The 203,286-nt window shown below is 37.5% G+C and overlaps 11 protein-coding genes across 23 annotated transcripts; 8 read left to right on the top strand and 3 right to left on the bottom strand.

Annotated features, from left to right (window-relative positions):
• Nucleotides 1–13,206: 13,206 nt before the first annotated feature.
• alas1 (aminolevulinate, delta-, synthase 1) lies at nucleotides 13,207–21,667 on the bottom strand. Of its 4 annotated transcripts, none has more exons than XM_015348346.2 (11): nucleotides 21,510–21,667; nucleotides 18,440–18,654; nucleotides 17,882–18,067; nucleotides 17,518–17,658; nucleotides 17,033–17,255; nucleotides 16,745–16,929; nucleotides 16,461–16,640; nucleotides 16,073–16,237; nucleotides 14,234–14,502; nucleotides 13,725–13,887; nucleotides 13,207–13,520 (listed from the first exon to the last, which is right to left on the bottom strand). In XM_015348346.2, exons 2-11 carry the CDS (start codon nucleotides 18,636–18,638, stop codon nucleotides 13,360–13,362), a joined length of 1,872 nt encoding a protein of 623 aa, XP_015203832.2. In that variant the 5' UTR covers nucleotides 18,639–18,654; nucleotides 21,510–21,667; the 3' UTR covers nucleotides 13,207–13,359. The 4 variants fall into 4 exon arrangements, with proteins under 4 accessions (XP_015203832.2, XP_015203831.2, XP_015203829.2 ...); XM_015348345.2 differs by having other exon boundaries at nucleotides 21,501–21,667; XM_015348343.2 differs by lacking the exon at nucleotides 21,510–21,667 and adding an exon at nucleotides 19,650–19,753 and having other exon boundaries at nucleotides 17,033–17,252.
• Nucleotides 21,668–25,893: 4,226 nt separating this feature from the next.
• On the top strand, nucleotides 25,894–43,720 carry shisa10.1 (shisa family member 10, tandem duplicate 1). Of its 2 annotated transcripts, XM_015348273.2 has the most exons (6): nucleotides 25,894–26,012; nucleotides 28,013–28,181; nucleotides 28,456–28,530; nucleotides 39,306–39,427; nucleotides 41,865–42,092; nucleotides 42,434–43,720. In XM_015348273.2, exons 1-6 carry the CDS (start codon nucleotides 25,946–25,948, stop codon nucleotides 42,607–42,609), a joined length of 837 nt encoding a protein of 278 aa, XP_015203759.1. In that variant the 5' UTR covers nucleotides 25,894–25,945; the 3' UTR covers nucleotides 42,610–43,720. The 2 variants fall into 2 exon arrangements, with proteins under 2 accessions (XP_015203759.1, XP_015203760.1); XM_015348274.2 differs by lacking the exon at nucleotides 28,456–28,530 and having other exon boundaries at nucleotides 25,896–26,012.
• Nucleotides 43,549–54,337, bottom strand: atrip (ATR interacting protein). Its single transcript, XM_015348272.2, has 14 exons — nucleotides 54,211–54,337; nucleotides 53,186–53,610; nucleotides 52,844–52,923; nucleotides 51,877–52,047; nucleotides 50,696–50,814; nucleotides 49,338–49,501; nucleotides 48,991–49,083; nucleotides 48,765–48,879; nucleotides 47,956–48,642; nucleotides 47,512–47,654; nucleotides 46,684–46,775; nucleotides 46,377–46,463; nucleotides 45,579–45,837; nucleotides 43,549–45,093 (listed from the first exon to the last, which is right to left on the bottom strand). Exons 2-14 carry the CDS (start codon nucleotides 53,592–53,594, stop codon nucleotides 45,020–45,022), a joined length of 2,493 nt encoding a protein of 830 aa, XP_015203758.2. The 5' UTR covers nucleotides 53,595–53,610; nucleotides 54,211–54,337; the 3' UTR covers nucleotides 43,549–45,019.
• Nucleotides 54,338–55,479: 1,142 nt separating this feature from the next.
• LOC102689053 (protein BTG1) lies at nucleotides 55,480–57,091 on the top strand. Its single transcript, XM_006631012.3, has 2 exons — nucleotides 55,480–56,041; nucleotides 56,457–57,091. The coding sequence occupies exons 1-2, from the start codon at nucleotides 55,924–55,926 to the stop codon at nucleotides 56,804–56,806; spliced, it is 468 nt and encodes a 155-aa protein (XP_006631075.1). The 5' UTR covers nucleotides 55,480–55,923; the 3' UTR covers nucleotides 56,807–57,091.
• Nucleotides 57,092–60,425: 3,334 nt separating this feature from the next.
• ippk (inositol 1,3,4,5,6-pentakisphosphate 2-kinase) lies at nucleotides 60,426–78,386 on the top strand. 4 transcript variants are annotated; one of them, XM_015348170.2, is made up of 14 exons: nucleotides 60,426–60,638; nucleotides 61,402–61,458; nucleotides 66,282–66,341; nucleotides 68,261–68,356; nucleotides 68,571–68,637; nucleotides 69,372–69,493; nucleotides 70,287–70,376; nucleotides 71,515–71,573; nucleotides 72,389–72,461; nucleotides 73,100–73,379; nucleotides 73,627–73,762; nucleotides 74,118–74,220; nucleotides 74,640–74,719; nucleotides 75,040–78,386. In XM_015348170.2, exons 1-14 carry the CDS (start codon nucleotides 60,558–60,560, stop codon nucleotides 75,263–75,265), a joined length of 1,530 nt encoding a protein of 509 aa, XP_015203656.2. In that variant the 5' UTR covers nucleotides 60,426–60,557; the 3' UTR covers nucleotides 75,266–78,386. The 4 variants fall into 4 exon arrangements, with proteins under 4 accessions (XP_015203656.2, XP_015203657.2, XP_006631161.1 ...); XM_015348171.2 differs by lacking the exon at nucleotides 68,261–68,356; XM_006631098.3 differs by lacking the exon at nucleotides 61,402–61,458.
• A 66-nt stretch (nucleotides 78,387–78,452) lies between these two features.
• Nucleotides 78,453–184,572, bottom strand: cenpp (centromere protein P). Of its 3 annotated transcripts, none has more exons than XM_015348176.2 (9): nucleotides 184,472–184,572; nucleotides 183,547–183,702; nucleotides 182,982–183,145; nucleotides 182,573–182,661; nucleotides 181,400–181,485; nucleotides 176,821–176,917; nucleotides 79,470–79,549; nucleotides 78,889–78,980; nucleotides 78,453–78,581 (listed from the first exon to the last, which is right to left on the bottom strand). In XM_015348176.2, exons 2-9 carry the CDS (start codon nucleotides 183,681–183,683, stop codon nucleotides 78,460–78,462), a joined length of 867 nt encoding a protein of 288 aa, XP_015203662.2. In that variant the 5' UTR covers nucleotides 183,684–183,702; nucleotides 184,472–184,572; the 3' UTR covers nucleotides 78,453–78,459. The 3 variants fall into 3 exon arrangements, with proteins under 3 accessions (XP_015203662.2, XP_015203663.2, XP_015203664.2); XM_015348177.2 differs by lacking the exon at nucleotides 184,472–184,572 and adding an exon at nucleotides 184,322–184,447; XM_015348178.2 differs by lacking the exon at nucleotides 184,472–184,572 and adding an exon at nucleotides 184,147–184,221.
• Nucleotides 98,158–118,348, top strand: ecm2 (extracellular matrix protein 2, female organ and adipocyte specific). Of its 2 annotated transcripts, none has more exons than XM_015348169.2 (11): nucleotides 98,158–98,372; nucleotides 99,012–99,254; nucleotides 102,967–103,267; nucleotides 105,873–106,061; nucleotides 109,120–109,818; nucleotides 112,165–112,280; nucleotides 114,044–114,179; nucleotides 114,491–114,648; nucleotides 115,070–115,209; nucleotides 115,701–116,027; nucleotides 116,446–118,348. In XM_015348169.2, the coding sequence occupies exons 3-11, from the start codon at nucleotides 103,000–103,002 to the stop codon at nucleotides 116,612–116,614; spliced, it is 2,202 nt and encodes a 733-aa protein (XP_015203655.1). In that variant the 5' UTR covers nucleotides 98,158–98,372; nucleotides 99,012–99,254; nucleotides 102,967–102,999; the 3' UTR covers nucleotides 116,615–118,348. The 2 variants fall into 2 exon arrangements, with proteins under 2 accessions (XP_015203655.1, XP_015203654.1); XM_015348168.2 differs by having other exon boundaries at nucleotides 98,159–98,372; nucleotides 109,084–109,818.
• On the top strand, nucleotides 122,541–133,366 carry aspn (asporin (LRR class 1)). 3 transcript variants are annotated; one of them, XM_015348174.1, is made up of 9 exons: nucleotides 122,567–122,619; nucleotides 123,771–123,821; nucleotides 125,085–125,347; nucleotides 126,681–126,793; nucleotides 129,337–129,550; nucleotides 129,859–129,969; nucleotides 131,612–131,705; nucleotides 132,018–132,156; nucleotides 132,728–133,366. In XM_015348174.1, the coding sequence occupies exons 3-9, from the start codon at nucleotides 125,107–125,109 to the stop codon at nucleotides 132,929–132,931; spliced, it is 1,116 nt and encodes a 371-aa protein (XP_015203660.1). In that variant the 5' UTR covers nucleotides 122,567–122,619; nucleotides 123,771–123,821; nucleotides 125,085–125,106; the 3' UTR covers nucleotides 132,932–133,366. The 3 variants fall into 3 exon arrangements, with proteins under 3 accessions (XP_006631163.1, XP_015203660.1, XP_015203661.1); XM_015348175.2 differs by lacking the exon at nucleotides 122,567–122,619 and adding an exon at nucleotides 122,898–123,095; XM_006631100.2 differs by lacking the exon at nucleotides 123,771–123,821 and having other exon boundaries at nucleotides 122,541–122,619.
• Nucleotides 148,640–154,263, top strand: omd (osteomodulin). Its single transcript, XM_006631101.3, has 3 exons — nucleotides 148,640–148,832; nucleotides 152,072–153,048; nucleotides 153,365–154,263. Exons 2-3 carry the CDS (start codon nucleotides 152,094–152,096, stop codon nucleotides 153,637–153,639), a joined length of 1,230 nt encoding a protein of 409 aa, XP_006631164.1. The 5' UTR covers nucleotides 148,640–148,832; nucleotides 152,072–152,093; the 3' UTR covers nucleotides 153,640–154,263.
• On the top strand, nucleotides 163,035–172,282 carry ogna (osteoglycin, paralog a). Its single transcript, XM_006631102.3, has 6 exons — nucleotides 163,035–163,291; nucleotides 167,491–167,590; nucleotides 168,611–168,775; nucleotides 169,699–169,901; nucleotides 170,970–171,065; nucleotides 171,182–172,282. The coding sequence occupies exons 1-6, from the start codon at nucleotides 163,139–163,141 to the stop codon at nucleotides 171,350–171,352; spliced, it is 888 nt and encodes a 295-aa protein (XP_006631165.2). The 5' UTR covers nucleotides 163,035–163,138; the 3' UTR covers nucleotides 171,353–172,282.
• Nucleotides 184,573–184,949: 377 nt separating the features above from the next.
• On the top strand, nucleotides 184,950–199,036 carry nol8 (nucleolar protein 8). The gene is made up of 17 exons (XM_015348013.2): nucleotides 184,950–185,083; nucleotides 185,465–185,655; nucleotides 186,402–186,464; nucleotides 186,827–186,905; nucleotides 187,132–187,282; nucleotides 191,266–191,334; nucleotides 191,770–193,740; nucleotides 194,304–194,492; nucleotides 194,752–194,874; nucleotides 195,153–195,243; nucleotides 195,468–195,603; nucleotides 196,086–196,169; nucleotides 196,357–196,655; nucleotides 197,339–197,471; nucleotides 197,581–197,645; nucleotides 197,797–197,879; nucleotides 198,746–199,036. Exons 2-17 carry the CDS (start codon nucleotides 185,517–185,519, stop codon nucleotides 198,833–198,835), a joined length of 3,765 nt encoding a protein of 1,254 aa, XP_015203499.2. The 5' UTR covers nucleotides 184,950–185,083; nucleotides 185,465–185,516; the 3' UTR covers nucleotides 198,836–199,036.
• Nucleotides 199,037–203,286: the final 4,250 nt, after the last annotated feature.

The following is a 203,286-nucleotide window of genomic DNA, read 5'->3' on the forward strand; positions in this document are numbered from 1 at the left end:
TTCGTAGTTTTGTAACTCATGTCATGTCATTTTACTAAGAATTGCCCCAGCACGCAGAGGCAAATCAAATGCAGATAGCATCCAGATGTCATACCGTGAGGGCACTTGGGTCAAACAGTGGAGCTCTCTGTGGCTGAGAAGCAAAGAGCCACCTGTTATCACGTGGATGACATTCTTTCTTATCAGCTACAAAGCTGCGCAAGTATTTAATCAATATTTGCTAAAGGGCAGACTGACAAGTCATTAAAAATAAATAATAGATCCATTTATCATGCTGAGGATTACTTTTTTGTGCATAAGAGTGTTATTTCCAACTCACAGTGCACAATGTTTTCCATTTTTGGAAAAAAAAACCTCCTTGATATATTAGAACAAGGCAGGTGTGTCCTTCCTCTAGTCCAGCTTTGAGCTTTGAAACTTCATATAGAACTGGTTAACAGCAAAGCAAATGATTTCTTGCAGTCACCATATAATCTTGCATTTTGAATATCCTGCTATAGTAAATTTCTGCAGAGATGTTGCAACAGCATATGCAAGAAATGTAAGCCAATGTGTAGAACAGCGCTACAGCTGAATCTGCTCATCTCTGTCTTCTATGACCTTCAAAAGCCTCCTTGATGCCATATTTTGAAAAATATTTTCATTTATGAGCCAGTTTTTTTTTCAAAACTAGCCAGAACGTGGACGAAAAGAAAAATGTGTCTCACATTAGAAATTGTGTTAATTTTACATCCCTGCAAAACATTGATAACTTATTCCCTTAGGTTTTCTTTGTACACAATCCCTTGCCACTGGACGGAGACATGTCTGGGAGGAAAAACAGATTAATAATTGAATTAGAGGTGTTAGGCATGACAAGAGAGTATTGAAATCTTACAACGATAAATAAAAGCATATACCCAAGCACTTTATGAGAACTTGTTGATACAACAACATATAGATATAAAATTAGGTAACCCAATCAAAAAAAAAAAGAAATTTGGTACTGTATGCGTCTACAGCGACAAAATTATTATAAAGTACTTCTGCTTATCATGCAGACTGCCTAGTCTCTGACTTCGAATTTTATTTGCTAAATGTTCTAATGTAGTATTCTACGATTCTAATTACCCTCTAAAAAAGAGTGAAAAAAAATACAACAGAAGTGTGTGCTGGGACAGGTATTACCTTGGGTTAAGATTTGCAATTAAAATGTTTTCCAGCATCACGACACAGTGGACCTGAACCCTTAGGTTATTTCTAGCTTAGAGCAATTGCGTACTAACATGCACATGTTTGTTCTTTCTGACACCCAGTTCTTGGGAAAAGAAAAAACTGACATCAGCTACACGTACATGGTTATATTTCAAAATGACAGACTGATGACTAAATGTGGCATGTCATTTTCCATGCTGATCTTGGGAATGCTTTGTCAGGCAAGGACGGCTGATTTGAGAAGATTTGTAGGCATTGAAAGCAAAGACATCAATGGGCAGATGGGTCATGATGATCTTAAAACTTCTTCCGGCCTTGGTGACTAAAGGTGTTGTTTTAAACTGTTTTTTTTCTTTCAAGGTTCTCAGAGTATGGAAGGCTACAGCCCAGTGGAAAAATATACTTAAATAACTACTTTCATTCATTATGAAGGTTTCATAATTTCATATAAAAATTATATATTTAAATAATGCATGTATAAAATCTATAAGAAAAGACTTGTGTCATTAAATTAGATGTAGGTTTGTCAGCTTAATTATGACACATATACAGTATATCCTCAGCAAATATGGTTTGTAACCTGAATTTTCTAATGACTTCATTATGCAACATGAGTCTGTTTTAAATCATTTTGGAAATGCAGAAGTAAACAATGTTTGGTGACTGTATCTAAACAGGCGCTGTTTACCAATAGGCCGTTGCCCAACCTTCGGTTCAACTGAAAACCTTGAACACCACAAAAAAGCCTTGGAATAAAACTCAGAGTGGATTGCTCTGAGGCAAGAACTCTGGAGCACATTCTATGATGAAGAGAAAAGGCCATGAAAGACTGGATATTTGTGATAAATTATCTCAGTTCTTGTGCAACACTATGTTTTCTGCGGTAGGTTAAGGGTATATCATGTAACACTGAAACAAACAGTAACTACCTGATCATTGATCTTTATAACTTTTTAAATAAAGACAAAGGTAGCATTTTAGCGTATATTTACAATGTATTGCCAGTGAATGCTTGCCTTTTTATGGTGTTAGTGTGTTTTAAAGCATCCTTTAATTACAGCTCTTGGCTGTATTGCGTGATTCCTTCACATGGAGTGAAATCCTAAACAAAGACTTCTTTTTCCTAGACATAAACAAAAAACTATCACTTCCTTCTTCCCTGAAAACATTCAGACCTGAGAATTGTGTTTCGGTAGTTTTTCTTGATCATCATGCACATTGTTTCTGTGGGTGCATTTTGCTTCAAAAAAGGCAGATCTATTTATTGTGGTTAAAATTTTACACTGAAAGGCGTCTTTCCTTAAAAATCTTATTAAAATCATATTTGTTCTTTTAAAACAAGAGAATCAAAAAAGGGTAAGTCCTTAGATGAGTACAAAATGCTACTACGAAAATGGAAAAGTACAATTGTTTAATAACCAGATTTTTCAAAATCCTTCTAAAACACACTATCCTTCTCAACCATGAAAATCACGTATTTATATGCCTCTTCTGAAGCATGACTCCTTATTTAATAGGATGAGAAATCTTGTGACAATCCCTTGAAAATATTGCCAACAGCAGATGTAGCCATGTGTATTTTTGATTAAGTTTGACATTAGTTTCTTTATTAAACCTTTTTGCTATTATATATTATTATCTGTACCACACCTAACAAATAACCTGGCAAGAATATCATTCCAGACCGATGAGACTAATAATGCATAGTCATGCTTCTAACAACAGTATTACTCCACCCTTCCATGGAAGAGCTGTGATCATCTTAACAGACACAATAATAACGAACGTGCTCTGAGGTTACATGTATTTACTTGCTTTTTGGTACATTTTTTGCAAAAACAAAAGTTCAGCTGTGAGCCATTAGAAATGCCTGTTTACGTACTGCATAATACAGTAAGAAGTTCAGTCATGTGAATTTAATCATTTTAAAATGTAGGATGTCTTTCTAAATATAAATTAGAGTTCTACAGAATCTTTGCTGCCCATGCTACTTTTCTTTGAAAAAGGAGAAAGTTCATTTACAAACAGGAACAACTGCTACCTGGAAACACTGGATGTGTTTACCTCTTGAAAGGAAACTGCTAGAAAGTGTTGGCACCGGTCCTGTGATTTAACTAAGAGTGAGACAAATGATAGCAGTGTCTTTGGCATTTTATTCTGATGAAATCACTAGAGTTCAAGGAAAGTGACCTATGTGCAGTGTGCACATGCAGCCCCTGCACCATTAAAAATGGAAACAACACCATACTATAACAATATAAGATGTGATAATATGCAGCGGAAATAAAAAAAAAAATGTGTCTACTGTTGTAAAAGGTTTCTCTCAAAAAAGGGATTTTTGATCTGCCCTATGAGGTGGAAATCAGATCATCTGTTACTGAGAGAAGAATGTGACTGTAGAACTTGAGTAGAACTGAGTTTTTGACAAATATTCATATATATTCATATTATACTATATATAATATAGTTTTGTGAGAAGAGTCTTGAAAGAGAGAAATGATCGTGCAAACTGGTAAACAGCACCCATATTGTAAATATCCCATATCTGCAATCCAGCCCTCAGGTTTCCCACACTTTTTAAATATTGTCATTCCAGATTGTCGAATGACATTTCTGTGTTTCGTAAACAACACTTTAATCACGTTCTGCAATTTTAAGAATTTACGCGCAAAACACAAAAATATACTGTTTCATATCCTATATGTTCTGAAAAGATTTCAATTTATCAAGAATGCTGCAATTTAAAAGATTTTAAACAGTTCCTTTAACTGGGAGATTAACATCCACAGGCACATTGTCTTGGCTGTTTCTGAATGTCAGGAATTCCCATTGTTTTAAACTAGTGGAATTTGCACAGGCTGTTCCCAATAAGTGCAGGCAGGGATAATGTGCTGTATTTACCTTTATTTTAAATGTAGTAACAAGTTGAGGTCTTTTCATTAGACTAAACTCAACTGTTTCAACTTTCTGGGGGGGTTTCGATGAAGATCGTCAAACAAATTTAAAATTTAAATTTAAATCTAATCTAAATTATTTTAAACTCACTCTTATCAGTGAAAATCACATATTTAGTCCAAGAATAAAAGATTTCCTAGAACACATCTATGGGTGACCTCAGTGTAATGATATTACAATCGAATACCCTTGTTTTCTACTCAGGATGCACAGTGAAAGTGCTGCTATCTCACATCTCCTCTGTATGATTCTCGCCTGGAACAATTTTGTGTGGAATTCTCCTGTTTTCCTGAAGTTCAAATGGGTTTCTGCTGGTGCTCCTGTTTTCTTTCACATGACTTTGACTCAAGCAGGTTCAGTTAATTGATGTCTACTGATAGACTGTACTGCATACTACTGTGTGTGCCCTGTGATAAACTGGGACTCTTTTCATGGTGAAGTGCCACCTTACACCCAGGGCACCCAGGAAAGACTGCAGCCTTTGTAGCAGTGACACCAGAAATAAGCAGCTTTATGGGAGTGGATGGGTGGTTATGTAACTCAGCAGCTCAGTAGATTAAAATGTGATAATTCAACATTCCAGTGTTCAAGACCATGATTCTTTCTGTTTCTGTTATTAAAGCAGGTTGTGTGTTTTTCCATTTACAGAGCCTTTAAAAAAAAAGGTGACTTACTGTATTAGTTACATAATGCCAGAAATTCCTTTGCTCGTTTTGGAAATACTTTTTTTCTTCCTCATTTTAATACCAGAGGTCTTTTCTTACAGTTCCTTCCTGGAAAGGACTAATTGTCTCCAACTCCACCCTTTTACAGAGAAATTTTAACAGCTGATTTCACCTCCCAGTGGGAAGTAATCACGCTATTTGAACCAAAATAAAGATGAGCACAATGTAGTTCTGCTATTTTCTGTACAGTAGGCATGTGATAATGCTTCCACCAGCAGAAATTAATGAAAATTCAATGTATTTACAGACACACCGAGATATACAGGGTTATGTTCGCAAAATTTATTGTAAGGCAAAACAATCATGGTACTTTAGAACTTACGAATGTTACCACTACACTAGAGTACTGCAAAAATGCAACATTACACCTCTCACATCACTAGATTCAGCCTTGATTAAAAACACCGCAGAAATTATTTGCGTTCGCCAAAGGGAATGCACAGCAAACCTGAGGAAGGCTGCCTCTTTCCTGTGCATGCTAAGTACAATTTCAAGAATTTTTATTGTACTTACTTAAAACTTTATAAATAATTATATACATTTGGGAGGGTCTGTATTTGCCAGCGGGCATTCGATAGGCCGAGTAGCTCTTTCCAAGAACTGACTTGGCCTCTATTAAACCAGCAAGGCGGAGATTCCTGGAATACACTGTGGCATCCACATGGGTTGACTGGTTGAGTGGTGAATTCCTTTCAGGCGGTGATGGCTGGAACAACCTCTATTAGACTGTATAGCAGCATGAGACACTTCCTTGTTGCTTAATTACATTTATTCAAGTGACTCATCCACTGTCAGGCATTTATGTTCACCTTTGAGGAAAAATGCCAGTAGTTCATAACGCACCAGCTGCTAAAATAAAACAAGTCACTCAGAGACGACCTGGGTGGCTCAATCTGTTGAGGTGCTTGTTCACGTTCTGATCCAGCCATCACAGGTTTGAGTCTGGTGATGTCAGTAGGCAGCTGGGATCAGAATTCCCCCAAGTGGCAACACACAATTGGCTGCGCACAACTGGGGACAGTGTGGGAATTGTCAGGCAGGGCTCTCTCAGCCATCAGCAATAAGGAAAACCTGTGGTTCAATGTACTGTCTGGGAGACGCGGCTCTCCTCCAGGCAGCAGTGAGTGACATCTCCCTCGTTCTCCCCAGCGTCAGTCACTGGGTTCACAGCCACTGGCCAAGATGTGAGGAGCTTGTATTTGTGAATTCGGGTGTGTTTAACACAAAAATAATTTAAAAAAGGATAGATGTGAGTGTTCCAGAGCTTTATTTTTTGCGGGTGGTGTTAAGATGACCTGACATGCTGTATAGACTGTATGTTTCTCTCTTCTTTAAATCTTAATCATTGCTACTGAGTATTACTGTGTGGTTCTGAGCATATCTGGTTTTGACAACAATCTCTAAACAAACTACTTTGAAAAGGAAAAAGTACAACCAGTATCTCTCTGTCTAATAGAAAGAATGTTTTAACCGACAGTACGAAATTTACCAACAGAATTCCTCAAATCCTGAATTGTTGAATTGTGCAGAGGAACTTTAGAATTCTGCATCAGAACCCATGTTTTTTTTTTATAAAAAGAAGAGACAAGAAGGAATGCCTGATACTGAATACTTAATACAGAATACTTGATCCACAGTGAGGTTTTTATGGAAAACTTACAAGAGACCTCTCTATGAAGTAGGCCAATATATGCTACAGTACTGTATAAACTGGGATATCAGTCACCAAGATTATAGGCCCTTAATCAGATCCACCAAACCTTTACATTTAAACAAACTGTTTACAGTATAACCAATAAAAAACAGAACCAAAAATACATTACAGAAACTAAAAGATGATTAGTTGACCACTTTGTGGAACATATACCAAGCATTCAAATTAGAATCACAGCATTTACAGTTACTTGACTCTACAATAGCAACTCTTTTGATGACATCAACATCTGCGGAATGAGTCACTATTGTGGAACAAATTCTTCCCTGCACACAAAAAAAAAACAAGAATTGATCTTTTTTACTGGGGGCTTTGGAACATCAAAGAATGAACAGTCTATTCCAACAACATGGTGGCAACACCCACAGACGTTTTGAATAACAAGTTTACTGCAATGCGGTTATATTTCTTTCTTAACAACTGCAGGGCTTTTGTTCCAAGAGTCCTGAAGCTGATGATTTTGTTAGCATAAGAAATTGTCCACTTATTCATACACTGTAGCTCAACTTATTGTATAAAATATCTGAATTAATGAGCTATGTACAGTACATTTCACAGCATTAGAAAGCTGGGCCATAAGTAATAGTCTTTTCATTGTCTATTCATGTCTCCAGACACATTAAAGGTCAGGAGCTGCCTGGCAGTTCTGCATAACTACAGGTCTTAATGTAAAGAATGCAACCTGGCTTCTCCGGGCACCTGTTCATTTGTGTCAGATGAAAACTAGACTGTCACTCTGCCAGTCTGACAACTTATCACTCTGCGGTGTATGAGACCACTGAAGACACTATGTTGCTTATTCACAGCAAATTGATTGAACCCACCGTTTTCATCAAAACAACCAGACTTGTTTTTCTGTTTACTTATATTTTGCTATGCTAAAAGAAATGTAGAAATCTACATTGCTGAATGAAAAATATTTGGGTTTTTTTTCTGTGATGTCTGTTTACAGCTGTGATGCAAGATGAAATCACAAAACGGAATGATCCATCACATACCCAGCAAAAAAACCCCAGTCGGTTCACTATGACAAATGGAAGAAATAAACAATCACAAAAATGACAATTTCTATTTTGAAGAAGTAAGTCTCTGCGTGGTGTTAGTACAGCATTTGTTTTTAGACATCTAGGGCCATATTATACAGTATATGGCATATACTTTGTACCACCATCCATGGTCTCCTCTGTGTATTGTAATCGTGTTTTATCTTGTGTATTCTTTTTATTTATTGTTGTTTTCATTCTGTAAAGGGCTTTGAGAATTTTATATAAAATAAAGTTTATTATTATATTGAATAAACATCCATGCTAGGTAAAAAAGGGGAAGATATTTTGACACAACTGAGAACAAAGCATTTAGGTACTGAATGAAAATCTTTTAAGTCTTGAACCCATGAGTCTCCTTAGTTAGAACTTAGTTAGAGGTACTGTATTTACTGAGAACAAAATGAATTCTGGTGTTGTATTCGTTTGGCTGTGTACTCTTGGCATCTGAGCTAGGGTTCATAAAAGCTTTGACAAAACAGCAAGAAATCCCCTTTCAGGCACCAGACTCAAGCAGAGGAAACTGTTTCATCATATGAAAACAAAGATGATATTCATCAATAAGGAAACTAAGTAATAAAAAATCCACTTCTTTTTTCTTGATTCAAGCATGCCGACAAAAGCTCTTATATTCCTGTAGTAGTTGAATAGGCATTTGCTGGTTATGTTCAATGTTTAAAATGGACAACAAAATGAATTTGTGAAGTAACTCATATGCTTTATGCAATGTAATTATAAAATTAAACTTATCAATAACTATTTTTATAGTTTTATTATGTATGGGTGACATACCTTGACTTTTGTCAGCTTTTTCTTAAAATGCTTTTGAGAAAGGTTGCAGGCTTTTTGTATACATGGCTAAAGTTTCTGGGACATTAGAAATGACACAATAGAGCTCTTTTTTCATAGAAATAAATAGAAACTGGGCATGGTTCACTGAACAAAGTATATTCCTTACATGTAATTAAGACTATTTTTGGAAAATATGTACTTAAACGCTTTGATAAAAGGTGTTACAAACTTCTCTCCATGGGTATATCTTCCACAGAAACCCCCACATTTTAGATATCTTCAATTATTTAACCAATATCTAAAGGACATATAAAACCATCAGAAGATAGAGGACTGCACAAAACAATATTACAAAGAAAATCGAATCCAGCCTTTTTAAAATCCCTTCATGAAATGTAGACATCCCAAAACCAGATTCAACTCAATTATATTGGGGGAAAAATGGGATTTGTTTAATTCACAGGGAGTAACACGAGGGGCTGGTACTGTACAAACTTCGTTTGTCGACACAAAAATGAAAGGAAAAGCTGCAATGAAAAGAATTTTAATGAGATTTTGATCACCGCTTCAAATGTAAAAGTCCAGACCAAATAATGAAAGGCAAATCCTGAAATAAAGAAGGATTATGCCAGTGACAAGGCAGGCTTTGAGGGAATAAAAGAGTTCTTTTATTTTATTTTCAGAGATTTCAACCTTCAGGTGTTCCAGGCCTTTTCCAGCTTTCATCTGCCTTGTTTTTTTTGTTCCACCTTGAAGATTAAATCATTTTCTTTCTTAACCAGCAGTCATAGGTGACAGTAACAGCTTGTGTACTTTATTCCAGTACATTCCCGCTTGTTTATCGCAACTGTGTGGGTTTAACCATAATTCCTGGTCGAAGCAGTGCAGCAACATACTTGTACAAACCATGATGTAAATAGATGAGTAAAACAAATTTTTGTAGCTGGTTATCATTCAGACTCCTCAGACACATGGAGCTGTGGATTTGTTTTCTCCTTCTCTAGTACTGTACTTTCCTCTTTGGGGATATTTCTCCATGTAATTCATATATCTCTGAGCGGGCTTTTTCCCACAGTGAAAATAAAGACCTTTGGTGTACTTTACTGACACTATTCAGGGGATTGAAGCTAGGGCAACCTCTCTAATCTCAGTGGGTCACTATGGATACCAAGTAAGGTGAGGCATGTGTATTTAACCCAAAGGCCATAAGCAAAGCTTTGCTTGGCACTAATTTGAGATTGCCACCTCTGGCACTAAGCACTGCAGCTGATCTTAATTGAGGAATGAAAGCAGATCTTGAGCAGTCTGTCACGTACATTTGTGTCTGCTACCTAGCAGCGGAGCTGACAGGATCTACAACCTGTTTTGTTGCTTTTTAATGAACAACTACCTCCCATGAGAGATCACACATGTTCCAAACTTTTCAGTTTCAGCAGCTTTCTTTTTCGTTTAGAAATTCGTGAGAAGTGGCATTGGGGCGTTTCGAGCTGATGATCCTTTGGATCTTAATGCTGGGATTGAATTATTCAGACAATGGCCCTGTGGGTAAAGTTAAATTCTACAGGTTGTTTTCTTTCACGGGCCAACACATAATGTACCTGTAACCTTAGTCTTCCAGTTAGGTATGAGAACACAACATCCTATTAATTAACAACAACATAGAAATATTGATGAACAAATTAATAATTAGTTAAATGAGTAAGTGTTTCCCATGCTATCTCTTCACAGTGAGCTTTATTTGTGTCATAAATTAAAACTGTTTTTTCTTATTTAAACATTCATGTTTTTGGCAGGAAACCTGGGATTTTGTAGAAAAAAAGCTGTTGAAAGGATTTAGTTATGAGGTTTAATGTTGCTTTTTTATTTTAAGTATGTTTTTTTTTCTTTCAAATCTGATGGCTGGTCAGAGTAAACACATTTGACTTTTGTTGTTCTAGATCTGTATGTCACTAGAAATACACTTCCCTTGCAGAAATTCTGGTTAGAAAGCTAATTTTATAAGGGCTACAGATGAGGTTGTAAATAAAATACAGCACTAAACTGTATTGCATATTAAATTGTTCATATACAGTAACTGTTTCTCATGAAAAATGCTTGAAAAATGAATTACTATAAAATATATTACATTTATATTTACTTTATATGTAAACAAGTAGTACCAGCCTAATAATGTTGCCTAGGTTTATCCTTGACATCCCTTGTCATCTTCTCTCCACAAACATATTTTGTTCTGTACACAAAATAAAGACGGAAATAAAAGATAGCTCTTGAACCTTTTAAAGTAAGAAGACTTCTTATGTTTGAACTCACAGCAATGTTTTTCTCAACAATTATGGCAAAGAGAAAGGAGTGAAATTAACAGTATATGGTGAAAATGTGTAAAAATAAATTACCTGGTGAAGACAAATGTTGGAGACTGTATGTTAAATGGGCCTGCTATAAAGCAGTTTATTGTGTGAGGTTGCCATTTGAGAGCTCTAGTTTTCATTTTGAAACTTTGAAAACTTTTGAAAGTTTTGATTTTGAAAGAGCTGCAGACCTCACTTCACTTGGGAAAGTGACTCTGCCTCACGCTTATCAAGAATTAGTTTTGTCGATTTTTGGTTCACCGATTCCATGATCGCCTGCCAGGGACAAACCCACTGGACACAATTCATGTATAAGTGCAACGTACTGGATCCTTTTATCTTGAATTAAGTTGTTTCATGTGACGCTTGTTTCAGTTCTACGCCGTTTTCCAAGAAATTGAGTTAAACCAATGCCTGTTGGAAACTGTTGTAAAAAAAAAATGGGTCACTTGATTAGGGAAATGTGGCTAGTCCTCCTAATACATCAATTTCTTGTCTGTGTTTTGGGAAATTGGAGTAATAGCTAGCGTAGTTCAGCTGCACCTAGGATAAACTGCTACAGAGGTTTGGCCTCAGCATGGATCAGAAGCAATTTGTGTTTTCCATAGACAGTGTATCAGTAAAGATATTTTAATCCATGTGAAAGTAGGGCAGCCTTATGTGTTTGTGTTAGACACAAAGGAAAAGAAATTACCTAGTTTGGTATCTGGGTCACCAGGTGTACTCTTGTTACAGACGGATCCCTTTTTTTCGTCATCTTTTCCTTCTTCCTTTCTTTTCAGTGATCTGGCACTACGCACTCTGCACGGTTGCCTTTATCTGATCAGGCCAATCTGCCCTCTTTTTCAGGACATCTGTGGAGGCAAAGATCAAAGGCTTTTCCTTTGACTTAATAAGCCTATATGCGGTTTATCCAGGATTACAACGTATATGGGTTAGCCGTGTTCAAATTTATTAGCAGAGTATTTTGGGGGGAAAAATGTGGCAGTGTGTTTCTGAATGAAGGTAAGAAATTGCTGTCGCTCCTTGTAAATACAGGCAAGCTCCAATTCTTACTTGCTAACAAAGAGCCTGCAAATTTAAGTATTAGTAAGCCTTTTTATGTATAGGTTTTTCATCTTCACTGCCTATTTCACAAAGAAACCACATTCCAGGATGAGCTCTATTCGTCTCATGTGTGTCCATACAGCAGAAATCCCCAGACCTTGTTCATATGGAAGATAATTTTTTGTTGTATACATTCATCTCAAACAAAATTTGTACATTTTAACTTCTACAATACTACGTAGCCCTGGTAGAAATCACTTTGAAAACCATTTAAGAAGGCGGAATTAAGCTGTGGTTTTAACACCATCTGCACCAATATGCACAGTTTACATTTCAATAAAAATTTGTGGAAATGCTGTACTTAAATGTGCATGTACTTGTGGGTAGTAGATTGTGTAGGACAGATTTAATTACAGTGGAACACGCCTGTTTTTGTTTCCTGTTCTCTGAATGTTTGTATTAGGACTTCCTTATTGTTGTAGCCGATTGAGTAAAAGCATTCCGTGAAACACATATTTTGAAACAAAACTTCTTTCACATTAACTTCCTTGTATTCTGTGGTTTATGCAAACTCTTATCTATAGTACAGTAAATGTTTAAATCAGATTATTTCAGTACTATTCTACTAACACGCAATCAAGATATGGAGAAAACTCAAACCAGGATATTCTTAAATACAGCAATCTGAAGAAAGCAGCAAAGTTGTCTTCTCACGTTTTAATTTTAACACAGATTTGAAAAATCAAGACTTCAATCTGTAACCCTGACCTGACAGTATGTAGTATATACTGTACACACACTTATTTTTATAGCCTGGAAAACCTCACGCTGATATTCTTTATTATGAATTATGTTTTGACTCCCTTCTTAAAATTAGTTTTTGCAAATATAACAACATGTAGCATGCTCACACAGTGGAAAGAAATCCATTGTAATATTTGCTGTTACAAACATTAAGATATTAACTATAGTTTTCCTAGCACAAACACTTCTGTGTCAGATTGTCTGAGTAAAATCTGTGTGCTATTTTAGTTAGCAAGTTTTCCTGGGAAAATGGATCCTCTCATCCCCTTTAAATAAGACCCTTTGACTCATTCAGCCTTTTCATTATTAATTTAAAAAGTCTACATGCAAGCTTCAGGAGTGTTAACCAGAAGCATTTCGTTTTATCCAGGTGTTTTGTGGGATTTGCTCATACCAATTTTAAAAGTTATACATTTGTCAGATCTACAGTACAATGTATACTCTACTAAGAATCTTGGAAGTTGTCACTGCTATAACCTCGAGTATGTCACACGTTTTGAGATCTAACATAATGTAGCATTGTAGAACATCACCTTTTATTTTCACTATGACCTTGCTCCATTAAAAACACAAAAGACAGCTGCTATATTTTACCAACTTTTATTCATATGTACCAGTAGTTCTTGGTACAAGAGAAGGACTGCAGAGTGTTAAAACCTTACAGTGTCTTAATGCTTTAAAAATACATGAAGCTGTGATACATGGAGAAAAAAAAAGATCCTGGACATGAATTGATGTTAAGCACTAGCAGATATCAAATTGCTTAGGCCACTGAAGTAGGATTTTTCTCTCTCACTCATCAACTCAAAATGTATTGGTCTCCTGCAGAAGTTGCACTCAGCGGAAGAGTGAGGTTTTACCTCCAAGCCAACCTCCTTCCAAGTTTTCACCAGTTTCTCTGATAGGAAAGAAAAACAGAACAAATCAGTTTTTGGCTTCTACACATGTATATACTAGTCATGAAAACCATTTTACATGCATTTAATAAATCTGGAATGCCTTATGATCACTTCCAAGAGTGGACACTTAAATGAACTTACTGTGGTAAGTTATCTTCAAATAAATATTTAATAGATTTCTTTTCCCATTTGAAACATCTTACCAAGAAAGTAATTCATCATCTGTGGGGTGTGGTGAGGTGTAGGGGCAATTCGAAGGAGTTCTTGCCCACGGGCAACAGTAGGGTAATTAATGGCCTGCACGTAGATGTTGTATCTGCTCATCATTATATCACAAACTTCGGTGTTCTTTGCCGCATCTGCCACCTAAAAAACATAAGAAAGAAAACAGGAAGAGAAATAAATTATTTTTTATTTATTAGAAATATTTACTCTGTTTCATATACAACAGGCATACAATGGTTTTTCCAATGTGTCAAATGTTCTATAAATTATGCATTTTCTGATTTATTACCTTTAGGTTCCAACTCAACATCAGTTTTCACGGGGAAAATAATTATGATCAGTAACTGAAACAAGAAGTAGTGCATCCCGTTTCCCGTCAGCCAGTGTACAATTAGTAACATGAAAGAGGTCTTATACAGAAACCCAGCAGGAAGTCATCATGTACCACAAGGCTGTATAAGGAAGAAAAGCACTTTCCAGGACTCACCCTGATCGGAATGATGTGACTTGGGCAATGAACCACAGGCAGACCAGCATCCATCAGCATCTGCCGGAGGAGCTTGACGTTTCTCTGGTGCCTCCGTCTCAAAGCCCTTCCTTCCTCGCTCTTCAGCACCTGAATGGATTCCTTGGCGCCAGCCAGCAGCATAGGGGGCAGGGATGTGGTGAAGATGAAGCCGGCGGCGTAGGAGCGCACAGTGTCCACCAGGGTTGCAGTGCTGGCTATGTAACCGCCCACACAGCCAAATGCTTTGCCTAAAAAATAAATAAAATCCTAAATAAGTCCCTGCTTTAGAATTGACTTAGTTATGCCACATAAATCCCATAGCAGTTGACTCACAAAAGAACACATCTACAAGGGGAAAAAAAAAAAATCATCCAGATAACCTAAAATGTCTCCTTTCCATTGAAAGTCAAAAGAATCCAGAAACAACGTTGGAATAGGGTTTGCAAAGTATTCCAAATGTGATAAACAAGACATCAGTTTAGAAAACCCCTATCCTGTCCAAAGCCTGAAAGATATTCCTAGCCCTAGAGTGGAATATTTTAAAAAACAATACTAATAACATCCTAATATATTGTTTATAGATGGTTAGAAATGGAGACCTGGACTAAATAATCCTTCCTTTGAAGAGACTTCCAGATGCAACTGAAAGTCTATTATTACTTTTCCCACCATATGATGTCAGCAGCAAAATATCAAGTGTCTTTTCCATGTGTTCAATCAAGGCACTAAATCTGAAACTGGTGACTCATCCATTGACTATCACTCTTCTTAGAAATGCTTTCTTAGCTGTACAGGAAACACATGCTAGAGCTACACTACCAGAAAGATGAATGGCATAACTGTTAACGTAATTCTATTCTATGATGAGGAAGACCGAAACCAAAAATAATGCAAAAAAAAAGAAGAAGAAATAGTATACTCAGATAAATATCTGACTTTCCTTTTGAATTACGGTTAAAAAGATAGAGAAAGATCCACAGCACAAAGACAGCTTTGGTTTTTTTGCAATTCACAGTAAAATATGATTACAGCTAGAACTTAATGAGAGATTTAGTCTAATTAGAGACTGTTTGGAACTAAACACCAAATAACTACACTAACCTTTCTAACCGAGTGTTAGCAGGATACACAGAAAAATTTTAGAATGAAGAATTTTCAGGTGATTATTTTGCATTACACAACAATTTGACGTTAGAACAGTTATGTCTATTTCTAATCAATAAAAATAAAATGTACAACTGAAGTCTTTGGGGAAAATTGGGTGTATGGGTTTCATAGTTCTTTAATAGAAATATCGGTCTAAGAATTTCTCATCAATCTGTAATTACTAACATCCTAAACAAAACACAAACTGGTAAAAAGATTATTTTACTTGCAAATGCAGAGTAATCAAATCGATATGGTCAGATAATCTTAACTCTTACATTAAGTCTGCCTATGTACATAATGTTGTTAATCCAATGCATTAGCATGCATGTAGCTCTGTCTCCTAACGAGAGGATAGGTCTCCTGGGGCTGAAATAAAAACAGATTAGGACTGGGTTTCCTAGCAACAGGTTCAAAGCCTTTGTTGTCTTATAGTGTTACCGGCAAATTAGGAACCTAATATGGGCCCGGACCCATCTGTTTTTGAAAACAGATTTCTCATTCAATTACACTATTCCTCTTTCTTCATTTAGTAATTTTCCCCCCCCTAGAGGAAATTACAAAAAGTATATACTCAAAAACTCTGAACTAGCAATGTATACCTTACTCTGGTAAATAAAAGAGCCTTTGCAGTTTTGGTGTTTCGGAAGTGCTGGTGTACTAAGTGCTTACCAAGTGTTCCAGAGATGATGTCCATCTTATGCATGATCCCATCTCGGTCTCCTATTCCTCCACCCCGAGCTCCGTACAGCCCAACTGCATGTACCTCGTCAACAAATGTGATGGCCCCAAATTCATGGGCAACATCGCACATTTCCTCCAGTGGACACACAGCACCTGTAACATAAGATGAATGAAACTTTCATTTCCTTTTCTTCCACAACTATAATACATTTCTTAACCTTAAGTGCTGTTAAAATGATAACATCTTTCAACTGGACTTGCAATCCCCATTTCATTTTGCACAGAAACAAACTTCACCAGCTAAATCCTGCTCTGCACTTACGTTCTGAGCAACTGAACACAAGTGAATACTTGAAAGAAAACGGTTTCTGCTCACCATCCATTGAGTGGACCGTTTCAAAAGCCACAATCTTTGGAGTGGAGGGATCGGACTTCTTCAGCAGTTCTCGAAGATGATTAACGTCATTATGACGAAAGATAAATTTGGGAACTCCACTGTTTCTGATTCCCTGGATCATTGAGGCATGATTCCCAGCATCTGAGTAAATCTCACAGCCTGAAGACAAAAAAAAAAGTTTTAAGAACATCATATGTTTTATCAGAAATTATTTCTATTCGTTAAGCCCCAGATCATCATTGCACTGACATTACATTGCATACCTGGCAGCATTTTGGCCAATGTAAAAAGCGTTGAATCATTAGCCACAAAGCAAGAGGAGAAAAGCAGCGCTGCATCTTTGCCATGCAAATCTGCTAACTCATGCTCCAAATCTACATGAAATTTGCTCGTTCCAGAGATGTTACGGGTTCCTCCCGCTCCAGCGCCATGCTGCCGTAAAGTATCCCTGTGGATAAAAATATCCTTATTAGTGCTTTGCACTTTCATGTTTATCAGCAAATCGTAAGGACATGCATTCATCTTTCCCGACAAGATCTAGGAGCACTCACATGATGGAGCGAACAACACGGGGGTGCCGGCTCATGCCCAAGTAATCATTGCTGCACCACACAGAGACCTCTTTCTTCGAGGCCTGCGAACCAGAGTAATCATCCGCCATCGGAAAAGTCTCTGCTCTCCTATTCACCGTTTTGAACACCCGGTAAGTGTGATCGTTCTTCTTGGCCTCGATTTTCTTTTCAAAGAACTTGTCATAATGGAAAGTAGAAACTGCTGCGGAGGGGGGGGGGGGGGGGGGGGACAGAAGAAAATGTTGTTAGGAAATGACTATCATGCACCTTTTGCAACATCTAACTTTTTAAAGGCAACATTTCCAAAGTTCTCTATATTTAACATCTGCAATAGCTGTTGAGTAACAATTAATGGCAACATTTCAGAGGTGATCATAAAAGTCAAGAAGACGGATCAGACATGTTGCGTGACAAATAAGTATTACATTATGATCGACGATTCGCTATCGGATAGTTTTGCTTACATTTGGGCATGTTATCCTGCAGAAGGTGGGAGACCCTGGTGGGACGTTGCTTCAGTAAATTCTTCAGGAGACTGCTCTGGTCCTCCCCATCCGCCTTGGTGATGTTGACCACAGTTGGGTTTACAGGGGATTCAGCCAACTCTGCGCAGAAAAAAAATACTTGTACGATTAAAATTAAAAACCCCAATTGTCAGCACCAGGTACGTAGAACCAAAGCCAAAATACCTCCAAACAAAGGTGAGGCAAGTTATACTGCATTAGGCACTCAATCAAGCAGATCTTTATTTAATTTCTGACTGCATTAAATACGCTGAGCATAAGTTAAGAGAACAATAGAAATCAGTGATGCGACTTGAACCCTCACCTTTCCGGACAGCATGCATCTCCTGCACATCCTCCTGCAGCTCCACGCTGGCCTGCCGGAACACACTGCTGTTTCCCTGCCCCATCTCGGCAGCAAGAAAAGGGCACTTGGAAGCAGCTGCCTGGCACGCTGGGGGCACGGGGTGGCCTGGAGGCAGACTGGGTTGCTTGGGAGGCTGCCCGGAGGCTAAATTTAAACACATGCAAATCTCACGTAAACAGCTCCGCAAAAAGCTTACATTCTAGATTTTACCCTTACACGGTCCCCCGCACGGACATTCACATTTCCACTAAACAAACGCTGATAATCTAGATATTCTAGATAATCTAGAATGATCACTCACTCGTCAATTTCACTACATGTCATTTTCTATTTTTTTATCCCCCTTCACAACTGAAGTGTAACCAACTGGAATGCGTCACAGAATGATTTGTTTCAGCTTCATCTTGCAAAAGAAACTGCCCTATGACCTTCAAATGCAATATAAATAACTAAAATGTGTTAATGTACACAGTAGTTTCACACACAAACACACTGCCACCAACATCAACTGCTCACCTGAATCTGTTGGAGAGGTTTCCTTGGTCTCCTGGCACTTCGCAGCAGACGTGGAAAGGGCACGAGCAAAGGGCCTAGATGCCAGATCCATCATCACAGGACATTTCTGGGCATAGAAAACCAGGGACTTGCCAGCTTTCTGGAGGAACGTCTGCGGGACCCGCGACAGGAAGGGACAGCGGCGAATGATGGTGTCCATCTTGGATGCTCTCAACCTGAAATACCAAAAAAATAATTAACCATGGCAGTTTCAGTCTAATTCGAGACCAGCAAAACGGAAAACTGCTACAGAACACGCAAGTAACCAGAGGTCAAACATCCCTTGCCACCGTGACCAGAACAGAGTCACGCACTCTTCTATTAAACTTATCGAAACTAATTCCCAAACCACACTGTAACATACTAGCCTTCAAGAACCATAAACAACATCACTTCAGCTGCTGATCACAAGAACAGGATTTACAAAGCTTAACTGCTCCTTTTATAATTCCAGAAAGACAGTACAGTTGTGTGTCAAATGCTAATGTAGATACTTCACATTTTATAAGAAACCTAAAATCGCATACATAATTTACATTTTCATTGTAAGTACAATTACCAGTCTTTAAAACACAGGATGCCTGACTCAAGCATTTAAGTCTGAAATTAATCATTTGTAAGACACATCAGTCAACCCATGTATCAAAATGTTCTTGATCTTCTGTAAGACCGCTGGACACCAGACATCTTTACTGTGCTCCACATACATCCATACATCCAAAAAGTAAGAAAAAATCTTTTGACAGAGATCTACTCATTTTAAACAAAATATGCTGTAACAACAAAACGGCAAACTTTTAACAGGATAAAATTATTTTATCCTGGTGTCAGATAAAATAAATATTCCAGAAACAGGATTTTGTCTTCCAAAAGATAGGCTTTCTGCATCCCTGTTCTACCTGAAGGTTTCCCATTCGTTTTTTAGAGAGCCCAACACAAACAGAGTACGGAACATGGCAATATCCAGGCTTCTGTCACAAATACAGAAAAACTGCAAAAAATGGATGCAGTCCACCCTTGTATCAGCTGCTACTGACATTCCCATAACAACCACTGGACCTGACAGCTTGGAGGGACACCAGGATAGAGTATCTTAGAAATCCCAAATGCTAAAATACAAAAAACAGACGCTTCAAGAAAAATCATACTATGTAATTTAAATTTTACATACCTGGGAAGGAACATTTTAATACTGCTGATGGCTTTTTGCTTTTTTCCTAAAATTTGTAAATGGTGCCGCATCAGTCTGTTACTCAAGCTTTTAAACCCCCAAAGCAAAACTATGACAAAGCTCCACCTACTTAACTCTACGTAAGAAGCTTCTTGAGAAATCAACTGTTTCGACATACCTTAGATCAGAAAGTTTCTGGGAGGGACTATGAAATCACAAAAGTACACCAAAAAGTATCAGATACAAAAACAATGACATAGTTGGACTACAACCACAATCCAGGACTACATTAACAATATTTACATGATGTGACAAACCGTTTAAAAGAGAAAACAAAACAGGAAAGAAATTCTTAATTTAAAGGTAGAAAAAATCTCAAGGAACGATTTTCCTATAAAAACTGCCTAAAACTCAATGCTAAAGGGGAAATTTAAGAAAACACCAACAATAACCATAGCTAGTTCACAGGCATTATTAAATATAAAACATATAAACTGATAAAGATTTTTAAGTCATAGATGTATACAACCATAGCAAATTTCACATCATCTAACAGGAAAAGGTATATGAAAAAAAAGTCTTAACCTTTCTATAATGAGAAAAGGATGTTTAAGATAAGGAAGTGAAATTTTGGTTTATACCAAGCAAGGAAGTGCTCTGCTCCTTGTTGTGTACACCTTACATCCATAGTGAAACCACAAACAAAAACAGTGTAATTTGCCACAGATTTGCACAAAAGTAATAGGCACTGTAATTACAGTATGGTGTATGGGTCTCTTGTGTGAGGGATATGGGCAAATTAAGGGCTCGATTATAATACCCAGGTATACCACACACTTATATCTGCACCTACATGAGCTGAAAACCGTTGTGGCCACTGAGAGGGCACAAACTTCAAGATGCGCTCTCAGTCCTGCATATTCTAGTTCAATAAAGCGCAGTCTCTTTTTTAAAAACATAAAGTAGGCTTGTGTATGGAAGGATCACTGTCATCTGACACCTCTGATCACAGGGAAAAAAAGGGTCACGCACAACCATGTCCCTGGAGGTACGTCAAATTAATTCCTGGGGTACCTGAAAAACTGGACTGGGCAGGGCATGTCAGGCCAATGACCATTACAGCAGTGGATTAGACACTGCTACTAAGTCACTCCTACATAGGTGTGAAGCTGAGAGAACAGCTGGTTAAAGAAATTCCTTTAATAACCTACATCTACAAATTCTAATGCGTTACGGGTCAAGTTCACATAAGTAAAAAAGTGGTAAATATATCCAAGTGGTATCTTTTAGATCTTTCAGATTATTCCCAAACTCCCTGTGTGCATCAGCCATGTGCAGTGACCAAGGGGGTCCCAGGTTCAAATCCGAGGTAGGAGTGTACTGTTGTACGACTTGCTATACAAAGGACTAAATATAAACGTTAAAAAACAAGACAGACTGAACACCGAATATTGATAAATCTGGTGCTAAAAAAACTATTTATGATGCCAGAGACCCCCTGTGATTTAACAAAACAGCACGCCGAATGGATACAACTGATGGATTTAATGATAAAATATTTACCCCCAAAAAAACCTATTTACAAACTAAGTACTCTTTAAAGAATAATTTAACCACATGTAAATAGTCGTGTACCACATACGGACTATAAGCAAAATTCTTTTATTTTCTTAAACACTTATGCATAAAAAGTCATAAACTACACATTTATGACAAGCTACCAAGGCGTTATATATATATATGAATCATTTACGAAGCAGGAAACAGAAGTTCATAATGGCCTTCAAGTCGGAAAAGAATACAGTACAGTACAGTAACTCCACATTAAATCTAACAAATCAAAACGCCTACCTTTCTTACCTCTGAGATCTTCAGGCTAAACTGTATGTCTTTTCCCGTGTGTCTATGACAATGAAAAACTTATTTTTTTAAGGGAAGGAGGCTTGTTATTTTGAATAGGCTGTACCGCCGGAAAAGATGATATCTGTTGCCCTGCACTGAGGACGAACGTAAGGGCATCGCCACGCAACCGGCTTTAAGGGAACTGCGCGATCGTCACTCTCGCGAGAGCGGCGAGCTCAGCTGCCGGCCCCCGCCTTGACCCAGATTTCTGCGTCACTACGCAACAGCCTTCCTGAGCCTTAGGGCGACGGTGGTCGTTTTCAGTTCGGTTAGGAAAGATTTGTGCCATTAATATTGACAGCCAGTGTCTTAAACTCTCGCCTGTTCCGTCACAGCACGGTTGAAAGTAAAATATAAATTTGTATAGAAAATTGTTGCTAGGGGTGGTGGGGACAGGAAGCTTGTCGAAAGAACACTGGCGTTTAATACCGACGGAAACTTCATTTGAAACATTTATTTTAGGCAAAGATCGCCCTCTGGGGATTGCAATGAGAATTTCCTACCAAATACGCTGTACGGTTTATTAAATTATATCTGCCATTTAGAATACGCTCATAAGAAAGTCTTAAAATACTTAAAATCGTTTGATTGATTTATTCAACAGTTCTGTATTACTGGGTTTACAGCCTGATCATTAAGCTTCAAACTCATGTTCAGTGTTGGGAAGGTTTTTTTTTCCGGCTTTGTAACATCATGCTTAACATCCATATACATAGTTGTCCCAGTCTGTTGCAGAAAACCAAGTCTTATTTTGTTTTTTTTTTACCAGCTTTAGAAGAATTCGGCGCTTGCTGGTGTATCCAAAAAAAGTTACAAGTTTACAAGTTACAGCATGTTAAGAACTCAGCTGCTCAGATTTTAACTAAAACTGTATTGCCCATTTTAGTTTCTGTCCAGTGATCCACTGTGAATTTCAGAATAAAACCAGAAATACTGCTGCTTGCTCTTTAATCCCTCTACACCTAGAGAGAGTAAGACACTCTTTATTATCCACAAAGGGCAATTAGTTTTAAATCAGGTGACAACAAAAAGAAAACACACACATACGATAGACATAAATATGAGCAAGAGAATCATGAGCAAGGTTATGGTGGCAGGTCAAAATGAGAAACTTGAACCTGTTTGTTTTTTAAATTGGGAAATCTGTATCTGCATTCTAAGGGGAGTAGTTATAATCCATTAAACAAATATTGTGAAGGGTCTTCTAGGATGGGATATGGTTTTCTCAAGTCTTGTAAGTAACAGACATGGGATAGGGCCGAAAGATCGGCATCAATGACTTTCTGACATAGGTCTGAAAGTACTCCCCAGTTTGTCCTTACTCCTCAGCAGATCATGGCAAATGTTAAAGCAGAATAAAATAAAAGACTGGTAATGCATGATTAACAATAAATTATTAGCGTTCTCAAGGAAAAATAAACACTGTTACCCTTTTTTGAAAATGTAATTGTTGCTTGTCTCAAAATTTAACCTGCAGTCCAGAACGCTTCCTAAATACTTATATTTATCCCCCAGATCCACTGATTTGCCCCTGATGCAGGTTTGAGTGGGGTCTGAGGGTTCTTCCTGAAATCAATAGCCATGTCTTTGTTTTCTACTGCAAATAGCTTTGTTCACACCAAGTGGCAAACTCATGCACAACTGGCCCATGGCCCCACTCATCTAGTTGCAACAAACTAACGGTAACAGAGTTATCTGCAAATGTAATTGTGTGTCTTGAGTGGTGGTAACTCATCCAATCACTTATATAGCGCTTTTTTGGTAATGGGGACTCCCCTCCACCACCACCAATGTGCAGCATCCACCTGGATGCTGTGACGGCACCCATAGTGCGCCAGAACGCTCACCACACATCAGCTCTCAGTGGGGAGGAGAGCAGAGTGATGAAGCCAGTTCATAGATGGGGAGTATTAGAAGGCTTGGTAGGGGCTAATGAGAAATTTGGCCAGGACACCAGGGTTACACTCCTACTCCTTTTGAGGAACGCCCTGGGACTTTTAATGACCACAGAGAGTCAGGATCTTGGTTTAAGGTCTCATCAGAAGGACAGTGCCTTTTTACAGTATAGTGTCCCCATCGCTATATTGGAACGTTAGGACCCACATAAACCGCAGAGTGAGCGCCCCCTACTGTCTTCCAGCAGCAACCTTAGTTTTTCCCAGGAGGTCTCCCATCCAGGTACTGACCAGGCTCACCTGATCAGGCTCACCTGACCTGCTTGGAGCTCATACCTGATCAGGGTCACACCTGCACATCCTTGGTGTGAGCCTGTGGAAAAATGTAGCTTTTCAGAAAAGCCATTACTGATTCTCACTCACTAAGTTCTTTCTGTAAAGAAATCAACAACTAAGATGGCAAGATTAAGATTAAGATAATAATGCTGAAAGTAAAAAAAAATGCTACAAATAGCAACCTAACAAGACCTCCAATTCATCCTGTTGTTACTTAAATTATGTGAACTTAACAAAAAAGGGGAGCTGTGGGACTTTTAGAGACAGAATTGGAAATATGTATTTCAGAATGATGGGTAAAGTCAACCTGAACGCCATGATTTTTTCCAAATGAAAACAGGAAATAGTTTAGAAAAGAATATGACATTTATAATGATACCGTTCATGCAATAGGGGGCAGTGTGAAACAGCTACTTAAAATAGACACAGCTACTTCGTTTTAGGAGCGCTCATTCTTAGGTTTTATAAAATTCCTACCTAGGAGGTAAGAGTTGGTTGTGTGTTGCATCTATAAGGCACAGATAAAAATGTAAATATTAAGATTTTCTTCCCTGTAAAATGAAAAGTAAACTAGTCACAGAGGTCTATCTCAATCTTGGGGTTCTTGTTATTTATTCTGAATCAGGACAATTATGCTGCATTCTACAGTACTTGTGTCCAACCATGGTGTAGTTTTAGAATTTTGGATGAATATATTTTGATGTGTTTTTATATTTTATTTAACACCGAATAGACTAACAATAAAACTGATGAAAGTTACAAAATCTGTTTGAAAAGTGCAATGATTTCGGAGGTTGTGGTTATAACCAGCAGCTATATCACCCTGAAACAGCTATATCACAACTGGCCACCTACTGAAGCTCAGCAGGTGTGAGCCTGGTCAGTACCTGGACCTCCTGGGAAAGCTAAGGTTGCTGCTGGAAGAGGTATTAGTGGGGCCAGTAGGGGGCGCTCACCCTGAAGTCTGTGTAGGTCCTAATGCCCCAGTATAGTGGTGGGGACTATAGTGTAAAAAGTCACTGGATGAGATGTAAAACTGAGTCCTTGACTCTTTGTGGTCATTAGAAATACCAGGGTGTTTCTCGAGAGGAAGTAGGGGTGTTACCCTGGAGTCCTGGCCTCTACCACTCATGGAAGAGGCTTCATCGCCCTGCTCTCCACTGAGAGCTGGTGCACTATGGCTGCTGTTGTATCCAGGTGGGGCTGCACACTGGTGGTGGTGGAGGGGAGTCTCCATTATCTGAAAAGCACTATTTAAGTCTAGATATGGTAGATAAGATCACTTTATTGGCCATATACATATACTTTATTGGCGGTATTAGGAATTTGTCTTTTTCATATACCCCAACTTGCTCCCAACTTGAGACACACAGACAGGGAGAGAAGCTTGGGGTCACAGTGCAGGGTCAGCCATTTATATGATGCCCTTGGAGCAGTTGGGGTTAAGGGTCTTGCTCAGGGGCCCAACGGAGCAGGATTCTTCTGCCAGCAGCGGGTTACGAACTGGTAACCTTCCAGTCACAGGTTCTTAGCCCCAGACCCACTGCACCGCCCCTGTGAGGTTAATATTAACTTTGAAATGGTTAACAAATAGAAATAGTAAAATAGCTCAAAAATAAAAATAGTATAAATACATTAATTAAACTATTTATATGGTTTGAGGTAACAACGAACAATGTTGCAATAAGGACTTAGTCAGATGGAGAATTGCTCTTCGACTGGGTACCTCCAGTTAAGCAGATGTCAATAGTTAACCAAATCATCACTTCTTTCTACACCAAAGACCCGTGTCAGTTTAACTGGGATCATGTTAGCTGGTGATTTGCTAGACTATGTAATTTAGCGCTTCGGACGAAATAGAAAAGGGAATGTTCTTCAACCGTCTATGATCTAGTTCCTTGAATTGAATAAATTACGCGGTGATTGATCAATGGCTTCAAAGCGTTCCTAAACCTTAAAAAAAAGGTGTTTTAGGCCGATCCGTATGACGACCATGATCTGCACAATCATGGCTAGTAATCTCAAGAGTATACAGTATACCAACACACAGGAAGAAGCGGGCCAGTTGAGGAAAAGCGTGGGATTCCCCTTTAATAAAAAGGGAGGGCGTAGAAAATTTCCTGTTACCATCGGACAGCAGTGTTTTAAGTAGGAGTCTCGACAATGAGAAGAGACATGGCGGGGACTTCTTTAATTATTTTTATCACACTTGCTGTTTTTGTTCCTGTTGGTAAGTTTGAACAATCGCTGTGTGCTTTATCTCTCTCTTTTTTTTAAAAAAAAAAAGGACAATGCTGAAGAATCCACAGTTCTCCACCCCTTTCTGTCGATTCTGGCAGATAAGGAATCGTCTATGCGGTTTTGAATAGGAAAAAAAAAGTGTTGGAACCTTCACAGGCTTTCTACTGAGACACCGTGGTATTGACTGAGAACAAACGCGTTTTAATTAACATATAAAGAGATCCTTTTTTCCTTTCATTTGTCCCTCAAGTCTTCCAAGGAAGTGAAAGTGAATCATGTGTTTCTAAAAGCCATCATCACGGCGCTCTTTAATGTCCACATAATATTTTTTGTGTGATTTGAATATTAAACTCTAGAACTTAACTGAGTTGTTTTTGAAGCCTTGCATTTCCTTGGATTCTCGTTTGGCTGCTATTTTACTTGTACATGTATATTATTTAAATGTGTACGTGTGAGTGAATGGCAGCGTACTGAACGTATGGTTCGTGTGCAATACGGAGTGAGAGCACATTAAATGCGTACGGTATGTGGTCAGTAAATATTTAAGTTACATTTGTAACTTCTTTTCATTAATACTATATTTAAACAATCTGTACCTCCCGTACGTAAATTTAGTACATGTATAGTAACCCAATTACTTTTTGATGTGCTTTTTTTACAACGCGCCCTTCCAACCTATTCAGGGGGGCAGAGCTCTTCTTGCCTTGGTAACAAACGTAAGCAAGTTATACAGGCTGATATACTGCAATTCACAAACAGAAAACCACTATCATACCCATTACTGGGAATTTTTTAAGGGAAAAAAAAGTCAGCAACTATAACTGTTTACACCTTGAACATGCGAATATGCTTATTTTCTATTTTCGAAATCACTCTGAATAAAATAACGACGAGTGCACACAAGATTTCACAGAAAATAATACAATCTCGAGCAGTATTTGACAGCTGTATTGCAGAATCCCATGATACTTCCCAGTCATTTTTAACGGTAAAGGTGAGACGCTGAAACAATGGGCGTTTCAAACACCTAACAGTACTGTTAAATTGCTCTTAAAGTATTGTAAGCAAAGCCATAACACGAAAGCCTGGAGGGGTATAGGTAATTATATAACATAATAATATTTGAAGCTGAGGCTGTTTGAAACGTGTCAGATGTCCCTAATGGAACCTGAGAGTCATATACGGTATATTGTTGTTAGCATAATCTCACTCCTTACTCGCACCCTTGAGTAAACTATTGCATTCAGATTGCTTCCGTAAAATGCTCAGCTGTAAAAATGGGTACTCCTTGTTCTGCAGGAAAATCAAATAACACTAAATAATTTGACTAAAGAGATTCTTCAGCATTAAATGTGTTGCATTCTCTGAACTTATTTGCTTTCTTCTAACTGCCTAAAGAAGTTGCAGGGTATTCTTGCACAAAAATGTAATTTTAATAAATCAGATTTGAAGTGGAATATTCACAGTCTTCTCCCAGAATGACACTTCTTACTGAGATGATTGCTTGTTGGTCTTCGAAGTGTTTCCCAGACAAGTCATTTTTAACAGCATTCATATTTTGGCATGCTAGGAGTCTGCTTCCACAAGAATATAAAACATGTCAAAATCTGCAGCTGTGGTCCCTCAGCACACAAAAAGACATGGCTGGAAAGTTAAAAACATTGTTCAGCGCTTGACAAGGTCATCCTGAATATACTTGTGACTTAGAAGTGACCATTTTATAGTCTGGGGTTTAAGAAAAGATTAGATGCACAAGGTCTTATTTTTTCTAAAAGACAACAAACTTCCTTAACCAAACCTTCAGGAAATAAACTCTAATTCCAAATGTTTTATCAATGGGCTCACAAAACTCCCAGGTGAATACCCCCCTTCTGTGCTGCATATTACAGTAAGTGTAATGCCTAAGATTTATGTTTGTTTACTAGCATCCCAACCAGTCTGCCCTTTTGTGATATGTGTTGGTCCTAATGCTTATGTATTTGTTTTCAGCCTTATCTGATGACTGTGAAAGTTACATTGACTCTTTGGGAAAGTTTCATGGAGAACAAAAATGCTCCCTCTTTCAATTCTGTTGTGGAAGTTGTGAAAATAGATATTGTTGTGGGAGGTTTTCTGACAAACTGGATGAAGATGAGCAGAAAACATGCTTTATTAGGAGGTAAGCATTTTATGTACTCTTAATATTTTTCCGCCTTTTTGCATACTACTAGAACTATTTTTGATGTGATAATAAATTGATATGAGTAGGGAAGAAACATTGAAGAAACATTACAAAAACCCACTTGTGTGAAAGCTCAGTGCTCAGTGGGGTTGTTAAACGTTTTCGAGAAAGGGGCTGGATGAGATTCTGTGATCGATTAGCTAATAACTACCACATGGGCTAAATGGACTGAAGAGTCTCCTCTCGTTTGCCACTTTTGTTTTGTCTTTAGGAGGTGGGATGAAATGGGAAAATCTGGAGAAATTGCATATAGTGCCTGGGAAAGCATGACAACTTCACACACAAGGTGACCCAGTTTAGAATCAAACCTAGGAGCGTGAGTTTTACCCATCCAGATAATTCCATATATGTGATTTATGTTGCATAGGCAGATGACGCAGAGCTAAGATTTGCTGGATGAAATGGCTGATGACTTTCTCACAGAATAAATTTAAGTTTTTACAGTACAGCCAGACACTGTAACTCGGCATGGACAGGATTCATGGTGAGCAGGCAAGATACATGCCTTGTGATCTAACATATCTATGAAGAACAGAAAGGCCTTTAATTACGTCTTGCATGTTTGGTTAGTAGTATCTTAGAAATTCATTCAGCCACTCCACGAAAGACTTTAAATAACATGGCATAGCAGTTAGTTCCCAATACCCGCAACTGTGCAATGTACCTTTTGTTTGATGTTCAGTCTAAATAGTCTTAAGTTTTTTCAGCTTTGAGTCTGATGCGTTTTTGTGTGGTGACTTGGTCAGTTCTCGTCTTGATTTTGAAAATCTGTCGTTTGTTTTATCTTGACTTTCGACATTCCTTCTAGTCTGGGAATTATTCCAGGTCTCTTCTCAGAACTCCCGTTCTGTCTTCTTTTTGTAACATGGTGGCCAATTCTACATAATCTTACTCATGCATTGAATACTTTCAGTATAGCTTCTTTTAGCACTGCGATTTTGGTGTACGTCTTTGTATTGTTATGGAGGTTTCAGTTATTAACTAATGTTGTCTAGATGAGAACCATAAGAAATTGTACTAAAAATCGTAGAACGATTGCTTTCTTAGGAATGTTTCTTGCCAGGAAAGATTTTGTTTTTGTTCTTGTCGTGCTAGCGTAATTTCCTGTGTGAAATGTGTATTGCAGAATGGTTGAATTGAATGTCAGCTGAAACACTGGAATATCAGATCTGCTGTAATAACGAAGCATGAATATTTCAGTGACCGAACATGAAAATTGTATTAGCTGTAACAAAACAAGCCAGTATTGCATATTTAAATTGACAAAGAGGCTTTCAAAAAGCACACAGCACTTATGTGGTGAAATGATCCAAAGTGCAGTATTAGAAGATTTTGTTTCCTTTCTTGTGCCTGACTTGAGAACGCACCCTCTTGTAAAGGTATTTCTGCATTACATTTTCCTTCCAAATAATTTTAACTTAAAAATCACATGTGAGGAATATCTATAATTTGGCTTCAGACAGGAAAAACAATGCAGTATCCATTCGAAGTGTCATTGTGTTAGATTCCCCTTTAATACTGGTTTATTCAAAGCCTGACTAACATTGTCTTTCTGAATTCACTGAGCTAAATCAGGTGACTGGTCCATTGCATACAATGAATTGTATCTATAGACCATTTTTTCGTTTTGTTCTTGATGATCTTCATCTGCTTGAAGTGAGTTTCCAGCCGAAGGTATCTATATACCTTCTTTTGTGGGGTTTTATAGGTTTGTTGGTTAAAGAGAATGTCTTGGATTTGAATGTGTTTGATACACCTTACAGAATGGAACGTTTTTTTTTCCCCCAAGAAGCAGATTAAACTTCTGTGACTCAAAGTGAGAAATGACTGCTAGGCTACAGTGTTTTTACTTTCTGGCTTGCAAAAGAAACCACAGGAAATATTGTATCTCTTCGAATCTGTAACATATGCTGTAACACGTTTTGTGACCAAGACATTTAAATAAGACAAAAACAGTGAAATCACTCCCACCAATTTCAGTTCAGATTATTGGGCATGTTTTACTGTAATTTAGCTAAAATCACAATGGTAATTCTGTGATGTTAAATGAAGCAGTGGAAGATTAGTGGCCCACACTGTGCATCCACCAAATGACAGGCAGAAGCCAAAGTCGTTTTGAAATAAAGACTTCCTCATTACAATACATCACGGTAGTCCGTTTGTTGGCCCACAGTGAATTGAAGTGAGAAAAAAGCCTGATTCGTGTTTACACAAGACCATGCAGCGAAAAGGTTCAGCCTCCAATCTGATTTTGTCACGCGCTTCCAACAGTTTTGAATGATGAATATACTGTTTATTGTTTCTACACTATATCAAAAAAAGTTTAGATTCAAGTCCGGCTGAAGAGTTGGATGATGATATTGCAGATTATACGCTCCCAACAGTGAATGTGAATGTGAATATTGCGGCTTTGTGATTTATTTTTGGAGATGGCCTGGTAATGAGGGTGTTGCTTCCACAGTCCTGGGGAGGTTTCTGATCTCGAGCACCTGTCTCTGTGTAGAGTCTGTGTGGGTTTTCTATGGGGACTCCGATTCATTCCCTCCTTCCGAAGGCACGTGGGCCAGGTTTGAGTCGCTGTTCTGAATTGTTCCTTTCTCTGATTGGAAACCCATCCAGGGAAAGAGCAGCTACGTGCTCGAGCCCTGGCGTGGTGCCCTATACTTTCCAGGATAGGCTCCAACTTGCCTGCGACCTTCACCAGGATAAGCTTTCTGATAATAGATGGATAACTTTTACTGATCACCTAGTTTGTGCTCAAAGAATTAATATTTGAAAACTGCAGCATCTTAATAAAACCCTTGCCGTGTGTGTGTGTGTGTGTTAGCAGCTTCATTGAAAAGAAAGTAGTTGCTTAGAGGGGAACTGCAACGCTATTTTTATATTTCGGGGTTAGAAAGAATCAGCATCGATGTGGTTTGAAAAGTACTTAATGAAAATAAAATCTAGCCAGCAGCCATATCACCCTGCAACTCGCAACTGGTAATCCACTGAAGCTCACCAGGTGTCAGCCTGGTCAGTACCTGGATGGGAGACCTCCTGGGAAAAACTAAGGTTGCTGCTGGAAGAGGTGTTAGTGGGGCCAGCAGGGGGCGCTCACCCCGCAGTCCATGTGGGTCCTAATGCCCCAGTATAGTGACGGGGACACTATACTGTAAACGGGCGGCGTCCTTCAGATGAGACGTAAAACCGAGGTCTTGACTCTCTGTGGTCATTAAAAATCCCAGGGCGTAGAGTAGGGCTGTAACTCTGGCATCCTGGCCAAATTTAACTGTAACCATTAACTGTAAAGCGCTTTGAGTGGAGTGTCAGAGTTATATAGCTCTTTGAGTGCTATATAAGTGTAAGAAATTATAATAATAATAATAATTATTATTATTATTATTATTATTATTATTATTATTACACAGTAACTTGAAAAGGCTGAAATTGACATCGCAAAATAGATGACATTTCCAGGTAGGCGCGGCACTGTACTCTGTGATTCAAAACAAGGCAAAAAACTTCCAACGTGAAGTGGCCCTATTACGTTGTAAACAATAAGAATTATGAATCCATCTCTTTTAATCCAATAGAAATATTGCTCTCGATTTCAAGACGGTTTTGCTGACAAATACTCTACTACTTTTTAACTCTGCGTGCAAATCACGTTGGAAGATTTCTGTGGTGAAATGTCTGCTTTCACAACCTGTACTTATTTGCTCATCCGTCACATGACATATGTCATTACAGTACTAGTGGGCAGGAAGGGCCGCATCACATGGTAATTCACACAGACTCTCGACAACATGGCGACTGTGCAGGACATTCTCACAGTTCACGATTTTGTGCTTCATTTGAAATTTGAAAACTGTTTTCTGTAATGTCAATGAATTTATTTTGTTTACAAGATTTAATAGCCAGTCTGAGAAATTGGGACTGCAGTTCCTCTTTGAGCCACACAAACACATCCATCTTTCTGCAAATGTTGATGATGATGATAATAACAACAATGGTTTAAACACTTTTTTTGGTGGGGAAATGCACCAGTCTCATTAATTAACCTCTCTAGTGCGTCTTGGTCTTCTAGCACCATTCAAAGGCTCTGTTCACTTCATTTCATGTTCATGCAGAGCTGACTTGGAGGCTGAATGAAGGACTGAAATAACTTCCAGCAAATATACAAATGAATTTACGTGTCTCAAGAGATAAAGTATAGCCTAAAATTGAAATGTGATTACAAACTGGGTACAAACGTGCTTACTCAACTAAATAGCTATTATTTACTAACATTTAAAGGTAAATGTAAAACAGTGTAAAATCTTAAACTCTCAGCTACTGTAAACACTTAAAAACAAATTGCACATTATAAAGTTAAAAGTGATGTTAAAGTTGAAAATGCATGCGTAGAAATCAGTATTTAATGAATCTGACTATATATATGTTAAGTTTTAAATGGATAATCATAAATGATGGCAGCACCAGTTTTTACATTTTTGCATCAGCAAGCCTCTAAACCAGACTGACATTTATTTTCCATTTTTGTATAAAACAAGAACACTGGTTAATATTTTCTTTTTCTGTTTTTGTATGATAGTCATGTGAAGGAATGAGTTTGGTGTTGAAATTTAAAATGCAGTACTTGTATCAAAAAGCTGTTTTAATGGCTCTGCTTGTTTACGTTAGGTTCTGAACAGGAAATCAGCAAGGGGTGGAAACGTCACTGTTTCTATGATAAACTAGTCTGAAGTCTGAACACACTTTTATTATTAGCACTGTGTCTGTGGAGATATAAGAACAGTGCTGCTTCTCTATACTTATTAAGCTAACTAAAGAGAAGTAATGAATATTTTCTTAGTTTGTTTCGACATTGTATGCTGAATGTTTCAGGTTTATCTCTTAAGTTTCATTTCCTGATTATTACAGACCTTAAAGCTCCTTGAGGCTGTAGACACACCCAAAGCTGCATTCCTCTTTCTCTGTCAGTGTTTATTACTGGATGTGGTAACACTCAGTACTGTAACCTGTACTGAGAGAGAGAGAGAGCAAGCTTGATTTTGCTACATTTTTGTCAAATTATATGATTTGCCTTGGCTCATAAGGTTAGTAGAGTTCTGGTTTTTGCTCTTCCGGATGTCGGGCTGAATTGCTCGACCACTTTCATCCATCCATTTTCTAACTACGTTATCCGATACAGTGGGGGAGAAGGCTATCTTGGATGAGTCAACAGTTCAATGTAGGGCACGGTCAGACGCAGACACACACACTCACACCAGGGCCAATGTTTCCACAAGCCAGTTAATCTACCAGTATGTCTTCGGTCTGTGGGAGGAAACGGGAGCACCTGGTGGAAATATGTGAGCACATACAAAACCCCAGGAACTGAACTCGGGGTCTCAGTGCTGTGAGCCAGCAATGTTAACCACTGGCCACCAATCCGCTCCCACCATTTTCAACAGAACCTAATTTTACAGAGCTACAAAAAATTGCTAATTTCATTTTTTTTCTCAGAGTTAAAAAAACATACTGACAAACACCCATGTGAAGACTCTTCACAGTCAATTCACTGCAGGTCAATTACAGATGTTGGTTTGTGAATGATTAGCTGTAAGAGTTTTTTTTTTTAACATGGTTAAGCATAGTTGTAAATTTGCTAAAGTGATTATTAAGATTGAGTCTGTAATGTGTGGTATTTTACCTAATACCTTTCATCTCGGAGAAGCATTACCTCCAAGTCACTAAGGTATGAAGATGATACAGTTGTCAATATTGCAACATATTTTGTGTACCTTCAATGCGGTACATGTCAGCAGTGAGGCTTACTGTACATTCTTGAGCTAGTTATTTGGATGGTATTATTGACAACATACAAAACAGGTCAAGTGGCTTTCGTGAAGAGTGAGGTAATTCAGGAACTTTTTTTCAGGAATTAGGCCTCAAAATCTTCCCTATATTTGTATAATGCCTTGCTGGTGTGTTTTCTTACTGTGGAAAGAAAACTTAAGTTGGAAAGGCTTGGCGTTTGTCCGAAGAAAAGGTTTACAATTCAGTTACATTCTCGAGCCTGTTGTCATAGCCCTGTGTGATCAATTCAACTGTGTGGGTCACTGCCTTTGTACGATAGAATCGATATTGTTTTTCACCTGCCATGCCTGTTGGGTTTCACAACTCTGGGTAGCGTGAGTTTAGGAGGGGATTTTCAGTCATTTTCTCCTTAGTTAATTTACACTCGCTGTAATTTGACGTTTTGAAACCGTAATAGAAACGGCGCACGAATGTCATTGGAAACAGTCTCTATAACTTCAATGTTTTTACTCAGTAGGATTTTCTATTTTTATTAAATATTTTGTCAATATGCAAATGAAAAATGATCAAACAAAGGTGCTCCATCCAGATCTGGTCCCTGACTCTCATGTCTGTACAAGAAATGGGGTGATGTAAATGGCTGGTACTCGTTACCAAACCCTCCTCCTGCCTCCCTCCCTCCACATGCTGCTACCTGAAGAGACTGCTCTGCCTAAACAAAGCTTTAGCTGACAGACTGTTTCCTCTCTGCGGGTGCAGTGAAGCAGGAAGTAAGCCGTCTGTGGCAGCAGCTTTCTGCATAACGAATGCCTCAGGCCTCAAACGTGCGACTCTATTTTATACTGACAAAACACAGTCGTTTCTAACATTAGAGAACGGTGTTCGGGTAAGTGAACCATATCTTTCTCCTCTAACTGCTGTCAGTTCCATCCATAGTGCGTTTGCTGCTTAGTATTTCTTTACTGTGGCAGAAAATTATTCTGAAATAGAAATGTAAGATTGCTGTCTATTTATTAAGGTGGCGAAGAATTGTACACGACATTTCAACCACTGATCTGAGATGGACTGTGCGCACAATGTTGTCTCGTTAGCGCCTGCATTGGAAATGGGGTTAAGCCTGGCGTTCTGTCCAGGCTGTACTCTGCCTTTGGCCTGTTGCTTGACGGGACTCTTGATTTGAAAGACGCAGAAAATGAATGGAAGGAAAAGGGGTTGAAGTGTTTTTCCCTTCTTCCTCTTAAAAAAAAAAAGCTTTGACTTATTTCTTCATATTGAAGTGATGCATTCTATCGAGTCTCAGTGTAACAGTGTAAAATACCAGATGAACCTGTTTAAATTACCAGCAAATCCATTTTGTGCTCTTAATGCCACTTAAAACTGGGGTTTTGTATGCTAAATGGAGTTTATCAAAAATGTTTAGATCTTAATCTCGCTTATTTCCGCTCTTTTAGGTATGTAGACACTTCCCTTCATACACGCGTCTAGGTGTACACGTGTATCTCCCACCACCCCATCCATACCATTGCAGCAGCTCCCTGGCTCATTCCTGACAAACGTAAAGGGGGTTCAGTCAACTTCATCCTAACTGTCGGGCTGCCAATTTCTCTCTCCTGCTTGATCAAGAAAGCACATGATGATCATTTTATTTGAAGAACAGTGGAAGTGGAGCACCATATTATACTGCTTGTGCTGAAAAACTGAAAGCATCTGAAAAGATGTTCTTTCTAGATGGCAAACTGCACTGGACAGAAGATGTATTTGCATGATGACATCCGTTTAGTTTTCTGCCATTGAGCACATTCTATTGGTCTGTGGTCATTTACCTCACCAAGAAATGACACACGAACAAGCCTGTCTCGAACAAGGTCTCATCATACGCACATTTTTCTGTCTTTTTAAAAAATAAATATATAAAAATGTATTTACAAGGTTGAGATTACTGACAACTGTTCTGTTATGGTGGGCTAGTAGCAGCTGATGAAGACCCAGTAATTTTGGAAGGTGCTGTGGAATAGTGGTTAGGGTGCTGGGCTGTGAAGGAGTTAATGGGTTCAAATCAAGGTGATCTGCAGGTGCTGTACCTTTGTGCAAGATAGTTAAATACTTAGTGTTTCGCTTAATAGCCTGCTATATAAATATAAATGGATAATATCTACATTGATGTTGTAATTGATTTTGTTTTCAGTTCATTTATCTGGTTAAATGAAAGATTAGATAAATATAAAGCATTGCAAGATGTGACTGATATAAAGCAAAAATCCATGTACTGTACAGTCGGTGGATTCTGTTTTTTGTGGAAAAGGTACTCAACATAAAATCTCTGCCTTTTGCTGTTACGCAGATCAGGGTGCAAAGAGAAACGGAAGTTAACTTGTGGCTCTGTTTTCTAAAGCAGATTTACCTCATTAAATTTAATGAAGTGATCAGTTGAGTGTTCCAAGTGAGGTTAATGCAGGCTTTAGGTCTCTTGTAAAGGTTGCACTAAAAATACAGTGGATGACCTGACTGGCATTATTATCCAAATTATTATGGAATTGTACACCCAGATAATTAACATGAATAATATTTCTCCATTTTCATCAATCTTCCTAATCTGGCCTAACACAAGGTTGCCCTACATCTTGGACAGCATGTCAGTATGGAAAGCTCATTCAAGAATATAATAAATATAAAATAAAAGGTTCTGATTCTTGTTTGAAAGATGGAACTTTTTGACAATCCCTATAAACATATCCACAGACGGTAGCATATGGAATTCTTACCACAAGCATGTTACAGGAAGTCAGTCTGACGTTTCAAAAAACAGGATTTTTGTTATCTAAAGTTGAATGAAAACGGTTCCAAAACCTGCATTTAACTGTACTGTGGGCAGAGGAAGGCAAAGAGCTCTGTGGGAAGAAAAAACCCAGAATGTTCTTGTCACAGTATAGGCTTATCATTAAGTGCTGTAAATAAAACCCAAGTCCGTCTGTGATTTTGTCATCTAAAGTTATGTAATACCCATAGTACTCGTGGACAACATCTCAAAGTCCTTACCAGTATGACTATAAAAAACGTTAAAAGGTCATTTTAAAAATGAATATAAATTATATGAAAACCCTAATAAAATCACACGGCAGAAGCCACAATATAAATGTTTGTTAATTTGCTTCCAAAGTACTGACAGCACTGCATATTGAAATGCTGTCCCCTTTGAAGGTCTAACGCCTACACTGATTGGTTTTGTGGTGTGAAAGGTTATGGAGGCTATGGTGAAAGTACCTCACAGCCCAGTGATTTAAATGTTTGGATTAGATTATGCTATCCACTCTGATAGGAGCCAATATTGAGGAGCCAAGACCAGAGTGAAGTGTTCAGAACATTTAGTTTGAGATAAAACAGAGGTTATTAATCTCTGAACACATTACAGTTTAAGAGCAGATTTTGAAATTGCAGCTGGCAAAACATTTCAATAGTAACGTCTGGTTTATCCAGTTCTTACCGTCTCTCTAGAGCAGTAAAAAGTGAAACTGCTAAATTAAGGAGTTGTGGGCATTTACATTTTGTGAACTTAATAAAGTACATTGAGGTGAAGTACATATGGTTTCACATTGATAGTTATACGATCTGGAAAAGGGGATCAAGCACAAATCCTTGATACATACTGCATGGTGAAATACATGTTAAGTAATTTTTTTTTAACCCAATTGTCTGAATGTTAAAATGTAAATTGTTTGAAGATGCAGAACTTTCAGTTGAGTAAACACGATGAGGTTTGAACTATTTCTGTAAAAAAACAATTTTAATAACCTTACTTATCTTGTCATCAGAGCAGAAGTACAGTAGAGTCGTGATTATCCAACCTAAACGGGGCCGATAGTATCTCGGATAATCCAGAAACTGAGTATACAAATCATAGATTAATGGAAGCGCAGTATAAGTATGAAATCTGGTTTATTCATCTACTGTTATACTAAAATAACAGAGTACAGAACTATTGTTAGTTATTATTTTAAAAAATGAGCGATTGGAATGAATGCTTCTACTCTTCCTTGCGGCAAGGTCTCGCCAACGTCTTGGTAACATGAAATCATTAGCAGTTGTCTCCTCTTGTTTTTCAACGTGCACTGTACAGTATATACTAGTGCACTCTGGTGATTGGCTGTGTCGGATAAAACATCATGTCGGATAAGCAAAGTTCGGATAATCGGGACTCTACTGTGGGCTTTTTTCTATTGTTTTTTTTTTAAACCCAAGTGTTGTAACGTTTGTGCAGGATTGGCTAGGGAAAACTGGTCTGTTCTCTACCATGCTCTGTAATGAGGAAGTATATTTTCTGCTTTTCCTTGAAAGTAACCCCTGGATGTTTAGAATGTTAATGTTGAGTCTGAGTGGTGCTCGAAAATGTAACGGATATTTTATATTCACTGTGTGATACAGGAATATACGGTCAAATATAGGAAGTCTTTTTTTAATTTATGATCTAAATGAGCAGGACGGGGCTGAAGGCCGAAGCCTCTATAGACCTAACCTTTTTCTGTACCATGTTCCAGTTCTTTTTTGACCTGTTTTTAAGCCTGAATTCAACCCAGGCAAATTGCAGGACACATGCCTTAAAATATTGTTGTATGCTTTTCTTTTATACAGTGCGTAACATCAGACTTTGTCACATCAGTCCTATTTTTTTGCATATTCATTTCACTTATCTTCAGTGCCAAAACAATATTTGTAAGGATGAAATTCCCTGAACTGGGACTGTATTTATTTCATCTTAATTTTCAGCTCTCTTATAGTAACAGTACCAGTGTTTAAATGTCAGAAATATGGACAGGGATCCAATGAATGTAAATCAGCACATGGAGAATTAAGGATATGGTTATAGATGTAAACCAGGGATACAAATGGAATTTAATTCTAGCATTCTTTCACACTTAGTATATATTGGGTTAAGTTTTCATATACAATCTGGGATGTCTTTAGTCTTTCAGACTAAAAGAAAACCTTTTCCTGTGTCTTGAACTTCAGCCTTCTTGAAACAAACATTACCTTTCTCCAAAAATAAAACTTTGATTTGTTCAAATGGTATTCTGAATGGGTTTATGCATTGTATCTGGTAAAGCTAAACTTAAAAGCAATTCAGAACTTCATAGGAAAATATTGCTTGAGTGATTTTTGTAATAAATGTGGAATGTGGAAATGTCCTCTTTCAGAGATATCCAAGGGAAATTTAAGTGTTTTGAGTATTTCTGAGATGCTGATCCTTTTTTTAATTTTTGTCCTTATTTTTATGTTGGACAGTGGAATGGGAATGTCAATTGCTATTGGAGTGACCATATTTATCATCTTCATCATTATCATAATTTCCTGCTGCACATGTTCCTGCTGCTGCCTGTACAAGATGTGCAGAAAACCTCCAAGACGTAAGTTGAGCTGTGCTTATATTGCTTTTATTTGGAAATAAAAATACCATCGTTTATAATGTGGCACCACTACACACACTCACTTTCCAGTTTTGGAAGATGATAGTGCAGTTTGGCTGTGGACTGCATGCTGAGTGTGAGTCTTGCAGTATCTTCAATGAGAGGTCATTCTGGCTGGATGAAAGATCCAGCTCTCCCTCACAATAGCAGATACTAGAAAATCATCTTAGAGATCACAGTTGTCCTGCAGGCTAAAAAAACTTCCACAGGCCTGTTGGCTCTTGGCCAGTCGTACCCCATGACTTGGGAGATCTGGCACAAGTCAGCTAATGACACTAAAGCTGTTGACATTTGGATTGTAGTGCCCAGCATGTGCTCTGAATGAGCATATTTACTGTTTTGAGTCCCTCAGTCTCCCGTTTGGTTTTTATTATATTCTATTGCAAGTTTGCTGTACAGCCGGCTAATAAAATACACATAATTGCATTTCATGTGGCTGAACTGTGTAAATCAGCAACACACGTTTTGTGTCATTGCTACACCAGGGGAAGTGAGTGTGTGTGCTGATGTAATATCAGCTATGTCATAACATATTATTTCTTGCCACTTTAACGTCAACTGTTTAACATAGTCGGCAGTACAGTTTACTTCCAAGCAAGCACCCTCATATTCCCCGAACATGAAACAATATGAAGAAGACAAGAAACTGTAAAACGTAATATTTTACACATACAATTGCCACATACATTTAGTGCAATCAGAAATATTTTTTTAATCCAGGTGAAAGTGAAAAATGAACGATGTACAATCTCTGCTTACCAGAGGCAGATAACAATGGATTGTGTTTAGAGAAAACCATATTGAGAGAATGTTTTGTTCCATTTTCTTACTGAACATGTTCCGTGAAAGTTCTTTCCATTTTCCAGGTTTGTAAGAGTTAAATGGGTGGCAGGATTTTAGAGTGAACCTGCTGAGAAATGTACACAGTGCCCCTAGTGCTGTGTAACTTGTTGGGGGCAGCACGCATATGGAAATTCTTTTACATGCAAAGCAGATCAAGGGTTTCCACCCTGTCTGACTCACATTTTCCAAGGCTGAGCCCACGTCCACAGACACATCAGGAAAAGACAAAATGTGTTCATACTGTATCAGTCTGAAGCTACTGGATACCCCATTCAACTTTGATGTTGTACCACACAGAATTTCAAATTTTCTTGTGTGAACATGATGAAACAAGAGTGGAAATCCCCTTTTCTGTTTTTTCAGGAATTGGACTTCTATGTGCCAAGCCTTAAACTTGTTCGCAATCATGGCAATTAAAATTTCTCCTGGAGGAATATAGAAAATGGAAGGAATTCAGAAAATTCCATACAGGAATTTCTTATAAGGATTGCAACTAGAATGCCAGTGTATACTGTAATGATTTCTTTTTGAAGAGGCCCAATCTCTAATGTACTGAAGAGATTGCTTGTTGAAAATGCTGCTTGAAATTTCAGTTCTGTTTTATCTCTAGTATATTTCACAACAGAAACTTTCTGTATCACCCTGCAACTCACAACTGGCCACCCACTGTAGCTAACCAGGTATGAGCTTGGTCAGTACCTGGATGGAAGACCTCCTGGGAAAGCTAAGGCTGCTGCTGGAAGAGGTGTTAGTGGGCCAATAGGTTGCGCTCACCCTGCCGTCTAATGTCCCAGTAAAATGATGGGTACACTATACTGTAAAAAGTATGAGATGTAAAACTGAGATCCTGACTCCATGAGGTCATTAAAAATCCCAGGGCACCTCTCGAAAAGAGTAGGGGTGTTACCCTGGTGTCCTTTCCCCCGGCCTTTATCAATCATGGCCTCCTAATAATTCCCATCTATGAATTGGCGTCATTACTCTATTTTCCTCCCCACTGCTAGCTGATGTGTGGGCAGTGTACTGGAGCACTATGGCTGCCGTCGCGTCATCCAGGAGGGGCTGCACATTGGTGGAGGGTAGTCTCCATTACCTGTAAAGCGCTTTGAATGGAGTGTCCAGAAAAGCCCTATAGAAGTGTATAAATATTATTTATTAAATTACTAAATCTCTGATTGCTGAATTAGAGATTTGGTCAGATGAAGCACAGAATTATTGAAACATTTCTTGATTTAAATCAAAACGTAAGAAATGCAAAACGGCAGTAGTTCTTAAAATGAAGAAAAACAAATGACAGCTTACAATGCCCTTCATACAGCTGGAGCAGCCTGCCTGTCATCCATAATGCAATGCTAGAGGATCAACTTATGAACAAAAAAAACCACTCGGCAACACCCAGAGCTAATTTGGCCATATTTCAAGTGACTTTTTCCACGATCTAACATTCACTCCCATTACAGCAACCGGACAACCTGTCAGAACGATACCAGCAGCAGGGGCTCCTTTGATAAGATATTGGGTTCTGTTTTCACAGCAATAGTGACGACCACTGCCACCACCACAGTCATGCAGATCCCCTACCCACAGCAGCCAGCGGCCCCCCAGACCTACCCTGGTCCACAGTACCCAGGCTACCAGCCTGTGCCTGTCCAGCCCGGCTATGGGAACCAGCCTTTGCCAACAGCTCCCTACCCAGGGCAGCAGTATGCGCCAACGTACCCGGCCTCCGGACCCCCCCCGCCTTACCAAGAGGCCGTGCCAGGTGAGCGCATCACGAGGACCTGAAGGACCAGCACTACTGCTGGCTACAGCACAGTAAATCGTTATTCACAGAGAGCAGGAGCAACTACGCTTGGCTCGTCTCTTGTGTTGTCGTCTTGCGGATGAATTTCTGATGTGTGCATACGTTATGCGTGACGTGAACATATGTCTGCACAAACATGTCTACGACTTGGCAATTTAATTTAAAGTCCCTGCATAACACTACTCTCTTTTTAAGCCACAGGCCATAGCGATGTGAAATCCAATCCTTAAAATCACTGGGGCATGTTAAGACCTTTTCTTTCCGTTTCAAATTGTCAGTATTGATTTTTTTTTGTGCAGGACCGGCACCTTACCCTCCACAACCTGCTTATAGCCCTGCACACCCTCCAGCGTCTTATGACTGTGGCCAGCCTGCCTACCCTCCCCAGCAGGGGTACCCTGCCCAGCCAGACTACAACTCCAGCCAGCCAGCTTACAATCCTGCCTACATGGATCAACAAAAAAACGCATACTGAATGGGACACAGCTGGAAAGATCACAAAACATATTGGACCTTTTCCACATTGACCTATCTGTCCTCGAATACACTGGGTCAACCGTCCGGTTACACATGGTTACAAAATGTGGTAATGTTTTTTTTAATCTGAAGCGTCAACTTTTTAAACGTGTTTCTCACTGCATCTCAGTTCTCCACTCTTGCAGGGTTCAGTTATTTCTAAAGGGAATACTCAATGTCCCACCATACGCACGGGGAAAATGTGTAATAGGTTTAATTTCTACTTTTTTGTAAATATAATTCTGAGTCTGTTTCGATGATTAAAGTTCAAGTGAATGGGTATTTGCTCTTATGTCAAAATCGATAAATCTTGAGGTTGATGTGTACCTAACTCTGAATCTTCAAAATTATACTATTTTATTTTTATATTTTAGGTTTACTTCAGTCTTGCAAGGTATGGCTGTCACAGCTGTCTTAAAGTAGTAAAACTGAAATGCCTTAGCAGTTACTTGAAGACTTGCTGGCGTTTTACTGTTCTGCAGAATGTGTTTTTTGTGCTACCATAGTGCTCCATGATGGTCAAGAAGAGAAGTGCAGTGCTTTTGAATTTAATGGCCTTTTACAGGCACCTTTCTTTGTATAGTCTCCTCAGGTTCTCAGCAATAAACCGAAGAATGTTAACCTTTACTTTACAAAGGAGTTACTTATATTTAAAGTTTTAAGTAAATGCAGGAAAAGCCATTTCCACAGTGTCCATTGAGAAAGATAAAAAGAAACCGGGGATACTAGACCTCATTTCATCCTCTGTATGGGTTGTAAAAATATGCACATTCCACTTGGAGTTGTGCCCTTCTTTTGCCTTTTCACAACAATTATTCAAATATTCCATTTGTTTTATACCTAAAATGCCTTTATTGTACATGAATACGTTTTTTTCCAGTTTCTTGTATTTTTTCTAAAAAAAAAATGCAGTTAGATGAGTTTGCTTCCTTTCTGAAGAGTTAACAATACACCTCACCCTGTTTTAGTAGTATCTTGTGAGAAGTATTTAAGGTGTTAGACAAAATACAAAGTACTAGATATGCATATGTTTTTGTGTGGAATAAACATCATTGTGATGATACCACTAACATTCCTATGTGCACATCTGTTTTCTGCATTACACAAATAGTATTTACTTGGATTTCCACCTGTCAGGTAATGAATGATGTAAAACAGTGGGATTTTTATGGTGTCTTGTCATACTGCTTCGGAGAAGAAAAGTTTCCTATTGCAGTGCAATTTTATCCATTTCAGAATTGCAGGCTCCAAGCAATTATATTAACCATATTCATGAAAAGGGAACCTCTTAAATTGTAATTTAACTCAGCATCTGGCTGTGCAGAATTAATCAGAATAACAATTAAACTGTCAATAATCATAGTAATTTCATTGGATATTAAGACTTAAGAGATCCAAACCTGTATATAAGCTTTTCATTGTAACCTTTGTGATCCTGCATGGCTGTAAACAAATCTAGTATTTTCCAGAGCCAGTTTGACTTTGAATAACTTCGGCAAGATGCCATGGGCCCACGTTCTCAAGATAACATATCATATGGGTAACATATCTACTAGTTCAGAGTGTTTGCACTTTACAATTGATAGATTAAACCACAGAGCTAAGACTTGTGTAAGTTCTAAAATGGAGTTTGTCCTGGTTCAAAATTAAGGTATAAGGATGTGTTATAAAGCACTGCTATTCTGCTCATTGTCACCTGAAATGAAATTGAGATTGTGTAACATTTAATTTAATAGTTTTAAAATATAATGGACTAGAACCTCTAAATCATGCATTTTTCCTCGTATTTAATATTCATGCAAGTGTTTAACAGAACTCCCATGTCCATTTTCCAGGCAAAATTGCTAATTTTATTTAAGAATTCATAACATAATTCTCTATTTAAAAGGAGTATGAGTATACACAATAGATACAGTTTTTTAGACAGTGGGAACATAATCAGGAAATGAAGGTGGCTTTAAATTTCACAGAAATTAATAGAAGAAATGCAATAGTTCTTAATCGGCAACAAATAATAAGCTTGACAGGAATCAAGAGGAAATGGTTCTTGTGTAAATGTTCAGAAAAAAAGTGTTGTCCTTTCTTTCATGAGAGATAAAATGCCATAGTAAATGTATTAGAGGGCTGATTTTCCAATAGGGAAAATTAGACCTTTAATTTGTTACTTGAGGCAGTTTTTTTTAAATCAAACTGTTAAATAAAATTAAAAAAACACGATATGTGGTCTCTGTCACTGAAAAGGAGTCAGTATTATGCCTTTAAAAAGTGAATTACAGTGTAAAAGGCTAATGAAGAAAAACACGTATGCCCAAGACTGTGCATTTTATGTAACTTACACTCCTGCAAGCAAACCGCAAACTTGAAAACACCTATGAGTAGTAATGGTCGATATCCATGTCTTCCACATCTGCCTCCGGACGACAGATTTCTTCTAAAGCCAATTCTATACGCCAAAAAAACAGGTATTAGAGAAAAACAAGTACAAGTACAATGAACATGTTTACTTGCTGGGGCACAGACATTTCTCAGGCTTGCCTAACTTTCTTCATTACTTAAACATGGGTGTTTGGCCATAATGTGGCTGCGAAAAACAGATTTAAATGCAGCAAAGATCAAAGATGAAAACACACGACACATGCTTTTATTTTGTAAATTCGCAATAGATCATAATATCGCTGCTTCACATAAGAGAAATGTAGAAAAATGCTTAAAAGAATACAATCCCGGAAATTACAAGCATCAGTATTGTTGCATATGAGAAGACCAGAACTAAAAACATCAGTCACTGTACATTTTTCTATGCGTCACAGAACCGAGTTTAAATAGGAAAGGGACTTCCATTCTCTTCTTATTGCACAGATTTATAAACACTGATCACTGAAAGGCTGAAAATCCAAAGCAGACAGCGCGGGACATTTCTGCACTCACCTTCGCTCCCCCACAGGCACGGGATCTTGCGGAAGGCATCCCGGACGGCTGGGATCACCTGGCCGTACATGTGCAGCACGTCCAGGCAGTGCTCGGCGAAGCCGGGGTCGTGCTGGGACAGCCAGTGCAGCAGCTGCAGGGCCTCCCTCAGCAGCGGGAGGGTCCCGGGCTGGGGCCTCACACCCTGCTCCTCCCCGCACTCCTGCGCCCTCACCTGCAGCCACTGCCTGTGCAGGATCACCACTAGGGTGCGCACTATCTGCACAAACGCAGAAAAAGGTAATGTAATGTAATGTTTCTTTATTAGCCCTATACAATTTCTTGCATTAGGAATTCCTTTTTTCGCATACCCCAGCTTTTTCTCCATGGAGACACAGACACACAGACAGGGAGAGAAGCTTGGGGTCAGAGCGCAGGGTCGGCCATTGTACAGCGCCCCTGGAGCAGTTGGGGTTAAGGGCCTTGCTGAGGGGCCCAACGGAGTAGGATTCCTCTGCCGGCCGCGGGATTTGAACCAGCAACCTTCCAGCCACAGGCGCAGATCCTTAGCCGCAGAGCCACCACTCCGCCCCAGGTTGCATGTCGGCAATCTGAATTGATGCACCGTAAGCCCGTAAATAAAAGCTTGAAAAGCCTTTCCCTTGAGCTCAATTCAATTCTTCTGGGAGATGCTCTGCTCCAAATAACCTTCTACAGAGAAAGGTCAACCTTAAAAATCTCAAATTTCAGCACAGACCAAGTCATTCTCTAATTGCACTTCCAAATGAAATTCAATCCGCGGACGCTGCTCTTTCTTACCTCTTTATTGCACTGACACGACGATTTAAAAAGAGTAGCACTTGAGGAAGAACTCTGGGTGCACAGCTTTGTTAAGAGCCGAACAACCTGCGAAGAGAACCAAGCAATTTTCTGGAATTAGTTCTTACAATACTATGAAGACCATGCATTACTTTTTCTGAAGCTGAAAAAATATGAACACATATCAGAAAAATCAATTCCTACACTACACAAGTAATATACTGGAATCCTCCATGGTCAAAATAGAAACAATATTATTCACAATCTTGTTTCTTCTACAATGCAGACAACGGGCAGGTTACATCACCTCTAAATCCAGCTGAGTTCCACAATTGTCAGTCACCAGTCTATCAGGTCTGGGAGTTATATATGTGTATAATCTGAAGAAAGGACATTCATCTATAAAGAAAAACATTACTTCAACTTTCATTTTTTGTATAGTCTTAATTTTATTTACATGCATTCATAATTGTCCATCAACAAGGAAAGAATGCATTTTCAGGATCACTCATAATGCTGTAATAATTAATAATTGAATTACAAATATTATATGCAAGTATTATATAGCTACAAAATACAATGACATGATGTTTATTAACTGCATTGTTTTCATTTAAATTATTTTTGTTTGGCACCTTTTTGACCTATTGTGAGAATGCCAAGACACAGATCTTTGATAGTATACGTACATAACTTGCCTCCGACAAGGACAAAGAACAAAAATCACTCAAATCACTCATTTCACCTGTTTTCATTCTTTTACAACAGTTTCTGCCCAGCTCAAGGTTTAAACAAAAATAAATTTGGTCAAACCCTCATGCAATCTCAGTGTATGTTAAAAATGTCTGCCGTGTACTTTTTTTTTAAAAAGGCTGCCGCCAACATCATGCAGTTAAAGACAGAGGATGCTGAGCTGAGAAATGTGAAGAATGAATATTTCTGAAGGCGACTGAACAGGAGAAATATCCTGCAAATGAGATAATGCTAGCAATCACAAGGAAAATGGGACAAAAAAACAATAAAGCCATTGAACACCGTTATAAAAATAATGTGAAAAGGCATGACACTGGACCAGTAGCTTCTGATGTAAGGTCTAAATTACTATGGAAAATCTTCTTAAAACAAGGCATCTCACCTAAGTGTGAACAGAGCAGAGCAGCCATATCCTGATTGCTAGCAGTACGAGCCAGTAGACTGACAGTCAGGCAAACGATTCGATATGAGGTTTCTCGCGATAGGCAACCCATCAAATACTGGCTGCTGAGGAAACACTTGAACCTGTGTTAGAAAAAGATTAACTATAGATTTCCATTTCTGCTGTAAAATTGAAGCAAATGCTTAGAGAACAAACAGAAAGAACATTAAGGTATTGAAAAACACCATCAATAAAAATCGTCCTTTCATTTGTATTGAGCTACTGACGAGGTTAAACGAACAAAGCCAGGACTATCATTTTCATTCAGATTTCACTAGTTCTACAAATAATCAGTATCAGCACAAGTATCACACATCATTATCCCATACACACACCAATCTTCCACCAAGTTTCGCAAAATCACAAAAGTTCTCCAGTTCCCACCTTGTCAGTAGTGATTCAGGAGCCCTTTCAGCCAGCATATTCAAGGTTGTCAAACTGCTGATTAACACGGCCTCTCTCTGACAGGCAGCCTTTGTGAAAACAGGGTCAGCCAGAAGGAGCAGCCTGCTGAACAAAGGGTGAGGTTCTTCCACTGCGTCTATGACACGAGGCGCTGCTTCGTCAACTTTTGAAGTTCCCGGATTGTTTTCGTCATGAACAAACGCAGCCGGTTTCGATTTATCGGCTCCCAAATCACTTTCTTTCGTCCACATCTTATTCTGCTGTGAAAGCAAAGTCTGAACCACTTCCCTGCTCTGGGACACTAAATGGTACAGAGCTTTCAGGGCAGCAAGAGCGAAGTCTTCAAGGTTCACTAGGGACTCTTCTGTACCAGAGCTCATACTGCCTTTGGGAGAGGATCCACTTCGAGGGCTCTTCCCAGACTTTTCCACATTCTTCAGTGCCTGGCAAAACATGCCAATGTGATAGTCCAATAGCGGTAAAAGGTGCCCTGCACCAGAGTTTCTTCTGTCTGTGTCTAGCTGCCAGACACCATCAGAGTTGTGGTCAAGAGCTAGCATATGAAGTCCAGAAATGGCAAGGCTCTGCGCTTTACTAAAGCTGTTGTGAGGTCGCCGGATGGCTTTAGTCTCTGCTGAAGGATCACAGGACTCGGGAGATGATGCTCTGGAAAAATGAGGGGAAATGGCTGAAATGAACTTGGCTCCATGTCAATATGTACAAACAGCTAAAAGGTGTAGAGGTTGAAAGAGAGATCAACGCTCAATGCTTCGGACAAAGACACTTACGAACTGAAGAATTTGTGCTGAAATAGCGAGTCGGGGCTGATGCACAGCAGATGACAGAGTCCTAGAGTGCTGGGGCAAAGAGGGCACTGTAGCAGGAGGTTCAGCAGGATGGATCCTTCACAGCAAAAAATAATAATATTTTAAACCTCAAAATGACACTGTAGAGGTCTTCAATCCACATGGTCCTAAATTCACTTTATCAAGAGTCAAGAGTCAAGTCATTTACCTTGAAATTGAACGGGCTCAGATAGACAGGAAGTGTGTTGATGTATATCATCCTTGATGCTTCTTTTCATGTCAGTGCAAAGTGCTTTTTCATCTGTATGGGAGATACAGCAAAGAGAACTGAGACTTTGGAATAACAGTCAGATTTAGGTAAGTCATTGTTTCGACAAAAAGAAGTCTTGATGCAACTACAAAGACGAATCCTCTTTTCTTTAGAGTAAACCATTCAAATCAAAGTCATTCAGCTTCCTGGAATATATAGTGGATAAAAGATAGAAGAAATAAAAGGGCTTCAATTACTTTCTTGTTTTACCAAGTATGTGTTAAAAAAAGTAAATAGAATAATACCTTCCTTGAAAGAGGAACCTTGGCTGACCTTCTGGACTTTAACATGCGAGTGCTTCACAGGCAGTTCAGCAGAGAAGACCTCCTTTGAGAGAAAAGAATTCCGGCCGCTTACAGGAGAGGCAGTTCTTTCCTGCTGCAGAATTCCAGGAGAACATCGTCGGGGGCTGTAAACATCCCACTAGTTAATATCCCATTATAATAACCAGACCTGTAAAATGCTGCTCGTACCTTGTAAGCAAACGAGTAACCTACAAAGTCACTTCCCAGAAAAACGTAACGGGACTTCTCACTGTCTTCATGATTGAAGGTTTAGAGCACTGTTACACCACTGTCTGCTTCGTCATTAGCCCATTTGTCCACCGTAGTGACTTTGAACATGGCTGCCTTGCGCAAATGTGATCAAAACAGAGGTGTACAGCATGATCCATCATCAAAGGGGCACAGCAGTGGCAGGATCCACTGTCAAGTCACAGAGGTTTATGAACCCCATGCCATGAGACAGATACTGGAGTGAGTGTAATGAAACGTCTTCAATAACCATAATACAAGCAACCGGAGTGTGCAAATACTTTCCTGCACTGAATCATTCCTATCTCAGAAGTATGAAATTTGCTAACATAGAATAAAATCTCACCACTAAAGGCATTTCACCCATTTCCATGGGTGCCTGACACAACATGGTCCATAGGGGCCGATGGGTCCCACAAAATGTGCACCCTCAGCGCACTGAAGCAACTCACAGATATTCAGAGATTTACAAAGACAACGTTTTCCTGGCTGCATCTGGCATGATACCAGACAGAAGTTCAGGCTGCACATTCTTGTTGTACCTAGACATTTTCACAGCATTGCAAGTTGGAGGTGCTAGATTACACACCTCACTGACCTGCCTGGCACCCAGTGATTTCCCACCTATCTAGATCAGAACCTGTCCAGTTGACAACAGGAAAGAGTAACACTAAAGACAGAGCCAGACACTGAAGTCTTGACTCTAGGAACCTCAATTCAAATGGACACAAATGGGTGGCATATAGGATGCATGCAAGAACAGGTCTGAAGTCCATCTGGGAGAGTTTTGTGCACCATGGCCCTAGTGTTGGTCTAGCTTTTAATTACAGTATGTACTAATAAATGAGCCCTGGTACATTATTTACTGAAATAACTACGTGTATATTTAATGAATTTGTTGGAGGAAAAAAAAACAGAAAAAGCTTTTTTTCTGATAGAACTCAAACAAAGCTATATGATTTATCTTCTTTTCAAATCTCATTTCTGGGTCTTCTATACATGATAATTAAGACCGAAAAACTACCTATATTTGTTACAGATCAAAGAATAAATTCTGAAACAAAACATACCTAAGTTTAGAAACAGATGGAAAAGTGAGTTTATTCCCCCGGTCACAGCTCTGCAGTTTGATTTTCATTTCATTCATCTCTGCTTCTTTAAAGTGTAGTTCTGACTGCAAGGACTGCACCTGTTCGACGAGAAAGAAAAACTGTCAAGATCCCACCAGGAAAGTGTGTAACTGATGTGCTTTCAGATGTGACTGTACCCCTAAACCAATAGACCAGAAGAAGCCTCTCATTTACAAAGACAACCTGGAGAGTACCCATTAATAGAGTGTGGTGTTTTCCCTCTAGCAATTTATAAAAGCACCCTGCTCACCGTTTCAAAAGTACCATCTCATCAGGCGTATGAGCCATACATACAGCTTCCCAGTTACAAGTCCAGAGCTTTAGGCACTACTCCACTCCTCTGCCCGGACACATCCCAAAGATTCTCAGTGTTTCGAAGGGAGGAGAGTAAACCCCAGCTTAGGTAAAGGGCCTTCTCTTGCAGTGCTAATGTAGTTACTGCTAGCCTACACATGCCCAGCAAGTTGCAAGCATTGCTGCTGTCCAGAGAGGGCCCTGGCAAACGAACACCCAACTTACCCCTATCAACTGAGCGGATTTTCCCAAGCAGCTGTGAACGACGGACAGTGGTGCTGCCTGCAGAGGCCCGCCCACGGTCAATTAGCGAAAGGAGGAAGATTCCAATTAGTAATCTAATTAATCTCAATTAATGAGACTGAGAGGAATTCATCTCAACACGTAGTCTGCCTGAGCACTTTTACACTTTGAGCCACATGGCAACCCTACCCTTTGAGCATTTTAGCTTTAAAAGAGCCAACAGTGTCCAAGAATAACCAGCTGAGACTTAGAAAACAGACAATATGTGGAAAGTGAACTGGCAACGTGCAACTCAACACTACATAAAAATGGCAGAGAACCTGCCTTTCAGACCCCACTTTGCTCCAGTCTCACAGTGATTCTAACCAACATGATTGCAGAAGAAGAAGAAGAATTCCTTACACTTGTACAGTGTTTTTCTGGACACTCCACTCAAAGCACTTTACAGGTAATGAGTAATCCCACTATCACCACCAATGTGCAGCCCCCACCCGGATGACGTGATGGCACCCATAGTGCGCCAGTATGCTCCCCACATACCAGTTCTCAGTGGGGAGAACAGATGCAAAATGTATAGAGCTGACCTTCTTTGCCAGCTCCTTCTCCTTTTCACTCTGGATGTTGGCTCTTTCTTTCTCCAAGAGGAGCTGGGCTTTTCTCTGCTTGTCCCGCTCTTGCTCTGTGTGCTGCAGAGAGTCCCGCAGCACTCGGATCTCCCCGTTCTTCATCAGCAGCTGAGACTCCGCTTCCTTCAGCTGACAGGGAGGGGAGGGAGAAAGAAAAGAGATATCGCTCGTTAGACCCTTTTCCGAGTTAACCACACGACTTTGGTAAGTCAAGCTGAGATTTCTTTATTCCAATAAAGAAAGGAGGACAGACAGACTTAACAGGTTAACCTTGTGTCTCACTCACTTTCGTAAGGACAGCAACAGGCTTTTATTCTTGAAGATGAGCAAAATTTTCAGACACAAACATACATTTCTGATTGGACAGTATCAATTTCTTACCATATCAGGTGTAAACAAGGTCAGAAAGTCAAGCCGTTAGGTCAGCCTCAAGCTGACCAATTAACCAAGCAATTAACCAAGATCCCTAATTAACTAAGACCCCTGCAGCTTTTCACGTTGCTAAAAAGCATAAGATACGTGAGTTACAGCTCCAATCAAAGACTTTGAAGAAAACCCAGCAAGCTGGGAATGCACAAAAAAACCAAATAGTTCTTGCGGGCTTTATTGTTAACTCATGACCGGCATACGTTCATTCAACTCAGACATTTTTAATGAGTAGGAAATGTCTGCTCAATATGGACTTCAACAGCCAAACTGACCAAAATTCTCCATGACACTAGACAGAATCCCTATCCCAACTCAAGGAGTGGGTAACGATGTCTAATAGAATACTTGAAGTAACTATGGTGTTTCATAGTACTGAAATTTGAGATTTTTTAAAAAATTGAGCATAAAGTGACAATACTGTCACAGTTGTACATAAGAAGAACCTTTAAGCCATATTCCAATTTTTCAAAAAACATTTAATTTAGTGCAAGCTCACCTTTTTCTTAAGCTCTTCATGTTGAGCTTCAAATGACTCGTAGAATGCTTCTCTGCCTCTCCTGAATTGTTCTCCATTTCCTGTCAGGAAATCCCAAACCCACAGTCTTTTTAATCATGAAATGAGCGAGCAGCAGGAGTGGTTCCTTTGCAAAGTCACTGGTTAACACTTACTAAATGAAACAGGGGAGTTAATGTAACAATTGTATACATTGCACAACAAATACTTTTGTTCTACTAGAAAAGCTGCTGATAGTTTCCACTCCCCTGCATTACAATTAATTTTATACAAGATAACATGTATGCACTCTAATGTGTTATGAACAACATTTTAAAAGCATACCGCAGGTTTCCTTGGTTGTGGATCTGTCAGAGGTGCCCAACTTGCTCAGCCCACCATCGCTGCCCACATGATAACTGTTGCCAATAGCAAAGGTAGTTCTGACCTCTGCTGTTGGCCTGCTTTTCGTGGTTTGTTCAGGTTTGTTCGCTTCCACAGGCTCAGTAAATGCCTGGGATGCAATAGTATCAATCTCATCCAGATCATCTTGTGTAAAGTCATCGTCCTCTCCGAAGCAATCGGCCACGTTCTGACCTGCTCCCTTATGGCGCTTCAGAGGAGGGCACTCCATGCCATGGTCTCCGGGTGAACGTCGTCCAGTGACGGCAGAAAGCCCCGCTACCGAAGCACCCAATTTGTCTTGAGCAACACTGATATTTCTCCTGTTCGCATAAATATTGTAGTCAGACATCCTGACAATCAGTACTCTGGAAGATCAGAAAAGAATAAACAAAATATTAAAACTAAATAACAGACCTCACAATAAGTAAAGATCTTCTTCTCCGATCAGCACCAGAGCTTTTAACCCTGGTGTTTACTGTATGCCCACTGTATACAGTATGTGTACCCGGACCGTAATTTATGAATGGCGGAAAGAAGAAAAAACATATTTTCTGGTCGGGTAAGGACCGAATACCTTCGAATATCAATAAAACCGAAAGCGCTTAAGGCAAAAGCATGTTTAGAAAAAAGTTTTTAAAATTCAAAAATATTAATTTCCGTGACAAACTGGGGAGGTTACACCGAAAACCGAAAGCAAATGAGATGTTTTAAATCCTCTTTAGAAAAGAAGGATGAACACATCGGGTTTATCTTAACGTTTAACAAAATGCTTATCATTCGTAAATGGACAATTATATAAAGAAGTAAAGCTATATATTAAATATTTAATATATATTATATTAGAAAGTGGGAATGACTGAACTACTGCTCACACATTTTTAACTCAAACAAAACTTCGCTAACTTTTTGGGAGAAACAGAAAATAAAGTATCTGAAATAAAACTGAATACGTCCTGAAAACAAACCTGATATTAAATCACACAATTCCATTGCGTAGTGCCACTTCAATTATACAATTCTCATATTCAGACTGCAAAAGCAGACCCGAACTAACACATCCTCATCTCATTCTACATACTTTACAATATTGATTTCTGCACTCTAGACGTCTCAAGTACCACAGCCAATCATATCGCAGGTTCTAACAATAACTGTGAAGTAAGACGCGATTCTATTGGAGAAAAAGGCAGTTGCTGTCTACGGAAAGCGAATAGGACACATTTTGTTTCCGCCGTTAGAGCGGAAGTTATCTTCAACAAAACAGAACAGGGCATAGTAGGATAGCTACGAAGCGTATTATTGTGTTTTTATTGAACTCTTTGCAATCACACATTTTGCCCTTACAGTATGGGAGACCAGGTGTTAAATGTTCCCCTAATGTTTTCCTTCCAGTTTTAACTGACCTCGATATTTGTTCTTGAATAATTAAACGCGTTTCCTTTATGTTAAATATCAAAGAACAGTAGTCTTCTGTAGCTTTGGTATTCCAGTGTTTGTGCACTTTAGCAAAATTATTTTACCTCGGTCACTCGCATGCCAAGCTAGGAAGGATACATGCTTTATTTTCTATTTCGTTCTCCATGAAACTCCACGTGGTTTCTCCCTTTTTTTTAGAGACTCGGTTCGTAGAAAACCTTTTGTTAAAATCACCATGAATAATTACCAGGAGCTACATCAATACGCCTAGTTTGGGCAGCTTTAATAATATAGTACTCAATTTTTTTTAAAGTAGTGCTGTTGTACATACTACAAAACAATGAAAGAAATAACAAGTGAATTCCAAAAAACGGGGGCAAGTTATTAGTTTAACTGTAACATCCCTCTGCTAAAAAAAAATATATTTAAAATGTTCTCCGATTACTCTGGTATTCATTCGAAGGAGTTAGAAAGGCTGGGTATAAGGGTCAAGAAGAGGTTTATTCTATGCTGAAAGCAAAAACTAGGGGAAAAAATCCGCCGTGGAAAACGCTTTTTTTCAAGGTTACGTGTTTAGACCTAACCACTGCTTATTTGCGATAGTTGTTTGTTGCTTTCATTTGAATAACGTCTGCTCCCTGATCTTCCGTTTTATTCATTTGCTAAAACGGTTACAGGTCTCCCCGTCCTGCCAGGTCCAGCTACTTAGGGCTTGTTTGTGTACGTGCAGGAGCCGAGCTGGGCTTTGTGACGTCACCCCCCCAACCTCACAATGCAATTGGCTGCAGCGGAGCTGTGACGCGCAACAATGTTTACCAGCTGAGTAAGTGGGCAGTTTTGCTGGTAGAGGAGAGATTAACTTGGTTAGCGGGGGTGGAAGAGACTGTGTTAAATTAGAACAAAAAAAAATCGATAAGTAGGCAGTTGTTTCAGATTAAAATACATTATATTTCATCTATATACTTACACTTGACGAACGGACACGTTTAAACGGTTTTTGATCGGAGTTTTTCCCCCTTTTTTGTACAAAGGGAAAGTATTGCTTAGCGTCAGACAGGCCCAGCCTTATTGTTCAGTTTGCTTTCCGTCTTCCCAAAATAATCGCTTAAAATTCCGACTTTTTTTCGGTGGATTGATCGCTATTCGGTCACTAAAGCCGTCTCTCGCCTTGCAACAAAGCGATTTGTGTCTGTTGGGAGGTGCAAACACGGGTTGTTTTTCTGGTTTTCGACGGCTCATGAGAAAATTACCCACTCGATAAAATGAAAACTGAGATCTCCACAGCTGCGAAGTTTATCACCCGGTTGCTGAGGACAACTGGTTTCCTGTCCGAAGACCAACTCCAACGTTTTAGTCAGTCTCTGGAAGAAGCCTTGGGAGGTGAGCAAAGGTTTATAAACTCTTTTAACTTTTTTAAAAAAATATTTGAATCGTTCGGTTTTAACGCCGCCTTTTGAGGATATTTTCTCCATCGGTGTCTCCCAAGACCTGATTTATGGCTTGTCGGGACATGAAAGTCCCTTCACTAGAAAGGGTCTATGAACTCTGAATCTGGGCTACAAACGATCAGTGGCGAGGACATTAGACTAGACTTCGTTTCTCAAATACAACCATTCTCTGATATGAGCATTTCTTACTTTTGTCACAGAAAAAAAAAACGCGACCCAGAAAGTGTTAAAGGAATTCGACGCCGGTATATTTCTCTTTTTTTTAATGTACGTTGGGTGGTTTGTTTTTAAATGCTATTTTGAAAGTTCAACCGTTTCTTTCTTTCTTTCTTCTCTTGCTCCCGCAGAACATTACAAACAACACTGGTTCCCACAGGCTCCCTGCAGGGGCTCGGGCTACCGGTGCATCCGGATCAACCACAAGATGGATCCTTTGATAGGAAAAGCCGCCAGCACCATCGGACTCAACCGGGAGCAGCTCTTCACGCTGTTGCCCAGTGAACTGACACTGTGGGTCGACCCGTTCGAGGTTTCCTATCGTATAGGAGAGGATGGGTCCATCTGTGTCCTGTACGAGTCCACGCCACCCGCCATTGTGAATCCCAGTGTGGTGGACAGAAACAGCTGTAAGGAAGAACTCAGGTTCGGAAGGTCTAGCCCTTCCAAGTCGTACAATATGATGACCGTTTCAAGCTAAGCTTTACATACGAAGCTGTTTTTGTACAGTCCTGTATGTATTTTGCCGTCATTTGATAATGTAATTGTTGTTCCTCTTCTTTCTTTAGACATTAAAGTTAAGTATAACTGCCAAAACTATTTGTGTATTGTGGCCAAGGGCTATTGTACAAAATGAGCTGCATTGTAACGTTCCTGGATTGTATGATGTAAATTACATGTACAGTCATGTGGCGGTGTTTTACAGATTTATATTTTAAAACAAATCCTTGGGTATTTGTAATAAAACTCCCATATTTGAGCAGTGCTCTGGATTGGCAGCTTTTTCATTTTTTTGTGCTTTGTTACCAGTGGATGATTTAGGGCTTTAGTAGGGAAAAGGCTTCAAGGTTTTGTACAATGACACAAGGGAGCACACTAATCATGTCTTAAGCACATGTTTTTTTTTAAACATTGATTCCATCTTTTCAAGCGATTATTTTTGCACCATTCACTGTAATGGGCAGGTTTTGTATAAAAGATTAGCTAAATTAATCGGAATGCAGTTTCCTTCACAATCTTCTAATTAACCTGGCTTTTTGGCTTCCGAACAACACAGAACACAAAACTTAGAAGATCAGAAGTGGCAGTGGCTACTTGTGTAATTTCTCTTTCTACATTAGTTTCCTGCGAATAACATACCTTACACTAATAAAGATGAAAATTCATGTGGAATTAATAGAAATTGTACACACAAAATGTTTAGGGCAATTTCTTCTCATGTAAATTCTTGTCCATGCAGTACTACTGTTTTCGGTTCCACCTGGTTAAGGAAGTATTTGTGATTATGATGCAGACTGCTTCTTGGAATTACATTTCCTAAGTCTTAAATGAAATATAAAAGGTTTTGATTAAACCTGAAATGGTCTGTTCAGTTTGGAAGTACAGTAAGATGGTATTACTTTATTTGGACTCATGGGATGAGATGGTACATTTTTTACTTTGAATTCCACTGTTTTCAAGCAAGTTTCAAGCAACTTGAGATCTATATAGCCTGAAAATCTTATCAGATAGTGTGCTGCTTATATTAGTATATGACACAAGATGCCAGCTGGGAGAAACTCAAGATAATGGGATTAAGTGGTGTACGTTTTATCCTTTTCCTGAGATTTTAAAAAGAAATCAGCGGGTTTGGAGGCCTCTTAAGAAAAAAGAAGCCCCCAAAATGAATGTTTACTTTCATCCAAGATCCTTACTTTGATTTATACAAGAGCCCCTTTATATAGGCTCCTTGTTAAGAAAATTAACCAGTTCAACCTAGTTAATCCAAGAAAAAAGCATTGATTAAATTATGAACGATCATGATACTTGAAAGTGACATTTTATAATCCATCAAAGCAAAAATGTTTTAAATCAACAGGAAAAGGAACTGTTGGAGTAATAATAAACTTTATTTTATATAGTGCCTTTAAACGTGGCTTCTCAAAGCGCTTTACAGGATGACAACAACAATAAATAAGAAGAATACACAAGATAAAACACAATAACATATAGAGGAGACCGTGGATGGTGGTACTAAGAAAAGCAGAGGGGTGAAGAATGGAACCAGTTAAGTAAAGGCTTTTCTGAAGAAGAGGGTTTTGAGTCTGGTTTTGCTCAGATATATTATAACTGTTTTTATTTTTATAATTTTCTCAGAGTAAGAGTAAGACAACACAAATATCACACAATACTGGGGATTACTCCACAGCCCCACTGAGTAGTTTTAAGGGGTATAGGTCACGTCTTGTTTTATATATTTCACAAAAGAGTGTTTTTCCAGATTCACACAAACATTTGTAATTTGTACATTACATGAAATACAACTGCATTCTTTTCTATCTTCAGAAAAGGCCTGCCTGAATTACTTTTCTAACTAGAACTCAGTTGATATCTGTCTTATACAAAATGTACATAAGAAAAACTATCGTGTACACAAATGGTCTGCCACCAATGTAACCACACAATTTGGTAGTCAAAATTATGTTGTTGTTTCTTACAAAAGGAAGGAATGCATTCAATATCATAATAGGATGTCAGGTCTTAAAAACTTGCTGAACAGACTTAAAAGACTTCAACAACTGCAGATTCATTTGAATTGTGAATGAATAGCGCAAGAATAAGACGTATTTATCTGACCTGGAATATCACAGTCGTTGTTCTCATTGCATCATTTCAGAAGCTTTTTTGTATCCTATGTTTGTGAAATACAGTAGGCTATACTACCTAGAAGCAGGTACTTTGTTAGCTTATTTGTTAAATCAAGAAGACATCCAATGCGTTTAAGATCACATGGTAAGCTCAGTGTGCTCTAAATAAAAAAGAGACGTGAGAAAAATTGATTTAAATCGCTAGAGCATGAACAAAAACATCTAACGTCGTTGTAACAGTACAGTGGGGAAAAAAAGGCAAAAATGGCCGGACACATTTACAACGAGAACAAAACAAAAGACAGACACCTGTTAGACGAAGAAGGTAGCAAGAGTTCACGTTAAAGTACAGCAATAAAATACAAAGTAGTTCTCCTCAAACTCAGACGAAACAAAAGAAAAAAAGGAAGCTCTTCGGTCGAGGTACTTCAAGATATCTTAAAAGGTCTCTAAATGAGGATTCGGCTAGGCATATTAAAACATCCTTTCATTCTCTGATATCACTGATTTCACTCCTGGACAAGGACTGCGTCTTCCGATGAGCCTGTCCCGGAAGGGACGGGTGAAAGGCGGGACTGCACTCTGGGCTGGCCAGCCCGTCGATCTGTCCAACAGGCAGGAGCAATTCAGAGGTTTTAATTACCCTTTAGCCAGCATGGCGTTTGGAACATGGAGAAAGTAGAACCCCAGGAGAAAAAAAAAACGTGGACAGGAGGAGAACATGCAGGCTTCACACATACAGCGGAGCCATGTCAAACGTTATGTTTTTAAATGGTTAATGTCCATTCTGAGAATGTGGATAAACGGAATATAATATAACAAAAGTCGAACCTGAATATTGCGCAGATCAGTCTTTCTTAAAACTCCCCGTTTGCTGTGTTGTTACAAAAATGTTTTTTTTTGGTTTATTTATGCATAATAGAATAACAAAAAATCCAATAAAAAACAAGAGTGCATATAACATTTCAAGACAAAAAGATCGTCTGGGGTACATATTACAACATCAATTCAAGTTTAAAAAAGATTAAACAAATTCAATAAAAACAATGTCCGCACCGCTGTCATATTTTTGCACTTCGAAATAGTCTGCAAATACTCCCTTACATCCATTTTAAAATGCTCTAACAAAGGGTTCTTCCCAGACCACTTCATTTTATGTATATAATAACGTGCCATTATAAATGTTACAAAAATATGTCACTCGCTGCCTAACTCTGGCACCTCCCCCTGGTCAGGTGAATATAAGAATGTATGACGTCAATCCATTCATTTGGCCTGACACATTAAGGCAGGATTTCCTGGATCAAGAGTCGGTTCACCGTTAGATTGACTGGAGGGACGACCAATAACAACCAAGCAGCGTAGAGTTCCTAGGCTGTTATCTTTGATCAGCCAATCAGATGCATGTTTACAAGTCCGTCGACGAATCGGAAGAGAGAGGGTGGGATATCCTTGACTAAAGCGGTAGTGCTCGTAGCGGTTAATCGGTGTGTGTCACAGTGAAAGAAATCGTTTCTCTTCCATCTGTGTGGATGGTGTGTTGAACTGGATTTGCGAAGCAATCTAAGTAGACCAATTCTGGTAACACGTTCAGGGAAGGTTGTTATGGAAGTTGATAAAATGGACGAGAATGAATGGAAATACCACGGTGAGGGAAACAAGAGCTTGGTAATTTCTCATGTTCAGGTGAGTGGTGTATTGCACGCCATTCTTTAAGGGAAACTTTTTGTGTTGGGAGAATTCAGAAATAAATCAAAGCTCATTTTTCACCAACAGCTTTAAAAACTAGACGTTTTAACATCGTGGTCTGTTATATTGCGTGTACTCTGAAAAACACTTTAATGTTTTTTAAAAAAAATGAAATCGCGTTTCTGGAGCATGTCACTAATTCTGAAGGAAATAAAGAGAAGTTCAAGCCACGAAGTTCGTGACTATTTTCGAAACGTCCTTGCTAGATATGAAACATGCAGCTTACAGTCAAGCAGAGCCAGGGTCAGATCTTGCATTGCCTTTCTTATTTTTTCAGTTGCTGTTTATTTCTGTTCCCATCTGGATAGACAGTAGACCAGGCAGCGCCTCGCAGCCTGACTCCGGGGGAGGAGCAGTACGAACCTTCCCGTTAAAATGGGCGAAAATGATCTTTTCAACAGATCCCGGGCCTTTCTGAACAAAAGGACGGCTTTTGAAAGTCATCACTTAAAAAAAAAAACAGACCTTTTCCTTTTCTGCAATCGGTTTGTAGTTTATAGTCGGGTGTGCAGTAGATGCGATCTTAAAAAGAAAAAGTTTATCGGATGTATTCCGTTTAGTCGGCCTAAGCAGAGGACTGATACTCAATACTTGCATACTCGCTATATACAGCTTTTAGTTCCCCCTAAACGTGTCTGATGCGTTCAAGACCTGTTTTTCTAAGCCAGACTTTTTTTTTTCCCTGAATGGAATTTCCAAGGATGTTGCCGTTGCTTCCTTCAGACTCAGTAGTACTAAAGGGATCCTGACTCCGCAGGTACTTGGGATTTTTTCCCCCTTCTTCTTTATTTGCTTAGCAGGTACTTTTACCCATGGTGACACAAGCACTGCAGTGCGTGGATAAACAAAATATCCTAATGTCGTAAAGAAACTACAGCGAATTGCAAATCGAAGTGATCAGAAAGATGACCTTGCAGGTCGGACAGGTTTGTTGCAGTGGAAAAAGTGCCAGGTGAGAGGAGAGAGAAGACCGATCATTTCGACATTGCAGAGTGAAGTGCACTGCCTGTACAGGACAGATGTGTAGTGTGAAGACACAGTGTGTAGGCTAATTTTTTCCTTTGTGTTCAAGAAGCAGGCTACCTGTTGTGTAGCAGCGAAATAGTCTGAGAAATCTAGGACGGCTCACGGTTTTTGAGGTTTGCATTTTTTAGTAATCAAGTTATGTAAAAATTTAAATATTGTCCTTCCAAATACTCTGTTTTCTAACAAATTGTTTTATTCTTTATAAGGAATCAAAGGGAATTGGTTGTTCCCTGCAGAGGTTTATAAAGAGGAAGCCATTTGTGTGAACTTCGGAGCTGAGCTTTGAGGACAAAACTTGCTCCCTGCTCTGCTCTCTAAATGAAGTTATTTCAAACAAAATATTTTTGACTAAGGTGTGGCTGTGACCTTTACTTGCCAGCATTCCTTGACTCAGTGAAATATTGTTCAACTCATGCTACAACCCAAACCTCCTTCAATGATATCAGAAAGTCACCTTCCCTGAGTGCTTTCAAATCCAGACTCCAAATCTTGTTCTTCACAAGCGCTTTCATGTAATTTGCATCTTACACTGCACTCAAAACCTTTTTTCTTTTTTATTGCACTAACCTGTCTAACTTATCTGATTGCACTCTAACTTATCGCACCTTATCTCCTTTCATGTTTATTTCTTACTGTAAAGCCCTTTGAGAAGCTACTTTTAAAGGCGCTGTATAGAATATAGTAGTAATAAGAAGAAGAGCCAACGAGAAATGGAAAATGTCAACAGATTTGGTAGCTAAAAGAAAGCCTTGTTTTGTATTCCTCTTTATTTTAATCTTTCTTGTGCTTTCATGCAGAACATTCTGCACCTGCAAAATCATCTGTTTCTGGGTTTTACTGTCTGTTGTGATCACACCAAGCTCAGCAGGCTTCACAATTAGCCACGGGCATAAGATAGTCGTAAAAAAGAGAGGATACAGGAATATTTCATTTGTCTTGTGACAAGATGAGTGGACCATCATTTCGTCACATGGCCGAGGGGAATGTGAGACGTTGATCAGATGGTAAAGTTGTTTGCACAGGTTTGGCCTGTGTGATGCACGTTCTGGTCTGGGCCATGTCAAGTAGCCAGCTGTGAGCAGAATTGTACCTGAAGTAAGATCATGCCGTGCCCTTCTGGATCCTGATAAGATAGTGACTTCTTTTGCGATTTCGAAGACAAGCTCGCCCATACCCCTTACCCTGTTGGGTCTTTCCCTTCTTCGTTGCAGTTTCTTTCAAACTGAGAGCTTGAGTGCAAGTTCTCCAGCCACTTGAACAGCGGTGTGCAGTGTGCCACATGGTGAGGGCTGAGTTGCTCTGATGGGCAGGCTGGGCAGTGGAGACTGCGTGCTTTTTCTCCTCCTCCCCAAGTGGGCACAGCTGCCCGACTGCTACAGACAGCTCTAAAGTAGATTTGTATATATTGTGAAAAGAGGGCACGAGTGTTTGCAGGGAATAGAAGTCTTATGAAAAAAAATCCACTGTTTATATAGTAATGAGATGCGCATATGAATGCAGTGCCTTTTAACATACAGCAGCTCACAAAAAAAGAATGCAAATTATTCGGATATATTGATAATTTTATTTGGTTGCTACCAATTTATTGTTCTGTCATGCTTGTTCTGGTGTGTAACACCAGACATCATGTTCGTCACCTTGAATACAGGTATCTGTTGGACGCAGTAAGTCAGTAGCTGAATAATATACACAGTTACCATCTCTGCCCAGGGATCAGCTGACCCCTTTTTTCAGTTCTGAGAAAAGAGCTTGTGATGCTGATAAAATACTGTGGGAGGTACATGTTCCCGTCTAACTGCTCAAAAATCACTGTGGTTCCTAGCTGTTGATGTCCACATTTGAGATAGAACTGTGTTTTTGGAAGCCCACACCCACCAAAAAATGTGGTTCTGGTGAGACATGCTTATTGCTTAACTTTTTTTCTGAATCTAAAATTTCCAAATTTGGTAGAAAGTCATTATATTCCTCCTGTGAGAATGGTTTCCTTTTCTTTTTTCTTTCTTTTATGTAGCCTAGAAAGTAAAACATTCACGTTTTCCAGAATAAAAGGACTTATAGTTTTAAAAGTATGTAAAATCAAGTTTTGTTAATAGGTTCAATTTAGTTACATAAGCCAATAAGAAAATGGAAGAAGTGGACAAAGGGTTTATTAGAAGCATCTTCCCAACAATGTAGCCTAAATTTACGAATAGTATAAAAATGCAAGTAATAGTTACAGTAAGAAGCAGAACTTTAGTTTTTAAATTTTGGGGAAAATGTTTGGTCATCCATGTTTGTAAACTTCCTGATCATTGCCCTGTTCAACCTGAAGATTGTTGCACGTGTAAACTCGTGCAATATCATAATAGGATCTGCAGTTTTCAGCCTATAGGACACGATGTATATCTAATCAAAGAGTAGCACAACTTCAGGTCTCTGACATTGCTATGTCTGTGTGCTGCAGAATTGGAGTTTCTGTCATCTTTAAAATTTTAAAGTGACAGCTAATGTTGTCTTTAATCTGTAGCTTAAGCAATTACAAAATATAATGCAAACATAAAAAGGCGTTCTACAACTCTACAAACTTGGGAATCTTTATTTATTATATATATATATTAGTCGTTAGTCTGAATTGGTTATACCTTGGCCAGAGCAGACGTGAGCTTTGTGCCTCCTGCTGATCTTCAGCTCTGGTCTTTTAAAGTCTTTCGGATTGAACAAAAAGGGGAAATGCAAAAGGAAACATCTGGTTTCAAAAACGTAAATAAGGTTGCACAGAAGGGAGGCCTTTTGGCCCATGCAGCCGGATTGGTAACTCGCAGCTACCTGATCCGGCGAGCTCTTCCATCTGTTTTGTGGAACAAACCAGGGTATCATCTTGAAAAGCTTGGGCTTGTGTTCTGTACTTTGGGCAAAGTCCCTCTCGTTCTAGGGTGAGAAATACAATGACCCTTCTGCAGGTTTACCTACAGAAACCTTCTGACTTTTACTTTCTGGATTTAGTCAAGTTTGCCTGTGTTCCTGATGCTCTGGCGGGGCCAATCTGAGGACCTCACTAAGCCCTCCAGTTGATAGCAGAGGTGGCTGGTGTCTACAAAGGGCAGGCTGACGATTGGGTGTGCAGGTAGATTCTCCCAGGGTTATGAACAGCTCTAAAAACAGTAACGCAGAAGTAGTTTATACAGAGACTTTATAAAAGCCCATATAGGTGCACGAATCTGGAAAAAAGGCACCAACATGTTTATAAAACTACAAATGTCTTACTCTTAGCATCTTCGCCATGTTTGTGTTGAATATATATTATTCAGAAAGAAGGATTCTTCAAAAAGCAATATTTTAACTTTAAGATATGAAAAGAAACACTTCTTGTTTTGAAACAAATTTCTCAAAGTGTGAGATGAAGTAAATTAATGTAAGGAGTGGCTGTTTTTTTGCTGTTTTGCAAATTTAAAAGAAATTGCAAAACCCCTCATCCACTTGTGATTTAAAAACAAAGATTATTCTTGTGATCAGTTTGATTGCTTTTGAGTCTGACAGTTATCTCTTTGTGGCTGAAAATTAAAAAAAATAAAAATAAAAACAGAGAAATGTGATGATCCGATAGACGTTTGCAGTTACCCCTTGACAGCAAGCATAATGACGGTTAATGACATGTTATGCTGGTTCTGATTCATGGTAGTCTGTAGCTGGTTCTTTTCATGACTGATCCAGATGTTTCATTAGTTTCTGTGATGGTGCATTGTGCCTACTGTGGTGCTGTGCCTTACCGTGTGATGGGGGCAGTTTGCATGCTGTTCTGGAAATGCCCAGAATGTGACCTGTGTGATCCCACCTCATCCCTGTTGTATACCAATACTATAAAACCGAATTAACCAAAGGAGGCAGAAAGTCCAAACTCTTTGTACAACAGACTGCTTTCCCATCTAGGCAAGAGAATATGTGTGCATTGAACACCATACATACAGTACATCAATGTGTGCATCAAGGTGTATAAATAAATGGCCAGTTTTTGTCTTCGAGTGAAACAAAGCTCTAGTAATATTTCCATTGTTTAGGTTAACTTTCAAAAGTTTTTTTTTACTAGAATTAAGGACTGTTGTATAAACCAAGGAATAGTAATGTCTATCCCAGAGACAGCCATTTCCTTCTCGGAAAACATCAGAGCAGACCTTGCTGAACTGCACTCATTTGTTTACGGTAAAAGCAATAGCCCTTATTGTATAACTGTCAAGTGTTCTTAAAGGATTCTTAAGTTTTGTTAATCGGATTACTTTTGAACTTTAATCTTTTAATAAAGAAACTTATTGTTTATTGCATTTTGTATGGAATGCACCTGGTATGGAAGAGCTTTAATATACCATTTTTTTCACATTTTATTTGTTTTAAGTGGAAAACGTCATCGATCGGAACGTTTCGAAAATCTCTAAAGCGTAGTTTAGGGTTAATGTATAACCTTGTGTGGTATATGACTATCAAATCCATGACATCCCCTCCCAAAAACCTGATTCCCTTATAAAAGGTAATGTGCAATTTCCGTAGATTTTAAATAATGTACATCTTGATCTTCTTTTTCAGCACTCTCAGGTTCTACGTTTTTTAAAGTATCCTGCCGAAGAAATTGAAAACCCGCGCCAGGTATGAATCATTAGGATGAGAAAATGCAAATGTGTGGGAGTTATCTTTTGGTGTCCTCTTAATGAGATATTAAATCAAGGTCCTGACCACTTGGTTGTTAAAGAAGCAATAATGACATTGTTGGTAAGGGTAGGTGTCCCGGCTAAATTCAGGTTTGGGTTTGTGCAGTCTGGCCTTCTTAATTTCCCCCTTTTTTTCCGTTAGTGAAGTTAATTTTCTCTGCTGGTGTACATTGGGTGCCATGCGTTGCACAGATGAATACAGCATTGCAGTGGCAGGGGATATGGGTCACTTTTTATAAGTGAAACCCTTTGCAAATCTCACGAACTTCGATAAATAAACAGTTGGCAGTTACAAATGATGTGGGTATGACATGAATAATTCAAAACTTTTTTAAAAGATGAAGTTTCAGGTGCATATGTATGTGACATTTTAACAAACCTTTCACCTTCATTTGCAGCTAGCAAGTCAAAGAACAGGCGTGTTATTATTGATACAGCTGCGGCCCACATTTCCATGTTCAAATATTGTTTATGCAGGAAAATAAGAGAGAATGACCAGTAGATTTCTCTTATGTTTTTTTTTTGTTTGATGTGAAACTTGTTAATAATAAAACAAAAGCAACCTGTTGCTCTGCTGCCAGACTGCTAGGCCCACCTGTGTTGAATCACGCGGTTTTTACATGGAAGGATTTCTCATATCTGACAGTAAATGTCGGCTCTGACAGATTCTTGCCTTAACACCACTTAAGCATAATGATAGCACTTGGCTTTGGCACAGGAAGTCCAGAAAAACAGGTTAAATGCCATTGCATTTTCATTGCTGTGTTTACAATGTATACATGAATAAGCGTACTTCATTTGTTTATAGCCCCGGAGAATTTCTATAATTTATTTACAGTCAACTAAAAAAACAATTTCAGAAGCGTTTACATTTTTTTCCCCTAAAACCTTCAAGCCTGCTGCAAGCTTAAAATTTGTGATTGCTGCAAACTTAGGTCCATCTCATGTCTTGAGGGCTGAAAAATGGGGTGATAGGGTGTTCAGTTTTTTGTTATGTAAAAACCCTCAATTTCAAGCAAGAGAAGATGTCCATGGGCAAATTTTCTTTTGGCAAACTGATGCATCTGACACCTGTGAACAGAGAGGCATAAGGGTGACAAAATTAGAACCTTAACAATAGTATCTTTAAGTATAATATTTAAAATATTTAAATATATTGAATCTCGAGTCTTGCATTTCTGAAGTGCGTCAGTATATTACCCTCTGAAGATTTCAACAAAAATATTTAGGTTACAGTCAGGCAAACTGGAATAACATGTTTTTTTAAAAAGTGAGATGTTCAAACTGAGGCTTGGAAATGTCCCTGTTATTTTCTTGGAAGCAAATTTCTGTGTTATAATTTTTGCTTTTTTTGCTCTCTTGACATTTTCCTTTGAGCTATTCTGAACAGTCGTGAATGCTCATTGTCATTGGCACGCTGGCACAAAATAATAGGCTCAGATTTCTTTGTGGTCTTTCAGAAAATGGTAAGCTAATTTTGATTTAGTTAGAAGCTCTAGTAATTAGTGGATCTACAAGAGAGCTATAAAATACGCTGAAGTCAGGAAAAGTGAACAGACTTTCATTTTACTGACTTCAGAACAATTTTAGCAGACTTTGTGGTAAAACATTTTAGTAAGGATCAGGGGGAGAGAAAGCACAGGCGGCGAGCTATTTTTGGGGTCCTCGATCTTTTGTCTAATGTTAATCATTACATCTGTGTTAACAGGAAAACAACTTAACACATGAGTGGTTATCCATTCTGAATTCAGCCTAGGTAAAATGGCGTCTGAGACAACCAAAAATGTTGTAGCCTCCTGGCTTCTTACCCAAGTTAAAGAACACACTCCTATTAGAAGTGCATTTGTTCTTTTTCAGACATCAGAAGAAGCTTTTCAGCAAATACAGAACATTGTGGACTTTAGTAAAAATGTTATGAAGCCCTTCCTTGGAGAAAAATATGTTCACCATGGAGTAAGATGTCTTTTTTTTCTTTTATTAAATTGCTGTTCTCATGTATTTTAAGTGTGGAACAGGGCTAGATTGATTTCCATTCTAGCTGTTTTTTCTCCAGTATTTTCATAATCTCGCTAACAATTCTTAAGCGGATTTCCTAGACAGCTGGGGAGGGGCAGATCCAGTCCTAAAGCTGAAAAAAGCATTAAAAGTTACAATGTTTGTTTTGCAGGAAGCTGTTAAACTACCTTTGGACTTTGTTAGGCAGCTTTCTTCAAAGGTTCAACAGAAAAGACCAGGTACGTTCTGAACATTTGTTGGGAAACATTGTTGCTTTCATATTTAATAAAGTTCTTAACTGAAGTTCTGGAGGCATAACGACAGCTAAGTCAGTTTTTTTTTTCCAGCTGGTCTAAGTTTAATTATTCCCCACATCATTTTTCTCTAAAAGTTATGTATCATAAGCAAACCCCTTTTTTCTTGTTTTGCCTGATGTATCCCCCCTCCACCCATCTTCACCTTTACTGTTACCCCTTAGTTAACTCCTCACTCTGCAAGTGGGTCCTGTCTCCGTTGCCCTATAGCCAGGGGGCTGGTCCTCAGCCAAGCAGGTGAATCTAAATCTCACTACACATAAATACGCACATGGGTCTGATTCTTGTGGGTCATTATCGTTCCTTTAGTATGTTGAAACCTCTTTCATTGCACATTCAGTTCATGGTTTTTGATTCATTGTGTGGGTGTAGCAGTCTTGGTGGCACATTCTAAGACAGCTGCCTGCCCAGGAGTCAGAAGACTTTCAATTTGTTACTTTCAACTGCTGAATGAATGTTAATTGGTAGTTAATTTGTTTCAATTAAGATTGTCAAGAATAGAAATATCTCCATGAACACCTAGCATCAACTAACATGGTACGTTCATTTCATGTAAATAAAAGTAGAGTAAAATAAGAATAGAAAATGGCACTATAATGTACTATATTACTATGTATGTGCCAACGCACAGATGATGCATAATTTCCAATTTCTTACAGAATCCCGCTGTGACAAGATGATGGACACATTTAGTGGATATGCTTTGTGCCTACCAAATCTAACTAAACTGCCTGATTGCCACTTCAGTGAAAACAGGTCCCCACTTTGTATAGAAATAAAGGTAAGATTGTCACATTTATTTTGTGTTCATTCAAGGATGTAGATAATCTGTTACTTGTTCATGTTAATGAGCAATTTAGAAACTGAGCTGTTTGGGGGCATTTTCTATGCATTTTCCAACACTACCAAGAACTAAAATGCAGGTTAAATGTGCTCTGGGATTAGAGATCAGCCTGACCTAAAAACTCGGCCTGAGGGACTGGTGAGGCAAACCAATCGGCAGTCCTGATGGCAAACTGAAAAGGCTGCTTTGTTTTTTAATGAGCAGTTTAGCAGTGGTAATTAGCACGGATAAGCTGATAAGTTTAAAAGAATGTTACATGATTAAAAATACACACTAAAACTGATAATTCCAAGCTTTGCCTAACGATAATAAAGTGTCAAAAGATACCAAAACCACCTGCAGATTTAGAAAGCCGCATGATCACAGCAGGGCTCACTGTGGGTGAAAGGGTTTGTTCTACTTTCAAAAGTCAGACATTTAAACTGAAATTTGGAGCAAACGCATTTCAACTAAAAAGCTAAAAGGAATTTAAACACTGTAAGAAAATCTTTTATGTAGACTACCTCTATAATATGGACTACCTAAACCAAAAAAAATGACATGTTTTAAATGGTTTACATTTGAAACTGAAGGATGATGGAATTCTCCGTTGAAGGATCCTTAAAATAAAAAGCATATTTAGCAACCTCTGCTAAATCGGTAATTGGTAATGGGTTACTGGGTAACTGAAGCTTCAAGCAAGCAATGATATGGAATGTGCTGTCGATAACTGCATTGTTTTCATTTGCAGCCCAAATGTGGATTTCTGCCATTTTCAAGACATGTCACTAAGGAGATTAAACACAAGGTGTGTCGGTTCTGTATGCATCAGCACTTGAAGGTAATTAAACTAAATAAATTGAAAGTCTGTTTCTGGTATATATATATAATGCGCACGATGAAGCCAAGTAAAACTGCAGGCGTGTTCTCAGTTATAAAGCTATGGAGACCCTACAGGGAAATGACAGTCTTGGGACATCTAAAAATATAATCTTTGTTTTTTCTTCCTCTTCTGTTTGTGTTCTGAATCACTTGGGAGCTTTTTCAGCTACTGGAGCTCAGGTTTCAATTATTAGAAGTCTGTAACGATGTGACTTTGTTAAATTGCTTCGCCAAACATGCAGACACCTCGCGTCCAAACTCCCATCACAGCTAGATTCTTCTAACTGTGAGACTGAAATTAATTTTTTTCTCTTGTGACATTCAGTTTTTATTGGTAAGCTTACAAACAAAACACCGGAAAACGATACCGTACAAGGAATTAAAGAAAAGAGAAGTAGCCACTTAATATTTTTCAGGTGACCAATCTGCTAAGACATTTAGGGCAGCAATCTTTGTCTAAACTTGGACATAAGCTGGAACAGATTTGAAATCTGTCTCATCTTAAAACATAAACTTTACACTTCGGTAACAAAAAAGTACATCTTAGCCTACATTTTAAATGTAATTAATCTGTGTGTTACATCACGTACAACAGCAGGTCATACCTCTGCTTTTTGCAACAAAACACTACTGTGCATGTTTTTAGCAAGCCTTTTCTAGTGTCAGAATTGAACAAAAAAAAAACTTTCACTCACTGTCGTACAATTCTGAATTTTAGTGGCTTTTGCAGTTTCTCTGTTTGCTGTGGTATTAGTGATAAGTTAAAAATCTTGATGTTTCATATTTTTAATTCTTATTAAATAATGGATATCGACCTGAGACGTCATTGTCAAAACCCACCAAAATAAATGACATTGAATTCCGAATGGGGGAAGACAGGAGAAAGGTGCACAGTGATGATGCACAAACCAAATGAATGAGGTCATGGCAATACTAGAGAACCTGGCTGCAGACTGAAAGTGTTTGTGCAGTGTCATGTGTTTGTGGGTGCTGATCACTGTTTGCTTGACGCCTTAGGGCATGGATCTGTCTCATGCTTTCAACACTTAATATAAACTTGACTGCTGTGTTACTTAAGTTGGTTTTCTTTTGCACAGCTAGCCAATGGAAAATGGAAGCGGCTCAGCAAATACTGTCCTCTTGACCTGTTCTCAGGGTGAGTATCGATGGACTCCTAACATCTTCACCCTTTGGCATGGGAGCAAAAGCCTTCTGGAGTGTTTAAAAAGAGTATCTGGATGGGGATTTGATGTGACAGCTATGCATTTCCAAGTTCAAAGCCCTAACTATTGTACCACACATCACGGTGTCACAACTTCACCTGGAAACCCTGGCAAATGAGGTTTTAGAGAAAATATGTCAGTATGTAGAATGTGTAAAGTGCAGGTTCTTATTTGTGTGAATGTTTTTGTACATTTTTCTAATTGTACAGAGTTCCAACTTTATAATTTGGCTTTAGGAATAGCTGTTTTAAATTGAGCTCAAAATTTAGTCTTTTTCTTTCCTTGTTCATTAAAAAAATAGTTGGGTATGGGTTGTTGTACTGACAAATTGTGACTTGATGCTGTCTGGTGCATCAGTGAGAGAGGAGACTAGTGGGCCTGTCTAGATGTTTTTTTTTTCTTTAATTGCTATTGATCCGATCTCATGTTATTACTTGAAAGAAGCCAGGCATCTTCAACTGCACATTGTCTTCCACTCTCCCATTATCCTTTGTGTGGAGGTGTTCCCTGTAGTCGTAGGTTTACCTGGACTTTCCCAATGGCTTCCACATGTTGATCTGTGTCTGGCCAGTTAACGTGTCAGAATGTATACACTGTATACATTATATGCACACTAACATAAAATATCGCTTGATACTTACGGAGGTGTAACACTTAGTGTCACACAGTTTATAGTACGGTTATACGCGGAAACATGTTTTGAATCATTTCAACCACAGAACCCTATTTATCAGTGATGCTTTTTTAGGAACAAACAGCGAATGTACTTTGCAATAAAACATTTGCTGGAAGAGGCACAGAACAACCTAAAGATCTTCAAGGTATGTAAGCTTTATAATATGTCTAATCAATCACTGTCACTTGCTTTAAAAATTGACAAGATTCAGGAAAGCTCCAATGTTTCCTATCGTCCCCTAATCTTATGAAGATAGGCATTTGTATTTGACACACAAGTTTGTTTTGTACATTATTTCATATGTAAGTCACCTTGCAACATTATCTAACCTTGCTTCTGTGAACTGGTTAGCGATTTTGTACAATTATGGTGAAAACTGAAACAGACCACATTGCTCTTCACCTTGACCTCAGAACCACAATACAGTTTTGTTCTCAATTTTCGCAAAACAGGGGGTGATTATTTGGGTGACCGGAATAAGAGATTTTTAAATTAATCTGGATCTTACAAAACCAAGTTTTATGTCGATGGCTTATTTTAAAATGGCATTACAAACCTTTGGCTTTCAAAGTAACTTTGACCACAGGATTTTTATTAATTTATTATAAGATTTTTTTATTGTAGTTTCTGACCAAGGTGCTCTGCAGCACTATTGCTTTTAGAAACATTTCTTAAGCGATAGTCTCGTAGGGTGGGACGAATAATTCTGAAGTGCAGATCGTTGAATTCCCTTATTTCTTTTTTGCTCCTTTTGCACGATTTTGCATGTCGTGCGTGGTGCAGAATGGAGAGCTCATATATAGCTGTAAGGATGACAAGGATCATCTCCAGGATTTGAATGAACTCGCCCAGCACTTGAAACCCTACTTCTATCCTGCCAATGGTCTCATCAATGGCCATCAGTCCACGAAGGCGATTGTCAGTGAGCTCATACAGGTCATCACAGCGGTGCTGCTGAGTAGCTCAGACTCCTGCCGGACAGGAGACAACAGGAAGGTGCATACTTCAGAGGGAAGGGGTTGCTGTGAGGCCAGCCTCCTGCACAGAGACATGCACAGAAAAGGTAATTAAAGCTTCATAATCAGATCACTGGACTCGAAAGGATCAGTGCTTAGTCCTAAGTCTATATGTATCAACCGCACCCTGGATTTATTTTAACTCTAGTTCTACATGGTGATGAGACAGTTATGGATCTGCCATTAATACTTCAGCTTTTTTAAAATATATTTGCCATCTAATGACTTGAAAGCTGAATTTCAGGATTGCGTGGAGTTTGTTTTTTTCTAAAAATGTTACCGTTTGCATCGTAGGCAATACTTGCTTACCTAAGGACTGCGTTCTTTCAAAAATACTGCAAGCTCAAATGTTGGACAACCTGGACATTGAAGGACTTTACCCCTTGTACAAACGGGTGGAACAGTACTTGGAGGAATTTCCTAAGGAAAGGTATTCTTCAGGAAAAAATGACAGTTGTCATAATAAAAATCTAAAAATCTGGTTAGAAGTTGAAAATCTTTTGTTTTCATGTAACGGCGATGAGCCATATTAGCCACAAGGTGGAGTTAAAGCACAATTGAATCATTGAATTCCATGTATTTCAAGGAACTTGAAAACAATTTTCAAAGGTGAATATTTCAATTCTAGTTGTTATAGAGCATTTAATATCTTGAATTTAGAGTAAAAATGTGAAATTGTGTAACTAAAAATGTATATTGATATGGATTTTGTATGAACCAATTAAATTATATTTAAAGTATTTTGGTATTTAAAAAAGTTTTAAAAACGGCTTCTTTCTCTTCAGGAGCAGATTACAAATTGATGGGCCCTATGATGAAAGTTTCCTTGAAAAGGTCAGGAATTGTCCTTCTGAAGATGACGGCACAGTTGAATATGCAGTTGGAAAGGTAAGACTCAGCACTTCTCTTTGTTTCATTCCCCGAGTGTGTCTCCACTTTTTGACTATGCCTGGCATGTTCAGGAAAGGAATTCTGCATACTTTTTTCTGATCTTATACTTACAGCTACCATAGTATTGGTTAAAAGAAAAACTGTAGTTCTCCGGAATCAGCTTTACAGTTTCTGGACACCAACATCCTGTGCATCAGGAACCATTTGTAGAATAATTGCACTTACAAGTGCTCCCTCTTCAGGTCTTCATATTGTACCTTTCACTTTAAAAAGCTTTGACAATCAGTACCACCTGCTGTACATGGCAGTTTGGGTGTAGTGTATGTAAGCCCTGACAGACACTTTACAAAGTAGTTCATTTAGAACCGACTTAATTAGCAGAATAGTAGAATCCACCCATTTCCTTTCTTCTGCAGGTCCATCAGTACAGAGTAGCAATGACTGCCAAAGATTGCTCTATCATGATAGCACTTGCACCCTGTGGAGAAGATGAACTGTAAGTTAAGAGGTTAACATATTTCTGTTGTATTCTGTATTTATACCTCAATGTTAGAAAAGTTAATAGTTTACAATCTTAAACGTGAAGGGGTGAATTTTGACAGAACAGTTTTCTTAAATTTTTTAAAAAGATTTAATCTAAAATTCATTAATATACAAATAATACAGTCTCCCTAAAATTCAAATCATAAGAATAAGAATGTTGGCAAAATTATTTATCCTTTCAGTGCTGTGGTAGGTTTCTTAACTAATCTAAGTTTGTAACTGGCATTATAACTATTTCTTATTTTTCGTTTATATTTCTAACTTCCCCTTCAGACTGGAACCAAGCCTGGAGATTCAGCCGTCAAAGACCAGGTTTGCTTATGCGGTATCCATCCTGGATTTGGACCCTAAACCTTACGAGAACATCCCACAACAATATAAGCTCGACACAAAAATAGTCAACTACTATCTAAAGAGTACACAGGCCAGAGAAGACCCGTCAGCACAGAATCTCCTTCTGGACAGCGAGGCCTGCACGCTCCTGTTTCACCCAGTGTGAATGCCATCAAGTGTTTCTGCACTTCCTATCCAAGCACTATATGAAGTGAGCAAGGGTTGCAAAGGTGTACCTTTTTTTTGGAAGCTGTATGCCATAGTAGAATGCTGTTGGCATTGGGTTGTAAATGGCGAGGCTGCGCTGAGTTGCCTGTAGTTAATGTGAGTCCTACAGGGTACCCGAGAGCCCTGGACCGAGAGTATGGGTGTGTAATTGTGCCATCTGGTTACTGAACTGTGCTGAATATTTTATAGCGTGCATTTGTATCAAGGCTTGTACAGACTGAAGGTTTTTGGCGCTTAGTGTCACCACTAAAGAAGTTAAAGCAAAATCGAAAGTCCATAACGGTAACAAAAATGAGAAAAGCACAGTAGGCAGTATAACAAAAAATCTTAGTAGGGAAATAAGAATGTAGTTATGGGAGGTTCTAAATTACTGTCTCTCCACTACCATTTTTAACAGCAATAATAGAATGTGCTGAGAATTCCAATATACTTGGACATCATTCAGTGTTTTTACAGTTGTACAATGACTAATGTAAGCCACTGTTAAGAGTATTCAAATGACTGGAAGGAGAAAGATGGGCATTTCAAATGTATGATGAAGTGCAAAATTTACATTGACAGTTCAGTCCCTTGCCGGAAAAGTCGTCTTTTGGTGCCTAATAATTCTATTCTTCAGAACATATCAGAGCATTCTTGAGTTCACCTCCCAGTTTATCTGTAAATTGAGACAAATGTATTTTACAAATTCATATATAAAATATTGCAGTGTTTAAATGATTTTAAAACTGCTGAAGTGTAACGGACAATCCTGCAGTCTGTTATAGCAGTATAGGATTGGTTGGAAAGAAAATCAACATCAGTATTAGTACAGTCAGTACACACCGTCCCATTTCCAATTTGAGTTATTTTTCCAGATTGACTAGCTGGAAATCGATATTCATATATATCCATTGATCCAAAATTACAAAGACTGTTTGATTTCCTTTGCTTTAACAATCATATTTTAAAAAGTTAATTTCTTCGATTGATCAAAGAAACCAAGGGAGATGGTTAACTGACTTCTAACAAGGTTTCCTCTGCTGAAGTTGTACCTAAACTCCTGTAGAGCCTATGACTTAATAAAGAATAAACTACATTTATTCTAAGTGGTGAAAAAATAACCAGTAGGCTCAGAAAGATATTTGGGACCTTTTTAAGTCTGCAAATAATCAACCTCATGGCCTTGATACGATTGCCATTTAGCTGTGCTTATTTTAGCACTTTTTTTTTCTAGTGGCAAAAACATTTAAAAAATCCTCAAGTTGTGCTGCTAATTTTAGTATCTGCCTCCACTTCATTGTGCCACTATGGATAGTGTCTTGTCAGTTGAAAGAAACCTAGTTATTTATTTGTGATATAATTAAAAGCAGTTAAAACAGAATGGTCATTCAGCTAATTTTATACTCACAGGTTTGTAGCCCTATTGTTTGAGAGCTACATCACTGTAAAAAGTGATTTAAATGGTTTAGTAGAAGTAGTTATCTCAATACCAGTGTTAAGTGAAGTGTGTCTACAATTACACCAACGATGACTGTTTACAACACATGCTTGGACATCAGATTTGGAATTTGAGGACAGCTCCTGAGCTGTTTAAATTTGCGGGGACATCATTATTTTGCTAAGTTCACCCAGTTTCTCCTTTGCAAGGTGTCAAAGCGGTATTGTACTTTGCAGAGTTCGGACTAGATGCATGTGAATCAAAAGGATGAGCGGTGTCTCATATGAATGAGTCCTCATGAGGGGTTGAGGTTGAATCCTGTACAGTCCAAAGAGTAGGTGAGAATTGTATCTTCAGAGTGTTTTACAACAATATTGTTGTAGTAAAACCACATTTACAGTTGACAAATCCAACTCTACTGTGAGGGAGGTGTATAAAAAGAAATGATTGGTGATTCCATATTTAAAAAAAAACATTTTACTTAAGCAGCAATATGTTACATTAAAAACACAATTCAATACATTTGCCTATAAAATCCTATAGCTGGGAATTTTACTGTACAAAAAAAGTGTATAGGTTCTCTTTTTAAACCCGTCCTTAATATTTAAAGGGTAACATCATTCTTCATTTTGTTTCTGCTAGACCAAGACCTGCATTTAAAACAAAGTCAAACTCTATTATAACAAGTAAAAATGGATAATTGCTTTTGTGAGAATTATTTTTGAAATGTTACCTAATATTTAAACCAAAGTTCTTTTAGTGGGTGGTCCAGTATGTTAATATAAATGGCTACAACAATTAATTTCTTACCAAAGGACAAGTTATGCAGATTTAGTTTAAATCTTTTAAGACCATTAGTCTCGTGGTACTGAATCCAGTTGACTTACACAGTTACACAGTTGCAGACAACAGTGTTGACGCCCTTCATTTGAAACTGTTATCCCAATTATTTAGAAATGTAAAAGTAAAGGGTTATTAAAATTGTACATGTTAATTTTAATGCAACTTTTGCAAAGTTTGACTACAGATTTATCCACTTGAGTGTTGATAAAAATTACAGGTGAAGTAACTCGTTTTCAGACAGGGGGTGCCAATACACAAGTCTGCAACTCCACTGATCTCTGTTCAGACTAAAGGCATTAAACAGAACATTGTTTGGAATACTATTGGGTGCCAATACTATTGTGTATAAGCATGTAGAACTAAACCCATCGAGAAAACATTAGTAGACGTAATTATATCTGTGTCAGCTGGTATCCAACAATTTTAAATGTCTGGAAGCTAATGGTAACAGAGTTCTACTGTATTTTTCTAGGGAGCTGTGAAAAAAGAAAACTGATTGTTTTCTGTTAACTTGAATTATCGCTTTTGAAGTAGGAATATAACACTCATTCTTTTCCGAAAGAACACAAATAGAACCACTCTGGTACCTTTAATACAAAAGAAACAGCGAAGTGTAAAAGATAATTCAGAGTTGTGGTCTTTACGTTAATGATTTTTGGCATTTTATATTTAAATACTATTTATTTTTCAGGGCATATATACCATGGAGGCATATGTACATCAGGCATTACATTTGACAAATATTTCTTGATGGGGATTGTACAGAGGTGTTTATATTGAATAAAATAATAAAAAGAGAGCATGTGCTGTTATTTAACTAGAAATATATTTTGACCTTATGACCCATTTTTTTTTAAAGCTGCCGTGAAAGCCTAGTCTGTGCACATTGATTTTATTAAACCTTCAATTGCAGCTTCAACTCCAAGTAAGCACAGCAGGCTTTGAAAACTGTGGGGTGCATTTTCTGCTACCTTCTCCTTGTCCAGTTTCAGAGCTGAGAAGAAGGAAAAATTAGTTTTCATTAATAAATACCAGATCAATTCAGGAGTGTTGTTCACTATATTTATTAAATTGCAAATTAAATTACACTCATTGCTGTTTTAACCTGTCAGAAATGAAATTTTTCTAACTATATTTAAGATAAGCATTCACCACTTTTTAATTAAAAAGTTATTGGTAAAGTTAAGAATTGCACATCATTTGTAATACTAAGTACATAATGTGAAGTTAGAAACCCATAAACTGATTTATGGATAAAGATGTAATGCCACTTCAATCATGTAAAAGAAAATTTACCTTACCTTGTTCTGGCATTTTGGTCAAAAGATTTATCTTGGGAGTAACAACTCCTTCTTCGTTCACTTCAACAGTCCAAACAATATTTAACCTGCATCTGTTAAATAAGAGTCCTCAACAGGTTAGTTGAGGAAATAAACCTTTCCACTGATATTCAGGGCTGTCAAAATGTATTTTAAGCTATCTATACATAGAAAGTACTTGGACCAATTTAGGAATTTCATTTCTGAAACTAAAAGTAATCGATAAGAACATGATTCAATTCACCAAGGTTAATCCATATTAACTGTAGGATAGATCCTTGTATGGCATGCCTATGGTAATTTAGCTCAAGGTTTTAATGCCGTACATTAAACTTACTTAGACTTGAGAAATGTTATAAACAGATGAAGTTCAGTACATGTTTTGTGCTAGTATAGCCAGGATCTGTTATTCAAAAATTATCTTGATAAACTAGAAAAATGGCCATCGCCATCACACATTTAGAATAACACTGTAACAGGGGAAAAAAGCTGACTGAAAATAACAGAAAAACTGGCATCGCACCTGCCTTTGGCAGAGTTTAAGAGAGAATGGCCATTCTTACCCTGGTAGTTTTGGATTCTCAATCGCCATTAGCTTGGATCTGCAGCCTTCAGGAAGACTGACCATACTGGGGTATTTATCCTGTCATTTAAAAACAAGAAAATGAATTTACAAGTTTGTTTTGAACTGTTTTCTGTTTCAGGAAGGAGTCAAAGGTTGTCTTTGTTTGAAAGCATCCTCCCAGTGTACGTGCAGTGTAAGACCATTTCCATGGTAAAGGAGTCTAGGCTGGTCTTGACCGTGTGACTGTGCTCTGGCAGGGGTGTCGAGGGCCAGAATGCGAGAGAGTGATTTAAACTGCTGAAATGGTGCACAAGAAAGGTTACTCTATCAGATTTTATTAAAGGAACAAGACTTAAGATGCATTTTTTACATCTATAAATGGCAATTTACCTGTTAACCACATCACTGTATTAGTAAAATTATAAATCATACAATTACTAATTAGCAGGGATTATGGAGATTTTTGTGTCACTTCTGCAGAAGGATAACATAACTTCTAGTTCACATAATGGCAAAATAAAATAATGCCAACATTAAAAGAGGAAGTCCTAGAACAACTAACAGGCTTCTCTGTAAATTCTGTAGTTAAATGTCATTCGCATGAGTACGCTTGCCTTGAATACCTCTGCATAAACGTTCTCCTAGTTTTATAAGAGAATAACCAAGTCCCCTGTAGAAAATGATTCCTGTATCAGCTGAAAGCTACACAAACACAGCCTTCATGTTTATAATTGTGTCTGTTCTACTGATTATAAGGTTAACACAAGTCAAGCACCAGAGTTTGACCACATTTTTGTTAGATTAAATTCTGCTTTCGCACTTGGAAAAGGAAATGTTTATATATTTAAATGTTTTTACATTGAATTCCAGTTTAAGAGCGACTATTCCTTACCCTTCCAAGTTTAGAAAACATAAATGAATGGGAACAGTTTCTGCAGAATAGCGAACCATTATTTTAGAACTGCTCATAGGAAGAGCTCAAGAACAGTTTACAAAAACATGTTGTGCACATCATAAGACTTACCATTTAACAATGATAATACAGACTAATTACTTGGTCCTAGGACAAGGGGTTAAGGTGCAAATTAGACATAAGCGGTTAGCTTTGGGATAAAAAAGTGATTCATCAGAGGAAGCCTGAAATCTTAACAAATCTTCACAAAATAGTTGAATCAGAAATTCTGTAAAGATTTAGTGAATGCAGCTTGCCAGGAGGAATATATCCATCCATTTTCTGATTGCTTCTTTCAATGCAGGACTGTGGGAGAGACAAAGACTATCCTAACAGGCAGTGGGCGCAAGGCAGAGTACACCCTGCATGGGACGCCAGTCCACCGCAGGACAGACACAAGCACAGACAGGTACACACTCACACCAGGGCCAGTATTCCTAGAAACCAGTTAACCTTCTGGTGTGTCTTTGGAGCGTGGGAGGAAACCCATATGAACACAGGGAGAACATACAAACTCCACACAGATAGCAGGTCTGGAACTGAACCCAGGGCCCCAGTGCTGCAAGGCAGCCATGCTGGCCACTGTGCCACCCCACCAGGAGGGGTCCGGGGAAGGTTTCTATATCAGGGTGAGGCTTGCATGGAGACACACACCAACACTATGTGCAGTACTTAAAACCACACACAAAAGTATAGTAAGGTGTGATTCAAATGCTCAGTGATGTCATTTTATGTACATGTATAAATGTTACACTCCTTAATGAATTGGAGAAAAGGATCTCAGTGTCCTACAAATCCTTATAATCCTCTCTCCAAACTGCCTAGTCAGCAAGCAAGCTTGAAAAGGATGTAAAACCACAGTGTGTCAAAATCAAAATCAGAAGGATAAAAAAAGATGTTACACATAAAAGCCAAAAATGATGTTTAACAGCATCCAACAAGTTTGTCACTTTTTAAAAAGCATTCGCTCATCAGGGCTTCCTTCATCTCCTTTTATCCATTTGTTGGTTTATCAGAGATTTATAATTTTCTTTCTTTTCTGCTGATTATTTCTTTGCAATGTGTTAGGGTCTGTGGGCAAATCAAGAATACTGGCGCCATGATGGTCACCCCAGGAACATGTAGTGTGGGGAGACACAGACTGCCAAATGTCTCCCAGAAGTTTAAAACTTCCATTCTGACTTCCTGGCCAAGAACTGTAAATAAAACTTGTGGGAAGATTGTTGGTGGATTAGCTGGAATGCTCCAGAAAGCACTGAAACCAGTAACTAGGCAATATAAAATTAATTAAAATAATCCATCAGCCATGAGCTCCCATGTAAATTCTATCAGTGCTGGAGAGAACAATTCATTCATCATTGCAAATGAATAACACTTAAGAGCTTTTGTTGTACACTAAATCTACTAACCGTGCTCGTTAACATAAACCATAAAATTAACAGGAGCAATGAGAGACGGAAAAGACATGACGCTGGATTATTTTTCGATTTGACAAATGCTGAGAACCAGAACTGCCTACAGAAATTGCAAAGAAATCATCCATCTCGCCTTCAGCTTGCTGTCTGGTAATTTGTATCACTGGGATTTTTCAGCTACACTGACGTAAGGATTGATTATATCAATTCCAGTACCAGCTGCAAGGGCTGTTGCCTATCAGCAATCTTAACCTGACTACTAAGACTTTCAGACATCTTCTGTGTAAAATTTCAGCCTTACTGGGAGAAAGCTTTTTGTATTTTGACAATCAGTCTATAAGCACAAAAAGGGGTTATTGGTATGAATGGAAAAATACATGAACATATAATATCTGTATTTAACAGGGTTTGACAGAAGTGGATTTTTTTTCAGAAATGGACTGGGGAGTGGAAATACCAAATACCACTTTTACCAAGTTCCTTCCCACCCCTCGTTTAACACCTTGATCAATTACATCTAACAATGGACAACATCGTTTACATTTTTTGTTCACTAAACTAAAAAAAAAGGCTGCTACCAATTCTGCTTACTTTACAGAAACACATCCAATGTGGTTTGCTCTGTAAAATGGAAGTTGGTTGCCCAGAACATTTTTTCCCCTCAAAGGTTTTTGATCTCCATTTTATTTGTGGTTTCTGGAGTCTACCAAGTTCATTTTCTTTTAAAGTCTCATAAATAACCCAGTCAAATAGAACTGATACCTAGCACTGCTCACCTAACAGTGGGTGCCTGTGACTGGAACGTTAACAGTGTCTGGAAATGCAGTTAATAGGCACTGAGGCCTGCGTAGTGCTTCTTTCAACCCAAAGCCTGACAACAAAGTGATGCTTTTAATCAGCTGCAATTACAGAGCACACCTGATACCACTGATCACAACTTCAGTTTTCTTTTTTCTCATTAGTTTTTTTTGCACAGCAACCCAGCCTGGAATCACAACCAGGGTCTGTCTGTCTTGACTCGCAGTGACGACCGCTGTATTCACATGGGGGAAAATAAGGACATCGCAAGACTGCAGAAACTGGCAGAGGGCTGCTGTACCACCAGGAATTCAAAAGCACTTCAGACAGTTGCAATCCCGTTCTCCAGCAAATCCCGAGCCATTCCTTGGGGAATCGGAGTTATAGTCTGCTAGTGATGTAACTCATTGTCTGGATCGCAGGAGTGATCACCTTTCCCGAGTGAATCATTCAATAAGAATCCCCATGTCTGAAGGCTTTTTCTGTTACAGTTTTTATCCTGAGGAGAGAGGATACTTGGGAGAACTGTAAAAGACAGCACTCTAGGTCTTTACAGGAGGTTTGTGTTAGTGTTCCCAAGTGGAGGTAATCCCTCAAGAACCCCTGACAGATTGATGGACCTTTTATTTCATGAAACCACTGACCTTTAAGGCCTTTCTCTGTTCATGCTCACCTTGTTTCCTTTATGATACAGAAGAGAAACACAAGCTTTCTTAGTTCCAGATGGGATAAGGAAGCTTCCTGCTGAAAAATCTATGACTAGGTTTTACTTTCCTCAGAATCAAACGAAAATCCTCACTCACACAGGCTTGAAAACTTCTCCAGAATAAAGAACATCAGCCCTTTGATTTAACCATTCAGAAAAATACAGCCCTTCAGGTCTAGGTCGTGGCAGAGTTCATTAGAACACCTGCTACCAGACCAAAATTATAGTCAGAGATTCCTAGTATTGAAGAAGGATCAAAAACAGCGCCAGGGTGTGTGACGCTATGCTAGCAGCTGAATCTCTCAGCCACTGTGTATTCTGGAATTGTTACAGGAGAGTACATGGGCAACAAAGGTAAGGTGTTCAGCTATCATAGCAGGAGATGGTGGCAAGTTAAGGAATCCAAATACCACAGCAGGATTCAAAGTGATTTCACTTTAGTGCAGTGTTTCGAAGCCCATGTCTGTACGCCTGTCATGTAACAGTGCTGCAGCCCCAAGCTTGCAGCTGCGGAGGAGAGCAGACACCTGCGTCTCATTGTTCTTACTGGTTTGCCAGCCAAGGACAATAAGCCACAGGTGTGCCAGCCCTCCTCTACAGCTGCAGCCCCTGGCAGCCACAGTCGGCCTTCGCTTCTAATTGCACAGCCCTGCCTGAACCTACCAAACACAGGATATTCAGGTGCAGCTTGAAAGCATTTCTTTACACAATATCTGAAGGAAGTCTTCAAGACCAGATGTACAGGAATGACCGAATTGATGCTGAACGGAAAACCACTAACATTTGGTTTTACAAATCGCACAGTTCATCTCTAAACCTGGCCACAGCCTTTCTTTTCAAGCATTATTATTCCAGAAAACTACAATCTATTCATGGAAGATGAAGCATGTTCTAAGAAAGTATTCAGCAATACTCGCATGTGGCTTTATCCTTAGCAAATAATCAAGGTGACCAATGCATCAGGAAAATGTGCTGTGTGGTTGTTTACAAAATAGTTTTTTTTTTTACTTCTCATTTAAAGAAGTAGAGCACCAGGAGTCATGCACAGGGAGTCAGTACCAAAGCTGGAAACTTCTTTGTCCTTTCCTACTGACCTTTACACATTAATGCAGGTTTTTTAATTAAAGTTCCCTGTACATCATATGCAAAGCTGAAGGCTGTATTGTCTTCGTATAATGGATGTTCAGATTAAGTCACTAAAGGCATTTTTTATTTCCATCACATCATGGGACACACATACAGATGACTCTGCTCTTAATTTACCCTACCATTCAGACTATTGCCACGAGCTGTTGTACCATTTTAAGTTAAAGCGGAGTTGTTTAAAATGAGTTTTTCAATGCTTACACCAGTGCAAGTTAACAATACTATTTTTCTAGTTTTTGCCTAAGCAGCATAGAAGAAAACCAGATCTCACATTATCCAGTAGAAATAAATTTAGCACATTTTTCCATAGTCAATGTATTTCTTGGCAGAAGCAGGCTGTGGCTCGCAAGCCTATTTCCTAAATGAGATTCCACTGCCAGAATGTACCTGACCCCAGCGCTCACTTCATAATGGAAGCGTAAAGTCTGCTTCAGAATTAGTCTGTAAATCCACAGATTATACACTAAAAATAAAACTACACAGAACCAAATGTCTTTTCAACACCTCTCAAAGACAGAAATAACTTAAACCTTGCACGATGTGATATTTTGTTATTTTGCATTGTTAAAGCTTGTATGTGCTAATTTCCCTTTGAAGGATAAGCAAACGCAGAACCCCATAATGTAATGCTGAAGTTACATCCACCTAATACTTTAAAAACTTGTGCCTAATGACTGTAGTTTTCAATGAACAATCATCTTCCTTTCCCTGAATACGTGTGTGCCTTAATTTCTGCTTTGTCCCAGCCTTTGGAATGGTGATTCTGTGTGGAAATGAAACATCACCTAGTCTCAGCTGTCCAAGTCAAATCTTAGATGGCAGCTTTCTGTCTCCCTAAAATCCTTTAAAATACTGAACAAAACTGTTCTTTCAGTAAACGTGGTAAATCTGATAGAGGTAAATGTGCCACCAGTAAAAGAAAACAACCTGTGAAGCACTAATACTTATATTTACTCTGATGTACTAAAAAGCTAACAGCTTTTCCTGATATTTTGCAAAAAAAAAGTTTCTAAGGGAGAAGAAATTACAGCTATGAACTTTTATTGTCAAACTTTTCCGTTTTGAAAAAGCATTACAATGCTTCATTAATTTCAATGAGGAAACAAAAAAAAACATTCTCAGGCGAAAATGTCTTTAAAACCCTGACATCTGGAGTGATTTGCTTTTTTGGTAAAAGCATATTAAAATAAACAAGAAGTATCACGTTGAGTTCTGGATCGGAATCTGATTTTCAAGCTACAAAGTGAGCCCAGCAAAAAAAGTAAACATCCAAAATGGAAAACTACTCTCATGAAGATGGTATTCCATTCAGTGCACTGTGATAAAGCATGAGCACGAAAAGAGGGGAAACCACTAGGTTTTGGATCAAAACAATGGAATAATATACACTTAAGCCATAAATCATGTATAAATATACCTATCGTGTAAATATAGGAGGGTAAGTGGGTATGTAATGTGATTTATCTACCAGACATGCCACACAATTGTGGGATGAATGTTTTACTTTTCAGCTCTGTCTCCCTGCGCGTTCACACAGTTGTGTCACGGACTGACAAGGCTTTGGATGCCCTGGTAATAAGACGATGCTGGTTGGTTGCTGAGACATTCTTGCACTGCCACTTGAGCCTTAATTCCGTCACCAAGCCAGCGAAATGAGAATCTGAGAGAGCTCCTCGATCCACTGCAGCAAGGCCCTCGCTGGGTATGGGAGCACTTGGCTGTCTGTTGCCTCCAAGATATAAAAAGATTGCAAACGAGAGGTCACAGGGCTCACAATCAGTGTGCAATAAGAAACACCACTGATTCACACTGATGGATTTTTTTTTGCACACTGCTTGTGCTGAGTTTTATCTAAGATGGGTTGTATTTAACCTTGTTGCCATTATTGTGTGTTTAAGTTGTTGTTTCCTTAATGCCTTTGTATTGGAGTGTACAGTACATGCAAATAAGCATTATATTGCTCTTGTGCGTATGACAAATAAACCGAACTCTGAACTCTGCTTGCTAGTAGTTAATTGATCCAACAGTCTCGTCCAGCTGTTTCTTCAAAGAGGCTTGGACGTCAGCCTTGAAAAATAGCTGATTCCAGAGTTTCCTTCTTCCTTGTGGTAGCAGCCATGTGGATGCGAAGGAAGCTCTCAGATGCAGGAATTTGACTGGTGACAGTGAGGCTTGGCAATCAGCTCACTTTGTTTTACAAAAAGCGACACTAATAACCTTGAGGTGCTTGTGGATGCGCAAGGGGACAATCCTGCAGATTTAAAATCTTCCCCACCACTGAATTCCATTTAATGGATGATTCTCCAATTCATTTGACTGTGGCAACTGTGCATGCATATGTAAATGTATTATACATGAACGTACTGAAGGACCTAATTCTGCATGTGTGTTATTGTTACCTCCCGATGCGAAGATAAGGCAGAACTGCAGTAATAGGACATGTTACCACTGCACGTAAAATATCACTTTACTACTGACTAAAGGGTATCCATTAGAGATTTATAGGACAGTACTTCCTCTTCTGTTACTACTGCCAAAACATATATCACCACCACTAGAAAAGGTTCTGTAATATAAACTAAATAATTTCCCTAAAATATTACAAACTCAACAGATGCTCGACTCCTCAATGTAAGAGTGACCTGTGGAAAATAATTTACTTAGGTAATCAAGACAAAAAGGCTTGTTTTTAATTGTTCAGCTTTAAAAAAAAAAACAACCTTTGGCCAAGTACAATTTATGTTAAAAAGTCAAAATGACTTCGCTCTGACTTTTTTTCTGGGGGAGGGAGAAATGTTTTGTCCCAAGACTTAAACTGGAACCATGTGATGTTCAAGAAATCACAGCTTCAAACAAACAAAAATGACTGGTGAAATAAATCACATCACAGCTGCTGCTGTGAATGGTACGCACGTATCATGTTCTAATAATATAATACTGAAACTAACACTATAATCAAGAAAGGCTTGTAATTTGTAACATACCTTATTTTGGAAATGTACTATTTATATTACAATGGGAGTACACATTATATTTGCCTACCAGTGCATTCATTATTCATAGAATACTTCATCCAAGATGGCTTTAGATTTATAAGCAAAATGAATAATAATGCACTGGGCCTACTAATTTAAAGCTGCTATATACAATCAAATATGTTTCCTGTTCCTTTATTTTATAAACATGTGTCTTCATTCAAAATGCTTGGCAAGAGAATAGATTTTTCCCATACATACAAAACTAATAATAGGGGAATTTACAATTTCTTTGTCTTTCATGCAATTTTGAAAGCAATAAAAGAAGGTACAGTTTTCATTCAATGCTTTGACAGTGACCTGTTACTCGTTACTCGTAACTTAACAAAGGAAGTGAACCGAGCTCTAAATCTCAGATGCCATTAAGAATTGACTTGGTGGCAGTTTTTTGCTTGTGCTCAGTGACTTTTCGTTAAACAAGTCAGAAGTAACATTGCCTCAGTTTTGATATTCTCATTAATGAAGGATTAAAGCTGATTGGGTACTTTGACATAATGGATACTCCTGTCATGCTACTGCAGAGTTACAGGCTCATAAATATGTGAACTGTTGAAATAATACTCTGAGGTGTCATAATATCTTGATGTCTGGAAACATTTTTTTATGAGCACATATTTAGGCCTGGGCAAAAGATGAGGAGAAAACCGTACATACACAAGAATCCATCAAATCCAAACAGACATAATAAATAAAATCAGATCTTTCACATATTTGTACAACATACAAGACAATGATATCATAGATTTTAACTGCAATGTAATCCTATCCGTTACCTTGACTAAACCATGCAGATTATTAGAGTGGATCAGGTAATTCATTTAAAAAAAAACACTACACTGAAACTAAAGAATAGGATACAGAAATGGTGTTTTGCTCTTCATCGAATGATGAAAAAAGACTTCAATTTTACATTGATCTTAGATGTTTCTGATTTAGTTTGAAAGAAAGCCTGAAATGTATTAAATTTACATGTTGTATTGTGATAACTTCATTCAGTGCAAGGGCCTCTTTCAAACAAACATTATACTAGGACTTAAAAGTACAGGATTAAAAAATGCACGTCATCCCTAAGATACAAAACTTAAAACTATCTTGTTTTGGTTTATTTTTCTAGCAATTTATGCTTTCAAAGCCATGTATTTATGATTTGAAGGCTAAATTTAATCCCATTATACCACATTTTTGTTGTGGTCAAACTATTTTCCTCTTGATCTGCGCAGCAGTCTTTGCTGTAACATGGTTTTCATCTTCACTGGCTCACTTCTAAATTCTATCTGACACTTAATAACGCTCATAACTGACATAAGCTAATTGTGAAATTGGTGAAAAAAACAACAATGCTGCAATAAACTATTAATTTAAAAAAGGCATAACCAATTTAGTTTGTTTACTGTATGCTCATTAATCTTTAGGAAACATCTGTGTAGTGTTAACTATGCTTTATATTCTGAGACTTCTGATACAAATTCCTTATTATTTCTGTGCACAATACATAATTTGTTGCAAAACATCTCACAGATTTCAATAAATGTTTAAAACGTTTACCACATCTTGTAGTTGGTAACCTGTGAGACAACAGTCTCACTGATTAAAAGATATCTTGCACATCTAAGGTCCACCAGAAAGCAACAGGCCAAGTTACAGCACTATTTTTTCGAGCACAGAGTAGTTTTTCTCAGTTAACAGACACCATATAGCTGTTAAAGTACACAGAAAATAAAGCATGAAATGTCACCGAATAGTGACATTTGTGTTAAATTAATATATAAATATACAGTGAAGCCTTACTAAGGTATATCCAAAGTAATTTAGGACAAAAATAAGGTTTGGCATTTTTTAGATTAAACTATAATCTGTGTGTCTGCAGTAAATGCCAGATACTGTACCTGACCATTATTTACCACTATACTTCAAATGTCTAGGCCATGAACAATAGGTCTCTGCATGACACAGCTTTCCTTTAAAGTGGTTATCAAGGTAGCAGACTATGTAGTTTGAGTTAAAGAACTATTTATCATTTTGTTCTAACTGCTGCTTTTTGTCTTCTGTGAGAGTTTACAATGTTGGGGCATTGTCAAAGGCCTCAGCTGCCCATTTTTTTTTCTTTCAGTGTGAAATATTCTTTTTTCAAACCACAAATTGGTTTAACACAGATTATCTTATTGATGGACATCCAACATTTTATTAGTGCCTTTTGAATGTGGCCAGAAAAATCATAGCCCATCATAGCCAAAGGCAGTGGTAATCTATCAAGCAAAATGAGAGCAAAATGAGATCAAATGGTATAATTTTACTTGCTGGTGAATAGGTATTCCTTACCCTTTATGGATTTAAACTGGTTTGACAAAAAAAAACTTTGACATATATTTTAACAGGTTACAGGTATGCAAGACTCCCTACAGTTTTGAATAATAGTTTTCTTTATCAATCAACATTCATTTTCAAGGTGTGACTCATCTCAATGTTCCATAACCAACCAAGAAGGATATGGAAAGAAAACAGAATGAACTGCTCATGTTATTTTAGCCAGGGTGAGTGCTTGAAACCTGTAAGATATATATAAATGCTGTGATCTGATGTTTTGCTTGCAGGAAAATTTCCCGAATCAAGGATCTTCCTGACTTTTTATTTACAATTAATAGTTCAGTAGATACTATATTCATGTACAGATAATTCCCCCCCAAGGATGAATAAAGTACTTTGAATTGAATTAAATTGAACTTAATATTCAATAAAGTTTGAATAACTTCTCATTTTTTCTATATATCCATACATACCATGTTTGTGTTGGAACTATTGATATATTAGAACTTACTTGCTGACACCAAATACTGTAAACAAAAGAGGTCAAATATATGGCAGGAAACATACCAAGGAAAGATCTGAACATATAACCTCCGTGATCATGCATGGTACATGCATACTGTATATAGCATAATCAGCATGGTATTCTATATACAGTACAATTTCAATTTCAATTTTCTAAAAACAGGGCAACAGCAATCTTATGTTAATGAAATCTAGACAGTTGCCTCTCTTTTGAGTATAAGCAATAATTTCTTTGGAAGCACGCACATCGCATGCCACAAAGCATCAGTGAACCTATCAGTGAAAGAAAAATACACTAAATATTTTGTCTTTTCAAATCTGTTACACTCAGTAAAACAACAGAACACCAATCAGTCTTCACATTTGAAATCACCGTTAGGAATTCAAAATAAGAGTGTGCTGGGAAATAAATACATTCTGATTGGCAAGAATTCTAAATTTTCTCTTTCTGTATAAGCCTCACATTTTACAAATATATATAAAAGAAAAAAAAACAGATCAAAAGAGTCTTAATTTTAAGAAGTCATATTTTTACAAGAGAAACTCCATAGTTTTTATATGCCTGGGCTAGCTATCCCTTTGACTGTGACTTCATTCTAAATCCACAGACCCTGAAGCAGTGAAGCAGCTGAAGACCAGACAGACCACTTGACAATATCTTCATTTGACAAGAGGGACTTTTTATGCGTGCAGTTCTTATAATGAATAACGAAAAGGTTGCCAAGACCTCTCCTGCCTACAGTTTCATGGCATTGTTCAAGGCTCACCTTAAAGCTGCACATTTCAACACGGAGAACAGCTGCTGAAGTCAACAAAGATCACCTCCACTTTTAACATTGTCACACATTAAGTTATCATTATTTTTATAGATCATTATTTTTTTATCCATTGCAGCAACAGATGCAAGGATATCCCATAAAAAAAGCTATCTTAAAGAACTCAGGCCAGCTGTCCAGCTTCCAAAGCAGACTTAATTTAAAAAAGGTTTAACAACACACCAGCTCATCATACACCTGATTAAAGGCTACATTCATCACAGAAATCAATTCTATAGTAATTTACTGGCTAGCTTGTCTATTTAAGCAAGAGCAATTAAGCCTTTAACTATTGGCCATTGTCATAGACAATACACAAAGATATCTAGATCGACAAACTGCTTACTGTACCTCTTTGCTCTACCAATACAATGAACTAGTTTTTCAAAAATTTTAATTACTAATATTGTGCATGCCAGCATTTCTTATATTTAGGTCTAAAGCAACAAGCAGCTGTGAATTCCAGGTTAATGAGTCATGTGAGTCAAAGTCAAATCCCTTTACTAGATAAGTGATCAAAGTCTGTATTGTGCCTAAAGCAAGTCATTGCACACTGTATAGGAAGCGAACAATGATTTTGTTACACCTATTCATTATAATCACCAGTCTGGAATTCCATAATGCTGATTTTAATTACTTGCTTTGATTACATTGAGCTGTTTTGCTTAAAACTACTGAGGGTATTATTTCTAAAATCTCCTCTTAGGCAACAGTGTCAAGACACCTTTTCTCAAAAGATGAACCGTTTTATTGTCTTTGTAAACATTCTCAGTCATAGCTTAAACCAGCATGTGCTTGTTTCTTTCGTGTTTTGTTTTGATGACAATGTCTTTTGAATAACCTGTTTCTGGGGAACCATTCCAGATTATCTGGGGCTGGGTTCCAGAGTCTTCATTCAAAGAATGGCCAGGAATCAGGTGCAGAAATAACTTTTAATAAGGTGACATGATGGCATCTAAGAGCCAATTGTGATCTTAAAGAGGATACTGAAATTGATCAATGCAAAGGTCAACACTGCACCACTCTTTAAGTCCAGACATGCTGCTGTCTAAATAAAATATTTGAAGATGAGACAGGTCATTAAAAGAAAAATATTTATTTTGCGCTAATGGCATTCTTCGTGACTTGTAATTAATCTCCTGCATGACTGGACGACAGAATTCTCGTTTTAATATTCAGCAGCAGTCAACAATATATTTGCTCAAAATCAGTAAATTATTCATCAGATGCACCTAATCCAATGTTGCAATATACTGGCATTTTAAAACGACATATTCACAATAATCCACACCGTGCAGCAGAGATAATCCAAACAAATCCCACTGAAATTGTTTCTTTTTCTCATTTTCACTACTGTGTAACAAAAAAACATTTTCTTCTCATTCCCGCGTGTTATCAGAGTAGATACTCAACATTTAAAAACTCAAACTGCTGCTTTCGTACTGTATATAAACACTCCAATATAAAGAAAAGAGGTGACTTCTCTTTACATTACTCTCAGAAACAGGTTGAATAATGTTTTCAGAAAATCACATACTTAGCCCTCATTGTTTAAAGCATTTCCATGAGGCACACTACGTTATGTCCAAATTTGACAATTTTACAATCATGGGGGCGAAACATGAACAGTGAGGAGTTAAAGATCATGACTGGAACACGAAAGAGGAACAAGTTCAGACATACAGCCTGTGCACAAAGTCTGTCTAGAGTATTGAAATCTGGCACTCACATTGCCTTACTTTACCAAAGACCTCGTTTCTTAAAGAGACTGAAATTTAATGTAAAGGGATGTAAAGCTTCCTATTGCAATATATCAAAGTTGTTTTCATATAACAATATGTATGAAACGATTTTGAAGAATCAACTGATTATTATTAGTATTTTGCTGAATCCAGCAAATGTTTTTACACATTAAAAATATATCTAATGAGATTTGAACTTACGACCTTAGTGTCAAATATTATTATTAGTAATATCAGAAGTTTGAGTTTCATGTTATGTTATGGTAGTTCCAGATTTACCGTTTGCATTATATCAGATGCTGAAATCAGCAAATTTTTATGGAAATACTATCTCCTACAAAGACACAACTGTTGGATGTATTCCAAAATAATGTCATTAACAGCATTTTATAAGTAATCCTGCTGCGTTTTGCTTCCTTCAGGCAACATGCCTTTTCAATTAATTAAGTTTCATCAGTCCAACTGAGGCCACATTTACGGAGCTTAAATGCCATAAAAGGAGAAATTTATATCCTATATTTTTTATAACTTCATTCCTTCACTGGTTGAAAACCTTATTAAAGGTACTTTGCTTAACTCTTTTATTTTGCTTGTGCATTCACTGCTATTCACTGCTAAATAACACTGTTATTTGACATGTAAAATACAACAGAGTGGCAAACACCAGTCAAAACATTTTCTGAAAAGACTTGTTTTCAGGAAGTATACAGGGGAAGATAATTATTGTTGCACAATGTCTGAACATATATATATTGTACTTGGCGCTACAGTACGTGTCCAGGCATATGCATTGTCAAAATATTTCCTTTTGTTTGCTTTGACAGTTTTTTCAGAAACTTCATTTGCAGAATCATCCTAAGCAGACAAAAGAAAAAATACATGGTCTAGCAGAACAACTCTGTATAAGAGCTATGAAAAGAAATGACAGGATAATGTACCATATATAATGTAGGTCTTTAACCATAACACTGACATTTATTCCTCTATACACATTTCTGAATTGAAGACTACGTCTCTCTTCCTGATAATTGTTTATGAAAGCCCTCATGTTATTTCCTGTGCATGAATAAGACGTGCAGCAGAAAGAGAAATTGTTCCCTGCTGCCTTTGTATTTCAAAAGACTGCTGCTTGTTAAGGCACATCTTATATTTTTATACATAAAGCCTGATTCTATTAATTGACAATAATTGCCTTTGCAGACACCACACTATCTCAGCCCATTTTCAGCACAATGAAGAACACTCAAACCTTTAATCAAAAGATGAAAGCAGAATAACAGTTCCTGCTTGCAAATCTTTCGAAATTCTGTCATAGGTTTTTCCCTGTCACAGAGTAATCAGATGTAAACCACATGTGTTTAGGTCTTCTGGTGATCAATTTGCAATGAAGAAAATATTTTGGACCCTTCCTGATCCGTCTGAATACCTCTGGAATACAGCTGTGAGAAAATGAAACATCTGTCAGGATAGTTTAGACGTCATAAGGTCAAAAATATGTCTACATGATTACCTTGTTCAGTTATCCTAGCAAATTTCTCCTTCAGAATATAAGACCCATGGAAATTGTACAAGTTTGGGTGAATGCTATGAGTTGCACTATGCTTGTTCTTTTATTAGTTACCTATTCATCTCATCGTGGCTTTTAATGAGTAATCCTAACAACTCAAGTTTTACAGTGTTAAGCAGAAGATGATGATGATTATAATAGAGAACTACACTCTTTGGCTACAAGGCCTCATACAGAAACAGATGCCCATCAATGCATTTAACTGCTTTCAAAGACAAGCACAATAAGCGTATGATCAGTACTTTACTGCTCCTTTCTATGACAGTACTGTAAGATGTGATATTAACAGCTGTACAGTGAACACTAGAATCCACACTTGTGGTCTTAGATGTGTCTGGAAGATATAAAAAGTGTCTAGGAATGCCTACCGATGACAATGATTAAGTAGCCTGAGAATGAATTTACAAAAGTCCTGCCCTCAATATGTCAACAGTCTGTTAATGACTGTTTTTCGATTGTGGAGAAAAGCAGGTGCATTACAGGCAAAGAAAATGGAAAGCTAAAAATTATACACATTACTTAAATCTCACAATGCTACATTTCTTTCAATAACCAATATAGCTCTCAGTTTTAACCTAATACACGTGAAAGCTATCTGGTAAAAACTAGGCATTATCTAAACTAAAAACACAGACTTCATGAATAAATGTATTCCTTGAACTAATTTTTCCAAAAGGTTAGGCACACTTAGATTCAGTACTTAGCTTGGAAAAAAACAAAAGAGTTGTTTAGTTCATAAACACAAACTGGGTGGTATTTTAATGAAGCCTGGATGTCAGTCAAAAAAACTGTTTGCGTACTATACATAAAAAAGCAGAGAAATGCTGACAAGGCAGGGAGGACGTCAATTCTGAACAATTCTGTAACTCAATAAATTTGAACTGTTTACTTCTGTTGATACTCCCAGTTACTAGCAACAGTTTTGTCATAAAACGTGCTTAAAATATCCATCAAAGCCAAAACTATAAGGAAGAAAGCATGGAAAGAAATGTTAACAGATTTTTAAAGAGTACAATACTGATTATTAGAAAAAGTTTATTTTTCTTCCTTTTTATTTCCTCTGGACAGTCATAAGCTTAATCGATTTGAATACAATAGAAGAATTTGGGGACACAATTCCAACTTAAAAGGAAGTGTATTCAGACCCATGAACAGAAGGATCTATTTTTTATACTTTTATTTCACTAGGAAAGTGAACGGGGATTGAATGCTCGATTACAATGATGACCAGGTGATACATTCATGAATCAGGGCATTCACTGGTGTAGTCTGTATCTTGTTCAAGAGTTTAACAGCAGCCTCTCACCTAGATAGAGCCCTAACTACTACTTTTAAAGTGTGGTGAGTATCTGGATACTCACGTTGTTGAAGCTGATTACCAAGGACACTTTAAAAGTAGTGGGTAGAGGCGTACTAGTGACTCCAGACCAAGGGGATCATGGGCTCAAATCCCAGGTGAGAGGATGCTACGGTACTGAATTTGTATTCAAACACAAGTGACAAACAGTTTATTCAGAAAATAATTAGTGTTATAGCTAAATTGTATTTGAAAAAAGTCTTAATAAAGTGAGATGCATTACATTCGGATAAACTGTGGTGCACTTTAAACATTCTATTTAAATGTAGTTAAAGTACACCATCTAATATGGTATTGTAATTCCAGAAAACTCATATCTAATAACCACGTTTACAGTGTGCAGGAACAGGAGCCCATGTAACACAGTGAGGACTGTGATAGCCCAGTACCTATGTACTGACGTAAACAGATTAAAATTCTGTTCTCATGATTGAACAACCTTGACAAACAGAAAGAGTACTTAATGGGATACATACAGTAAACTGTTTCCATATTTCCAACATTCCCAAACAGTAAATTTTCCCGAGAATGAACGAGTGTGGCAAGTTGCTGGAAAAAAAATAAATAATAATAATAACCCAGAAAAAAAAACACTTCAAATTTGAAGTAAAAACTCTGAAGGCTTAAATTAATAGCATGAACACGTTTCAGTTCATTGAAACGCAAAGACTGCATGAGATGATCTAATACTTCAAAAAGAAAAAAATGAAAAGCTGTCTAATAATAATTACAGAAATAATTTTCCACACTAGTATAACTAATCTAAAACTGCAATTTTGCCAGCATGTGGAAATTTAAAAAATATGGTACTGAGTACATAAATGTGGCACTGAGATAGACTTCTCCACTCTACCATAAGCGGTTAGTTCCATCTTAAAAAGTAAAAAATAGACAAAACTCAATGTTCTGAATGTGGAGATTTCTTCAAGTGAGGGAAGAAGACTGCAAAGCTTCTTTTCTACTTATCAGCGTGGACATCACCTCTCAGCTCACATGCAGACTTAGCTCCCTCCTCTGACCTGTTCTTCCTCATGCCTAACACCTGGACGAACAGTAGTCTAAAGAAAATCACAAATGCTGCAAAGGGTGTTCGACCCATACTGCTCATTTGATAGCTTAGTAGTTAAGTGAATTTAAAATGTTATCCATCCATCTGTTAAAACACCCCCAAGTTCTTTTATAAGAACTCCTGTTGGGAGAGCAGGGACGTTTATCATCTGGAAATGTTAGTCTTACTCATACAATAGTCTTCTACAGGGCTGAATGATTTGAGAAAGGGAAATCTCTTGTTTGTCTGGCCGATCACACACACACACACACACACACACACACACACCCAAGCCAGTAAAACAAGCCAGTTTTAAACCATCTTCAAAATTTGAAAAGAATTACTCTGTGGATATTTTCCCCACACAACAGAACAACAGAAGGGTATTGAAGAAAGCTCATTATATTTAGACATGGTTTTGTCCCAAAGATTTGTAAAGTTTCTTCAGTTGTAAAAAACAAAAACAAACCACAAATGGTTTATGCAATTTTTCTGTGATATATCATTAGATGAAATGACTCTCTCAACTGAAAAACAACCTTAATCTAAAACATGAAAAGCTGAAGGAAACCACGAATATCTATTAATGATTAAGCATTCGTTTAAAACACGGAATTGGTTGGGCATTTGAGAAAAAGGCAATTCAAAATTTTTATTTCAATAAACACTCCACATTTGACCTGGCTTGCTTTGATTCATTTTTTTTCTTGAAGGCTGTGAACTTTGATGATGTGAAATGGTACAAGTTGAAAAGTGAATCACACCAATGGCCCTTCAGTGATCTCTCATGTTTATAATTAGTGTTTGTGTTTATGAAAACAACATGCAGGAATACTCAAGGACATTTGTTAATTAGTCAGATGGCTGGAAGACATCAGGCTACTTGATTTCTTTGCACCACAAAACTAGGCAGTATCTAAATGTTCACTGAAAACAATACTGTACCCTCCCACTAAAATTAGAGAGTAGGCAGGGCTTTGATAATGCTCGGGTAGCCTACAGGCATAATTGAGCTCTCTGTTTTTAAGCAATGTGTTCCAGATATGATCTCCGGTCCTATAGAACTAGTACGTCCCAAGGACAAAAATACTTTGCTGTTAAACTCCCTGGTCCTTTCTCAAAATCTGGAGTTTCAAATTCATGCCCTTCAGCCTGTTAAGAAGACTAAAGGTGGCACTTCTTAAGCTGGTTGCTGCACCCAGCACATGTGCTGCCTTGTAATTATGGCACAGAAAATCACAAACTGCACATTCTTATATATCCCACAACATTATCCCACAGTTGACCTCCTAAGATTGTGCTGGGTTTTGCGCAGAAACTTCAAAGTTTCGTACGGGAAAGCCTGTGCTCACAGACTGCAGTCCCATCTGCTTTACACATTTATCACCAGTGAAGCAGAGCAGACGTGCGCTTTTTTCAAGCGGCTGGCAATCCCAGGAAGCTCGGGGAGAAAAGAAACATTTGGCCTTACACACTGACTGCGAACCTCTGGTAACGTACTCTGTCCTTTTTTTCTCGTAACAAAAATCCTTAATTTTCATTTGCTAACTTTGATCTGGCTGCAAAAGAAGCTGTACGTCGGTGTCACATTTCAGGGTATTATTATCCTTTTCGTGAAATTTTGCTTCATGTGCTGTTTTTTCCATCTGCGTTTACTAAAGTGTGGTCACATTAAGTTCTTTGTATATGAAAAAAAGATAACCAAACAGAATGAGGCACTTCATAGAATATAAAGGCTGTGTAACAGCTCTTTTTTTTTTGCAGAAACTGAATCGGTTTTTGGATTTGGTAAACAAGCCAGCAGTGCACTGTTACTGGTGAAGTCTGATTCTCTGTTCGTAAGGCTTTTGTTTTGACAGATTTAGTCCCATGAGGAGGAACGATGGGGGGTGGGGGGGTGGGGGGACAGATTCAGCACACCTGGATTTCATCTCTCCACCCCCCAAAAACACTCGTGGAGAAAGGAAAATCCAACAAAGTCTAATGTTTCTCAGGTCACATAGGAACTGTTTTCGCTCCTTTGTCAGCATGATATTTTTTCCATTACATTTTTCCACTTGAACCTTGTCATCCTAAGGACCAGCTGAATGGAAATTCATGCCTTTCTTTTTTTTCCCCCTTTCCTTTTAGAGTGTGTGCTTTTCTCAGTTTTCTTGGTTGCGGTCCCTGAGCCGATTTATCGTCAACCACAAAGTTCATACCCCCCCAGGCCCAGGAGTATTCCGTAGACATCAGTGAGGAGTCATCTAACTTGTCTGAACGTCCCTTCTCGCTGCTCTCAAAGATAAACATGTCAGAGTGATACTGTACTACTGTACTTGTGGAAGCATTTCAAGGCACCAAGCTGCTTCAACAATTAGATTGCATTTCAAGGTAATTTGGGATTATTTGCTGTTTAAGCTATATTGCTAACATTCTGCACGTCTTTTTATGGTGGGGGTGTGTTTGTGTGTGTGTGAGAGAGAGATCAAGTTCCACGAACATTTAATGTGTGACTGTAGGAACTGCATTAGATAAACTACAAGTTTTGGCACATAGCAGAAAATGCTTGCTTTGGCTGAGACCACAGAGAAACAATTCATGGCTCTGAAAGATGAAAAAGGCGTTTCCATGTATAGATTTTCTTCTGTTAAAGCTTATAATTAGCAATATTGTAATTAGCCCATTTAGAGCTTTCTGAGTCATTTTGATCTTGATTCTCCAATGCACAAAGGGGTTTCAAAGAGGACAGAAAGTTGGGGGTAAAATCATTTCTATGGTCAAGATAATTACAGTGCACATGACAGGTGTCAGGTTTGACACATTTTTTCGAGTACAACCATCGAAGAAACTGTAAGTAACTAAAGAAGGCCAAAAGGGAATGACATAATAATCGGAGAAAGGGCAAACCAAAGAGAAATAGAAATGGTCAGAACTGTCAAGATGCAAGTGTTTTTAAATTAGTCACCGTTCTGTTCTTCACAGCGCCTTTGCTACACAAATAGTAACAAAGTAGCTGAAAGGGCTGAAAAAATATTCTAGGAATGGAGTAAATTAATCACCATAATTACATCTCAGGGACAAACACAGCACAAAAAAGAACTGAAAATTACAGGCAAGGCTAATTTCGGCCATTATACTTTGCTACTTAATGTATCATAAAGGGAGAAGATCAGTATGAAACATTTTCCCCTGTCACCCATAAAACCTTTCATCACATGTACCACAAACTGAATAAGTAAACTAGGTAAGTAATGTGCTATGTAGTAGAAAAATCATTTAGGGGTACCTTCACATCAAAACATGGCTAGCTTTATTAACTACTGCAGTAAAAGAAAAAATACAAATATTTTTAATATTACATGAGTTACCAAGTTATGAGACATTTTGCTTTATATCAGGGAGAAGAAAAACATGCACCATGTTTCTGTTCATCATAAGCAGGGTGATGTATTTAGTGGAGTACTGCAGGAATGTGTACTAGGACCACTTGTGTTCTTAATTTATATCAATGACCTAGACTCAACAAAGAGTCAGTAAACTAGTCAAGTTTGCCGGTGATACCATACTAGGAGGATTAGCAAACACTGTAGAAGCAACAAATACATTTTAAAAGCATTTTGGTAAAACTCATGACTGTGTAAATACAGTACCTGACAGACAATGTATGATGAAAACAAGTGTAAGGTATTGCATGCAGGTACTCGGGAATAATTAGGCTTCTTGTGGCTACCTATGAAAAAGACTTTGATTTTTATGTTGACACATCATTAACATATTCTAGACAACACATAGAAGCAATTAATAAGGCAAAATGCTAGGATATTTAGTTAAAATTGTATAATTAAAATAATGCGTCAATAAGACCGCATTTAGAATACTGTGTACAATTTTGGTCAAACATTATAGAAAAGATATTATTGTTCTGGAATCCGTTCAGAGAAGTGTAATCAGATACATTCTGGGCCTTAAGGGACCTTTTGACACTGACAGACCAAAGGAACTGAACCTATTCAGACTTGATAGGGAAAGACAATGAGGGGACCTGATATAAGCATTTAAAGACCTCAAAGGCTTTCACAGAGTCCACCCAGCAGATCCCTTCAGAATGAACAATGTGACACAAGCCAGCACACTGGTGGAAGCATGTTTAAGAATCAGAAAAAGGAGGCACTTCTTTACGCGCAGTGTTGTGGGAGTTTGGAACAAGCTGCCCAGCCATGCTGTTTGCAGACAATGCCCTAGAAAACAAGGCCTCTTTCAAGAGACCTCTGGATGAGATCCTCCGATCCATTAACTAGTAACTACAGAACAGTCTAGGTGGCCTCCTCTCAATTGTACTGTAGCTTTTCTTATGTTCTTAAACTGACACAGCCTGCTCCATAATGGATGGGATATTATGTCGTTGTACGTACGGTGGGGAACCAATCTGTGCGCTCGGCACACTCCCAAGCCTTGAATCCTCGCCTTCCCGTTGTAAAACTCTCAGACAAAAGATTAGTGAGGTACCGAGGGGAGCTGGAACGCCTTTAATGCTCGAGGGGGTTATACAGTATCACTGTAAAAAGGCCTGATACATATGTTGTCATTTCTCTTACAATAGCTTAATATTATAATTAACTCTGCAGGAATTCTGTAAACAGTATGAATATGGGCAGACAGGGATATCCATTCAAACTCTCTTGCACACACAATATAATAGAACCCCAAACTAAGCATTACTGGTTGTTTAGGTTGCTCACAGTCTCATCTACCCTGTATTTATGACAAACCTTTGTAAAATGAATGCATGAGCCGTAATAGTGTGAAAGCAGTTTTCATGCCGTTTGGTAGAAATTCCAGGGTTGAAAGGTAATGTTACTGGGGACTATGATCAGGGTCATTCATTGTTCAGGCAAGTATTCTGAAGTATGACTGGAAATGTGAAGTGGACACTAAGACAGAGAAACAGCTTCAAATTACTTTTTAAAGAAGATTGCCAATTACATTTGTATTTGGTCAGTTTTCATGCATTCACTCTTCACTGCAAAAAGACAAAAACACTTCAGCTATGAAGAGGATGAGGTGTAAAGCTAGCTGGATGTATTAAAAATGTCGGCAACTGCTGAAACTCTTGGATTTCCATAAAAGTACGTACATGTGGGTACACCAGAGCAAGTGGAACTGGGGTGTTCAAGTGCTTCAGATAGCACACACCAGACAGAGTGAACTAAACTGTATCTGGTGTGACTAATCACACACAAATAAACAGAATGAAAGAAGGGTAAGCTAGTTAGTGAGGGTGCTGACTTTGACTTTATACGTGCAAAAAGGTGGAATGAGAATTCATAAGACTGTTCCATCTCCTGCAGAAATGTGTAGCGATTGGATGGAGAGCTAATTAATATTCGTTCCTGATTGCAACTGTTGCTTTTAACCCTTACCCTAATCTAAATGGTGATGATTCTAAGATGTATATACCGTGTATGACTTTATATTTATCTGTGTTATCTTTATCATTGCAGCCCTCAATGTTTTACAGTCATTTTTTTATTAAAAAAACATTTGAAAAGTGAAACAATCAGTTTTAGGACTATTTTTAGACACGAGTGCCTTCCAGTTACCATGTAAGTCACATGAAAAGGGATGTACTCTGATGGTGAACCAGAATACACTTAAATGATCAGTGTAGCTTTATTTAGTTCTTACTGGCACCATGAACAAGCCCCTTTCAAGTTGCAGAATCATCACACAGTATAAAAAACCAAGTTAGTACTTATACTCTTTTCCTCAATGAAGAAAAAATACAGCAGAGACAAAATGATACAATAAGAGAATACTGTGAGCCAAAACAACTAAATTACTTTAAAGAATGTGGTGTCTTTAAAATAAATTTTGTTATACAGACAAAGGAAGCATTTTAAGATAATGCAGTGAGCTGTCAAACTCTATTACAAGCCTGTAGGGGATTAAGATCAATGTAGAGACATGGTGGCAACACTTTACCTTGCTATTTAATTTCTGAGACTTGTTATTAAGGAACGTTTGGTAGTAACTGCGCATTAAGACAGGAGTATATCTAGGATTTTGCACAGAAGAAAACCCTTTTTCTCCTCGGTCTTTCTAGAGTTTGCAGGCTCTACGTAACATCACCCCCGATATGCAGCCTAAGACAATCCTTACACTGATGCTGCTCTTCATCCTGAGCCTCAGTCTTGCTCAAGAAGAAGGCAGCCCTCTGAGGAAAGGAAAAAAGAGGAGAGGAGGCCAACGACAAGGCAGGAACAAGCAACTAAGGCAGAGGAGCTCTGATGTGCCTATCCGGCTGGGAAATGTTCCTGTGACCAATGCAGATGACAGCTCACCAATATTCATTCAGTCTTACAAGAGCGTTGATGAATTTGAGTCAAACTACAACATCTTACCAGGTTAGTAAATGCATTTAACATGTGCAAAACCTTTGTATTTATTAGATATACATGTAGTTAATTTACTTCATTTCTGTTTTATTCTTGTTCAAATTTACTGAAAGAAAATGTACCAAAAATTATAAAAATATGACATTATAGAAATCTGAGATTTTTGCCAAGAAACCTTTTCAATTATTTTTCCCTAGGACAACAATGAACTAGTCTTCATTAGAGAAATGTAACATTCTTTCACTACATCATGAGGCCACACACTAAGATCTAAGCTTTCTCATGAAACTCTCATTACTGAAAAAATGTATTACAAAACGTAACCTTATACATTTCTCACCTTTTATGCCTTAGCACATCCTACACCGTAATATACAAGTGAAAAATTTTAATGTGATTACATTTCTCAAATCACATTCTCCGACTATAATTTCAACAAAGTTTTTCAGCAGACAGGCATGCGATGGTGACAGTAATAAAGTAAAAGGAAAAACACAAAGCTCAAAACTGTGGGGAAACATTTTAATGTGGAAGATGTGTCAAAGAAAATTCACAGTGGATTCATTCTTGCAGATAAGAGAAATATATAAATCAGTTTATAGGGAAGAGGTAGTTAGTCTATTAACGTTTACCATGTTGGATTTGTGGTAAGCAGCACGGGCTAGCACACCTACCACAGTCACCATGTTTGCAAACAGCCACAATTCAGCCACTAAAGCTTCTTCTCCGCTGACAAAGTAACATTACATAAGAACTGGCACCACATCTTAAGTGGAATTTAGGAAGTTAGTCAACTTTCCTGATACAGAAACATTTTTTTTTATAATGAGCAGTACAAGACGAACTGCTGCAAAGCTACTTTGGTTGTGTAACAAGATATGTTTCAGAATACTTTCATATAAATTCTTTTGGCTTCCTAAAACATAATTTAATCTACTTGTTGTAGAGTTATGGAAAATGCTGGTCTTATAAAAGGAAGGTTAAAGACAAACCAGAAAAGGCAAAAGAGTTTTTCACGCAAAAGCGCAGAGAACTGCTGCAGAATTCAGCTGACTCTGTGCTTGTTCATAGCCAGCACATAGTATAGTTAGTTAAAGGTTGCTTTATGAGTGCCATAATCATTAAGCCATCTTTTGTGGGATTTGTTTCTGCTGTTTACCACTATTATTACAACCATGTGTGCAGGCAGACGGGGAACTAAATACAAACTTTTTCTTCAGTTAATCAACACCTCCCTTGCTTTTCAGCAATAGTCTTGGCCATTAGGATAAAAAATAAAATGTCTCAACAAGAAAACGTTATGTACAAATCAAATGTTTTACTGACAGATCACAGTTAAAAACATTACTGTGTAAATGTTATTAGTTTTATATGAAAAAACAGTACAAAAAAACTACTGAAAGAAATATCTTGATTCCTTCTACTTGGTTACTACTATACATAGTAAATACATTAGTAAATCGCAGGGACAAGTTAAATCCAAACAGTGCTTTTGACATACAGTACAGTACTAGTGGGCAGATCTTTAAAAATAAGAATTGAAAGAGGGGTGCCTGGTATTGGCCTTGGTTTCACTCCAAGATAAAATCTCACTAATAGTTCAGAAGTTGTATTCTGTTTAAGTAACAGATACTCTACACTCTGAATAATCATGGAACCCATGTGCTATTAAAGCGCACACCTCCAACATTAAGATCAACAAGAATGTAGAAATTACTCAAAGAGTTTGTATCTAAAGCTCACTGTAAATACACATACTGCAGCTAATGTTTTAAGTAACAATGTAAGTGCTATCTTCTCAAATTGGTAATAGTTGTTAATTGAAGATTCACTACAAATGAGTAACTTTTAAGGAAAACTATTTGCTGAATAATTCCAGAGAATATTCTTTATCCTTACAATTAAGCATATTTGTGTGTATTTAAGATCTAAACCTGTGATTTCAAGAATATTACATAATGCTATACTAAAGCAATGTAAACCAAATTATTCGAAAGTAAGAATCTTTAGATAAATGCTTTAAAGTTGGAACAGCATGGCAGTACAGTGGTGAGCATTGCTGCTTCATAGTGTTGGGCCCTGGGTTCAAGTCCAGACTTGGGGTGCTATCTGCGTGATGTATATTCACCCCGAGTTCACATGGGTTTCCTCCCACAGTCCCAAAACATACTGGTAGGTTACACTGGCTTCCGGGAAAACTGGCCCTAGTGTGTTCGTGTCTGTATGTGTCCCTCGATGGACTGGGTGTCTGTCTAGGGCGTACCCTGCCTTGCGCCTGCTACTTGCTGTTGCTCCAGCTCCACCATGACACTGAATTGGAAGAAGCAGTTAGAAAATGAATGGATGGATGCTTGAAACGTTCATGAATAACAATTCATGATTATTACAAACTAGAGAAACTCTGGGCTTCTTAGTTTGTGCTACGTAACCTAATTATCATATGACACAGTTTTATATTTCCATTTCCATCCTATTTTACTTAAAGGTGCATGTTCCTTTCCAGTCCCTTGCCTGATATAATTCTGTCAAGACCGTGTATCTTATTGTTGGCCGTCCTTCAGCCTGTACTCATTCCTGCTTTGACAAGTAACACGTTCTGTCTGGTTCTCCACAGGAAAGAAAGGACAATGCACGTACCATGGTATCACCATGTTTGAAAATGCGGTCTGGTCTCCCAAGCCCTGCATCACCTGCATGTGTTCAAAGGGGAACATTGCCTGTGATGAAGTGAAGTGCACGCCCCTCTCCTGCCCCATCACTGTGAAGCCCACAGGAGAATGCTGCCCCGTCTGCACTGACATCGGTATCTGCCCCTACCGCCTTCACCCCCCAACTGCTGAGCAGTTCAGACAGACTTCCATCCACCGCAGATAGGAAAAAACAGAAACTGGAAAAATTCGGAAAGCCTTTTCCCACTATCTCTAGCAATAAGTCAGTCGCACACTGTTTAGCAAAAGTGTTTGACAGAAATAGGAGTGGATGAAGTTTCTGGTTTCCTCATCATCTGTGATATCTTGTAGTCTGGACCTCATAGTTTAATTATTTTTAATGGCTGTGGTAAAAAATACTTAAGTGTACAAAACTTTAGCGTTCAAATGTTTAAGAGAAGACTACATCACCACCAGAGAATGTTATAAAGTCTATGTTACAGATGCCTGACACTGTTACAGTTTAACACGCAATACCTTGCTAACCTTGCTGAGTTTAATCGTTAGAGATCACAATTTAAATTCAATTCAAATTTTCCTGCTACAAAAGGAATTTTTAATTTTGAGAAGTAGTTGACTTGACCAATCTTTGGTTAATCCATATACTGTAAAGCCTTATTAGCCTGTAAGAGAATGCATTCTTATACTGTACTGTCAGGACCTGAATCAAAGATTTTCAGCTCTTGATCTAGACAAGATTCTCTCCTGGGTGAAAGCATTTCTGAAGTAAAAGCACTTACACTGCCTGATAAACAATGTTACATCTCATTACAGCATAAAACAAGAATTGTTTTCACCCAGATCTTAATATAAAAAATGTGTACATGAAATTAAAAACACCCTTAGGAAGGCATGATATATTAAGCTTTTGGGAACATCAAACGTAAATATGTTTTTCATGTTCCTGGAGCATGCTTTATGCTTAAGACTAAAAATATCTGCTTCAATGAAAATATCTACTTCCACATTTCTCCTGTTCTTTCACATGTACATCTACCTATGGAGAAAACACCATGAAGATAACCATGCTAATGGATCAAGAATAATGGGACACTGTAGTATCCCACTGTTTTCCTCTAGGTTACGTTTACCACAGGCTTGTAAAATGACCTGGCTGCGACATTTTCAAAGCACAAACTATAAAAGATTCTCTGGACTTGTCATTACATTCCTCTCCTATATCCAAAAGTAGATCTCATGCAAGCCTGTGATTTATTTAAAAATAAAAATCAGATTTCTTCATACGATACAAGGACATTCCCCATAAATCAAACACAAGACCCACTCCACAGGTTACATCATCTGCAACATGTGGAAAACTGCAAAGGTACACCTCTTAGTACCACATCCTGCTCCATACAGCTTCTGCTTATTGTTCTGGCTGGCTTAAAGACCCTATTCTAGTGTTAGCTTCAGATTAAAAAAAAGGAGCAGTTTTTTAGACCTAGAAGTGGTTGCGACTTCAGCTGATTTTGGCTGCAGCTGTCGGGTTTGAACTCCAGTTCCTTGCTGGAGTTTCCTAAAACTACATGTAATTACCATCTTGTAATGGTAAGCTGTTAATCTACATTGTAGTCCTCCAGAACATTTGAAGTTAGTGTTTCAAGCTTTTCAATTCTGACTGCGCTTCACAGAAAATACCTGCATCGCATGCTTCCTGCACTGATTCATTTACTGAGTCCCTAATTCGCTAACCCTTCATCCACCCATCCATCATCAGAAAGAGGTTCACTCCTGCTAGTGGTTATGACAACCATGATTCTACCCTAGAAGCATACGGCACGCCCATTTCAACTAACCAGTCTATCTTTGGAAAGTGGGTGTACAGTACGGTGGGATATTTAATAACATTGCCCTACTAACACTATCTGACATCTCAGATTACCAAAGACTCTCATTCAACCCAAGATTTTAGTCTCACTTGTTTCAGCTTCAGCTAGTTGGCTCATATAGTCTGTATAAGCTGCGGAACTGGTATTAAGCAAACAGCTTCTGCAGGATTTTAAAGATAATAAGACTATTATACAGAACGTTTTAAGTATTGTCTTAACATTTTTGGGGAAAAAAGCATTTTAAATGAGCACATTTTTCCATTTACCAATTTAATTTTTTGAAAAACTGATTATCTGTCTAATAGACATCCTTATTTCCCCTTTTTTTAGAAGGAAGTCCCAATAACAGAAAGTTAAAGATAGTTAAAAATATTTTATCTTGTAAAGTCTAGGAAAGGCAAGGCACACAAAGAGGTGCTTTGGTCCAAAGCACCAAAAACCCTTAGACAATTATTGCTTAATTCCCCATTTTAGATTCATTGTGTGTGAATCTGTAGACAACAGCTGTGCTCAAGCTTCCATTAGTGCTACACAGCTAAAAGAGCACTAATAGATTATTTTTTAAGAACCAAAGGATATCTATATAAGAAGCAGTGGAATTGATAGCCCATCATCAATGATATTGCTGACTGTAGCCCTTTCTCCAAAAGCACAGCATCATGTTTCCTAAAGCTGTAATTTAAGATCAGTACTGCTCTATCAGTACTGTACAAATAATATAATATAGATAGAAAAGAAAATTGAAAAGGTATACAATATATAATTTAGTAATACTATCTGCTGATGTTTAGGGAAGATTTGAATACAATCCCACCCTTGAGAGCATCATCAAACTAACTAATTTATCTGCACATTAACCTCTTGTTGTTTTCCTGTGGTAAAGGTGTGTATTTAACTCAGTTGCAACCAAAGCACTGTTTCCTTTAAGGCACTGTTACGGAAGAACTAAGCTGGGTTACAATTTGCTGAACTCAAAAGTAAAACGGTGTAAGCTGACGTCTTCAGAATTTGCAGAAATTTCCAAACACAAATCGTTTGGGATTTTTTTTTCATTATCCATGTATCATCTTGGATAACAAACAGTGGGAATCAACTGTTTCCCAATCTAAAGCCCTCGTTTGCTTAAAGGGAACACTGCTACTGTCTGGTTTTTGTCTCTCACTGTGTGGGCCACCTCTCTCATTGTCTTTGTCTCTCCCTTGGTCCCCATGTGTTCCATCTCATCCTCTCACACCTCATTCTCCATCACGGTCACCCTAACATTCTGTGTTGAACGCTGCCACAGTCCCTGACACCCCTGAACTTTCTGGCGATTCCTCAGAACCCAATGACCCCAGCGAACTGGGGCTGGGGCCACCTCACGCCCACGCCGACCTCGAGGAGCGGCGCAGGGAGGAGGAAGAGGAGCAGCTGAAGGAGGAGGAAGAGGCCCGACAGGAGGAGGAGGAGCGTCTGCGCAAGAAGGACGAGGAGCGGAAGAAGAGGAGGAAGCAGAAGAAGCTGGAGGAGGAGAGGCAGCGGCAGCTCTTCGAGGAGCGGCGCCGCGAGGAAGAGGAGCTGCGGGAGAAGGTGGAAGAGGAGGAGGGGGAGAGGCGCAGAGAGAGGCAGGAGGAAGAGCAGCAGCGGCGGCGGCAGGAGGAAGAGGACAGGCGGAATCGAGAGCAGGCGGAGGAGAGGGAAAGGCATCGGAGGCTTCAGGAGGAGAGGAGGCAGGAGGAGGAGAGGAGGAGGAGGATCGAGGAAGATTGGAGGGAGCTGGAAGAAGACAGGGAGGACTCCCGAGAGGAAGAGGAGTATGACGAAGACGATTTAAGAGGGGACGTCTTCAGAATGCCGCCCCGCGTTCCTAAGCCGGAGGGCGTCCCACCCCTTCGACCTCCAGCCCCAGAGAACATCCCTCCTTACAGTACTCTGCCAGTGGGCTGCATGATCTCTGATGTGACACTGAGCTGCAACAACGCCAAGCTCACTGGCATACCACCCCTGTCTGTCAGGGGCCTCAAGAGCCTGAATCTCGAAGGTAAGGCAACATAGAAACCCTTTCTCTTAGAAATGCATGAAAACACTGGATAATTCACTACATTCCCTTGAAATGTACTTGTAATCACTTGAACAATGCACAATTTCTTACCTAAAATTCAAAACGCTGCACACAGGGTTTACAGCATTATTTCTGAAAAGTCAAGCTTATTAATATACTGATCTTTCAGAAATCTGCACATTATAAGCATTCAATAATCCCCCAAACATGTACAACACAGAGGATTCATTTTTTTTATTTTAAGATAAAAGAAAAAGTAGTCATAAAGATGTATCCAAAGTACAGAAATCCAAATGGAAAATGACATCTTGAAAAAATTAAAAGAAACAATGACAGTGATAATAAGAAGTAGGAAAATTCATATAAATACATGAAATACTAGGAAGCATACTGTATATCATAAATATATTTCCACCCGTTATTTATTCCTTAGCACTGACATCGATGTACTTCTCTTCAAACGTGCCCCTAACCTGAAAGATCTAAAAATCAGTTTATGAAAGAAACATGGAGTTACTGTATGTCGTCATTGAAAGGTCTAGCATGTCTTTTGACTGTAATCCTATATAAAAAGTCCCATCACGTCTACCACCGAGAGCGAATCCAACGGAAAGTACATGAGTTTAAAACTACCATGTAATGCTTCTTTATACAACGAAGGTGTTTGGACTGGAAACATTTTTCTGTGCACATAATTTCCATGGAAAAGTATGCATAACTACAGTAGTCATAATAAGTGTGTTACCAATGTATTTTAATTTAGAAAATCAGGCAGTTAAATGCATCCTGACCGCAGGACAGAATTCATAAAACATATTTTATTCCTAAGTACAGTTCCACATTCACATTACAGAATGGTTGTTGGTCTAGTGTTAAGCATTTTTCCCAACCCCACCCCCACCTGTGAAAATTCTAGGTCCCATGTCCTAAATTGCATTTTACATATTGTCACTCTTCAATTTAGAGTCTTAAATCACAAGGACAAAAGCAAGTAAACAGAACAACCACTAAACAGATTTTAAGTTTTCTTTTGTCTCAATTTTGTTTTGCGCAAAATGAAAAGATTGTAATTACACAACAATAATACCGGGATCGCAGTTCGACACAATGAGTGAACAGTGGGTCTCACAAGAAGATCAGCAAGAAACAAATGTAAGAAAGAAACAAAAATCAGTTTTTAAAGCAAAAAGGTCTCTGCACAAGCTGAGGCACTTCTTGATACTCCACAATGTAACTTCGCAGTTCACCTCTCGGTAAGAATAATATCTACAAGTGAACGCAATCATGTGAGATTTTGAGGGCTCAATCTCTACCCTGCCTTTCAACATTGATTTATTTGGCTGCAGTACAACCTGCCCACAAAAGATGTCCAACTTTAAAGCTAACAGTGATCAGTTAACATCACAGAGCAGTCTGGGGCTCACTGGTGTGGTCACAACAGTTAGATCACAGAGTATACAGAGTATTCCCAGTATACACTCTAGGTAAGTAAGTGTCAGTGAGTCAGGACACACTGGTTAACCAGTGGGTGAGAAGACAGGACAGAACAGTGACAGTGACAAAACAGCTTTGTTGTCAGCTAAATACAGACTCATAATAAAACTGAGCAGTCATGACTTTATACATTGTTAGGGCATTACATCCTCTTTAAATCAATACCAAACCATTTTTTTTTTAATTGCAGTATGTCTTATGTAACAGAGTGTAGAGGACATCCAGCCATTTCTATAAAGTTTAAATATTTTTACTTGTAAATTACAGCTTCCGTAATCTATGCTTTTTGAACGTCTTATAATTTTAAAGCTTGGTTTCAGAGGATCTTAATAAGAAAATACCCATGTCCATGCCAGAGCACTGACAAATGGCTTGCAGCACAAACCACATTACTGGTACCTCGATGACTGCAACCTCCACCCCTATGACTGCTGTGGGACTCCATGGGAGGGGAACATGTATTAGAAATAACCACTGCCTGCAAGAGTCAAAGGGCTGGAGTCCAGAGTCAGAGAAGCACATGGGCTTGTGCTGTCATTTACTAGAATAGCAGTGGGCCAAGACCTCTTAATTTTTTACAGATTTACTTAATTGGTCAAAAATGTTTGTTCTGCAGATTTCAAATCTGCATATCACTGAACATGTGAAGGGTCCACATCAGCACAATACAAATGTGGAGTAACAAGAAAACATTGCCAGTTTGAGTTTTTGTCATACAATAATTCTAAAAACATTGTAATCTTAATTTTCATAATCTACTGTATTCTACCGTATGGCATTACTTTACCTTCTGAATAACTAGCTTGAATGGGTCTTATCTTTTGTCTGCAGGGAATGCTATCACTACGATTCCAGCAGAGGCATTTAATGGAATTCCCAACTTGGAATGGATTGATCTTAGCAAAAACAAAATCACAACTGCTGGCATTCATCCCCAAGCTTTTAAAGTAAGGAATGCAGGGTACTGTCTGCTTCTGTACATGTTGACTTATTAGGTACAAAAAAAAGTCTTAAAAGTAATAGCCATTAATAGCACTGAGTTAATAGAAAACATGCACACTTCCACGAAAAAAAAAAATAACTAGATCAAGAAAGCCTGCATTCTTAGTCTGAAGTTCTGAAGTGCCAGAAAGGATTTTTTCAACTACTCTAAATAAATGTTACACACTACTGTTTCCAAATGAAGTGATTTAGTCTCAATTTAACTGTTAAGGTGCCTCAATCAGTTTCAGCAGTATTTGTTATCTAATATTCCTTTTCAGCCTCCGCATGTTGACACAGCAACCAACTGGAACTTGTTTTTCAATAGCTGCATAAAATATTATTATACATGCATACTAATATATTTTTTCCCGTAAACCCTTTTGTTGTAAGAATATATATTATCTTAACTGCATGAACAGGAGATGCACATTTGAGGTTTGTTGTTGTATCCTAAAATAAGGGAGGGATCTAAACCTACCTTTAAATTGTATTCTTATCTCTTTGCAAACGTTTTTGAGAGGCAAGAGCAGTCTACTTAAATAAAAGAAATATTGGCTTTTTTTCTACAGAAGGGTTGGCAATGGAGAAAAAACTAAGAATGGGCCAAGCCAACTCTCAGCAGTCCTGCTCTTCTATGTTTGAAATTTTACTCCAAAATTGCTTTTATGTTCCTCATAAATAGAGAGTAATCTTTTTTCGAACTTGTCTGAAGACCACACTGATGCGTTTGTCACATTCCGTATTTTACTTCTTGGCTCCTACCATTTTATGACACAACCCATTCATTGGAAAATGAATTTCGTTAACTTAATTTAATTGGACCGAGTTGACAAGTATCTGAAAGAATAGAATAGCACAAAATAACAAAGCTCAAATTTAGAAGTTACTTATTACTTGGTCAAATTTCCAGAAACTGCATGTGTGTGCTCTCTTAAAATAAGGAAAACTTCAAATGGAAGTTAAAAAGACTATATTAAACAGAAGGCATTCACATGACTGTGACATGATTTTGCCAGATATTTTCAGACATAATTCTTTCTTTGAAAACTCTGGAGTCGAGGCGTGGTGAGTCCTTTTGTTTTCATCAGCATTCAGAATCTGTCTGGAATGAAGTTATGCAACAAAACTTGTGCATTTTTACAAAACGTCTTTCTGTTTTAAACATCTAAGCCCAAAACCTGTGGAAATGTAAAAAAAAAACAACAAAATAAATTTAATGAGAATCATTCAACTAAACATCAATACTATTTAAAAAATGTTCAGCTTTTATTTTCAGTTCATTTCTTGATAGACCACATTTTAAAATGAAACAGAGAATTCTCTTGTGTTGTGAAGACACATTTTATGAATTATCCTATAGGCTCAGCTTAAAAAAAAGATAAGTTTTGTGTTTTTGAGAGCATATTATGAACTCTCTTTTATGTCCTCTAAATGTTTCCATATCTACAACAAGGATGAACAAATCCAGCTTTTGAAGGCAGGGCCTCTGCAGGGTTCACAGGTATTTTCAATTGGTAAATGACTGAGACTGAAAAAGATGGGTGATTAATAACAGAATTTAAAATGAAAACCATGAGAAATGGAGCTTGTCAAACATGAAATCAAAGCACTAAGGTTACCAGTTACTATGACGCAAAAAATCTGTTTCATATAGGACTGTGGACCTGCTTTATTTAACAGTATTTTTTAATAAAATGTTTTTTTCTATATTGTTTTTTTGAAAAAGAACCTAAAAAATTTAAAGCGCCTCAACATGGATGGAAACCTTCTTGATCAAATCCCCTCTGATCTTCCGTCCACTTTGGAAGAGTTCAAAATCAACGAGAACAACCTTCAAAGCATGGATGAAGACAGTCTTCAAGGTAATTTCCAGAGAAACACGGTCATTGCATAACTGAATTATTTAGTAGAGCTTTTACATTGTAAAGATAAAGCAATAAAATTCCATAAAAAAAGAATTTCAGCTGCTAATTAGGAATTACATCAATCAATATAAAAAATCTTCAAACGTGGACAGCAGATGAAAAATGTATTTATAATTAAAGGATTTAGACTTTTAAATAAAGTACATACTGTATATGAGACTTTGTCATTACTTGTAAATCAAGGGCCCCCCTTCATTAAATGCTTCTTTACTTTCCTGCTAATAGAATAAACATTCATTTTCTGACAGATCTAAGCAACTTGATCACCTTGGAGCTGGAAGGAAATATGCTTAGTGAAGGAAACGTCAGTCCCTTGGCTTTCAAACCTCTAAAACGACTCTCTTACTTGAGGCTTGGTAGGAACCATTTCCGTACGGTTCCTCAGGGCCTCCCTGCATCTCTAGAGGTGAGATTTGCCAAAGATAACACGTCTTTTGACTGACGAGCCGAAGACGAAAGATTCCGCTGAACGGCTATCAATAAACCAGAGTTGTCACTGAATAGAAACTAAACTGAAAAAAATATCTAAGATAAAGCAAAAGGGGGTTAAAATAACACTCCAGAGTCCATTCAAAAAGAGGTATTATATCTGGACCCTACACAAAGACATTTATTTAAAATGCTGAAGAAAATAAGAATGAAGTTGTTGCTGTTTTTTATTGGCAATGAAACTTACCTGTGGGAAGCAACTCAAACCCTAGTGTGCCTTGGTAATAATTATGGTTGACCACACTGCTTCCAACACACAGTGCTTTAAAATACACCATATGACAGAGTGCTGGATTTTTGTTTGGGAACAAATGCTCTAACATGTGAATGTTTTTTAGGAACTTTACATTGAAAACAATCTAATTGAAGAAATATCGGAAACAGCTTTCAATCACACCAAAAGCCTTAATATTGTTGTGTTAAGACACAACAAAATAGACGAGTCAAGGATAGCACGTCTTGCCTGGATTAACCATGAGTAAGTACCTCTGGCTTCAAAACATTTTTTCTTATTCTTCATAACACTCCAACAAAACTGCCCTTTCTTGTTCCATGATATAAACCACAGTTTTCAACTTGAATGGAGTTTTGAGGTAAATGTGATTTGGCCCCTGTAGTGACAGAGATTTTGCAGAGCTCTCTTTTATTTTTTGGTGTGTTAATTCATACAATGTGCTTCTTCCATCCAGTACTTTAAAATGTCTACATTCTTTTGTAAGATTGTTTTTTGCCAAGCTTAAACTTCAAAAAACCTTAGTATGAGCTTTATCCACTGGGAAATATACTGTCTTCTTTAAGTTTAAAGACTTTCATATTTGATGGATTTTTAAGTTTTGACTTTTTTTTTCCCATTTATAATACACAAAAATCAAGATCTTTAACAGTATTACTATACAGTTTGACTTACAGTATATCAAAAGTATATTAACTGCTGAGACTCTAATGTCCCATTTTCTCTTTTCTAAAAAGGAACCTGGAATCCATAGACCTGTCCCATAACAAGCTTTACCATGTTCCATCGTTCCTCCCAAAATCTCTGATACACCTGGTTCTGGTGGGCAATCAGATTGAGAGAATTCCTGGATATGTGTTTGCTCACATGAAGCCTGGTCTTGAGTACTTATATCTCTCTTTCAACAAGCTTGATAACGAAGGGATTGACCCAGTGTCCTTTTTCGGGGCCTACCACTCACTGGTAGAACTGTTTTTGGATCACAATCAGATGACAGCGGTGCCACCCGGAATAAATGAGATGAGATCGCTGCTTTCTCTAAGGCTGAATGACAACAAAATAAGGTAAAAGCGACAGTTTTGCAACCTTGCATGAGGTCCAAAAGAAAACGGGAAACAAGTCAGATATTTTTAGAATACCTTTCTCTCAATATGCAGAAAAAATTGCTTTGCCTTACAAAAACATTTTTTTGGCCCAAGCAAGAGCTTCAAAGTCTATATTTGTGTTCAGGCATTTATAAAAGAATCCTGATGTGACTGTGGATGGGATTCTCAAGCAGCAAATACATGCCAGGCCAGGGTACAGAAAAACAATATTAAAAGAATAACAAATACGTTATAAAATGTTATCAAAAGAATACGTTTACATTAAGTAAATTTTTATAGATTACAAAGAAAAGGGAAGAGATTTTTTAATTACGAGGTCTGTAGTCTTGTCTCTAATGATGGAACTGTGAAATTTGATCTTTCTTAAATTCTACAGGCATTTTGAACCTGAAGCCATCTGTGACCCTCTGAACATCGAAGACTTGAATATAGTGACTCTGCGCATGGACAACAATCTTATTGACACCAGAAACATTTCACCTACTGCTTTTTCTTGCATCAGGTCTTATTCCAGTGTTGTTCTGAAACCGCAGAAGATTAAGTAACACGTTCTTATAGTGTTATGATAGTACAGTCTAAAGAAGGCAAAAGAAGTTCAACTGATTTACCAGACAACTACAACTTGCATCAAAAACTAAGAAACACAGATGGTAATCGGTTCATTCCTGTCTTGCTTTCTGGATATCAAGTAGTGCTCTGGGTCCACTGGTGATTTTTTTTTGAAGCAATTGTGAATTACACAATATTATCAAGAAGAAATTAAGTAGGCTTTTTTTTTACTGAAAGTGGCAGTAGTACAGGTCATAACAGCTGCTGATAGTTGACTCTCAATACAACCTTTCATTGTCATTGTCCTGAAAGCAGAGATAGCTTAATGTCCAAAAGTCATAATAATACAACCCCAAAGAAGAAGTGGTTTTGATTAATTTATTAAAAAAAAGATACTGTGGCTCGAAGAAGTAATGGATTAGGTTACCACCTATATATTAAAGCTCCAAATGCTTAATGATGCAGAAATTCCACAATAAGAAAAACATTTTAGGAATCAAATGTCTGATGTAACTTTAACTCTGAAATCTGAAGGACATTTCTGAAAATCAAATGAAAGAGGATAACAGAAGTGTTTAGTCAAAATCAACAAATCCCAGATAAACATAAAGAAATGTGTGTTGAAAAAATAAATTTAAAAACACACCTATAGATATGTTTTACTGTATTAAACATAGTTACATGGTGTTTACTTCAAAAGGAACTATGTGCCAATATTAGAGAGAAGTGTATGAAAAAAAATCAGCAGAACAGTTCACTGCGAAGAAGATGTCAATGTTCATTATAATACAAAGTGTTACTATAAATGGAAACAATAATGACAGAATATGAAATGCATTCACATGGTGTTCATGAAAGCAAAACCAGCTATGAAATATGAAATATACATGAAATTGCTGCGGCCATTCTACGAATTTAGACATTCTAAAAAATGTCTAATTGTGTTTTATGTATATTACTTCTGTCAAGGTATAACTATACCACAATGATGAGTGCTAACAATGTCAAGTTTTCTATGGTCACTTTCCTTGACTCAATTTATGTGAAAAGTGTTATTAAAAGTTTCATTGACAGTTCTGTTTCCAACATTGTGGAGCCATCATAGTAATGTATTTTGCACCTTTCCTATAATTTATATCTGTACTGTACATACAGTACATATATATTAGTAGTAACAATAATTAAATAAGGAAGGAAGCACCCAAACAACAAGAGGACATGATTAGACTTTGCCAACATGTATAGTAATATGCCCCACAGTCTGTTGCCATTAAGGTCTATTCACTCATTTGGCTCAAAATTATTCATGCAAATTATTTTCTCAGATGGAAAATTTAAGATTGCATGCTCTGTTCTAACCCCTAAAAATGTCTAGGCTGTAAGACAACATTTCGGAGATTGTAGACATAATAGAGCTGTTGGTCCAACATATATTTAGATCAAACATATGACATCCTGGGTGAAACAGGATATGTTGGAGTTGAATGTTATCCCAGTCAGCTGGAAAGTTGTGAAGGAGTTTCTTTATGCAGTGAGATTAGAAGCTTCTGAATAACCATTCCACTCACCTGATCCAAACCCAACAGTGGCTAAAAGCCAAACACACAGAAAAAAACAAACAAGGATCGAAAAACCTTATTGAGAAAGTGTCGGATAGTGTTTTCTGCCCTCCTCAGTACAGGACGTACAATGAGATAATGTGAAATAAAGACCTGTAATAAAACTCTAAACATGCCAGTGAACCATTTAATACATCTGAAATCCTCCTTTCATAACCTGTTTTTTTTATCAGAATTGAAAAAAATGATGATTATACAATTAGATTTTAAAATAAAACTGGGTGCAATCCACTTTCACGTTTCTTGAAACTGTAGCTCACTCTCACCAGCAAACATTATTTTATTAAACTTCACAGAAATACACTATTACTTTTATCATTGCTTTTTATTAAAGCCATGTTGGTTTTTGGTGTTACAGGCTATTTTATTATGTTCTTATCGCTAATATGTAAACTTATGTGTATTTGTTTTTATCACCTGTCCTATGCTTGTCCTAGGGTTCTAAAATTATAGGGGGTGAGGGTCAATTTTTAATATAAAATGTCTAATTAATTTGCACATTTTAAAAACTATATTAAAAATCATTTATGACTTTAATCAAAGTTTGTCTCATTTAAGCCATGTATTTTGACAGGATGCCATTCAAATAGACTCCACACTAGAATGAAAAATCTTCCAACACTAAGGTAATGGGTTTTTAGGGCATTTCTGTGTACAGAGTAGTTCTGGAACAGTAGATGTGTAGAGATCAAATCTATGACAATTATAGTATTTATTATTTTACTTTAAAACAATTAATTTTATTTTAATTTCCAAGCAAATGGGGCTTGACCATACCTTGACCAGAGAGAAAAATGTAACAGTAGCTCTCCTGTCAACAGAAGGCTTGAAGCTCCATTGGTCCACATACTGTACAGCGCATTGTAATGTACTTACAGCATTCAATGTACCATGCTATGACATTTTTAATGATTTCCTCAAATTCCACAAGACTATATTTCACCCTCACCAAAAAACTGCAGATTGCTACCAAGGAATGCCTTTGAGGTAACACTGAAAGACCACAAGCACCAACTTCTTATTGTAAAGATGAAGCCTTTTACCATAGCATAAAGCAGATGGTTTCCAAGTTTAAGGTTGGCTCACAAAACATAAATTTAAGGTCAGTCATATGACTACAAATAACGAAGGAGGAATGAAAATTAAACCAAAATTATGGTTGAGTCATCACAGATTTTTCCTACATCATAAAATGTAATGTTAACATTTACTGTTTTCTACATAAAACCTTTCTCAAATTACTGTAGATTGATAATCTTGATGGCTATGACTATAGGATATCTGTATTTTGTTTACTGCAGACTTGACCTGCTGCTGAACGGTTGACTGTTGATCTTAAGATTTTTCCTAAAATTCCAATATTTGGTTTTCTATGGTCTAGAAAACCACTTTCAGCTGAAATAACCATGATACTCATTTAAAGAAGTATTGTGAGCTAAGAAAAAAAAGATCAAATGAAATTCACACTGTCATCCTCAAAAGTGAAATAAATTATTTGGGTGGAAACATAATATATCCCCCCTACTAAAGAAGATAAACACGGCAGCTAGTTTCAGTATTAGACTTTTAAAAAATATTTTCCAGACATAGCAAGATATTATAAAGTTAATACGGGACTCTGAAATGAATGTCCAGCGCACATTTATTGGTTCAAGGTATGTTTCTTTTAAGTCAGCTCCAAAAATAATCTTAAGAAAGTGTTTGAAACACGCTGGCAAAAATCACATGTAGTATGCAGAAAATTTAATGTCCTGAGAATTAATCAAAGTTCTAAACATTTGACTTTAGACAGACTAAATAAGAAACAAAGTCAGAGGCACGCATGAAAGAAAATAGTTTGTTTATACAAGACAAGCTAACTTATGGAAAGCGGGGACATGCATTTATAGAGAATAGGAGGCACTTCTTAACACAAAGGGTTGGAGTCTGGCACAACCTGATGTGTAGTCAAAGCTGACAAAATCTTTCCTCTCAAAAGAAGCTAAATGAATTTTTTGTATCAATTAACTACTCCAAACCTAACAAGCTGAATTAGTCTAATAGCCTTTTATTTTCAAACCATATGTTCTTACATTCTTTAGCAGTACCTGTGAAAACATCATTAATAGTGCCATGCAGTATTGTGCATTTTAACATTAAGTACCAAAGGAATAAAAAATCACAGTTTTGTTTCATATTACAGCCTATATAGTAGCTCTTTTACAAAAAGGCATTTGGACAACAAAGGAAATTAGAATCCTGTTCTTGTGATTTATTAAGTTTGGAAAAGGAAATGCAGATTAAAGAAACAATGGATGTAAATTTCAGTTTTGTGATCTTCAGTCGTATAACAACATGGAAAATTAATACAGAACTGAGGTGATATTTAGCTAATCTGAGAAGCAACAGCAGACAAACAAAAACAATGCAGCTAAGAACTACCCCCATGAAAATTACTCCAAAATGTTGAGACAGTTTTACCAGTATAATACCTGTGAGCTGCAGTAGATCTAACAAGCAAATAGAAGGAAGTTGTACTGCTGCAGGCAGAGCATCCTAAACAAAACGTCTGCCACAATAAAAAAAATCAAACCACATGGAAGAAGACTATTTTTCAAAATGAAGGAGGAAAAACAGAACTTCCCATGAATTCCATATCAATCTGCCATGGAATCATTTAAAGGTCATTACACAACAGTTTGCAATGTAAAATATCGATGTACATCAAATGTATAACTAGGATGCCTCCGTTATTTCCTGCAGCAAGAGCAACCTCCAACCTAGATTACTAAATAACTCCCATTCTCTCCATTCCTATTTTATACTTACTATACAGTAACAATATTGCTTACATTTTGGGATATCACTGAACGTTTCATTTCCAATACCAAGAAATGGTATTCTCTATCGTGACTGCAGGACATGAAGCAGCCCATATTTCGGAGCATTGCTTATTACACCTGCAAAGCAGAGGATAAAAAGGTATACACGTATTTCAACTTTGTTTTTTAATTTGCTTTGTTTAGATATTGTATCTACTCACTGTAGAGTCCAGCTTTTTACACAGAACACTCCATGTATTTAAAGGAAAATACTATGCCAGATGAATAAAATAACTTAAGAAAATGGTCTTCATTTCTGGAACGTACTGCATACCCAAACCTAATAATTTCTGGAACACTGACCTAGGCCATAATTACAGCGCAAAACTTTTTATTAAAACAATATTTCTTGCCTTAGCTAGTATCTCGCAGAATCAAATGTAAATGAATAGTCATAAAAATAACACCACATGATGGGAATTTGAGCTTGTTTGGTACACAGTCAAAGCATCCTCAGGACTACTGGTGCTAAATAATGACATACACATTTTTCCATTTTAGCAAGGAGTGCTTTAGTTGAAATGCCTATAGAACAAAAATGACAACAGAGTTACAGGTATGCTTATTGAGCATTATTACAATTGTGTTTACCTTTAGCAATGGCTTTTTAACACCTTGAAAATCCAGATGGCATAGCAATTATACCCATGGCACAAGCTCTTTCACTTAGCAAACTGTCGGATACTAAAAGCCCCCATCAGACTTACCAAGCTGGGCACCAACATTAGTTTTCCATGTGATGCTGAAACTATGGAAAACTTTCAGTGTAACTTTAGCTTAAGACAAGATCAAATGTTCTTGTCAGAATCAATCTCATACCACCTGAAACAGCTCTTGGCTAACATAACATACAGCATGAAGTCTTTCAAGCATACCAATTTAGTAAGCATTCCAATTTCACAGAAAAGAAACACATTAACATTTATTCAGAATGAAGTGCAGCTACTGTACATTTTGCAAATGGGAAGAAATAATGTTTGAATTCAAGCACACTTACTCTCACTTTATTAAAAACACTGAATAATGAACAGGATTTTGTGACAAAAGAAACTTTCTATTTCATAACTGTGTACACTAAGTGTATTGAAAGTAATTTAAATGTCTCTTAATGAAAAACAATATCAGCCATTGTTTTGTAGTGGATCAATCATTTTTTAATTACTTTGCTTTACCACATTTGCCCATTTACTTTAATTCAAATGCCAATATTTATCATACGATATACAGTAACATGTAAACAATGCTGCAGCACATACATTTGAAGCAGCTACTCCAAGATATCTATGGGTTTAGTTTAACATGTGTCCTTCGAGGCTCTAAAATTAATAGAACCTATTTTTAATAGAATCTGTAAATATCTTTCAATGTCATCTCTGTAATAGTATCTGAGGAGCCGGGGGAGGAAATCCTATACAAGATAAAATAAACCTTTAAGACATCTAGTGACACACCACACAGCTATTTCCACCACTGATCAAAATGCAAATGATTATCAAGTCACTGGAGCTAATGTCGAACAAGGTAGGTTATAGATTTTCTCAGAGAAAGGCACATGAATGAAACGAAGAAAAGGATTTCATCGAGGACAGTTTTGATGGATTCAACATAATGAAAGAAAGATTTGAAAATAATCATTTCTCAACAGATTAAGTTTAAATGGGTTTTATTGTCTGGAAATAAAAATGCTTGCTGTGATTCATCACGCAGGATAGAAAAAACTAGTGCTGGGACTGAGAAGGGTGTTTCACAGCTGTAGATGTATAGTTCAAGTCTGAACAGCAGGAGTGACTAAAGTTCAGATGAACTGCGTTTTCCTAGCCTGACACTAACATACTCAAAGAACTGTTAAATAGATTAACAGTTTAGTGAGCATCGCTTACAGCAGTGACAAACATCAGTCAGCATGAAAAATGTACTGTTCTGTAATAGCAGCCGTGAAATGCAGTGATTAGTGTCTAAAAATGTACTCGGCATGCAATAAAGCTATTTGAAAACAGGTAAGTCTAATGAGAGGAAATTGCACATGGGGAGATGCTATTGGATGTGCTGGATAAAATTAAATCACCATGCATGTGATTTTTTTTTATGGTTTTATGCAGCTGATCATTGTTAAATGCAAAAATATGTATTTTCTTGCTGTACAGCTCCAGTAGTCAAGTCAGCCTAATTTTCTAAAATGTTTGAAGTTGTGCTGGAAAGGATTTAAAAGATCTTAATCTGTTGGTCTTTTTTAAAAAAACAACAACTTAGTGGCATTATGTAACTCCATTTCTAAACCTCTCTTTACAATTGTGCTCACATCCAGGTAGAACCTTTAGAAATGGCAGAAAGGCACTGATTTATCACACTGTGTGAGCCTTTAGATCATGTAAAACCTCAGGAGGCGTTATCCAAGATATAAGCTAACAACTCTGGCCTTGGTTCAAGAAATGATGAAAAACATATGACCGGTAACAAAGCGTCTTCAATATTTGTGTTGAATACTAAGATGTGATGATCTGTGAGAGCTCTTTATTTAAGCATAACTCCCAGTGCCAGGAGGAGCTTTTTCTTTCATACTGGGATTTTGTTTTCATGTGTTACCTTTTTTGAAAAAAAAAACACAACATCAACTTTAATCCTGATTGGACCTATTATGAAGTAAATCTGGGTTTTCATATTTCTCCCTCAAGATTTTTTTGGAATTACTGGGCAAAAACAAGGATTGATCAGAATTTTCTAAGGTATGTTATTTTGTCTATTTCTGTAAGAGAGGAATAATTTAACAGGTGATGTGCATTTAGCAATGTAATACAAAGTTTTTAACCCCAAACTGGCTAGTTTTAACAATCAATATCATCATTAAATGCACAGGTAACAGCTTGAATGTCTTGCATTTCTAAAGCTGGTTTAAAGAAGAAATATATTTGCTTTGATAGTGAAGTATCATCAGCATCAGTTGAAGCAACAGTTCAATGCATTTAAATTATGTGTTTTTACAACATTTAACTGCAGTTGTTTAAGTAGAAATAACTTCTAAAGTAGAACTGCTGAACATCTCTTGTCGACACATAAAAACCAATGTGCTCATTAAGGGAAACTGCAATTTGTCCACAGCAACTGTACAAACCAGGTAATTTCACAAGCGATGATTTGTTTTCTAGGTACAATTATTCCCACTTACAAAACAGAATTTATTATTGTAAGGCTTTTTTTTCTGAACTGTGGTTTCTTACTACTTTGGGACCCTATTTGTTTATAGAAATCGTTCATGTTCTTCAGTCAAAATGTCTTTAGGCTTCGCAGAGCAAAACCTGAAAACACTGATCTTGGATGAATAGGGGGTTTATTTTGCAATATTTAACAATGGGTGCTTGCATAATTAAATTACATGTTGCATTTGCACATAATACATAGACTATATACTATGATGCTGCTGACAAACCTGTAATGATCCATATAATTTCTTTTTGTAATCACAACCAATAATGTGTTCATATAACCTATGAATGCACCTCATGTTCAGATAAGTATGTTAAAACCAATCCTTTGTCTTGGATAATACAATGAATACATTTGTTAAATCTTATATACAATATATAAATAAAGAATATGTATAAACATACAGTTATTACACATGCACACATGTATGTGCTGTATATATATGAAGTAAAAGAGCATGTACAATTAATCCATTAATTAAATTTAATGGAGGAAATACCATATTTTTAAATTAATGTTGCTGCATATTTCCATAAAAGATTAATGTACTGTGATTAATATTACATCCAAAAAATCTTACCTGCTGATGGCTAATAAAACCAGAAAATAATATGTTATAGCCTAGCTTTAATGCTACAGGAATCTGAGAACATGGACAAAATGAAACCACAGGAAAGGGTCTCATGAACGATGAAATGATTCCAACAGGTCATGTTTCAGTTACACGGGACATTTTTGTGTTTCACTATCAGTAAAAGTGTTATGTGGTCTTCTTTTTTTTCCAGTGTAAGGGATCTGCTTCTCACCATGAGGGGCTTGCTACTGCTCTCCCTCCTGGCACTGTGCTTTGCCTCACCCTATAGACCCCTAAATCTGAAGAAATTCTTGAAGGCACCCGAGCTCATGCTGGATTATGAAGAGGATGGTAACAACAGCCTGCCAATTTTTAACAGAAGGAACAGAGCAGTGACCCCCTCAGGATTTCCCTACTCAATCTGCCCCTTCGGATGCCAGTGCACACTCAGGGTGGTCCAGTGCTCTGATCTAGGTAAACGCACACTCTCCGCCTCGTTAATATCTATAACAGGTTCCAATGCAATGTAAGCCTATGGTTTTAACTACTGGGAAATGGAACAACTATATAGCGTGATCACTCGTGTCTTACTAAAGGAGAAATCGATTGTTTACACCATAGTGCGTACGCAGATCTGATATGCTTCTATGAAAATGAACATTAGTTTAAAAAAATATGTATCTGTTCACTGCTTCTTCCTGTCTTTAATACCTTAAAGAGTAGTTTAGGCAACCTGCGTAAGACTATATTTATATACATCTTCCACATTGAAGAACGCAAAAGACATCTGTTTAATATTAGAATGCACAAAAACAGGACTGATTTCAATTGCTTCAATGTGAGTTGGATGAGTACTTTGATGCAAGTTAGCATGAAAAATTGCTATTTTATTCTATGCACCCGCTTTGGGATCACCAATTGGGCCTGTACGTCTCGGCTCAAAATACTGACCCCTGTGCCTATAGAAAAGGAAAAGGAAATTTAGACAGGCTCTTCAGACCTACCTGCCCATCAACTCATTTATCTTTTGACATGGCGAGACGTACAGGAGGGTCAGTACTGGTTGGAAGAGAGGTGCGTTCTTCACTGATGCCATCATCAGGCAGCTGTTTGCCCCCAAAAGTAGGACAATTAATCCTGACCCTATCCCCAGTCAGACAGCAAGCCGACTCTGAGCTGCTGTTTGAGGAATCTCGGTCACAGTCAGCTAGTGACATGTCCTGTCCTGAGGGAGTGAGAGACCTTACCGTTAAGCCAAGCTGGATGAGTTAATTGTGTTTGAAACTTTGCAGTGAAATGGAAATTTAGATTATAGAGTAATCAACTACTTGAGAAAAATGCATGGGATACATAATTACAATCATCTAGCTAATGTGTTGGAGTCCTTGGACTTGAGATCAAAAACATGCAAGCCTGGAAAACAAATACAGCTGTTAGCAAACAAATCTAAGTAATTGTTTCAGTCTGCTATGTTTTAAATAAATTGAACACCACTGTTCTAGTCCATTATATATTTGTAGAAAGGAATTTAAATTAGTAAGAAATGCTGTTTCCGATGCTCAGCCTCCATAAACCTATACTTCTGCGACCAACAAAAGCGCTGGATGAATTAAATGTTATAATGGAAATATTACATATTCTGCATATCTTTCTCCTGACTCTAGACAACCATTTTAAATTCATCTAAACTGCAACAGACTAAAGGGGGATCAAATCTACACATGATTTTTAATTTACCATACAGTTTGTCGGAGCTTTTAAAGGTCTGCAGTGAAAAAATACCAACATTCTTTTTTTTAACCAACAGGTTTGAAATCAGTACCGAATGACATCTCCACAGATACACTGATGATTGATCTTCAGAACAACAAAATAACTGAAATCAAGGAGAATGACTTCAAGGGAATGAATAAGTTATACGTAAGATTAATTATTCTACATTTCAAGTAGACTTGGTACATTTTCCACTTGACACTAAACTGTGCAAACAAAGGATGATATTTTGATGGCATCATCTCACTGTAATGACACTAAGATTCCAATTTAAGACAAGGTCTAGGCTACATGAACCAACTTGCTTTCTGAAAGTCTGGATGACACTCCTTTCTCTTGGGTTACGTACAATGTACTTGACTCATTTGCAGGTTTTGACACATATTGCTATCTCACCTTACAATGTTTTTTTTTTTAAAAAGGAAACATGGTGACAAGTTTTATATCCTGGAAACAAAGGTGTTTTTTTTTTGGCACATAGTTTAAGAATGTGCACAAAAGCGTCATAGCCTGAATCTAATAACAGTGTTAATCCTCTTCCTATCAAATTTTGTGTTGTGTTATCGAGGAGCGTGGCTACTAGCTTTCTGTGAGTATCTAAAGCACATATTGTAGTGCACCCAAATGTGCTGATGGAAATGGATATTACTCTTCGGAAAATGTGCTAAAACCCTCTAGTTCTAATACATAAAGGTTTAAATCTCTTGTCTCAGAGTCCAAGACTGACCAGAAATGTGTGTGCAATTTTTCAGCTGTTATTTGTTCAGAAAGAAAATATATCTAAATCTATTTTCATATTGCAATTAAATGTTTTTATTTGGCAGCTACATCTTAAGCAGGCTCCAAATGAGCAAGACACACACTCTCACTCTCTACGCAGTCCTAGATTCCCCCTCAATAAACAATTTTATCCAGAAAACAATAGTTGTCATAACAAGACAATTCTTAAAAACCACTTAAATGGGTTTTGCAAAGGGCTGTACTGGTTACATTGTGGTTAAATGAATTACAAACAAATAGCAAGCATCAGAAACAAAGCCTGTATGCATGGAGCACAGATGCTTGTTTTCCATCTATTTGGCTTAAACACTGCAAAATTAAGTACTTACAACAAACAGTGATTTGTTCTTGAGGCAAGGGAATGGGAAAAAAAATTGTCATAAGGTTTTCCATTGGCCAGATGTTAGAGGGGTCAAATGCTGCCCTTAACAACGCCAGTTTCCGTTTCATCATCAGCCTGCTTCAGCTGGTAACACAGTAGTTTTTTGTCACCAGCTTGCATTGGAAGGGAAACTTTTGATAATGTTTTCAGACGGTACAGTAGATTATAAAAGACGCTGTTTTTCCATGTCTAAGCACCTCCAGCACCAATGGCTACTTTCATTAATTTGACCACTAGTTTTGCAGCTGTTGAGTCATGTGGTATAAGAATTTCTGAAATAAATATTCTGAAATGAATAAAGCATACTTTTAATTATGCAGGCAATGAGCAGATGCTTTTACAAATGGTAAGCAACTATCGGGTTGCAGAACCAGCCAAACTTAAATAACTATCAATGGGAGAAAGCAGTGGTTCTGTTGCTTAACACAATAAATCTGAACATAATAACCTGGTAATGTGAACTCACTTGGTTCAATTTCTGACTTATAATCTGTGATGGAGTTTCTGAAGTATGTCTGCAAAAGTAATTTTGCGTTAAAGTGTAGATGCTAAAAAATAATGATATTCAACAACAAAGAGCACTGCCATCAAAACACAGATTTGCTATATGGGTCTTAAAATAACAGCTGTCATATATAATAAACGACAGACTTCTGAAAACCATATGTGCTACTGTGTAGCGGACGCCAGCTATGATAGAGTGAATACCTCAGCTTTAAAAAAAAAGGAAAGGGTTTTTTCTGATTAAATGATTGAACCTGTAATTACATTTCCACAGCTTAAACCTGGCCTTTTTTTGTAACAATGCAGGTCTTTTACTACTTTAATGACAATTACACTGTATTTTGATTGTAAGGAAAGGCAGCAGAGCCACGCTATATTGTAAATCAAAGCTTAATTCCCTTGACTTCACTTTAAGTTCTGTGCATTAAAGAAAAGGGGAACTTAAAGCTGTTATCAACCATATACGTTGTAGTTCCTCAAAATGTGCATTAAAGCTTGGCCCATGAACAGATGCAACTTAAATTTAGTTTTGAGCATGAGCCATAACTAAACATACACAGGAGTGGGTGGAGGGCTGAGATCTCACAGTATTTATATCACAGCTTATAAAACAAGGAGCCTCTTTCATTCACAGTCCTATCATTGAACTGTAATTGCCTTTAAGAACATCCAGTAGATGCCCTTATGTTATAAGCATTACTTCTTATCACATAAATCAAAATGAGTCTTCAGTATTTAGATGGAGAATTCCTTAATGCATCTACTATGCATTACAGGTGGGTAGTAATACTATGCATTACTATGCAACATAAAATGGAAGGCACGTCTATATTTAACTTAGAATCAAGGACATTTAGGATGGAAAATGCCCCTTTCAAACCAAACTATATTTTATTTTTGTATCTTTTTGTTGTTTTACATCATGCATTCCCCAGTTTTATGTTATTAGTTACCACTTGTCCCAATATCAATTACTGAAACTCTTAGTCTTGTTTACATGCAGACTTTTTATTTTTCATTCTAGGCACTATTTCTGCTCAACAACAAAATAACAAAGATACATCCAAAGGCTTTCCGCAGCATGACAAACCTACAGCTGCTGTACCTCTCCCATAACCTGCTGCCGCAAGTTCCTGCCAACTTGCCCAAAAATATACTGGAACTGAGAATCCACGATAACAAGATCAGGAAAGTCCAAAGAGATGCATTCAAAGGGATGAGGTCCTTGCATGTTTTAGGTATGTCTTTCAAAAACAGATATAAGCTTGAACATACATTAAAAACCATCACAAATGTTTATATAGTGTAAACCTTCATAACCCAGTGAACTGTGTGTCTTATGCATTCAACAAGAAGTACAGAACATCAGGATTCTGTACTATTACCATTAAGTCTGGAAATAACAATATCTTGCAAAGTATTTCAGTATTTGCAACAAATCTAACTGCACAATTAAATGCCACCTTAACCATTCTTGTGGTGCATAATTCACTATGTTAAAAAAAAGCTTTTTAATTTTCTTTGTTCTCTCTCATCTAACTTTTAGAAATGAGTGCAAACCCACTTGAAAACAGCGGCATTGAAATAGGAGCGTTTGAAGGCATGTCTGTGCTTTTTTTAAGAATTGCGGAAGCAAGGCTCACCGCAGTTCCGAAAGGTGAGGTCAACAAACAGTAAACTCCAGTCCAAAAACAAACCGATCCACATCCTGTTAATATTGTGTTGTTTCGGGCTCACAGGGGGATTGTGGAGTTCATACTCATTCTGACTCAGTTTTGCAGTACAACACCACTGTTAGGAACTATACTGTTCGCCTACTCATTTGACTCAGCAATCCTGTGGCCAAATTCATTCCTCTTTCTCATAATGATTAGGCTTTTCAGTAGCAAAGCTCAGATAAAAATTCCAGATACTACACACAAATCATCAGGTTCTAATCATTACTAAACTCCCTTATGCTGGAGATGCACAAGTGCTTTGTACTTGTCACTTTTACCTACCAACAAAGAATCCATTTTTAAGCAATTTTAAGATATGGACTAAGCAACTGCTGAGTCATTATCAACATTATTAAAATGTTAAGGTCAACAATGACTCAACAATGAGTCAGGGAGCTGGAGGCAAGCTGTTGAAGCTAACAGCCTGGCATCCTCAAAGACGTGGCTGAGCAGTTTGCTGTCAGTCAGTTAGCCAGCAGAAATCAAGTGAGCATGATCGGCCTCATGCATGGACCAGAGAGCACCCAGAGACCAGAATAAGGTACAGTGCTTATCACAGCTGGTTTCTGAGCTTCATTGTCACATTCGCTGGTGATTTCTATTACATTTCTTTCAGTTCTTTCAGTTTGCAATATAGCTGGCCCTTTTAATTTATTCATCCATAATAAATGCCTAATTTTGAAAAGAAAAATATTTCTCTAAAAAGACTGCCTTTTAACAGCTGCCTTATTTAATAAAACACAGCAATTAAGAAGTGCGGCATCACTGGATGAACACACTGCCATCTGAACTAGTATATGTAGAGTAGGTACTGTATATATTCTAAAAACATCAGACTGTTAGCTAATCAGACAAAGTCAGTTTTGACCTCAATCAGAGATGCCAAGCTACTGTGGCAGAAAATACTGTTTGTGCACACTACCTCCGATCTTACATGAAGATCTACAAGTCAACTTTAACTTGTGGAGTTCATGTGTGGCTTCACCCGTCAAGACACTCGCTGTCACTCGGGATCCTGTGACACAGAACTAAATGAGGGACAGTCAGCGTGGATTGGCTGGAGAGCTGATGACTCCTCAAATTGCCCTGAATTTGTTGCTTGCTAGGCCGTGAGAGCCACATCACTCCTGCAGTCAGTGCACATCACATCATCATTGTACAGGCATTAACAGGGTAGGAATAAGAAAGCCTAGGCTTTCTCAGCTCCCAGCAAAACTGTGACTCTTGCTATTTTCAGTGACGTAGGTGATAGAAGTGCCACTCCACTCTTAGTAGCACGCCTGCTCTTCCTCACTCTCCCCATGCAGTACCAGGGTTGCTGGTGCGAGACGAGACATAAACTACATAAGATTATGTTTAAAAAAAAACTTTTGGTTGCCAAAATGCAAACTCTCATGTATATGGTAAAAAAAGCAGTCAGGTATTAGGGCGTAATCCTGACGTCACACAGCAGGACCTTTGTGATTTTAAGATATCCGTTCACATATCACGATTTGCAAAGGAATTACTGAAAATGAAATGTGTCGCTGTTTCGGTCGGATTTATTTAAATCTTTTCTAAATGTTTTTTTTTTTTTCCAAGATCTCCCTTCTTCGCTCTCTGAGCTTCACTTGGATTACAATAAGATTGGGAAAGTGGAAGTGGAAGATTTTATTCGGTACAAAAATCTGCAAAGGTACAATAATATACAGTATTTACCTAATATACTCTACATGCCTACACTGGGATGTTTAAGCTATTACAAACTTAATTCTGCCAAACAGCCCTTTTACAGTCCTTACCCTAGAGGACACCTTTATTTTCATTTCAACTGAGCTCTTGGAAAAAAGTTTAAAAACCCTGCTAGGAAAACTGGTAGTCCCTCCAGGACCAGGTTATTGCTGATAAAGCTAAATGTATTCTTTAAAGGAAATAAATGGTTTTAAATTATTTATATGACATGTGTGTTGTATGATAAAGATTGAAACTGAACTGCTCTGCATTACAGGCTGGGACTTGGATATAACCAAATTAAAACCATAGAAAACGGAAGTTTAGCCAGTCTTCCCAATATCAGAGAACTTCACCTGGATAACAACAAACTCAAGAAGGTTCCGCCAGGTTTGGCATCACTGAAGTATTTACAGGTAAGTATAAGCAAAAAAGAACTTGTAAAAACATGGAAAGTTGTCTTCATCTGAAAATTTTATAGTATTTTAAACTATAGATAGGGGAGTTAGTAAGTTAAGTCATTAGGACAACAAGGATTCCTTCTGTCTTATCTCTCTTGCTTATTTTTATAAACAAGCCATTTTTCCATTATACTGGAGCTCAGCTTCGAATGTTGTTCAAATATCCAAATCTGCTCAAGATGTACAATGTCAAGTAGCCTTTTAATGATCTGATCAGTCTGGGTCCCAAAAGTCTTATTACCTAAATGAAGACAAAGTTGCCCAAAGTAGTCGCCACAAAGCCCAAAGAATAATCTCCTTATACGATGGCTGTGATTAAGATATTATTAGTATTTGCTGAAAGTGGCATTTTTAAGCAAATTAATTAGAACAGCGCTGCTTTAGCTCAGTTTGAAAGTAACTGAACTTTAAAGGTTCCTGAAAACAGATTGCTGTTCACAATAACATGTAAATAATGAATTTCCCAAGTCGGGGGTAATAAAGGTCTTCTAATCTAAATACTACTTTTCTTTTTTTCCCCGCACAGGTGGTATATCTACATGCCAACAATATAACCAGCGTGAGCGTCAATGACTTCTGTCCCTCAGGAAGTAATGTGAAGAAGACTCCATACTCTGGGATCAGCCTCTTTGCCAATCCCGTGAAATACTGGGAGGTGCAGCCGGCCACTTTCCGCTGCATGTCCAGTCGAATGGGAGTGCACCTCGGAAATTTCAGGAGAAGGAAGTGAAGTCCTGCTTCCATGAATGCCTAACCTTTAAAACCGGAAAATGGAATTGAAGCTGAAGAGGTGTCATTACTTGAAGTTCAACTCAACTAAGCAAGCTGGAGTCTGCAGTGCAGACAGACGTACATCACCCAAAAAGAAATTGTGTTTCTGTTCGAAGAGAAATGCGGGTGCCTTTTGTTTTGATACCCCAGTTTTTCATTGCTTGCAGCACACAATTTGCAATAAGTAAGAGGAACAGATGAGAAAGGTAAAAGACCTTTCAAGAATAATCACTTCTATAGTCTAAGAAATCAGAATTGTAGATTCTCTAAAAATCCTTTTTTGTTGTAAACGAAAGCACTTTTCAACATAAAAAGAGATCAGACGTTGGACAAGAGTTAAAATTTGAATGTCCTATTTACTAAACTCTTTTTAATACAATGCCACTTTGTAGCATTCTTATTGTGGGCATTTTTTTTCTTCTTTTCAAAAAACTTTTGTTGAACAGGTAGAGACGGGGAAATCAGTTATTGCTATTGGAAAGAAAAGGAATCAAAGTAAAAGACCACATCAACCCTCGCCTAAGATTTGACGTTGTCTGATGCTCAGCTACCAGCACTCTATTTACAACTTCTGCTGTCATTTACTATAGAACATTTAGGATAGAATAATAATTGATTATAGGATTTTTAGTTTTACAGATACTCTAAATGGAAAAATGCATATATACACACATCCAGTTAAACGTTTCACCTTTTTTGGGGGAAAAAAGACATCCAGTCTTTCTTTAATCTTAACTATAAATCCAAAAACCACTCTGCAGCACCCTCTGGTGCTTAAATGAAAACGATTCTGTCTGTGCACTAAAATGGAAACAACACCACACCAATTTGCCTAACAAAGAAAATCCTCCAGTAACTGCTCTTTGACTAAATTAGTACTATTGCAAAAGTCCTGTTTCTGTCTTTAAAAATAGACATCGCGAACATGCACAAAGCAGTAATTTCATAAACATTCATAAAACTGAGATGAAGTAGCAACCTAAAAACAAGGTTTGTGTACTTTTTTAAAATGGCATTTCTCTCCATTTATCATTTCAGACAACCTAATCCCATAACTAGCATAATTTAAAGCTGAGCTTTAAAAACAAAGTTGGCAGACGTCTTTGTGACATACCACTATTGTAAGGTTTATTGTTAGCACCCTCGTTTTTGGTTTAGAGAAGAAATTTAATTTTGCATGCTTCCGTTATATAACATGTAACTAAGAACATTCTGTTCCCCTTTAATTTTGTTAATTTAGATTTATGGTGCTTAATTATGAACAACGTATAATTGATCAAGTTCTTTTAATGAAATGTTGTCAAGTACACTTTCATTTTTAGCATACTCCAATGTATAGAATACTGTATATTTATTATTCAGTTTGAATAAACAGTACAGTCTCCCAAAAAAATGACTGAAATGTTTTCTAGATTATTTATGTTCATTTGACTTAGACCTCTTTATGATTATTATTCTCAAAGTGTTTACATACAGTCAAATATTAAATACTGATTAAATACTGCACAATATGAATATATATAATAACACAGTTTCTAGGTTTGTTATACAGCATACTGATCTACCAGCAGGTGGAGCTTTTGTTTTACAAGCAGGCGAAGAGCAATTTTCATGTGGTGTGAGGACAGCTGTGCCACTGGAGGGATCAATCTGCACATACATGTGTAATAGTATTTGCAATGTTGTTTACTTTATTTAGAAAAGATACTTTTACTTTTACTAAATAATTGCAGACAGCATGATTGAATAATAAAGGCAGCATGTATACTACAGAACATAGGAGGTGGCGGGGTTGGGCTGTCACCAGAAGGTGATTTTCAACAAGAGAACAGAGGTACTTATATTCCACACATTTGTCTAGACTTTCACATGAGCTGCGGTTATGCAGAAACCAAAAGCCTTTGGAATAACAAAGATATAAAGGAGGTCTGAAGATGCAGCCTTGCACCAGAAACAGTTGTGCCATATAAAAAACATCAAAGTCAATGCCCATTTTTTTAAGTATAGTTCTAGATTTTTTTAACACAGTGTGAAAGCATAGAGTTAAATATTCACCATTTATGACAAAAACAGTTTCAAATGAAACAGCTGTCTGTGTCTAAAAGAAGTTTTCTCACAGTAACTACTCTGCAATTTAGAGTGCAAGATAGCTCACTTTTTACTCCACTTTCTTCCCAGCTTCTAACCAGGTGTTTGACTTTTACAAGGTGTTCAGGTATTCTGCAGACTCTTCAAACCATTCCTCCTTTCAAGATAACAATCTCAAATCTTATTAACAGCCAGGTGCCCTGGATATTCACCATTCATTTCATGAGACAACATGTAAGCAAATTCCCCTTGCATTTAAGTGTAATTTCAAGTATTGCTTCTTCAAGTTGCTAGAGCATTTCCATGAAAACTCCTTTTCGTGGAGTGTTTTTAATGCAGGCATAAGGCATTTTAAGGACAAAAAATAACTATGGCAAAATAAAAGCATCTGTACCATACTTGATTTGAAACTCTTTATCATATGTAAGCAAATTCCTTGCTTTTCATTTTAATCAGAACCGTTAGCCTGAGCCAGTTATTAAAATCAACACTATGGGTAAAAAACAAAACAAAAAAAGATTTCCCTGGTTTTGGCAGGTTAGTGCTTTGTCTCTATTGAAAAAAGGGTCACAATCCATCTGTTTTACTCTCTTAATCACAAATTGGACGGACTTGCTATTTGAGAAAGAGGCTGCAGAAAGGAAACATATGGAACGAATCTGCAGGTTGGCCTGAACTCATTCTGCCACGTTTCACATACCGACGTCTCTTCGAAACTCAGAAACAGGTTTAAAAACATTTACCTTCACACCACCAAGACAGCATAATTCAGTCAAAGAAGCACCTGGCTTTACAAAGGATCCCAATAAAGGCAAAGGACGCTTAAAAGGGATTTTTTTGCCATTTCTGATTACATGGCTAATGGATATTACTTTCTAGAAACCGCAAATATACAGTACACCGTGAAAGATTTGGAGGGGCAATGCACATAAGATTAACTGTAATGCTGATGGATCTGAGCTGATTATTACTCAGATTTTAGACAATGCCAAAAGTGGCTCTCTACAATGTTTAGAATGTTTCAGCCCTGAATACAACTCTTAATTTCGTATTATCCTTTTAAGGAGAATTTAAAAATGTTGGAATCATGTCATTAATTTGTTGTCCATTACCCTTTTTTTCTGTCACATGGGAACTTGAAAAGAAGCAGGCCTACCACAAACCACCCCAAATATATCCATAAGCAAACTCACACCCTATTTGTATTACTACTACCATGAAAGACATCAAATCTAACTAATTAAATTTACTATTCTAATGCAGGTACCGTTTTATCCTTAATACCCAGCCTGTCCTTTGAGCTTTTAAGCTTAATCAAATCTTCCTCAGTATAAAATTAACTTAAAGAGACTGAAAGAAAGCCTAAACTGCCATGGACCATGAAACTACTCATTGACATGTGTCAGCATTCACATTGATCTCCTTGGGGTTTATCAAAAGACTATTTGGGGTCCCTCATCATTTCCTGATTGTGATACTGGTTTCACACAGTCAAGATCAAGACAGTTCTAAATGCAAAAAAAAAACATTTTAATGTAATTTTAATAAAACATGGATAAGTATTCAACAACTCTTTAATATATTTCTAGTCATTCCTCACAGCTCCGTGAAGTTGCCCCCCTTACAGACAGCACAAACGATTAAACCCACCTCATTCGATAGTGCTACGTTTGTGCCGTTAAAAGTAGAGTTTGTGCTACTTTTTTCAGGAGATATTGCGCCTTGTTTTTTCGGGGTCGTGACGTCACTCAGCCCCCCTACAATGTCGCAGGGAAACCAAATCGGTCTCATTCGTTAGTGCTACGTTTGTGCCAGTTTGTGCCCTTGAAAGTAACTTCCCAGCTTTTTTCTTTCCCGACCAGACAGACTCGGAAAACAAATTGCCCCCCACTATTTTCATCACAATCAGGAGCTCAAGTACCGAGTTTGTTGGTACCTGTAAACATCCTTGTAGATAGTCACATGATTACCCGAAATAACAAGGCGCTACTGTATATCTCGGAAACGAAAGCAGCACAAACGCAGCACTAACGATTGCGGTGAGTTTCGTCGTTAGTGCTGCTATACAGGCAGGTGGGCAACTTCATGAAGCAGGACAAGCAAACATGTCTGGGTCATTACATTGCAGACTGCAGAAGACTCGACTTCGCCTGAGGATCCAACACACAGGCACCCACACCTGTGTCTTCAGAGGGCAGGTGTGCCCTCACGCTGTGACGTACAAAAAAGCAGTCACGACCACCAGATCTTTCGATCAGTTGACCCCAGACTTTGCAGCCTTTACACGAATAAACAGTCTTACGTTTGGGGAGGAGTTACTATGTTACTTCATTGGGTTAGGTGTTTTATTTTATTTTTAACCATGTTCTCGAAAATGTATTGCTTGTGTACTCCTTTCATTGGTGAAGAGACACCAGTTTCCAAATTACCGCTGGTACAACACGAGAGCCCATCTTCACATTTTTAGGTATTCGTTTCCAGTTCGATATAATTCAACAATATAAAACAGAATTGAAAGCAAGGGCATAATATATTGATCATACACTTTACATTTCTATTTATTTTTGAAGTACAAAGCAGAAGGTGTTTCCCCTACCTTAAATATACGATTAAAATTGTTCAAATACCATGTAACATAACATAAAGCAGCGGAGACAGTTATATTGCAAATAAAAAATGTATTTTTTTTCCGAAGAGTACGGGACATTATTGTGAATCAATAATGGCGTTAAGAAAACAAGGCGATATAGTTATTTTGCAAATAAGTAAAGCATTTGAAAAATATTCTTATTGACAGTAAACAAGCCGATCCACCTGCAGCTGCTGGCTTGAACAGCTCTCAGACCAGCGATTGGCTAAACCCCCGAACAGCTCGGGCCGCGATTGGGTGAAGAATGAGAATCGACACTCTGATTGGGTAAAGCGCCACAGCGGAAGTTCTGTGTACCGTGTGTGCTGTATGAGCACGCTGGATATACAGTAACACATCCATTGGTTTCTAATTACTGATCAATCTAAGAGAAGTCGCACGGAGGTAAAAACTGAATAGCAAACAAAGAATGTCATGGCATCCACAGCGTGTTCACGACTCCGATAGCATGTGCGCGGATCACGAACACATCGTGATACCCATTGCGACTGGCGCATCACTGTCATGGTGCCACTGTCGCCATTAAGTCCATATATTTCGATATTAAATACCCCGACAAAACGCCCCCGCCCCCCATGTCGCGACATGGAGCCCGCAGATCGCAATATGGCGTACCCCTGACAAAACGCCCACCCCCATGTCGCGACATGAAGCCCGTATATCGCGATATGACATACCTCGGCAAAAGCGCCCTGCCCCATGTCGCGACATGAAAGCCCCTATATCGCGATATGACAAAATTGCCACACCCATGTCGCGACATGAAGCCCGTATATCGCGATATGACATAACTCGGCAAAAGCGCCCTGCCCCATGTCGCGACATGAAAGCCCCTATATCGCGATATGACAAAAACCTGCCACGCCCATGTCGCGACATGAAGCCCATATATCGCGATATGACATTCCCCCGACAAAATACCCCGCCCCCCTGTCGCGATATGGAGTCCATATGTTGTGATAGGACATACCCTGACTGGATATGCTGACCCCATGTCGCAACACAAAGTCCATATATCGCGACACGCCCTATCTGGGTGTATAATGTCCTGATGTGATATCTTTGTTGCGACAGTGGTGCCAGGGTGGCATGGAAGCAGGGCGCCAGTCGTGATATACACTGCCGCGATATACATGGGGTCCCTACCATGACATGCTGCGGAGGTCTTGTCATGATGGTATCCCACAGTTAAACGTTTGGCAACAGAGTGTCATGGTAAGGAAAAAGAAGGAAAATGTTAAGATGGTTAACTTGTTGGCATGCGTTATGTCTTAGTATTATTCACATCTAAGGAGGCTCATATGTTTATGGATATTGATTGTCTTCAAAATGTTAAGGGTACGAGCTAAACTGTAACAGAGCGCTTGAACTCGGCAGATGGTGTCACTGGAGGTCAAAGTCACCGTGCATGGTCACATGATCACCGGAAAAACAAGGTGCTATATCTCGGAAACGAAAGCAGCACAAACGTTACTTTCAACCGCACAAACCGGCAAAAATATAGCACTAATGCATGAGGTGGGTTTCATCATTTGTGTTGTCTGTAGGGGAACAACTTAACGGAGCTTTTACCTTGCCTTTACATTTTCAGCGGACTTGATCATAACATACCAGAAGAACGTGCAGGCACGTATGGGTTTCAGAGGTTGGAGTAAATGCATTGCCCCAATATCGAGTGAAGCGCCATGAGAATAAAAACTGCGAAGGTATTAAAATATTAAGTTCTGAAGATCTTGTTTGATCCTTCATGATGCTTTTAAACTTGTATGAAACCCACGAAATTAGTATTCTATTTTCGATGCCAAAAGACACCCAATTTGGACATTCGTGACTTACCACAAGACTTAACACTGAATTGTTATCGTCGCATTACAGTGCTAACCAAATCATCGTACCTTTAACTGCAGGAATGGTCTGCTAATAAAAGCGTCCAATACATGCTTTGGATGTATTTTAGCTCTGTAAACGTCGTTCACCTAAAAATACTGCAGAGGCGATCTGAATAGTTATCTGTAAAATGCACTCGCATCTATCCGTCAATATTATCTTAATGTTATTCATGCAGTCCAAAACGTGTAATTTGTTTACAGGAGAAATTTTAGAACCTCTTCGTGCTTAACTCTTACAGGTCGAGCATGTATCGAGCTGCTACAAGCAAAGACGTGCACTGGGACGCTCGATACATGCTCTGGGAAGCTGGAAAGCAGCTGGGGAGTTACTTTCAACGGCACAAACCGGCACAAACACAGCACTAACGAATGAGGTGGGTTTCATCGTTTGTGCTGTCTGTAGTAGGGGGCAACTTCACGGAGCGCATTGATTGGAGAAAGATTTGGATGATGCCCAATAAATATTGTATAACCAATAAAATTAAGGAGGTTTCATACAAAATAATTCATCGAATTTACCCAGTTAAAACTCTTGTTACCCAACGATTTAAAATTAATATAGATGACAAATGTGTTTTTTGTGACAATAGCCCTGAAACTATTCAGCATTTGTTTTGGTTATGTCCCAGGGTAAAAATGTTCTGGACTAAGTTGCAGAATTATATAAAAGAAGAGACGAATATTGATATTTGTTTTGTTGAAAAAGATATTATGTTAAGTTTCAGCCCCAGTGAAAACAATATAAAAATGTCTTTTGTAATAAATTGAATTATTATATTGGCACGTTATCACATACATAAAATGGAGTGGTCTGGGAGGTACCCTGTGTTTGAGCATTTTAAAATGGAAGTAAAGGGGTATTTGCAGACTATTTCGAAATGCAAAAATATGAAGGCGGTGCGGACATTATTTGTATTTAATTTGTTTAATCTTTTTTCATAACTTGAATTGATGTAGTAGTATGTACCCCTGACGATATTTTTGTTTGGAATTGTTATATGTACTCTTGTTTGTATTGTAATGTTTGTTTTTTGTTATGCATAAATAAAATTTAAAAAAAAAAACGTCACGGAGCTATTCTTCACCTGTGCAATATCCGTCCTAAACTGGAGATGTATTACTAATGACAGGAATTATCTTCTATTAGCTTTAAAGTTTCATACTATTACATATACAAATGCATGTACAAAGAATACAAAATGCACAAGAAAATGATTACACTGAAAAATCTTAGAACAGGAGTCATCCTGGGAGAGGAGTAGGCACCATTGTTACAGTTACAGAGGTATACAGTAGCTGCAGGTCAATGTCATTTTTAAGGAATTTGTTAGAAGTTACAAGTTAGAAAGTTAGAAATTAACAAAAAGACATGTGTAAGAACTTAAGCTTTCATTTTTCCCATTCCAAAGACTTCAAACAAAATACTAATTGAGAATTCATGGACATTAAAGATGTTGATACCTGGGTGGAAATCTGTTAACAAACGAATACATTTTTACTACCAGGTTCCTTGACAAATTCACTTGTAGCAGGCATTCTCACGTCTGGCTCATCGTAGCTTTGCTTTAGATTTAATCATAATCACCAAGGGGCTTAATGGACTACTATCAGTGACAGAGCAATCTGATATTTTTGCAGAAATGCCTATTTCAAACCACTAAACCACAACACCAAAGCAATATTATTGTGTAAAACCCAACATGAAAGAAAAAGATCCAAATTGATGGTCACTGACAACTTAAACCCTAGAATCCCTAAAATTAGATCTTGCTGTACTTTCCTTTTTTTGGACGTGTTCAGTGAGCAGTGCTGGATGTCAACACAACTGGATGTGATAAACATTGAATCATGTTTTGTAATTTATTTTTTTTTAAATCCCGTCTTTTCATCGTTTTTGCAGCAAACTGTATACAATAAACTTACGTAAAATAAACAAAAAAAAGTAAAGTAAATACCTTATAATTAATAACCAAATATAAAATTAACAAGTATAGAGCTAAGCAACACCGAAATTACACACAAACCAAAGAAAGAATACTGTATTATTTATCATTTTAATTTCACAAGTCTCTTCAATGACATCTATGGAAATTATCATTTATTTCCAATTATTAATTTAATATTTTTAACAGGGATGCAGCAAACCTTTACATCAAATAACAGAATTAACCTTATTACTATATAATTATCACTAGAAAACTTTTAGCTTTTTGCACCTATGTACACATTTTTTTGCTATTTTTGGGTTCTCCCATATACTGTATATGAGACATCCAGGCATCCAAGTTCACAATACATTCAGCAGTCTCAATTCTGTTCAAACACATTTCATCTTGATAAATGCGAGTTAAGTACTCTTGAATTTAAAAGATGTAAATATCAGGTGCATTTCATCACTGAAATATAATTTATTTTAAGGTACAAAATTACTTTACAGGGTTGACACATCCAACTGTTTTGATTAATGACTTGGTTTGTGAATTAGGTATTACATATGTTTTTTTTAACAACTCTAAGACTGAGACTACTTTAAAGAAGGTTCAGGCTTTCAGGGGAAAACTATGTTAAGACAGAAAAATTAAGTAAAAAGTACTTACATTCTTACGGGGTCATTTCTGAAAGATTCGGACAGGTTGAAGAACAAAAGTCAGGCTTTGCCAAGTTTTTCTGATTGACTTAAAGATGCAAAAAAATACTTTTAAAACCAGTGCTTGGGAAACGAAGGGTGAACCTCATGTACAATACAGTAGCTAAAAAACTGGTGAAAGAGCTCAAGGAGCCAAAAGGTTGAGTCATAAAAAGTTAAGTATAGATACACAGTATGCAGATTTCCAAATGGCAATTTTACAGCACCTCAGAATGATTTAAAACGTCTAGAGAAACTTTATGAAAACACAATGTTGAGCATGGTTGAACTAATGTAGAATAAGTTAAGAAAGATACTGTTTTGAGATCTTCCATAGTGCCATTTGCAGGCCTTATGAACCACTACTTACACTGCACAAAGCTGCAGGTGATTTTAAGTCAATACACATTAGGATACTCAGTCTTCGCTTCTTCTAGAGTTTTTTATGGTAACTGGTACAGTAAGAGCCAATGAGAGTGGAGCTGTTGCCTGAAGATAACAGCTTCAAAGCCTGACTGTTTGAACTGAAAGTGATGGAAGAGGACTGTGTCCATCTTCCCGCAGCTGGTAAAGTTCTGCTGCTTTTGTTACAGAATCATCCTGAAACCAGTTTCATCACACTTTTGTGTGATTTTACATCAGTTTTGGAGGATGTAGGCCTACTTCAGTATTACTCAGCTGACAATGCGTTATAGTGCAAGGTGCACCCTACAGTACAATGAGGAAATAATTTATAATTGCCAAATTATAATATAATATAATTAATTAGAAATCTTTGAGGTTTGTAGTCCACTGATGTAAAATACATTACTAATCTGCATGTCCTAAACTGTAATAACATGGTAGCTTCTTTTATAGCAAAAAATGAAGCTTTTAAGAAAACAGAAATGGTGATTGCACACATGAAGGTAGAATTTATCTTGAATTTATTTGCCTTGAAAAAGCACAAAACAATAGATTTTTAAATGGAAAAGAAAAAAAATAAGCAGTATATCAGAGCAGAAACAGCCATACAAATGCAACAATGGCACATAGTCCAACATTCTGTTTCTAACGACAACTCTCAATTAAGCACATAAAGAGTCACAGTCCCTCCAAAAAATGAAATACTCAGATCCACTTGGGCCCTCCACCCATCCTTCCCCTGAGAAATCTAAAGCAAAAAAAACAACTAACCAAAGAAGCTTTAATGATTTTCATAAGGCTCCATTTACCCTTGTTTTCACTGCAAGAAAGGCATGACCATCTAGCTTGTCTCATGTAGCCAAACGAAACACAATACTAAACTTACTCAAGATGTTCCATGTGCACCTTTTCTAAGTTTGGAACAATAAAATTACATTGTCTTGTACAGCTTTTTAGCATTAGACTCAATTCACAATACTTTAAGAACTGTTTCTTTCATACAAACATTAATAACTTTCATATTTGAAAAAGTGAGCTGTTTTGGCAAAAAAAAACTAATCTATGCTGTTTAAAGAATGAGACACATTAAAAAGTGCACATGTATGCATACATACTGCAGTACCATTCAAAAGCTGGGAACAACTATACAAAATGTTTACAGACTGACCGCTTTAATCCTTTTTTCCCCACTGTAATCACTAGAATCATGAATATATTTGCACCTCTGAAGAGATTAGAGTGCCCTCTTTTGTCATAAACTATAGGCACTGGTGTCCAAGAGTGATAGTTGTCTAACATGGTAAACTTTTACTACCAAATCTGTAAAACTAGAGAAGTTTGTGTGCTTCCCAACACATCAATATAAAAACATTAATCTTTTACTCTTTCTTACAAGAGTAAATGTTTCACAGCATGAACTTAAATTTGTTTTCTAGTCTTTCTTTGTGTTGTTTCTAAGCTTTTAAAGTACTTTGAATAAGACAGTAACTGTTAAGAGAAATCAACATTTAATATGCAAGTACTTCATGCTCAATTGTAAGGGAAGGAATGGACCCACTGTTAGACAATTTAGCTCATGTCATATATTATTAAAAAGTAATGCTGTGTAAGATGCAAAGAAAGTACTATATCTAAAGATTATAGAAAAGAACAACATACAGTAGCTCTGTCAAATAGGCACTTTATAGCACATTGTATTTTACATATTTCGCATAGATAAGTAACATATTCCAAAACATTGTACTCAATATGGCAGACGTCTTCAACCATTTAGACTGGCAACATCTGTATGCTACAGATGAATCAAGCAAGTGATCTATGCAATGAAGAGAACACAGGTCCTTGGAGACAAAATAATACTTGGATTTTAGTCCATAACAATTTCTAGGTTACTTAATGTAACAAGTCACCTGTTTAATTGACCCCAATGGACCTGTTCTGGATCTTTAGAAACAGGGGTTTTAATGAAGCTGCTGAACTGGGTCTCTCCAGAACCATGATTGGAGATCTCTGGAATAATGATTTTGCGTTTCAGAGAAACCCTACATGTTACAGGTCCAGCTCAACATGAACTGAATGACAAACAACTGCAAAGTTGCCTGCAAGTGGCTTAGCGTCTAAATGAGTGCTTGATTTCATAAAGAGTTTCTGGGGATCTGGGGAAAAATTAATAACTTAAGAAAAAATAACAAATTTTGTTACACAGGGAGACAGAGTGATTCTCATGCTTGGTATGCAAAGTATAAAACATACATTTTCTTTTCCTTTAAGAAGGGTTTTGGAAAACAGAAATCAATACTAGATTCTAAGAAACTGCATCCTAGAATTTGGGCCTCCCTTTTCCACAGTGAATCTGACATCATGCGACTATTCCTCCAGACAGACATGAATTAATTACAGAAACCTCATTTCCTTCATTCTGACAAAATTAAAAAGCTATTCAGAGTCTAGATCATTAAAGGCACACCAGAAAAAAAAAACTTTGGAATAAAATGATAGTGTTATGTGAGATCATACAAAAAAATGATATCATTTTATTTTTCCAAGAGCTGAAGGGCACCATGATTAAATATTCCTACTGCAGCGCATTAAAAAAGGTGTATAACTTAGCACTTATAACCACATCACATATGGAAGCAAAAAGTTACTGTATGGCATAAAAGACAGAAAATGGAGTCTTTTACTTATGAGCAGTTTTGTTTCATTCAAGTAGCTTTCTTAAGTATCATTACAGTAGAAGTGTCCATTCTTCCTTTATCAGAAAGTCACTGATGCTGTTGCGGGATGAGTAGACTTGCCTCAGTGAAAGCACAGGGCACAAAGTGGGACTGTGAGCACAGTATTACTCTCTCCCTGCACAAGACACTAGCCCACAGGAAAAAAGAACATTTAGACTGGCCAATCAATGTCTTCGGGAGATGGGAAGAAAGTGTAGCCAGGTGAATACCTGTATGAACGCAAGGGGAACATACAAACTCCATAAAGACAGGCACATGAGGCCAGAATCAACCTAGGACCCTGGGCACTTTGAGGCAACAGCACTAACCATCATGCTTCCATGCTCACCCCACAGAATCACTATACAAACTATTAAATAACTGCTAGGACAAACTACTAGTCTCTCCTTTCCCAGTAGTTTTTATAAGTCCAGTTCCCATTCCTGGAACACAGGTTATATTTTTGAACTAGAGAGGTATAAACATTGTTCAGGAAAATATACAATAAATAACAAAGAACATTTATACAATTGACATGCCTTAGCTTTGACTTGACAGCTCATGCTTAAGAGTTTAGATTATGAAAAACAACTGATCCTCAATCCATTATAGAGGAAAGGTTTTCAGCTTTCAGTTGTAAATTCATATTTGATTTTGTAACTGGGAAAACTAGACCAACATTTTGAAAAGCGTAGTACACCAAATAAACAGTGGGTTATCCAGCGTAACTGGGCCTCAGATGTCTAGAGACATCAAAAATGGAATGCAGGGTGTAGCTATTCCAAGGATTTAATGACACTGACAAAACAGTGTGATAATATGGAAGCTTTTGTCAGGGCAGGGCAAAGAACAGCACGACATCTGAGTCATAAAAATCAGTCTAGTAACCCTGGAGAACAGCCCAAGTATTAATAAACAAGCAATAAAACAAAAGTCTAAAAAAGGGGAGGAAGAAGTTAATTGCATTCAATATGTAATTTAGTTCACAGTAACAGATTGCAACTGCTTTTTTTAAAAGAAAGTTACATAAATGATGATGGTTATTATTAGATTTATTATTATTAAACAGATGGCACCTGAGATAAAAATCATCCAGTCTGCTGGTCACATGAGGACATGATTAGAAATGGCAGTAATCGGGCTATTCACCAAAAGTCCTGGGTTTTGAAGGTTTTGAAGGGGAAAAAATGGCAGAACTTCTGTTAAAGTTCTAACAGAGCAACTATTCTGCTGGAGAACAAAAAAAAAACACTTTGTTAACAGTCCACACAAGTCCTGGAAATCCAAAGTCAACAAACCAAAAACTACTTGAAGCTCAAGAAAAGGCAGCAGTGTTTCTTGACAGCAGCATCACCACCTTGTAGGCTGATCTCACCAGATCTCAGAAGCCAAACAAGGCTGGCCTTGGTCAGTACTGGCATGGGAGACATGTAATGGAAGCTACACTGCTGTTGTTGGAGGTGGACACTCCACTCAAAGCGCTTTACAGGTAATGGGGACTCCCCTCCACCATCACCAATGTGCAGCCACACATGGATGATGTGATGGCAGCCATAGTGCACCAGAACACTGCCCACACACCAACTCTCAGTGGGGAGGAGAACAGAATGATGAAGCCAATTCATAGATGGGGATCATTAGGAGGCCATGATTGGTAAGGGCCAATGGGAAATTTGGCCAGGACGCCAGGGTTACACGTCTACTCTTTTCAAGAAATGACCACAGGGAGTCAGGATCTTGGTTTTACGTTTCATCCGAAGGACGGCGCCTTTTTCTAGTATAGTGTCCCCATCACTATACTGGGGCATTAAGACCCACACAGACCGCAGGGTGAGCGCCACCTACTGGCCCACTAACACCTCTTCCAGCAGCAACCTTAGCTTTCCCAGGAGGTCTCCTATTCAGGTACTGACCAGGCTGACACAATGCTGAGCTTCAGTGGGCTGCCAGGTGTGAGTTGCAGGGTGACATGGCTGCTAAAGGTTTTGTTGTTGGGCTTCCCTCTGGACCAGAATTTTCAATCGCAATGCGCTGGTATGGAAGGAGGGGCAGGATTATGGGATACTTAGTCATTATGGGGACCGAGGGCAGCGTAGATAACAATAGGTTTGGGTATCTACTCTACCTAAAGGTTCCTGTTGATTTAACTGGTGGAGTAGTTTACTCACCTGATCTACAGTGTTCTGAGGCTGCAGGCACCTAAATGCTTCCTTTTATCACCTTGGTGGGGGCTACACTTCAGAGGTGGCAGAAGTGGGAACACATCTGTGTGTAAAGTGCTTTGCAATCCTTTGGGATGAAAAGTGCTTTTATGGTGGAATTCTTATTCGTTAATAATCAGCTAACAGTGAAGTTGTCACCTGGAACCATCTAGCATATTCACAGCCGCTGGTGCAATGGAAAAGCAGCAAGATGTAGTTCTGGGACATTGGCTGGGTACTAACGTGGTCCTTTTCAGCAAAGGAAATGTTTCTTAAACACCTGCACTGCACAACTGCAAAATATAACACCACTGTCTGTCAGTAACTGGGGTGCATTTCACACTGTTGGACAGACATGACAACTCTTGTGGGCTATTCTTGACAAATTGTTGACTGGTCTGGTAAACACAATTCCTAAGGACTCCCCTAACAAAGACTCAAATTGTATAGATGAGGATTTTTAATCTCACCCATATGGGAAAATGTAGCATCAGAATGTACTTAGTCCAGTCACCGATTTTATATGTTGTTCCAGAATTAAAAAAAATGTTTCTTAAGGCTTAGTCTCTAATGTCGACTCAGAAATATCACACTGTACTGCTTCATTGTAAGCACTATGATTGCAACTGTTCCTGCGTTTATTGAAAGTCTGCGTCTTATTACAAAAAAATTCAGCCACAAGATCCCAAGTACTTCTCATTAGATCTTTTTTTGACACCTCACAAGTGCTCACTGAAATTTGGAGGGAGACCAATTAGGCACTCTAAGCTGCTCTTTGCTGACGATGTCACGTAAACATTTCTAATGAGACCCACCAGACTGCATGCTTGCAACAATAAACTTACAAAAAACACCCACAGGAACTTAAGGTTTGACAAAACAGTCACTGAAAGACACCAAGGCCATAACAATACCAAATCACAAAGCACATATTGTATCGTTTAAATGTCTATTGATCCCTTATGTTTAGTCTTGAAGGAAACTTGTACTTCACCTCAACCCAAGAAAAGAAAAAAGATGAAACCACAAGACTTGACTGAGGTCACTGAGCACATGGACCTGTTTGCTTCCAAAATAATTTGCTCTATGGAGAGACGGTTTTTAATCTAGTCCAAAAGCATTTAAGCAGCAGTGCGAAGCACTTGAAGTACAGCAGATTCCAGACGGAGAGCAGTGGCTTCAATCATTTAACCTTAAGGGATCAGACACAGTTCTGGGAATCTGGCTTCAATTTAAAGGAATCGGGTGCTCTTCACCCAGAGAACCAAGAAAAATATCTATCAGGTATGATATTAAAATTTGCTTTGAATGAAAACTACAGAATCACTGATGTAACTGCTAAAAAAATTTCAGAATCAGATGTGTGGATAAATATTGATTTAACTGTTTTAATGTTCATTTTAAATTTTAAAAAGAGGTAGATGGATGTGAATTGCATCTATAAGTGATTTGAAAATGAAAATACTACTGAAAAAATGCAACTTCTTACATCATAGTCATTAACAAGTTTGCAAGCAATTAATTGAAAACAAATAGTAATGGCACACCTGTTTATTCAATGATTAAACATTTTGGCAATGTTAATTTCAACTATAGTACTTTCATTGATGCTGTTAAGACTTAGAATTGAACAACTGAAACTTCTTACATTAACAGAGTGTCAGAAGTGATCTGGAACTGCATAATTAGTGAAAATATCAAATGTTTTATTGTAGAATTAATCTTTTGTTCAAATTAATGTTTCATCACCTGTCTGTTTGGACAATTGAAAACAACATTTGTTGGCCACTACAATTTGCAATATAAGATGCAATTGCAGGGGTAGTAGGAAATAAAGATTTTATAGGACAGTAAAGTCATCCATGGGTGTATAACTGAAATACAAACAATAAAGTTAGAATTACTATTATTCTATTTTATGGTGAATTTTCTCTTGCTAATGTAAATGCCATAAATCATGTACTATGCTTGAAAACAGATTCATGTCCTGGGAGTATCTACTTATGCATAATTACATACAAACAATCCAAAAAATACAATAGTCCTGTTGGCAAAATCTTCTGATTAATTCTTTCTTTTTTATATTTACTGTTGTGTGCTTTAGGCTGTAAAATAGTTTAGTACAAAAACAAGATGAAACAAACTAATCAAAATCAAAGGTCAATATAAATAATTTTAATTCTGACATCATCACTTCTCTGACAAGGACAAATAATGGTCCATCCATTGCAGTGCACAGGCGAGCAGCACTAAGAAGCTTTATTGCCAAGAATCTGCATGTAGTTTTCTTCAATAACGAGAAGCAAAAGTGTTCCATGAAGGAACTGCAAATTCAGCAAACTTACAGTTCAACAAACAAGTCAGTTACTGATTTGTCTAACTCCAGTTTATGGTTCAACAGTATGCCTCTACATATCCAAAAGTGACTTCATTTTGTCTGATTTTAATTTATCAAATTCAGATGAGACAGTTCTACCACATATGTTCTGCCTATTATTAAACAGCATATTATATATATATATTATATTTATTTATCTAATTCATTCCTGACTACTAAGGTATAAGGGAAAGATGACCTATTGATGAGGTGAATTGCTCCATCTAAAAAGGAAAATGCATCATGCAATAAAATAATTAGTTTTTTTTAAACTATAACACTATATAGAAAACCCCAGAAATCTATCTGTGGGCAAGAAGTAAACTACCCCTTCTGTGACATTTAAAATCCAAAAAGTCACCCTATGATCTGAACCATACTTTGACCAGAAACAGTGTTTTAGTGTCTGAGCAGAAGTTTTCCAGACATTCAAGAAGAAAACGCATTATGCCAACAGAAACCTGCTTTTTGTAAAATGTAGTAAAATGGTGTGCAACCTAAGACAAAACTGTGAAAACAGGCATCGTTCTGAAATGCTTTCTTTATGAAAGACTGTTTAAATATAAAAAGAGCCTTTTTTCCACAAGACCCTTGTAAACCTGGGCAGCAGCGAGATTAAAATGACAAAAGCCACTTTGCAATGAACTCATTCCCAGAGACATTCAACAATTCAAGAGATATTCTGGCAATAAAAATGTCTCTGAGTTACAGCTGGAAATCAAAAACATGTACTGTATACAGAGCCATGGTGCCACGGACCACCTGGCTGGTGGCAGACATCAATCATCTTGACAATAAGCTTCCAGGCATTTGAGATCAATATATCAAACACATGTTCTTTCTTAAAAAAAATAGAAGAGACCACCTACAAGAAAACTGTATATTTTAAATTACACTGTCACGATAACGATAATCAGATTTTTTTTTTCAAGCAAGATGGAGAGGAGTCTCAGAACTCCCACAAGGTCTAAAAAATGTTCAATAGCAGCTCTAGCCCCTGGCAGTGGTGTAGCAAGGATCAGGTTACAAAGAGGCACTGGGAAATTAATAATGGGCCAAGTTTCAAGCCAACATCATTAATGGTAGTTATAGTATGAACCCTGTCACAAAACAACTTGCTTGTCTAATATCATTTTTACAAAAGCGGCTTAGCATTTAAGTCACTAAAGTATGTATAATTTGGGGCTGGACTTTCAGAATGGTCCAATTTACAACAGAGGAGTTGGGTTCCAATTCTGAAAACTACCCCTGTGACTGCACCCCTGGTTGCTGGGCTGCATGCAGAAACACAATGATCTGTATCAATTAACCTTTTCAATGGGTCATCTTTTTTTAACAACAAACTCTTTCAATGGGTAGTGCTACAGAAGTTTCAAAATGTGCTTTTCCCTCCTCAGAAACTATACAAATGTGAGACGTCAGCCTCACACACACACATTTATCACTAAACACATTACATGTATATTACATAATGTATACTGTATATCTCACTCTTCACCTGATGAAGGAGTAATCTGCTGTGGCCACAATCTGTGTGGAGAACTGTCTATGCTCAGATTAAAGTAAAATTCACACTTCACTATTCTAGGGTTTGTCTAAACCTACAGGACCTACCGGAGCTCTGTGTTTCCAGCTGTCCTCTTGGTCTTAATTCAGACAAAATTTTGCTAAAAATACCAACACCTAGGGTACTTAATGTTTTTTGCTGAAATTAAGTGCCTATTTAAAAAAAAAATTTTTGTTGACACAGAAGTTCTGTTCCATACGTAGTATTCCAGGTTTCTGATGTTTATCAACTTCTCCCTAATAAAATGCAATTAACAGTCATTGTTCCTCACTAGATTGAAATGTAGCAAGTCTTATTTTTTGCCCCGAAGATACAGTATAGGATGAGTTAACATTATTATCCATGATTCTTTTAAATATTATAGTTTTAAACACTGCTTATTTCCACTTTGTAGGAAAAAATAGTTCACAAGATACAGTAGTAAACAAGCAAAAATGCTTTTAAAAGGACAACAGCACAATATTTATTATAAAGTCAGTGCAGGTATGAATAATTACATACATTAAGCAGCCTAAACTGGATTTCCAGAACAGCCATGCTAACAGTTATTATAAATATAATTTCTTTTTTTTTTAACAGGTGAGACAGGCATAACTGAGCCATGGGCAATCAAAATCAATTGCTAGTAATCATCCTTCTCTTTGGTATGGAAGTTATGTGTCAGGATTATATTGACAACTACAGCCCTATATATGACTATGACGTTGAACCAACAAAGCAACCAACTGACGTACCTGTACAAATTCCTTCCCCAACTACTACTGACTATGCTGATCCATACATGTATTACCCATATGAGTGTGCCAGGGAATGTTTTTGCCCACCTTCCTATCCGTTTGCAATGTACTGTGACAATCGGAATCTGAAAAGCATTCCCAATATTCCTCGTCACATCCGTCACCTATATATTCAGTTCAATGAAATCGAAGCTGTGAACGCAAAATCCTTCACTAATGCGACATCTCTTAGAGAAATTAACTTGAGCCACAACAAGATAAAGTCCTCTATGGTGGACCGTGGTGTTTTTTTCCAAATAAAACAACTGCTTCAACTTCACTTAGAGTACAATAATCTGGAAGACATTCCAGCCCCTTTACCAAACAGTCTTCACAGACTCTTTCTTGGGTTCAACAAGATCTCTAAGTTGTCACCAGATGCCCTTCAAGACCTGACGAACCTAACAATACTTGATCTCTGCAACAACAAGCTGATAGATGCTGCAGTTAAAGGAAAAATCCTGAGTCGTATGAAAAGGCTCATGCAAATTAACTTGTGCAACAACAAGCTGAAATCCATGCCATCTGACCTGCCAAGTTCTTTACTGCAACTGTCGTTGGAGAACAACTCCATCTCTTCTATCCCTGAAGGGTACTTCAAGAAAACTCCAAATCTCATATCCCTTAGGATATCATACAACAAACTCAAGAATGTTCCCTACAAAGTATTCAACATGTCAAATCTGATGGAGCTAAACCTTGGTCACAACCAACTGTCTAAAGCCTTCTTTATCCCAAGAGTCCTGGAGCACCTATACCTCAATCATAATGAGTTTGTTGGTAGGTTCTGTTTTGCAGACATACTGTATTGATTTTGCTTTTGTTCTGGGCATTTAGTTAAATCTTAATATTAAATGGTGCATTTATTCTGCATGGTGCATTCATGGGTTCTCCAACAAATATACAGTACATATGCTTAGTTATTCTATTAAATATGTTTTTGAAGGTCAACTTTCTAAACTTAAAAAAACATTCAGTAATGTATTTCATCTAGCAAATTCTGTAAAATATAAATCACAATATAGTCGTCCTGCTCAAATACTGTTTTTTTTAACTAAATATGTTTTAATGAAAAACTTTTCTTTCTGTTTTACAGATCTGAATGTTTCCGTTTTGTGTCCTACAATTGATCTATTAAGACCCAATCTGCTTACCTACATTCGCATTGATCAGAACAGGCTGAAAGGCCCAATAAACTACTACATCTACCAGTGCTTCCCACGCATTCAGAATATCTTCTATGGTGAACAACAGGTCATTGAAAACTACCTCCCACCTCCAGTATTCCAACCAGGGCGCCCCCGCTTAAGAGGAAATATACCTGCTGAGCCCGAATCAGTACTAGTTGAAGAGTATCCAAAAGAAGACTGAAAGAACTGCTATATTTATTCATAATGCTAAGAAGTAAAATTGGTACTCAAAAATACAGTGGCTTTTATCTTTGTACTCACATCACTTAAGAATTCACCCCTATCCAGTTCTTTACAGTTTCAGAAGAAGGCTTGTGACTGTCCTTGAATTCTCCTTTGATCAAACACATTGTTTGATCAGACATTATTAACATAAATGTATGACAAGTAATGTAAAGAAGGAGAACTGAACAATTTCTAGGTTATCTACAAAAACTATCTTGCATACTAGGCTTGAATGTGTTGGCTGAATAGTTAATGCATGAGATATATATTTAGTTCTGATTAGTTTTATTTATGAATAATGTAGGCATGAATAATTGACTGGTACACAAGTCAAAAATTGTCCTCTTCTCTGCATGTAAGGCTTCTATCAGTTGAAAAATGAAAATGAGTTAACCAGCTGTTCCCTTTTTTATTTAACCTGGAAAAATAGAGATGATTTTCCAAGTACAAAGATTCAGGATTAATTCTACTCTCAACTGTTTGTTTTTATACATACTGTAGATGAATACTTGACTTTTTCATGCTTTGTGGGCCTTAACAAGCCAGTGTACATAATAAAACAATTAAAAAATCTTGGCAGCATTCCATGGAACAGTGGTTTAATGGCAATCAACACTAGATGTATTTTGAAATCTGAAATGTATAAAAACAGTAAACAAAAGTTACTGGAATATTTAATATGTTGATATATTGCGATTTTGATACAAAAGTACTATCCTACTATCAACATTTAAATATAAGTTTCTACAGTTGCATAAGTGAGTAAGAAATCTCATCTTGGTTTATTTTTCATGGTTGTTCTCAAGAAGACCATGGTCTGACTTTGAACTTTGAATGCTTTGGAGCATGTTCCAATGCAATCTTCTCCATTAAAGACTTAAAAGATTTTAATTTTTTTAGTCTGTCAGAGTAGGATACACATTTGAGAGACAGAATAAATATGGTCACTCTTCACAGGACTGAATACAAAGCAGCAATAACTTTTTACAACATGGTAAACTACTGTACATGTACAGTACTCTAAGAGAAAAGAGGACATTTTATAATTTTTAATTTTAATTTTAATTTTTAATTTTCTATCACCCCAAATTATGTATTCACTTCGTATATTACCTTGAATGCCTACCTCCTTATTTTGGAAGATTATCATTAGCCTTAAATTTAAATACACCACATCATATACTCTGTCCATTTTCTTCTGTACACCTATGTCACTATACCAAATTCATAAGTTTAACTTGATACTGTTCTTCATTGATAATTTAATAACTCGGGTGCCTTTAGCAGAATATTACCCTCTCTACTAATTTGTTATCTACTGTATCATATCATGTTCTAGTTCTTTTAAATACTATTTTCTTCAGTCTGACTTCGGGAAAGTAGAACCTTTGCAGAATTTAATAATACATGCTTAACACTTTACATGGGAAATACACGTTAGACCTATATATAATAACCCGATTATCCTTTAGTCATTATGCCACAGATTTAGTTGTTTCCAACTGTCAAATACAATCAGTTTTGCTTTTTTTAACTTGGAGCACAAATTGAAACCAACAAGATTCCAAAAAAACTGGAAGAAAAAAGTTCAAACTTTAAATTGCATTTGCATTTTAATTTTATTATAGCCTTAATCCTTTTTTTTGCCTCCTTCAAGCTTATGGCTTTGTATATTAGCACAGATGCTCAGTTTTTTTCTCGACCTCAGGCTTGGAGAAAAGATGCCTGGTGCTGTAATGAGGAAGGCTCACAGTGATGCAGTGGAGCTCAGTGCTTTTTTGTAAAATCAGGAGTCAGCTGTATAGACTTCCAGATCTCCAGCTGCAGAAGTTCCCCTCAAGGCACAGAACCGGGTGATGTGTGTGGGGAGGAGGGGGAGAAGCTGCTTTAACCCTTTTTGAGACGCCTATCCTAAATTACTGCAACTCAATACGTGCAACAGTATGTGACTTCATGTTCTAGGCACTGTCCAATACTGTTTAATAGTGGCAACTTCAAGCATCCAGCTTTAACAGTCTCATTTGTGAAGATGCATCTTCTTTTAAACATCCCAATTTAATAATTCATACTGTACCTATTTTTCTCTTTCACCATAAAATACATTGTGCCCATATCTTCCATTCAGACTCGTATAGTACAACCCTTCACATTCCTGTTTATTTATGATTCAACCTAAATCACTCCATTTTAACTGATTTAGGTAATGCTACACTTTTCCTGCACCTAAAATTCTATTTTTTATCTTGCTGTGTGTATCAGTAATATATTTCCTAAACTTTGCTTTAAGTTGTATCCTACATGCAGAAACACAAATCATGGCTTTAACCAAGTAACACCTTACTAAAACGTTTATGAACTGTATATGATTGAAAATAATAAAAAGCTCCACAGGATGCATGCAAGGGGAATCAATCATTTAAAAACAAAATGCTCAAAGCATATGTGAATTGACATCTGTTGTAATTAAAAACAGTGCAAACAGTGCAGTTAAATTAAATAGTCTATTTTACTTCTTTGGGTCAAAAGAGAAAATAATCCTCTAACTCAGAAGATAACTACTATCTAATCAGAAGGATATAAGAAATATTAAATTATTTATATTTTATTTTGAATATGAAAACATTTACACAAAGTGCATGTACTTTTGTGATATCATTAGCTCCTGAACATTTGGTAAATTAGCAAAGGTGTTGAAGGGATTTGAATGTGTTGAGGTCACAGGTAGTTTTGTTCACTGGAATTTCCACATACTTCCCACAAATACTTCCATGTGGTTCCCATTTTGAATTAAAGATGCTAATCTTTGCTGTCTTTTCTAAACTGACCCAGAGGAATGTTAAAGTGAGGGATGGTGGGGAGATGACCACAGAGGTGTGAGGGTCAGTCCGTTCAGTTCAACACCAACGGAAAGTCCCGTGGTAAGTACTTAATTATCAGGGTTCAGGACTTCTGAAACCTTCTATATGCTGAGCAGTTCAAGTGAAATCCTTCTGTTTAATCTATCACACACTACAGATCATTCCTTGAGAGACTGAATTCCATGGCTTCAAGCCAAAGCATGGCTGAGGAGTACAGTATGGAAAATAGTTCAAACCTTTTAACAAAAATAAACAATGGCAAGGTTTGTTAGATAGATTCCAGTCTTTGATTACAGATAAAATACCATTTCCACAAATCAATTGCATTTTAACAAGCAGTTTGGTTTATTCATGAAACAACATTTGTTCCCCAACTTCAGCATGCCAAAATATCAATATCTCCCATATTGATAACTACTACAGTACTAGAGAGACGCTATGATTTTAAAATGAAATAAAATTTGCTGTTAAAGGCAATAATTTAATTAACTCTAGTACAATCATCTACTTTACTCTTGGGACAGTATTATGCATATTTGGCCAAAGATATTGCTGGACAAGATTCATATCCACAGATTAGCAATTTCAAGTTTTAGTGAAACACTATATGCAATTTTCACACAGGTAATGAATAAAAAAATATTTCCATAAATGTCATTAACCTATTGTTGCATTATACCTCCTTTTTGGCAATGAAGAAAAATACTAGTTGTTCAGACATCAGCTATGTCACAATACTTACTCCTCATCTTTTTAACAATTTATGCATCCAAGGTGGATGGAATGTGTCCAAACTTCCATTGCTCCAGTGGCAGATCTCAACTCTGCCTTGGAGAGAGGTTTCACAGGTGAGAATGTAGATTCTCTCCTCTTCCAAATACCAAAGTCTAGAACGACGTAGGTTAATAAAATCGTGGGTGGTTCTGTAATGTTATCCAAAGAGTAACCCTGTTCTAACTCTTCTAACTCGGCGTCCATGAAATGTACTGAAATGCTTGAAACATAATAACAATACTGTTTCACAGCTGTGGTTATTTCCATTACATAATGGAAAAATGACAGTGGAAGTGAGTTTTTTTTTGCATCCCTCCATTTAATTCAAAATGTTATTACATGTAAATATTGTTTAAGAAAGTGTCAAATCATAAAAGGATTGAATTTTGTCAAGTAAAGCAATATTTTTCTTATTAGTCTCATCAGCATTGATCTTCCCAGATTACATCTTAATCTTAATTGAACTTTAAAAATATATATATATAGTGTCTTGACTTATATAGTGGTATCTGCAGGTTGTTGAAAGCGTAGGCTTTCAAACGTTAATGTTTTGGGATCACGAGTCATTCTGATGTCTGACAGTTGAGCCGTGTATTTCTTATTTTATTATTTTATGTAGCTAATTGTGCTGGTTTTGAAAAAGTAATTAACAACACAAACATTTTCATAACACTATACGGTGAACATTCCCACTCTCTGTACAGTGAACTGTACAGTGAATATTCATCTCTCATATTTAATATGAAGAGGGCTTGGTTTAAATATATTATAATACATACCATCTTATGCAGAATGAATTTCCAAGAGGAACCATAGAAGACGTGAATGCTTCTATTTAAAACTTGGCACTTTATCTCAGGAATAATGTCTTCAACTCATTGCTTTCTTTGGCTCTGACTTTAAAAAACATTTTGCTAAAAAGCCTTATCTGCAATTCTTTAAAAAGCTCCTTTTGAACTTGCGTGTCCTCCCATGTTCTTCTGCTTACTGTTTCCTCTTTCATCATTCTGTTATAAATTGCTTGTTGTATGGCTCAAAATAATTTCACAATTGTACTTAGCATGAGCCAGGCGTCCATTTTTCCATACACTTCCATTTTTGTATACAGCTGTGCAAGAGCACAGCAATTCAGCATTAGTGCTTTCTAAGAACCCCGGAGGTAACAGATGGTATTATCGTACCTGTCACTTCAATTATTAGCACACCGTTCATTAACATAGCTCTCTGTCACAAAGATGTATGTACAATAATCCAAGACACTGTACAAAACAAGGACACAATGTTATATCGAAAATACACAGATGAGTCTGCAGAATGGGAAGACACAGTTCTCCACACACACACGTGATTCAAAAAAATGTCTCAAGTCCACAATATAATAATGCAGGTGCAAAACAGTAACAGTATCTTTTACACCAACTGGAACACAAAGTCTCAGTTTTCTTGATGTACAAAAGCACATTAAAGAAATAAAAACCCATGTTATACATCAACACAATAACAGAACATCATACCCTTCACATGTAACTTTAGCTTTTTTTGTCCATACCCAGATACACCTTTTGGCATGGATTAGCAAATATTAATGTTATCTCTGTATGGATTAATTTGGCTACAAATATATTTAGATATTTTCTGTTCGACCTTACTCCAGGATTTGTGTTTTAAAAGTGTTTCATTAAGATTTAGTGAAATGCCCAAATCAAGTTATTTTTATTTTATTCCCTCAACCACCTCTCTCAAGAAAGAAATACTAGCTGGTCTGGAGTTAGCTGCAATGTCTTGACTAACTGACATGATATAATGCCTTAAAGGTCACAGGCGCTGCAAAGACACACATATTGGGTTATGTTAAGACTATGCACAGCGGTGAGAAACAAGTTAGTCTGTTATAAGATTTAATAGGTACTTTCTATACTACCTGTTAAGTAATCCATCAACCCAGAAGCATTTGAACTGTGTTCTTCTAAGAGTATAACATCAAATGAATATACAATGTTTAAGCATGTTGGTACACAGCCAGTCAAGCAAAGATATTCCCTTTTGAATGTCATCTACAGATAGAAATCTCCAAAGTGAAATAAAGAAATATGCATATATCTCTGGGGCTAATGCCTAGTGTGGTTGTTGTGATGCATATCTAAAACCGGAGGTTATATATTAAATATACTTTATAGATTTAGAAAATATTCATACAGTTAAAAATCACCCTGACACAAAAATGCACTATAGCAAATTAGCACAGAAAAAACATTCTCCGGGATCTGGCTCAGTGCCTAGGACAGTAAACATTTACAAGCTCATATAATTGCTGGCACACCTTTAATATTACTTATACACTGTTACATTCCACTTGTTTCCATTCCTCAAATGTTAATTTTTGGGCCCCTTTCCTCTTTTCTGGGGTGCAAAGAAGGGGCCATGTATCAGTCACATGTTTTTTAATGCTGGGTAGCGAGATGTATTGTATCACCAAAATACGTGCAAAGGCTGTTTTGGTTTTTACATATATTAATGACTTAACATACAAAAAACAATGGCTGTTATGTTAACACAACAATAATCCAAGACATACTGTACGCATTGCACAAGAAGATCTAAAAAGTTTTAAAAAAGAAACAATGCTTAATATTTGTAACAGGTCAAATTCAAACCAATAATACAATGATTTCATGTTTCTCAGCTAGCACATTAATTTGCTCTACCTTTAGCATTAGGATTTTCTGTAAATACTGCAGGACACACACGGACACGCACACACTCACAGCAGAACTATTTTTCCCAGAAGCCACTAAACCTATGTTACAAAGGAACAAGTAATAGGTTTATTCCATGCTGAAAAAAAAGAAGTATGGAATAAACCTATTACTTGTTCCTTTGCAGTCTGCGCATGCTGACACAGTTACCCATCTGAACCTATGTTAGATAACTTTGGATTGTGGGAGGAAACCCACAGGAGCACGGGAAGAACATACAAACTCAACCAAGACAGCACACAATTTCTTCACTAGCGGTGATTTGAAAACGATTTGAAGATTCTGAAAAAGAAAATGTTTTTGACAACAGCAGATTTAAGTGTTAAATCTGTGACATTGTTTACAGCAATGGAGAGATCCTGCCATTCTCTAAACATTCATTTCCTGCTGAGATCTGAAACGGAAAAACAGCACATGTTCCCAAGATGATTCAGAGAAAAAGAAAAAATGCTAGCTTCTTAAAATCACATTTCTCTTTAGCGTCCTAAATCTCCTATTGAAACCCTAAAATATGATCATTCTGAGCTGGAAGAACTGAACATTCCACAGGGAAAGAGAAGTTATTAATTAATTGCCATAAGAATGCCCTGTTGAATGGCAGTTTGGAAACACATGTTTGATGCTTATATTTTTGTTAGATTTTGTCGGGATTATAATGGATAAAATATGAATATGCATATAAAAGTTAAACAGTAATAAAGTTCTTACTGTGGATAAAATGTGAAGAAAAATATCAGAATGAAAAAAAACTAAGGATTAAAGTAGCTGAAACAATTTTGTGGGAATAGAATGATTCGACAATACATGCTTTAAACTTTGTCAATATTCTCAGCTTTGTTAGTACCTCCAACTAATTGATTCTGCTGCCTGTAGTGAGTTGAATGTGTCCAATGGAATGTAAATTAAAACACCAAATAGCATTCTAATGATGCTGAACATGACATTGATAATATGCACAGTGAACAACCTGGGGAGTAAAGTGTTGATGATTCATATCTGTTCTGCAGCCCATTTATGTCACATCTCTTCTATAAACACAAACACCTGCTTCCAATGAAAAATCGGCCAAGAGGCTCAAACAATTTCCATAGGCAATACCAAGGCCAAGAAGAAAACCACAAAAGGATAAGAAGAAAACTCGAGGAAGAATCACCAAAAGAAGGGATCCCTGACTGAAATTCTGGTTACTGAAGCAAGCTTCACGACCTATTTGGAGTTTCAGAAAGAGACATGGGCTGGAAAAGGGAAATGAATGCACCCCAGAAATACTGAAAAGAGGCTAGGTCAGATGTGCTGTTCCTTCTAGCTTTGTTGACTTCATGTTATTCGCTCGGTTAGATTAGAAAAGTGAAATAAAGGGTGATAAAAATTCTCAGCTGAATAACGTTCTGTCCACATGAGCAGGATGAAGTTGAAAATGACTTTTCCAAATCGGGTGTGGACAGGGAAAAAGCCATCATCGTTCATTGCGGAAAACAAAGTCGTTATACTCTCTGCCAGTCTTTCTCTCGGCTTGTACGAGCCTCCTATTAACAAGCATGTTACAATCATCGATCACATGGTCTGTTCCGGAATACTGAAAGCCAAAGAAACGCACTTAAGCATGTGAAAGGCACAATGCTGAAAGAGCAATTAGCCGACGCCCCCTGCCAACATGAGCAGGTCGCACACGAGGCTAGAAAACTACTTGATTCTGTTGAAAGGTTTTTCTATCACGACAAGAAGCAAAGCCTGCCAAGGTCCTATAAAAGACCTTATAGAGACGTACAGTTAAAGGAAATTATTACACTAGTAATACTGTTTTTTTCCTGAGGCTGATGAGCCTGCCAATGGCTGACATTACATGAACGAGAAACTGGGACCACCTCAAGAACAACATGCTTTTATTCATCCTGTTGGCACTGGGTTACACCATGGATGATGTTTTGGATGACAGGATTGTAGGAAGACCACCTTTCCTGCAGAAAAAAACCACCTCACAACTCTGTTTCATTTAAACACTTTTATTGCTATTATACAATTTGATTTTTTTAAATAATCAACACCACCTCTCTGTATTTGTAAACAGTTCAATTTATTTTATTAGTTTTTAATCCCAAATAAATTGCAGACATAATGCATGACTCACAATGCAGTGACTACATAATTCTTTAGTGACATTATTTTTATGTGGTTTGTATTCAATGGAAAGAGATTAAGTTATGTAGAGATCTGCACTCAGAGTTTATATTAAAGGATTAGAAGTCTGGAAAGTCTTACTATGTTCTCTCACATTAAAAATGAGAGGTGTATAATCCACAGACTGTCTGAACTATTGTTCATAAATTTAGTCCTGATCACCTAATAAACATTTTTTTAAAGTAGCAGTTTAAATAAAATTAAAAAACAATTAACACATAAAATTTTGTAACACAGTAAAAGCCATGTTTCAATAATATACAAGTTATACTGGTATAGTTGTGGGATGCTGTAGGCAACCATTAATTAATAAAATGTGTTGCAGATACTTTCATTTCAGTTGTAGAATTAGAAACATACACCCTCAGACTTATTTTAAAGGATTTGCTTAAAGATATTAACACACTTTAATTAAAAGTCCTGCTTCAGTAGAGACACTGAGTCACAGAGTTGAATAAATTAAACAAGATGCAAAACAATTCTGATTCAAAAGCATAGTCAACAACAAGTAAGACAGTCCACCATGCTAAATAATTTTCCTTATTATCCTAATTAAATTAAAGCACTGTAAAACTACAGGTGATGCTATCTTCTTTTTAACTTGTTGTTTAAATTATGTTGATGCTGCAGATGTTCTATCACTGCAAAATAAGAAAAAAACACTTCGAAACTTTTTAAGGAGAAAGTAAATAACTTTTTCCTTCTTGTGGAATGTACAGGGTTAAAGTCTGTTCCATAAACTCATGCTTAAGAATCCCCTGGCAGCTATTCATGAAGGCTTTAAATACAGATTTGACAGATCACATTTTACTCCCAGGCACTAAGAAAATACCCACAGCACTACTTCATTTTCAACAACATTTAGCAAGTGCTAGTGCCCTCAGACAAGATGAGCAAGCTAAAACCACTAATATTTTCTTTAATACTTGTACTTTGGGTAATCTTAGCAGCAGTTACAGCATTTACCTTGGATTCAGAACACCATAACAATGAGAAGGATATATTTCGCACTCCTGACGATTTGACAGCTTTGGAAGCAAAGGTACAGTTATTTAATTTGTTTTTTTTAATTGTCTTCTGACAATGAATATTTTCTGTTGTGGGCAATGCAAACAAGCTGACGGCTTATGCTTTTCTGCTTAAGGGATCAGCTCTGTTTCACCACTATCGGTTAAAATCGGTTAAAATCTTCCGTGATTGTGGATGCCTTAAATAAATTCAGAATCTCCTAGATTAATCATTTTAATGTTCGTGTTATTTGATTTGCAAAATAACTGTAAAGCTAAGCTATGAATGCCACTATTCAACAATTTTACTCACTGTATTAAGATGTACAGTATTATTAAATTATTTTTTTTCTTTATACCAGCTTTGCTACTTTATTTCCACTATTGGACAGTCAAGTGCACAGCATCAGCTGCTGTCAATAAAGCCACATAGACACACAACTTGCCAGGAATGATGCTGCAGGGCATGAGATCAGTTGCAATCTTAAAACAATTGTTGCAGTCACTGTGAATTCGGTACATAAGATAGTCTTCATAAAAAGTGGGAAGTCCAAAGTATGTTCAATATCTGGTGAAATATTCTACTTAAGTATATTAAATGTATTATTTTATTTCTCCAGTGCCACAAGGAATTAAATATAAATCATTTGAAACTAAGCATATGTAAGTCAAATATTTTGCCTGGGTACTTACCAATTTTTTTTTTCAATGAAAAAAATATGGGTGGTTGCTAAGACGTGTGCTAAAACCAACTGTGTTTTCAATATAAAACATGTGCTGCTTGTTTCACTGGGAAACATTTCACAATGGAAAGATCTTGAAGGCCAGCTCCAGGTTCTAGTTGAATGACACAGCAAAAGGAAATGTTTGCCTGAGTGTGATTTGATTCGCCCAGTTTACCATGAATGGAAAGTGCTTTTCACCATTTCAACTCACAACTGAGGAAAGACGACATGAATTCAAGTGTTTTCTGGTGTCACTTCCTAGACTAATCATCTTCGTACCATTCTAAGTCATCAATGGACAATGTCGAGCTTTTGATCCCTTGTCGACCTACAGTCGACCAATCAAGGACATTTCCACCTGCATAGCCGGACGTTCATCATCATAATCTGTCTCCCCGATATCCCTGATGCAAATTCTGCAGTCTTTATTTTTAGACCTACAGTATAGATGCAGTATGGTTTGTTGGTAGCTGGTGGAAAACCTTGCCCTTACAGAATGGCACCAAAGACACTGATGAAAATAAATCTTACTGGTGATACAGATACAGACTTAAACAGACTCCCACCATCTAAAGAACCTTATTGTATGTTAAGGGTATGTTTCCTTATTGTCGAAACGGGCAAAAAATGAGAGGGGTGAATACTTTCCAAAAAAGACAAAATCGAATTTGTCTAATGCAAGGCAACAGAATACTTTACACATTGTTTGGATAAAATCCACAGTTTTTGTCTGCAGGGAATCTATTTGAGGGAATACTTTAAAGGCTGGATTTTGACAACTCAAGTTAAAGATGGACCAAATATGTTTAAATGGAGTTATATCCAGTCTTTGTCCAGGAATTCTAATGGCCATTTAAGAGTTGCTTTTACTGTAGGTTGTGATCTAAGAAGCTAAATATTCACAGCTGACAATCTTTAAACATGCGATTTCCACCCAGTACGTATAGAATATACTGTGGAATAACAACAGAATACCATTGCCAGCTTGCAAAAGTTGGAAGCATATAGCAATTTCAGATAGCAGCAGTGCTGGTGCAATGTGTTGGAAGCAAGGAACTTGGAACATTAAGGACTTTCTTCACAGCTCTGTGTACAAGTCTTCTCTTTATATGCAGATTTAGATTTTGTTTAGACTTAGATTGCACTACCCTCAGTTGCCAGAGATTGGTACAAATTTTAAACAGACCAAAACACAGTACAGTAAAAACTACCGTATAATCCATTAGTACGCTACCACTGCCAGAACCAATGACGGACCAAGCAAACCAATTTAGCCTATATTATTAACCAGTCACATGCTCAAATAGCTCAATATCATTTGATCATAATGAGGAGAAGTTACACTGTCAGCAAAAGCTAAAAAGAAAAACATGAAATGTTGACCACACAAGTATTCAGAACCGTGAAATCAGTAATCCATGGAAGGACCTTTGGCAGCAATTATAGCCGCAAATCGTTCTGCATTAGTCTTTACCAAATTGCACACGGGCTTGGTGCAATTGTTGCCTATTCTTCTTAGCAGGTTTGCTCAAGCTCCTTCAATATTCTTTGGAATCACTTATGGACAGCAGCTATCAAGTTGTTCCATAGATTCTCAATAGCATTCAAGTCAGGACTTAGACTTTCTTTTTCTTAAGTCTCACCAGTATACCTTTGACTGTGTCCTTCGGAGTATTCCTATGCTAAGAGGTTTTCCTCTTAGATCAGCCTGTACTTTGCTGCATAAGTTTTCCCCTCAGTCTTGACAAGCGTCTCAATCCCTACTGGTGAGAAGTAGCCTGATAGCATAATGCTGGCATGATCATGCTTGACAGTAGGGATGGTGTTGACTGGGTGATGATATGTGTCGTTTGCACTGGAAGTTAATATTTTGCATTTAGACCTAGATGTCTCCAGTTTTGTCTCATCTGACCACAAACACATTTTGCCCTTTTTTGCAGTGTCAGTGAAATAGTTTATTGCTACCTTCATGCAGGAATTGAGGTGTTGTTTTCCAGTAATGGCTTCCTTCCTGCCATTCTATCATAGAGGCCAGCTTCAACTCTTGGACCTATTCTCCAATCTTAGCCATTAAACCGTGCGATGTTGCATTAAACCAAGTTGCTGTTGGCCTCACAGTGACATCTTAGTTTTCAAAGCTGAATCTTTGCTTGAAATTCAATTCCCGAGTGGAAGACCCTTACAGAGACACATACATTATTTTTGTTTTATGCTCAGAATGTGTGGAGAAGGTTGTGCATATAACAAACATTCATTGCTACTACTAAAGTGTCAGGACCACAAGGTTTAAAGAAACACGATGTGAAAACTGTGCAAGGGTCTGACTACTTTTCCAAGGCACCAAAAGACTGTTTTCAGGTCAGTGAAAAGATAGTCTATGTCACTGCTCTGTCATATGTTGCGAGCAAGATGGCCCTCTTCTTTGATTATCATATCTGTGTGTTAAAAGAAGACTAATGAGGCCAATTTATGATAGACATACTTTACTGCTGTTGTGGCCCTGCTGCTGTGTTCTCATGTAAAATGGGTGGGCTTGGGAGTTTGTTCTGGTCCCAGCATACAGTTTCTGCTCTTCCCAACTTCCATCTTTTGCTCTCTCCTTATACATCCTGAATTTAGAGTGATTTCTCTTTCTCTTAAGCACAAGACAAAAAAGACTGGTGCCCCATACCCATCAATGAAAAGGATAGTGAGGGCATCATAACTCTATTATAGTCTGACCCATCACAGGACATGAAGACACAGAAAACTTATCTGGAACTGGAACATATATTACACAAAGGTTTCATCTGCCTGATTTCTTATTGGTATTATTTGAAAAGAAAAACAACTGCTTAAAGACAAAATTGGACAAAGTTATCCCAAAATTCACCCCTGGCTGCATTCTAGCAGTTGTGTTTGGGACACTACAAGTACAGTCAGGTAGGGACACGACCGAGCCAGAAATCCAAGGCATACCTGTATAGATCTAGGAGCGCAAGCTGTACTTAAAGAGACCATCTTTACTAGTTGAACCACTCAAATGCCCAATTTATTTACATTAACAAGGTAGTAAAGCAACTTGTTCTAAACTGTGCTACTTTCAGAGCAACCTGGACAAAACCAGAAGCAATTAAGTTTGTTAATGTCCCTGAGATTTTGAAAAGTATACATGGTGAGATAAAGTCTTTCACACAAAATTGTGTTGGAAAGGTCCTTTTTTACCGAAAACAATCTGCAATTGTCAACACTTCAATCTTTTAAGAGATCTTTCCCAGAACCTTTTTACATCTAAGAGGTGATCTGTTGATGTTTCTTTGGGTAGAATAAACAGATTTGTGGATATGTGAATTGAGTGAGAATTTTTTCATATTTGTTTAATTTTGTTCTCTCCACCTTTTTATGGACTGAAATTGTAAAAACAAAATCATTCTTGAACAAATGGTTGTTTCCAAAAACTGTAAACACTGGCTATCACTAATACTTTTATGATTTTTCTAATTTGTTTCTATCGAATATTTAATCTACAGAAACAGGAGACTATTATAGATTACGAGGATCTTCCTCCTGCAGATACAGAACCTGCTGAAAATGAAGTTCCTGTACTTCCAACTCCCAAAGAAGCAGCTGGTAAACAAAACAAATACATTCAAAGCATCTAATTCAGACTAATAACCAACTGAAATTACACATAGTACACACTTTCAATTAACTGGATTTGAAACACATATATCTCAAGTGACTCAAGTGACTTCAGCTTGACTTTTAGTTACTGTGATTTGTATACTCATAATAATTTCTTTGAAACTGCATAGTGCCTTTTATCCCAAACAATTCCAATGTGCTCCACATGAGGGAGAGGATCCACTATATCCACTGCTGAAGTGCAGTACCTAATGCACATGTTATGTGCCAGTCAATTACTTATCTCATCAATTGAATTAACCACCCAAGTCTTATAACCAGTACCATAGGATCATCAATGACCAATTAGTCAGGACTGGGTGCACTGGTTAAGAAATGATCTACAGAGAAGAGCACCATCTACTGGTCCACTGGCCCACTTATTGCAGCCACCTTCAATTCCATAGATGTCTTCCACTCCATTATCAACCCCTAACAACCTTACTTAGTTTCTCAGATCTAATGAGATCAGGCTACAAGGGGATAATACTGCTGTCACAGGTACACCTCATAAGTACCTATGACATTATCATGAAGATGTTGAACCCATCTTTCAGATTACATGCAATTCACCACAATTAAGTGTTAGCAACATCTAGAGTCAGTGAAAACAAAATTTGCACAATGTGTGTTCAATGCCATGATTACACTGCAATATGCTTTTTTTTGGTTGGTTTAAACTCACTATTGTTTGTTTACTCTTTTAACCAGTTAAATTAAAAACTTAAATAGCTATGTGTACTGCTGTGAAGTTTGTGTACCAAACCATTAGAGATGAAAATTCAGCAAACCATTACAGACAGCGTTTTAACCTAGACTAGGGATTTTTGAGAGTAAACAGGTTAGACTCTTGTTTTCTGTTAATTTAATCTTAAGAGCAATTCTGAGATGATTTTCATCATAATACGGACATGTTATAAAGTATAAATTTCAACCACTTACCTCCAAACCTCCAAATCATTTCAGAGCTGCCCACTTGTCTTCTGTGTGTCTGCCTGAGTGGCTCAGTTTACTGCGAGGAGGTGGTTCCAGTAATCACTGCTGTTCCAGCTTTGCCAAAGGAGACAGCCTATCTTTATGCCCGTTACAACAAGATTGCAAAGATAGCTCAAAAAGATTTCAGTGAAATCCGTAAGTATTTACCAGCTCTCTTTCAGTTCCACTTCTATAACCTTATAAAGAACACAACCCATTTGCACATTCTAAATAGATTTAACAGCTGAATTAAAACTTAAATGACACCAAAATGGGGAATTTTAATCAAGTTACAGAAGTGTCAAAAAATTAAGGTTAACATACTATATATACTGTATAGCAAACTTTTAGAAGTACACTTGGTTCCTGACTCCCTCATGTAAGGATAAGTATGTTATCTACAGTTTGGATTAGGGATTGAAAATGTTTTAAAGGTATACATGATGTAAAAATTTAATTTGCTCTTTCTTTTGCTGCAGGGTAGGGCTACCAGACTTGTAATGTTAGTAAATTATTTAATTGTTTTGAATTCCATTGTTCAATCTTTACCAACACCAAAACTAGACAGTGACTGTTTGTGTAGTTTTGAGTCAAGAGACTTATATTCAAACAAATATAATATATACATATTTGGCATTTCCCACTACCATTGTGCTTGACTCAATGGTTCGGTAAGGGGTTGAAATTAATTAAGTTATGTAATTAAGTTGCTGATGTTTTTTCTACTCTTTGACTGGGTCAGTTTAACAATGCATCAGCTTTTTCACAGAACAATATATAATAATTCACAACACACTAGCCCTAAGGTGACAAGCCTACATTTAAAGTTCTCTGCATATATATTTATGTCTTTCACAGTTAACTTATCTGCCCTGTGCTATTCACTTTCTTCTCTCTAATCAAAGCTGAATAAGATTTTTACTTTGGTTTGCTCTTTGAAACAGACCATCAAAGCATCAATTACTGTAAATCCAAATAAACAGTACTAGTGTGAAGGTATACAATCAGGCTGTGAAGTGTCCATTTAAACATGATTATAGCAGCAGCCAAAGTATAACACAATGTGTTCTTGATTGCAGCCACTCTCAGAAGAATTGACCTGACTGGGAATGCTATATCCGAGATTGAAGAAGGAGCTTTCTCAAAGCTCCCACAGCTGGAAGAACTTTCCCTTGCTGAAAACAGACTGGTCAAGCTCCCTACCCTACCAACAAAACTGACATTATTTAATGCAAATCACAACAGGCTCAGAACCAGGGGTGTAAAAGCTAATGCCTTCAGGGTATGTACCTGTATTCCATGCCAATGATAGGGCAAAGTTACACTGCGGCCACTCTTGACAGTGCAGAGATCAGAGGTGGGGAGTCTAGCAGTTTTCCACATTGTGAACAAGCAGGGATCAAACACAGACCTGGGTGTCCCTGACACCATACTCAAACCATCAATGTCACCCGGTCTTCACGGGTCATGCATATACAAAGTACTGTATATGTAAATATATTCCACATTGGCAACGTGTTTTCATCAAAATGAAGCAGATCAATTTTTGAAAGGTTAATGCGAAACTCCGAGATGAATACTGGAACCAATGAACTTCACTGCCAACCAGAACGTCAAAACACAAGCCTCCCTTGCAAAAACATTGTTTTTTATACTATTCAGCACTGAATTGACCTCACCTTGTATACTCTGCAGGTCAGAGTACTGCAATGCCACATGTAGCATTTTCTCCAACCACCTACCTACACCCACACAAAATGTAACTATTGGTCTAAACCTAAAAGAAAGAAGTAACACCCATTTTTCCATCCATCCATTTTCTAACAACATTATTTAATACACGGTCATGGAGGGGCTGGAGCCTATCCTGGCAAGCAAAAGACACAAGGCAGGATACACTCTGGACAGGATGCCAGTCCATCACAAAGCTGACACACACACTCACACCACGGCTAGTTTTCTCAAAAGCCAATTCATTTACCAGTAAGCCTCTGGACCTTGGGAGGAAACAGGAGCACATGGAGGAAACCCACACAAACATGAGGAGAACACACAAACTCCACAAACCCCAGCAATTGAACCCACGGCCCCAGCTTTGCTGTGATATAGTAAAGCTAACCACTGAAGCACCACAATTTCCCACCTATTTTTCCCTCACAATAACATTACCAATTACAAATCAGTCTCTTTACTGGATTGTCTAAGAACATACCACTCACTAGCAGAATTTACGTTCTGTGAAGCCGGATTCATATGGCAGAGACGAAAGCATCCTATCTAATGGAACAACGCACAATGCTTATCTACCACGTGGACTGATAGAAAAAAAATATTTTTGCTTTCTTTCCAGAAACTGGTCAATCTCTCATATTTGTACCTGGCCAATAACGAGCTGGAGGCCGTTCCACCTCATCTTCCTGAAAGTCTGCGTGTTCTGCACTTGCAGGTTAGTTGATCTCCAGCGATCCAGTTGCAGGACTCCTAATGCACCTTCTGTCAGCCCACTATTTTATTTTTCTGCCACTGCCACCCCCCAAACCTGGCTTTTCTTTTCCCCTGTAGAACAACAACATCACTGCAATCACAGACGAGACCTTCTGCAAAGGCAACAACACCCGCTACATCCGCACAAACATGGACGAAATTCGGCTGGAGGGCAACCCCATTATCCTTGGCAAATACCCCAACAGCTTCACCTGCCTGAAGTCGCTCCCCATGGGGAGCTACTTCTGACACGGCTCCGCAGAGACGGAAAAGCCAAAGAGTTTCAACACCTAGATTTCAAAAAGTGAATTTTGCTGTAGAGGGCAACATGAGAAAGGGGTCTCACTCCTGTTGTAAATAACTCCACAAGCAAATCACGTGCCTGCTTATTCAGTGTTGTTGCACACAAACTAGCCTAAGATCTGTCCGGCATTTTTAGTCTTTGATAGAATTACTATTATGTATTTCTGGCTTGTGCCAGCTTTCCTTTAATGTTAAAATAAAACTCTTCACTTTTTCCCAAAAATGTTCTCAAAATTCCTAAAACCTTGAGCAGCAAACTAACATCAAATCAATAGAAAGCCACTGCATTCATTTTTAATTACAGGTTCTTGGGATAAAATGTAAATATATAATCATTTATTGCTTTCTTTCTACATTAGTTCATCACTATGTGATCTCCTAGAAACTTTATAGTTGAGTTGTCTTACGTGTCTGGTATATCAGCTCTTTTTATATTTGAACAAATAGATATTAATACCAGTTCCAAAAACCTTCATGCTGTTATTTAATGTATAGTTATAGGGCACTAACAGTTAATAGCTCAGCTAGTAGAATATGCTAATATTGTGTAATCAATATTGTACAATAATGTAACTATCACTGAAAATTAATTATTAATTATGTGCAACACCAAAAGAAGCACACCATGTAAAGTTTGTAAGACACATGCCCAGATTAAATCAAAACTTTGATCTACCTGCCAGTCGTAAATTGCACAACCAATACTTGATTGTAAATATCCATAAGATACACGAGAGCCTTTAAGGAAGTTGAATGCCACCACAATGCCACAGAATTTGGAATCTGTGTTTGGCAGGTAGATCAAAGTTTATATTTAGTCCGAAGTGTACTTTTTCAATAAGTATTTTAATAAAAGAAACTCAATGTTTACATTAAGACTATTCGCAATGGATATCATATTGACTGAGTGTGTGATTACTTGCCTTACTTGTGAAAGCACTGTACATTTGTGACCAATGATCATCACAGACAACACTTCCATTATGCATTACAAAACATCAGAGAATCAAGTCCGCCCAGTCTTTTAATTAAGAATATTTTTCAAATATTTAACTGGAGCACAAAAATTAACACGGATGAACAAATATTCCTTGACCAATTCCAAGTTGGCACCTAGTCAGCACATAATCCAAGTAAATAACAGAATTGTGGTCACATTACATTTATTGTCTGACTGTCCTTATATCATTACTATCCTTTGACAGAATGTTCCTATCTTCAGATTAAGCCAATTTTTATTCTTATTATTAAACTCCATCAAATGGAGCACACAAATTACCATGCCTAGAATGTTGGAAATAATCAGCATTGAGTTTAATCTTTTTTCCTGTGAATGACTGCACAACTACTCTTTCAACTCATTTATAAAAAAACATACGTATTTTTAAATCCATTAAACTGTACTGATCAAAATGTGAAATAAACACAATATACAGTCATTCAAACTTTCTGCAATCATTCCTTTATGAACAAAACATCACAACAAATAACATCTATAATCACTGAACCCTGTCCTTAAGAATGTCCAGATGTAAGCTTGGTTAGTGCAACCTGTTCAATGTAACTGCTCTACATTTTATATTTTGAAAAGTATACAGTTCAATTATCACAACGTCACTGTACGTTAGAATAAAAGACACGATGAACTGTGTATAATTGTGATTTCTAAGTCATAAAACAGGACATTATTGCGCTGGAATCAGTTTAAAGAGGGGAAACAGGGTTCACTGTTGTCTTAAAGGATGACAGACAAAATCAATTTAAAAATACTAAACATTTTTAGTTCTCCACGGTGGAAATAACAGGGGGCCTCCTGACACAACTTATTAAAATCCTGCGAGGTACTGATAATGTGAACTTGTACTGCAAGACCCATCATGATCCTAGGACCTGAAGACACAAATGGAAACTAGGAAGCTTTAGCGGTGCATGTTGGGCTGAAATCAAGAGGCACTTTCTCACAGAAAGGACTGTGCAGCACACTGTCCTCCCTGGGATTCTTTAATATGCATCTGGATAATCTCCTTGGACTGATAAATGAAAGCAACCCACTGAGCAAGATGGAGTGAATGGTCTCTTCTCATTAATAACCTTTATGTGTTTTGACTAAATAGTTCACATTTGTTCTCTTGCAAAGTACAATCCTGTGTTAACGTTGCTGTCTGCACTTAAAAAACAACAACAACAAAAAAAAAACAAAAGCACTGAACACAAAAAAACCTTCCCACAGTCTCCTTGCAAAATTAAGTTTTAAGCATTGTATTCTGGACTTTATTTTTAAACCTTATGTCTAGGTCAAGTTTTCTGGCAAAGCACTTGGAAGAATTTATTTAACCTAAATACAAACCATAAAACAAATCAATGTTCACATGTATGTAGGCAAGACTCCAGAATTACTGAGAAATACACCAACATTTCCACTAATGATAATAAACATTATGCTATAAATCTGCTTGGACAGAAAAGTATCTCAAAGTGTGCTACAATAAAAATTAAGTATTAGAATCAGACCAAATGAATCAATATAGAAAGCAGATCCAAGTAGGTTCTAAGACGAAACACGAAACTAGACAGACTGATTTCATAGTTTCATAGTTCACAGTTTTGTTGAGGAGATGAGCAAGAGGAGAGGACGAGAGAGGACTGTTAGGGGTGTAATTAGTCAAGGGACAATATATATAAGGAGAGCACATTCTTCTCAGGGTCTTAAAATTCAAGACTAATATCATGAAATGCATACAGAATTCAGCATTAATCTGGTACAGGAATTCAAAACAGGTGCTACAAGTTTGCCAGAACAAGAAATTCTCAGATCTTAGCTGCTGAGTTTGTCAGGTGATCTTTGACAACCTGGCAGGAAGTGCACTGCTGTAGTCAATCCTGGACAACACAAACTTATCAACTAGTTTCTCAGGAAGAGGAACAGAGTACAACTGACCAATGTTCTTAAGATGAAAGAACAGCACGTCATTGACACGCACCCCAAAAGCTAGATTAGGGTCAAATCGAAGTCAACAACCCAATATTTCGCGTTTTAGCACACATATGATTTCAGTAACATGGATAGCCAGGCTTTAGATAGTTTAATTTTATACACTAGGAGGTCACCCTCTATCTTTTAATGACAATTTCTTCTGAATTCACTGATGAATAGCCTTATCTTGGCGAGTTTGAATATTCTAAAAAGCATACAATACATATTGTAGTCTTAGGTTTAATATTTAATTACACAATAATGCTCAATATACAGTAGGTACAAAAAAATAAATGATTAATGCTATACTAATGATTACAAAAACAAGCATGCTAAAATTATCTATTTAACAGGATATTGAGTAAAAAAGGGCAATAGCAACCACCTAGATATTACATGTCCCTTTTCATTATTAGTCTTTGTGTAGTGCCAGAAGTCAAGCCTTTTTCATGATGCTTAAGCCTGACGTATGTCGACAAATTAAAAACTTGAGACACTTTCTAATGGCACGTAGTTTCTCTGATTAACAGATATATGCCCTTTTCTGAACGCACTGTGTACTTATTTACCACAAATAGTTTTTGAAGAAAAATGAATAGAATCTACTTTACTTTTACATAAAAGACCACATAAGACATCTTGAAATATAGTATTAGGCTGTAAATATACGAGACATTCAATATCAAACAGTGCAGAGTTAAAATACCACCTTCACACTGAATATTGGCTTGCAAAATAAAAAAACTAATATTTACACTGAACTCAGATATTACAAGATTGTGCTGGAACGGAAAGAATTCTATGACTTTTATAAGATCTGGCATTCAAACTTTGAAATGAATTGTGTTTCCCTGTTCCTTTAGTGTTTGGCTAGGTCAACGGCCTTCACTTTACTTTCCAAGTGCCACAAATCAAACTGAAAACAAAGTCTAAAAACAAGTTGTATTATTCACAAAAATGATAAATATTTGCATCTGAAGAAATGCAACCAATTTATAAATGATTAGCGGAGATATGGACAGCCATGTCTCCATGAGTGTTTGTCTAGACTCACATACCAGATGGATAATGGACTTTAACAGGTTTTGGTCAGAACACTATATAGCTTACAAAAACAACTTCTATGAACTTACTGCTAATGTGATCCCTAACTTTCCTCAAAAGGCCAGTCAAGAGGACTGAAATATGTGACTCCATTAAACCATCTGCGTATTTTTTATATATATCTTTTGCCAATAGCAGCCAAACCAACATTATGAAACACAGGGCAAATGTGTATGTCCTGTTTTAAAGTAAATGTTATGTGAAATAGCCAGTTCCCAGATGGTGAATTCAGATTTTTTTATACTTCTAGTCTGATCAAAGCAGTGTGGCAGTATTACATGGTGAGTAATCATATAACCAGTTTATAGAATATTAACTGATGGATTTCTCTGGTGTTTACTTCTAACTCTGCTATGCAACAGATTTTGGAAACTATGAACCAGATCACATAAGTTTCACCCATGACCCATTACGAGTTACAGTAGTATCATGGTTAGCTGCTTACTGTCTGACAAGGGCTTCATATATCTACAACAGAGCCAGTATCAAACAAAAACAACTGACGAGTGGGTTTCAGTTTTAAATCTAAAGGCCTGCATCAACTGTTGACTGCCCTGGTACCGGCTATCTCAGTGAGAAAACTGAATTCACTGCATCATGGTTATCTTCATAGAAATTCATCTTAAAACATTTTAAAGTTTCTAACATTCTCCTAGTGAATGGTTGTTAGAGATTATGTGACAAAATATGAACTATACAGAAAAAAACGTGTTGTAAAACAGATTTTGGATGCATGGAGAAAACTTAATTTAGATCAATAAAAAATACTCAATTTAAGTTTTGCTTGTGATTAATTACACAAAAAACAAGTGTAAAAAATATCATAAACTTCAGAGATAAACTTCTAGTAACACATACAGTAGAAAAAATGAATTCCAGCTGATGAGCATATCCATTTCATACTAGTAAGAATGCAATGTATCCCACACTATTGCCCTATAAACCAAAACATTCGCTTCAGAAAAAAAGATCAGCTTTGTTCCCTGAGATGAAGTGTCAGAATCAATAACAGTTTGCAGAAATCCACAAAATATTCAAATGGCAAGAAGAGCTTTTGAGACTTTCCAAGACCAATCAACTGATATATCCAGTATCTAATCTCTCCTTCCTTACATTTATGTCAAAGCAACATCTGTCAAATAAATAATTTGCATGTTTGCATGTAAAAAGCATAACTAACAACAGATCTATAAATCTTTAAATCTATTCCTTCTGTAAAACAAAAAAACATTTGCTTCTGCTTGAAAACATATGTATATGAAGTGATTTTTGCTATTTTAAATGTTATATTCCCACATAACTTGTGTTGAAAATGCATTTGGAAATTAAACCTTACCTTGAAGTATAAAAATGTTTTTTTTCTGTGCTCGCACCATTCTGAGAACTGTCTTAGGGTCCTGAAGAAAAGTAAAAGGCTGTTGTCATCCTCCACTCTAAAAAAAAAGGACAAAATCTGATCAATACATTTATTTTCTAAATATAATTCACTGGCAAAGTCCTCTTTTACAACATGAGGGAAGCACTAACTGATCAGTAGAAACGATCAGGTCTGAGATTATTGGGAGTTTCATTACAACTTTAAGACCATAGGCTGTGCTCTATGACCCACACATCACAAGTTCGAGCCTGGGTCATGTCACCAGCCCATGGTGAACAAGGCTCTGCACAGCTGGAAGAGTGTACCCAGGGTGGAAGGGGCGTTAGTCTACCGCGGTCTTCTTGGCCCAACTTGCACTGGCACTAACTCTCCAGTTGGGCACTGTGGAGCCTGCACTGTGCCAAAGGACGAATGACTCCAAAAGGTAGGCATGTCAGGGCAGCCTGTCTTCAGGTCCTCATTCTGTCCGCACGGATGCCAAGCCTTGATGCGGACTGCAATTCCGATTTGAAAAAAAAAAACCTCAAATACAGAGACGACAATTCTTTTTGAAGAACTTGAGTCCATACGCAGGTACCACAGAAGTCTCTTTTTTTCATTTACATATGAATTTAAAGGGGCTACTGCAAGGCGGCGAGGCTATTTTTAATTTCAGGATTAGAAAGAATCAGCACACTGTATATGACTGCATTTCAAACCACAATAACAATAAAATGTACACAGTAACTTGTAAAACCTCAAATTTACATCATAAAACAGACTAAATTTCCAGAACCATATTCTGTGATTCAGAGAGAGACAAGAAAACGTCCGGCCCTGTGACTTTGTAAAAAAGCCGACTTGTGAATACATCTCTTTCATTCCAATAGAAATATTGCTCTCGACTTCAAGACAGTTTTGCCGATAAATGGGACTGACTTATTAACTCTGGATGCTGATCATGTTGGAAACATTCTGCACTGAAATATCTCCTGAACAGACCATACGTATTCACTCATACGTCGCATTAGATTAGTTATTATAGTGACAAGTGAAGAAGACGAGCAGAATCACGTCACAGTTCGTGAACACTCTTGCTCTCGCCCGTGGTGAGACCAGGGATTTGCGACATGAAGTCCCACAGCAGTTTCACCAAATTAACAGATTTAAGCTTAATTCAGAATGCGTCATTTTTTTCTATACCTTCAATGAATTTGCTTAGCTACCAAAATTTAATAACAGGTCTGAGAAATTGGGACTGCAGTTCCCCTTTAAATTATTATATGTTGCAAATTATGGAACATGCCGTAATACACCTGCAAAACAAAAGGTCATAAACAAAATCAATTCCTAACATGTTATATATGAAAATCGAACAACCCGAATAACTCTAAACAATTGTGTTATGTGAAACTAAATGAAGTGTGATAATAGAATTGACATTCGAGATCTTTCCATATCATTTTACTGATGGCACAGAATGGAGATGAATTTTTCATAGTCAGGAAATGGTTGTGTCTGCACATTGAATCATAGATAGCAAAATGAAAATCCACCACACAATACTGTATATAGTGATCTGCACATTTTTTAGTTCAAATATTAATGTTATCAACATGTGAAAAAAGGCAACAATTCTTACATTCTTTATGCAATTGTAGAACTGAACTATGACTCTGTATCCCCACCAAGTGCGTTCTCTATTTGATTAATCTTAAGGTCCAAAATAAAGTCGGACAATAAAACACATCAGAAAGTCCCTTCAACAAGGCCTTGACTATGCCATCAACAGTATGTCAGTCCTTCACTGTCAAACTAACAGCACCATGAATCCAAGCAAAAGAGTTCCTTTTCCATGAAAATATTATCAAGACTGGTCAGGATCCCATAACGAAAGGTGGGGGGAATTTGAGGCTCACAATACAGATCCATCAGTAATTTACCTGCAGTTACTCCTTTCAACCTGGTCTATGTTTGCTGCTGCTGAGTTGTCACCTAACAGAGATAACAGGTGAGAACAAGGAATGTCGCTGTTCACAATAAACCGCAAAGAATCTGAAACCTGCTTCGTCAGGATATAAAAGAACTGCATCAGAGCCTGTGAACCACCATGAACTGAAGGTCCAAGATCCTGAATTCTTCATCTGCTAAACATTTAGGAAGCTCAAGGTAGCGCCATAATCCCAGAGGCGGTTGTCCCAAATCAGAACGTTTAAAATGAGAAGGAAAAAAACATCACAACCCTCAAAAAGTTTAAACCCGACTGACAGCTCAAGTCTGGCTCTTGCCACTAGCCAGTTACTGACAGGGTAGGCAGGGGCTTTTATCGGCTAGGAGTCCTTTCACCTTTTGGTGAAACAGCAGCTCCTGCAGTGACATCATGGAGAGAAGTGTCAGTCCTCCAATCAGAACTAACTCTCCTACAGGCTTCCAAATGACCTCCTCTCATTTATAATCTTATGTTGTGTTAAACAACTGGGTGAGTATATAATCAAAAGAATAACTGCTTCCAAACCCAAGAAAAAAACCCCCACAATACTACAGAACTGCAGCCCACTTCAACTGCTGCTAGAGAACAGTGAGAATGAATTGTAAGAGGGAAATATAACTTCAGGAATTTAACATATTTATAAAACACTATTTTTGAAATAATACTGGGGCATTTACTATAATTATGGGAAGAGATCAGGTGATAGATGTCTCAAGGCCACTTAAACAAGTGGACATCATCATTAGAACTGCGTTTAAAATCATTAAGCCTATTTTGAATTTTAAAACTATTTTCCTTGACCAGGCATAAAAATACACCGTGACTACCCAAGATTGTGTAAGAATCATTATCTCCAGTATTTTTCCCTTTCATATGTGCCAGGATAAAGACTCAGACCAGACAATATAATCCAGATGTGTTTCAGGGGCTGCAAGTGAGTTACATAAAAATGAAGCTCAAGGATTCTTTTTCCAAAACAATCTGGTTATGAAACTAAGGCAATAAAAAGGTTAATTTCTGAAAGACTTGCTCATAGGCCTCATCATCTTTATTTCTGAGGCATCAAATGTTCAAAGGTTCCAAACAGACTTAATAGTTCCAAAAACAATTGAAGCACATCTATTTTTAAATGATGTATTATTAACAGGAATAAGTACTTTGACTTGCAAGTGAGAAATCAGTATTACTAACAGCCTGTTTGACACATAGCCCCATCAAAAAACAACATAACTATTAGGTCTGTTTCATCATCTAAAATAGTCCAAGTTGCTAAAAACTAAAACTGTGTCCACTTGCTATATGCAGTTTAACTCAATCACCCATTAACTTTAAAAACCTCAATACAGTAATAAATACAATTGCGTATTGAAATTATAGGAAATTAAACTAATGAGATATGTAAAAAGGAAAATAAATTCTCAAATGTGAATTTATGAAACCTTACACTGCTGAAAGAGCCAGCACTACTAGATGTGTCTTAATGGATTATTTTTTTCAGTCAGTCCCAGTGGCACGAAAACAATGGGTTTCATTATACAGTCTTCAGTGGGAGTCTGCAGGATAGGAAGTTGTTTTTCTCTTCTTTCCAGCAATGAAGAACTCGAGAATGTAGTTCCCTGAGCCCCAGACAGGCCATATGGATGATCTTATGCTTGGACTGCCAGTTGTTGACATTTTAAATAATTTCTATAGTAAAAAGAACATTTAAACATTGACCAGCTTCACCAATAACCATAACTCTGAAATGTGACTCTGTTGCTCCTTATTAGCATTTGATTTAAGACTTGCCTTTGTATGCAATAAAAGCAACACGAAAACTACAACTTTTTTCCACAATTCCACCATTTTCCAGTGTGAAAAAGAACAGCATTAAGGAATGCAAATCTAAACTTTTAAACTCACTTTACCAGAAGTACAGTATTTTTGAAAAGATGAGACGTGAACATTTTCTACAATAATAAAGTAGTCAATTTTCTTTCACTTCTATATGATTATAATGAGTAAATACTGCAGTGACAGAATTTTGAAAATAGAGACTGTTTAATTCTTTAAAAAAACTTTCAGTTTCAAATCTACGAATGAAAAAATAAATATAATAATACCATTTTCAACCTTATTTTTTTCCGTTTTATCTCAATTCTTTCAGTTACAAAAAAAATGTAAAAAAACACTAAGGGCTCACAAAAATAGTTACTTTCTCTTTACAAATGCCGTAATCTTTAAATGCCAAATCTTTATTAAAAAAGACCAAATCTAACCCAAATCTCAAACCAGACATTTCAAGGTCTTACACGCAATGCTTCCAAATTCCAGAAAGTATGGCTCATAAGCTTATTCTTGCTCGTTTCTAGAAATGAGTTAAAAGAATACGCATATATGCAATACGGCCAAGAAAAACATAACAATTTGCAGCCACAATGCACAATTTCAGATTTCCAGGCCTCCTAAAACTGGAGAATCAGTATTCTGTTTTGTATTTAGGAAACCAAGATCCCATTTCTACTCTAACATTAGTCTTTCTAATGATCTTTTTAGTAAGCAAGGTTTAGTTTGATTTTTGTAACTCACCTGGAAATAAATGCACTCATATCATTAAACTCACTGCCATCCACGACAATGCTGAGACCAGTAACGATTCTACTGCTAGTGGCATCCTGTTAAATGTAAAATGAACAGCGTGTAAAGAAAACATCTATTTTTGAATGATCTATTATAATGACAATATTGACCTGAGACTCACATGTGAGTTTATTTTATTGCACAAAACAACGTATTGAATATGATAGCACATTGTGTATTTTAACAAAAGACTAATGGGTAACAGTTTCATTAGAGAATTATCGAAACTATAGAAGATGGCAGTCAGAAAAAACATCTGATGTTTAGACATACTAAAAACATGAATTAAACAATCTCTTTTTCTTAAGAAAACATAAGTGCTGAAACCTTGCACTGGAAGTTATTTTGTGTCATGGAAAAGGGAGAAAAAATGTTTGACATTAGATTTATATATTGCTCCCTTCTGCATGAAATATTAGATGTTTTTATTACAAACATACGTACAGGTTTGAAGAGCCAATAGGCATTGTCTAGTAGTCTATATCAAAATTGGTTGGATATTTGCTGCCATCTGGAGTTTAGTCATCAAAAGTGCATTTGCAAGACATTAAAATTAAAGAAAGTAATGTCTCATTACTGTGAGTTTCATTTGATATCAGAGAAGTAAATGCTCAGCTTTCTACAAATGTCAGGCATTTTGTTTCCTGTAAAAACATTGGAAAAAAAATTAAATTCTAACATTTTGTTTCAGAACATATCAGAAACATTCTGCATCACGTTTATCATTTTGCAAAAAAAAAAGCAGGCACAGAAATGATTTTTCTTGCGAGTTCTAAACTGGAATGCGTTTCATCTAGTACACAAGGCCTGTTTAATTAGTTAGACAATGCCACATGAGAACAGGACACTAATCGCTCTTAATTGTTCAACACTACTGAAGAGAGCTGTGGTTAACTGCTCAACTGCTCCAGGGGCGCCGCACAATGGCTGACCCTGCGCTCTGACCCCAAGCTTCTCTCCCTGTCTGTGTGTCTCATGGAGAGCAAGCTGGGGTATGTGAAAAGACAATTCCTAATGCAAGAAATTGTAAAGGGTTAATAAAATGATGTTATTATTATTATTATTATTATTATTATTAACATTAAGAGGTATTATAAAGAGGATCAAGGAGGATTTTCTTACCTGAACATCTGTCAGCACAAATTCAACTTGAAAAGCCAAGACACTGCAATGACCTGAAATTCTGTACTGCTGTATAACTTTCTTCTCACCTATGGAGTAACAAAAACAAAAGCATAGGAACTCCATCATAATATACTGTTAGTAAACACAGTGTGAATGTACAGTATATGCAACATACGTGTCAGATATAAATCTGATTTAAATAAATACCACTTATATTACTGATAGTGATAAACTTATTTTCCTCAACTGTTTTTCAAAGCAGATATTCAGATTTCTTAGCCCTGGACTGGTCTAAAAATACTAATCATACAATCTAATAATACAGTATCTATATTTCTCAAAGTCCAATTATGTTAATTATGTTTTTGGAGTTTTTGTTTCTCTAATTATATAGCGATCTGCTCACTTTTTTCCAGTATCTTCATTGCACACTCAGTCAGCACAAGACGGTTTATTCTGGACTGGCGCATAAGGTCCTCTTCCAGACCCTCAAGCTCATCCTTCAGATTTGCAATTGCCTCAGGTTTCTTTTCCCCTTGTCTCTCGTCTCTGTTATCTTTCATGGACCCTCTGGAATCAGCACAGTAAATATGTTATTCAGGACTACTGTATGTTGTAATTTACAAATGTGACCAACCATTGAGATCCAAATAACTTCATAAATAAACGCCAAAACTCCAATAGAAGAACACATGCAAGAGAGGAAATTCATTAAATAAGAAAAGAGGAATGCAATTGTGATAAAAATCCAAATACTATACTTTGTACTGCAGGATTTGATCATATTCGCACGGTAAAAATGATTAATAATTTCAGTTTTAAAAATATTTTCCTAACTAGCTACATCATTGTAGAAAAGCAATTCCAAAGACTTTAATAAAATCACTGTTTTATGGAAAGGCGCCACAGGAACTGAATCCACTGAGAGTACACAGTATTGTAGTAAGACGTGATTTAGTTCAGGAACCTACAAAGCTTTTGTAATGTTTCCTCTGAGGCGTAACGCAAATTCTCTTTCGTTGCTTTCCTGTTGCTCCTGTAACATAGCAATTTCTTCTTCTAGACATTTGATTTCAGCTTCGTAGTTTTGCTCAGGATCATTTTCCATTGTTGTCCTTCAGAGTGCCCTGTAAAAGTGCAATAATCCCACATTACAGAAGTACAGATGGTTGAGGAAGTCAAAATCAAGCATTTTGCTGCAGCCGATACCTAGGAAAGAACAACTGGCGATTTTCTACAGATCTGAATGGAAGAAATGTAGTCTTTCCAATTTTATTCATCAATAGACACACACTACTTTTTTATTTCTTTCTTAAGCAGTTTTATGTGCATCACGTTTACTGCGCTACAAAACAGTGATTACCTTTAAAGTGGGTAACAAATCACGTTGATACACTTTATATTGTCCACAAAACATTCAGATTATACTAATATTCAGAGCAAACACTGTGCTTTTTTTTAAATCACTGGCTAAAAAGACCGCTGCTGCGAATCGTAATAAAAAAAATGACCACATTACAAGGATACGTTGAACGTACAACTCGAACACGATAACTGAATTGATGCGTTACGTTTTCAAGAAAATGAAGAAATGCAGGAGACAGACAAGTGGATGGGAGTTAAGTTTCTTTTCCAAGTACTGCAATGGCATTACCAGCAGCTAGAGCAAATCTACAGGACGTACTATGTATCTGTTCCCCGTGCTATTTTGTTTTTCTGTTTTGTATGCCACTGTTTGCACCGCACCTGGGTTGCATTGCAATTGACCTGGCCATCAAATGCGACGTTTCCGTGCAGTTTATTTCCACTCTATTTCTAAGATGAAAAAAGGGGGGAAAAAACTACCTTAGCACACGATAAGGGTAAAACCTAGCACGAATTAATATAGACACATACCAGACAAACACCGGAGCTTCTCTCTTCTTTTCAAAACAATTGACAGCTCGCGCCAGAAGTAGATTCTACCACTTTCGACTCACCAACAAATTCAGGGGGGGGTGCTACCAAATCAATTCATCTTTTTCTGAACATAGAGGACCCCGTGTTTTTTTTTTAAAAAGAGGCGTACGATATTTTGTTACAGTTTGATTCGTTATATATTGTTAATTGACATTAAAAGATCAAACGCAGCACCGAACGATAACTAAACCTGAGCTCGGCTCTCCCGTTTAGTGGAACATCGTGAGCCTTGCCTGCTCGAAGTTTCTATCATTATTATGAAGTATTTTTACGACATAATTATTTACTTTTATGCTACATTACGGAATTGAACATTAGAAAATTATAATTTTCATAATAATAATAATAATAATAATAATAATATCTCAGGGAATTATCCAGTAATTTTTGCCTATAAACCTAATTATTACAACAGCGGAACTCTATATTCTCTTCTCTAAACTGAGAGGGAAGGATTTTTCGTGAACACAATGTGGATCCTTAGTGGACATGTGTGACCAGTTTCATTGACAAAAATGAGTAAAATTTGCTGTACGGTATTTTTGAGAGGTATCTCTTTTAATTTTTAATTTGCGATCTTACTGGTTGGTTGGTTTAAAAATTATTTTCATTGTTAGCCTAACTGTCAAGTTTAGGAATCAAATGAATTTTAACACTTTAACACGATTGCTTGTTGGCAAGCATTTACAAATTACTGTAACGGGTTTTGCAGTGTAAAATAAACTTGTTCAATCAATTTATTTAGAATTGTTGAGTTAATTTTCATATACAGGAATGAAAGTTTGTCATTTAAATTTAAGGAATACAAAACCGTGTACATGAACTTTCTGAAGTTACGTTTTTATTTAGAACAGTTATATGAAGCTTATTTCAGTTGTTTCAGTGCTAGTTGTTAATGCAGCAAGCTGAAGTATGCCTTCTTTTTTACAGAATCGTCGAAGCAGACCATTCATTTTTAAAACGAGGCTAGTAAAATTCAACAATGGATCAAGGCAAAGTTATGAGGCGTTTGTATGTGGGTGGCTTAAACCATACTATTTCTCAGTCGGAGTTGAAGCAAAGGTTCGGAAAGTTTGGTGATGTGTTGGATGTGGATATTGTAACAAGGAAAGATGAAGAAGGTAAAAGCACCTTACACATTAGCTCTTTAAGGAATGGCTTCAGTATATATTTTTTTCTTCCACTGTTTACGTGTTTCTCGGGAAGTGCTGTCACATGGAATTCTTATGCTTAGGTGACCAACTGAGTAGCAAAACTTTCTTTTTGCTCTATATGTAAACTGGCTTTACATTTAGGTTGTCATTCACTTTGTGATAATTTCCAAATTAATATTGATACAATGAAAACTGCTCTTATGTTAAATGATAGACGCAGACATGTTCCGTTATCCTTTACTCGCCTTTAATAAACTAAAGAATTCCTTTTTAATGATTAAAAAAACGTCTTCAAGTAAATTAAACACATCTGATACATATTTGCTGGCATTAAAACAGTTTGCACACTCACAAATTCATCATTCCAGTCAAAAAAGGATCTGCACCTGTGGCTGTAAGGTTGCCGGTTCAAATCCCACAGCCGGCAGAGGAATCCTACTCTGTTTGGCCCCTGAGCAAGGCCCTTAACCCCAACTGTACCAGGTGTGGTGTAATGGCTGATCCTGCGCTCTGACCCCAAGCTTCTCTCCCTGTCTGTGTGTCTCATGGAGAGCAAGCTGGGGTATGCGAAAAGACAAATTCCTGATACAAGAAATTGTATATGGCCAATAAAGTGATCTTATCTTAAGGAATTTGAGAAACTAAAGAAAAATGGTTAGTTTAAGATTATAAATTTCCTTTCTAAACTTTATCTTATGCCTTTCATTTTTAAGGAACACCTGTAAAGACCTTTGGATATCTCAACATTACAATTTCAGAAAAAGAACTCAGCAAATGTAAGTATTTTCCCTAAACCTGTGGTAGGGTTATGCTGTAAATATTCAAAAGTTCAGAACTTCCAAAGCATAGATTGGTATTTACCATAGGCATGTGAAGACAAATTAATTGCACATATAAACAGCACGTTGCCAGTGAGAGATAATTAAAAAAAAATGAAAACAAAATCATTTGCTCAGGGAGCTCTGTCTAGATCATGCTGTGTTATGCTATATAAGCCGATGAATACAACAGATTGAGTACTACAGAGATCTGCCTTTACACATTAATATCCATGTGGATTCCAGTATACTCATTCCTAATATGCTAATAACTTGACAGCTGTGGTATTTATTAATTATTTTTCTTTTTTTTCCTGTAGGTATGTCCTTATTGAACAAAACAAAATGGAAAGGTGGAACTCTACAAATTGAATTGGCCAAAGAAAGCTTCTTACACAAGTAAGCCTTGTGAAAACTGTTTTAAGACACTTAAGAAAAAGGCAAATTAAGCCATATTTCACATTTGGGTTATTGTATTATTTTGCTTAGATTATACCCATTTTAAGGTGTTAATGGCTGATATGCAACAGTGATTAAATGGGATATTTTGTATTTTGGGGCATTTTTCTCCATTTTTGAAGCAGTTCTGGATTTAACTGTAATTATTCCTGGGATGTTGTCACAGATTGGCTCAAGAAAGGCAGCAGGCAGCCCAAAAGAAGCAAACTCCAAAGACTGAATGCAGACCTCCTTTTCTCGACTCTCTGAAGAAAGTTGGAGTGGACAATTTTCACATGAAAGCGGCTGTACCAGGGACAGAGGTTCCAGGCCACAAGGTATTTGCCTTTTAAAATACAAACTCTATTGACAACTACTGTTAATGGCAAAGGAAGAAAGGACTAGGGTGAAGTTAATCTTGAGTGTAAAGTTCAAGAGCGATATTATAAAAAGCGCTAAAAACGCCAGGTTGTCATCATAACACTGGTTGCCTAAGAAGAAATCCAGTCATTACCTATTGGCGAAGTGCCCACATCTCTGCTCTTCTATTACATCTTGTTACGTCACTAAGCCCTAACCTTCTCCAACAAGGATAGGTTGATATGGCAGCTCACCATTTACAGTGCCTTGCGAAAGTATTCGGCCCCCTTGAACTTTTCAACCTTTTGCCACATTTCAGGCTTCAAACATAAAGATATAAATTTTTTATTTTATGTGAAGAATCACCAACACGTGGGACACAATTGTGAAGTGGAACGAAATCTATTGGATTTTTGAAACTTTTTTAACTAATAAAAAAATGAAAAGTGGGGCGTGCAAAATTATTCGGCCCCCTTGCGTTAATACTTTGTAGAGCCACCTTTTGCTGCGATTACAGCTGCAAGTCGCTTGGGGTATGTCTCTATCAGTTTTGCACATCGAGAGACTGAAATTCTTGCCCATTCTTCCTTGCAAAACAGCTCGAGCTCAGTGAGGTTGGATGGAGAGCGTTTGTGAACAGCAGTTTTCCGCTCTTTCCACAGATTCTCGATTGGATTCAGGTCTGGACTTTGACTTGGCCATTCAAACACCTGGATACGTTTATTTGTGAACCATTCCTTTGTAGATTTTGCTGTATGTTTGGGATCATTGTCTTGTTGGAAGATAAATCTCCGTCCCAGTTTCAGGTCTTTTGCAGACTCCAACAGGTTTTCATCCAGAATGGTCCTGTATTTGGCTGCATCCATCTTCCCCTCAATTTTAACCATCTTCCCTGTCCCTGCTGAAGAAAAGCAGGCCCAAACCATGATGCTGCCACCACCATGTTTGACAGTGGGGATGGTGTGTTGAGGGTGATGAGCTGTGTTGCTTTTACGCCAAACATATCGTTTTGCATTGTGGCCAAAAAGTTCGATTTTGGTTTCATCTGACCAGAGCACCTTCTTCCACATGTTTGGGGTGTCTCCCAGGTGGCTTGTGGCAAACTTTAGACGAGACTTTTTATGGATATCTTTGAGAAATGGCTTTCTTCTTGCCACTCTTCCATAAAGGCCAGATTTGTGCAGTGTAAGACTGATTGTTGTCCTATGGACAGACTCTCCCACCTCAGCTGTAGTTCTCTGCAGTTCATCCAGAGTGATCATGGGCCTCTTGGCTGCATCTCTGATCAGTCTTCTCCTTGTCTGAGCTGAAAGTTTAGAGGGACGGCCAGGTCTTGGTAGATTTGCAGTGGTCTGATACTCCTTCCATTTCAAGATGATCGCTTGCACAGTGCTCCTTGGGATGTTTGAAGCTTGGGAAATCTTTTTGTATCCAAATCCGGCTTTAAACTTCTCCACAACAGTATTACGGACCTGCCTGGTGTGTTCCTTGGTCTTCATGATGCTCTCTGCGCTTTCAACAGAACCTTGAGACTATCACAGAGCAGGTGCATTTATACAGAGACTTGATTACACACAGGTGGATTCTATTTATCACCATCAGTCATTTAGGACAACATTGGATCATTCAGAGATCCTCGCTTAACTTCTGGAGTGAGTTTGCTGCACTGAAAGTAAAGGGGCCGAATAATTTTGCACGCCCCACTTTTCATTTTTTTATTAGTTAAAAAAGTTTCAAAAATCCAATAGATTTCGTTCCACTTCACAATTGTGTCCCACTTGTTGGTGATTCTTCACATAAAATAAAAAATTTATATCTTTATGTTTGAAGCCTGAAATGTGGCAAAAGGTTGAAAAGTTCAAGGGGGCCGAATACTTTCGCAAGGCACTGTATTTGCCAAACCAGCACACCTTTAAGTCCAGAAATAGATCCACCCTCTAGTGAAGTGACTGACATTCTTTTCCGGGAACAAGGCACATGGTAATAGCCCAGCATTCCCATTCAGGGAAAATAGGATCCACATGAGCTGCGCTGTATCCACAGCATCTTGCCCGCATGACCAGGAAAGGGTGGAGGTTGTACTGTTCGTAAAATACTTCGGCAGTGGCCATGATCCATCTACCCAGTTAGTGATTAATGAGTCCTGTGCCTACGGTATGTTCTATCCCTTGAAGTACACACACCTCGAAGGGCTGTTTGTGTGGCCTGACTGTGCACAGTAGATGGAGACACTACTGGATCTCAGACTTTAGAGACAGAAGGGAGAGATGAGACTCCAGATTCAATCCAGAAATCTCTCCACTCCCTCTGTCCAGAAAAGCTCGAGGAGCTGCCGAACTCAACCCGTCAATCATAATCCAGCCCAAGGCACCAGAGGCTGAGTGGGTGCCAGGGTGCAAGCGTCTTCCATACTTTGCTGCAAAGTGAAAGGCATGGAGGCAGCTAAAGTTACCTGCCCTCCAGACAGCGACCCCCTAGCTCCTGAGGAAGTCCTCTCGTTGAAACCACTAAGCCAACGTTACGGGAGATTGAGGAGTCTCGCTCACAGTAGAAGAAGTTGGAGGTACATTTAACATGAAGCGAGGGTAGCTTGTAAAAGTCTCGCCAACGTCCAAAACGAGCTTCCGAAATATTTCTGGTGTTCTGAAACATATCAGGTCGAAGGAACACAGTATATAACCTGTTGAACCGATGAGTTAGTTGTAGTTTCCTTCCTGCTTAGTGAAGAAAAGGGGGCAAAGACTGAGAAGGAGGAAGAGAGACCTGACATCCCAAAGAAGGGGTGAAAAATGTGTCTTGACAAGGTTGTTTATCTCTGAAGAAGGCTTGTGAAGTCTAAAGTCATGCAATATGGGCAGTAATGAGGCAGAAAATTAGTAATACTGAATATTGCTTACACTCATATAGCGCTTTTCAAGGACACTCCACTAAAAGCGCTTTACAGGTAATGGGAACCCCCCTCCACCACTGCTAATGTGCAGCCCCACATGGATGATGCAACAGCAGCCATAGTGCACTAGTACACTCACCACACATCAGCTTTCAGAGGGAAGGAGAGCAGAGTGATGAAGGCAATTCATAGATGGTGCCTTTTTACAGTATGGTGTCCCCGTCACTCTACTGGGGCATTAGGACCCACACAGACCGCAGGGTGAGCATCCCCTACTGGCTCCACTAATACCTCTTCCAGCAGCAACCTTAGTTTTTCCTAGGAGGTCTCCCATCCAGGTACTGACCAGACTCACACCTGCTGAGCTTCAGTGATACAGCGGCCGCTGATGTTTTTCTGTGTCAACCCAGCCTTGTAGGAGAGGAGTATGGCTGTGTGGTATGGCAGGGTCAAACTGGATGTCCTTGATACACATACTCAGAGGAGGAGTGGTGATGAGTGCACCTCACAAAGAAGTAATGACTGCTATTCATCTGAAAAGGAGCTGCTGTTTTACTGTTTTAGTGTTCTACTGTTTTAAGTCCACATGTAAGAATAGCCACTAGGGGATGCTGTTGCTGGGTTTGTCCTGTTCTAATAAATTAAACATTTTGTAAGTTATTAAATTGTTTTTTTAATTCATTTTTATGGGAGTTGTTAAACATCTCTATAAAAATAAAATGGTGTTTTAATATTGGGTGCATCAGAAAAACATTACAAAAAATAATTGAGTATGTTGTTGCCCAATTTACTTAACAAGTCAAATATGACGGTAAAACAGTCATATAAAATTATTTGAATTTCCATTTTCACCTTTTTTAGTATCATATTTGTGATGTTAATGATCATGCATTCATATTTAGCTCTTTTGAGCTGTACCAATGTACCAAATTTTTTTATTGCACTCAACTGCACAAACAGTATGTGGCTGTTGTTGAGTGAACATATAACATATAGGCATAGTAAAGGACATTTAGCAAATTTCTGTACAAAAAAATACTAAATACTTCCATCTTTGTTTTTTTTTCTTAGGACTGGGTTGTGAGCAAATTTGGCCGAGTCCTTCCTGTCCTTAATATGAAGAATCAAGGCAAAAACAAAATATCCTTTGTCTGTACTGTGTTCAGGTCCGAAACTAAAATGGAGGAAACAAAAACATGGGCGTGCTTTCAGTTGGATCAGGAGTTCACATAATGTGAAGAAATGTTTGCAAACAGAATTTAAAGACTAGTGCAATTTGTATTTGATTGATCCAACTGGAAAGGCAAATCTTAAGCAGCCAAAACACTGAAATTTAAAAATGTGCCAAATCTTTGGTTTTAAAATAAAATTTTGTTCTCGAATTTCAACTAGTTGTTTTATTAAAAAGTGGATACTTTAAAATGTAAAAAAACATCTGAAAGAATATGAACATTTTCATCTCATTTTTAAGTTCCGTACTTATATACATACATTACATTTTATCAAATTTAGATGATGAAAATCTGCTCTCTGTTAAAAAATGCTTCATTTTATTGTACCTTAATTCAGTTCCACATAGTTAAATATGACCCTTCAAAGAACTGCCACAACATCAAGAAATTAGAGCAGGCAATTGATTTTGATAACTTCACCCCAGTCTCAAAACTGACTTGGGAATTGACAGGAGGAGATGATGACATCAGTAAGAAAAGGAGGGGGGAGTTTCCTCTTCCAAAGTCCCGTCCAAAGAAAATGATGAAGCCTGCTTCATTCAGTTCTGGCAAAGAGGTTGCTGACTCTGATTTGGAGGTTATCCGTAACTATCAAGATCACAGGCTCTCAGGGAATGTAAATAACAAACAGGTGAAATCTCCTAAAGTAAACCAAGAGGCCAAACCTCCCTTAAAACCATGCTCGAAAGAAGAAAACTTCGTTGGTAAAAAGCATTCTGCAGCTTTGAAGGCCCAAAACAAATCCATGAACTTGTTTGACAGTGATTTGGATTCAGAGGATGAAATAAGGAAGTTGGTTGTGCAAGAGGATATTCGAAACGCAAGTCTGGTTGAAGAAGATGTGGATAACTTAGAGGTAGTTGAAGGTGACTTTGTTTTAAAACCTAACTTTCGTCAGTTACAGCATCCGGTGAAGGATGGAAACAAAGCAAAGGCTGTAAACACTTCTGGGCGATGTGACAGCGAAAATGAGTATGATTCAGCAGACACTGATGAAATTCTTACCTCCTGCAAAACTGCTGCAAACAGCCAAAAACATTTGGAGACATCCAGTATCAAAACTGGGGTTCCAGATAGCTTATCGGTAACTGCCCAGAAACATCCCCCATCCTCAAAAATCCCATCATCAAAAAGAACTAAAACAACCCAGTCTGACAATACAGTAACGTTTGATTTTCCTCCCAGTTCAAATGAATCTATTTCCAGTGACGAAGGATCAGACCAGAGCTGTGATTCTGAATACGAGTCCATGATGGCTAACTGTTGCCGATTGGAGCTGTCTTTGGCAGACCTGGAGAAGATTGCAAATGAGTCTTCAAGAGATGTGGAAGAAGAAATCAAGGATTGTCAGGAATCGGATGTTGAAGCGAAGGCTACAGGTGGATCAGATCTTCATATTAATTCTAAGAAAAAGACTCCAATAAAATCGCCAGCAAGGAGGGGCATCACCCCTGAAGATATTTTAGCATCTCTTTTGAATGAAAGCAGCAGTGAAGATGAATATGATGATGATAAGAAGAAGAAGATGAAAAAGCAGAAATCTCCATTGAATCTGCCTGCTTTTAAAGGTACAAAGACTCTAGAAGAAGCAGGCATGGAATCTGGTGTCTGTCAAAAAAGAAAACAAGAAGAAGGCCATTTGGGAGCTGAGTCTTTAAAAAAGAAGAAAATTACCGAAACCCAGGAGGATAAATGGAAGGCTGCTACTTTAGAGGTGAAGACGACCAATTCCAAACCCCCGCCATTTAAGGGAGTCCAACATTTTCTACCCAAGAGTGAAAAAACAGACTCCACTGCTCTTGCTCAAAACATGGAAGAACGTGAAACTGAGGAATCGGACTTCGATTCCAGTGACTTCGATGGGGAAGACACCATAACAAAACCAAAAGCTTCTGCAAAGAAATTAAAGGGGGCCGAGTCCCCAGTTAGCAGCAAGGCTCAGCCAACTCCTTCTCGAGCCTGGGAGGGCAGTAGCAGCTCCTCAAGCTCCAGCACTAGTGCTCCTGGGGAAGAGAGCAGCGCAGAAGAAAACGACATGGGCAAGGCAAAAGCAAGACATTCACAAAATACGACTACAGAGCCGACACGGCGGTCATGCGAGAATTTAGCTTCATTAACCAATCCAATCCGAAGTACTGAGAAGGCAGACGCTGTGGTGTCTATAAAGGTAGACTCTAAAGCTTCTTGGTTCTCCAGTTCAGAGAATGCTCTGAAACAACAGCAGGACAACGAGAAGCGTCTGGCAGCTCTGCAGCAAAGGCAGAAAGAGGCAGAGCAACAGAAGAGGCTCATTCAAGGAGCTTTGTCTAAACTGGTAGGTACTTTTAATTTCTTGCAAGAATGCATTGGGTGGTATTTGAATTTAAGGTTTTTAGCAATAGTCTATGATGTTGTAGTGTGGTTAACAATAAAATGTAGGGCAGTATCGCTCCGTTTTGCATTTCAGCAATTTGTGCTGGTATTTTTAAGCCACTGGTAAATTGAGCTCACTGGCACAGGTTTTGATGCAAAACCTTTGCCTCAAAGCTGATTCTTGAAGCTTTTGAACATCCAGAAGTCAATGGGAGTCAGGTCAGGACAATATTGTAGGTGATCCAAACACAGGGTTTCTGTGTGTTCTTCTATGAAAAACAGTGATTTGACCTCTTCTGGAGTGGAGTTCACTTTTCCATAGCAATCTAAAAATTACAAAGTTCAGCAGCTTCCACAGACGAATTTCAACCAGTAACTGAAGGATTGGGGACAAACTAAGCCTGTACCCGGCCAGCAGTACTTGAATTAGCAGCTAGAGGTCCCCAGTACTAACTTTTGGGACACACCTCATACAAGCAGAACCTCAAAAGTTTTAACTTTTCCTATACTTTCTTCTTTTCAAAGGACACTTCTGAAACTAGCAAGGGCAAGCACATTGTGTTCGAGTCAGAGGAAGAGAGTGATGAGGAAGCCAAAGAGACCACGTTGAGAAAGAGCCTTTTTGCGGAAAGAGAGGATTCACATGGAGGGAATTCCAGCGAAGAAGAAGATCCGGGGATTAAGACGAATTCTGACCCCACTGCAAAAGTCAAAGTACAGTACATAATTTGTGTAGGCTTCTATTACCTCTTACGGCTCCAAAAATTGCCAGCTCCTAATAACGAGAACATTCAGTATGTTCCCTACCTGATGGTGGGGCTTCAAACAGTAGAAGCAAAAACTGTGATAAAGTTTTAATCAGGACTAAAATCAGGGTGAAGAAGCGCTAATAGCACACACAAAGTTATCCCCTTTGTGTTTAGAACAAACACTTTATTTGACTGTTTTAAGGTAACACATTTTTTATTTACAGGAATTTAAAAAACAAGTAGCAGGCAAGCTGTTTGAGAACAGTGAGGATGAGGCCAGCAGCGAAGATGACAATGATGACCGATTTCAGATCAAGCCTCAGTTTGAAGGCAAAGCCGGACAAAAGGTATTGCACAGTTCCCAGCCTTGGTGGCGTTACATATTCATGTTGAACATAAGCACTTAGTTGACGATTTTGGAAGAATGTGAGCAGAGTAGTATGTATTCAAGATAACCTTACTATATGTGTGTCAGTGGTTCTTCAGGTTTTCCACACATGTAGTGTTGGAAAAATGCCGATTGTCTCATGTGGAAATACAGTACAATATAGATCTTGAAGCTATTCAGTGTTTTCATCCTTTTTTGCTTTTGGTAAGCTGACATTCTGACTGTTTTATCCTGCAGCTCATGGCATTGCAGTCAAGATTCGGCACAGACGAGAGATTCCGTATGGACACGAGATTTCTTGAAAGCGATGAACAATCGGATGATTCAGGTCAGGAATTAATATTATTGCCGCAAAATATTTCTTAAGTTTGTGTTTAGTAGGATTTATTGGTGGTAGTTACAGACTAAAATGTACCGGGTTTTATTCCACAGGTATGTAATAACCTTTGTATTAGTGTGTTTGTATGTATTGCAAGTTATGTTTTCTAATTAAAATTCTTCTGCATTTCTAATACACTTAAGTATGTGTTTCTGTGTGTATCTTCTTCTCAGAAGAGGCAAAGAGTGGTGAGGAAGATGAGCTTGAGGAGGAAAAGAGAAAGAATATGGAAATCCTGCAGAATCTTCTGAACATCAACATCCACACTCCTGAAACCGTCAAAGAAACTGCAAAAAAGAAAACCTTCAGGCAAGTATTTAAATCAACAAAAATTCTGAAACTGAGCATCTTAGATTCTCATACACAAATCAAAAGTAAATTTTGGTGTTAACTTGTCCGTATTTCTACGCAGTTACATATGAAGCGATGTATAATTTCTTTATATTTAATATGACATGCTTTTTTACGTCACTGTTTATGAGTTTTAAAAATAAATGACTTCCCCTTTTTCTTGGGACTTAAGAATATGGCAGCTTATGGTAAAATATGTTTAAGTAACCTTAAACATCAAGTTTAAGGAAATTCCGGGACTGACAGATCTTTAGAAATTGCGTTTTGTGTTCCAGACTATTTATTCAGACCTCATTTTGTCGTGAAACGAAGGTAGCGCTGATTGTTGCTCTCGGCACAGGCCTGCTCACAATTGCTTTAGCTACTGGCAGAGGTGTGTCGTACGTTTTGTTCTTAGTCTGCATCGCTTTTTGATGACCATTTTTCCCTTCTGCGTCCAGAGATGTTAACGCGCTGCACTACGATCCCACGAAAGAGGAGCACGCTGCTTTGGAAACAAAGGCGGAGAATCCCCAGAAAGAAAGGTACAGACAGGGGTTTCGGAATAGAGCTTTCAGTCAGTTACAGTCATTGGCTTTGCCTGATGACAGCACCTGTAGACTGGGAGTCGGAAGTACAGTATAATATGAAATGTAGGGGTGCTCTGAACTTGCACTTTTGCTTATTAGAAGTTTAATCATTGTTTCACGTTGTCTTCCTGACTTGCTGCAGCAAGGCCGCGAGGCGGAAGAAACGGGAAGAGGCGGAGAAGCTCCCCGAAGTATCCAAGGAGATTTATTACAAAGTGGCCGTGGATTTGAAGGAAGTGTTCGGCCCCCAGAAAGAAAAAGGAGAAGAAAAGCGAGACGTTGCGTGGGATAAAAAGGAGGATGAAACTACCGCTGTGGACAACTCGTCAGGCCACATCTTTAATTTCTCATCCAGCAGTGGTGCAGGGAAGGAAGAGTCTACAGGGTTCACATTTTCATTTTTTGGAGATGACGCAGCGAATGAACCCAGCGTGAAGGAAGGTAAGATGCATAGTGCACAGTTAACTCGTGAAACAGCTTGTCATCATCTGTAAATCTGAGTAAGATTTGGGATTTGCGCTCTTTCTTGGTGAATAATATGGCTGTTGTTGTAGCATTGCAGTTTCAGTTATGGGGTCTTCTGGTCTTTATGCTGACAGAGGTTTTAATTAATTTGGAAACAAGTACAGTTTAGTTCAGTGCTGAAAAGTAAATTTTTTGGCTATGGAGTCGTCTTCCACCCAGTCCCATTTTGCTTTTTACTTTTCCCCTTGGAAATAACATTTACTTGTTTGCACCTTACACAGTGTTGTCATTAGAGCCTACAGCCTTTAATTGAAGATGAAAGAGCCAAGAATTGAGATTCAACAGATCAAAGGATAGAGACCTTAGCATTCCTGTTCCCAAACCTTACATTTTCATAGCAACAGGATTAAGATGTGTTGAGATAAAAATTCTGAAATAAGATAATTTAATTTTGATATTGCCTGAAGTGGTACCACTTCACAGTTGAAATTAATACATTTTGTTCGCCCCTTGACATGAGAAGGATTAGCAGAGATTGCTTGTAGGCTACTTTTTTCCATTGCAGTAAACAGTGAAAGTAAAAATGAGTAGCAAATGCGCTGAGGCACTAAAGTGAATCAAACTATAGGTCTTTTAAGGTCATCTCCAATCTTTTACAGGCGATTATAAAATTGAGCTGTTGAAGCCTGCAAAGGTCCCCTGGCAAGAGGACCCACGATTCCAGGAGAGCAGCTCTGAGGAAGAAGACGAAGGAGAAACAGGAGAGAAGCCCGTTCCTGATGTCACAAAAGAGTATGACTTCATTCCTCGTCCTTTTTCTCTAAATTTTATTCACTTAACCTCCGCTTCTTTGCTGAATGGAAAAATAACTTGAAGGCGAAATGTATTTGTTGCTTTTCAGGGAGCCCTTTCCAGCAAAGAAGACCAATCTTTTCTTTTTCTTCAAAGATGATGAGAGATTGAAAGGTATGTGCAGCTATGTAGTTTCCTCTGCCGTATCCGTGAAACCATTAGACTCAATCTCTATTTAGTAACAGTTGGTCAAACAGCGGTCATCTGTTTAAACAATCCTGTATCTGTACATGAACAGTTTTTTTTACTTTTTTTCCCTGTTTAGAGGGTCCTAAAATGTTCTGCAGGTCTGTAAAGCTCGAGCAGGGAAGGGAGCAGTGGGAAGCAGACCGTGGCGCATTAATTGAGGTAAACGATCTCAACTCGCAGGCTTCCTCAGTCCTGTACCTAGGAGCTGACAAATGAAACTGAACTCGAAAGCTCAAATTCTCTGATTCTCTTCAAGCATTAACTCAACCTAAAACAAAAGTCAAAAAGACATTAGTCCCAGCTTGAAATTCTCAGCAGGAAGTTACTTGGTTGAAGAATTTCTGTTAAAAAACCTGCAATCAGGATAGTCTTTTCTTTGTGTTGAAGAGAAAATGGCACTGCATGTACCATCAACCCGAAGGTTTGCAGAAGGTACATCTGAACCTGCTCTCTCATCTCTGAACTGTTACCTGTAGAATAATTATTATATACCGTATTCATCACAATATTGAAATGCAGGATTATTTTACTAAAAAGGATGTGGATCATAGTCAGCACAGTATTTTTCACTTACTAGTCCTCTAAGGTTTTATTTTATTCTTGTATCATATGATCTGTTTTTCCTGGGAATTTCTTTTTTCTTAGATTGGGGGTGATGTGATTTATGGCATCTAAAAGTAATTAAAAGGCTGCAGAAAACTGCACCGGAAGCCATTTAAAAATTAAATTGAATCAGTATCTGCAGCTATTTGTCTTTATTATCATCTTTCCCCTCATGCACAAATGTATCAGAAGTGTAGTTCTGTCTTTTGTGTATCCATATAGAGTTTGGTAGAATTTTTTAATGGGGATTTTCAAAAGACTGTAAATAACTTGGATTTCGTACTCTTTATTCAGGTGACGTGATCACATAAAGGAAAAGGGCAAGTTCGTCATGCCATGCGTTCTTCAGTTGTTAGACATTGTTAATAGACCCGATTAGATCATGCTGTGTTAATATTGTTTGTGCATTTTTGTTTTTAAAGGAGTATAAGAAGAGACACAAAGATGCGAAGCGGATAGTCAAAGTCCAACAGGCAGCCCGAAGAAATCAAGGGGTCTTGTCTACTAAGTAACCCTCTCCTTGTTAGGCTTTGAATTTACTGAGTTACCAAGCTGTTTCTTGTGAAGTTCGTTGAAATAACAATTTACAGTTCTCAGGACTGTTAAAGTCAGATGGTGAAGTTTTTTTTTTTTACAAACTGATTCCATGTATTTTGCATATTCCCCTCTGAATTGGTTAAAAATATTGTAAATAAATGTTCTTTGAAAGTTTACTTTTGATTTTCAATTTGTGCTTTTGTTTCCACCAGGCTTGTAATATAACTAAACAATTTAATCATGAAGGTTGAACCCAGAGCCTTATATCTGTACAAAAATCTGTAATATTCGGTGTTCTGCCCTTATATTTTGAAAATTTAAACTAAATAAACTATTTTAAAAATAGTTTAGATTTTTTGCCGCTAGAGTGCGCTGTTTTCAAAGTATACCGTACGGCTCTGTTTTGTCGATCTTCAAAAACATTTTGCCTTAAAAGGGGGAGAGTGGGAGTACCTGATTTCTAAGACCACATTCTAATTGTTGACTTCTTTTGATACGGTTTATCACAATCAACAGTGCATTGAAGGGAACTGGGTTTATCTTCACAGAGATGTTGACAAAAGTAGCCTTTCTGAAATGTTTCCTATTGTTGCTGTCCTAAGCCTTCTAGAATTTTAAATAATGTATTTTCTTTACCCGTTTGTGTGAAATGCCGTGGTGCTTTTGTTTTGGCACATACGTTTTATGACGTGGCCAGACATCACACTTGACATTTTCTGACTTGAACAATTCTGCATGATAAAATCTTTACTGAAAAAATGATCTAAAGGAAAAGACCTGTAAAACATGTTTTGCTTAATGTATAATGCTACCTCTTAATTGCACATGTAGTCTCTATACATGTGTATGCACAGTGTATTGTGTGGCATGTGTATAGGAATGTGGAAATACAGGTCTGTATCTTTAATGCAGTAATTGTGGACTAGTTAATTAGTTGAATGTAGTGTACACAGTGTCGCTTGGTTAATAAGTCTCTTTATGCATGTAAAAATGCTTGTGCATATTTGTAGGACAACATTTTTAGATATTTTTTAACTATAATGTTTCATTTAAACTGTTCAATCCAGATGCATTATTCATTCTAGTGATAACTTGATTCAGCGAATGGAACCTGTTCAGAATTTGAAATTCCATGCACTGCCTTCCTTTAAACAAATGTAACATCATCCTTATGTGTTTGTAAATCTTTCCTAATCTAAATAGATACTTGAAGATACTTGAAATACAGCAGATGATGGGGCCTTTAGCAGGGACCAGTGAACTTTACTGGAGCCCTTGAATAATGTGTGAATTTAAACAAGCTTTCTGCTTCGAGATTACATGCAGTTTGTTTAGCTGATGAGTCCTTTGTGATTACATGCTCTGTGTTATCTGTATCAGTGCTGACAACAACAGTCTAACAACAGATAGGTACTAATCCAGAAGGGGCTGAAGGACATATTTAACATTAACCTGAAAATGTTAACAAATGTTCTGAGATGTACATACTGTAAACCAGAGGATAGACTATATACTAACCAGCAGTGGCAACAACTCTGTTTGATCTTTAAATCAAGTAACATTCTGTATATACGAACAGCTGTGTATGATACCTCTTAGATGTACCATTCCTCGACTTAATATTTACATTTCTCGCCTCAGTATAAATACCTGTGCATTGCTTGACTGAAATATTTTTCTTCAAATGGGCTTTCTGTGTTGCTCTAAAATGTTGCACTTAACTTTCCCTAGGGCTGTGTGATAGTTTTCTTTTAAAAAAATCAGTGCTGTATATGCATGTTGTTTTCTTTTTTTAGTGGAGAACCATAGAGCACATGAGATGTGTGACAAATTCGGCCCCAAACATCGACAGCACAATGTGAAAACAAAGGTAGAGAGAGCGTAAAGATTCATTTCAACACAATCTGTCCTGGATGTCTTCCTTTCATGGCGGTTGTTCTGAATAGCTGGACGCTGTGGTTTCCTATTTCATCCTCACTGACATCATTGCCATCTGACAGAGTGTCTAATGTCAGCAGCAGGGCAGAGACAGCTGCGCTCCGCAGAGGAGCAGTGTAATGCACATGCATGGTTGTCTGCCATCTTGCAGTGAGGTTGTACAGCAAATCAATGTCAACACACAAGTCCAGGGTATTACAATACCCACAATAATACTTCAGTCATAAAAAAAAATACATTGACAGGTAAAGATCATTTGCAGTTTAATTGCTATTTACAATAAGGGGATTGTATTCCAAATTATTTTAAGGAGTGAAATTGGATTAAAGGTATTTTTACGTTTTTAGAACAGTTTAATAAAGCACCTTCCATGTCAAAACAAAGCTCTTTACAGTAAAATGTATACATTAAAACACATTCACCTTGGAATCTAAAAAAAAAACAAACTAAAAAGACATACACTAAACAGAACATAACAATAGTTCTAAAAAGGATAGGGCCATTTGGATCATACAGCATTTTTAGTTAAAGCCAAACTAAGCAAGCGTAAATGAGATTTAAAAGTATATTTCTACTGACAGGACAGAAGAACATTCCACAGTCCAATCTCCCAGTGGTCCTCACTTCGTGTTGGGGACAGGCAAAAGAGAAGAATCTACAGAACACAGTTAGTGAGAAAGTGTATAAGGAGAAAGCGATTTGCTCATCTAATCATGAGCTAATCAAGGTCTTGAAAGAAAGTATCGATATTGCACATACAGTGCTTGGGATTCCACAGGAGACCAATGCAAGCAACGTTAAACAGGAATAATATGCTCAAAAGGATTTACTTAGAACATGGACAGCTCAGTGTGGAACATAAAGCAACTGGTAAAGAACATGCACCAGCAAGTAAGACAGCAGTAAAGCCAAATTTTCTTTTAAATAACATACGTGAGCACTTTGTTATTTTAGGTGCTTAAAGTAGTTTCGGTTTCTGTCTTTTAATACTTTAAAATTAGTACCGCATTTCTGTGATGTAAAAACATTTAGGTATTGAGGGGACAGAAGAGGAATCCAAAACACAAAGGTGTGAATGTGATATATATGTAGGCCTATATATTTTCAACAAGTCTTCCTTCCTGCGTCTGCGTTCTGGCTTACCCTGTGAAATGTAAAGTTTAAAGCTACTGTGTGCTGAGTTATTGACCTGAACCATGTACTTGCATAACTGGATTTCAATTTGTGCACTGCAATGGACTGGGGACATCCTTCATGACAGGCTCCAAAACAAAGCCATCAGAAATTAGCATACTAAATTAAATAACAGACAACATTAGCATGTTCATCATATGGGTAACAACAAACAAATCACAAGAAATACTAAAAATAATTAACACATCATTCAAAGTATTCCAGATGATTGTGTTTCATATATTAATATGGATTTGGCAAAGATTGACTATTAATTTATTATAGAGGCAACTTTAACAACCCATCATGTCTCAAAGTGCCTCTTAATCAGTTTTTTTTAGTTAGAACCAGTTTTGCCAATCTTCCAGTTTTAAAGCATTATCTTGCAAGCCAAAGTAACTTTTCGAAAGCAAAAAAGACAACTCGATCAGACTCGATCACTCAATTTGAGATGAGTGATTGGAGATTGTTTTAGTTCGTTGTTTTACATTTTTCATTATCGTCATTACCCCCCACACACAGTTTACAGAATTCAGAATGAAAATAAAACACATTAGAACACATTCAAAAAGTAACAGTAAGATGGAGAGGAAAATAAACAGAATGCAAAAAAATAAAGGTCAGATTCCTATGTGGGTTTAAGTCAGTAGTCTAATAAAAGAAGGAATCAGTGATCTGCACAGGCCTGAGAGAATCACATGTGGCTGTTGAATTCAGCTTGCAGTTAGTCCGTTTTCTACTTGGTTACCTGTTACTAAGGACAGGGCCTTAGTATACCATGTGATTCAAATGACTTCTGTTAGAAACAGGATACAGCAGAGAAGCCCTGGATTGTAACCAGAACAATTTCCCATCCCCCTTCCCACAGAACCACACATTAAGCTGTCTTATGCCTTCTTGCAGAGGACATAGCACCTCTAGCATACTTTTATCTGTCTGATTAGCTCTCACAAGGGGAATTGCTTTCTGCCTGCCTCTCATAAACCGATGAAAACAGTATCTCCAGGGAGAAAAGGCCTGTGTGTTTACTGTCTAGACACAAAAGACGGTTGCTACTGTAGCTCTAGTTCAGTAGCACTTGACTTGTATCCATATTGCAAAATGCAACAAGTATATATGTAATCTAATAATTAATCTAATCATGTAGGAATATTATAGAATTTGGTATCTGCAGTTGGGAAAGAAATATTTGGCCTTGAAGTGATCCACGATGAATGTGTTTCACTTCTGCTTTGCTGTTGATGTTTTGAGATCAGAAATGTAATTGCATTTCCTGGGTTGCTTCTAGAATGTTTGTTGATATGTCTTTGTCTTT

Source organism: Lepisosteus oculatus, chromosome 4 (assembly GCF_040954835.1).
Source record: "Lepisosteus oculatus isolate fLepOcu1 chromosome 4, fLepOcu1.hap2, whole genome shotgun sequence".
NCBI lineage: Eukaryota > Metazoa > Chordata > Actinopteri > Semionotiformes > Lepisosteidae > Lepisosteus > Lepisosteus oculatus.

Coding starts and splice junctions, on each gene's coding strand:
- LOC102689053 (XM_006631012.3), top strand. CDS start 55,924: ATGAAAACTGAGATCTCCACAGCTGCGAAGTTTATCACCCGGTTGCTG. Junction 56,042..56,456: donor TCTGGAAGAAGCCTTGGGAG/GTGAGCAAAGGT, acceptor TTGCTCCCGCAG/AACATTACAAACAACACTGG.
- aspn (XM_006631100.2), top strand. CDS start 125,107: ATGAGGGGCTTGCTACTGCTCTCCCTCCTGGCACTGTGCTTTGCCTCA. Junction 125,348..126,680: donor GGTCCAGTGCTCTGATCTAG/GTAAACGCACAC, acceptor TTTAACCAACAG/GTTTGAAATCAGTACCGAAT. Junction 131,706..132,017: donor CGGTACAAAAATCTGCAAAG/GTACAATAATAT, acceptor TCTGCATTACAG/GCTGGGACTTGGATATAACC.
- ippk (XM_015348170.2), top strand. CDS start 60,558: ATGGAAGTTGATAAAATGGACGAGAATGAATGGAAATACCACGGTGAG. Junction 68,357..68,570: donor AAAAATATGTTCACCATGGA/GTAAGATGTCTT, acceptor TTTGTTTTGCAG/GAAGCTGTTAAACTACCTTT. Junction 74,221..74,639: donor TTGAATATGCAGTTGGAAAG/GTAAGACTCAGC, acceptor TTTCTTCTGCAG/GTCCATCAGTACAGAGTAGC.
- omd (XM_006631101.3), top strand. CDS start 152,094: ATGGGCAATCAAAATCAATTGCTAGTAATCATCCTTCTCTTTGGTATG. Junction 153,049..153,364: donor CAATCATAATGAGTTTGTTG/GTAGGTTCTGTT, acceptor TCTGTTTTACAG/ATCTGAATGTTTCCGTTTTG.
- nol8 (XM_015348013.2), top strand. CDS start 185,517: ATGGATCAAGGCAAAGTTATGAGGCGTTTGTATGTGGGTGGCTTAAAC. Junction 186,465..186,826: donor AGAAAAAGAACTCAGCAAAT/GTAAGTATTTTC, acceptor TTTTTCCTGTAG/GTATGTCCTTATTGAACAAA. Junction 195,604..196,085: donor GCAAAAAAGAAAACCTTCAG/GCAAGTATTTAA, acceptor TTCTGCGTCCAG/AGATGTTAACGCGCTGCACT.
- ecm2 (XM_015348168.2), top strand. CDS start 103,000: ATGCAGCCTAAGACAATCCTTACACTGATGCTGCTCTTCATCCTGAGC. Junction 106,062..109,083: donor CCCCGTCTGCACTGACATCG/GTATCTGCCCCT, acceptor ACGCTGCCACAG/TCCCTGACACCCCTGAACTT. Junction 116,028..116,445: donor CTGAATGACAACAAAATAAG/GTAAAAGCGACA, acceptor TAAATTCTACAG/GCATTTTGAACCTGAAGCCA.
- atrip (XM_015348272.2), bottom strand. CDS start 53,594: ATGTCTGACTACAATATTTATGCGAACAGGAGAAATATCAGTGTTGCT. Junction 50,815..51,876: donor AGAAGGAGCTGGCAAAGAAG/GTCAGCTCTATA, acceptor CTCGTCGAACAG/GTGCAGTCCTTGCAGTCAGA. Junction 45,094..45,578: donor GTGCCTGTGGGGGAGCGAAG/GTGAGTGCAGAA, acceptor TTTGGCGTATAG/AATTGGCTTTAGAAGAAATC.
- alas1 (XM_006631096.3), bottom strand. CDS start 19,720: ATGCGGCACCATTTACAAATTTTAGGAAAAAAGCAAAAAGCCATCAGC. Junction 17,659..17,881: donor GATGCATGCTGTCCGGAAAG/GTGAGGGTTCAA, acceptor TTTTCTGCGCAG/AGTTGGCTGAATCCCCTGTA. Junction 13,888..14,233: donor GTCACATCATTCCGATCAGG/GTGAGTCCTGGA, acceptor TATGTTTTTTAG/GTGGCAGATGCGGCAAAGAA.
- cenpp (XM_015348176.2), bottom strand. CDS start 183,683: ATGGAAAATGATCCTGAGCAAAACTACGAAGCTGAAATCAAATGTCTA. Junction 182,662..182,981: donor AATGAAGATACTGGAAAAAA/GTGAGCAGATCG, acceptor GTTACTCCATAG/GTGAGAAGAAAGTTATACAG. Junction 79,550..176,820: donor AAACATTTTTATACTTCAAG/GTAAGGTTTAAT, acceptor TTTAAATGACAG/GATAAATACCCCAGTATGGT.
- shisa10.1 (XM_015348273.2), top strand. CDS start 25,946: ATGAGAAGAGACATGGCGGGGACTTCTTTAATTATTTTTATCACACTT. Junction 26,013..28,012: donor TGCTGTTTTTGTTCCTGTTG/GTAAGTTTGAAC, acceptor ATTTGTTTTCAG/CCTTATCTGATGACTGTGAA. Junction 39,428..41,864: donor GTGCAGAAAACCTCCAAGAC/GTAAGTTGAGCT, acceptor CTGTTTTCACAG/CAATAGTGACGACCACTGCC.
- ogna (XM_006631102.3), top strand. CDS start 163,139: ATGAGCAAGCTAAAACCACTAATATTTTCTTTAATACTTGTACTTTGG. Junction 167,591..168,610: donor AACTCCCAAAGAAGCAGCTG/GTAAACAAAACA, acceptor AAATCATTTCAG/AGCTGCCCACTTGTCTTCTG. Junction 169,902..170,969: donor TAAAAGCTAATGCCTTCAGG/GTATGTACCTGT, acceptor CTTTCTTTCCAG/AAACTGGTCAATCTCTCATA.